The sequence below is a fragment of the Lynx canadensis genome, chromosome D1, assembly GCF_007474595.2.
Source record: "Lynx canadensis isolate LIC74 chromosome D1, mLynCan4.pri.v2, whole genome shotgun sequence".
Classification (NCBI taxonomy): Eukaryota; Metazoa; Chordata; class Mammalia; order Carnivora; family Felidae; genus Lynx; species Lynx canadensis.
Window position 1 is genome coordinate 56,799,431 of NC_044312.2, and position 239,509 is coordinate 57,038,939.

The 239,509-nt window shown below is 51.6% G+C and overlaps 4 protein-coding genes and 2 non-coding genes across 14 annotated transcripts; 3 read left to right on the forward strand and 3 right to left on the reverse strand.

The window, feature by feature from the left end:
- Positions 1–2,875: 2,875 nt before the first annotated feature.
- On the forward strand, positions 2,876–90,367 carry GDPD5 (glycerophosphodiester phosphodiesterase domain containing 5). 4 transcript variants are annotated; one of them, XM_030332880.1, is made up of 18 exons: positions 2,876–3,675; positions 36,435–36,518; positions 47,822–47,997; positions 63,609–63,712; positions 66,794–66,887; positions 67,539–67,598; positions 74,132–74,230; positions 74,519–74,612; positions 74,983–75,128; positions 79,001–79,083; positions 80,248–80,398; positions 80,957–81,175; positions 81,746–81,903; positions 82,154–82,301; positions 83,729–83,811; positions 84,360–84,374; positions 86,598–86,710; positions 89,387–90,367. In XM_030332880.1, exons 3-18 carry the CDS (start codon positions 47,881–47,883, stop codon positions 89,536–89,538), a joined length of 1,836 nt encoding a protein of 611 aa, XP_030188740.1. In that variant the 5' UTR covers positions 2,876–3,675; positions 36,435–36,518; positions 47,822–47,880; the 3' UTR covers positions 89,539–90,367. The 4 variants fall into 4 exon arrangements, with proteins under 4 accessions (XP_030188740.1, XP_030188743.1, XP_030188742.1 ...); XM_030332882.1 differs by having other exon boundaries at positions 2,879–3,675; positions 89,390–90,367; XM_030332883.1 differs by lacking the exon at positions 84,360–84,374 and having other exon boundaries at positions 2,878–3,675.
- Positions 90,368–96,236: 5,869 nt separating this feature from the next.
- KLHL35 (kelch like family member 35) lies at positions 96,237–103,715 on the forward strand. Its single transcript, XM_030331802.2, has 6 exons — positions 96,237–97,118; positions 98,273–98,457; positions 100,124–100,242; positions 100,904–101,092; positions 102,454–102,642; positions 103,521–103,715. The coding sequence occupies exons 1-6, from the start codon at positions 96,238–96,240 to the stop codon at positions 103,707–103,709; spliced, it is 1,752 nt and encodes a 583-aa protein (XP_030187662.1). The 5' UTR covers position 96,237; the 3' UTR covers positions 103,710–103,715.
- Positions 103,716–112,404: 8,689 nt separating this feature from the next.
- Positions 112,405–117,726, reverse strand: RPS3 (ribosomal protein S3). Its single transcript, XM_030331803.1, has 7 exons — positions 117,662–117,726; positions 116,324–116,454; positions 115,960–116,053; positions 115,407–115,501; positions 113,778–113,965; positions 113,123–113,319; positions 112,405–112,477 (listed from the first exon to the last, which is right to left on the reverse strand). Exons 1-6 carry the CDS (start codon positions 117,689–117,691, stop codon positions 113,126–113,128), a joined length of 732 nt encoding a protein of 243 aa, XP_030187663.1. The 5' UTR covers positions 117,692–117,726; the 3' UTR covers positions 112,405–112,477; positions 113,123–113,125.
- LOC115526614 lies at positions 113,424–113,568 on the reverse strand. The gene has a single exon (XR_003972667.1). It is a non-coding gene; the product is annotated as a small nucleolar RNA SNORD15 (small nucleolar RNA).
- On the reverse strand, positions 116,611–116,759 carry LOC115526616. The gene has a single exon (XR_003972668.1). It is a non-coding gene; the product is annotated as a small nucleolar RNA SNORD15 (small nucleolar RNA).
- A 34,810-nt stretch (positions 117,727–152,536) lies between the features above and the next one.
- Positions 152,537–228,239, forward strand: ARRB1 (arrestin beta 1). 6 transcript variants are annotated; one of them, XM_030333507.1, is made up of 17 exons: positions 152,537–152,672; positions 182,496–182,643; positions 203,602–203,632; positions 205,083–205,143; positions 206,623–206,667; positions 207,467–207,663; positions 208,941–209,000; positions 209,844–209,911; positions 212,151–212,286; positions 213,150–213,234; positions 213,674–213,746; positions 214,806–214,943; positions 216,126–216,209; positions 217,449–217,472; positions 219,685–219,755; positions 220,504–220,555; positions 221,910–228,239. In XM_030333507.1, the coding sequence occupies exons 2-17, from the start codon at positions 182,591–182,593 to the stop codon at positions 222,019–222,021; spliced, it is 1,290 nt and encodes a 429-aa protein (XP_030189367.1). In that variant the 5' UTR covers positions 152,537–152,672; positions 182,496–182,590; the 3' UTR covers positions 222,022–228,239. The 6 variants fall into 6 exon arrangements, with proteins under 6 accessions (XP_030189367.1, XP_030189369.1, XP_032451000.1 ...); XM_030333509.1 differs by lacking the exon at positions 182,496–182,643; XM_030333510.1 differs by lacking the exons at positions 152,537–152,672; positions 182,496–182,643 and adding an exon at positions 189,906–189,925.
- Positions 228,240–239,509: the final 11,270 nt, after the last annotated feature.

Below are 239,509 nucleotides of genomic sequence, written 5' to 3' on the forward strand. Positions count from 1 at the left end.
ATTCTGGCATTCTGCTCATCTGAACCGCCTAGGAGGCTCTCTCAGCAGGGGCGGCCAGAGAACTGCTCTCTGAGAGCCTCATTCATTGCTCTATGTTGAGGTCTTACAAGGCCCTGCTCTACGCTCTGTGGGGTGCTGGTGGGTGGGGGCGCACTGCCACAGACGTGCTCCCACGGCCCAGTGGGGCCAACTAGACACCAAATACATAATTACAGAGCCTTCAAGCCAAGAGATCTCGTACCGAAGGCAGACTTCCTGGGAGAGTCCAGGAAGGCTTCTCAGTGAGGAGACACTTGATTTGCGAGATGGAACATTCATTCAACGGTTACTCACTGAGCACCTGCTATGTGCTGGGCTCTGAAGATATAGCAGTAAAGAGGGCAGATGGGCATCTGCCCTAGAGTTTCTTCTCTTCAGTTCAGCAGGGAAGTAGAAGTCACTCGGGAGAGAAAGGGAACACGGTACCCCAGGCAAGGACAATTGTGAGAGCAACCACAGGGAAGGGACAGACTGTATCCTGCTCATGGATAGAGCTGAGAGAAGTCTGGTACAAGGGGAGAGGAAAGTGATTGGAAGAGGAGGCTGGTGAGGCTGGGAGAGAGCAGTAATGGAGGCCTTGAAACACCGGACTAGATATTTAGGACCTGATCGTGCTGGCAACGGGGAGCCATATGAAGGTTCCGGGCAGTGGGAGAAGTCGAAGTTTTCTTAGCAAAAGAGCCCCCTCCCAGCCCTCCGGCCACATCCACCAATGCAAGCTTCCTGGAGACAACCTCCAAACTCCCAACCCCTGGGCTTGGCTAAGAGAGGGTGCTCCCCTGGACTTCAGCCTCGAGCTCACCCTCTTCCTTGTTCTTCCAACCAGACCCTAAGGCTGCTGCACTCTCAAGAGGGGATGGGCCAGAGCCTCAGGGTCCAGACCTCATTGAAGACTCCAACCTTCACTGTGCAGGCCCATGGCATTTGCCTCCTGTGGCTTTTAACTGTTTTCGTGCTACCTGGTTTCCCTACAAAGCTCTCTTTCCCCTATCAATGCCTGGCTTAAAAACTTCCAGGCCACCCTTCTGACAACCAGTGAGTCCAGGCTGGGGCCTCGGAATAACCCTGCTGGGTTCAGGGTCATGAGCAAGACCCCAACAGAGTTCTTGGTCCTCAGAATAAAGTCTGAACTCCCTCCTGTCTGGCTCTGTCATGCTCTTCTCTTCCCATCAGTTCTGCTGTTCCTTCCCTGGGAGCTGTCCAACCACTCTGAACTTGTCTTCAACAAAGGAATGTCCTCCCTAACCTCCACGGTTTTGCCCAGGCTGGCCTCTCTGCCCAGAGCACTGTCCATTCCCTGAGGTTCCCTCCTAATCTAGCTACCCCCTACTTCTGGCCTGAGCCTGCCGATTACTCCCTCAGCCTTGCCTAACCCTCCAGAATAGACAGGGGTCCCCAGGAGTGTTCTTTCAGACTCCATGCCTTTACATATGCGGTTTCCTCTGCCAGAAATACCCTTCCCTCCATTTTTTGAAGTCTGGTGCCTGCCAGTCCCTGCCAAGTAGCAGCATCTTTATTTCCCTTTTACAGATGAGGAACCAGAGGCTCAGAAAGGTCAAGTAACCTGGTCACAGCCACACAGCTATGCCCTAGAAAGCGATAGTGATGAGTGGATAGAATCCTGTGCCAGCTATATGATCTTGAGAATATCACTTGGCCTCTCTGTGCTTTGGTGTCATCAGGGAAATGGGGCACCTATTGTGTGAGGCTTACTGAAAAGCCTTACTGTGCAGCCACCATTCCTTTGCTCCCCAGGCCAATTAGTGACTTTTACATGACCCAGCAGCACATCAACCCTCATTCATTCATACATCAAAACCCTCTAACGTCTGCCCTGTGCCCTGCCCTGTGCAGTTGGCAGGGGACTCTTGGAAATAATCAGATAATCAGACACAGCTCCCCCGACCCAAGGCGCTGGGGGAGGGGAGGGCAGGGAGCCGAAGGCAGATGCTGCCTTACTCGAGGGGAGGGAGAGAGAGAAAGAGACAGAGAGATTGAGAGAGAGAGGGATTGAGAGAGAGGGAGTGCGTGTGTGTGATCCTCACACACTGCTCTTGATTTAGTGTATCTATAACTGGCAAGGACGCTCCTCCTCGAAGATGGGCGCTGGGAAGGGGGAAATGTTGAAGGAAGGAAGGAAAGAAGGAAGGGAGGGGGGAGGATGGAAGGAAGGAAGGAAGATAGGTAGGTAGGTAGATACGATCTTTATTTTCAAAAACATTTTTCACCGCTTCGTGAAATCTGAATGTTTCACGGCTTCCAATGCTCACCTCCGCGCGCTGAGCCCTTGAACTGGGGAAGGGGGAAGAGTACTGTGGAGGCGGTGTCCCACCACCCCGGAGAGCTCCCCTATCCCTGGGGACTCCGCTATCCCCGAATACTTTACCTCACCTCCACCCTGCTTCTTTTCCTACCTCCTGACCCCCCACTCCCCAACACACGGCAGCCTCCGCGCCCCCATCCCACACACAGCAGTCATCACCTCTCCCTCCATCTGGGTCCCCAGGCGACTCTGTACCCCGTTCCACTCTTTAAAACCCCCCACCCCTCCATTGTCCTCTCCCCAGCCGCAAAGTCTCCACTGTCTGCCCCGCCCTCTTCGGGGTAGAGTACACGTTCCGCAGAGCTTCGCTCTTTTCCCATCTTCCCATTGGCTCCCGCTGTCCGACTGAGCGGGGCCGGAGGAGGGTCTCTGGGGCGCGCCCCGCCCCTTGCCAAAGGCCCGGCGGGGGGCGGGGCCTCGCTTGACCCCGCCCCGCTTGGACGGAGCCGCGCCAGCTGGCGCTCTGGCGCTGGGCGGCGCTGCCTCGGCTGGGCTCGGCTCCGGCTCCGGCTCCGGCTGCAGCTCTTGTGGGGGTGGGCGGCGGGGATGACAGCAGCGGGGGTGGCTGCGGCTGCCGCGCAGGGCTGAGCGAGCCGCGAGCGAGCCGAGGGAAGAGGAGGAAGTGGAGCCGCGGCCCCGAGCTCCAGAGTCAGCCGACGCGCCGAGGTCCGCCCCATTTTGCAGAGCGAGCCGAGTCCGGACCTGGGAAGACTTCTCCGCCGGGCTTCGGCCGCCGCGGCTCCGCGCGTCCTCGCCTGCGCCCTGCCCCGCCTGCCCCAGCCCGGGGTTCTGTGCCGGAACGCTCCCAGCCCCGCGATCCGGGGCGTCGCGGCTGGGACGCCCTGAGCTCCCGACCCGATCCAGTGCCCTGGGGCGGGAAGCTCCTGGCCCACGGTACTGGTCTATGGTTGCGGGCTTGTACCCTGCCTTTCTGTAGTGTGTGTCGGAGCCCCCGGACCCGGGTTAAGGCGGGTGCCCACAGCCTCCCGACCGAGTGCAACGGAGCCCAGAAGCCCCCAGACTCTGGCTCCCGAGACCCAAACCTTCAGCTGCCTTCCGCCCGGTGCTTCGGACTTGGGACCGTGCGAACGCCCAGGAAACCCCGGCCCGGGTCCAAGCACCCCGTGAGGGGTCCCAAGCCTGCTGGGCAGTTGGACTGAGCCGGACCGAGCTGGTGCTGCGAGCCGAAGCTGTCACCTTTCTGCCGCCCCAGGCGAGGGCTCAGCGTTTGCCCCGAAGAAGGGATCACAGGCCACCCCACCACCACCACCCCTGCCCGGCGGCCGGCGAGAGCCGAGAGCCGAGAGCTGCAGGTGAGAGAGCCCCGGATGCCAGGCAAGGGCGGCCTTCGACCCCTACCGGGCAGCGCGGGGCCAGCTGCGGGCGTGTACCGGGCACTAGCTGGGGCTGGAGCTAGGAGAGGGCGCCTGGAAGGGAGAAAACGGGCACTTATTGAGCGCCCATTGTGTGCGGGTCCGCGCCCCACCCTTGCGCAAATGGTCCCTCATTTAAGGCTCACTACTATTCCATGAGATAAAAGGTGTTGTGCATTGTTATGGGCTCTTACAGATGGGGACGCAGAGGCTCAGCGGGGTTGAGTGACCCTGATGTTTTCACTCTGGGGGTGAGACTGGGGTGGAGGGTTAGGGTGGAGAGGGAAAGAAGTGGAGAACGAAGAAAGGAAGTGGATAGCCGCCAGGCAGGAGGTGGCGGGGAGGGGTCAAAGCAGGGCCACTGGGGCATCCAAGAGCTGATCCTGAGGCTGGGGAGGTGGCTTCCCCTGGCCACCTTCCCTCCCACTCCACGGCCAGGTCACGTCCCAGGAAAGGTGACCCAGAGTTGAGGGTAGAGATGGGAAGCTTCCCAGTTCCACAGCTTCCCTCCCTGTGGACCCCAGACCAGGGGGCAGTGGCTCCTGGCCCCTGTGTGCCAGGCTCTGGGGTCTCTAAGACACCATGGCATCCTGAGATGCTGCTTGCTTGTTGGGAAAACTCACTCTAGAGGTCCCCAAGTCAGAGCCCATCAGAGCTGGAAGAGGTGAGGGCTCTCAGCACTCACCAGCTCCCCTCCTTCACATTAGTAATGGGACACAGGAGGCTGGGGGCCTGGGGGGGGGGTGGTGCCAGTTGTCCTAGGGGCTAAAGTAAGTAAGTGGTTGAGGCAGCAGTACACTTGAGAAGATCTTCCCAAAGATCTTTCAAGGTATCTGCTCCCAGTTAGCATCTTCTGGGTGGGTGGCTGGGGTTTTCTCACCCCTGATGGGAGGTCAGGGTGACCACTTATGAGGCTGCTTTGAGAGTCTGTGTGGTGGTTGCTGGGGCCCAAGACAAGCCAGCAGTCCCATAGCCTTTGGCCCAGACTGAAGGTCTGACCCCAGCTTCTCCTGGGCAAGGGAACCTGCCAGACACCTCTGGCCCAGAAGGGGAGGGGAGGGGAGGGGTGGGGAGGGGTTTGCTTAGGGTCTCTAGGCTGGGGCTGCCAGGGCTAGGGACACAGTCCCAGGTGTCTGGATTCCCAGGCAGGGGCTCCTTCTGTTGCCCCCTGGGGCCATGCAGAAAGAGGGGTGTTGTGAAAGATAGCTTGGCGTGAGCTCTGTAGGTTCTTGTTCTGAGTGGGGAGGGGGAGGGGACGTGGCCTTGGTCTGAGCCCTGTGGCCTTGGCTGGGAGTAGTTAACCCCTGCTGTGCCCAGCTTCCTGGTGTCTGGGGAAACCCCCTTGGAAAGCCCCTGGGAGGTGGAGGAGGGTGGAGAGGTCAGATGAAGGCTAGAAGCTCAGTCCCTGGGGGTGGAGGGGTTGGGGGGCACCAAAAGAGAGGGCCACAGAGGGGCTTGGCATCCCCCCCCAACTCCCATCCATGGGGATTCAAATTCTCATTATAATCCCTACATCTAAACAAAGCTCCCCTTTGATGAGATAATTTCACACCTGTGATCTCATTTCATGGTGTGGTGGAAAGAACCTGGAACCTGGAGTATGAGGCAGGATGGGGGTTGGGGGGCCACCTGGGACCTCTCAGATGCATGCATGTCTCCAAGCCTCACCTGTAAAATGGGGTCAAGGCAGGCTGTGTGTTACCTGCTCAGATAATGGGGCCATCACAGCTGGCAAACTGTCAAGTGCTAAAGAGATTTTTGTGTTTGCCAGGACTGGGCTTGTTACTAATGGCTGCCATGTGGGGGAAACGGAGGCCCAGAGAAATGAAGCCACATACTTGCCCAGGGCCTTGGAGTTTAATTTAGGAACTGAGCGTCAATTCATACCAGGTGCTCTGGAAGTTACCCAGATGGAAAAGGCAGTGGGACGACTAGCTCCCCGTTGGGTGGGCTAAACAGCGCAGGCAGACGGCGCTAAGTCAGACCAGGTGGGCTGAATCTGCTCTGCTTCCCGCTGGGCACTTTACTCTGGGCCACATGCACTTTACTCAAGAGCAGTGGCTTCCCTGTAAATTGGAATTTCGCTTTTACAAGGTTGTTGTGAGAATTAAATAAGATGCAAATATATAGTGCTTGGCCAGATATCTATTTCCTTCTCTATAAAGAAAGGAAGCTTGAATTTTGACCAGGAAAATTCTCAGATCTGCCTTAGATTAGAAGGTAGGCTACTGTTGCAGGCTCACAGACTAGGGTTTGCTCAGCTGGGACTCCTGTATGGGTCATGCTCCCCTGGCTGCTTCCCTCTTCCACAGCCCTCAGGAATCTGCTTCGAGACCCTGGCTAGGGGCTCCGGATTCTGACCTCCCACCCCCACCCCAGGGCTGTTGGCTTCTGGGGTTGGGAGGAGCTGGTGTTCATTCCCTCTGGCCCCTTGTCTGGCCTTCCTAGGCACAAAGGTGCAGTGAATAATTTATGGCTCCCCTCATGAAATGGGAGGCAGGCTCAGGGAAATTGCCCTGTGCTCAGCTGAACTTCTGAATCCTACCAGAGCAGGTGGGTGGTTCCTATCAGTGCTATTAGACATCTTGGATATGGAGGGAGGGGACAGCACGGGAAGAAAGTGACCTATCATCAACCATGGCTCTTTTCCTGTTGGGGGTGGGAGCAAGATAGACCTGCAGGAAACAATGACAAGCAAGCTAGGTGTGCTAGGATCCAGTCGTGGGCCTCTGATTCCAAATGAGTGCTAGGGGCTGGCAGGGAGAGGCTTTGAGGCTGGAGTAACCCAGAAGGCTTCAGAAGGCTCTGTGGGCTGGGACAAGAGGCAGTTTGCTCTAGTGAGTAGGGGTCTTGACATCAGTTCAAAATTGAATCCTGGCTGTGCCACGTACTGTGAGACAGCGAGTGAGACACCATCCTGCCAGGCTTCTGTTTCGTCCTCTGTAAAATCAGAGACCAGAGACGTTATGGGTGACTGTGAGGTGATATATGTAAAGCACATGGTACGATGGGTACTTGGTAGAAGGGTGCTTCATTGTGAACTTGAAGCATGGGGTGGGCTAGTAGCAGGGCGGATGGGATGGTGTAGAAGGCAGAGAGGTGGGGAGAACTCTGGAGTAGTAATACTGGGGTTTGTGGGGTCAGTGAGGCATGTGGGGAAAAAAGGGATGGGTGGCCAGATGGTAGAAGGCCTTGAATGCGCGACAAACTTCACACTTCAGAAAGCATACGGAGTCCTCACTGAGAACCCTCTGTGGCTTTCTTGACTGTAAAAGGAAGACCAGGCCCCTTTGTTGTGCATTCAAGGCCTTGCCCACCGCAGCCACTGCACAGACCTCTGGCTTGTTGTTTCTCACAGTCTCCCGAACCTGTCACGTGCTGCCCTCTGCTTATGGGGTTCCTCTCAGCGTCCCTACCATCCCTGCTTCTCTGCTCACCTCCCCATTTGTGTAGGCCTAACTCAGGTCATAAATTCCCCCCAGAAACATTCCTGGATTACCTAACCCTCCGGTCACATCTCCTCTGAATCTGTAACACTTCACAGTAATAGTAATAAATAATACCTACCGCTGCATCACATTCTACAGTCAGTGAAATGTGCCTGCATACTCATTTAATAAAACTATGCTGGTGATATTAACAGTAGCTAATGCCCTTGAGTACTTCTGAACCGCTGTGCCAAGTACTTTGTAGATACTCTCATTCACAACTCTGGGAAGTAGCTCCTGTTATCACCCAGAAACTGGGGCTCAGAGAGGTACGTCGTCGTCTTGTTCAAGGTCGCACAGCTAGACAGTGGGGAGTGAGGAATCAAGCTCCTGTCAGTGGCTGAACAGGCCGCCTGTCTCCTCCACTCTACCTGAGTACCTCGAGAGCATACTTTGCATATAAAAAGCCTGGAAAGAAACTTTCTTCTCAAAGCTAAGGAAGGGCCAGGTATCCAGACCCTGGCTATGACTTGAGGTGAATCAGCCCCCCTCGGTGGTCCTGTTTTGCCATGTCTGTGGTGAGTGGGGTGGTGCCCGAGCCCCCGGAGCCGCAGCCTTCTGCAGTGTCCTCTGTGACTCTAGAAGGTGGAGGAGGAGACCACAGTAATCAGGGCCAGAGGATGTGGTATGACGGGCAGCTGTGATTTTTGGCCTGGCCACCGTCTGGGCCAGCAGGCTCTGTAGTTAGCTGCTGCCTCCACTGAAGGGGGTGGCGGCCTGAGCTGCTGGCAGCATGGTCATTAGCTGGGCAGAGAAGACCCTGTGATTGGGAGCCGACCGGGCCAGGCCAGGTTGGCAGGGCTGGGGCCCGGCTGGCCCAGCCACAGTGGGGTCATTGGCAGGGCACCTCCTTCTCTCCTTCCTTCGCAGCCTCCCAGGTGGTGGCAAGTCCTCACTGGGCACCAGAACTTTGTAGGCCGAGGCCGGCCCTTCTTCCTGTTGTGGTGGTCATGGGGGTAGAGCAGCGAGGATTCTAGCCACGCCTGAAGATGCCTCCTCCTAGAAGCTTCCACGACTCCTCCCAAGCAGGCAGAATCTAAGCCTCCTTCTGGGCAGATCCGCACGCTCACTCGCTGACTGTGGTCTGTGGAGAGGGGTTGTGTGGGCCCGCTTCCCTCGCCAGCCTGTCAGAGCTAGATTCTCGGCCACCCCGGTCCTCCCCTCCTGACCGAGTGCCTGGCACAAAGCAGCGTTCCCCTGGTTGGCAGTTCAAGCTGCCCCTTGGGCAAGCCGCTCAACCTTTGTACCTCTGCGTCCTTCCCTGTAACGTGGGGCTGATAATAATAGTGTTGTGGGGGTTCAGTGAGATGAGAGGGGTGAGGTGCCCGGCCAGACCCGGCACACAGGCAGGTACTCTGTCGGCCTGAGACCACTTGCCTGTCCCCTCGGCAGCCCCGTGAGGGAGTGGCTCGGGAAGAAGCTGATTAAAGGGTCCAGCCAGTGGTGCCAGGCGGGAGGGTGTGCCAGGTGGCAGGGAGACTTGCCGGAGGAGGACACTTTGCCGCCTGAGGAGGACTCTGTCAGAGAGCTGAGATTCCCATGCCTTCCCAGGGAGCAGGCAGCTGTCAGACACGGAAGGCTCGGAGCTAAGTTCCGGGCACGGGGCAGCACCAGGGTATCTGGGGACCTGATTCTTCTCAGGCTTCAGCAGCGGGAATGGCCCAATTGGGAGGGGCCATCTGAGTCCAGGTAGGAGATGCCCGGCAGAAAGTGAGTCCTTCTTAAAGGGAAGCAGTGTTCATTTGGTCTCTCTGTCTGGTTGTCCATGTGTATGTTTCTCTCTCAATCTCATACAGACACATGCGAAATGTAGTTTGAGGGGCGCCTGGTGGCTCAGTTGGTTGAGCGCCCAACTGTTAATTTTGGCTTAGGTCATGATCTCATGGTTTGTGAGGTCGCGTCCCAAGTTGGGCTCTGCACTGACAGCGTGGAGCCTGCTCAGGATTCTCCCTCTCTCTCTCTCCCCCCTCTCTCCCTCTCTCTTTCCCCTCTCCATCTCTCCCCCCTCCATCTCTCCCCACTCCATCTCTCCCCCTCCCTCTCTCCATTTCTCTCCCTCCCCCTTCCTCTCCCCCCCCTCTGCCTCCCTCTCTCCCTCTGTCTCCCTCCCTCCCTCTCTCTCCCTCCCCCTCTCTCTCCCTCCCCCTTCACCCTCTCCCGTTCTCTCACTCTCAAAATAAATAAATGTTTTCAAACAAATAAACAAAAAAACCCAAAATGTAGTTTGATTGGAGATTTTGGTCCATGGCGGGGAAAACAGACATTAAACAAGTAAGCACACAGATACAAAACTTCCAGATTGTGAAGAGTGAGCTCCTGGGGTGGGGCCAGTCCCATCAACGTTTAGGGATGGTGATATAGAGTCATGCTGAGACCACAGCCGAGTGCACATACTTATTAGACATGTGACTTGGGCAAGTGATTTAATCTCTCTGGGCCACAGTTTCCCCGTCTGTAAAATGGTGACAATTACAGCATCTGGTGCATAAGGTTGTAGTGAGGAGTAAATGAATTATACATGCAAAGCACTCAGAAAATACCTAGCACACAATAAGCACTCGATGCATGCCAGCTGTCATTAGCTCTGTCTCCAGCACCTAGCACGGAGTTTGGCAGAGATCCGGTGCTCAGGAAGGGCCTATGGAATGAGTCCCAGGCTAAGGGCAGCTGCTCTGTGTAATGAATGGATGGCCTGGTAGGGAGGGGAGGGTTCAGAAGCAGCGACAACACCGCATGTGACAGAATGTGGCAGGGAAGGCGTGGAGGGTGGGGTGGGTGCGGCTGGGGTTGTCCAGTGCTGGGTGAGGAGGGTGTCAGGAAAGGCTTCCTGCAGGTGGTGTTCCCAGAGCTGAGTGTGAAGATATCATTTAACACACACATGTGAGTCTGCTGGACCCCACAGGTTTCCCTCTCCCCCCCCCCCCCCCAACCACACGCTGTCTCACCATCTGTGACATTGTGCTGTGAGGGCACGAGGGAGGCAGGTAGGGAGGAAATGTGGGCTGAGGTCTGAGAGTCTCAGCCCTTCCCAGGCCTGGGACCAAATCTCCTAGAGAAAAGAACAACCAGGCCTTGCTCACACCCAGTAGAGGTGTCTTCCAGCATTAATCCTGTAGCTTTTAGGTTTTTAAATAAGTGGACTCAGTTAAAAAAAAAATGCTGTGAAGAATTTGTCTCATCCTCACACCCAAGAGGCTCCAAGAGAAAGTTTTCTTCCACTGACAACAGCCAGGATCCCCAAGTATCTTGAAGGAGTTTGCCTCTGAGACACCCTGAAGTCAGAGATCCCTTGCTGCCCGCACTTGTGGTTGGCTGTGGGGCCTTGGGGACGTGACCTCATCTGTTGTGTTTTGCCCATTTTTGTGTCCCTCTTGTAAAATAGGCTCAGAGTAATAAACCTTTCTCCAAGAGGCGGGTAGGGAGCCTTTAGGGTAGAAGATGCTTTAGTGGGCACATCTGGGTCCATGACTCTCAAATTTTTCTGCACACTAGAATCGTTAGGGAACTTTTTTTTTCTTTATTTTTTTTTTAACATTTATTTATTTTTGAGACAGAGACAGAGCATGAATGGGGGAGGGTCAGAGAGAGAGGGAGACACAGAATCCGAAGCAGGCTCCAGGCTCTAAGCTGTCAGCACAGAGCCCGATGCGGGGCTCGAACTCACGGACCGCGAGATCATGTCCTGAGCCAAAGTCGGACGCTCAACCGACTGAGCCACCCAGGCGCCCCAAGAATCGTTAGGGAACTTTTAATAGTCCTTCCTGGGCCGACAACCAAGGCCTCAGCAGTTTTTAAAGCTTCCTAGGTGATGTCAGCTTCCCAGGATTGACAACCACCCACCACCCTCTGTGGGATGCATCTTCAGTATCCTCAGGATGATACCTGCACAGCCCCATGATAAGGAGCGCATTGCTTCCAGGCTGCTCCCTCCTTTGGGGTACCGCTCTTCCCGGGACCTCCCTGCCTGGAGAAACAGGGGAGTGGAAAGACTTTGCAGTCTGAGAAGCCTGGGTTCCAACCCTCCTCTGCTGCCTAGCTGGGTGTCTTCTCTGAGCCTCGGTGTCCTCATTTGAAAATAGGAATAGCAATCATCTTTCTCTGAAATGGCTGTGGAGACCACACGAGGCCATGCACAGAAAGCGTCAGCACTGGTGCAGCAGAAGGTCACAGACGAAGGTGGCAGAGCAGGGCTACACCTAGACTCTGGACTGCCCCCCCGCCCCTCTCCGCCGTGGTGCTCTTTCCTACTGCTGCCACCACGGAGACCGGGTCTCTTAGATGGAGGCTGGTATGGGGAGGGATCGACACCCTGTCTTGGAGCCCTTTCCTGCCCCCCTTCTGTAAGAGATAAGATAAGGCAGCAGGCATTTTGTTTTGCTGGGATTTGTTTTAATGGCCAAAGCATCGGGCCCTCCTTCACAATGAAGCTTTGTCTGAATCTGCTTGTTTTTCCAACCTGGACACCCGATGGCACCGCCCGCTTGGGGCCCCGTCCCACCTGGGAGAACGGAAGAATGTGAGATTTTTTTTTTTCCCTTCCATCTAGGGGAGGGTATGGGGGAGACATTGAAGGCCTCTGTCTGGCCCTCACCAATAACTGACCCCATTTAAGTCAGCTGCCTCTGTTGGAAGCCAGTTCAATGAAATTATTTCAAGGCAGTTACCAGCATGGGTTTTGCCGGCGGAAAAGCTTGCATTTGAGTCCTGTCTTTGTCACTCCCCGGCAGTATGACCCTGGGTGAGTCATTTCAGCTTTTTGAGCCCCAGTTTTCTCTTCTGTAAAATGCATGAATAGGATGCACTTCGTGGGCTGTTGTGAGAAGTAAATGAAGTGCTTAGTGTATAAAGCTTAGTGCCTGCTGTATACACTCAGGAACCGTCGTCGATTGTCCTCCATAAGAGCCGAACTCTGCCTCCTGCTCCTTCCTTCCCTGGTCTGGTCCTGCCCTGGCCTCCAGCCTGCTCCGTGTGCTGGGCCAGGCCCAGGCCGAGACAACGGAGGCCTGTGTATATAGTAACAGTAACGGCACCCCCGTAAACTGCTCTGCTTTAATCATTTGTTCCATGGTTATTTAGAAGAGATTCCGAGGGCTGTTTGGGGAGAAGGCTGCAGAAAGGGGGTCATTGGTGGTGGTAGTGCTTGATCTCCCCTGCTCTGGCCCAGCCAGAGAGAGAGTATCAGCCCAAGATGAACTGCTCCGGCAATAAATAGGGGTGTGGCAAACCAACAAAGGAGTGTGCAGCACCCAGAGCTCACAGCCCCTGGGAGCCATTCAGGGCTGAAGGGGGCTGAAGTTGCAAGGGGAGGAAGTGGTCAGTGATATGGACCAGGGCCATGGCCTGCAGTAAAGGGAACCGGTCAGCTCAGGAGACCCAGTGGGGAGAAACCTCAACTCTCTCTCTTCCTTCCTCCAGTCTCCCACTGGGGCTTCCCACTGGGTGAACCTACCCAGAATCCCATGGCACGGAGCCCAAGGCAGTCCACTAAGATCAGCCTTCCGGGCCCCCAGCAGGGCGGGGAGTGGACCCAGAGTGGCAAACAGGACGTATTCCTCACTCCATCGATGAACAGCCGTGGAGTCTGGTAGCCACCCGCCTTAGGATTCAGTTGAAGGATCATCTCTTGTTACTTGGGCATGTCCCTTATGAAGGGGGTGTTGGCCCCTATACCGGAGACAAACCAAAGCATTCCAGTGCCTTAGTACCCCTTGGAGATTGGTGCCCAGGCCCCTGCCCACCGAGCCTGCCACTGTGTCCAGTTCCATTCCCACGGGTCCTGAGAGGACCTGGCTCTGAGTTTTCTCCAGCCCGATCACCCGAACGACCTGTGTCTCTGTCCCTCTTTGTCAGGCAGTGTGGGGTAGTGGTTAGAACACAGGCTCCAAAACCAGACTTTCTCCTAAAATCCTGACTCTGCCATAGAGGCGGGGGAACTAGACAATGTGCCCCTAGTCTCTTGGGCCTTGATTTCCTCATCTATGAAGTGGGGATAACGGAGAGTACTCAGAGGGTTGTTGTGATGAGCAAATGAGCGAACAAATGTGAAGTACCAGGAATAGTCCCTGGCGAGCAGGAAGCAGCCAGCAAATGACAGCCTTTACCGTGATCACAAATAATATAGTGGGAGCCCAGAACTCACAGCGTGGCTGGACCATCAGTATGGGGCAGGGACTGTCACCACCCTCAGTCTAGACTCTGTTCCAGTGACAAGGTTATAATAGTGTCGTGCAGCCTTGCCACACTGCGGACCCTCACCTGTCAGCCATCTGCCCCTCCCCCCGCCCCAGTCCTCTGCTGCAAACCATGTCCTGGGAGAAATGGCTTCTCGTTCTGTCAAGCCTCAGTTTCCCCATCTGTGGACTGGGGTACGTACTCACAGGGCTGGGGCTGTGACATGCAAAGTGCTGAGTGTGGCTGGAGGAGTCAGGCTTCTCCTCCACCCTGTTGCCGCACAGAAGTCAGGGACCCAAGAGGCCTGCCTTGGTCCACATCTCATCCCCCAAATCAGGCTGTGGGTAGCTTCCAGAGTGGCCTTGCCAGGGAGAGCCTAATCTGTGGAGTAAGGCAAAGGTTATGGGTAGGTTGGTGTCAGGTGAGCTCAGGTGGCTCTGGGGTAGCCACTTTACATGCTGTCCTTAGAGCTGGGCGGCCAATAGTGGCTCTGACATCAGCCTTTAATACCCAGAATGAGCCACACCACCCAGAGCTCAGGTGGCTCTAGAGAGCCTATGTAGACCAGGTGAGAGGAGTGTGGGGCCAGGCAGGCCTGGGACAGATGATGCAGGGGGTGCTGGGCCAACACTACAAGGCCCTGTGAAGGGGTGCCTGGGTGTGGGATCTGGGGAGAGCGTGAGGTTCCTGCCAAGCAGGGCGCTGGAGGCATGGGCAGATGGAAAATCTGTCGGGGTCCATTGCATGGAAAGCACCCATGAGGCCCCCAGCGATGGTGTCTTGGGGGCAGCTGGGCAGACCTAGAACGCAGAGCCCTTTCTTTGCAGCTGGCCGCCTCTGAGCACTCCCTCGCCTCCTTGACGGGAATGCTGTGCATCACCCATAACACACCCCTGGGCGTCTGAGGAGGCTCGGGCATAGAGGCCCAAGGTGGGTGTGGCAATGAGGGGAGGTGTGCCGGTTTCCAAGTCAGTCCTGGCTTTGAAGCCCAGCTCTGCCTCTCTTGACCAGAACTTTGAAGACACTGGGCAGGTCACTTAACCTCTCTGAGCCTCAGTTGCTCACCTGTAAAATGAGGGCCGTAGCACTTCCCTTCCAGATCTGTTTCGAAGCGAAAATGACGTAACGGACGAGATTGCATCTTCTACTTTAGAGGAGACTCCACAGTCATCCTCATCCTGCTGTCTTTGTCCCTTTTTAATGCTGCCTCAGGAAGTTCTTTCTTGTGTTCAACTGAGATCCATTGTGCTGTAACTAGAACCTCCTCCCTGTTGAGGGCTCTGCAGAGGCCCCTAGGGCTCTGCAGAGGCCCGAGTCCGTGCTCTATACAAATGTGCCCCGTCAGTACCTGCACTGAGGCTGCGTGTTGGTGTTCACCCTGTGGCTTGGGGGCCGAGCTGTCAATGGCCAGCGCCTCCTGACCACCGTGCAGTGGGGGTGGGTGCATCATCCTGACTGTTCACACTACTCTTCCTTTCTGTGCTCAATCCATGTTCCCAAAGGGATGACTCTGGGGCAGTGGAGAGAGCCCTGAGCTGGGCCTAGAAGGCCTGGGTCCTGGTACCCACTTGGCCCGTCTTGCTGTGTGGCCTGAAGCCAGTTAGCAGCCTCTCTGGGCCACAGTGAGGATGTCTGTGCCTGGGGCTCAGCTCTCTGCGGCGAAGATGTATGCGGTTCTGCCTAAAGACCATTTTCCTCCCTCTCCCCGACCTGGGCCCCAGCCAACCTGGGAAGCCAGCAGATTAGGGTCCTGCTGGTGGCCGGTGGTGGTTAAGAGCCGAGTCCACTCTCCGACCAGGGCTCCCAAGGGCAGGCAGTGATTTCAAGGTTAGATGGGGGATTTCTGGTGGATGGGGTAAGTACCCTCCTCTTCGGGGATTCTGAGAGCCTGAATCTCTTCCTACCCACCCCACTGCACTCACCCAGCTAAAGGTCAGTCACGTTTCTTGAGTCCCACCTTGGAGAGTATCTTTTCCCACATGAAGTCTGCTTTAATCCCTTATGGTGTGGGGGGAACCCGAGGCTCAGAGAGATGAGGAGACTGGCCCCGAGGCCCCACAGCCTGTTCGCGGGGAGTGGTGAAGGAGCCTGGAGCTCCTGATTCTGTGGGGGCCCCCGTGGCAGAATGTGCCCTCTAGGCCTCATGTGCCCTCTAGGTCCTCGGCAGGGTGGAGCGCAGGGGAGCCAGGTGGTCTGAGCAAGGCTGTTTGCAGCCTGGGATGGGGCTCTGGGAAGAAGTTGGCCAAGGAACGGAGGAGGCAGAGGGGTTAGGAGCCCGGGAGCCCTGAGTTCTGAATGCCCCTGTGAACTTCAGCGTTTGGTTTCACAGAGGAATCAAGACTCAGTTCTTGTTGGCTTTGGACACCTAATAGTTTACCTTTATAAAGCACTTTGATATCCACAGTGTCACTGAATCCTCACGGCAATCAGTGAGAGGCAGCGTGGGACTCGTCTGGGAGGGCAGGAGAGGGTGAGCTCTGGAATCTGACAAACCCAGGTTTAAATTCCAGCTCCCACCAACTCTCTGCCTTCGAGCAAGTGAGTAACCAGCTGAGCCTCAGTTTGCTTATCTGTGGAAGGGACAGTCATTCCCCGCAACAAATAGCAACGGCTGTCTTGCTGGCTGTGCACACTGGGTGAGATAAAGTCTATGACCACTGGCCCAGTGCCTGGTGCAATATAGTAGTTTTCGTGATATTTATCATCAGCCCCACTTTATAGATGGGAAAATGGAGGCTCAGAGAAGGAAGGTGATTTGCCTGAGGTCACACGGTGATCTAGCTCGGTCCTCCAGACTTCCTGTGTGTGGCTTTTTCCTCCAGCACTTCCCTTTCTGTCCTCAAGTGACCCGACACCTCGTTTATCCAGTCTTCAACGTGTGATGCTGTCTGCTGCTGTCTGATGAGGCCCTGAGTATACCCTCCCCCGCCCAAGTGCCTACCAGCACTTGCCTGGCACGCAGCGGGCACTTTAAAAATGTTTGTCCTGTGCATGACTATGTTGATAAGTTTGTATAAAAATGTAAGTGTTTTTCCAGGCAGCCAAGGCTTGTGTCCCTAAAGCTTCCTTCTCCCTCATCCCCTTTAAAAACAACCCTTTCATAGTTTGGGTTGGAAACCTTGTGAAAAGGATTGATCACTTCCTTTCCCTGCACAATGCCGACATGGTTAACCTCTCCGGGAAGGGCCTTGTGAGCACTCACTGTGGTGCTGGGAGCACTGAACCCTGCTGGCCCTGAGCTGAGTGACCCTGGGCTGCTGCGCCTGCCTGACTGCCGTAGGGTCTGCTTTTGCAAGTTTCTGGCTCTTCTCACCTTGACCTTCATTCTGCTGCCTCCAGCAGTCCACCACCTTTCTTCCCTCGAGTACCATGTGTCTTTCCTGATTTACTGCTTCTACCAGTTAGGGTAGGGGCTAAGAAATGGGACAACCAAACTTATTGGAATTGGTTTGTTCGTTCATTCATTCAGTCATTCAACAGCCATTGTTGATTCTGGGTCTTGCTAGGGATTCCATCCATCCATCCGTCCGTCCGTCCTGATGGAGGACTTCTGCAGTGGCTTGTGATCAGTCAAGACATGACCACACCCTCCTGGCAGTGCACGCAGGGAAATAATGATGTGTACATAGCAAATGCCAGTACAGGACCTACAGTTTATGATCTGCCTCTGAGTGCATTACCACACCGAGTCTTTACAACAGCCCTGAGAATGGCTTTAGCCCGGTTCTACGGATGATGAAAGCAAAGCTCAGCAAGATGAGGTCTCCTGCCCAGTAGCCAGCAGTGAGCACGGAATTGCAATGGGAACTCAGGTCTCCAGCCTGGCCTGTCACCTGTTCCCACTCCTCTGTCCTCCATCTGTAAGCTGTATGATGCCCCATTCATTTTCTGCTTCTGTCACAAAAGATCACTGGTGATGGCTTAGGCCAGACCTGTGCCTCTGTACAATGGTCAGCACGAGGAAATGTGGCCTTGGCTGTATGCCAGACACAAACACCCTTTCAGCGCGCATACCTCGGCCTGCAGTGGACCTGCTCACACCATCCAGTCCGCACTTCCCAAACTGCTCTGAGGAGCCCTAGTTCCGGCAAGGGTAAGGGTCCCAGGACGCATGAGCATACAAATTCGAGAAATGCTAGGTCACATAAATCGAAACAGGACTTCTCAGGGCTTTTAATGTGTTGATGTAAATTAGTCTCCCAACAGGTGGTGCGGTACGCAGCCAGCCTTTCCCAACTCCCAGGCTTGCTTCAGCATGCAACTCCTTTGTCACCAAGCAGGGTCTGGGACTAATAGCCTAGAGAGAACACTTTGGGAAGAGCCAGATCAGCAAACCCGTACTTTCTCATTTTGTACCGGAAGCCTCCAGCTAGAGCTTCTTTCTTGCCCACGGCTGTTTGCATTTTGAAAGAGGATCACAGGGAACATGGTTTAGCCCCAGGACAGAATTGATAATAATGGCGGAGATTCAGGCAGCGGGAGGAAGTGCAAGGTGGAGATATTTTTATTCTTTCGTCCACCATGCGACCATATCTCAGACATCTACTGTGTGCCAGGCACAGAGCCAGCATTTGGAAATGCCAAGATGCGTCTGACTAAGAACCTTCCATTTCATTTCCCCGTGCCCACGAAGGGTTTTTAAAGAAAGACAAATACAAGCCTTAAAAGGAATAAGTGGTTCTTCTGAACTGTTCAGGGTCTTTGTGGTGGGTGGGTGTGTGAAGTTCATTTCGTCGGGGGCTTTAGTCCCGGGTCCTGAGGGGTGTGAGTGAGCCAGTTCCAGGAACAGTTACCCTGGGCAGAGTGAACAGATGTTGTCAGGGAGGTCAGGAGCGTGGGGAGGCTCAGAGGAGGCAAGGAGGGAGGGAGTGGGCAAGGGCAGCTGGGAGATCTTGAGTGAGGCTCTGCAAAGAAGCACAGAGGTTATAGTAGGAGGTGTGGGGGTGGGCAAGCATCCTGGGAAGACAGGAGCCTGAGCAAAGGTATAAAGGTGGCAACGGGTGGGTTATGTCTTCGGGGTGCTGTAAGGAGCCAGGGTGGTGGGGGAAGAGGGAGGAAAGGCGGTTTGTTGGAGATGGGGCTGGAGAAGCTACCTGAGGCAGATCATGAGGGTCCGAACACCAGCAGAGTATGTTGCATTCATCCCAGCGTGTCTGGCACCCGGCGGTGCCCAGTTTGTGGACTGGCCAGACTCTTCTACTGCGGGACCTTGAACAAGTGGTTCCCCCTCTCTGGACCTTGAGGGGCTCGTGCTCATGTCAGTCAACGTCACCTAGCACTTCCCCTCCAGCCTTGAAGGACTCTCAGGGATTCTTGATGTGTGTGCAGGGCAAGACCCAGAGCATTTCCCCTCTAGCCCGAGGTCCGCTGGGCTGCCCTAGCTGGGCAGGGGCCAGAGGCTCCCTGGACAGGGGGCAGCCCATTGGCCGGGGCGGAGGTCAAGCTGGCTCTGCTGCTGGAATTCACTCCTCGCTGTCTTTCTTCAGCAGTTGGGCACTGGGCTCAGGATGAAGTGCCTCAGTGTCCTCATTGCTTGCTGGCTCTTCTAAGGCTCCAGGCTGTAACTGGGGGGTAAGGGGAGTCGAGCCAACCTATGGTTGCGGGTTGTGTACCTGAAGCTGTTTGGTGCAGGGTAGGAAGTTCTGCTTCTTCCTTCTTTGGGAAAATGGGTAAGTTACTTAACCCCTGAGCCTCAGTTTCCTCAGCTGTAAAATGGGAATCATAGTAATTTCCACACTGACCTTTTGTGAAGATTCATTGAGCTGTAGTCTGTGAAAGTGTGTAGGAAACTAACTTATCCCACACATGTGGAAACCAGTCTTGTAAATAACGTTTATTTGCCCACTATAATCTCCCAGGCCTCTGGCCCACTCACTCCTTTCCTGGAAGTGCTCCCTGGGCACCGCATACCATTTTCCATGCAGGTTTCTCCTGCTGAGTACATTTTATCCAGGCCAAAGCCATAGGAGCCCATGAATTATGTACAAGGAGCACATGCAGGCCAGGGCTGTGTTTACACTCCAGTGTCTGCGTGCATTCCAATAGGAGGAGAGACAGCACCGCCCGTCCTGTCTGCTGGGGGCTGGACCAGATACCGCCCCCTCCCCAGCTGCTTCCCAGACGCCTGCAGGGCTTTGGGTCCTGGTCTCTAGCGAAGGGTGGGGAACACATGTGAGGAACTCCCCCCCTCCCCAGCTTACCTGTCCTGTTCACAGGGCTGGGGTCCAACAGGGCCTGCCCACCTACAGGCCTGTGTCCTTGGGTAGCTGGTGGGGAGGGGAGTGGTTGGGGCCCGTGGGCAGAACAAGACAGTCACCCTCCCCTCACCCTCCCCTTCCCTCCCCTGCCCATCCCCTCCACTTCCCAGTTGGTGCCAGGACGTGTCAGTCGGGACGACTCAGATCTCTGGTGGTGTGGATGCTGCTTTATTTCAGCAGGGCTTAGTTGCTTGCTCTCGGGGGGCCTACACCTTGTCACGCAGAATCGTTGGTCACAGCCACTGTGCCCATGCTGAGGCGCAGGGGGACAGGACTGGGCTCTGCCCAGCATCTCTTCTCCCAGAGTTCTGAGGGTCCCTCTCAATGCCCTTGTTTCTGAGAGGCTCCCAGATGGTGTCCCGGCCCCAGCAGGGGGGGTCCCGGCAGACAGCTGGACTCAGCCAGCACCCAGAGGGATCACAGATGCTGGCTCTGCTTGGGCTGGCACGGGGGCAGGGCGGAGGGGGACGGCAGGGGGAAGGATATCATGGAACGGGAACGTAAACTTAAGCAGTTTATTGAAAGAAGAGCCAGTAAACATAAGCAGCAGTTCTCCCCCATCTTAAAAAGGCCTGACACACCCGGGTTTCTGTCCAGCTCCGTGCAGTGCTCGTGCAACCTTAGATCTGTAACACGGCCTCGTCTGTAAAATGCTGACGACAAGGCCAACCTCACGAGGCTACCATAAGGTCAGATCAAAACACCCAGCAGGTGGGACATCCAGGAAGGTGCCGGGCACATAGTAGGCCACCGATTTTCGGGGAGGATCTAATTACAGCCCAGAACAAAGAAATCAGGACTTTGGAGGCATGATGTGGTGTCTAAGCAGGAGAAAGAAAACTTCTGTTCAGCTCCTTGAAAAGGTCAGTGCAGCTTAGACGTGTTCTCACACCGATGACCCCAGCAGAGGAGCTTCTGGGTCAGCAGGTATGGGGAACCTTCCTGTTGGGACAGGCGACGCTCTGCAGCCAGGCAGCCCTGAGTGTGAGGTGTGATTCTGCATATTTGCCAGTGGCCCAGGGTGAGTCCCCAGTCTCCCCGTCCCCGTAAAAGGGAGGTCATGGATACCTAACTCTCAGGGTTATGAGACTCTGGTGAGAAATGCCCTATAAAATTCTACTGGGGAAAAAAAGCACAAGTGACACATAGTGGGTGCTTGGGGGCTCTGCAGGAGGGTGGCCCGGGGTGCAGGCCAGTGGCCCAGGGCAGAGAACCCAGCCTCACCTTCCTTTCCGGCCTCAGGGCTGTGCTCTGCAGCCCCCCTCATGCAGGCCTCAGGCTTCAGGAAGGTCAAGGGCCGCCTGACACCTCCTTGTGGTCACGATTGACCCCCAGGCCTGCACCACAGGGCTGACAGAGCTGACCGGCAGCTGGCAAGGAACTAGGCCCCTGCTCAGCTAAGAATAGAAGGCTTTGTGTGATTTAAGTAGCAGCCGGATAGCATCAGGCCTCCCAGCCTGGCCCAGGGGGCTTATTAAGCGGGATCTGGGGCCATTGTGGGTCCTCCTGGGTGGAGCAGGGAGAAGGTGGGTGAAGGGTGCTGGGGCCACCACGGGCTTCCCCAGGACTTCTCTCTTGTTTCCACGTGATGATGAGTTGATTTTTTTTCCATCAGTGAGGCTCATTGCTCCTCCCGTCTCGTCCCTGGGGCTGGCTAGGGAGCATCACCCAGTGTTCCTGGGGGAAAAAGCTCTCTGGGAAGTGTTCAAACAAACAAACTGGCCTCTGAGAGGAGCAAACAGAGCCACGAAAATGGCTTTGTCTTCAAGGAGAGAGCTGTCGATGGTGGCCATTTATTGAGTGCCTACTGTATGCCAGACCCTGCTGGGCTCTGAGTTTGTGCCTGTGCCTCATCAACCCTCAGAGGGGTGCAGCTGGGAGGTGTCTTCATGGACATCATACGGATGATGTCCAGCTAGTACTTGGCAGAGCTGAGATTGGAACCAAGGACTGTCCCACCTCGTTCCTTCTGGGGGCAAAAGATTCCTGAGTCGGGGGAGAGGTGAGAGTCTCAATTCCTGGAGAAAGCCCTAGGCATGGAGGACTTGTCTTGGTGCAATGAATTGTGCTTTCCTTTTTTTTTTTTTTTTTAAATTTTTATTTTAATGATTATTTTTGAGAGAGAGAGAGAAAGAGAGAGAGAGCACAAGCAGGGAAGGGGCAGAGAGAAACGGAGACACAGAATCCCAAGCAGGCTCCAGGCTCTGAGCTGTCAGCACAGAGCCCCGTCGCGGGGCTCGAACTCATGAACTGTGAGATCATAGTCTGAGCTGAAGTCATATGCTTGACTGAGCCGCCCAGGTGCTACGAATTGTGCTTTCCTTCATGTTACTCCAGGACTGGATTGGGAAGAGGAATTGTGATCCTGTCACAAACAGAGTAGGTGCAGGCACCTGTTTGTTGAGTTGGAACAAAACCAGATCCCATTGGGGCTCAGATTCCCCTTCTGTGAAGTGGACAGAAGCTGCTTGGGGCAGGATCACGAGGCCACAGCACCAGATTCCTGGACTTTTGAACAGTGAGTGTCCTGGTCCCCCTCTCTGCGGGTCCTTGGTGCCTCCCACCTCCCTCTCCCCTCAGAGATTATTGCCAGTGTGAGAACTGGGAGGAATCCTGGGTCACCCTTCGGTTGTACAGATGGGAAGACTGTGCCCCAGAAGGATAGGGGTCATGAAGCAAGTGGGCTGGGAGCACATAGTAGGTATTTAAGAAATCCCTTCTTTCTTCCAGTGCCTGCTCCCCTTTGGGCACTGCTTTGGTGTGCAGATCTGAAGGGCTGTTGTGGGCTGGGGGGCGGAGTCAGCCAGATCCTAGGAGAGAAGGAGGGAAGCAGGGGCCAAAGGTGCAAGTCTGTAGTGCCCCAGAACCATCTGCACTTACCCAAATCCTGCCCAACTCAAAGCCCCCCCCCTTCTGTGGAGCCTGCCTGGACTCCCCTCCCTAAAGCCCTTGTAACCTCCCTCTCTACCCCAAGAGTGGGGGATTTTTTTTTTAGCTGTGCTAAAATACACATGACTTAAAATTTACCATCTTAATAATTTTTTTTAAGTTTATTTTGAGAGAGAGAGTGAGCGAGCAGGGGAGAGGCAGACAGAGAAGGAGAGAGAGAGAATCCCAAGCAGGCTCCATGCTGCCAGTGCAGAGCCCGACATGGGGCTCAAACCCATAAACCGTGAGATCATGACCTGAACCAAAATCAAGGCTTGGACACTTCACCAACTAAACCACCCAGGCGCCCCAGCATCTTAATAACTTTCAAGGGTACAGCTTAGTAGTGTTCACTTAATCACATTGTTGCACAACAGATCTCCAGAACTTTTCAACTAGCAAGACTGAAATACCCAGGAAACTGCCACTCTGACTTCCACCCCCGCCCCCCAGCCCCTCGCAACCTGCATCCCACTAGGAATTTGACTACTCTAAATACCTCATGTACGTGAGATCACACTGTGTTTGTCTTTTTGCAACTGGCTTATTTCACTCGGCATAATGTCCTCATGGTTTGTCCATGTTGTAGCATGTGACAAGGTTTCCTTCCCTTTTTAGCGGCTGAATAATATTACAGGGTGCATGCATACCGCACGTTTATCCATTTGTTTGCCACTGGACATGTGGGTTGCGTCACCTCTTGCTACTGTGAAGAGTGGGGGTTTGGGAGGTGAGCGAGCCTGGTTTGGACCCTGGCTTCTAGCATCACTTGAGCTGTGGGTCTTAGTCCTTCGCCCCTTACTGCTGTGCCTGCGGGGGGAGGGGCTGCAGGGAGTAGAAATTGTGCGTGTAGAAATGCCCGGCAAGACAGTGAAGCAGGGGTGGGGGGATTCATTCTCATCATGCGCTTTCCATCTTGGGACAGATGCCTTTTGGGGTTTAGGGGATCCACATGCCAAGCCCACCTTAACCCCCTTCTACGAGGCCAGCTCAGCATCTGGTGAATCTTAGAGCAGTGGAGCGGGAGAGCACCTGGGCCCACAGAGGGGCAGAGACTTGCCCAAGTCTGCACAATCAGACAGTGGCCATGGCAGGATTAAACTAAGGTCTCCAGCCTTCCGGCCCAGGGACTTTCCTGCTGTGGTCTCCAGGATCCATAGGCCTGGTCCTCAGGTGGGACTGGCTCTCCAGGGGCCTGTGTGTAATCCTGTGGCATGCAGGGCTGGGGGAGGCAGGGAGCAGGGAGATGAGCATCTCAGGCTCCTCTGTACAGGGCCAGAGGCAGGTAGCATCAGCTGGGCTCCTCTGATGGCCACCTTCTCCCAGGGCTGCGGACAGCAGCACCGCCCCAGCGATGAGGGGCTCGTGTCGGACTCCTTTGCATGGTTCAGGCTTGTCTGAGGTCCTGCCTTGCACCTGGGAGCTCACACTCTGCTTTCACTCACCTGTTCATTTGCTTATTCCTTCCCTCAGTCATCTATTCAGCAAACACTCCCCGAGGCCTGCTGTGGGCCTGGAGACCAAGCCGACCTCGAAGGCAGTTAGTGTGGTGTAGCAGTAAATAGTGTGGATTCTGGAGCTAAACTGCCTGTGTTCCAGTCCTGACTCTGCCAATTGCCTGACTCTGCTCTGTGATCTTGGCCAAATTGCTTAACCTGTCTGCCTCTGATTCTTTTTCCCTAAAGTGGGGATAACGATGTTCCAGTGACTGTTATTACAAATCACCTTGCAATTCAGTGACTTTATATAAGAACAACCATTTTATTATCTCAGTTTGTATAGCTTGGCAATCTAAAATGGGCTCAGCTGAGGGGCACCTGGGTGGCGCAGTCGGTTAAGCGTCCGACTTCAGCTCAGGTCATGATCTCACGGTTTGTGAGTTCGAGCCCCGTGTTGGGCTCTGTGCTGACAGCTCAGAGCCTGGAGCCTGCTTCGGATTCTGTATCTCCCTCTCTCTCTGCCCCTCCCCCACTCACACTCTGTCTCTCTCTCTCTTAAAAATAACGTTAAAAAAAATTTTTTTTAATGGGCTCGCCCAAGTGGTTCTGGCTCAGTGTTTCTGACATGGTTATAAGCCAGATGATGGCTACAGCAATGAGGAGCTGGGGCAGCTGGAGGTTGGCTGGGCCTGTCTTGATCTTTATGTAGTTTCCGGGCTTCGTTTCCATCTGTGAGCTCCTCTGGGAGCCTCCGAGCAGTCAGGTTGTCTACATGGTGGCCCAACACTCCAGCAGGGGTACCCCAGTGAACTCCACAGAAACTGCATCACATTTGATGAACTGGCCTTGGGAGTCTCGTAGGGTCACTTCTGCCATTACTCTCAAGCACCCCCCAGATTCAAGTGGGGGTAGCCTAAACCCTACCTCTCCCTAGGAACATTGTAGGAGGCGCATGTGGGGTGAAAGCTACTGTTGCAGTTGTCTTTGAAAATACAGTCTGCCACAGTTGTGAGAGTTAGGTAAGTCAAAACACGGGAGCTGTCTAGAACGGTGACTAGGCATTGTATATAAGCGATAGCTATATATAGTCAAGGGTGACCGTATGCAATTTACTCATGATGTGCTGATTTTAAGACCTGATTCCCAGTGCGGAAGCCAATTCGATGAACTGTAGCATTTCTCATTTGGGTATTGAGGGATCTATAGGAATTCAACAAGCAGGGGCAAGTGGGAGGGCCCTCTGTGCAAAGGGAACGAGCTGTGTAAAGGTGTGGAGCGTAAAGTTCCTGAGACCTGGACTTAGCTCCTGGTGGCAGGGGCTCCCCTGAGGTGAGGTGGGGGAGGGGGGCTGGGAAAGTGAATGGAGGCCAGGCTGAGAAAAGTTTTGCGGATGGGATTTGATCCTGTGGCTCCCAGGGAGTTCTTGGCTGTTTCTCAGGCAGAGATATGAAGGGCTGGAGTACCCTAATGAGGGAGCCACTTCTGAGGTGTGACCAGCAGAACTGGGGGAGGTACTGGACTTAGGGGGTATAGGGAGAGGGCAGGAATGATGGGACTCGTGCCCACGTGTTTGCCCAGGGCATTTGCATCAGTTTTGCATGTGATGAGCATACTCACACTCACTTGCCTTTTCTCCCCTTCTAGTATATTGGACACTTTGCAATTTTTCTCTGCTGCAAGGGGAGATGGAAGGGTGGGAGGGTGCCTGCCTTGGCAGAGGGGTCTGGAAGAGCCTAGCAGACAACCCTAGGGAAGCTGGCAGGGCCAGAGAACTCTCAATGGCCTCCTCCTCATGCCTCAGCCCCATCTGCGGGGGACGCCCCCCCCCCCCCGCCACCCTCATGGTCTCCCCTTCCAACACCCCTGCCTAGTGTGCAGCTTCACAGGGTCCAAATGGAACAGACCCCGGGGGTTGTAGTGTCCACCCCGCTCACATTACAGATTGGGAAACTGACGCCCAGTGACTTGCTCCAAATGCCACAGCAAGTTAGCAAAGGATCCAGCCTCAAGCTGGCCACATGGCTGCAGCAGGTGCAGTGGCACTGAGGGCTGCCTCTGATTCAGTTTGACAGGAACAGGTGCTCTTCGGGTGCAGGGCTCCTCCCTACGAGATCCTCCACCCTCCACCCCCGAAGCCTCCCCCCAGCCACTCTCTAAGGCCAGTGCTCCCTCCTGAGGGAGGTCGTGGATTTGGAGGTCAGGAACCTGATTTCAAGGAAAGAGAAGAAGGGGCTCTTTAGCAGCTGTGTGGTCTTGTCTCTCTGAGTCACCTTGTCTCTCACCTGTAAAAGGAGCGGGAGCGCACCAACCCCAGCAGGGCTGTCCTGAGGATTAGATGGGCCCTCCGGTGCTGAGCGATAATCTCTGATGCTGGTGCTGCATCTGGGAAAGGGATCCGCCAAGGATTACTCGGGAGAGGGATTTGAGCTGCTATGTGGAGGCAAGGCTGGACTAGCGCTGGGAAAAGGGACTTGGTCTTGACCCTAAAAGCTCTGAGCTTGTGATGGGGCCGGTCCAGCCCTTCCCTTACACGTGAGAAGGGGCCCAAGGGAACGATTGGGGTGGGATCCAGGCAGGATCCCCTTCGGGGTCAACCTCCCCACCTAACACTGAGAGGGAGGGCTTCCCAGAGGAAGAGTTTATGGAAACTGAGAGGGAAGGAAGGGTCGAAACAGCAGAGCAAGTACGGTTGCTGTCTCCTCCCGCCCCAGCCCCAGCCCCTGCCCTGCATGCAGCTGTGAGAGACAACCCTGAGCTCCAGCCAAGCTGACCTTGACTCCTGGCACCCGTGGTGTCCGTGAGGGAAGCAGAAGCCCAAGACCACACTGCTTCCAGAGTGCTACAGCTATGGGCCTGTCTACACCTGCGTGTGCCTCCATGAGCCTGTGTGTATTCACGTGTCCATGTGTATTGCCTGGGTCTGCCTGTGAATATGTGCTCTAAGTTTGTGTATGTCTGCCCCTGTGTGTTTGTGCATGTGCTAGCACATGTATGAGAGGGGGCCCTTGGTTTCCTGCAGGCCCCATGGGGTCTCTCCTTATAAATGGCAGACAGGTTAGAATGTGTCGACAAGAAGCCAAGTGCTCATGTGTTTTAAGCCCCGAGGAGGGGTGGAGCAGAGACAGCCCTTGCTCTGGCAGGTGTGTGGGCTGAGGGGAGGTCCAGATCTCACCAGTGGGGCAAATTCAGCAGAAAGACGAGTTCCCCAGATTTGGAAAGCCTCTCCCAGGGGCTCCCCTGTGCAGAACTTGGACCCAGAATCAAATCAGACACCACCTCTACTCTTGGAGCCAGCCAGGGGCATCAGTGCGCAGCTGAACAGGAGCATGGCTGCTGAACCGGGCTGTGCAGGGCCCATGGAAACAGGAAAAGGCATGCCCAAGTCTACCAGGAGAATCAAGGAAGTCTTCCTGCGGAAGGAGTTTGAGCCAAGACTGCAGGGCTATTTGGTGGGAGGGGAGGGGAGGTGGAGAACAGATGCCAGGTGGGCCTGGGGGCTTGAGGAAGATGGGTGGGAAGGGTGATTCTCATCTGCCGGGCCTGGAAGACTGGAGAATGGAGGTGCCTTGAGATAAGGCACAGGGGTGGAGCAGGTTTGGGGGAATGTGATGAGTCATCATTGGGCCACTGGGGGTATGAGGTTCCTGTTGGGGTGTCCAGGCCGGGATGACCAGGGGTCCCTGGATACTCCAGACTTGAGTGTGGTCCAGGCAGAGACAGCGGTGCTAGGTGATCTTGCACAAGGAGAGTGTGAAGGGCAAGGGAGGACAAAGGGCGTAGGAGAAAGTGCAGCACGAGGCTCTGGGCAGAGAGGGGGACCTGGAGGCAATGAGGGAAACCAGAGCAAGTGGTGTCCTGGACGCCAGGGTCCAGAAGGTTTCCAGAAGGAGGGTGAGGCCCACAGTGTCAGGGAGGAATGAGAGCTGCACGGTGGGCTCACTCATGTGGAGGTCATGGTTGAATTTGGCGGGAGCACAGGGCTGTGGGTTTAGCAGCAGGTGGGAGGGAGGCAATGGAGACGTGAGTGTAGACAACTCTTTCAGAGATCTGGATGAGAAGGAAGGAAATAAGGGGTGTGCTAGCTGGGCTGGGGTGGAGGGGGACAGAGCGAGTGAGACTCAGGGCCTATTCTTTGCCGCCTGCAAGGAGCCAGCCCAGAGGAGGTGCCGAGGGAGGAGGAGCAGGGTGAGGCTGCTGTGGACACCTGTACCGGTTCTCTGCTGGGGCCCGGGGGAGGGCGCCTGGAGGGGGCGGATTTTCCTGGAGGGATGGTTGTGCAGAGCAGGGGAGGAGGAGGTGGCATGGTGGCGGCCCTCAGTCCTGCCCTGAGCTCTGCCAGGCTCCAGGGTATCTGGCCACCCTGGGGGTGGGAGGACCTTACATGCAGAGGCTTTTGACGTCCTAGGAGGCAGAAGCCCCACAAACTCAGAGCATCCTCCTAAAGCAGGTTGCAAGTCAGTGGTTGAAGCTCAGGGCTGGGCGGAGTTGGCCTCCGGTGGTTTTGGGTCTGCAGGGCTCTAGGGGTGGCTTCATAGCTACTTCAAACAAGAAAAGCCTGGGAAGGTCAGGGCACGGATCCTCAGGCTTCCAAGGAGGCCACGCCCAGCTCCCTCGGGTTAGGGGGTGGCTGTCTGCCGAACTGGAGCAGGTGTTCACAGCCGTCTCGCCCTGCTCCCCTTCTGGGCTGGCTCCTTCCCTGAACAAGCCCGAGTCTCACCCAGTCTGTCCCCCTCCCCCCCTTTCCAGCTAGCACTCCCTTTCTTCCCAATTACTGGGAAGTTCTTCCTCTGGGTCTAGCCGAAGTCTCTCCTGCTGTGCGTTCCCTTCTGGTGAACTTGTTCAACCCTGCTCTGCGGAGCCAAGCTGATCAGCCGGCCGCTTTGAGTGGCGGCCAGTGTTTTTACAACTTGTTTTCATGAAGTTGGTTTGAAGTCTCCCTGCATTCCCAGAATGTCAGACCCGCCCTGATTCACAAGGATTGACCAAAACAGGATCTGAGCCAACGAGAAGAATCTGAGGACTTAGTCATCCCCCTTGGATCATCTGCAGATTCTCCTGCTTTCCTTCTAATAAAAAAAAAAGAAAAAAGGAAAAAAAGTAAGTTAGCTCAGATGGCCAGGAGGGTAGAGTGTGGGAGGGATGTACATAGGCTCAGATGATGCCGGCCCAGGCTTTCCTCAGGGGGCCCACCTCAAGTCAAGTTCGTTCTGCTTGCCACATGGGGGAGCTTCAACAACTCCGAGTCTCAGCCTCAGTTTCCTTGTCTCTGAAATGGGAAAATTAATGGCACTGACCTCATAGCTGTCTGAGGTGGGGCAATCTCGAAGCAGACCCTGAGACAAGGGTTCACGTGAGAGTGATTTATTAGGAAGTTTTCCAGAAAAGAAGCTGCTAAAGTAATAGGGAAAGTAGAACCAGAAAGAGGAGGAGAAGCAAGCTCTGGGGACATGAGGCCAGAGCTGACCGAGGGCAAGGATGCTAGAGAACTTAGACCTTTACCCAGGTGGTCACCAGTAAAAGGGGGCCCTGGGGACCGGCCATGACCGCAGGCAAAGGGATTCCAACAGCCTCAGGGCAGTCCACCCACACACCTCCACAGATGTTGGCTGCTGGGAGGGACCACCAAGAGGCAGAACCTTCCTTGTGCTTCCACTGTTCCCCCAGGCCCAGTGCTGGCTCACGCTCTCTCAGCTTCCAGAAGCAGAAACTCACAGAGCTCCTCAGCTGGCAGACGTGGCCCCAGCCCCCAAGGTTCTCCCTGATGACTCGGCTTCATGCAGCCTTTCCACCTTCGCCAGGTTGCCTTGCTGTAGTCCCTTCTGGAGAAGTCTGCCTCTGTGCCACTTACATCTCCAGCCCTGCCTGCACAGCCTAGGGGGCATCTGTGAAGAGCAGGACATGGCAGAGGGCCCAGGGGCAGTGGTTAGATCAGGGCCATGGAAGCATTGAGCACCACAGAGGAAATCAAGGCCCTTGGGGCCCATCCCCACCTGAATTGAATTTGACTTTTCTTCTTGGCCCACGGCACCCCACCCCACCATGTCTATGGGCAAAGCCCAGGCGTTCAAGGATTGCTTCTGGAACTCATGTTGGTCAGCATGTCCCAGAAACAAACAAGCAGGAGTTAGGCTCTCAGGACTCTGACGATGATGACTTTAACTGGTGGTGTCCTCCTGGGGTAGCCCAGATGGAATCTGCCCCAACCCTTCTCCCACCCCTGTGATGTCACTCACAATCTGGCCTCCCCACTAAGGCCTTTGGGAGTCCAGCGCTGTAGAGCATGACAGGCCTGGGTCCTAGTTCAGACTCTTGTGCCTGCTCTGTGACCTTGGCCAAGTCAGCTCCCCTCTCTGAGCCTCAGTGCCCCATGTTTCTCACCAAAGTGTTGTATCCACCCACCTCAGGTCTGGTGATTTCAACATGGTGTTAATCCCTGTTTGATACCCAGAGAGGCAAAGTGACTTGCCCAAGATCACACAGCAAAAAGATGGAGGTGACAGGGCCAGGAATTGCTCCCTGCCCCCTGGCTGGTTAGGGAAGCACCTTACCATTTACCAGCTCTGCTCTGGCTCCCAGCCCTGTCTGATGTGGAACCTGCACTAAGTTCTTAATGAACAGGATGGACTGAGCTAGGGACCCCAGTGGTCAGTGCGCGCTGTTTATCACTAGTTCCTCTGACAACCATTTATGGACGTACTGTGGAAAGATGGACGGGGTCCTGCTTTCCCCAGGCTTAATGTCTAGCACACATATCCCAAGGCCTGGGCTCCTCCCTGCCTACCCTTCCTTCCAAGGAGCGGGCAGGGAGCGGCTGGCTGGGGTGGTGGATGCAGAGGAAACAAGCTTGTCCAGTCGTGGCTATTCGTTGCTGCCTCCAGTGGATCCAGTGCTGGACTAGGTTGGGGTGAGGCTAGGAGAAAGTGCCGATCCGCCAACAAGGCCCCCCTGCACCCCACCCCCAGCTCATGCCTCCTTTGTTCGGAGGGCACTCGGTGCCTTTCTCTATACCATTAGACAGCGGGCTCCCCCACCAGGGCTCGGAGCCTCTCCTGGCACACAGTAGAGCTCAGGGACTGTGTGCTGGTGACTGGATTTATGGTTGTGTAGACTGGTTTGGGAGTCTGAGTACGAATCCTGGCTCTGCCATTCACATAGCTGTGCCCTCGAACAAGGGACCCCGAGCCCTTGAGCTGTTCTGCCGTCTGCAGAGTGCAGGGGCAGTGGGAGGCTGAGGGAGACAAACGAGAGAGTGGACAGACTCTCTGCCCCTTTCAAGGCTACGGCCGGCCCTCCACATGTGGTCGACGGTGCTGCGGTAGATGGACCGGCATGCGCCAGGCCAGTGGGAAACACGAGACAGATGGCGTTAGGTCCTATCACATCGGTTCTCCCTGTCCGCTGGGTTCCCCCAATCCTCCCACGGGGAATCTGGGCTGGTGGCTATAACCCATTTGAGGAAGGAAGACCTGAGCCTAGAGAGGAGGCTGACCTGCCGGCCAGTGGCCAAGCCAGGCTCAGAGCCCAGGTCTCCTGGCTTAGTCTCCTAGTGTCCCCTACCCTGTCCCCCTCCGGAACCTGGCTCCTGCTCTCTGGAAGCGCTCTGTGAAAGATGCTAGGAAGGGTGGTGGGCCGGGAATGTGGAGGTTTCTCAGGAGCGTGCATTCTGGTGGCTTTAGTCCAAGGGGATCAGTGTGACCAGTAGGCGCGGAGTAAGTGGGCCGAAGGGGAGCATGGGTAGAGGTGGACTGAGAAGGGGTGCAAAGGAGAAAACCAGTTGTGGGGACCAGAGGTCACTGGGTCCATCCGCTCAGCCTGATGGCCAGGGGGCTGCCAGACACTTCTAGGCCCCCTGGGCCAGGTCCCTTCACAGATGGTGCTGGAAGGTAAGGGACTTTAAGGAGCAGCAGGTCTGAGGGAGATGCTAGTCAAGTCACGGTCACTGTCCTTGAAGGAACCCCAGTCGGCTCTAGAAATAAGGCCCACATCCAAGCATGAGGACCTTTCATGGGTACAGCGCTTTCTAAAGGGCAGACTCCAGGGAAGACAGGGCTGGCTGGCAGCCCAGCAGATGCTCAGGTGAAGTGACCAGGGCAGGCGGCCTGGGCCCCACAGAAGTGAGAGCTGGTGGGCGGGGAGTGGACAGGCAGGCCCAGGGCAGAGTTTGCTGGGCCCGGGGGAAAAATGCAAATGGAGGCCCATATACTTTGTCAGATATTTGAAGGTGATACCACAACTCAGAAACTGCTCAATGAAATAATTTGATTTTCTCATCTTGACAGATATATCTTCATAATACAAATTGAAATATACACATAAAGGTTTTATACAACTGAGAGTGACTGAATAGCAAAGGAGACTGAATGTAGTTATTAGTACACATCCGGGGGCTTTGTTGGTGATGTTCGGATGCATTGCTACTTATTTTGTAAAATATATTGTCTTCATTTTTACAAGATCACTGTAGTTGTATTGTTGTAATCAAGATTTTCACATCATTTAAAAATTGGATATTGACGGTAATCATCTGAAGGATCGAAAATAAAATGCGATTATATTTCAAGTGTATAGAATATATTTCCATCAAAAACGTAAATTTTTTTTAACGTTTATTTATTTTTGGGACAGAGAGAGACAGAGCATGAACGGGGGAGGGGCAGAGAGAGAGGGAGACACAGAATCGGAAACAGGCTCCAGGCTCTGAGCCATCAGCCCAGAGCCTGACGCGGGGCTCGAACTCACGGACCGCGAGATGGTGACCTGAGCTGAAGTCGGACGCCTAACCGACTGCGCCACCCAGGCGCCCCCAAAAACGTAAATTAAAGTAAATGTAAAGAAAGGAGAACTTACATCCCCAAAACTTGTTTTCATTCCTTGAAATTATCTATGGATATTAAAACTATATACATTGTGAGGCGCCTGGGTGGCTCAGTCGGTTGGGCGACTGACTTCGGCTCGGGTCGTGATCTCACGGTTCGTGGGTTCAAGCCCCGTGTCGGGCTCTGTGCTGACAGCTCGGAGCCTGGAGCCTGATTCCGATTCTGTGTCTCCCTCTCTCTGCACCTCCCCTGCTCATGCTCTGTCTGTCTCTGACTCTCAAAAAATAAATAGATGTTAATAAAAAAAATTTTTTTTAAAACTATATACGTTGTAATCAATGAATATCAGATTTTAAAGTAAAATTATTTAGAGATGAAATATCCACATTTTTGAACATTTGTAACTGTGAACCTATTCACGGTCCCAGGTGTCCATGTGGTTGCCAGTGTGAAGGATTAGCATCACACTTCATGTTACATTAATTTGAGTAATATGAATTCTTAGATGCTGAAAGATGTTCTTCAGCTGCCTTGTGTATTTATTGTGGATACCGCACTAATTCATGGGTACTTTTAGAACCACAGATTGGAACAGGGAGAAAAGCCAAATAAAAAGAAAATGTTGCTCAGCATTACTGGGAAAGACACTTTGTTATGCAAGAAGCTATGGCTAGTCGCTGTCTGAAAGGATTTGACAAGTTTAATTTGCCTCTGGAATGTTTCCTGCTACTTAGTCCCCTCCTCCACCACCACTCCTAGTGTCCCCCTCCCTCATCCGCAACAACGCAACCCACAGACCTTTATCTGGACAGAATCATCTTTTGTTCTTCACGCCAAGAAATGGAGAAGGGTTTCAGCGGAACCTGAGTGGTGTTAGGGGAGCGGATGAGGCTCCCGGGTCCCATGGATGTCCTGTGGTGGGGGCTCCTGTATGTTCTCTACTACGTTCGTTTGTGAGCATGTGTCTGTGATGTGTGGGGCTCAGGGCAGTGGCCTTTCTGCCCTACGCCTAAGGGTGATTCAGGGGATGGGATGAGATCTCATCAGTGAGATCTCTATCATACAGTTTAACGAGAGATAAATGATGGAACTTGTGCCATGGCTGGTGTCTAAACCTCTGTGTCTGCGTTCACTCATTCATTTCACTCGTGTGTGCGTTTATTCATTTATTTAAAACCTGTATTCACTTCCTCCAACCCTTCATTTCATTGTGGAATGCCAGGCCATAGGCAGTCTTGTGATGCAGCCCCAGATCCTACAGACGAGGGAATCAAGGCTCAGAGAAGTGCACTGGTGTACCTAAGGTCACACAGCAGGAAAGCCCCTGGCAGGTTTCACAGTAGAGGATGGACGCCACGTTTGAGTTTCAGGTAAAATCTGAATAGGTATTACTGTATCCCAATCGGCTTTTGGGGCTCTGCCACCCAGCCACCTGCCTCGGGGCCCTTTTCAGCTTGAAGAGCCACTTCCTGTTTGGGGCCAAACACTTCCTTCAAGTGACTCACAGGCTCCCACTGGTCTCGTGCTGGGAAGCCAGCGTGGGGGTGGAGATAGGCCCAGGCCACGTCACCTTCTGCCTGCGACCCCAGCTGGGTGACCCTAAGACCAAGCAGTGCCACAGATTAGAGGTAGGAGATGGAAAAGGAAGGAGGATGTCAGACGGTTCTCACCCGGCCTGGTGGGCAGGACTCTGAGGGAGCAGGGGGACCTGAACCCGGGCCACGGTGGGCAAGGGGGCAGTCTCCACATCCCGCCCTTCCCACATCTGGCTTCCAGGGTAGCCACTGCCTATGTAGCCGCTGAAGCAGAGACGGGGACGGGGCCCTCAGGGAGAATTTGCGACACTTTCTCTTTAGTGCAGAAGGACAGTTAAGTGGAAAGAACATGAGGCCGGGAGTCATGAACTTGAATTTCTGACACCAACTTTCTCATGAACTTGTCACTCCCTATCCTTCTCTGGGCCTCGATATCCATGCCTGGGGGAGGGCTCGCTGGCTGTGACCTTTTGTGGTAACTTGGTATCTCAGGATTTATGCGAAGAGATTTGGGGTTGAATTCTGGCTCTGCTACCTTGCTGGCTGCGCCCACATCTCAGAGCCTTCATTTTAAATTTCGAAATAATAATCACTTTCAAGCATTTTATGTAATTTAATCCCCACATCAACCCTGTGAGTCAGGTTTACTATTATTGCTGTCATTGTAACTATTTTATAATACGGAGATTGAGGCACAGAGAGGTTAAGTAACTTGCCCGAGGTTACACAGTAAGAACCAAGATTCTGATGTGGACAGTTTGACCCCAGTGCCCATGCTGTTAACCACTATGTGCTTGCTACTCAAACTGTGGTCCTTGGACCTGAGCCCCAGCATCACCTGGGAGCTGGTCAGAAATGAAGGATCTCAGGCCCCCTTGTAGACCTACTGTGTCGGACTGTTTTAACAGGGTCTCCAGGTGATTTGTTTGCACACTGAAGTTTGAGAATGTTTCTATTGAGAGTGTTTATATTCCACCCATCACTTAGGGTCATAATGAATGGGAGGCGAAGGAGATAAGTATGTTTTGTAAACTGTAAAGTGCAGTGCGTTTAGAGCATGGTGAGAAACCTGGGGACTGCAGGTAGAGGGAGGCAGGGTTAGGGTGCCCCGGGGGTCTCTCAGTAGCCGGATGTCCTCTCTAAGCTGTCTCTGAGTCCAGTTCTGTCCCCCTCCGGTCTGAGGCCGAGCTTGGCTGTGTGTTTCTTGCTGGGGTGTGGCTCCAGGGCCTGATCGGGTTGGAGAGTTCTCATGTTGGCATGGGCTTGAGCCGCCCCTGTCCTGGGGCTGCAGGGCACCAAGGGGCCCGGGTCCCAGCCCTGGCTCTGTCTACAACTCTCTGGGAAGGCCAGGCCAGCTCCCGGCCCTGCCAGCCTCGCTCTGCCCTGGTGGGCAACGCGGCAGCATCCCTTGCAAGCCCGCAGTGCTGCCCCAGAGCTGCGTCCCTTCTCCGTTTCTCTCCAAGGCCTGTCGGAACCAACTCTCCTCCCAGTTCCCGGGCAGGAGGGCTGCCCTGCCGGCTGTAGGAGCTGGTGGTAGGGGAGCCAGTACATGAGTCAGAAGTTAGCCACATAATTGCGGTGCCCCAGATCCCGCCTCCAGCCCACCACCCTCCCCCATCGGCTGCATTAGAAGAGCAGCTGGTTTGGCGGCTACCTCCAGAGGAGCAGGTCTCTGGGCAGCACGAAAGGGCCTCTGCTCCCCCAGGAGCCACACGCAGCCCCAATTTCTCCCCAGAGTGGCTGGAACTTGGATTGCATGTACGTGGGTTCTGGAGCGGGCAAGAGTGGTTCAGGGTACTGGTTGTCCTGTGTTTGGGGTTGGGGCTGGTCTGTGGGCAGCATGTGTGGAGGTAGGATTGCTTGTGGGGTGTCTGGTGGCCCATAGCTGGACCACCCGCCAGCTTAGCAGCTTCCCTGGGCAGGGACAAGGTGTGACCCATCCCTGGGCCCCACACCCAGCATGGGGTGGGCACGGCATGGGGACTGGCTAAGGGTCGGGTGGGAGAGGAGAAGGTAGGGTGGACCGATGAGTGATCTGACTGGGTTTGTCCCCTTGTCCCCTCAGCTGTCCCAAGGAAGTGACAACACCACCTCCGTGGACAGGACATCCTCAAGAGCCCTGCTCACAGCCGCTGCTACCTTCTTCCAGGTAAAGAAAAGAGAAAGAAAGGGTGGGGGGTGGGGGGTGGGGGGAGAAAGGAGGTAGGGACAAGCCACAGAGAGCTGTGCTCTGGCTTCTAAAACAGTATCTACCTCTCCTAGGGAGACAGCACCTTGCAATTTACAAAAACCAAAGAACAAAAAAGCCAATCAAGGGGGACAGGGATTGTTGTCCCATTTGACGGGCGAGTAAAGAACTGGAGTATTCTTAGACAACTTATTCCAATGTATTGGATACTTGTCTAAGCACCTGACATGTATTAGCTCATTTAATCCCCTCAATAGCCCATGAGGTGGGTGCTATTATCCCCGCTTTATGGATAAGGAGACTGAGGTATAGTGGTATCCTACCAATTAGTAGGTGGTAGAACTGGGTTTCAAACCCAGGCAGACTGACTCTCATTGCACATTCTCAATCCCTGTGATTTACTGCCTCTAGAACCATGTATTAAACGAAGTTTCCTTGACATCCAATTTGGGGGTTTAAAGAGCTCCCATTCCCAGAGGAGATCTGTATTTTCACAGATAATCCTGGCGAAGGTGATGCTTCAGCCAAAGGAATGAAGAGCAAATGGTGGAATTAGAGGTCTTGAATCACGGAATTGGCATGAACCTTCAAGGTGTGCCAGGCCAGCAAATTCCTGTGACTTTCTTCCTCAGCATTCTAGTAAATCCAGTTTTCTTTGGTTACCGGATGGAGACCAAGAAATCTGAGAGGAGGGAAGAAAAGGTTAGGCCCCAGGTTCTCAGACGTGCCTAGAAGTAGAGGGGCTTCTGTTTTTCACAGGACACCACAGTGAAGAGAGATGAAGGGACAGTGAGGAAATCAGTATTCTGTGCTAATTCTGAGGTCACCTTATACTAGACCCGGAACAGATATGTGCAAACAGATATCAAGGGGTTAAGCAAAAATTGTGGGAGAAAATGCTTAATGGAGACTTTTTTTATAGTAACTTTTTTTTCTGTAAATTGGGAAAGGCTAATTATTATTCAGGAGCAGAACTGGGATCGGGCTCGGAAGTGGCTCTGCAGTCGCATGGTTTAAGAGGCTGTGATCTCCTTTCCTTCCACTGCACGTGTAAGCAGCTTTTCTGACTCACAAATAAACAGGTGCCTGCTTGGTGCCAGGCCCAGTGCAGAGGCACAGGTCCCCTGCAAAGTGACTCCTCTAGCAGGGATGGGGCCTGGGGTATCTTGTGTCCCCGTCGCCTGGTGCAGGGTCTTCAGAAAAACTTGACCAAACGGATTAAAAATCTCTGCCTGGGGAAGCTCTCAGTCTGGTGGGCAAGGCAGCTACGGAAGCAGATAATTACCGGGCACAGAGGCCTGTGATCATGTCTCGAGAGCTCTGCCAGATGACGGGAACACAAAGAGAGGAGGCAGTGGGCTTCTGGGGTGGGGGGTGGGGATCAGACCAGGCTTTGCACAGGGTCCATTTGTTAAGGTGGATAGGATTTGAATTGGGGTGGTGGGGAGAGCTTTCCTGGCAGAGGGCCCAGCATGAGCAAAGGCGTGGAGGTGGGGAGGCCGGATAATGTGGTGTGCTTGGAGCAGAATGGTGTGAGGAGGGGCAGGGGGAGGTGAGGCTAGACAGGTAGGTGTAAGGGGAGGGAAGCAAGAGAAAGATTCCTTAAATGGTAGGCCTTGCTTTTCTTCCCATCCCCAAGGGCCTGCTTGGGAAGCCTGTTTGTATGATAACTCTGCTATTTTACATAAATAAATAAAATAAATCATTGCTCTCTGTTCCCTCCGGGGGTAAAAACCGGGCAGGGACGAGTTTGCTCAGTGCAAGTCTCTGCCAGACTCAGCTTTCTCCTTTTCCTCCTTTTCGGGTGGCTCCTCCTTCCCGGGGACCCAGGGAGAGGCATCGGAAAAAGCCAGCCCGGTCCCTGTGACTGAATCACTGGGCTCCTGGGAGGCTGGGGTGTCAACCGAGGTGAGAGAATAGTGAAAGCCAACCCCACCAGGCCCCCAGGCTGACCCTTGAGGCCCTGCCAGAAACCCTGAGAATATTTGCTCACTCTGCCTGCTCCAGGGAGAACCTGTCAGTGCCAGTGGGGGAGGGGGGTGATGGGGTCCCGGCAGCTTAAAGACGGAAGCACTCAGCCCTCCAGGGAGGGAGGGGGCTGTGGGGGGGGGAGCGGGATGCAAGCCTACACAGGCCACTCCGCTGGGGAACCACCCCTAGGAACTAACTGTACAGGGGATTTCTGCATGGGAAGGGAGGCCGGATGGAATGACTGCAGATCTTCCCTGGTGCCGCGACATTGAGGACTTGGATAGCCTGAAATCCAAGGATAGTTCTTAGATCCCTGTTGGATTGCGCCAGGACTCCTTGACCATAGGAGTCTTGAGTGAGGTGATTCTGAGACCCCGGTTTAGAGAGTCTGTAACGAGAGATTTTGAGTTTTGAGATGCTAAGCTCTGTATCCCAGGCAAGGCAAGGTCACACTCTTGGTGACTACTCAGCCCACGCTCATACCCCTGACTGGGGAAAGAGAGGTCCTTCCTAGGCCAAGAGAAGCCAGGTCCCCTGGGCAGGGTCCATTCCTGGCTCCTGTCCAGCCTGTAGCCCCAGACATACCTCAGACATGCAGGTCTGTCCCCCTAGGGCCTCAACGGCAGGCGCAGCTCAGGAGACCTATCCTGACCTCTGCTAGCCTCCCCTCCTCACCCATAAAACGGGGATCTGGTACTTACCTCTGGAATCAGCCAGATGCTTCCATGAGCCGATATGCATGGAGGCTCCTGGGCACTAGAAAACACTGCACGTGGCCGTAATCCCAGCTGCTGTTGCTGCAGTGTGGTTGTCTCCTTGAAAGGAAGGTTCGTGTCCGATTCTCTGTGAATCCTGCTTGGCTCCCAGCAGTGCCTGGTACTGAGCAGAGGCTTAAACATTCACTGAGTGACCTTAAGAGCTTTAGGTAGGGGCGCCTGGGTGGCGCAGTCGGTTAAGCGTCCGACTTCAGCCAGGTCACGATCTTGCGGTCCGTGAGTTCGAGCCCCGCGTCAGGCTCTGGGCTGATGGCTCAGAGCCTGGAGCCTGTTTCCGATTCTGTGTCTCTTTCTCTCTCTGCCCCTCCCCCATTCATGCTCTGTCTCTCTCTGTCCCAAAAAATAAATAAATGTTGAAAAAAAAAAAAAAAAAAAAAAAAGAGCTTTAGGTAGGGAATAAGTCCTCCCAGAGGCCACCGTTCCAAGGAAGCCATCCCTTCCCAAGGGAGGAGCAGGGAGAACTTTCTGTGGGGGGGGGGGGGTGGGCAGGGGGCAAAAGGGGCGGAAGAACTAGGGAAGCCACCGGCAGGGTTGGGAGCAAGTCTGCCTGGAATATAGTCAAGCTTGGCCTGCTCAGAGGGGAAGGGAAATCAGAGGTCTCCTGGCACGGAAGTGTTGGATAAATAGGCTGCCTGGCACCATTGTGGAAAGAGATTAATAACGACCCTAATTATGGCCTGATTGATCTTTTGAGGGCTCCTGCAGAGCCCCGGCCTTGGCCACTGAGCAGCTGTTCCCCAAAGAACCAGCAGGCATGACGGGGGACTGGGGCCGCTGGCCTGCCTCGTCTTTTCACCTCCGAGGCCTTCCTCCTGGCACCTCTCCCAGCCTCTCCCCACTGGCAGCTGCCTCCTTGACAGACTTCCTTCCTTCCCTACATCTGGCTACCTTCTCTGTTGGTTTCGTTAAATCTAGAGCTTTCCGTGAGGCCCACAGAAGTGGACTGACTTGCCCAAGGCCACACAGTGAGATGGTGGCAGCCAGATTTCTCCATTCTAGCCATCTGACGAGGCTCAGGGACGGGAAGGTGGTAACTGTGGGAGCACTCCTCAGAAGCCAACCGCAGAAAGCTGTGCCTCAGGGCAGTGGGGTAGGGTCTGGGATTGGCTGATCCCATTATCAGCCCTGTCCCCCCACTGCCAGCCCCAGCCCTGGGGCCAAGGATTTGTCTCGTGGGTTTGGGTTTGCTTGTTTGGTGAGCTTCCTGGAGGTGCCCTGCTGTTCCTGGGCTCCCAGAGGATGAGGAGTCTCCTTTTGGCAACAGCCTCACCATCACGGAACCCACATGGGCTTCACCTGCTGGCTGGGACCTGGGGGTGCCCTCAGCTCTGAGAGAGGCCCTGCTCATGCCTCCCTGTCACCAGGCTTTCCTTGTGCTGTCCCCTACCTAGAGCCCCTGCTTCCCCCACTTTGTGCCACAAATCCTTCCTTATTTCCGAATTCCGCTTAGATCCACCCTCTCCAAGAAGCCAGCCTTCAGTGATCCGTGCTGGGAACCATGGAGGCACAGGAGTTATGGGACCCAGAAGAGACCCTGACCCAGGCAGGGAAAGTTTCCCGGAGGAGGGGCTGCTGAGTTGAGACCAAGAGGAGTTTTCCAGGCCTTGAAGATAGGCGGAGGGGCCCAGAGCTAAGTCTGTTTCACGGGCACACCTGCACTGGAAGCAGGGGATGACAAGGCAGTGAGGAGGAACCCCAGGGAGGTCCTGGTCTACCTTCAAGGCCATGTTTCCTGAGCACTATGGGGAGGAGTCCTCATAGCCCTGTGCCTTTTATGCCTTGGGTTTTACTCCAAGGGAATGTTGGGGTCATTGCTGTACCTTGGTCTCTGTCAAAGATGGTGAAGGCACCTGGGCAGGGGCAGAGCCCTGGCCTGGGGCTCAGGATGACTAGGCCTCTAACCTTGTCTCAGGCCTTCCTGCAGCTCTCAACCTCATCTTGACTGTTCTAGGCAGGGGCAGGCTCAGGGCTCCCAGCATTAGTCCTGGGAAGGGAAGGGGTTCTTCCCCTCAGACTGGGCGAGGACTGTGGGGCTTGTCCTTCCCTCCTCCCTGTGCAGCCCCATCTCTGCTTTCCTCCTGGTGATGAAGACAGAACAGGTGGTTAAAAGGTTTTGGGGGGTGTGCCAGAAAGGCCCTTGAGGACCATCTGGTGGCATGTATCCCATGATACAGTTAGGAAAGCTGAGGCCAGAGGTTTACGGAGGTCACCCAAGGCTGAGCTGGGGTTGAGGACCATGAAGCCAGCCATGGCCAACAAGAAGTGGGGACTTCTCCTTGTCCACACCCGTGCTCTACCTCCCTCCCTGGGGCCCTGGCAGGCTCCTGGAGAAGGTCAGGTCTCCTCCTCCTCCAGCCCTACACTTGTCAGGGGTTTCCTTTTCCCTCCCCCTGGGTTCTTGGTGCTGTTCATGCCCCTGCTCCCCGAGTGCCAACCAAATAATTGGGCTTGGCCCTTTGATATGCATTTTGCAGCGACACAGGCGTTGTGGCCGGTACAGCCATGGAAGGCAGCAGGAATGTGGGCAGACCTTCCCTCTGGGGCTGGTGCCATGGAAGGACTCAGCAGTCCTGGGTTCAAATCCTCCCTTCTCCCCAGTCAGCTGTTTGGTCTTGGGTGAATCACTTAATCTCTCCAGCCTGCCTATCTGTCTGTTGATCAATCCATTGATAGAGATATCGAAGTTGAATCCATATCTATTTAATGAATATACTTTTGGGGTTTTTTTTTTAAGTTTGTTTATTTTGAGAGACAGAGAGAGATAGCGAGTGCACGTGAGAGCGAGCACATGCACGCAGGGGAAGGGCAGAGAGAGAGGAGAGAGAGAGAATCCCAAGCAGGCTCCCCACTGTCAGCATGGAGCCGGACGTGCGGCTTGAACTCGTGAACTGTGAGATCGTGACCTGAGCCAAAATCAAGGGTCTGATGCTTAACTAACTGAACCACCCAGGTGCCCCTAGGCTTTTTTCTTTTTTTGGAGGTATCTAAGTTTACAGAAAAATCGATCCAAAGGAAAGAGAGCTGCTACCATACTCTCCCTCCCCACCTCACAGTGGCCCTATTGTCACCATCCTATATTAGGGTGGCGCATGTGTTACCGCGGGAGACAATGTTGACACGGTGTTACCTAAAGTCATAGTTACGCTAGGGCTCGCTCTTGGTGTGGTGCATTCTGTGGGGTTTGACAAAGGTATGGTGACATGTGTCCGTCACTGTGGTGTCCTATAGAACAGTTTCATTGCCCTAGAAATCTTCTGCTCTTCTCCTGCCCCCCACCCCTGACACCCGCTGATCTCTCTACCACTCCCATGGTTTTATCTTTACCAGCATGTCACAGAGCTGGAATCATATAGTCTGGAGCCTTTTCAGGCTTCCGTCACTTAACGATAGGCTTTTGAAGGTCTCTTTGGGTGCTCGTGTGGCTTGATGGCACATGTCGCTCTATCACTGAGTACTCTTCCATTGTCTGGGTGGATCACGGTTTGTTCATCTGTTCACCCTGGGGCCAATATTTCTAGACTGTAAAAGAAGGCTGTCGAGCTCTACTTTGGTACAATCCCTGTCACTTTCTGTAAAAACTGGCTTCTTTCACTTTGCATCATGTTTTCGAGATTTATTCATGTTGTAACATGTATCTATGTTTGATTCCTTTTTTTGCAGCCTTGGGTACTTTTTTGTGTCACTCCATCTAGTCCCCGTTTCTCGGGTGGTTACAGTAAGGCTCAGAGAGAGCTAGTGACCTGTCCAAGGTTACACGGCAAGTCCGTTGAAGACCGGGCTGGAACCTGGGCACTGACATCTGGCCTGAAATTCTTTCCACTCTCAGGAAAGAGAACAGGCTTGGGGGGCTACAGCCAGCACCGTTCAGGGCGGTGAGGATGGTCGTGTGAGGTAGAAGCAGGAAGGAGGGTCAGGTCCGTGCCCAGGATGTCAGGATGGGAGAGGACCCTAATAGTGCCAACATCCTGCTCTGTAGCAGGTGCTCACTCCATCCCGGGTCTGACCCCTTGAAGGCCCTCCCCTGTGTAAAACAGGAGGCTAAGAAAGTTCAGGGCAGGGCCAGGAATTCAGGCAGAAAACAGAACTTTGGACCAAGGGGTGCCCTTGAACATCAGGCTCAGAAGCGAGGGCTTTCTCTTATCCCAGGGCCAGGAGGAGCTCCCTGCTAGGGATTTCTTGGGAACTTGGCTGATACCGGCAGTCCTGGAGGTGGCTTGGAGAAATCGATCCATCCTAAGTAATACCATTAGCCCTGGTGGGAAAAGGAAGTGGCAGGGGAGGCTGGGGAGAGTCTGGTTTCTGGGAGCCTGCTTGAGTGCTCAGTGTCTGAGCAGCACGTCTCTGTTAGCAAGACTTCTGGGCCTCCTCAGAAGTACCTTCCGGGAAGCCCTCAGTGCCTCCTCCTTTTATGGCTGGTCCCTGGGGATGTGGGAATAATTCAAGCCATCCCACGGGGGAGACAGGCCCATCAATGGTGCTCATGCAAGATGTCTGGGGAAGACTGAGGGCTATGGGAAGCTGGGAAACCCTCTAACCAACCTGGATCTCAGGGGAGGCTCCCTGGAGGAGATAATGTCTGAGCTGAGACTTGAAGGATGGGTAGGTATTAGTCAGCTGAAGGGACAGCAAGTTCTGGAGGATAAGGCTGGAGAAATCAGAAACCATTTGTTCAAGAGCTTGCTCTGGCCACAGGTGAGGGCTTGGTTGGTGGGGTGTGATCCCCGGAGGGAGGCCAGAGGATTTCCTACCTAGGGGAGAGATGAGACCTGAGCCAGGCCAAGGGGATGGTGAGAAGAGGCTATGAGGGATGTTAGAAGCAGGTTGGGGGGGGGGGAGGGGGGCGGGGTGCCTGGGTGGCTCAGTTGGTTAAGCATCCGACTTTGGCTCAGGTCATGATCTCATGGACCGTAAGTTTGAGCCCTGCATCGGGCTCTGTGCTGACAACTCAGAGCCTGGAGCCTGCTTCACATTCTGGGTCTCCCTCTCTCTCTGCCCTCCCCCACTCACACTCTGTCTCTCTCTCTCAAAAATAAATAAACATTAAAAAATAAAAAAAATAAAAAGCCTTGGGGTGCCTGGGTGGCTCAGTTAGTTGGGCATTGGGCTGCAGCTCAGGTCGGGATCTCACGTTTCACAGGTTCGGGCCCCATGTCGGGCTCTGTGCTGACAGCTCGGAGCCTGGAGCCTGCTTCGGATTCTGTGTCTCCCTCTCTCTGCCCCTCTCTCTCTCTCTCTCAAAATAAATAAACATTTAAAAAAATTTAAAAAAAAAAAGCAGGTTGAAGAGGTCAGTGTGGCCTGTGCTGGGTCTGCAGGGCCTGGGTGACTCGCCCGGGGACAGGCAGTTGCTTCTGGCTGTCTCAATCAGGACACAGCCACCAGGTGGGCTTTGCCACACCTAGTAACTGAAGCCGTGGGAAGGGACAAAAGGCCCCAGGAGAATATGCAGAGGAGAAAGAAGAGGTTTGCCTCCCCAAGATGCCCCTATAGTTATGAATGGTGTGAAAATTCATCAAGCAGGGGCAAGGGGGGAGATGATTCCAAGAGCCACAATCAGCTGAGCCCTGGGCTGAGGCCCTAGGGCAGGCGGTTCTGCTTTCCTGATTTGAAGTGCAATTTCCATTCCTGGTGCCTTAATGCTCATTTGCGGGGGGGGGGGGGGGGGGGGGGGGCAGGGCAGAGGACATGTGGGACTCAGTCCCAGGCTCCAGGAGTCCTGGGAAAGGCTTGTGAGAGCAGGGGGACCTGGGCGTGCGCTCCTGTTCACAGAATGCCCACCTGCTATACCTCAGTCACTGCAGTGATGTGCCCTCTCGGCACCCGCCCCCCAGTCTGGTCTCCTATGGGTGTCAAGTCAAAGGCTGTTGCCCCATTTTACAGATTCAGAAACCAAGGCTCAGGGAAGAACCCTAGAGGCCCCAGCCACAGAGCAAAGGTGGGGACAGATGTGATGGATCTGACCAGCAGAGGGCCTACTCTTGGGGTAAGATCTGGCCTTCTACCCCCTCTGGAAGGCTGCGAATGTGGGAATACATTTGTACGCTCCTTCTAGAGTGGAATGAAGTAAAGCTGAGAGCCTTCTCCCCCAACTGCCCTTCCCGCTCCACAACCCCACAGGACCTAAGTCACCAGACTACAACAGCACCCCACTGCACACTGTTCCCTAAGCCCTGGGCTCAGCTTGGCTCAGAGAGCCCTCAGCAGCTGCATCCTATTCCACATACCTCCCCAGGGAGCCACGGGCACAGAGGCTACGCCAGACAATTCCCAGCAATTAGGAGGCTCCTGGTCAGTCAATATTCCCAGCAAGGCCCTAATGCATCTCCCCCCTCCTAACAGACCAGAGGCTGTAATCCTTGTGCTGAGGTTAGCATTTGGTCGGGTGGGGCAGGGGAGCAGGGGTAGGTCGAGGCCCTGAGTGCCACCGAGGTGGAAGCTGTAGGTAGGCCCGAAGCCCAGACCGACCGCCCCTCTGGAGCAGCCCCTGGGCACTTAGGCCTCAGCTCAGTGCTGCCTCCAGGAAGCATGCCCCGCCGCTCCCCCTCCCCCCGCCGCTCCCCCTCCCCCTGCCACCATGCACAATGTTAAGTGCCCACAGGTCCCCCTTACTCTCTCCAAAATACCAGCTCCTGAGCCATTATAGCCGGCCCAGGGGTTGAGGTCAGCAAACTGCCCCCGTAAAAGGGCTGGGCAGTATGTATTCTAGTCTTTGTTGGCCATTCAGTCTCTCTTACAATCACCCACCTCTGCAGTTATAGTTACGGAAGCCATAGACAATACATAAGCAAATGATTGAGGCTGCATCCAATAAAACTTTGTTTATGGACACGGAAATCTGAGTCTCATATAATTTTCATGTGTCACAAAATATTCTTGTTTTCATTTGTTCCCCCAAACTGTGAAAATATAGAAAAACCATTCTTAGCTTGTGGGTTATATAAAAATAGGTGGCTGGTTGGATTGAGTTACATGAGTTACAATTTGCCAACCCTGGGCCTAGAGCAAGGCCCCTTGGAGCCAGACTGACTGGCTCTGCTGTGTGACCTTTGGCAAATGGCTAAACCTTTCTGTGCTTCAGATTTCTCATCTGTAGAATGGGGGTGATAATGATAATACGTGGGGAATGTCAAATGCTGCGGCTGCTTTGTTGTTCTTGCAAAGCAGCTTTGGGCCATTTTCAAAGGTTAAACATGGAGGCGTGCCTGGGTGGCTCAGTCGGTTAAGCATCCAACTCTTGATTTCAGCTCAGGTCATGATCTCTCGTGGTTCATGAGATTGAGCCCTGCATCAGGCTCCACACTGAGTATGGAGCCTGCTTGGGGTTCTCTCCCTGCCCCCTCTCTCTGCCCCTCCCCTGCTTGCACACTCTGTCTCCCAAAAATAAATAAACGTTGAAAAAATTTTTTTAAGAATAAAGGGTGAAATTTTTGGCTTGTGAGTTTGATCTCATAGGGCTGCTATAAGAGTTAATGCAGAATAAGTGACTGACTTTGCCTCTCACGGGTCCTACGGGGGCCCTGAGGGCATCGGTGTGCCTGTCCTGTTCACATTGTCTCCAGGACCTAGGATAGGACCTGACACATAACATGTGGCTTCGAGTTTCTAGAGTCCCACAGATGGGGGGGGTTGCATCCTGACTCCTTGGGTAAATTATTTGGCTGCTCTGGGCCCCAGGCCCCTCGTCGGTCAATGGGATGATAGTGACAGTGGTGATAAGGATCAGATGATGTTTGACATCAGGGCGTGTGAGGGGCCCAGGCCGGCGGCCACTTGACCACATTTGGCCCTTGCTGGCCCCAAGAGGCCGAACCCCCCCACAGGTGTCTCCTGGGCGCCAGGCAGGGTTGGGCAGTTGCCCTGATGGCAGCAACTCGACCCACAGGCCACCGTTCATTGTTCCACCGACCACGGGCAGAACTCCCTGAGCGGGCAGCCCCCTGAGCCCAAAGGAGCGAACACTTTGGGGGCACCAGAGCAGCTTCCCAGCTTGACCGCAGCCGGGTGTCAGACTGCACGCCAGGTGCCGTCCCGTCCTTTCTCCGAGCCTCAGCTTGTCCGGTTATCAAATGGGTTTGGGACGTAGGCCCTGCCACCTGAGGGGCAGAATGTTCACCCAGTGCCTGCTGTATTTCAAATAAAATACATTGGGGGACACGATTGAGAAAATAAAGCTGAGAACGGCTGAGGGAGGATGGGAAGGGGTTGCAGTTTGACAGGAGGTGGCCTGGGAAAGTCTGGTTGAAAAGAGAACATTTGAGCAAAGACCTGAGGGGAGGAGGGAGCCCCGTGGAGCTCTAAGGGAAAAGCAGTCCCGGCACAGGAAGCAGCAGCAGGGACAGAGCAGGTGTGGCTGGGGGGGATCGGTTCGGGGGTGAGGGGCAGGAGACTGCCGGGGAGCCGGCAAGGGTGTGGGCCTTACCGTGGGGCCCTGTGCGGGACTGGCACCTTCTGCTGGGCCTGGGGCTGGCTGGCTGCCTGCACCTCCCCTGCCTCACGCCCCTGTGCTTCCTCCTGCAGGACCGGCCAGGGGCCTCATGGGTGCCTGAGGGCCGGGCGCCAGGGCCGCACGCAAGAGCATGGTGAGACACCAGCCCCTGCAGTACTATGAGCCACAGCTGTGCCTCTCCTGCCTCACGGGCATCTACGGCTGCCGCTGGAAGCGCTACCAGAGATCCCACGATGACACCACACCGGTGAGCCGGGCTGGGATGGGGTCAGAGGACTAGGGAGCCCCAGGGCCTGGGGGAAGCGTCTCAGCTCCATCACTCTGCTGTGTGGCTCTGGACAGGTCAATGCCCCTCTGGGTTTCAGTGTCTCCTTCTATAAAATGGGCCCGTGGTCACTCCTAAATCTACATGGCCAGGTGGGAAAGGAAGTAGGCCACCCTGTCACAGATGAGGCTGGTGAGCTCTCCTCTGACACACGGGACCTGGGCTGCTCCTGAGGTCTTGGCAGAGAGGGACGCTCCAGGAGGGACACTCCAAGAGGAAGGGCTCACCCCAAGGTGAACAGAAGTTTTCAGCTTCCTGGCAGATCCAGACAGGCCGGCAAGCAGGTGAGTGGTTGGAGGGAAGGGTGAGGAGGTGGTGCCAAGCCCTCCTGGAGCTTGGGAGCTGGCAGGGCCATGGCCTGGCACCAGGACTCTGTCACCTGAGCCACAGGCCTGTCAGAGCTGGCAGCAGGTGCCCAGCCAGATAAAGAAAGCCTCCTTCAATGGCCAGCACCCCAGGCCAGACCCAGAGCCGAGCCACGCTTCCGTCCCTGGGTCTCTGTCAGCCCATGGATCTAGTTTCTTCTCTGAAGGAACCCAACTCCTTCAGGAGGGAAGAGAGGGAGGTCAAAGGAGTTTATCTAACAGGTTTGCTGCCCGGTAAACAGCTTTCCTCCTCTCTCCTGTTTGTCGGAACAAAGAAGCCAGCCTCCAAATTCAGCCAGCCTTGAAATAGGCCAAAGGTGTGGGTGGTCAGCTGAGGTCAGAGGCCAAGTATCACCAGGCTCTCTGGATGGGGAGGATGGGGAAGCCTGTCCACCATCCTGACCTCCTTCTCTGCCTGTGCTGGTGACCGACAGAGCACTAGCCTGAGTCAGGAGCCTGGGTTCATGACTCCCAAATGGTAAGAAGCAGGTGCCACATGGCCTGATGTATTGCCACTCCCAGCCCAGAGGAGGCCACATGCTAAGCTGAGGCAAGGAAGAGGGAGGGGCCTGCCCAAGGCCCCAGGGCAGGTCCCTGCAGTGCTGGGGTGGCAGCCTCAGTCTACCCTCGGCCCTGCCTGGGACAGCCTTTCCCTCTTACGTGTTTGTGGGATCTCCCCAACAGTGATGTGGGCCATGAGATCAGAAGTCAGGCAGGCTTAAGTCCAAATAGCGCCCAGTTGTACCAAATTGCACAAAATTGTACCCGGTTGACTCTGGGCTTTCTCACCTGTGCAATAACATCCCCACTGAGGGAGCTGCCGGTGGCACTAATGGCACCAAGGGACGGGCACAGTGCTGGCTGTGACTAGTCGTTAAGTCATTCCCGACTCCAGGGCCTCGGCCTCTCCATCTGTGAAATGGAACAGGGGTTGGGTCAAGACTTGAGAATTTCTTTTCCACTGTGATCTGCTCTGAGCTGCGTTCTCCCCAGGGACTCGGGGCAGGCAGCAGGGCCTCCCCGTGTCGGGAAAGGCAGCAGCTTGGCAGGCAGCTGGCATCTGGGTGTCTGTGCCAGGAGTGGTGCTGAGCGCTGACACACGGCTACTCGTTCCTCCCAACGAGCCCTCGAGCTAGATGTCGCGGCCACCATTTCACATGGGGAAGCAGAAGCCAGGGATGCCAGTGAGGGGCAGAGTTGGGAGCTGGCCCCGGGCAGCGTAGGTCCAACAGCTCCGTGTGGGAAGACAGCGGAAGCTGAGGGAGGAGGATGGCTGGGCTCCCCAGCGGCAAGCCCCTTGGCTGTCAGAGTAGCCGCTGGAGGAAGGCGTGGCTCCCAGGACATCCCACACCCCTCAGTGCGCCCAGGGCAGGCCCATCCCAGGCTTCAGAGTCAGGAAGTGACCGGGCTTGGCTGTGACCAGCACGGGGCCCCGGGGTGGAGGAAGTGGTGAGCTGAGGCCAGTTCTGGACTGACTCAGAGCCCAGTGGTGCCGGCTCCACAGATGCCAAGATCTGGGGTGCCAGGTATGGCACAAAGGCAGTAGGGGCTGCAGGGGCCACAAGCCAGCTTGGCCTGGAGAGGGTTTTGCCACAGCTCTGGGTGTCAGAGCCTCCGGGCCTCCACAGGAAGGGCTGAGCTCACCTCAGGCGACCCACGAACCACGGAGACTCCCCCTTCCCTGTCACTCACCTCATTCCGCTTCCCCGCCCACTTCCCCGGGTTCCAGCCTCAGCCTGCTCACCCTTTTTCTCTCTTTCCCCCTTGTTCTTTCTCCCCAGTCCCTCCTTAGATGGCTGGGTGAGGACCGAGGGCGAGGCCTGTGATGTCCCCGGGGGGGGCTGGGCCCTCTAGCCTGACACAGTGAGGGGAATAGTGATGGCGTCAGAGCTGGTGGAGCAAACTCCCTAAGTTTTGCTGAATGAACAGGCCCTGGGGTGAGCTCTGGAAGCACAGGTTGGGGGGAAAGAGCACTGTCAGGGCCTCCAAAAGGCGTGGGGGCTCCAACTTTGGGCCTGTGCCTCTTCTCATCCCCAACTTCCCCTCAGACTTTGGGGGCCCCTCCCTCTGCCCAGGTACTGCCGCCGCTCAAGTCCCCTTGGGGGAGCCTCCCCCGGCCTTTCCCAACTCAGACAAACCCTGGCTCAAGTTCTTCTGTGAAGCCAGACCTCTCTGGTCCTCATCTGTGAAATGGGGTGACAGACTGGGGGTGAGTCGCAGAAGCATTTCACTCATGATCTTGCTCAGCCTGGGAAATAAAGCATGAGAGTAACAGTTAACATTTATTGGATACCTATTGTATGCTGGGATCCCAGAGCTTACCTGCATTGCCCTGTTGATTTGTTAGGTGGCCCCTGTGGGGCAGTTAACTGTCATGCCGATGGAGAACTCAAGGCTTAAAGCCGCATCACACATCACACTGGAGAGAGTCCCCGATAGATTTGCAACAGGAGCCTCAGGAAGATAAAGGGGGGAGGGCAGGGGGCACGCATGGTTGGAGTAGGAGATTAAATGAGAACTTGCAAGAAGGGGAAGAAAGCAGGGCCTGGAGGATCACTTGGGAAGTTGCCTGGGGAGGAGGAAGAAGATCGTGAGACCAGGAGTGTGCGGGGCAAGAATGGGAGTGGCTTGAATGCCAGACCTGGAGCCTTCCGTGGCTCTGGGATCAAGAGCTGGCCCTGCGGTACAGGAGTGGATCCTGGGGAGCCGGGAGGAGCCCCCTCCTCTGGGTCCCAGCTGGCAGCCTCCTTCCTGCCCCACCAGCCTATCCTTCCTGTCCCCCCAGCCTGACGCATTCCCACCTCCTCCGATCCTTTGCTCATACTGTCCCCCACCCCCAGGACACACACTGGACAAATAAGGAAGCAGGAAACTGAGGACCGGAGAGGTGAAATGACCTATTCTGCCCCCAGCCCCTAGGGAGTGGAGGAGCCTGGTAGCAGGAGGCCGGCTCACTCAACAGCTAGGAAGGGGAAGTGAAGCTTTTTATAACTGGGGATAATTAATTGGTTGTTGTCTGTGACTCATTACTCTAATGCCGCCAATTAAGGACTTGCTAGGACAGAAGACAGTTCTCAGGCTGTCCCCCAGGGCCCCCTGAAGACTGTGTGTCTGTGGGAGGCAGCATAGTGTCAAAACCAGCTTCTCTGTAGCAAGAGGCATATAGGTCAGACACCTGAAGGAACTTCCCAGCCCAAGACAGACAGCGACTGTCACCTCTCTCGTGTTTCTATAGCACATTTGCCTTTTGAGGGCTGTTTTTTAAAAAGCTCGTTTGGCCCCTCTGTCTCACAGAGGAGGCTCCAGGAAGAATGAGTGGTTTATTCAAGCCACGGGGGTTGAAGGCACAGCCTGCATTGCCCCCTGCTTGCATCCCCAGTCCAGACTGTTCCACACCCACAGTCTTGTCTGGGATGCACTAATTACTTATTTAATCAACACACCCGTCCGTCCCGATACTTGCTCTGGGCCCTGGGGTCAGGGAGGGGTATCTGAGACCCGGCTCCCCCCTCCCTTGAAGGGCTCCCAGGCTGGTGGGGGAGCATACAAGATCCAACATACCCAGGCCACCCAGGATGATCCCTGCTGAGGCCCAGGAAAACCCCAGGCAGGAGAGCTGGCCTGACCTGATGTCTGGGAGTTAGTCCTGTCTCGCCGGCTGGGGAAGTGTTCAAGGCACGGGGAGCCATGCGGACCAGAGCTTCCTTGTGTACTGGAGTTTCTTGTGTTTGGGAACCGAAAGCAATCTGGCCTCAGTGTGGCTCCGCGTGAGGAGGGAAGGTGGTGGCCACATGGCCTGGGCCTGAGGCTGTGCCAGGGAGCCTGTTCCCCCGCCTGGGTGGAGGCAGCCCAGTCAGACTCAGGCTGTGCGAGGACCAGTCTGGTTAAATTGTGGAGGATGCACCGAGGGACCTGGGGTGGAGGTGGGGAGAGCAGGGAACTAGAGAGAGAGAGAGGTGGAGGCCGCTTTGCATACCCCAGGGAGGGGTATGCCGGTTCCGTGCAAAGGGAGGGATTCTAGAGACACTTGGAAGGTATAATCGACAGACTGGCTGTGGAAGAGATTGAGGGAGTCCTTTATGATGCCTCCCACCATCCCCTGATTTCTAGCCTAGCCGGATGAGGCCATTCCAGGGATGGAAATGGTGCTGTGTCCAGGGGCAAGTGGGAGGGGAGAGTGGTCTCTATAGAGTCCAGGAAGAGCACAGTGCAGGTAGGACACAGACAGCTAAGTCTCTCTTCCCCCAAGACCTACTTCCTACGACAGGAGCCCCTGCAGCCATACAAGAAGACCCCCGCTGGGGGATGTTCATCAGACCTCCACCCCCCACCCCTTGCCCCTCCCAGGAGAACCTCACCCCTTCATAGCATCCTGCTTTTGCTCAGGCTGTCCCCTCACTTGGAATGTCCCTTCTCTCTTTACGTCTCAAGGCTCGTCACGAACGCCTACCCTTCTAAGAATTACCCCCCCTTGAACAAAAAGAGAATCAGGCCTCCCTCCCTCGGGCTCCCACAGCACCTCAGGCCTGGGCTGCCCCTTCGGACTGTGACTTTCTGTGTTTCCCAAGAGACTCAGTGTTGTGAGAGTGGAGCCTGGGCCTCGGAGGAGGGGCCTGGGCCAGGCTGGGAGGATGGTTGAGGCAGGGGCCTGAAGAATGGTGAGCAAGCCAGTTAGGGGCTGTGCCTGCCACCCTGCTGACTGGGCCTGGAGAGGCAGGACCGCTGACGAGTTCTCAGATATTGGGTGTCTGGAGAGGGCCAGCATACACGTATGGACAGGTGCATGCTGTCTTCCGGTGCCCCCAGCTGTGGTTGGCAGATGAGGGCACTGACTTCGCAGGACCTCCCAGGCCACACTCAGAGCCAGATTGGGCTCTGCCGATGGGCAGGAGCCCAGGGGTGGAGAGTGTCCCAGCTGGTTCCCCACATCCCTGTCCTGTCGCCACCAAGGGGAGTGGATCCCAACTGGGAGTCAAGCTGGGCTCCCTGTATGAAGCAGCCTTTGCCCTGGGCTCCAGGGTGTGATTGGAGTCAGCCAGAAGTGCTTGGGTATTCCCTGCCAGGGAGCTGTGGCCTGAACTCTGCCCTGTCTACATCGTGACTTAGTGTGCGACCCTCAGGCAAGGCCAGACCTTCTCTGGGCCTCAGCTTGCTTACGGGTTAGATGGAGGTTCAGATGCACGCCGCAAGGGTCCAGTTAGACAACGGGTACCAATGCACGTCACGTGTGGTGCAAGAGAGACCGCCGTCCCAACCCTGGGGAAAGTGTGTTCTCCCTATAAACTTTTAAAGGGGTGGCTGTTCCCTTCTCCAGCACTTTGGCCAAAAGGGGCCCAGCAGGTCAGAGGGGCGCCCTCTGATCCCCAGTTTTCCCACTCCTAAAATGGGGATAAGACCCCATGTTATCCTTTAAGCCTTGCAGGGCTGACATGACGATAAGAAAACGGGAGATGATGTTATTGCATCCATGAGAGACAGAGGAGAGTCTGGCAGAGCGCTGGTTTGTTGCGGTACAAACAGCTGAGGATTTATCGCTGCAATAAAGCCAGGCCATCTCTGGCCTTCAGGAACCCCTGTACTCCACCTAGCTCCTCCTTGAATGGTGCCGAGGGTGCCTGGCCCTACCTGGGAAGCGGCTAACGCTCCGTGACTGCCTTGAGTGTCTGCTTAGGGAGCCTGGGTGGGACAGGAGATGGAGCATCAGCAGTGCAGCCACCCACCACCCTGTGGCCTTGGCAGGGCCCTCTGAGGGCCTGGGATGATCCCTCCTGAGCCCCCCTTCCCCCCCCCCCCCAGCTCCTCTGCTCCTGTCTCCCCATGGGCTGATGCAACCCCTAGGGTGGGTGGGGAGAGGCGGGGTGTTCCAGGCTGGGCTTGGTTTAATTCTACTGCCTAATGAGCCGCTCTGAGTGCACCCCAGCAGAAGCAAGGGCAGACAGAGGCCTAATTGCCCAGCTCTCTGTAGCCCAGAAAAATAAATCCAGCCTCTTAGGCTGTCAGGAGCTGGCTGGGGGTGGGGACTCTAATCCCTTTCCCTGCTTGGCCCTAATGCTGTAATACATCTCAAACCTCCCCGGGCCACCCCCTCCCCCAAATCTCCTGGGTCAGGGCCAAAGTAATCCTGCCAGGGCCTGCCTGCCTCTCCCCTCCCAGAGCTCCCCACACCCTTCCCAGCTGACATTTCCCAGACTTTTTCCGGTGCATCAGTCCCCCCATTTGGCATGCGGCAAGGGTGAAAACAGGCTGATGAGTGGAGGAGGAGCTGGCGTGCCCGAGATCCAGCCTGCAGGAGGGCAGACTGGCCCTCTGTGGGTAGGCACCCCTCAAGCTCTCCAGTCTTTGCAGGGCTGTGTGGTGCTGAGGGCACAGCTGAACTCTGCAAACTTTTTTTTTTTTTAAATGTTTATTTATTTTTGAGAGAGAGAGAGAGAGAGAGCAAGAGTGTGAGCAGGAGAGGGGCAGAGAGAGAGGGAGACACAGAATCCAAAGCAGGCTCCAGGCTCCGAGCTGTCAGCACAGAGCCCAGCGCGGGACTCAGACCCACAAACTGTGAAATCATGACCTGAGCCCAAGTCAGACAGACGCTCAACCGACTCAGCCACCCAGGTGCCCCACTGGACTTTAGGACCTTAAAGCAGAGTGGGGACCCCACAGCACAGGGAGCAGGGCTCAGCCCTGTGGAAGGAGCCGTGCCCAGCAGCACCCACACACGGGGAAAGGGCTACCGTGGGGCAGACTAGAAAGCCTAGAAGCAGTGCACACGCATGTGAGGATATTCTGTGTGGTGAACGAACGTGGAAATGACGGCAGATTTCACAAACCGTGTAGAGACAGCTGAAGTATCCATTTGGTGGAAATAAAATTAGATCTCTGCCTCTTACCTCAAACCAAAATAAGTTCCAGATGGATTAAAATGTATTTTTTTTCTATCTTTAAATTCCTTTTCTCTATTGAGGAAGTGCACATTTGTTGAGAAAATTCAAACAACTTGGAAAGATGTAAAGTAGATGGAATTCTAATCTTAACGCTTGAGAGAAATGGCTTTCCAACCTCTATCCGTGCACGTATATATACATCCGTGTGGAGCGGTAGACAGATGAATATAGAGAGCTGGGTGGATTACAGGTTTGAATGTAAACCGCAAAGCCAAGAAATTACCACTATAAAATGTGAATCAAATATATACTCTTGGGCTACTTGTCTTAAACATGGTTCCAAAGGCAAAAACCTATAAAGGAAAAGAAGGGTAGATTAGACTACATGAAAATTTAAATTTTTATGCAGAAAGCATAATAAACCAAATTAAAGTAAAACGATGAAATAAGAAAAAATACACAATAGGAGCGCCTGGGTGGCTCAGTTGGTTAAGCATCTGACTTCGGTTCAGCTCATGATCTCACAGCTCATGAGTTCAAGCCCCACATCAGGCTCTGTGCTGACAGTGTGGACCCTGCTTTGGATCCTCTGTCTCCCTCTTTCTCTGCCCACGCCTCCCACCACCCCACCCACTGCCGCCTGAAAAAAAAAGACATTTAAAAAAAGAAAAAGGGGCGCGTGGGTGGCGCAGCCACCAGGCTGAGCCAGCTTCAGTTCAGGTCATGATCTCACAGTTCATTAGTTCGAGCCTTGTGTCAGGCTCTGTGCTGACAGCTCAGAGCCTGGAGCCTGCTTTGGATTCTGTGTCTCTCTGCCCCTCCCCTGCTCATGCTCTGTCTGTCTTCTTTCTCTCTCTCTCTCAAAAATAAGTAAATATTAAAAAATTAAAAAAAGAAAAAATATGCAGCACATATGAAGGTTAATACTCCTACATAGAGCTTTTATATGCCCATAGCAAAGGAAGCCAGTTCTCCCAAACAAAAGCTGCTGAGCTCTGTGCCTTTATACCTTCTGCTCTCTCCCTCTGCCCCAGTCCGGGCTCCCTAACCTGTCATCCCAGCAGGCCCATTCCTTCCAGCTTTGCTGCATGCATCCCCTCCTCCGGGAAGCCCTCCAGACCATCTCTCCTCCTGTAACTGGCCGTAGGATGGGAATTGCCTGCTGGCTCCTCAGTCACCTGTGGGGGTTGCTCAGAGGGGAATCCAGGCCTCAATCATCTCCCTGTGCAGGGCACAGCACATATATCTAGGATGACTGGAAGAGAGAGGTGGCAAGGGTGTGGAGGGGAGGTGCTGGGATTTGCTTTGGTATGGGGTGTGAGGTAGGGGTATAATTTTTTTACCAATAGATGTCCCCACTCCATCTGTCGAATTCTGTATCCTTTCTGTACTAATTTACTATCTATTAATCTTGTGTCCTTGCTTCCAGGCTCTTCCCCTTCTTTCGGTCTGTTTCTCCATCTCTGAATTGGATCTGTAGAGGATGAGGCAAGATGATCTCTGAACTCTTGTCTAAGTCTGAAATTCCAGGGTTCCTGGCCTGGCACTGCCTATGACTCACTGTGTGACCTTGGGCCAGGCCTGGTCCCTCTGAGCCAATTTCCTCCTTGGTCAGACAAGGACAATTACATGTCTTGCTCATTGTTGCTCTGGGACAGTTGGAGATGCTGAAGGCACCCAGACCTGGGTGTGAATTCTGGCTCCACTATTACATTTGCCCTTTGTGGCCTTGGGCAAAGCCACTTCCCCTGGCTGACCTCTGCTTTCCTCCAACTATACCACCTGCTTTGCAGAGCTGCGGGGAGGACGAGAGGAGTTGGAGCATCTGGAGCACCTAGGGGCACCTCGCCCCAACTCTGTGAAGGGCCCACGCAGGGCTCTGTCCTCCACAGCCAGCGATGCGGGGCTGGGAGGGGGCACGGGACAGGTGCTATGCCAGGGTCTCCTTCCTTCATCTGTGCCAGCTCCTAGGACAGCAGCCTCCAGAGCTGGCCTGCCCTCTGCGTCCCACCAACGGTGACACCCACCCTGGGCTGGGAGCAGGTGAGCTGCTGGCTGTCCTCAGCAGCCGGAAGAAATTGGGTGTAGGGCAGGGGGCGGGGGGAACGTCTTGATCACTGTCTTCGCATAATTAAAGGGCTGTCAGATGCGAAACGATAATTATAGGAACCATCGTGGATTTGGCGACTTACAGCTTACATCTATATCTGGCAGCCCTCCCGTGAGGTAGAGGTGATGTCACCCCCGTGAATGGAGGAGGAAGCTGAGGCTTGGTCCTGAGCGGCCCATGGCATGCGGCTACTGGGGAGGAGGGCTGAGAATTAAGATCCAACTCTTGTTTACACCCCCCGCAGTGCCCTGGTCCCGTGACCCCCAGAATTTCTTGCCCTTTTACTGGACTTGTTGTGTGTAGAATCCGAGAACCAGCTTCAGGGTGGCAGCCGAGGATGTCAGTGGCGCCTGAGGGAGGGACGGAGGGACTCACTGTAGGTCCTGCTGGTCTCTGCAGCATGCCGACCTGCTGGCCCCATTTTACAGAGCAGGAAGCTGGTGCCCAAGAAGATAAATAAATGTCTCCCCCAAGGTCACCCATTTAGTAGGAGGCGGCCAGTCTTGGGTTCAAAGCCAGTGTTGCTGGGCTCCCAAAGGCAGCCTGCCTCTATCCGGCTGCTGTCTTAGAAGGAAGAGGCAGGCAGCACCAGAGAGAGAGCGCCCGTCCCTGCAGCTAAGGAGCCGTCCCTGCAGCTAAGGAGCCGAAGCAGGGTGGGCTCCTCCCCTGGGGGCTGCAGAGGCAGGGACTGGCGGGGAACAGGAGTCTAGCGAAACAGTGCTGTCCCCGCCATCCTGTGAATCTGAAGTCTGTGGCCGTGTCAAGGACGGATGGCTCCTGCTGCCTATGCGGAATTCAGGCTCCGGGGTCCGTTTGGGGGTCCAGGGCAGGGTACCCAGGAGGGGAAGCGGTGTCTGCATGCATCCTGGCCTGGGGTGGAGGTGTGGGGTGGGCCGGGCCCCCAGGCGAGTGGTACAACACGCTGTCACAGTCGGGCCTGTGCGGGCGTTTCCTGTGGAGGGCTGGCTTTGTGCGGCAGCCAGGCTTGGCGACTGTGCGAGCCCCCGCTGCTCATAAGCTCTTTCAGCACGTTTTTCTCTGAATGCAGAAGGCTCTGGGGTGGGCGGGACGGAGACGAAGAGGGACCGGAGACGACTCCACGATCATCAGGAGGCGGTGAGGAGGAGCGGTGGCGTCTGGGAAATTGGCACAGTGTCGCCTGGCGTGGGATGGAGGGACCCGTCTTCTGGAGGGTGGGGACAAGAACGGGAGGAGATGAGGCAGGGGGTGCGGGGCTGAATGCCCTGGCCTCTGGGGCTGGGTCTCCCCGCCTCTCCATCACCCCCAGCTCCCGGCACAGGGATGGAGCGGCCCCCGCAGCTCGCGGCCGGGCCTGTGCCCCTCTCCCCAGCTGCTCTCAGCCTCTCCCTGTGCCTGCTGCTGCCCAGCCAGCTCAGGAGCTCCCTGACCCTTGTCCCGCTCAGGTGGCTACAAGGCTCTGAACGGAAGGAGGCTGGGTATCAGAGGAGCTCCTTCTCCTGGTCCCTCAGCCAGAGGATATGTCTGGGTTGGATGATGGCCCCGTCCACTGGGGACCTGAAGCCTCCCCGCGTCACAGTCAGGTTCACGCCTTCACACCATGTCTGAGCATCACCTTGCGCTCTGCAGGATGTGAGCCCAGGGTACGCGGACGTATCTCAGCCATCCCTGCCCTGAAGGAGTCCACAGCCCAGGGAACCGTCCCTTATTATGTGCCTACTGTATGCCACTTGATATATATCACCTCATTTAATAGCAATCCTCCAAGGTAGGGGGTTATTCTCCCTGTTTTACAGGCGAGGAAACTGAGGCTCAGAGGAGTTAACTTGCCCAAGAGGCAGAGGCCGGTCCATCTGCCTCCTGAGCCCAGGTTATTTTCATCTCCACATTTCAGAATGTGATTGAGGGTCAAATTGGTGGGCACCACGACTCTGTGCAGAAGTACTCAGGGAAAGGAGGTCTTCAAGGCCTGGAGGGATGCGGGTGTTTCCTGAAGGAGAAGGAGGTTTGGCCTGGGGTACAGCCCCGAGAGAGAGGAGCGAGAATCGCAGGGGGCCAGGCTGGGCCTGGGACTACCATCCTGGGTCCCAGACGGCAAGGGCGGGTTTTGGGGAGAACTGCGCAGGGCTGGCTCTCATGGGGGCCTCTGTCAGGATACCGAGTTCAATCCCACATCTGTCATCCCCCACTTGGTGACCTCGGGTATGTCCCTCAACCTCTGACTCCCCTCTACTCATCCATACTGAGCCTTTGTGCAAATGAGCAAAAGTCTCCCCTTCTCCAGGACTCATGCCCAGCATGTACTGGAAAACAATCATGGCAAATATGTGTACTGATGGTAACCATGACATGAGTGCCACTTCTTAGTGATGAGGTCCACAGCTCACTCAGCTGAATGTGCTGGCCCTTCTCTGAGGCTTGGGGGTTTTCCTCATTTGCTCTCGGATGGAGATAAAACCCCACAAAGAGAGAGTCCCAGGCCCTGGGCGGACTGAGGGGTGATGGAGGGCTGGTGGGTCCACCGTCCCTCCCAGCTGGCAGTGACCTCAGCGCCCGCACCGCCTGGGAGCAGGCCCAGGCCTTTCTCCTGTAGTGGCCCTGACAAGGACCCTTAATGCCATTTGCAGCCTCTTTGTTGATGGAGCCACTTCCTCTGCCAGTTCCTGGCCTGCCCCTCCCCTTTCTTCCAGCCCCCGCCATCCAGGTTTTTCCTCTGATTGTTCTCACAGTGACCTGCCGCTTCCCTGCTGGGGTCGGGTCTCTTCATCCCCACAGGCTCCCTGTGGCCATGGGGCCACCAGCTTCTAGCTCCCAGGATTTTCATCTCCAGGTGGTCCCCGACCCCAGCTCGTGCCAGTTCTGATAGTGGGGTTCCTCATTCCTTAATGCCACGGCCTTGCCCCCATATCTGCTGTGCCCTCAGTGTCTCATCCACCTGCCGGCTCTAATCTTATCTGGTGTCCAGGGCTGGGGCAGGGGAGCCCCTCATTCTCACCCAGTCTTTCCTGCCCCACCCTCAGGATCTGGTCAAGTAGGGACAGTGGCCCTTAGTGCACAGGGCCCGTCTGCTGTGGGTCCCCCAACGCCTGTGGTATTCCCAGCAAACCTGTCAGAATTGCCCCTCGGTTATGCATCATAACTCACCGTAGGACATCCCCCAGCACGTGTAGCAGCTTTTCTAACCTGCCACTGTCCCTACAGCTAGCCCCCTGGTCCCACCAGCTATTGAATTCCAGGCTGCTTGCCTGGGACAGGACCCATCATAGGCTGAGGCCTACCCCTCACCCAGGCCCCTCTCAGAACCCTGTCTAGTGGCCAGAGGTGCAGCAGCTTGCCCCTGCCGAAGTGGAGGGATCTCTGTGGACAGATGGCCATTCACTGCTGCCAGCCGGGGGGCCGCAGAAGACCACGGGCCCCTCTGCGGGGGCGGGATGGTAAGCCCCCGGTGAAATGTCTCCTGGGTGGGCATCTTCGTGGCAGAGTAAGAGAAAGGGTCTTTTCTCACCTATCATTATCAAATTCTTCTTAAGTTCCCACCCCACGCCGGGGAATAGGAAGATCACCTAGATCTCGAAGGTGCTTACAGTATAACAGAGGTAACTGACATACAAAGACAATTCTCGAACTGCAGGTCTATGCTGGAACAGACATGGGGTCAGGGCTATGGAAGCTCTGTGGACAGGAGATTGACCTGATGGGACAGGGAAGGCCTCAGGGAGGAGGAGGGCTGCCCCGTGAACCAGAGAGGGGTTGCCTTCTAAGTGGAGGGTATGGCTTGTGCAGAGGTACAGGGCTTGAAGAAGCCTGTTGAGGGTCTGTGGGCAGTTCAGAGCGTGGCCTGTAAAGTGCCTGTGTGAGGGCAGAGGTGAGGGCTGAAGCCAGTGATATTCTCAGGCTGGGGCATGACATGACCAGAGAAGGATCAGGCTTCGAGGACCTATGTTTAAGCTGGCCTGGAAGCAGCCAGCTATGCTCTGCAGGAAGTAGGGGCGAATGAATTCTTACTTGTGAGCAAATGAGAATTGGAGGCAGCAAGAGGGACTCGGAGAAAGCCGAGACCCGGGCGATGCTAGGCCAGCCGGGCTGGGGTTGCTGGCTCAGATGGGGCACCGCCCCAGCCCTCAGCCCCGAGGCTGAGCTACAGCCCTTCTCTGCTCCCCCAGACAGTCCCAGCCATTCTTGGGTTCCAGTGCTCCAGAAAGGCACATGGCTCACCCTGCTCGTATCTGGGGTTTCTCCATTCCTGAGCAAGGCTGCACCTCATGGGCCCAGGGCTGGGGCTCGTGCCATTCTCTGTCCAGGTGGGACAGACACGGGTGGTCCGGTCTCTAAGAAACCACCCACCGCCAGCTGCTGGAAAGATGGTTTCACCTCCGCCTCTCTGCTTATGTACAAAGCGGGGCTAAGCAAGGCTGCCTGGCTCTGTACGTGACAGCGAGCGGAGGAGGCTGCTTTCACTGTCACCCAAGCTCAGACCCTCCTGCCCAGGGCTAGGCAGGTGCTAGCCCAGTGGGTGCTCAGTGTGGACCTTCATCGGGGTTTGAGGGCCTGTCCTGCGTGCTGGGCGTGGCAGAGCATGCCTGAAGCCCTGCTACTAGAGCACGGACTGCTTGCCAGCCCTGGCTCCGAGCACTTGGCTTGTATTATCTCATTTAATGCTCACGTCAACCCCGTGGTGGAAGTACTAGTATTGTCCTCACGTCGCACGGAAATACACTGAGGCACAGAAGGGTTATGTCAGCTTGTGATGCCTGAGGCTAAATGGCTTGTAAGCTCCAGACACTGTGTGCATAGCCGCTCCACTGTGGTGTCTTCTTGATGGCACAGGATGGAGGTGTCCCGGGCAGTGAGTGAACTTTCTCTCCTCTTGTACTTGGCGTCCCTGCCTGCAGTCATAAATGCTAAGGGAGTGTCCTTGCAGAACCTGCAGTCACTTGCGAGACACAGTCACGTGAGCCGATCACGGTGCATAGGGCGTGAGTTTAAAGTCGGGGGCACTGAGGCTGTGGCAGCAGCGTGGGCTGGGCGGCAGAGGTGAAGTCCAGGAAGACTTCACAGAGGAGGTGACATTTGAGCTGACTTGAAAGGTGAATGGGAATGTGAGACAAATAAACCAGGAGGGATGGCTCTTCCGGGGTGAGGGAATTGGTTGGGGAAGGGGATGAAGGCAGAGAGGTGGAGAGAACACCCCCAGAGGGGCTCCCCTGCTTGGCTACGCAGTGAGGAGCCATCAAGAGGCTATGCTGAGGTTTGAGCCATGACTCTGGGCTGGAAGGATCAAAGAAGCCTAAGGGAGCTGCAGGGAGCCCACAAGCCTTCTGGGCAACGGTCAGGCAAGAGATACCCAGGCTGCCCAAGCCCTGCAACCCCTCAAGGTGGGGGTGGTCTTTGTTCTCTTCTATGCTGACTTCCCCTCAAACGCCGTTTGTTCGTTCTGATGATCTCAGCGGTTTCCCAGAGAGCAGGATGTTCCCAGCTTGCTGTGCTTCTGAGATAAGGCGACAGACGAAAGCAGGGATAAACCTGAGGGCCCAGCCGGAAGTGCCTGCGGACCTCTCTGGAAGCAGCAGTGTCGGGGGCCCCCACCCCCCTCCCTGCAGGAGACAGAGGGGCTACGTGGCCCAGCCCCGAGGGGCCGGTGCCTGGTACAGGTGGCAGAAGGCTACACTTCGAGGCCAGAGACTGGGACACTGGTCTTTAATGCTCCACTCACTTGCTGTGTGACTAGGACAAGTCGCTTCACCTCTCCGGGCCTCAGTGTATTTATCAGTAGCATGGGGCAGGCGTGGGAAAGAATACCTACACTGTAGGTGTGTGCGAGAAGGGAAGGAGGTAAGCGATGTGGCCTCACAGACTGCAGATGACCATGCCGGTAAAAAGGCTTAGGGCAGACACGGCCTTTGCTCCTGGGAGCCATCGCCAGTATGGGGAGAACGGTGCACACTGGAAAGGCCTCAGCCCAAGGGGGTGGATCCCTGACCCCGCTCCTAGCTCCCTACCATTTTGTGACTTTGAGCTCTGTGGTGTTGGGCGGGTCGCTTCCCCCTCTGAGCCTCAGGTCCCCACCAGTATGAAGAGGCCAGTAATCCCTGCCTGGCAGGTTTGGCTATAAAGTGAGAGCAGGAAGAACATTCTAGATGGGAGGTGGCCCCAGGATCCAGCCCCTGACCTCACCTGACCCCTTTCCCCGCTCTGTTCTTCCAGTGGGAACGCCTCTGGTTCCTGCTCCTCACCTTCACCTTTGGCCTCACACTCACCTGGCTCTACTTCTGGTGGGAAGTCCACAATGACTACGATGAATTCAACTGGTGAGTGGGTGTGGGGTAAGCAGGGGACATAGGGGCCTGGGCCCCGGGCTGGAACTGCGGGGCTTGGGTTGGAGCCTCTCTCCCAGGCTGGCCCTCAGGGCTCTCCGTGTGGCTTTTGGGGAGCAGGGTCCTCTGGAAAGAACAAAGGCTGGGCAGGAGCTGAGACCAGCCGGGAGGAACAGGGAACTCCTTCCTGGTGCTGCTCTCATGGAAAACCGGAACATAAGATGGGCAGGGCTCAGCCAGGGTCCGGGGCCCCTGAACCTCTTTGTAGGCAAGAACCCCAAGGCCCAGAAAGACCAGGGCCTCAGCAGAGGAGGTGACCCCAGACCACAGGCCTCCTCAATCCCTGAGCAGGACTTTGGGCAGCGCCGGCAGATGCTATGGTTCTGGGACAGTTCAGGGTCCTTTATGGGCACCAGCCTCGGGTCCAAGGGCAGGGCTGTGTGAGGCTGGGACCTGGGTACGCAAGGGTACCTGTTTCTTCTTCACCCGCCTCCGTTGCCTGCCTTTGCCAGACAGTGAAAGGCATGGGATCGGGGTAAGTTCCCTGGGTTCTATTGGAGACTCCTCCATTGACAAGTGTGGAAACTGAGGCCCAAGATCACATAGCCGCTTAGGAGCAGAGTTGCGGCTTGGAAGCCAGGCCTCCTCACTCCCCATCCAGTACTGTCTTTTCCTTCTGGTTAGAAGTTCAGCTCAGTTCAGTGTGACCATGAGCACACTAAGGTGAGCCTCTCAGGCTTGGTTTCCTCTCCCGTAAAATGGGATAATTCCAATCTCATCAGGTCTTTCTGAGGATGAAACGAGATGATGGCCATGGGAGGGCTTAGAGCTCCATGTCACCCTCAGGGCTGCTTCCCAGGAGGCCGGATCTCCAGCTGGAAGGTGGCCATGATGTTAGAATTGGGGATTTCTAGGACTCTGGGCTTCTGACGGGCTGTGGTTCTAGGATTCTGGGATGAGCCTAAGACTCTGTTAATGGAGTCTGGGCGTCCACTCCCCTCTGCATGGCACAAGGCTGTGCCTCTGTTATTAATGAGCACAATAAAGGATGTGCTGCTGTCCCCCTACAGCCCAGCAAGATGAGCTTGAGTCCCAGAGGTGCCCTCTGGCCTTTATTAAATGCCATAAATCAATTATTCATCCTCACAGGTATCCAAAGCGCCGGCACTGTTGTGCGTAAATGGGAACATTCCCTGCTGGCCCTCCACTGCAGTCATTGGACACTTCTGCTGAAGGTCTGCTGCCTGGGAGATCCTCAGGTCCCCCCGCATCGTGTACAGATGGGGAAACTAAGGCCCAGAGAGGGCAGGACTCACCCACAACCACAAAACCACTTCGTGCCAAAACATATATTGAGGACAGTCTGAGGAGACTGCAGTTCAGAGAGGTTAAGTAGACTTTTCACAGTCACAGCGAGGTGCAGGCAGATGTAGGACAGGGACTTGAGCATGGCTGACTGTATCATGCTGTCCAAGAACTACCTCAGTCTGCCCAGAGACTGAGCGTCCTGTCACTGGGCAGCTCACGCAGAGGATGGGTGCCTACCCTGCTGGGGAGTCTGCAGGGGGAAGGCCTGCCTGCGACTTAGGGATGGCCTGAAGGCCTGTAACTCCATCAGCCTGTCACTGTCACCTCGGTTTCTTGGAGTCAGTGCTGGGGTTCAGGAGACCCTGGCCCCGCCCTCCTAGTCCCGACAGCCTCTGGGGATAGTTCACGCAGCGAGGGGTTGTGAGCGAGAAGCAGGTGGTCAGGGCTGGCCCACCCAGGGAGAGGCCACGTGGGCTGTTGCTGTCCAGGAGGGCTCCCTGCCAAAAGTGGGAGACGAGTGGAACTAAAACATCTTTCAGGACCAGTTCCTAAGAAGCGAGTCCCGCCCTTCTTTGAGCCTCAGTTTCTCCACCTGTAGGAGGGTGCATTCAGTGATCTTCTAAGCAGCAGATTTCTCCCTGCAATCTGAAGATGAGGGCCAGGGTGCCCCATAGTGTCCTAGTGTCCCTTCCCATCACCCCTGCCCATGCCCGAGCTGGCAGTAGGCCTGAAACTGCCTGGTGCCAGCTCAGAGTCTCTGACCACCTTGAGTAAATTGCTGCCTTCTCTGAGCCTCAGTTTCCTCAGTTGTACAGGGAGGATGTGGATGGCTCAGTCTTTCTGGAGAGCAACTAAGCAGTATCTATCAGGAGCCTTAAAAAGTCCATTCCCTTTGGCCCTATAATTCTATTTGTAGGAGTCTATCCTAAGAAAATAATTAATAATACAGAAAGCTATGTGCACAATTTTCTTTTTTATGTTAATTTATAAGAGTGAATAATTAGAAACTGTTTTCATCAGTAGGAAGTTGGCTACGTATGGTACATTAATTCAACAGACCACAGGGCTGTCAAAAAATCAAATTTCTTCAGGATTTTTACTGACCTCAGTAAATTCTTGTATTAATAACAAGAAGAGAATTGACTACTTATCACGTGCCTTGCCTCACTTCATCCTCAGGAAACCCTGTGAAGGGCACTTTGTTATCTCCATCCTGTAGATGAGAAAACTAAGGCTAAGATAAGTCAGGTATTATGTCGTATCAACCCTAAGGCCCCAAATTTTCACACTCTAGCATCGAAATTGAGACGCATGTCACAATCGATGGCATCTTAGAATCGGGGAAGCCTGTCACCTCCACAGGGTCCTGCAAGCCAGTGAGAGGCAGAGTGGGGATTTGAACCCAGTGCACCTCCCTCCAAAGCCCAAACTGAGCATACGCTAGATGTAGCAGGGTCCTGGCTTTGTGCTTTACAAATATATAAGCCTGGCAGGGAAACCCAGCAGAAGAAAAGTCTGCAAAGTCTCGGCAATGGTTACTTCTGGGCAGAATTAAGGGGAATTGTTTTCTTTATGCTTCTTGGCATGCCCGGGTGTCCCCTGTGAGCCCTGGACAGGCCTGACCGGTGAGCACAGGAACCGTGACATCATTACTGACTGGTCCAAGGCCTGGTCACTGAGCCTGGCTGTGTGAGAGCTGACAGCCCGCTGTCCCAAGGGAACCTCCTGGTTCCCTGGTGCAGGTCTGACCCCTTCTCCTCCCGGCAGGTACCTCTACAACCGCATGGGCTACTGGAGTGACTGGTCTGTGCCCATCCTCATGACCACAGCTGCTGCCTTCACCTACATTGCGGGCCTCCTGGTACGTGGGGCGTCTCAGAGGGCAGGTGGCCCTGCTCCCAGGGGGTGGGAGACTTGGCTTACATGGGCCGATGGAGGACCACCCTGGCCTAAAAAGGGAAGCTGGCTTTTCCCGGGTCCTCCTAGCCTGCTGCCCCTCTGGGGCTCGGCTTCCTCCAAGGTGGGAGGTCATCTTTTGCCCCATCCTGGAATGTTTTCCTCCTGACCCAGTGACGGGGGCCATCTTGCTGTTAGGGTCCACCGCAGACTGTCTCTTCCAGAAACTTCTGCCTTGGTTCTTGCTACCAATTCTCTACTCCCTCAGACTCAGGTCGATCCCCATGCTAGACTGGGAGCTCCCTGGGGACTAGGCTCAAGTCTGCTTCAGAATCCTGGGGCCCTGAACTCTCAAAACATTAACTGGGCAGCCCAAGCACCCAGTGACCTGTGGAGGGAGAAACTGTAGAGGAGGAGGAGCCTAGCGGCCTAGAATAACTGGGGAGGAGGCCAGGCTTAGGCCGGGCTGGGCACTCCCATCGCCTACGGGGAGGGTTTGTTGACTGCTCTGACCAAGGTCCAGAGCAGCAGTGGGCAGAAGGGTGTCTGGGGAGCTAGCAGAAACCTTTGGGTCACACACGGTGCCCGACCGTCACCTCGTGGGCCCCCTCTTCAGGTCCTGGCACTATGTCACATCGCCGTGGGGCAGCAGATGAACCTACACTGGCTGCACAAGGTAAGGGCTGCCTCCCTGGGGGGTGGGGGAGGGGCAGGGAGGCCGCAGCCCCGGAGGAAGAGCTCAGACACGCCATCCTTCCTCTGCATCATGACGACAGCCATTCCAGTGGCTAAGGGAGTGCTCACCATACACCTGGCACTGTTCTCATCGTCTAGCCTATATTAACTCATTTAACCCTCACCGGTAGCCCTGTGCAGTAGGTACTAATATCTTCCCATTTTGCAGTTGGGCAAACTGAGGTACGAAGAGGTTAGAGAACTTGCCCAGGGTCTCCCACTTAATAAGAATCTAGCTCTGTAGCTGCTGCTTGCCCAGCGCAGGTCACGGCCCTGGCCCCCTCTCCTCTTCATCGGTGAGCTCATTGTAAACCTGGTGATGTTATTCCCAACTCAAAGCCCTTCCCACCGCTCTCCCCCTTGCTCCCGGGGCGATCCCAGCTCCCCCACTACAGCCCTGTATGACTTGGGTCCTGCTAACACCTCCCAACTGCTGGCTTGGGACAGCCACCCTCGGCTTCTGCTGCAGGAGACATCCCAGGCCCTGCCAGCATGGCTACCTCTCCTCTCCTCTCCTCTCCCTCTTCCCTCTTGCCCTCCCTTTCTCTCTCCTTTGGACTCCTTCCTTAGTTTGCTTCCCCCACCTACAGGCTGCTCAGATTCCCCCAGCCCTGGCAGGCTCCCTTGCCATAGTCCTGAGCCTCTGTGCTGTCCATTTCTGCCTCGCTCCCCCACCCTGGCCCACCCCAGTCTGGGAGCTCCTTGCAGGCCAGATCGACTTTGCCCATCTCTGTGTCCCCAGTGCCCCACTCAGGGCTGGGCCCAAAGTGGGGAGGCTCCACACATTCTGAGCCTCAGCGCTCTGAGCATTTATTGCATGCATGGTGCTGAATGTAGGTGGCCCACGCTTGCCCCTTCTTGAGGCCCCAGTGGGCATGGGGTGGTACAAAGCCAATCAGGAGAGCCCCTCCTTCCTGGGATGCCTGGGCCTTGGCGGGAGGCTGGGCACCTCTTTCTCCCCAGAGCCTGGCTCGGAGTGAGCATGCCATTTAGGAAGGGACAGAAATGTCCAGAAGTAACCATGAGCCCACGAGATGGGTGAGGAGTGACAGGGGCAGGGGCTCACTTCCTGCTAGAAGGGGGACAGGGCATATCCAGCTGGGCTGTGTGGAGTGGCAGGTGCCAGTGGGCATCCGGGGGCCTCCGAGGTCAGGTGCTGGGGGAGTCAGATCCCGGGGACTGAAGTCTGAGAGGAGTGAAGACCAGCCAGCAGCCCTCCCTGCTTCCTCCTGCTTGTCACTGTATCCTGAGGTGTCCTCTGGGCTTCTGAAGTCCCCTCTTGAAGCACTTTCTTCTCTCTGCTGGGCAGCCGACTTGAAAGAGCTGAACCAGCTGGCACCCCGGGTGGGGCTGGCACCCACCGTGGTTACCTCCTTGGGCTCGTGCCTGGTTCTCAGCAGGCCAGGTCACACTTGCTTGATCCTAGTGGAGAGGCCTCCGGAGGCACTCAGCCAGCCGGGGTTGCAGACCAGTACCCGGGGCTGCGAGGATCCGAGCCCGTCATCTGCACCAGTGCCAGCTCCTGGGTGCCAGTCCTGCCTTCCTCTCCTCTCTGGGGTCTCAGCACGAGGAAGGTCTTTCCAGGCAGAGCTGATCCATAGCTGGAGCCACGGCATCTGGAGCGAGGGAGTTCCCGGGGGCCAGGAGTATTCAAGTAGGGGCTAGAGTTCTACTATTCTGTTTCTATGACTCTAAAGAATCCTTATTCTTTTTTGTTTTAACCAATTTTTGACCATCTACTATATGGACGTGGTTCAAAATTAAAAAGGTACTAAAAAGTAGGCAATGTTAATCTCCCTCCTATCCTTCCAGCGATATTTTAAGTACCTGCAAATACACATCTGGTTTCTTCGTTTCCTTCTTCTCTGAACACAAGTACCGGCCTGCTACCTCTGCGCCCTGACAAAATTGGAGCTCTTTGCCCTTCAGTGCATTGAGAACATTCCCATCGCGTCCATCCCTTGCTCCTGCCCCGCTGTCTCATCCCTGGTTCCCGAGGCTGGTGGGCCCGCCCGATGTCCCAGTGCACGCGGCACAATGCGGCAGTGACCCGGGCGGGGAGGTGCGAGGTAAAGAGCACACACTTTCACTAGCTCCTGCCAAACTGCCTCCTTGCCACGGCCCACCAACCCATGCCTCTGTGCTTAGAGAGCACGCTCGCCATCAAGTGTTCACAGATTTCTTGACTTTGGCCAACGTGATGGGTGAGGATGAGCCTTGGTGTAGCTTTAATCCGCATTTCCCTTGTGATGACTTAGACTCAGCATCTTCCCCAAGCTTGAGTCATTTGCGTTTCCTTTTTCATAAACTGGCTCTTCGTCTCTTTTGCCCTTTTTGCTGTGGGATGTGCTTTTTGCATAGTAATTTGTAGGAGCTCTTTCTAGATTCATAAAATTAGCCCTTTGGCCAGTGAACTGCAGACGATTCTTCCTAATTCATCTTTCGATTGGGCTTGTGTTTTTGCCAGAGGAATTTTTTTATTTTTCCGGATGTGAATCTGTCATCTCTTTTATGTCTCCTGGATTTTGTGTCCGACTTAGGAAAGTCTTTCCCTAGGGACAGCTGGGTGGCTCAGTCGGTTAAGCGTCTGACTCTTGATTTCAGTTCGGGTCATGATCTCTCTCTCTCTCTGTGAGATCTCTGAGATCTCTTTCTCTCTGAGAGCCCTGCATCGGACTCTGCACTCACAGTGCAGAAACTGCTTGAGATTCTCTGTCTCTCTCTCTCTCTCTGTCTGCCCATCTCCCTCTGTCTCTCTCTCTCCCCTGCCCTCTCAAAATTAAATAAACTTAAAAAAAAAAAAAAAGAAAGAAAGAAAGAAAAGTCTTTCCCACTCCAAGATGATAAAAAAATGTCTCTGTTGGTATCATTTGGTGATTATAGGTTTCTGGGTTCCTAATTTTTTTTTTATCTTTTTGGAAGTTTATTTGGGAGGATAGTGTGATCTTTGTTCTTTTTTAGATGGCTTCCCAGGTCCCTACTCTCTGTTCAGTAATCCATTCTCCCCCTCTAATTTGAGATGCCACTTTTATAGTAGACTAGTTGTTTTTTTTTTTTTTAAATGTATTTAGATCTGTTCCTGGTTGTTGTTGTTGTTGTTTTTATTTACTTTCACTTACCTCTCTGGTCTCATGCCTATATAATACTGCTTTAAGAACTATAATTTTAGATTATGTTTTAATCATGATCTTTATTTTGAGAGTCTCTGGTTCCCTAGGGTCATGGGTAAGGGTGGGCTGCAGAACAGAGGGGCCCAGGACAATGCGGGGGGTGGGGGGCACTTGGGACAGGCAGGGTAGCGTGAGCAGATCTGGGTGTCTACTTGGGGACCTTCCCCATCCACCCTAGTCCTCCCAAAGGTCCTGTTTCCCAGAAACAGGAGACAAGTCCAGAGGCCCAGAAGATGAGAAGTGTGGGGCTTTCCAGTAAACAGGAGGTTGTTTCCCCGAGATGTCCCCTTCCTGCCCCACCCACCCACAACGCCAGAATCCATCCAGACACCACTGCTGTGAGGGGCTCTCACCACAGCCCCCACCTCCCCAGGGTGCCCCCCAACAGTCCCGGCACTGATCACACCCCACGGCCCCCGTCTGCGACCTTGCCTGACTCCCCTGCCAGAGTGGCGGCAGTCCCCAGCCCAGGGCCTGCGTGGAGAATGTGTCTGCCAGTGACCCAACCTGAGGCCCAGGGAAGAGGACTGGGCGCCACAGTCATGCGGCAGTACTGACTGAGCTGGGGCAGGGCCTGTGCGTCTGCCCCCACCCCCCCCAGCCCCATTGGTGCCTGTGTACCATCTGACCACGCTCCCTTCATCAGCCCTCCCCATGAATTCAGACTCCCTCCAAACGACCGGCCCAGGCTCCCCAGTTCTTCCCAGCCGTCTAGCCTCTCCCCCTCCAGCTGCAGCGTATGTAGGAAGGCACATCCACGCCGGGCCCCGCTCATCACGATAGCCGATGGCCGTAGCCATCCTTTAGTGGGCGCTTACTCTGTGTGTCAGACACTTTCCACAGTGTTTCAGTCACTCCTGGTAATCATCTTGGTCATTGGATATTATGCCCACGTTTTCAAATCACACCACTAACATTTGGTAAGCCTTTACTATTTGGGTACCAACCCTGTGCTTAGCACGCCATTGCTCTCTCTCCCTCATCCCCAAACCCCTGGCTGGTGGGCACTCATCCCCCCCATTGCACCGCCCAGGAAACATGCTTCCGGAGGTTAGCCTCTCCCATTAGGCCGAGGGGCTGGGATCTGACTGAAGGGTGTGGCTCGTGCAGCACCGAGCCCTGGCCCATCACCTGCCATTTGGATCGTAGAACCCAGATTCCAGCGCCCCCAGGAGGCCGACCTGCTGCCCCCTCTGCCAGGCTGGCTTCCAGCTCCTCCTGGACGCCAGCATGCAGGCGAGGCTCGCTGCACGGAGGTGCCTCCTGTGTCCTCAGTCCCTTCCACTGTCCCCTCAAGCCACCATCCCACCTGCACAGAAGACCAAAGACCGCTTTCAGAGGAGGACAGTGGGCCATCTCTGGGCCTTCTGGGTGGGCTTTATCCTTTCCGGTCCGATATGAGGAACAATGGTTCCCAGCGTTGCTGGGGATCAGTGCTGGTAATGTGTCTTAAGGATACAGCGTGGGGTGGGGGGGTCCCACAGACACTGAACACTGCGGTAATGCTGCCGAGCATAATGGTTGCCACGACAGCAGCTGCAAAGCTCAGAATAAAAATTTTAATTGCATTAGGATTATGGGAAATCAGTTTTATTGCAAGTATTTCCCCTAGCAGTTAAATGCAATAAGACTGTCAGGAACAACCCTTCAGAGACATTTGCTGTGCCCGGGACCTGTCTGCAGGGGGCAGCAGGGGGCAGGGAGCCTGTGTGTTGAGGAGGATTCTCGGGGACCCCCAGAACACTCCTTGGCCTCCCTCTACTGCAGCGTGACTTCCCAGAAAGAGCATGATCTCTGGGACAGACCATGGAGTTTGCTTCAGTATCTGCCCCCTCAGAGCTACGTGGCAAGCCAGCCTTATGCTGAGCTGTTTCCCTATGTGTGATATCAAGGTGAGAATGACCTCACCTGGGACCTTACAAGAGTAAACGTGAGGAAAACAGGATGTCCCTGCCCCAGGCACACAGGCCCTCCCTCCTCTGTGTCCCTGCGTTTCTCCCCTTCTCGTGCCCCGTCCCCCCCGCCCCAGGCCAGTACGTTACAGTCCATAAAGGCCCCTGCCCATCTCCGCCTTATTACTGTTTCTTATTGGAACATTCGTTTCGGGCTGATGGGCCAAATGACAAAGCTCCAAAGGGAAACTTAATCCCAGGCCAGAATGAATCTTCTCTGCCTGGCAGGGAGGGAAGATGGAGCAGGCAGTGTCTGCCCTCACCATCCTATCTTGTTCAGTTCCGTTTGGGAGGGCTCTCACAACACAGCCGCCTCCGCCTCCGGGAAAGGCACAGCAGGAAGGGAAGGGGGGCAGTGGGGAAACAGCTTGCAGCGGCAGTAGGAAGTCAGTGAAGGCAAGGGACGGTGGCCTTGACTTGGCCCATTATGGAGAGGGGCGTGGGGGCTTTGGGGTAGAGATGTGACCTGAGCCTTAAGTTGCCGGGCTTGGCGGTGAGCGGAAGGTGGCTGGAATGAGCGCCGAGCAGGGGGGTAGAGGGTGGGGCTGGGGGCTGAGTAGCCAGAAACCAGGCTTCAGGCTCCACTTAGTCTGGGGAGCATCTTGTGCTGCGTGAGAGGTTTCAGATCCCAACTGTCCCCAAAGCTCTCTGTCCCTTGAAGCTTCCATCTTGTCTGCCCTCCAAGGTGTGCTCCTTGTTTCCTCTAGGAGGCAGCCGAGAGGGCAGCCCCCGTAAACACAGTAGAAGCTGGAAGCTCAGGGGCAGGAGCGGGGAGCCCCGGCTGTGGGGCCAGTGGGCCAGAGCTCTGCCTCACTTCCGCCCGCTCCAGCCTGAGGGGTATCGGCTCCTGTAGGGGACCCGGCTCCCCAGCCTCCTGCCCCTGTGGCCTAGATAAGTCACCCTTCACCTCAAGGGCTGCTGGCAGGGCTAAGTGAGGCCTTCGACATGACTGGCTGGGCCCACGAGAGGCCCCCACGGGCCAAGAGTCTCCCCTCCTCACACCCTCAGTGGGGCTGAACCTTGGGCTGCGCCTACACCTCCCCCCAGCTTCCTCCCACCGCCTCTCCTCCTCAGCCTCCCTTCTGTTCCCTGGAGGTCCCCCGGCCTCCTCCTGCCTCTGTCTCTCACTGTCATTTCTGGCTAGCCATCTCTGGCTTTCTCTCCATTGTGCCTGGCTCTCTTCTGCTCCCCCCCCTTCCCTGCTTTGTTGGTCTCTCTCGCACTCTCCGTTTCTCCCCGTGCCTCTTCCGCAGTCTCTGCTTCCCTGCCCCTCTCTCGGACGCACTGGGGATGCTCGGGCTTTCCAGACACACCTGCTCTGACCTCCTGTCTGGTGACTCTTCCCCTTCCAGATGGGGCTGGTGGTCATCCTGGTGTCCACGGTGGTGGCCATGTCGGCCGTGGCCCAGCTGTGGGAGGACGAGTGGGAGGTGCTGCTGATCTCCCTGCAGGTGAGGGGGTGAGGGAGGGCTGGGCAGCCACTTCCCCAGGACCTTCAACACAAGGCAGTGCCTTTTCATCACTCACATCTCTCCAGACGAAGGCCCAGAGGGGGCAGGGAGGGGCCCAGATCACAGAGCAAGTCAGAGCAGGGAGGGTGCTACATCTTGGGGTTTCTGCAGAGATGAGAGTTGCCCACCTCACGGACACAGATAGGCTGGCTGTCAGGGTGTTGGTGACCAGAGGGTCTAGGCATGGCTGGGAGCTCATGGTTCCTCTTGCCCCTTCCCGCACACAAGGGCACAGCGCCATTCCTGCATGTGGGGGCCCTGGCCGCCATCACCGCGCTCTCCTGGATTGTGGCAGGACAGTTCGCCCGTGCAGAGCGGTCCTGTAAGTATGACTGCCTCCCAAGTACCAAAACCAGCTTGTCCTGCCCTCACCTGGACATCACCTAGGTGGCCACTCTCAGCATGGAGGTCCTGGTTCGGAGTGGCCCACAGGGTCCACTGAGGGTCGCAGCCTCGGTCAGCCTTGCATGTTTCCTCCTCTGTGTGTCTGTGTGTGAGTTAGAAGTCCAGCTTGCCTTCCTAGCCAGATGGGGGCTGGCCATGGTGTAGGGTCCCCTCAAAGCATTGGGTCCTGACAGGTAGAGGGAAGAGGGGCCCCCACCCCAACCCCAGCCTGCTCAGGATTCACGGGTGGGCCCTGTGGAAAGCCAAACAGCTCACCAGGTAGCCTGACTCACAGCCGATGTCTGCAGCCTCCCAGGTGGCCATTCTCTGTATCTTCTTTGCCATGGTATTTGCCTTCTACCTGGCCCCTCTCACCATCTCATCTCCCTGCATCATGGAGAAAAAGGACCTGGGCCCCAAGCCTGCCCTCATTGGCCACCGTGGGGCTCCTATGGTGAGTACCACCTGAGGGTCCTAACAGAGCAGAGAGGGGGGTGGGCAGTTCTGCCATTCTAGGGGAGACAGGCCTACAAGACCTATCTCCTTGTAGGGAAGATATAATATGTGTAATATGGTAATAGCAGGAATCTTTAGCTCTTTTGGGGGGCATATGGGAAGGGTTGGTGAAAAAGCTGGGGAGCTCAGATGGGACTGAATCCTGAAAAGTCCTGAAGGCATCTCGCTAAAAAGATTTAAGTTTTTATCCTGAGGGCCCTGGAAAGATACAGGCAGGCTAGGTTGTGGGTTGGGAAGGCCCAGGAGAGAGGGGGAGCTGGGTGTGGGGAGGACAGCCGGTCCCCGGGTTGTAGGAGAACCCTCTGGGCTGTGGGGTGCAGAAGGGAACAGGTACAATTCAGAGCCCACTGCTAGAGGGAAGGTACTTGAAGAGGGTTGAATTAGAGACAGAAGGGAGTCAAAGTCAGAGCCCTGTGACCCAGCAGTAGTTTAGAGGGTGGCTCCAGAGCCATGCTTCCTCAGCCCTTTGGCAGCTGTGGGAGCCTGGACCAATCCGTGTCTGCTCTGTGCCAGTTTCCTCATCTTGTGTCTTGGGATAACAAGAGTGCCTGCACCGGTGGGCCATGTGAAGTACCCAGCTATGAGCCTAGCACACAGAGAGTGAGAGATAGATATTTCTGGCTTCTGGGGCAGGCTGTCTCCCTTCTCTGGACCACGGGGTTCTCCTGCACCAACACCTTGACTTTGTGGTTCTTAACAGAGGCAGTACCTATTATCACCACCAGGAGGCGCTTGGGGCCTGCGTGAGAGTTTCTTTTTCTTTTTTTCTTTTCTTTTTTTTTTTTTTTTGGCAGTGATTGAGAGTTCCATGTATCATTGCATTTCAGGGCAGTCAAGGCAGCCTCACAAAGTAACTTTTAAAAGGAGGTGTTAAGTCTGGTGGGGCTGTGAATCACCCTTAGGTTTTTCCCCACTTCCTGTGTTGAGTGTTACTGTGCCCGTTTTGTAGGTAAAAATCAGATACCTGTGCCTGAACCGGCCCCTGGTACCCTCCCAACACACCCTTCGCTGGTCCCAGTACCTCCAGGAGGCAAACAGCTGGAAAGACCATGGCTCTGGAGCCAGAGGGATCTGGATTTGGGGTCCAGTTTTGTCCCATATTGCCTGTGTGTCTCGGGGGGTCACCAGTCCCCTCTGAGCCTCATGCTGCTGACCATTGTGAGGATAATTTAGAAGCATAGCCTTTGCAGGTGGGCGGGGCCCAAGGTTACAGCACCTCTTCCATCCATGACCCAGATTACCCACCCACCTGCTCTGGAGGCCAGGGGACAAGTAGGTGTGCCGAGGGGGGTGGGCACTCAGCCAAGGAGAAGGAACTAGGTGGCCCCAGCATGGATCATTTTTTTAGTAGGAAAAAAGTAACATTCACAGAAATGGCAAGAATTGTATAAGGAATCATATAATGAAGAATAATATAAGGAATCCAAGACCACCTTCAATATTTATCAATGTTCTTGCCATCCTTTGTTTCATCTGTCTCCCTACTTTTTCTTTTCTGATGTAAAATTTTAAAACAAATCCCAAACATCCTATCATTTTGCCCATATATACTTCATATGTATGTATCTCTAATACATAAGGACTTTTTTCTTTTAAACATAGCCAAAACTACAATGCTGCTGTCACACCCAACAAAATAATAATTCTTTAATATTATCTAATACTGAATCCATGTTCAGTTTTCCTTTGTTGTCTCAAAAATACCTTTTTACAGTTGTTAAAAATCAGGATCCACACGGAGAACACGTAGTACATCTGGTTGACATGTCTTCCAAGTATCTCTTAGTATAGAACAGTCCCCCTCCCTTTTCCCATATGCTGTTTATTTGTCAAAGAAACGGAGTCATTTGTCCTGTAGAATTTCCCACGTTGTGCATCTGGCTGATTGCATCCTCTTGGTGGTTTTTGAGGGGCTAGCACGAGTGTCTGACATGGCTCCGTGTGTCACTGTGCATGCACATGTATCGGTGTCTACACCTGTGTGTATCATTGGGTCTGGATCCACACATCTGTGTGTGATAAGCCCAAGTGCACATTGCTGTCTTGGTGTGTCCGTGTGCCCTTGGGTGTATGGTTCCTCTGTGGGTGCAGCTGGATGTGTGTATGTGTGTGTTCTTTAATATTTGGTCAGACTAACTCCAAAGTCGGGACTTTTAACCACAGTGGCCTGCCCACCTGAGTTTGTGACAGCCACCCCTCACATACACACTCGAGAAAAGAACCCCACTTGGGCTCAGGCATGAGACAGGTAGGGATTAAGAATTCACCCTGAAATCCCACATGTTTCTTAGAGCCCTCCTGGAGTCCCAAGGCTGGCCAAGGAGGGCTAGGTTTCCATGCCTCCCTCTCCCAGAGGCGGAGGTGAGCACCTATCCCCGGGAGACCTGACTAAAAAGCCTCTGGAGAAGAGACTCTGCCCTTCCCAGTCACTTCCTCTGTTCCCCAACGGTCTTTGTAGACCCCGCTGTGCTCCTTTGTGTTCTTCGCATAGTCAACCTTCTGCAGCCTCAGCCCCCAGAAGAGCAATGGCACCTCTTGTGAGAGGCCTGGCCGCAGGACGTTTAGAGGCGAGCTGGGCAGGAACTCCACCGAGTCCATGCCGGTCTCTAGATGCCTCTGTGGCCTTGTTCCGCCTCTCGGTGGGGCCACACACAGCCCACCTGACTGGGAGAAGGTAGCCACGTCCCCCAAAGCTGTTCTGCCCCAAGAAAAGTGGAAGAAAGGAACTCAGTTATAGAGACTGCTGATGCCCTTATTTCATCTGTGAGCTTGATAACACTAGCCTATTTTATAGCTAAAGAAACCTTAAGGTGCAGAAGGTGAGCGACTGGGAAGTCGAATTGCTCCTTCTCAGTCCCCACAGCCCTTGCCGTGCCAGGCTGCCTCCCAGGGGAGGGTAATGTGTTACATGTTGGAGCAGCATGGCCAGAGGGAGAGAAGATGGGCATGTGTCTTGTGGGAAGTGAGATCAGTCGCGGGAACCCCTTCCACCCCACTCCTTCACTGCCAGGAGTCCTCACTCCCCTCCCTGTTCCAGCCCGCACTGCGCTGGGTCGTAGCTCACTCCTTGATATGGTGGTGACCCCCAGTGGCAACAAAGGGTATGACAGGGTCTTCAGGCAAGACAGAACTAGGGAGGGAGACTTCAAACTCCAACTCTCCCAACTGGAAAGACCCTCAGAGAACAGTGAATATATACCCCAAGGGGAAAATGGGGAAACTGAGGTTCATAGGAGAAAGAGATGCACCAGCGGTTACAAAGTTACTTTATGGCAGGGCCAGGGCTAGAACCAGATCTTCTGATGTGTATGCTATAGGATTAATAGTCATTTATTAAGCATTTATTGTACGTCAGGCACCATGGTTGGGTGCTTTTAATCCATGTAACAGCCTGGGGGATGGCCTTGTCATGGCTGGAAACGGTGCCATCCTGTGTCCCCTCCCCTCTCCCTCTGGGATCTCCACCCAGACTCCGGGTATAATTGGGAGGAAACATGGCTTGCACCCCAGCCCAAGACTGTGACGAGACAGAGGACTGTATAAAAACCCTCACACCCCCATATATACATCAACACTAACCACCTTGCCTCCTCCCCACCCCACCCCCAAAAAAACCTGTGAGGCAGGCATGATTTCACAGATGAAGAGAACGAGCCTCTGAGAAGCTGCATGGGTGTCCAGGGTCCCACAGCTACTACTTGGAGGAGTTGGAATTAGAACCAGACTTACTCCAGCCTCCCAATATGGAAGGTTCTAGATTGGCTGGGGAGGTGTACATCAGCTAAATCTCGGCTCTCCCTTCCTGCCCAGCTGGCCCCAGAGCACACACTGATGTCCTTCCGGAAGGCCCTGGAGCAGAAGCTGTATGGGCTACAGGCTGATGTCACCATCAGGTAGGTGTGGGGGTCAAGAGGACCACAAGGCCTCTCATCCCTGCCGCATCCGGGACCCTGCTGGAGAAACCGTGGGTCCCAGAGCCTCAGAGATGGGGCTTGGGGCTTGGATGATCCGCCACAGGGCTGACACCCTGTTTGTGCCTAATGCCAGGATATAAAATAGGGAAATAAACACATGCTCTTGGTTCAAGCAGGGGTGGGTGTTTGGGACCTGAAGTCCTGCCACAGATCTACTTGAAGGAAAGACTAGATCTGTGTGGCTCAGCAAGATGGCTCAAACACCAATGGGTGGAATGAGCACACTGCAGAGTGATATATTCACTGTGATGTCAGTTATATTTAGAAGACACAGAAAATGATTTGTACGTTTTCAACGTGTAGATTTTAAAAGTATGTCTTAACATGAAAGGTCAAGAAGAACTCATACCAATTTCACAACAGATTATCTCTGAGAGGGGAAGGAGGCGGGGCTGCCATGTTTAGCTACACAGGTTGTGTAGTGAACAAGATACCACATACGTGAGGGGCTAAGCATAGATATCGTTGTTAGATAACCCACTGGTCCCAGTGTAGATACCACAGAATTGTGTGTGTATCGAAACTTTCTAGCAGACGGAGGTAAAATGCCTTGAGGCAGGGGTGCACAGGTGCTTTTTACTATTTCACACTATGACATCATATGTGGTATCAGCAGCCCCAAACGGGTAGACTAGGATGGTGGGAAGGGGGAATTTGTCAAAGGGGCCTGCATTTGTACTGTTCTAGTATGGCATCACATGGCCCGGGTTCTAAGTAAGGTCATACCATTTACTGGCTAATGGGTCTTGAGCTAGGTACTTCCCTCTCAGCCTCAGTTTCCCCATTATCAAACGAGGCAGCACTATCTGCTAGGGCTGCTGAAAAAATAGACCCAGCCCTCCATCCTCAGCAGTCCCTAACCCCGTCTGACCCTCACAGAGAGCCAGAAGGAGTCACCTGTGAGTCCACTGCCCTCCCGGTGCAGACAGGGAACCTGAGGTCCACAGAGGCAAAGCCTGCCTGGATGTCACGGGGGTTGTATAAGTGGATGGGAAGGAGCCTACGTGTGCTGGTGGGGGGATGACTGGTGGGCAGGTGAGGGACCTGGGTGGACAGTGACTTGGGGACCCCACCTTCCCGTAGCCTGGATGGCGTGCCCTTCCTCATGCATGACACCACCCTGCGGCGCACCACCAACGTGGAGGAGGAGTTTCCGGAGCTCGCCCGCAGGCCCGCCTCCATGCTGAACTGGACCATCCTGCAGAGGCTCAATGCCGGCCAGTGGTTCCTGAAGGTCTGGCTGTACCTGTCCCAGTCCTAGGCATGGAAAGCACAGGCGGGGACCCCATGGAGTGAGAGGGCCGGGAGTGGTCATCAGCTCAGATGACCCCTAGTCCCCTAGCATCAATGACTCACAGCCAGGTTGGTTAGTGGCCTGCTTCGGCTCCAGCCACTGAAGCCCAGATCTCATGGTTGTCACTGCTTCTTCTGGTTCTGTCTCCCACATCAGAAAAAGTTGGTGGTGATGATAAGAGTTAACAGGTAAAACTATTAATTCTGTCAAACTCTAGAGGGAAATTGCTTCTCTGGTGTGAAATGCTACTAAAGGAGAAATGTGCTGGGGTCTGGGATAAGTTCCAAGCAGGTGATTCTTTCAGGAAAACAGGTGTGGCCCAGAGAAGTTAGGGTTGGGGTCTTCTAAAAGCCCCACAGGGCCACAGTTATCAATTTACCTGACCCACACACCAGCAGACACTGGCAGCTCAGGGGTCTCCGTGCTTAGTGGCCAAGAAGGCACACGGAGGCCCCAAAGGGCTGGCGAGGCAGCCATGTGTGTTCCTATCTCTGCCAGACGGATCCCTTCTGGACGGCCAGCTCTCTGTCACCCTCCGACCACAGGGAGGCCCAGAACCAGTCCATCTGCAGCTTAGCAGAGCTCCTGGAGCTGGCCAAGGGCAATGCCACGCTGCTTCTCAACCTGCGTGACCCACCACGGGAGCACCCCTACCGTGGCAGCTTCCTCAATGTCACGCTGGAGGCCTTGCTGCGCTCTGGGTTCCCCCAGCACCAGGTGAGGCCCTGCTCAGCAGCCCTGCCCTGCCCCCCTGGAAACCCAGGCCTGGCTGGAGCAGGACTCCAGCGTAACTTCACTGTGCCTCCTGTCCAGACCTCAGTTTCCACATTTGTAGAATGGGGGTAACATGCCCCTTGCCTTCCTGACAGGGTAGTCGTGGAGACAAGAGGGAAACAAGAAAGTCCTTTAAAATGTACAAAGGGCAGGAGCAGGTTCTCTGGGACACTGCTATTTCCACGAAGCACTGCCCGCATCCTTGTGCTGTAATACTTGGGGGTCAGAGGAATTCGAAACGAATTTATGGCAGCACACTAAACTGGTGGCATCCTATAGAGTGACTGACGCTTGGGTTATCAGTCTTGTCATGACAGGGGTCTACAGGGGAAGCTCCCTGAGTTGCTGACAGAGCAACTGCACAGCCTTGGCTGGGACCAGGTTGACCCCTGTAGATAATGATTACACATAAGCTCCACTGTGTGCCAGGTCCCAGCTCTCTGAAACCTTCCAGGGGCTTCAGGCTTCTTTAACAGAAGAGAAAGCCGAGGCTGCCCCCTCTCCTGCCTGCAGGTCATGTGGCTGCCTAACAGGCAGAGGCCCTTCGTGCGGAAGGTGGCTCCTGGCTTCCAGCAGACATCAGGTTCCAAGGAGGCGGCCGCCAGCCTGCGGAGAGGCCACATCCAGAGGCTGAACCTGCGCTACACTCAGGTGTCCCGCCAGGAGCTCAGGTGCCTGCCCCAGCTCACCAGGGGGAGGCTGGATGCACAGAGTTCCTGGTTCAAAGAGTGGAGGTGGAGAGCATCAGGCAGATCCAGGTTTTATCTGAGTTTGGTCCTCTGGGAGTGGAGATTCCTTTCTCCAGGGCCAGTTGTGGGTGTTCCTTTCTCCAGGGCCAGGAGGTTCGTGAAGGGGGCATGCTTTACAGGCCCGGAGGCCCCAGTCTGAGGGCTGACCAGCCTCCGTCCCCCTGCCCCACAGGGACTATGCGTCCTGGAACTTGAGTGTGAACCTCTACACGGTCAATGCACCGTGGCTCTTCTCTTTGCTGTGGTGTGCAGGAGTCCCATCTGTCACCTCCGACAACTCCCATACCCTGTCCCAGGTGCCTTCCCCTCTCTGGATCATGGTAAGTTGGGAAATTGTTGGGGGGTGTGTGCAGGAGGGCACCTGGGGGTGTAGAGGGAGCCTGTGATACAGGGTGGGGGGTAGGCTCGATGCTCAGGGCTCTCTGGTGAGGTCTCAAGGGTGGGGGCAGCACGTGGTGGGGGGTATAGGCTTGAGGCAAGAGGAAGATCTTCATGGCCTCTGGAGTCTGCACTAAGGTGCTGGGGGGTGGGAAGAACCTGGGCCCAACCCACAGGGAGAAAAACATCATTTAAGGGCCCCAGAGGAGTAAATTACTACTTGAGGGTTGGGTTTCGGGAGTTTGTTATATTTTGTTTTGAAGAAGGAGAAGGCATTAGAAAAAGAGGGTGTAACAACAGGACAAAGATAGGGAACATTTAAAAGCTGCTCTGAGAATACACCAAATAAAACCAGTTTTCAACTGGTTGATTGGGTCCCTATAGACTGGCCTGGGCTCCCATCCCAGCTCTGTCACTGGGGGAGCCCCCTACTCCCCACTATGCTCCCCCTGGCTCCCCACTGCCATCTCCATGAGGATAGGACAGCCAGTCTGAGGGTCTTGTTATGGCTGAGACAGTGCCAGGGTCAAGTAACCAGAGCTAGGTTATGGATGGTTGTGTCCGTCCACCTACCAGAGGTCCTTGCAAACCTCCAGAGGCTCTGCTGGGAACCAGCAGTGCGCACACTCGGAAGTTCAGGCGACAGCAGCTGACCAGCAGCAAGAAGTGCTCCTCTGTCCAGGCCCCGTCCCTCCTCCACAGCTCACCTGACATCAAGGCCTGGCTACACTGGAGGCTTTGCCCTCCCTGGCCCCGGGAGCGGGCAGGCCTTCACTCAACACCCTACAGTGACACACGTAATCTCACACCTGCACAGATGCCACACACACCCCTGCATACGTACTAGTCACTTACACCCCCACATTCAGCTATTTGTCTTTTGTTACTCAGCTTCTGCTTGGAGCCCCCCTTAAGCACACAAACCCACCAGGCTTATTCACAAATGCCACCTCTACCCTGAACACCACACAGATTTTTTTTTTTTGAGTGAGAAAGAGGGGAGGGGTACAAGTGAGTGAGGGGCAGAGAGAGAAGTGGGGCTCACCAAAGCGGGGTTCGTGCTCACCTGATGTGGGACTCAAACTCACAAACTGTGAGATCATGACCTGAGCCGAAGTCAGATGCTTAATGACTGAGCCACCAGACACCCCACACAGATCTTTTTTATCCTACACACACACACACAGGCTTACAGTGTTCAGAGCCTACTCCTACAAAATATCATCTCAAGCCCCGAAGCCCCCTCTGGATCCTCCCAGCCCATCCCTGATAGTGACGTGGGGTCCCCCTGCCCATATGGACCCTCGGTCTGGGGCCCCGGTATGGACTGGCCAGGACTGAAAACTGGCCACTGGCCATCTGTCCACAGCCCCCGGACGAGTACTGTCTCATGTGGGTCACTGCAGACCTGGTCTCCTTCAGCCTCATCATTGGCATCTTCGTGCTCCAGAAGTGAGTAGGCTTGGACGCCCTTCCACAGCCTTCCCTGCCCCACAGCAGGCGAGCCCCCACCTCAGCCAGTCAAACCTCCCCAAGTCCTGGGCCAGGAGAAGCCCTGACCAGGCAGCGTGTTCAGGGTAGGAGGAGGACTGCCCAGTGGCCTGCAGCCCGTCCTCCTCAGCCAGAGCTGAGTGGCTTCGGGAACAGGTACCCGGCTAGGAGCCTATAGCCAACCAAGCTCTGACATGATTTGCTATGTGGACTTTGGCTTGTGTCCTGACTGTTCCCCGGGGCCTGGGTTGTCACCGGCACTCAGGTGTGCCGTGCTGGAGACCTCCTGCCTGTCAGGGTAGCAGCTGAGCTGGTGGCTGCAGTGGGGAAGTGGGGTTGGTCTGGGGGAGGGTTTAGGGCCAGGCAGGGGCCCCAAACCAGCCACAGACAACAACTGGCCGTTCTATTCCTGACTGACGTTCTCTCTCTGTCACACACCGCTCTGATCCGGCGCATGTCCCTCCTCTCTCTCCCCACCCCCCTCTCTGCTGCACTCTGGCATCTCACAGCTATCACTTGATCAGGTAATTCTGGTGTGGTCTTCCTCTCCTGTCCCTCTTTCTCCCTCTTCCTTGCCATTCCCTTCTCCAGTTCCCTCTGAAAACCTGCCGTGCACTGAGCCGGTGCCTGGGTCAGGGTCCCTTGCGGGTCACCCTCCCAGACACCTCCCCTCGCCTGAAGCCTCCTGCTGTCCCCTGCCCTCCTTCTCTCCCCCACAATCCTCCCTTCTCTCCCCATCTTGCCATGTGTGTCCCTCTGCCCTTTGTTCCTCCTCGCTGTCTCTGTGGATGGGAACCCATGCTTCCCTGCAGGTTTGCTGACCTGGCCTCTCTTAGCACCAAAGCGGCTCCCTCGGGGGAGGGGCTGTGCCTGGCTGTCCCTCCCCTGCCACCAACTCTAGCACTCGCAGGGGCCTTCGCCACTACCCTACCAAGTTCTGTTCCCCCCTTCCCACTTTTGGCTTTGCCTCTGTTTATCTTTCTCTGTGTCTCTCACTTTGTGACTCCTGCCCCCCCCTTATACACACAGCCTCCCTGCTTTCCCCTGGGGGCACCCCACAGTGGTTGAGCTTCCTGTCCTAGATGTGCCTGGCTGCAGAGACCCTGGCCTGACACTTTCCTCCTGGGTTCGATGTTAATTTCCAACAGGAGTCCTAGGTCCTGGGGTCCAAGCCCTCACCTTAGCTAAGTGCCTTGGGCCCTCCTGCTTTATACAGCCTCACTAACCAGCTTCCAGAGGACCCTCCCTGGCTGAGGGGCTGAGGGGCTGAGTGCAGCAAAGGGACATGTACCTGGTCCTTCATTTGCAGCCAGCAGACATCCGCATGTGCTGGTGCTGTGCTGGGCCTGCAGCGGGGAGCCAGGCCTTCGCTCTCGGAGCCCCGGTGTGCTGGGTGGGGGCCAGCCAAGGTGGCCTAGGTGCTGGGATGGACATGTCCAGCCAGGGTCGTGTCACTGTCTTCCTGGGGGTCAGCAGAGGACTGGTGGAAGAGGGGACCCTGAGGGAGAATATCATTCCCTGTGGGCCCCCTTCCTCCATTCACTCACTGAACCAATACTATGGGCACCTGCCACACAGCAGACATTGAGGTTGGTGCCAGGGACACAGTGGCAGATAAGAGACCTATCGCTGCCCTCAAAGACATGTAGGGCAGCCAGCCCAGCCAGAGCACAGGCTGCCTTCCCCTCTGCTTCCTGATTCCCCCTTGTCTGTCTGTTCTTTTCATTCACCCATCTGCCTGTCCATCTGTCTGTCCATTTCTGCTGTGCTGACCCCATCTGGAAACAACTGATTTCTCATGGAGTCCGGGCTGCCCGCACCACCCCCGCAGGGCTCAATGTCTGAGGGGTTGGGTTCTTGTTTCCAAGCTGACCCCTGCTTCTCTTGGTGGGAATGGGGGTAGGGGTTCAGTCAATCTTTCTGTCTAGTTTGCAGGACAAGTCATAAGTTCAGAGACCAGAGATTTGGGGCTGGTTCAGAGGTACTGCAACAGCAAAAACTGCTGTGGGCTAGGTACAGGAGCCCGAGTTCCCCAGCTCTTCCTGGCCCCTGCACGCCCTGTACAGCCCCACCTCTTGCCCGTTGGCTTAATTTTATCCCCCACCTCATCCCTGCCTCATCTGTCAGAGGGATTAATGCTGTATCTAGCCTGTGCCTCACCATGAGGAAACAGGTCACTCTCCTAGGGTTGTTGGAACAGACCCGAGTCACTGACACCCTTGTCTCTGAACCTGTGAAGACAAGCTCCCCACTTGTCTTCACAGCTCCTCCCCTCACTCCCTCCCCTCTTTCACTTCCACTCCGGGGTTTCCCCACTGGCTTCACTCAGCCTGGTCCTGATGGTGGAGCTGGACGACACATCAGCCAGGACTCCCTGAGATTGGTGTGTACCCCACAGATGGCTCATCAGAGTCAGGTCTGCTAAGCTCCCCCACCCCAATTTACCCCAGAAGTCAGCGTGCAACTGCAAGCACCCGAAACAGAACTCACCAACCCCAAACAAACTATCTTCCTGGGCAAGGAGGGCTGACCTAGGGTTCCGGGGACAAGAGAGAGGCAGGAGAGCCCTGGCTGAGTCAGGGGTCTCTGACGCAAGCCCTTCTCTGGGCCTCAGTTTCCCCATCTCTAGTCAGACAAGAGTCCTGCTGGCCTCTCAGGCCCAATCCGGACAGGTTCTGGAATTGGGCAGGATCCTCGCTCCAAGGAAGGGTGGGGAAGGACCTGTGCCCATGGGGCCGTCTCTGCAGGTGGCGCCTGGGTGGCATTCGGAGCTACAACCCCGAGCAGATCATGCTGAGCGCTGCGGTGCGCCGGACCAGCCGGGATGTCAGCATCATGAAGGAGAAGCTCATCTTCTCAGGTGTGCAGCCCTGCAGGTTGAGACGGGTGGTGGGCTCAGTTACCACCCCACGCATGTACTCGAGTATGTGTACACACATTCACCCACAGCACGTACAGCCAGGAACACAGCACGGACATACATGTACCCACCCAGCTTCACATACACATACAGAAACATGTACCCCTCCGCATGCTGTCATCCACTCCAAGCCCTGGGGCAGTCAGCCCCATGGGTGGTGGACAAAGGACAAAAGTGTGGGGGTGGGGGAGTCTGCTTTTAAGGCTTACCCTCCTTTGCCTGGTTTATACACCACAGATATTGATTTTTTCCCTTCTGCTTGCTGCCAGCCCATCGATGCCATTCCCAGTCTGATGGAGGAGGCAGCCGTAAGAACAAATACATAGAAACTTGGGTGTCACTAGAGCTCCAACAGGTGTGCTGAGCCAGAGTGGGGTGCAGAGAAGAGTGGTCAGAGCTCTCTGGGACAGTGAGGGTCTTGGGGCCCACTTTGCAAGGAGGTGACCTAGTGGGAATGGGAAAGATGAGTAGGAGGGGTCTGGGTTTGAGGTGAGGACTGACCAAGCAGAGGGAAGGAAGGGTATTCAGGCAGGAACAGCATATGTTCAGAGGTAGTGAGGGGGCATGGCTTACTGGGGTACCAAGAATTATTCCATATGGTGTGTGTGGGGGGGGCTCAGGTTCACTTACCCTGAGGTGGCACTGAGGGGGGCACTTGGGCCTCGAGTCTGTGGTCAGGAGCTTGGGCTTCAGTTTGAAAGCAGAGTATGGTCACAGGCAGATCTGTCCCTGTTACAGGAGGGCTGTAACAAAGCACCCCAAACTGGTGGTGTAAACAACAGAAATTTATGGTCTCGGTTCTGGAGGCCAGAAGTCCAAAATCAAGGTGTTGGCAAGGTTGATTCACTCTGAGGACTGTGGGCGAAGGATCTGGTCCAGGCCTCTCTCCTTGACTTGTAGGTGGTCATATCTGTGTTTACGTGGCTCTCCCAGTATGCATCTCTGTGTACAAATTTCATCTCTTCCTAAGGACACCAGGCATATTGGACTAGGGCCCATCTTGATGACTTCATCTTAACTAACATCTGCAACAACCTTATTTTCAAATGAAGTCACATCATGAAGTACTGGGGGCTAGAACTTTCAACATATGAATTGGGGGGGCAGAGCACAATTCCACCTCTAACAAGCATGGAGGGTGAACTAGAGAGGGGGAAGGTGGAGATGAGGAAGCCAGAAATTCAGGTGAGAGATTAGGCATGGGAACACGGAGGAGAGGAGAGATTTGAGGTATATTTAGGAGCCAGATGGACTGGGGTTCAAATCCCAGCTCTGTCCCCAACTAGAGTGTGAACCAGAGCACATTGGCACCAGACCCTTCCTGTATAAAACGGACTGGCACCTCCTGCCCCTCACAGGGTGCTTGTGGGGTTAGCACCATGCATGACCCAGCAGTGTGCTTGGTAAACACGGCCTGAATGAAGGATACCCCAGTGGGGGTGACTGGTTTGGGAGCTGGTTCCTAGGATTGTGTGAACATCCATTCATTCACTCTCCCCTTTATTCATTCATTCCTTCAACAGATAATTGCCAGGTACTGTTTTAGGTGCTTAGGATTTACAGATTCTTGCCTATGGGACACTTACATTCCTCCTCCCTTGGCTCAAAAGACCGCCCTCTCCTGGGAGCCTTCTCTGAGCACCAAGGCTGGGTTGGAGGGCCTCTCCTGGTGGTTCTCAGCCCTCTAGCCACACTGGGGAGCTCCTGTAAGGGCCAAAGGCACCCGGGGTCCCCCGGCTCCTACAGCCTGGCCCAGGGAAATCAGAAGGGGCGGGTGGAGTGAATGGAGAGCCTCTAGGCCTCTAGGCCTGGAAGATTCTGCCCACGCAGGCCCCCACCTCTCCTTCAGTGCCAAAGGCCATTCATTGAGCACCTTCGGATACAGACTCTGAGGCAGCCAGCCACAGCCCTCAGGCCACCCTGCCCACTCCGGGTTGAGAGGTCCTTTCTAGAGACCCTCAACCTCACCAAGGCACCCTGAGTCCCCTCAGGGTGGGCTCAGCTCCACTCAGCAGACACTTCCTGAGCCTCTGCTCTATGTTCGGTGCTGTGCCAGGCAGTAGGGACACAGATGCACCCAGACCTCACGCCTGTGCTTGAAGTACTCCAGTTGGTGGGGGCCACAGATAGTGACAGTACAGGATGTGATGGGGCAGGGGGAAGCAGGGGCTAAGGTGGACATGAGGAGGCCCCATCCCAGCTTGGGGGGCTCAGGGGAGGCTTTTAGGGAACCATAATAACAGAGATGAGAAAAATTGAGCCATATTTTAAGAAATAAAGTACCGATGGGGAAGTCACTCCCAGGAGAGGGACCAGTGCGTGCAAAGGCCCTGAGGAAACACATGAGCACCAAGCCCAGGAGGGTGCAGATGGTTTTCTGTGGCTGGGAGGTGGAGTTCCAGGGGAGAGGTGAATGGGGTGTGGCCAGAGTGTTTGCAGAGTCCAAGGAGGGCCTTGAATACCAACCTCAATAGCAAACCTGAACCCAGTGATTTCATCAGCCTCCAAGTGCCTGAACAGGAGCTGTGTGTTGCGAGTTACCCTTCCCCCTCATCTCCCAGCCATCCTCACTGAACTCTCTTCTCCCTACTCACGTTCTGCCTCCCTCTGGCCCAGCAGAGATCAGCGATGGCATGGAGGTTTCCGATGAGCTCTCTGTATGTTCAGACAACAGCTATGACACGTATGCCAACAGCGCTCCCACCCCTAAGGACAACCGAGGGAGTGGCAGCCGCACCAAGACTCTCACAGACCGGAGTGGGCGTTAGCCGAAGACCTGTTTGTCCCAGCCTGTACCTGTACGTGGAGACCAGGGGACCCAAGAGAGCGGGCAGAAGCATGTCTGGACCTGGAGTGCTCTGGGAGCTGGCTCCACGGCCTCCTCGTTGGCTCCGGCCCCCGTCAGCCATGGCCCCCCTTGAAGGGGACTCCCCTCTCTCCTGAGGCCCAGCCAGGTCAGAACTCCAGCCTCGCAGAGGCCCCTGCTGGCCTGGGGCCCCTTCTGGGAAGTCTGGGGCCCAGGGCCTGGTCCTCCCCCGGAGGCCTTCCCTTGCATCCTGATCTGGAAGCTCTGATGGCTCGCTGCTGGGCCGTGTGGCAGTTGAGGATGTGGATGTCCACATGTGTCCATCCTCCCTTCTATGCTGAGGTAGCCAACTTCTTCGGTGTCTCCTGCCTTGAGGGCCTGGGCTGGGCCTCTGCCCCCAGCAGCTGTTCTTCACATCAGTCTCAAAGCACAAGGAGGTTCAGCCCAAGAAGAAAGCCTGCTGTGGTGGAGACACTCCTCCCTGACCAGCCTCCTACCACCACTGGCCCTGCCTCAGGAGAGGGACTGAGCCACGTCCCCAGGAACAGCTGGAGACGGCCAGGAGAATAGGCCTAAGGCTGCTTTATCCCTCGCCCTCGTGTCCAACAGACTTCTAGGGCAGAGTGGCACAGAGGCCCAAGAGATCTGCAGACTGATACAACCTCAGGTTTCCACATCAGTGGCCACAGGGCATTGGCCACCTAGGAAGAATGTCCTAGGCATGGCCAAGGAGGCCTACAGCAGAGCAAGCCTGACAGCCTTGGCCAATATGATTAAAGCTGCCATCCTGACACGTGTTGTCTCTGAATGGTCTGTGGGAGGACGGGGAGAGAACTTGCTGGGTTTGGGATTCAGTTTTGGCCAAAGGAGGAAGCATTTTCAGAAATGAGTAGAAGAGTGGCAGGGTACTTGGGCCCCTACCCAGTATCACCATGACACCAGGGGTTCCTTAATAACCCTGGGGTTGGGGACCAGCATCCCCATACTGTGGTGGGGAGATGGTCTTGGAGAGATAAAGTGACCATCCAAAGCCACATAGCTTAGAATGGGCAGAGGCAGAATCCTGCCCAAGCTCTGGCCCCAGAGCCTATGCATGCGCGCCTTCCATAACCAGCCAGGAATGGCAAGGCAGATGGGGAGACCTCCTGGGTCCAGTGCAGGGCTGGGTGGTGGAACTAGCAGGTCCCCTCACAGCCATATGGAGGTGCTTCTAGGAGCCAAGGGATGTACCTCTTCTGGATAGAATTATTGGGGTCTAAGCAATTCTGGTACCTTCTTGGAAGAAAGGAAAAGAAACCCCTCCCAAATTCTGAAATCCAGACTGTGCCCCCCACATTAACCTCTAGGACCACCCTCTGGGAACTGTGAGGGGATTCACACTCCTTCCCTCCTACTGAACATATACCAAGTGCATCCCTTTCAGGGACAGAGGTCAGCTCCCACCTTTCCCTGGGCACAACGTATAAGAGAAATCCTGAACAGCCAGGTCAGGGATGGGCTGCACTGCTCTACACAAAATGCCCCCATAACCTCTCCAGCCTCTGGCAGGCCCACCCAGGAAAGTGGATTTGACCTTTCATTCCAGCCCTTTCCTGTCCAGCCAGTGCCCCTGGCCAGGATGTCCCAGGTTCATGGCCACACTTGGGCAACTTGAGACCTCCCAAAGTCTTCAGCAGCAGGTAGAGGGGGCTGGGAGTTCAGAGTGGGACAACTAGTCAGCATCCCTCACCAGGGCCCTACACTGTACCCACCTCCCCAGTGCACAGGCAGTCCAGCTGCCTCCCCTCATCCCCCAAAGCAGAGGGAGCATGGAGACCATTCCCTAGGTGGGCAGAGGGCCAGTCCTGTCTCCACCCTCAGCTGAACCTGCAGCCTGTGGTCAATGCTGGCTCCTGTCCCTTGACTGAAGAATTACTAAGAACCCAACCTTCCTGATGCCATCCCCACACCCTCCCCTGGTCTGTGGAGGACAGACTGACTGCCCTGTTCACAGAGAAACCGGAGACAGGGTCCCTCCCCGTCCCACTCCTTCCCTTGAACCTCAGGGCACAGCCTCCCCTGGATGAGCCTGCTCCAGGGCCATCCTTCCCAAGTACAGATAAAAAGTGACCAAGGGGCACCTGAGTGGCTCAATCAGTTAAGTGTCCGACTCTTGGTTTCGGCTCAGGTCACCATCTAAGAGATGTGGGATCGAGCCCCACGTCAAGCCCCACGTCAAGAATCTGCTTGAGATTCTTTCTCCTCTCTCTCTTTCTCTCTCTCTCTCTCTCTGCCCCTACCCCCTGCTCATGTTCTCTCTCTCAAAATAAATAAATAAACTTAAAAAAAGAATCTCTCATAACCTATGACACATCGCAACACATACTCCTTTCTTGGGAAGGGAGATAGACCATTCCCTGGCATGGGGTTCTGGGAATAGACTCTGCCCCCCAGGACGCCTACTTGGCCAGCATCATGGTGACCCCTGCCATCCCAGCTCCTTCCACAAACTCAGCCCCAGGCCTCACTGACTCCACATGGCACGTGGCTTTCACTTACAGACCCCCTCTTGAGTGTCACAGCAACCCAGTAAGAGTGGCAGAGCAGGAACTGTGAGCATCCCTACTGCCAAGATGAAGAGCTGGGCCAAGAGATGAGCAGGAGTCTGCCCCAGGCTGCATGGCAAGTCACAGCAGTTCCAGGACCAGACCCCAAGTGCCCTGGGCCTATCCGGGTTCTTGTCAAAGCAACCTCCTCCCAGTTGCTGACCTCTTCCATGAAGGCAAATCTCCTCACCTGCCTCTCAAACACTAGGCCCGGCGGTCCTTTGTGGAGGCAGCAAACGATCTGGGACCAGCCTATGGGGTTGCCTCCTCGGGGTCCAGGAGGCCAGGCCAGCCCAAAGCTGCCTCCTCTTGTCCATGCCAACCAGGCCTGCTCAGTACCACCACGCCCCACCTCACTGGGTCCCCTCCGAGGCAGGTACATTGCTGAAAACTACCTCAACTCATACCGTGCCACAGATATAGGACACACACAGTCCACGAGGCACAGCTTCCTGTCCTTTACAGACAGACCCATGTAAAACACAGAAACAACCACTTAGAGATGGACACTAAGAGGGACACACCAGGCAGACAACCAGACACATGCAGTCCTATAAGACAAAGTCTGCTGTCAAATAGGAACACAGATAAAGCAGAGCCACACAGAAGCAGGAGGGAAACGGGAGACCTCTAAGCTATGCAGTCACATTCTTAGTCACACCTACAGCTATACAATCACACCCACCCCGGTGCTACACAGTCACCAGGTCCCCATGCACTCCCACACTCACAGGGACCCTGGAACACCTGTACACTCACAACCACCCAATTACACCCCAACTCCCTAGGGCAATCTCCCCTACACCTTCACATCCATGCATTTATTCAGGGGTACAACCAGTGCCAGATCACCCCCAACCCAGGTACAACATTCCCTGAGATGTATGCACAGTCAATGCCACGCTTACTCCCGCCTCCTTCCTTCCCCCCGTCCCTCCCAGTGCTGGTCCAGGAATGGAACAAAAGCCCAGCGTCCCCTCCTCCCCTTCTCCCCCTCTCCTCTCCCCTCCCCCCTGGCGTCCAGCCCCTTTGTCCTCCTGTAGCTGAGCCGGAGCGGGAGTCCAGGCAGAGCCGCAAGGACATTGGAGCCGGGACTGCCAGGGGTGCGGCAGCAGGACAGAGAGGAGTGGTCAGTGCCAGCGCAGCAGCCACAGAGCACCTGGGTGAGGGCATGGCCAGGTAAGTTCCAGGTACATCCGGGACTTAGACCCTCACACGGCAAGGCTGTGTGGTGTCTACAAGTCTGAATGTGTATTTGTGTGAGTGGCTGTGGATGTGAACAAGAAACAGGGTAGCATGTCAACTTCTAGAGGCTGGATTCCCCAGTTTGCATCAGGACCCTCGGCTGGAGGTGCCTAGATTCTTAGCTGGGATGGGAGAATGCCCAGCAGGGTCCTCCCTGGGAATCCCTACCTTCCATGTTCCAACCGGGTGTCCTCCGGCCCCCAGACTGGGAATCTCCAGGGTGGAAACTGAGTCTGATGTCCCAGCATGACTGACCACAGTGCCCAGTGCACTAGACAGCAGTTAGAACGAATGAAAAAGTGAAAAAGTATTGGTGCACTTCCAGGAGAAGACTCCCTCCCTGCCCCGCCAAGCAGCCCCTGTGCTGCAGGGACAAGCCCCTCTTTACCCTGAGGAGGCCTGCCCTCTTGGATCTCAGCTCAGGAGGTGGCTGCTTTCTTAGCAAACAGCCTGCAGAGAATGGAATGGGGGCCGCGTGCTCTGCTGACCTCTCTCACCTCCCTCTGCTGATCCTGGGCTGCTCCTTAGAACATCCCCCCTAACCCTGGCAAGTGTGGCTGAGCAGCTAGGCATGCAGAGTCGGGAGCCAGGTGGGTTCAGGGCCCAGCTCCCTCTACTTGGGCATAGTTAGCTTCCTGGGACGCTGCCCACCGGGGAGCACATTTCTGTCATCCTGAGACAGGACGATCCAGCGCCAAGGATGACCGGAGCATGAGCAATGAAAGCCAGACTAACACTGGGCAAGATCTGACCTCCAGGGCAATGCAACCTCATGCAGTGAGCTCCCAGTCCCTGGAGGTGTGCAAGCGGAGACTGTATGTTCATAATGGCCAAATCGCAGCCAGCCCAGTACCGCCCTTCAGTCTCTAGAGTGCTTTCACGAACACCTTTCTTTTTATCCTCACAGCAACCACTGAAAGGCGGATTCCCTGTGTGCTTTTGCTTCCTTATGACAGACTCAAAGAAGGGCAGGGGCATCTAAAGAAACGTTCAGGGCTGTGAGGATCAAATGAAATTATGTACATAAAAGTAACTAACACACCTGGTGCGCTTCCTTCCTCTCGTGTAAAAACATGTAAAGAAATGTTAGCTGAGTTTGTACTATGTACCTAGCACTTTTCAAATTCCACTTGATAGTCCCAAAGTCACAACAATCCTTCTTCAGAGGAAGAAACTGAAGGGGAGTGACTTGTACAGCTCACACAGAGACTCAGTGACAGAGACAGGGTTAGAACCCAGATCAGTCCTTAGAGCTAGCTCCATTTCCCCACCGTGCTTCTTGAAAACGCAGAGAGAACTCACTAGAGAGAGGGCCAACTACCCTCTCAGCGGGGCTCTAGCCTCCTGCACTCTTTCTCTCTGGGCCTTAGCAAAAGTTCTTCTCTAAATGGTGACAAGCTCCCTGCACTGTCTTCCCTTCCCCTGGCTAAGTCCACCTATGCTTCTCAGTCTGCACACCCCTCCTCAGGAACACCTTCCCTGACTCCCCTCCAACTGGGTTTAGTTGGCTATCAGCTCCCACACTCCCCCGTGGGACCCCCACCAAGCTGTGAGATCCAGGAGGGCAGGGTCTATGACTATCTTGCTCACTGCCTGTCACAGAAAAGGCTCTAAATACATGCTAGCTTAATACATTCGCTCAATCTTAAATAGGTATTAACTGAGCACCTACCACGGGCCAGATCCTGTACTGATGGGGGAAACGTGGATATTAAATAGAAAAATCAAGGCTTGGGGACACTTGGGTGGCTCAGTTGGTTGAGCATCTGACTCTTGATTTCGGCTCAGGTCATGGTCCCAGGGTCATGGGATGGAGCCCCAAGTCAGGCTCTGTGCTGAGCATGGAGCCTGCTAAGATTCTGTCCCTCTCCCTCTCTCTCCCCCTCCGCCCCATTCATGTGTGTTCTCTCTCTAAAAGAAAGAAAAAGAGAAAAATCAGGGTTTAGTCAGTGTGGAGCACCCACAGGAAATCAGGAGACAGGATGGGGTGACAAGTGGGAGCAGAGTTATACCTCCCTACACCACACTGGGTCTCTGTGGGGCAGTCTGAATCCCTTCTACAGCTCCTGTCAGGGGACACCCCCCAACACACACACAGATACTTTGTGCAGGTTCCAGTAACCTCCCAGCCGTCCTGTTCCAGACCTTGGAGAGTTAAAGACTCCCTGCTGTTGGCAGCCACGTGGCACTGCTTCACCCCTTGTGAGAGGCCCTAAACACGATGTGTTTGTAAACCGTTCCCTTATTAGACTCTCCTCCAATTATCCCATTTGAGAGCTTACCATCTGTCTCCTGCTGTTATTAAGAAAAAGTTTAGTGGTGCGTGGGTGGCTCAGTCGGTTGAGCGTCTGACTTCTGCCCAGGTCATGCTCTCACAGTTTATGAGTTCAAGCCCCACATCGGGCTCACCGCTGTCAGCACAGAGCCCGCTTTAGATCCTCTGTTCCCCTCTCTCTCTCTGCTCCTCCCCTGCTCGCTCCCTCTCAAAAATAAACATTAAAAAAAGAAAGAAAAAGCTTAACGAGTTTGAAGAAGAGAAAGAGTAAAATGGCTTAAGTGGGTAAGCGAGGGAGAGGTAATACAGCCGAGGCAGGGCCTAGCCTAGCCCTTCAGGTAGGCAAGGACTAGATCACTATAGCCATTAGGGCTCTGGGTGGAGGAATGGAATGACGAGCAGCTGGATAAATGAAAGCACACGCGTTACATTCACGCACACCTGTGTGAGCAAACCAGACAAGGAACCAAGGATGAACGGACGAGCGGCCTCCGGCCCTCTCGCCAGGCCCAACCCGGTGGATTTCTGACGCCGTTTGTGCTCTTTACCTGGCAGGATGCTGGAGGGCCCGGTGCCGGAGGAGTCGGAGCACAGGTCCCAAGGGCCGTGCGCTGGGTCTTGCCACGCGCAGCGCCTTCTGCAGACCCTCAATGCGTACCGACTGAGCGGCACCTTCACCGACGTGGTGCTGCGCGCCGGTGACCGAGATTTCCCGTGCCACCGCGCGGCACTCAGCGCGGGCAGCGCCTACTTCCGCAGCCTGTTCGCCGCGGGGCAGCCGGAGCGCGGCCTGGCCGTAGTGCCCGTGGCGCCCGTGGCCTCGGAAGCGCCGGGCGCGGAGCCGGGCGTGGCGGCGGCGGCTCTGGCCGTGGTGCTTGACTACGTGTACGGGGCGGGCGTGCGGCTGCGCGCTGAGGACGAGGCGGCCGCCGTGCTGGCGCTCGCCGAGCGGCTGGGCGTGGCGGGCCTGCGCGAGGCCTGCGCCAGCTTCCTCGAGGGTCGCCTGCGCGCCGCCAACAGCCTGGCACTGCGTCGCGTGGCCGCCGCCTTCTCGCTCGCCTCGCTGGCCGAGCGCTGCGGCCGCGTGCTGCGCCAGGCCTTCGTCGAGGTGGCGCGCCACGCCGACTTCCTAGAGCTGGCGCCCGAGGAGGTGGCGGCGCTGCTGGCCGACCCGGCGCTGGGTGTGGCACGCGAGGAGGCCGTGTTCGAGGCGGCCATGCGCTGGGTGCGCCACGACGCGCCGGCCCGCCGCGGGCAGCTGAGGCGCCTGCTGGAGCACGTGCGGCTGCCCCTGCTGGCGCCCGCCTACTTCCTGGAGAAGGTGGAGGCCGACGAGCTGCTGCAGGCCAACCGCGAGTGCCGCCCGCTGCTGCTCGAGGCCCGCGCCTGCTTCATCCTTGGCCCCGAAGCTGGTGCACTGCGGGCCCGGCCGCGAAGGTACGGCCCCCATTCCCTTGCCTTCCACCCTTCCGCATCCCCGGTTCTTCACTCATCCCTGTGGCATACTTTAATCCAATCACTTAATCGTGCCTCCGGAATGAGATGCGGTCATGCATTCGGCACACATTTCATGGACTTGGTACTGGGAATGCTGCCCTTGAGTTCAGGATCGAGTGAGGGAGGGGTGGGGAATCACACCTTACACATATCCTTTGCCTTGCCCATCCATCCATCCATCCATCCATAATTCTGAGTGCTTCCCTGCGTGCAGGTCTTGTACTGGGTGCCTGGGACTTGGGAATAATTGGAAATAGCATTTACCTCCGAGAGCTCAGTTTAGTAAAGGCTATAAATAGGCTGGTCCTGGAAAAAAATGAGAGGCTTAGGGCCAAACCAGGAGACTTTGCATGGAGTAGTCCAAGATTGTCTGTCACCCTCCCAAGGATAGAAGACGGGACGCCTCTGTCTTCCCACATTGTGTCTCCCAACACTAAGCTCAGGGCCTGGTACAAAGAAGATGCTCAATATTTGTCAAAGGAATTAGGTACGAAGCCGGTGGTTTGGCTTGGGAATTCTGGTATGGTCAAAAGCCTGAGGGGTTGGTTAGTGGAAGGGGAGAATGCTTTGCTGAAAGGGTGATGGAATTAGTAATTAGGGAATAGGTTTAGATGATTACAGTAGGAGGGAGGCAGCAGAATTAGGCAGTCTTCATTAGGGATGAAGGGCAGAAAAGGGTGAAGAGAATGAGTTAGTGGCACCCAACCTGGGCTTGCATTCCAGCTCTCTCACTTATTGGCTCCATGACTTCTGGCAGGCCAAAGTCTGTGAGCCTCAGTTTCCTCCTCTGCCAAAGGAGTGGTAATCCCTGCCTAATAATCATAAGAATTAAACAAGGTGACTTTTCTAGGCAAGGGCTCTGTAAAGATTCTTTCTCTGTAATTCAGAGGTCAGTAGATTGGGGTTAAGGATTAGTGTGACACTCTTCCCATCAAGAGCTGGAAAGGAGGTTGGAGGTGTCAGAGTCCAGCACGGGACTGGAGGACAAAAAGGCATGGAAGGGCAGCAAGTCAGTACAGTCTGGTCATCGAGAGGGTGAGGAGGGCCAAAAGTTGTGTGTGGGTTAACAGGCATTGGGCTTATCACCATGCCAGATTCATGGACCTAGCTGAAGTGATCGTGGTCATCGGCGGTTGTGACCGCAAGGGGCTCCTGAAGCTGCCCTTCACTGATGCCTACCATCCAGAGAGCCGGCGCTGGACCCCACTGCCCAGCCTCCCAGGATACATGCGCTCAGAGTTCGCCGCCTGTGCTCTGCGCAATGACATCTATGTTTCCGGTGAGGGCAGGTCCGCAGGGGGAGCCCCACAGGATTGGCTCTTTGCCTCTCTCGTGCAGGTCCCTTGTTTTAATCTTCAGTTGTGAAATGGGGGTGGGATATTCTTGATGACCTGTGGTTATTGGCTGAAGTGGCATGTAGTCCTGCAGAGCCCATCACTAGTGTGATTCCGACCTTTATTCACCAAAGTCCACTTCAGTTTGTAGTACTATTAATCACTTCTATTTAGCAGACCACATGCAGGATATTATGCTGGGCAGCTTACATTACTCAATTTCCCCTCTAGCCCCATTTCACAGAGAGGTTAAGAATTTTCCCATTATCTCAAAAATGGCAAAGCTAGGAAGAACACAGATTGTTTTGATACCAATGGATTGTGCCCTGAGATTCAGGCCCCAGAGACGTAAATAAAATAGTCCCTGCCTCCCCAGGGGTGCCCTGGAGAGGCACTGAAGACAGAGACACTTCACTTTACCACCAGACTTTTCAGCTGGATCTTGAAAATCTGGAGGGAACAGCATAGGACAGGAATGTGCAGAAAGGAACCCCAGGTACTCAGGTCTCCAAAGTGCAGATTGAGTGCATCTGGGAGAAGAAGGGAAGTATTGTGGATGAGGCAGGAAAGGGAGTCGAGTCAGGTCAGGGAAGCTTTGATTCCAGGTCTAGGCAGACAGCACTGTGGTAGGGAGCTATGGGTGTCTAGGAAGGATAAAGAGAAGAATGAACCAGAAAGGCCTCAGGGACAATCCAGGCCACACTTTATTAGTGGATAACTTCTCTAAGGCTCCTGATGGCCTGTGAGCGACCACATGTTGCTGGGCCTCTGCTGGGAATACACAGAAGCAAGAGCTATAAAACAGAGTTGGGGCTTGAGTCATGGGCTCAGGCTAAGGGATGCAGTCAGGGTTGTCCCTGGGAAGGGTGCTCCTGACAGGTGAGTCCCTGGTCAGTAACCCTGGGAGGAACGGGGAAGGAGAGTCCATGGCCTGCATTCCAGGGCCTGGCCTCATAGGCCATACCAGTGCCCAGCTTCAGGGACTAGAAGTTCTGGATCTGGTCACTGATCTGGAGTGAAAGGCCATATGTGGTCTTCAGCGGTGCATTCTTGGTTTCTAAGCCGCATCTGAGTTTCCTATCTCTAAACTGGGTACAGTAACACTAACACCTCATGGAGGGATAACAGACATGAAATTGTGAAGGTAAAGGCAGAAATGAGGCAGGGTTCCTAGGTCACTCTCTACCTTTACCCATTCCAGAGCAGGTGGCTCTGCTTTCCCTTTGCCCCCATCACCTTCCTGATGCTTGTCTTGGGCACGCTTTGCACTCTTATATCTAGTTGAGTTCTAAGTGCCCCCCACTTTGCTTCCCTGAGCACAGAGCCTGGCATACCACCATAAGGCACCCAGTGAAGATCAGCTTCTTCTCCCTGAGTCTTTCAGGCCTCTCTGCTCAAAACTCCTGCCCCTTGTCCTAACTCACACCTTCCCACCATTCAATCAAAGCACACTGTCCAGGTGACAGGCCTAGAGCCTCACACCAGCACAGTGGGGGGGAGTTTTTCCTGCTTAACACTTCCTTTGCATCTGGGGGCCCTTATTTCTGGGTCTTGAGGGGTGCCGGGGTTAGCAAGAGGGCCTGAGGTCAACAGCTGCTTCTCTTTCCCTAGGAGGCCACATCAACAGCCATGACGTTTGGATGTTTAGCTCCCCTCTGCACACCTGGATCAAGGTGGCCTCGCTGCTCAAGGGCAGGTGGAGGCATAAGATGGCAGTCATGCAGGGGCAGGTAAGCACACCCAGCAGCTGCTGCCCTGTGAACCAAGGTACAGATCAATGGACTTACTGGGGGAAGGCCCTCTAAGACACTGTCTTTGAAAGAAGAGATCTTAGGCACCAAAAAGCAAAGCTACTTGCCTGAAGTTAAAAATAATGCTAGTGCTAATACCAATCACCATAATAGTACAGTCTAGCAGTCAGGGGTCAAAGGTATGGGTTCTGGGCCAAACAGACTAGTTTGAATTTTGACTCTGCCACTTAAAAAAAAAAAAAAAAAAAAAAAAAATTTGCTCATTATCTCTATAAACTACATCCCGAACTCAGAAAATAGAAGTGCTTCTTAGGACCACTAAAGTGAGCTGATAAACTCTCAAGAAATTACTAGGTATTATTATTAAGCATCAGCCTGGTGCCAGATATTTTACAGACAGATTTAATACCTACCCCAGAGACCGATATCATTATCCCCAGTTAACAGAGGAAACATGTTCAGGGAGGTTTGGTAAGTGGATGGAGGCCACCCAGGCACTGGCAGTGCTGAGATGCACGTGATCTAGGTCTGGAGAAGGTTTCTCTGCACAGAGTAGAGCCCGTGGGGCTGGCACACACATGGCTCTGACTCCCGCTGGAAGTCGCCGCCACACCTCATCCTTGCCTGTCCTCACCCGCAGCTGTTCGCGGTGGGCGGCTTTGATGGCCTTCGGCGCCTGCGCAGCGTAGAACGCTATGACCCCTTCTCCAACACCTGGGCGGCAGCAACACCTCTCCCAGAGGCTGTGAGCTCAGCTGCAGTGGTGGCCTGCGCCGGCAGGATCTACGTGATCGGGGGCGCCGGGCAGGACGGTGTCAGCATCAACAAGGTGGGCACAGACCGGGCATTAGAGGTCTGCTGTGTGCCAGGCGCAGAACTGGCACCTTCATGTCCTCGTCCATTTTCTCACTCTTAACAACCCTGAGGAATGACCTCCTGGTTGCAGGCAAGGAAGTGAGTTCAGAGAGATAGATGACCCCAAGGTCACATGGTGGGTCTGACGTGAATATTTTACCTGGTGCCATAGGGATTTCAAATACATTTTAAAAATTAAGTGAGGGCAAGGATGGGATTACTTAAAATGTTTTTCCTCCATTTAAACAACCACCACCACGCAGTACTGAAAATTTAGAAAACAGAAACAGAAAAATATCACCCATGACCCCACCACCAAAGGATAACTACTATTAATATTTTGGTACATTGCCTTCCAAGCTTCTTCTGAATCTTTTGTGTTTAAGTTTTGTGTTTACCCTTAGTAAAATTTTGCATTCTTTTTATTCTCATCTAAATGTAAGCAACTTTCCACATGCTTACAAACTCTTCACAGCCATCATTTCAATAGTTCTCTGGGTAGGTGAACCATAGTCTATCAACCAAATTTTCAGTTGTTGAACATTTAAGCTGTGAATAAAAATTATTCTTGATAGTAAATTCCTCCCTCTCCTGATGGCCTCACAAGTCTGTGGTCCTGGGACCTGAATCTTTCAAAAACTAGGATCCCTCACCCCTCCTTATTCCGACCCCATTCCCCCCCCCCCCCACACACACACACCTTCCTGGGGCTGGCTGGGGGAACTGCCCTTTAATACCTTTTTTGTGCAGCACTGATGTATTATAGGCCATTCCAGGGGTCTCCAAGGAAACAACTGAGGAAACAGAGTAAGGGTGAACACAGAGGTAGGATAAGCCCTCAGAAATTGTGGAAGGTGTTGTAAACACTGGTGGGGCTGGGAAGCCTGTGGGTAGCTGTAGGAATGGGGACTACAAGACAGCCCAGCTGGAATCTTGTCATGAGCTCAGAGCACCAAGAGGAGGGAAGAGGGTTGACAACGTATGCAACAAGAAATGCATCTCTATTTGGGGGGCCTGCTCTCTCAGACCTTCTCTAGCACTAATGAAGATGGTACTTCCATCTTCTGGGACACAGACCTTTCCCAGACCTTGAAGGATGAGGAGGCTTTGGACAAAGGGAGGAGTCCCGAGCTGGGGCTAGAATGTGGAACCAGACTCAGCACACTTGAGGGCAGGGACAGGGGGTCTCCTCTATTCTTGCAGATGATAGCTCAGGCCTGGTGGACACAGGTAAATGTGTCGAATGAGTCCCCCCAGCCGGAGAGATGGGAGGATGTGGGTAGCAGGTTAGTTGGGGGGTGAAGCTTCGCCACAGCCCCTCCTCCTGCCCCTCAGGTGCAGTGCTTTGACCCTGAGGAGGACCGGTGGAGCCTGCGATCACCGGCGCCCTTCTCACAGTGCTGTCTCGAGGCTGTCTCCCTTGAGGGCACCATCTATGTGGTTGGAGGCCTCATGAGCAAAATCTTCACTTATGACCCTGGCACAGATGTCTGGGGGGAGGCAGCTGTCCTCCCCAGCCCTGTGGTAAGTAGACGCTCCTGGGCACAGCCTTGGTACTGGTGGCAATCAGGAGAACAAGGTGCTATGTCTAAGGATGTGAATCTCAGAGTTTGGGAGTTTTATCTCTGACTCCATGCTAGGCAGTTATATATAATTCCTTAGCTTTGTCCTCGTTATGATAATCAGCCACGTGTTCCACAGATGAGGAGACCAGCCTTAGAGAGGTTGAGGCCTCATCCAAGGCCACCAGTTAGGCCATATTAAGGCAGAGCATGGAACCTTAGTCCCAAGTGCTTTAGCCTTGAATGGGGGTCTTGGTCTAAATGACTCTGCAGTCTCTTCTGTTCTGAAGGCCACCGGCTGGTAGCCTATTGTGGGGAGATCAGGGTGAAGGGACTTGGTAAGTTCCCCTGCCCTAGTAATATTAGAGGAGGGAGGTCCAGGCCCTAGATGTTCTGGCCCCTGCATTCCTTGTCTCCCCCATCTCCTGTCCCCTTCCCTGAAACTCCAAAGATACTACATAGGGGTGTGGTTGGATTGCTGGTCCCTGCCAGTTTTGACCTTCAGTGCTTCTAAAAGCCTGAGATTTCTGGCCTGAGTCTGAGATCCTAGAGCAGTCGTGGTGGTTGTGATTGTTATCACTGTTACTGAAGTTCTTACTATCTTCCTGGAACTGTGTAAAATGTTTTAATTGCTTAACCCCATTAACTGTTAAGGCAACCCTTAGTAAGGGTCAAGCCAGAGCTTGAACTCCGATTCATCCAGTCCCTGCCTTCCTGCCGTCTAGACTGCCTGCTCATATTCTGTGGATCGGGGTTTTACTGTCTGGCCTGGCCAGCTAGGGACAGAGGGAGCTCCAGGCTGGACCCCATAGCTGATTATCTTTCTGTTTGTCCACCCAGGAGAGCTGTGGCTTGACTGCGTGTGATGGGAAGGTCCACATCCTTGGTGGGCGGGATGATCTTGGGGAGAGCACCGACAAGGTCTTCACCTTTGATCCCAGCAGTGGGCAGGTGGAGGCCCAGCCATCCCTACAGCGCTGTACCAGCTCCCATGGTTGCATCACCATCATTCAGAGCCTGAGCAGGTGACACAGACTTGAACAGCCTGAGCCAGGAAACAGAGAAAGGAAGGAGAACTTGGGTTCACCACTGCTCCCCTCATGGCTCCTCCATGTAAATAGCCCCTTAACTTATTGCCGCCCTCCCTTCTCATAGAAATAAAACCTTCAAAGGTTGGGTCTGTGTTCCAGCTCAAGCCTGCTTTGCCTGGAGAAGTAATGCCCAACATGTACTCCCTGATTTGACTCTTTACAAAGCACCTTCATATATCCACCTTCATGATGGCAGTATGGACATATTAAAAAAATTATGAAACATTTCATGCATAAAAAGAATATATTTTTATACAGCTTAAGAATTATAATAAAGTAAATATCTGTGTTTCCACCATCTAGCTTAAGAAACAGATCTTTACAAATGCTAGGCACCTCCATTCCTAAACCCATTCCTTCCCACATCTATCCCAAAGGTAATCACTGTCTTTACATTTGAGATTATTGGCATTTTTGAAACTTTTAATAAGCTAGTTATTAATATTTGTATTTTACAGAGAAGGAACTGCATTAAAAAGATGAGAATCACCCAAGATCATATACTTAGTAAGTGGCGGAGTCCATGACTCAAGATTTCATGAAGCTTCAGGAATCCATGAAGCAGTTCTGGTCAGGATGGTTCTCTCTTTCTAAACTACCTTCTCCAATTCAAACACTTAGCATTGACAGATAAATGCCAGACAACTAAAAAGACAGAGGCTTAATTGTTGGTGGGAATGCAAACTGGTACAGCTATTCTGGAAAACATTGTGGAAGGTCTTCAAAAAATTAAAAATAGAATTACCCTAAGACCCAGCAGTAGCACTGCTAGGAATTTATCCAAAGGATACAGGAATGCTGATTTGTAGGGGCACATGTACCCTAATGGTTAATAGCGCTATCAACAATAGCCAAATTACAGAAAAAGCCCAAATGTCCACCAACTGATGAATGGATAAAGAAGATGTATATATATATACAGTGGAATACTACCATTTGCAACAATGTGGATGGAACTGGACGGTATTATGCTAAGTGAAATCAGTCAGAGAAAGACAGATACCATGATTTCACTCACATGTGGAATTTGAGAAACTTAACAGATGATTATAGGGGAAGGGAAGGAAAAATAAGATAAAAAAGAGAGGGAGGCAAACCATAAGAGACTCTTAAATACAGAGAACAAACAGGGTTGATGGGGGTGGGGGGTTGGGAAAATGGGTGGTGGGCATTGAGGGTGGGGAAAATGGGTGATGGGCACTGAGGAGGGTACTTGTTGGGATGAGCACTGGGTGTTGTATGTAAGTGATGAATCACGGGAATCTACTCCTGAAGCCAAGATTACACTGTATGTTAGCTAACTTGACAATAAATAAACAAGTAAACAAATAAATGTAAAATAAAATAAAGACAGAGGCTTAGGCTTATAAGTAAGTAAACATGTCCGAGAATCAGAAACAGAATTATAAAACCATGAGGAAGGGAGAAGCTTCAGCTTTAGGGTTCAGACTCTGGGATAAAGCTCTAAAAAGGATAACAAATAAGGCTGTTAGATGCTAGGGCCAAGGTGGGGTGCCCCAACTCACAAACGCAGCAGAAACAGAACAAAAACCATCATGGGACCCTGAGCAGCTCTGAGGCCAAGCTCACAGCAAACCGCAGGCTCAGGGTGGCAGGCACCAGGGCCCCAGCCTGAGAACCCAGCCAGCCCAGCTCCACACCTGGACTTCCGAGTTCCCCAATGTCAACAGAGGGCACAAGCTCCTCGTACCATCATAAGCACCTGGGTGGCCTGGGGCTCTATGGGCAGCAAAATAAAACTGCTGGAGGGGGAAGGATGAGCTCAGAGCACAGACAGGGGACAAAAGATGTCACATATTCTGTGAGGCAGAGACCCAGTGGTTCTGGTCCTATGCCTGTGTTTCTGAGGCCCAGAGGAGCTGGCCAGGCCCCATCTGGGGCTCCCTCTCTTGTGCACTTAGATTGCCTTTTGAAGAGCTATCATCTGCTCTTTGCATCCCTTCCGGCACAGGGCCAGCCCCATTCCCCTCCCCATCTTCCAAAGCCCCAGGGCCCTATCTGTGGGGTCTCTCCAGCTGGGACTGGCCCATCACAAAGCCCTGGGTTCCAACTGAGCTGCTACCCTCTGATTATCCCAGATTAGGAAGCCTGTGACCATCTGGACACAGCTGATAATGGCAGAGGGGAGGGGAGGAGAATGGAGGCCCAGCCTCTCAGAGCCTGCTGGTCCCTACCCCACAGATAATACCCAGAACAAAGCAAAAAAGGTGCTGTACTGCTTGCCCACCCAGGCAAAAGTCTGAGTGGAAAAGGTAAGATCTTGACATGGGCACCTCACCTGGGCTGGACAGTTCCTGTATGCCAAGCAGACTGCCCCATTTCCCCAACAATGACCCTTCATGCCCCAAGTGCTCTCCTGTGTAAGCGCAATGCCCTTTCCTGCCCTCTCTGCCTGGGCAGATCTGATACCCTCCATTCCAGAGCTGATCACTCTCCTTATGCCCCTTCCTTATCGGCCCCTTTTTTTATCACCAGGCATATAGCCAGGCCTATATATGTGACGTCTCTAGTCTCCCTTGACATACCCACAGAATGCTTCTTGAGGCAGGAAAAGTGTCAGCTTTACCTCTGTATCCCCCAATGCTTGGAACAAGACCTTCCACTCAGTACACTATACAAAGTTTCCTGGATTTCTATATCATAACACCTATGAGGTAGTACTATTTCCTCCCTTACCAATCAGGAAAGAGAGACTCAGAGTTATGAAGTGGTTTATCTACTAATGTCACTGGCCTGGTGAGTGGTGACAGAGGTAGGATTCCACCCTGGGTCCAGCCATCTATAAAGTGTGCTCTCTCCATGCAGCCTTGCCCAGGCTCTGCTAAAACAGTGTTGAGTGTAGCACAGGAGTTGTTTAGAAGTGGAAGATAACAATAGTCCCCCCTTATCTGTGGGGGGATACATCCCAAGTTCCCCAGCAGATGCCTAAAACCACAGTTGGTACCAAACTCTATGTATGCTATGTTTTTCCTATACATACATACCTATGATAAAGTTTAATTTATAAATTAGGCACAAGTAATAGATTTAAAATTAACTAATAAAGTATAAGATTATAATACACTATAACAAAAGTTGTGTGAATGTAGGCTCTTTTTGTACTAACTTACCTGTCTTGTGATGATGTGAGATGATAAAATGCCTACAGGATGAGATGAAGTGAAGTGAATGACACAGACATTATGATGCAGCATTAGGCTACTATCGACCTAAATCAGGAGAATCTGCTTCCAGAATACAGCTGGTCTTGGGTAACTGAAATCGCAGAAAGTGAAACCATGGATAAGCGGGGGTGGGGGGTGGGGGGGACTATTGTGCATCATTTCCACCATGGGAAACCCCAGCCTGATGCGATACTGTCCCTGCCCTTAGGGGCTCCCAGTTGGATGAGGGGAGACGTGGTTAATCTCCCTGGTGAGTCAGGCTCACCAGAATACAAGCAAAAGATTTTACACTAGTGTCCTAATTTTCTAGGACTGCAGGTTAGACCAAGACCATATACAGAGGGCCTCCCTGGCTCCTAGCCCACTGCTTTTTGTGCCCCGCCCCCCACCCCAGGCTGCCTGCTGAATGGGACTGTTACTGCCCAGGAGGAAGGCAGACCAGGAGTCCTGAGTATGACTCCTTAGGTAAATGGGTTTGCCATCCTCTCCCCAGCTGAGAACAGACTTAACTTTCTGTATACCATCAGAAGCCACTGGACCCAGATTTAGTTTTTGAGTTTCGTTTTTTAAAAGTTCTAACTATTTGTAAGACTTAGTATTTTATGACCGTTATTCTTTCTTAGTGGGCTTCCAAAGAACAATGAGAAATTTACTTACTTTTTAAAAACAATAAAACTCATTCTATCTTGCACTGACCATACAGATTCATTAGACTCATCTATAAATCTAAAATACATTATGAGATCATGATGAATTTATTTTTCCTGTATCTTGAAAAATTTTGCTGTTTAATCATCCTAAAAATTATTTCACATTACTCATCAGTTATTCCCAAACAAGACTACAATGATCAAATGGAAGAATGATGGTATTGCCTAGAAGGAAGACACAGTAGTGAATAAATCATTACTATTACATCATCTTTCAGTTTCCATACTAAATTTCCTATAGTGCATATCATCTTTCAAGAAGGTATAAAAGAAGTTGAGACGTCAGCTGAGAACTCAGGATCTTTCATTCTCTGCCCATAATGACAGAATGCCCAAGAGAAGGAAACTGACAGAGGACATTTCACACTTAATACAGACAAACCAGAAAGTAAATGCAGGGACACGGCAGCACTCTCATTTCTGGGGATGCAAACTGGTCAGTCACATAAGCAAAACCCCGCGTAGATGAATTTTCTCAAACCCAAGAATTGGTGAGTGAACAACCTATTTCTAAAATCAGAAAGGATATATGGCATTTTAAGTCAATCAACAAGAAGGATTTCATCACACAGTATTTGACAAAGGCCTGTACCATCCTATTTTGTACAATACTCATCTTTTATGATGCCTGTGCCCCAACATTTACTTGATATAGTTTGTTACAGTTCGTTAAGTGGAGACATGCTGAGGCAGTTGTGTACTAAGGTGACTATAGGGAAACAGATGCTGTAGATGTTTTAAAAATTCATTAGATTGGTCCTTCAAATTGATCTTTATAAACCTAAAATCAAAAATGTTTTAAAATTATGGAGCAAAGAAAATGTCTTTTCAACATTATGAGCCATCAAAAAATTGTAAAGTATTCCATGTAGACAATGGGGTATTATGTTATGTAGATACATAAATATCTATTTTTATGAATATATGAATGAGTTTTATTGACATGTAATTCACATCCCATAAATTCCACCCATTTGAAGGGTAGAACTCAATGGTTTTCAGTATATTCAGAATTGTGCTAATACTTGCTAAAATTTTAGTATTTTTAGAGCCACCTGGGTGGCTCAGTTGATTAAGTGTCTGATTCTTGATTTCAGCTCAGGTCTATATCACTATTCTTGGGTTCAAGCCCTACACCAGGCTCCTTGCTGACAGTGCAGAGCCTGCTTGGGATTCTCTCCTCTCAAAAATAAACTTTAAAATCTTAGTAAACACTTCAATACTTGTAAAATATATAACTGTTTCCCACTTTCCCTTTATTCTTCCGTAAATTATTTGTAAAGTGACTTAAAATTTAAAAGATATGGTGTCTATTGGACCTAGATGGTAAATAGCGATGGCTAGTCTTCCTGTCGTATTGAGGGAAAACCAGTGAGGAAAGTTCCATCACCTCTGTTCCTCTGTCCCTGATGGGAAAGCGGTCCCATTGCTGGGTCTATGCTCTCCCTCTAAAGAGCAAAAATATTCTCAAAGACAAGGGAAGCCCTCTACATGGTCAACAACTTACAACTCAACACTCCAGCTCCTCTGATTCACCACACAAGACTGGCAGGTACAGGCTGGTCATAGGGGCAGTCCATAGCCAGCCAGTGAGGGTGGAGGGTGAGATGAACCCATCACAGCAGCACTCCTCCAACAGTGGACAAAGGCCCAGCTGCACCTGGCTGGCTGAGCTGCTAGTACAATACAGGACTGAGCAGCAAAGGTGTGGTCTCATTTCAATTTCAGAGCCACTGGAGCCTCTTACTTGTAAAAATTTGAGCTTAGAGTAAGTTGTTCCCAATCTAGGGCTTCATGTCACTTGTCAAACCCGAAGTAGGATCTTGAGATAGCCTAAGAATTTTCCAAAGCCTAAGAGAAATCATACATTCCTTCCTCTAATATGTATCATGTGGGCTAAAGTTGCTATAAAATGAAATTAGTCACACTAGCCCATTGTAGGGATGTTCAGATTAATGGAATGTTTACAGCAAGCTCAGGGAATATAACAATTTTCTCACCAGTCATGCTGCTTAACAAGTTATACATGTAGTTTTTGATCAATAGGGAAATGGTTTGTTTCATGGATAAAATAACATCAAAACCTCATGTCCCTGAGGAGGAAAAAATAGTAAGAAAAACTATTTTTTTAGGTTGAAAATGTTGACTCTAAATGATACTTAAATGACTTACTGCTCTGGTGTTGGCAGGCCCTAACACAGAACAGCTACATTTATACATAGCAAACTCAGGGCTCAGAAACAACCACTAGGTGGGATGTGGCATGGTAAAAGGCCAATTTTAGCACCTGCAGAATGTGGTAACACCTGATCAGCTATGCCCACTTGCCAGCAGAAGCAGAAAGCCGTCTCTATGGTCAAGGCCCTTAGGATGGGGAGAATCCAATACCATGAAGTTAAGCTACTAATCATTTCTAAGAGGATTTGCTTAAGTACTAATAGTAACAACATCCAGTACACTCAGAGGACTTCCTATGGGTCAGGCACTGTGCTATGAAATCACATGCTCAAGGCTGAGATGACATTGATGGGCCCATGCTCATACTAAGTTAACCTGGTTTTGAATGACTCTGGCTGGAAGGCCTGGGCTCTCAGCTGTTGTCTCTAGACAGTACACTAGATAAGCTACAGACAGGTATTGTTAGATCTTCAACTCCAACACACTGGAGAGATACTGATGGGAAAGGTTCACCAGTGCCTGTGTCAAATTTGAATCCAAGTCTGACTGCAAAGCCCAGCATCTTCCCACGTCTCCTTTTTAAAGCACTCTGCAGAAAAAGGTTATCCCCATCCCCACCAGGCTTGTACATTCCTGTAAGCCTTTGTCTAATTTCCCAATTAGATGAGACTGGCTGACTGGAAGTAGGGGCTGAAGGTAACAGACTCCACACATTATCACTCTGCTGTGGGATACAGCAGCCTGTGACAAGTGACCTTTCTGTCTGGATGCTGCCCCCCCCCCCCCCGCCACCACCACCAAGAAACCCCTTACCCATTGTCCTCTGGTGCCAACAGTTTTTGTACTTTCCCTGGTTCTCCATATTGAGTGTTGTCCATTGATCTGGGACCCTTGCTTGGCCCCTGGGCCTATTCTCAAATTCTCACATTCCAGCTTTCAGCCTCCCTTTCTTCACCTGAGTAACTCAAGCTTTACACATGCACACTAATAACCTGCTACTTTATTCAAGGCATCTTATTCTTCCCCAAGCATCTACTTTGGTACTTATTTCCTGCTACAGCACCCCCTGGCGGGGAGTTACATAACAGTATGACTGAACCCCACACACCAACTTTCAGTTTTAAGTGGATTGGAAGTTAAGGAATTTAATCACCCCATCTAATATACAAAGACCTGTGACTGGCTGTGCCAGTACTAGATACTGAGGTCTTAGATGACCAGGACTGCCTTAATCTGTTTCTAGCACCAAATATTCTCGATGCTTGTATTAGCTGAACTAGTTTCACAACAAAAATCCCCTCACAACCAAATTACAGAAGTCCAAAAATACAAGAATTAAATAGCCTGGCTCAACATTTTCAGTAAAATTGCAAAATGCCATTAGTTTTACGCATAAAGGATAAATAAGACTTTATGATAGCTGCCTATACTGCATTAGATTTGGGGGTGGGCACAGACTCACTTAATCAAGGCACTCAAATCTCACTTTACTTGTATATAGTTACTGAGGAGGCCCAATACCAGGCTTGCCTGCTCATAACCACCTCACCCTCAGCCCTTCCCAGAAAACTTTCATCAGCTTGAGAAATTGTCACCTCAAGTTGAGAAGCATGGGGAAATAAACATTCATTTTTGTATTTAGGCTCTGCTTCCTAATGATACAATACATTCCACTCCCTAGAACACAGTAAGCAGTCATTAGCACACTAGCTATCCTAGAGGTTAGAGACTTCCAAAGGGGAGTGTCTCTACTAAAAACTGAAAAAACAATGAGAGGTTACTTCTAGATAAAGTAAGGATAAACATCAAAAGCCCCTGAAAGGGGGAGGGCAGAGACACATTTGTCACTGTGTTCCCAATGTAACTCAGGCACTAGTCACGTAGGATTTTCCTGCCAGCCTATCCTGCACTAGTTTCACCTGAAGAAACTAGGAGAACTCAATTTCTTAAAGCCCATAAACAGAAAACGCTTCAAATATGACAAACTGTAGACATGTCAATGTTCTTCTAGAGTGTAACAGCTCAGAGGACTGAGCATAGAAATGTGGATTCTAATCACAGCTCTATGCTGCTTAGGAAAATGTATTTCAGCATTTTAGGCTCTTCAGTAGCACAAGCAAATACCCTTTACACTTTAGAGGTACTCAGGATTAAATGAGAATTATGTAGAACACTACCTATAGTGTATAATGACCCAAAATATAATGGAATGGGCAAAATAAAACACACTCATTTTCTATGTGCAATACAGATTCCCTTATACATCAGAGGGAAAAAAGCCATCTTAAACATATCCCTCTTCTAAACCTGTAACACCAAACTGCAGGTGAATGAATCAAAGTGCTGTCCTATTAACCATCAGCCTTCAGCTTTCACCAGATTTATGGGATATTGGGTCTGGTTAACTCTGCTTGGCTCCTCCTGTTCTGGCTCCTGCCTCATAAGCACAGCTGAAACCAAGGATTTCCTGGCAGCCGAAAGAATCAATCAAGGAATATTCCCTTGGGGCAATAGAATTATCAGTCCAAATAGTGGACCTACAGTCCATTCAGGCCATGCGTCTTTTTTAAAGATTTTATTAGAGGTCTTTAGAGAGCAAAATCCAAACTCCAGATCCAGCTGCCAAGAAGACCCTGAAACAGAATAAAGCACAACAATAAGAACAGAATCTTCACCTGAATATTGGGTTCTTTCATTTCCCATTTAGGGTTTGTGTGAATATATACACAGAGAACACCTAGAACACACAAGAGGTGCTGGGCATAGAAGAGGCTTGATGTTACTATTTTAACTGAAGAGGCTGCTGAAGAACAGGCAACTAATAACTAACAAGAGAGCCTTGATGATTTTAAGCAAATAAAGGAAAACTTATTTCAAACACAGTAAACACAGGAATTTTTTGAGAGACCATGAGCAGGGGAGAGGGGCAGAGGGAGAAAGAGAATCTTAAGCAGGCTCCATGCTCAGCATGGAGCCCAACACGGGGCTCGATCCCACAACCCTGGGATCATGACCTGAGCTAAAACCAAGAGTCAGACACTCAAATGACTGAGGCTCCCAGGCACCCCAACACAGGAACTTCGTTAAGATATGAAAGGCAAATACTCCTTCCAACAGAATCCCTGGGTAAATAGGCCTCTGGATCCAACCGGTGTCGTAAAGCAAGTATAATCTAATTTTTATGTATCAAGTGCTTACCACAGTGTGGGATATAGAATTATTAATAGGAAGACAGGGAATAGGGTCTTACTCTACCCCAGAGGTCCCTGGAGACATACCTATTATGCTGTGGGTACTGGTTGAGGCATGGCAGGCGGCTCGGGTTTCCCACTTTTCTGTTCTGAGATGGGGGTGGTGGGAAGGATCTCATCTTTGGGTTCCACAATGCTCACATGATCTGGCAGGGGCTTCTTAGGGCCAATCTTACCACTTGGGTCCCAGGGAAGCATGATCTTCACTTTAATGCCCAGCACACCTAGAAGATGCCATAGTTAGAATCTAGCTGGGGCTGCACCGATTCCATGATAAGACAGGACAGAAAGAAGAGGACAGGTTACTCAAGCACCCCTGGGTCTGGTCCCTTCTCAGACAAATGCCTCTAATCAATCAATGAACAGGACACTTTTGCAAAAGGAACCCATGCGCAGCACCACAGAACGTGGCACTGACAAGGACCAAGAGCAGGATGTGACCTTTCTGACTCGTCATCGTATCATCACCGAAGGGTACACAGGTGGCTAAGAGCAAACCAACTCTCGGATCTGACTGATCTCAGGAATTCTCACAGTTCAATACAGCACATTAATCAGTAAACCCAAGGAGTATCAACATGCTCCACTACTCCCAAAATGAACTCCCCAAACACTGCGGTGTGCGTGGAAAGCACATCTATCTGCTAAAAGCCCTTTGCCCCAAGCACTCCCGGCTGCTTACCCTGTCTGAGCAGCACATGGCGCACAGCAGTATCAACATAGTAGTTAACAGGGTCCCCGCTGTGAATCATCAGGCCATCCACAAACTTCATGGATTTAGCCCTCTGTCCTCGGAGTTTCCCAGACACCACGACCTCACAGCCTTTGGCCCCACTCTCCATTATGAACCGCAGCACACCATAGCAGGCCCTTTGGGAGAACAAGAGACAGATACCCACCTATCATCCCCAAAGATAGGGATTGTTCAAGCCCACCACACCCCACCATGTTAAAAAACAGATACAAAAAGCACAAGACTTATTAGTCTGCACTATCTTCGACGTTCCTTTAATGGGGAATAAATTTGACCAGAGCCTGGCAATTCTCCTTCATTCCCATCACACCTCATCTTAGGCTAATTCCTTAGGGAATATTTACCAAATCCTTCTAACCACATGCTTCCCAGCCTTGGTTGCACATTAGGATCGTCTCAAGAAGATTAAAATAGAACAAAAAAACCTGTGAAGTCTAGACCTCACTCCAGGCCAATTAAACGGTGAGGGTGGTAAAACTCAGCCTTTCACAATCGGGTAAGCACTCAGTTTAAGAACCCAGAAGTACCCCAGTCATTGAGTGGCTCCTTATCTCCAGAATTCACGTTCATTAGGAACCCTAACTACTAATGTGGGTTCCTAGCCACCTTGACTAGAGTGCTGGAAAAAGAGGTTTCTAGGCTTATACATTGACAGTAAGCCTTAAAATATCATGCCCCTACTCATTTATCACCGCATACCCTGGGAAATACTAATTGGGAGAGCTAGATGCCACTTTAGACAGGGAAGGGAAGGTAGGACCCAGCACTCTAGGACCTAGGCCCCTTTGCATCATCTCATGTAACCACCACAAAAAGGAGAGGTGGATGTAATGACCTCCATTTACAAATAGGAGATCCGAGGGTCAGAAACTCAGTAAGGCTCAGGTCTCAGAACTTCCAAGTCAAACTTCTCCGTGTACAAAAAATTACCTGGACCAGGTTGCTGGGCCACACCCCCACTTTCCACTTCAGTGGGTGGAGACTGACAAGTTTTATTTCTAACAGGTCCTCTGATGAGGACAGTGATGCTGGCCCAGGGACCAAGCTTTTGAGGACCACGGTTCTAAGCGGTGTGGCTGGTACTCAAACCAGGCAGGCAGCCTTTTTTAGAAGTCCTGCCTACAGCCTTTCCTGCTACCTATTTCCCCATCAGGTCAACGTTCCTAAAGCTCAGCTCTCATGTCCTTCCCCTGCTGAAAAACCTGCCAGGGCTCCGCATGACGTACTGACTGAATTTCAAACACCCAAGCAAGGCTTTCCGATAACTTCACAAATAGTGAAACTACACAAAGAACTCCTACTGAAATCTTACCAGTAGGCCCAGCTCCAGAGCCATCTAGCCACCTCATGGCTTTATAGTCCATCCCTCCTCATAGCACTACATACATACATACATACATACATACATACATACATACATACAGATAAGCTCTCCCATCAGGACTATGTCTCACCTCTTTATAATCCCTGCACTTAATGGATCTGAGTAACTTCAACAAGAATCCTAACTTCCTCTCCCTGGAGTTCCCTAGTCATTAAAAGGTTCAAGACACTTACCTCCGCACAGCGAGGCCTCCTAGGAGTTTGTAACGCAGAGACTCTGCCTGGGCAATAGCACACAGACCTCTTGTGGCCACTTTTTCAGCATAAAGCTTTAAGAAGGAAACAAGTCACAGCCTTAAACCAGTGTTTTCTACAAAAAACGAGTTCATTCATCATGCCAGCATGTATCACTGTTGGCATCCCTCAAGTACTAAACACTTCTGCTACCCACGAGTAACATGCACTGTGATATAGTTCGAACCTTTCCTTATTGCCCTCCCACCCCTAGCTCCTTCTACGGCTACACCAACTGACGGGGTAGCCAATCCATTATACCATTATCATACCCAAACTGAATGTAAAAATCCCTTAACCACCAGAAATGAGAACAGGCCTATAAACTGAAGTCCACTGCTTATTAAGAGACCTTCAACAAAATACCACTCCATTTATAAAATTTAGTGATCATAACTAAGATCTACATGACGTTAAGAGTTTATAGAAGTACCACCCTAAATAACCATTTCCAGGACCACAGTTATCTCTGGCGTAAGCCAAGATCACTCACCTCTACACTGCCCTCAGGAAAACCAAATCTCTTCTGAACCACAGCGGTCAATTCTCGGATCCGCCGGCCCTTCTCACCCAGAACATTCTGCGTCCTTAGGAAAATAAAGAGATAGAATTTACAACTCTCACAAAATTCCAGACATGACTTTAAATCTTATATGCATGTGGTAGTAAAGTCTCATTCATCTGACACAACGATATATAAATTCTAGATAACAAGAACTACAATTAGATTTAAAATGCCGTTAATAAAAACTGTACATTTACTAAGGCCAATTCACTGGTTGTCCCCTTAAATTTATAGAATACACCGTCCTAGCATATACAACTACAGGTGATAACCAGGAAAACTGAGTCTTCACCTGGTGGCCAAGATGATGATTTCTGTCCTGGTTGGTGTAACTCGGACCTCAACCCCGGAGTAGCCATCTTCAGCCAGCTCCCGCGTGAGAAACTCGTTCAGTTCGGCTTTGAAGATGCCATCAGCGACAAACTAACCAAAAGATAAAACTTGCAATTAGAACATGGATGCAGGGTCACTTTTTCCTGCCTAGTCCTTCTGCCAGGGCCCCTCTCATCAAAATTCCACACCTCTAACAACCAGCCCATCACCTCTCTATTACCCTTGTTCCATCTGGAACGGGGCAACCCTTCTCAGACAAATGCCTCTAGGTCGTCCTTTGGAAGTTACTTTAACCAGAGGGCCCTTAAAACTGCCACAGAACGCGGCACGAAGTAGGGGCCCCCCGGACAAAGAGAAAACCTCCAGTCAGACTCGTCATCTTCTCTTCATTGAAGGGTTTTTAAGACGTGTTTATGTGGATGTACGTATACATGCTGAACGGAAAGCTGCCCTGAAAGGGCACATTTACCACTCACTCACTCGGAACAGCAGAGACACTAACTACCCTCGGAACTGGTGAAAATACAGTGACTTAAGCAGTCCCACATTGACAAAACTTGGACCATCAGAAGAACCCCAGCCACGTTATCTTGCGGTCAAGTACCTGTGGTCTTAACAAAACTGGCAAGTCCTAACTCGAAAAGTGTGTGGATCTACGAGATGTTATGCACACACAAAAACGACAAGCTGCCTCTTTCTAAAGCAAATGGGTCTTTACACAGTTCTCGCCCACGGAAAAGCGAAAAGTTAAAGCTCGAAAAGTTCAAGTTCTCCCCGGGTCTCCTTCCTCTCTTCCTCCAGGAGTTTCCTTTGGGCCCCAGACGTAGCAAGAAACTGACAGTAGCTTTTCCAATTGAGGTCTTTGGGGTCAGAAGGCGGCATCCTGCCACGAATAAAGCACGAAAACGCTGCTCCCTCTCCTACCCAAAGCCACAGTGTGAGCCGTGGTGGGAAATGGCTCACGCTCCCCACAAAGCATTCGTTTAGTAAAGCTATCTGCCGACCAAGAAATGCTCACAAGCGCTTTCTCCGGCGCAGGAGGGGCGCCCGGCGCTCATCTCTGCTCTCTGCCCAGAAGCGGCAGAAATGTCTCGCTGCCTGACTTCCGCCGCCGAACTGCGCTCGCCCGGCTCGGGCCCCGCGTTCCATCCGCCGCCATCCGCAGCCCGCGGGAACGCCACGCCGCCACGGCCGCTTCCCGAGGCAGGACCCAAAGCCGCAAGTCTTGCGAAGGCATCGCCACAAGCCCCGACCCGCGCGGCGCCACGGTTCCCCGGACCGGCCCTCAGGGTCTCACCTTCCTCTTCTTGGAAATTTGCACCGCCATCTTGCTGCCGCGCACCGCCGAGAGGAAAGGAAATGGCTCGCCTGCGGAAGTACGTATAAAGGGCGCGAGCGACGACAAAGAACTGCGCGACGTCAACGCCTGTGGGCCCTCCTGGGAATTGTAGTTTTTAGGAAAGCGTTAAAGGGGAGGCGGGGAAGAAGGGTAATGGAGACCCCTATAGGCAGAAACAGGAAGAGTAGCAGATCAATCAGAACTTTGGAACTGCAGGGGAGCTTACAGTCCAACTCTCATTAGCTTAAAAGTGAGCAACGTGAGACACAGAGATGGAAATTACAGTTACAAGGTCATACAGCAACAGCATGGAATCCTGGTCCCTACACTATACACTGTAATAAAAAGTCAGCTGAAAGCCCTCCATGAAATCCGTTTAGGTGCCCAGCTCTTGCAATCTGTGACCATTTCCTGTTCCAAATGATGACACTAATAATATCTAATATTTATGAAATATTCTAGGGACCGTTCTATGCCCTTTATGTTATGAACTCATTTACCTGTACCTTACTTTCATAAAGTCCGTTAAAACTTGTAATGGAAGTCGCAAAAAGAATGGTTCGTGGACTCACAATTATTCTTCAACTAAAAAAATTTCCCCTTACATTTGGAAATTTTCAAATGTACAGAAAAGTGGAAAGGATTGTGCATATGTGCATCACCAAGGTGCTCCAATTGACCTTTGCCGTATTTGCTTTATCAAGCATCTATCCATCCCTCTATCCACCCAACAGTGCATCATTTGATGCATTTCAAAGTAGGGGCACCTGGGTGGCTCAGTCAGTTAAGCATCTGACTGCGTCTCAGGTCATGATCTCACAGCTCGTGAGTTTGAGTCCTGCATCGGGCTCTGCGTTGACAGCTCACAGACTGGAGCCTACTCTGGATTCTGTGTTTCCCTCTCTTTCTGCCCCTCCCCCGTTCACATTCTCTCTCTCTCTCTCTCTCTCTCTCTCTCTCTCTCTCTCTCAAAAAATAAACATTAGGGGCGCCTGGGTGGCGCAGTCGGTTAAGCGTCTGACTTCAGCCAGGTCACGATCTCGCGGTCCGGGAGTTCGAGCCCCGCGTCAGGCTCTGGGCTGATGGCTCAGAGCCTAGAGCCTGTTTCCGATTCTGTGTCTCCCTCTCTCTCTGCCCCTCCCCCGTTCATGCTCTGTCTCTCTCTGTCCCAAAAATAAATAAACGTTGAAAAAAAATTTAAAAAAAAATAAACATTAAAAAAATTCAAAGTAAATTGCAGACATCAGCACACTTCACTCCGAAACACCTCAACAACAGTTCCATTGAGAAATAATTGATATACATCACTGTATAAGTTTAAGGCATACAGTTTTATTTACAAATATTGTGGAATGATTGCCATTGTAGTTCAGCTAACACCTATCATGTCATATAGATACAATAAAAAGAAAAGGAAGAAGAAGAAAAAGTTTCTCTGTGATGAAGGTGGGTTTTTTTTTTTTTGCAGATGCATTGCATTTTATTTAATTGTGTTTTTTTAATTTGAATTTTTAGTTAACATACACTGCAATATTGGTTTCAGGAGGAGCAGTTTTATTTTAAATTTGAATAGTTTGCCTACACTTAAAATCAGGACATTTCTCTGTAAAACTATTTTAGGCTTCTCTTAAAAATAGATCTAGCAGAATACTAGGCCCACATTTCCTCATGCAGCACTCTCCTTCCCTGTTAGATGGCGAAGGGCTTTCCAATGTGCCACAGCCCCTGGCAGCTTCGCTCATTTATTGTCTGGCCCTAGAAGCCATCTGAGCTTTTCCCCAGCACTAAAACAACTCCGATGCAAAGATCTGTCCTACAATCACAGAATTACCAGAGTTCTGGGGGGGGGGGGGAGCGGAGCAGAGAGACCAGAGAAAATGAAAAGAAATAGATGAGCCAAAGAGATAGTTAGGCTGTGAACCCATGTATCTTGGTGATGGATTGCGGTTGAGGGGGGAGTTGAGAATGATACCCCAATTTCTGATGCCAGCAGTGGGCGCTTAGTGACAACCCTCACTGAGATGAGGCACCCAGGATCAGGCTTTTTTCTCCCTGGGTCGTCTTCCTCTGCTCCTCACTCCCTTCCTCATCCAGCTCCATGGTTTGTTGATTCAGTGGTGCCAGGCTGATAAAGCGTCCGCCCTGATGAGTCTGCCTACCTGACTTTTCTGTGCCCTCACACAGGACCTGGGTGCTGTGGGACAGCAGCAGCCTTGCATGCTGGGGTCAGACTATTTTCTCGTCCAGATATGCCCCTCATTCTCCCACGGTGCCTGTTGTAAGCGTTGCCAGACCAGAGCCTCCCCTCACTCTCAGTGATCAGCTTCCCTCCTAACCCCTGCCCCCGGTAGGTTGTACAGGCAAGAACTGCCCCTCACCCGTCCTGCGATTGTGTGTGCCCTCCTCCCTGCTCAGGAAAGAGACCCTCTTCTTGCCCAAGGTCGACCACCCCTCTGTGTTCTGGTTCAAGTTTTGTTCTGTTCCTTTGAGACCTTGCTCTAGCAGTCATGCCTTCTCTTTCCTGTGATACTGTTCTTTTACTGGCTCTTTCCTTCCCCGTGCTAAATATGTCACTTCTCCCTCGTCGATCCCATAACCACCACACCTCATTTCACTGGGTTGGAATGGCCTGCTTATGTCCCACTAGACCGTCAGGACCAAGCCTGTTTTGTTCGTTATAACCAGAGCTTGGGATATGGCCTGGCTCGAGCCCAGTGTCAATAAACTTTGACGAGCAATCAAAGCAATGCATGAATTCTGGTTTTAGATCCTTTCCTAGTAGCATGGTTCATACGAATTTGTTTGCAAGTGCCATTTCTGAACCAGGCTCTGGAGACTCAAAACTGAGCATCAGACCATGGCAAGTTCTTGGAGGTAAATCCACCCCAAGGCTCCACGGTAGCTCCTCAGTGACACTAGGAGAGGCTGCCTGCCTGGGTATTGTCCTCTGGTTCCAGAAGGAAGCCCGTGAAGGGAGCCTTTGTCTTTATCATGATGCCTTACATTTTATCTAAGACCATTATAAGAAGATAATGTATTACTCAAAATAACACCACAGGAATAATAGTGGCCACAATACGCTGACCTCTAATAGAAGCAGGGTCTGTGAGGGTGCCTTAATCTCCCCTGGGACATCCAAAGTATAACCAAGGCTCACTGTGTTGAGCCCCCAGTGCCACAGAAGTGTCCTCGGAACTTGGAAGAGGGAGCCGTGGGTGGGAGAACACATATGGCCTTTTGGCCATGCAGGCCATGCCTGGGCTCTGTGAGTGCCACACAGATACCGTCCTGAAATTCCAGAAGACCAAAGGTGTGGTTTGCCCTGGCATATATCCATGGAGGTAGGTGCAAGAATGCTCATTATGGGTCACCTGGGTGGCTCAGTCAGTTGAGTGTCTGACTTCAGCTTAGGTCATGATCTCATGGTTCATGAGTTTGAACCCACCATTGGGCTCACACTGCCAGTGCGGGGGGCCTGCTTGGGATTCTCTGTCTCTGTCTCTCTCTGCCCCTCCCCCACTTGCACCCTCTCCACCATCCCCCCTGTCAAAAATAAATAAACATAAAATAAAGAATGCTTGAGGTGGCTCAGGCAGTTGGATGTCCAGCTTCGACTCAGGTCATGATCTCACGGTTCGTGGGTTCAAGCCCCATGTAGGGCTCTGTGCTGACAGCTCAGAGACTGCAGCCTGCTTCGGATTCTGTCTCCAGCTCTCTCTGCCCCTCCACCGCTTGTGCTCTGTCTCTGTCTCTAAAATAAATAAACATCAAAAAAATTTAAAAAAAACAAAATAAAGAATGCCCATTATAGCAGTGTTATTAATAGTGAAAACATAAATTAAAAACAGCCCCAAAACTGTAGGGACATGGCTGTGGAATATTATGTAGTCATTAAAGAGAATGAGGTGCACATATGCATAGAGCACCAAGAGATACTGCTACACCAGAAAAACAAATTGCAGAACAATATGGACTGTGCAATATCTTTGTATGGTAAAATAAAATATATATGCATATAGATACATCGAAGGATCTCTACCCAACTGATGGAGAGCTAAACCTACTTCTGGGAATGGAACAGTATTGAGGGAGGTGAAAGGGCTATTTACTTTATTGCTTCCCTTATAATAAATATATATATTCATTACTTGTGAACTTAAATACAAATAACAAAGAAAAAAAATGCAAGGGCCACATACATTTTGGATTTCTGACCACACAACCACTTGTGAAACAATGTGAATGCCCCAGCCTCCAGCACCAAATGCCATAATCCTTTCTTCTGATAGTTTAAGGTAAAGAAAAAAGTTTCTTTTCTTAAATTCTAAAACTGTACTGTCCCATACAAGTAGCCACTGGCCTCACGGGGATGTTGAACACCCGAGATGTGGCTGGTCAGAGTGAACAGCGCTATAAGTATACGATGCACACCAGACTTCAAGGTATATATAAACGAAGAAATTCTCATTAATAACTTTTATATTGATTATATGTTGAGACAATAACACTTTAGACACGTTGGGTTAAAATATACTATTAAAATTAAGTTCACCTGTTTCTTTTGCCCTTTGGGTGGCTCGGTCAGTTAAGTGGCCGACTTCAGCTCAGGTCATGATCTCACAGTTTGTGAGTTCGAGTCCCACGTCCGGCTCTGGTGCTGACAGCTCAGAGTCTGGAGACCGATTCAGATTCTGTGTCTCCCTCTCTCTCTGCCCCTTCTCTGCTCATGCTCAGTCTCTCTCTCTCTCTCTCTCTCTCTCTCTCTCTCTCTCTGTCTCAAAAATAAATACACATTAAAAAAAGAAGAAAAACTGGAATTACATATATGGCTCCCATCTGAGGCCCTCAACGTTTCCACTGGATAGTGCTGCTGTACTCTTTTCCACTGCAGAGATCAATGGTGTCTGTCTTCTTGTTTTCTTGGGATTGGGCACAGTGACTGGCAGGCACGGGCAGTCGGCAACTGCCCACAGACTTACAGAACAGAGGAAAGCTCACTTGGAGTGTTGACGTACCAATCTTGTTTCTCTGTTTGCCTGGGGCGTTGGGAAGCTCAGAGCTGAATTTCATGCTCAGTTGAGGTCCTAACAATGTGGGAAACAAAGGCAGAAGAAAAAATTAAATTTCCTGACAACTTACAGTCCACTGACAAGTCCTCGAGACGGGCAGAGTGACCTTCCTCTGGGAACCCAGCTGCTTCCATGATGACACTTCGCGAAGGGCAAGATGTGATCTAAGCCCAACCCCCGGGATCCTGTAAGTCTACTTTAACGTATAAAAATTCCTTTGGAAACTTCCTTTATCTCTACCCGCCCCCCACCAACATATATGTTGGCAATCCTACTCCAAGCTTATGGCCCACTGATATACATCTGAAGGATCTCATGACTGAGGTCAGTAATAAATGACCTTTTCCTAACACTGGCTAGCCCCCTCAAGGTCCTGGAGGCTCTGATTCCAAAATTCCTTAGAGACTTATGCTATCCCTAACCCTCTCCCCACTTGAAGGTATGTAATCAGTCACCCGCCACAACCCCCGTGCAGCTCTTTCTCCAGGACACGGGTCCTGTCCTTGTGCTTTAATGAAACCACCTTTTTGCACCGAAGATGTCTCAAGAATTCTTTCTTGGCCACTGGCTCCAAACCCCAACCTTTTCCACATCACTAGGACCCCACTCTGGCCTGGATCCACTCTAGACAGGTGGAAGAGACCCATCAGGGGGCATTCAGGATCGTTCCTGCAGCTCTAGCGTCAGGAAAGTAAGACCATCACAGCCCTTCTTCCACATACATCCGCTCTCTCTCTCTTCCATAAACTGAGCCCACGTGATCCGGTGAACGAGTAAAGGTGAACTCAGCGTTCAGGTTTTTCTGAGCGAACTGCCTATGTGGCCCCTAGACCCACATGGCAGGCTGGGGTATGGATTTAAATCCTTGCCTTTGGGATTAGGCAAAACATTTCTCAGGTTGAATGACACTTTGGAGAAATTCCAAGTTTTCTCACCCAGCAGAACTTTTCCAAGCAACTTTTCAGGGTGGCATAGTGTTTAAGGTCACACACTTGAGCCAGACAGCCTAGGTACCCACCCCTGGTCTGCTGGTTTACTAGCCACGTGGCCTCAAACAGGTTATGCCTGCATCAATTTCCTCATCTATTAAATGGATGAAAATAATAGTAAACCCACCTCAACCTCATGGGGTGATTGTGGGGTGAAATGAATTAATACAGGCCAAATGCTTAGCACATAGTTAAGCACCCAGAACATAGTAAGTGCTCAATTAGCATTAGTTATTCCATGGATCCACGGCTTATGCCGGGTCCTGGGGAAACTGATGAATCTGACCCAGCCCCTGCTTAGATCTGGGATGAGGTGGAGGATACAGATAAATGAGTGTGATAAGCATCATAAGTGTCACGATGGGGGCAATAGAGTACTGAGGGGACAGGATATTTGAAAGGATGTCACAGAGATCCAATCCTTGAGCTGAGGCTCACAAGACACGTAGGTGTTTGCCAGCCCAGTGGACACTTCGGGCAAAATGAAGGCGCTGACCTCCCTCATTACGAAAATAGCTTTCTTTTCTGATTCAAAAAATAAAATGCATTCATAAAAAACATGGCAAAGAATAAAGAAGGAAATAAAAACGATGCTGTACTGGTTAAGCGGTGTAAACATATCGGGGCACATTTCCCCAGATCTCTCCTCAGGCAGTGAGATATATTCTCACCAATAGATGTGCAACTGCAGCGTCACGCAAATGGTGTCACCACAATGCACGGGGGCCATGAAGGATGCTGGAGCCCTGCCAGAAGGATGCTGAGGGGATGGAAGCAGGGTTAGAGGGGGGCATTGGGGAAATAACGAAGCCTGCTCGATCTGTTTTATATCCCAATGCTGCCACTTCCAGGCGTTGTGATCTCAGGCAATTCATTAACCTTCTGAAGCTCAGATCCTTCATCTGGAAAGAGGAGACATCATCAGGCTTCCTCCAAGGGCATGGGATCAGCATGTGGTCTGGAGAGGTGGGGCCCAAGGACAGCTGTAACAAGGACGAGTAAGGGGAGTGCAGGCAGGTATGAAAGACCAGCTAAAGCCTTTCTGAGAGGGTGCCACCAAACCCAGCTCGAGGATGGGGAACACAAGTGGGGCACTAGACTGTCTAGTTTCACTTTAGAACGGGGAAATCTCACCTTTCCGAAACCTGCTCTTCCAAAGCTTTGCTTACTTTGCCCTCTGGCGGCCACAATCTGCAACTACAGCGCTTTGCTCAAGCTCTTTCCCAGAAGGGCGCGGGGCTGGGGGCTCTTCCCAGCGGGTATTCCTTACCTCTTCCCCTGGTCCACTAACCAAGTGAGCATCTCGGGTAGCCAAATGCAGGGGGCTGAGAATGTGGGAGAGCACATAGCCAGGTAGGTGGGCATGCTCCACAAACAAGAGGCAGGAGGCTGGCTCCCCAGGATTGGACTAGTGAAACCACACATAAAAGACTGAACCTATGGACTCCACTGAGGTGATAGGAGGACAGGAACAGGATGGTAAGAAGCCAGTGCCACCAGCTGCCCAGTTCCCTGCCCACAGCAAGGCCGTGTGAACGGCGGCTGGTTAGCTTGGAGACAAAGAGGGAAGGCAAGAGCCAAGAGCTGGCATGTAGCCAGCGCTGCTCAGGGGCAGGAGCCAGGCCTGGGGTATGACAGGGCTGGCTGTGAGCAGAGAGAGCTCTTTCTCAGAGATCGGTGCTTTGGGCTTTTATAGAGCGAAGCCATTAGAACCATTTGATCTAGTTCTCCGGGCCCTGATTCTACAGGCACGGAAGGCCTGGAGTTCTGGCTGCAATCAACCTCTGCTTAGCCTTGCACTTTCCCAAGGAGACAACGGACATAGCTGCTTCCTGAATGTTGCAGACTGCATACAGTCATTGAGCATGGGGGAGGATTGGCAGCAATGGCGTTGGCCCTGCGCTGGCGGGGGGGGGGGCCGGGCGGGGCAATGTCAATTAGCACAGCTGCTTTGGAAAGTTCAGTATCCTTGAGGAATGTCGATCGTGCATCCCCAAACCTCAGCAATTCCACTCCTGGGTAGGCAGCCTAGACCCCAGTCTTGAAAATTTTGCGCTCACGTTCTCCCTACAAGAATTTGAAGGATGCGGTGATTCTTCGTACACTTCAAGTTGTGTAGAACTTTAACATAGGTAGAACTTTTCACTGTAAGTTTAAATAAACTTGCAAAGACTATAATTTCCATCATCATCAGAATGGCAGCACCTTAAAATATAGCAGTTAGTCACTCTTTTAATATTATCCATAGGCGGGGCACCTGGGTGGCTCAGTCGGTTGAGTGTCTGGCTCTTGATTTCCTCTCAGATCATGATCTCACGGGTTCGTGAGTTCGAACCCGCGTTCGGCTCCTTGCACTGACGGTGCAGAGCCTGCTTGGGATTCTCTCTCTCTCCCTCTCTCTCTCCCTCTCTCTGTCCCTCCTGCATACACTGTCTCTCCCAAAATAAGTAAATAAACTTAAAAATAAAATAAAATAATCCATAGGAATATGAATGCCACAGTGATTTGATACCCACAATTATCCACTTAAAAAATACACAAACAAGTTTTTCTTGAACAGTTGCATATTTTATATTGTTTCATCCTCTCTTTGAACTTATATTTTTATTGTGCACAATGCTGTGAATGCCTTCGTGCACCCTGACAAATCCAGAGTTCCCTCGGAGTGGATCCATGACCTCTTTCTGGCAACTCTCCTTGCCCTCATTGGCCAAGCTGACTCAGGTTTCATTTAGCTGGGTGGTTTTCCAGGAAGACCCCAAACCAGCTGGGTGTTTTCCTGGCTCAGTGACCTACTGATATCCTTTCTTCCCATTACCCCCTGTTTACTCATCAAAAAAGGTCTGAAATAAAGTCCTAGCATATAGGGACATAAGCATCTAGCGACAACACTCAGAATATCTCTGCTTGTGTAAAGAACAAGTAATTTTTAAAAATGTTTATTTATTTTGGGGTGTCTGGGCGGCTCAGTTGGTTGAGCATCAGACTTCTGTCCAGGTTATGATCTTGCATTAGTGGGTTTGAGCCCCTCATTGGACTCTGTGCTGACAGCTCAGAGCCTGGAGCCTGCTTTGGATTCTGTGGCTCCCTCTCTCTCTCTCTCTCTCTCTCTCTGCTCCTCCCCTGTTGGCGCTCTGTCTCTCAAAAAATAAAATAAAACATTAAAAACTTTAAAAAATGAAATTTTAATTATTTTTTTAGAGAGAGGGCACACGCACAATTGGGGGGGCAGAGAGAGGGGCGACAGAGGATCCAAAGTGGGCTCCGTGCTAATGGCAGAGAGCCCTCCATGGGGATCGAACCCTTGAACCCCGAGATCATGACCTGAGCAGAAGTCGGAGGCTCAACTGACTGAGCCACCCAGGAGCCCCAACAAGTAATTTTGTATACAATATCTCCACATGTTGAGAACTTATAAGAGAACCAGGCACTATGCTAAGTACTTTATATATATATATTTTCCCCCAAATCCTCACAATGCACTTTATGACCTATTTGCCATGATATTAACCCATTTTGCCAACCAAAGGAAACTGCCTTCTAAGACCAAAAACTCTAGCCTCCTCAAGAAAATTACTTATTAACATCCAGGAATTTAAAGGGTTATGCAATATTGATAATTTTCCACCAACCAGAAGCCACGTTGGGGAAGGGATACCTGTGACATCCGAATTGTATGCAGACCTGTTGAGAAGATAGGAACTAGGGACCAGGACATTTCTTAAATTCTTTCTGTATGGCAACTTTGAATTAAAATCAAAACTAAAATGAGGGGCACTTGGGAGGCTCAGTCAGTTAAGCGTCCAACTTCGGCTCAGGTCACGATCTCATGGTTCTGTGGGTTCGAGACCTGCATCAGGCTCTGTGCTGACAGCTCAGAGCCTGGAGCCTGCTTCAGATTCTGTGTCTCCCTCTTTCTCTGCCCCTCCCTCCCTCATGCTCTGTCTGTCCGTCTCTCTCTCTCTCAAAAACATAAAAAGTAAAAAGTAAAATCGAAGCAGGATAGTACGTGAGTGGAATAAATTTGGGACCACAAAGAGTTTCAGCATCCCAAGTCCAGTCCAGCCCAGCCCAGCCCAGCCCAATCCCACCACAAGAGGTCGGCTTGGAAGAGGAACCGCTAGAGGGCGGCAGAGCGCAGCGGACGCACCCAGGTCGCGGGGAGTCCCAGCCTCTGTCCTGTTGTCTCAAATTAAGAACCCTGGTGGGGGCGGCGTGCACCTCTGGCTGACAGGTCCTCGTTAGACACCACCACAGCTTCTCAAGAAGCGGAAAAGAGGCGGGTGCCTGGGGGAAGGTTATGGACCAGCGCCGTCCAGTAGAAATACAATGTGAGCACATAGATAATTTCAAGCTTGTTGGTAACCGCTTAAAAGGAAAAAGAAGGAACGGGTGATGTTAAATTTAAGAATATTTTTCATTTAGTCCTGTATGTCCAAGCTGGTATCATTTCAACATGGTATTATCATAAACATTATTGACATGTCTTACTTTTCTGATTATGCCTTTGAAATCCAACATGTATTTTCTATTTACAGCCCTCTGAACTTGGATGAGCCACATTTCAAGGGTTCAATAGCCGCTTGTAACTATAGACATTTAATTTCCATCGGGTAAGTACCTCTTAGAGGATAAGGGCCTCATGAAGATTCGAGTAGTTTCCCAGAGAGGTCAGTCCAGGACCTCTTGGCCTTGGCCTGCCGCCCCTCCCCCACCCCCTTACACCTGCCTGTAAATATTTCCCCTGGGGCACTATGGAACTTCTCCCTAAAATGCAAGTCAGGGATCCTGGGTGGCTCAGTCAGTTAAGCCTCAGACTCTTGGTTTCGGCTCAGGTCACGATCTCCCTGTTGGTGAATTTGGGCCCCACGTCAGGCTCTGTGCTGACAGTGTGGAGCCTGCTTGGGATTCTCTCTCTCCCTCTCTCTCTACCCCTCCTGCTTGTGCTCTCTCTCTATCTTTCTCTCTCTCTCTCTCTCAAAATGAATTATTGAACTTAAAAAAATAAAATGAAATGCAAGCCAATGTGTCATGCCCCAGGTTAGGAGCCTTCTGTGGCTCCCCATCCCCTCCGTTCCCCTCTGCTCTGAGATCAGAGCTGTTCAGGCTTGAGGAAGTGTGACGGTTTCCATAGATTCACTCCAAAAGAGCACAGGGATTGAGAAGACGGCCACTTAATTCTAGATCCAGTTGCCCACTGAGAGAGACAGACCCTCAGAGAGGTAACAGGGGTGTTCCCTCATCTGTAACCTGGGGATAATAACAGTACTTCTCCAGTAGGCTTGTTGGAAGGTTTAAATGGTGGACTTTTAACAGTGCTTGGCACATAGTAAGAGCTAAATCAACGTTAACTCTAAAAAACCCTACCTTTGCATGACTGCATTTCAACACTCTTAAGCAATTCTTTTTTTGCCAAAATATGTAAACTTCTGGGAACTCTGTCAGCTGCTGTGCTGCCAGAGGGGCCTGGCATGGCTGTGATCAAACCTTGACAACCGTGGTCCCTGGATCAGGCCGTTCTGACCTTACCTCCTGTCACCTTCAGCTCAACGGACCCCATCGTTACCAGTCTGCCAACTAAACTTTTTAAACAATGCGAAGGAAAAGATTACCCATTAAAATACCTCCAAACACGATTGACTGTGAGTTATGCTGGAGCCTAGTTCCTCATTCCAGGGTGTCAGCCTCCTGCCTGGTGACAAGGCCCAGGCCCAGCGGAGGCAGCCAAACAGGCCAAGGTTTGACTTCTGGCTCTGCCATCCACTCCGTGGGTGCCTTAAACAAACGGCTTACTTCACTATGCCTCACGGGTGTCACGAGCGCTTTCGGCACTACGTGTTTTATAAATCATGGTTTCTTGTCATCAGAGACAATGACTGTAATATATTTTTTCTGTGAATTAAAAAGTAAGACAGTTTCTTTACAGTCATGAAATGACATGATCAGCAAACTGATGCGGAATGCAATTCGGTTACACGCTTAAATGCTTCAGGGGCGCCCGGGTGGCTCAGTCGGTTAAGCGTCCGACTTCGGCTCAGGTCATGATCTCGCAGTTCGTGAGTTCGAGCCCCGCGTCGGGCTCTGTGCTGACTGACCGCTCGGAGCCTGGAGCCTGTTTCAGATTCTGTGTCTCCCTCTCTCTCTGACCCTCTCCTGTTCATGCTCTGTCTCTCTGTCTCAAAAATAAATAAACGTTAAAAAAAATGCTTTAAATACACTTCCCCTTTGACCTAGCTATTCCACTTCTGGCAAATTACCTGCAAATGTATTCCTCTATGTGAGAAACTGCATATGCACCGGAATGCGCACTGTGACAGAAGATTGGAAGCCACCAAAGTGTCCAACACTAGGGAACTGTTTAAACCAATTGTGATACCTCTATCAGATGGGACTCTGTGAAATCATGAACAAGAATGAAATGGTTCTGTGTCTAGTGGAATGAACCACTTTCCAGATTAAAAAAAGAAAAGAACCAGGTGGGGAAACAGTGTGGAAAATGTTATGATTTGTGGAAAAATTAAAGAGAAAGGTTATATATGTGAGCACTTACAAGTGCATTGAATATCTTTGGATGGAGATGCCAGACCGCGCGTCTGGATGTGGTCTCTGGATGGAGGGTTGCAGAGCGGGGCTTCAGACATGGAAAGGAGGCTGACTTTTGACTGAACACCCGTTTTGAATGTTGTAGGATGTGCATGCATATTGAGTAAATTTTTCATTAATTTGAAAACAGAGATGAACCCCTGAAGATATCCAAGCTCAGTTGTAACATTTTCTTCAAAGGTGATAAACACATGGCCAACGGACACATGAAAAGATGCTCGACATCACGCATCATCAGAGAAATGTACAGCAAAACCACAAGAGATACAGGCAGCACCTCATGCCTGTTAGAATGGCTATTTGTAAAAAAAAAAGAAAAAAAAAAGACAAGAAATATGTGCCGGTGAGGATGTGGAAAAAAGGGAACCCTGTGCATGGTTGGTGAGAATGCAAACTGATGCAGCTAGTATGAAAAACAGTATGGAGCTTCCTCAAAAAATTGAAAAAAGTTTTTAACTACCAGGGGCACCTGGATGGCTCAGTGGGCTGAGTGTCTAACTCTTAAAAAAAATTTTTTTTAACGTTTATTTATTATTAAGAGACAGAGAGAGACAGAGCATGAGCATGGGAGGGGCAGAGAGAGAAGGAGACACAGAATCTGAAGCAGGCTCTGGGCTCTGAACTGTTAGCACAGAGCCCGACATGGGGCTCAAACTCACAAACTGAGTGAGACCATGACTGAGCTGAAGTTGGACACTTAATTGACTGAGCTACCCAGGTGCCCCTAACTCTTGATTTCAGCTCAGGTCATGATCCCAGGGTCGTGGAATCAAGCCCTATGTCAGGCTCCATGCTGAGCGTGGAAACTGCTTGGGATTCTCTCTCTCTCAAATAAAAAAATAGGGGCGCCTGAGTGGCTTAGTTGGTTAAGCGTCCAACTCTTGATATCAGCTCACGTCATAATCTTGCAGTTCATGAGATCGAGCCCCACATCAGGCTCTGTGCTGACAGCATAGAGCCTGCTTGGGATTCTCTCTCTCCCTCTCTCTCTACCCCTCCCCCATCTATGCTTTCTCTCTCTCTCAAAATAAATAAATAAACATTAAAAATTTTTAAATAAAAAAAATAATAATAAAGAAAATACAACTACCATATGATCCAGTAATCCTACTTCTGGATATTCATCTGAAGGAAATAAAAACACTGTCTCGATGAGATATCTTCACCCCCATGTTTAATGCACATTATTTACAATAACCAAGACATGGAAGTCACCCAAGTGGTAGCCGATGAATGAATGGATAATGAAATGTGATATACACGTATATAATATATATACATATCCATACGTGTACATATATACACACATATGTACATATACACATATACCAACACAAATATACATATATACATTCACATATGTACATATATAAACGTACATATCATTCAGCTGAAGGAAGGAAATTCTGCCATTTGTAACATGGATGGACTTCACAGGCATTATGCTAAGTCATAGGAAGGAAGTCAGAGGAAAAAAATACTGGGTGATCTTACGTATTTTTATTTTTAAAGATTTTATTGTTAAGTAATCTGTATGTCCAATGTGGGGCTCAAACTTACAACTCCGAGATCAAGAGTTGCATGTCCTACCTACTGACCCAGCCAGGAACCTCTAGTGTGTGATCTTACTTATATGTAGAATCTTTTTAAAAAGAAAAAAAAAAGCCAAACTCGTAGAAACAGAGTAGAGTGGTGGTTATCAGAGACTGAGGGGTGGGGGAAATAGGTAGAGGCGGTCAAATACTTGGACTTCCAGTTATAAGATGAATAAGTTCTGGGCATCTAAGGACAGCATGGTGACTATAGTTAATAATACTGTATTGTACACTTGCAATTGCTAAGAGTAGATCTTGGAAGTTCTCACCACACACACGCGCACACACACACACACACACACACACACACAGAGGATAACTATATGAGGTGATGGATGTGTTAACTAACCTAATAGTGGTGATCACTTCAAATCATTACACTGTACACCTTAAACTTACACAATGTCATATGTCAATTATATCTCAGTAAAGCTGAATAAAATAGTTGTAATAAGGGAAGTGCAAATTAAAACAATGAGATTATACTTTTCACCCATCAGATCAGCCAGCATTTCCAAGTCTGGCATCAAGAGTTGGCTTACACCGGTCCTGTCATTCCTTGTTGGTGGCGAAGTAAATTGATAACAGCTAACTCTAAAACAACCTGGCAGTAACGAGTTGAATGTACTTGTCCTATGACTGTGTAATCCCATTTTTCAGCGTCCGTTCAAAGCCAAAGTTAGAGCTGGATCCCTCCGATGGCTCTGCATTAGCCCGGCAGGAGCAGTTCTCTCTGTGGGGGATAGGCCCAGGTTGGATGTGTGGGTCAAAGACACTGGCCTTGCTGTATTATTTCCAGTGTTTTCTAATACAAGGAGAATGTACTCATACAATACTTATGTAATGAAAAGTTGAAAAATTTTAAAGTATTTTATAAACATGGTTTTCAAGAGGTGTGTGAGAAAAGAAAAAGAGACAAGGAGAGGGGAAAAAATATTTCCATTGCCTAAAGTAACCACCTTGACCTTTTACATTTTCCCTCCATTGAATTTTTTTGTGCATAGTTTACTCTTGCACAGTGTCAAGAGGGAATACAATTTTGTATTCTGTTTTTCCCATTAACCTCATGACTTGACATCAGTCAGCACCTGTGACAGGACCATGGGTTTCTCTCCACAACTTTTTTTTTAATGTTTATTTATTTATTTTGAGAGAGAGGAGAGAGAGAGAGAGAGAGCAAAGGAGGGTTAGAGAGAGGGGGAGAGAGAGAATTCCAAGCAGGCTCCGCACTGTCAGAGCAGAGCCCAATGGGGGTTTGATCCCACAACCATGAGACCATGACCTGAGCCAAAATCAAGAGTTGGACGCTTAATCCACTGAGCCACTCAGGTGCCCCTCTCCACATCTCTTAATGGCCTGAGGGAAGGAAGGCAGGTGGGCAGGGGTTAGAGGTGGAGGTAGAGTGGGGAGTTCTGTGTGCTCTGGGTACCCATAAGGAGAGGTCCATTGTGGTCTGGATAATTCTTGGTTGTGGGGAACTTTCCTCTGCACTGTGGGATGTTTGGCAGCATCCCTGACCTCCTCTCCAGTTGTGACAATCAAAAGTGTCTTCAGACATTGCCACTGTCACCGGGGAAGAGGGTTGCCAGATTTAACTAATAGAAATAAGGCTGCCTGGTGAAATTTGAATTTCAGATAAATAAGAAATAATTTTCTAGTATAAGTATACCCCAAAGACATACTGGGAGGGGACATACACTGAAAATCTACTTGTTTATCTGAAACTCAAATTAGCTGGGTGGCATGTATTTTACCTCGCAACCTAGGGGTGGGGATGGAGGGATAACCCTCTGTTAAAAGCCCCTGCCGTAGGGTGCCAGACAGAAAGGAGCAGACAGAGGAGATCCTTGCTCTGTGGGGCTTATGATCTCATGCAGGATGCTGCTGAGAAGGCCACTAATGTCCCTCAGGTGCCTGGCTGGACTGGGCCCTTAACTCCTGATTCTGCTTCTCCCTCCTCCTACTCAAACAGCTCTCTGCAAAGGGTTCCATGATCCATTCACACTCTGTCTCCTGCAGGGGGAATTCACTGAAACCCAAAGAATAACACTAAGCCTCCAGTGGGCAAATGTAAAGGTCCAGTGCCTCCTGGGGTCTGAATCCACTCAGGAATGAGACCAGACTCATGGGACCTCCCCTGCCCAGCGTTTGGGGAGGTGGGGACCTGGGGGGACCATCCACTGAACTTGGCAGGGGTCACTAGGAGAGGAGAGCAGACTCAGAACCTAGAAGCAGAGGATGAGACTGTCCAGTCATTTGATAACTTTTATTTTTTTTTTTAATTTTTTTTTTTCAACGTTTATTTATTTTTGGGACAGAGAGAGACAGAGCATGAACGGGGGAGGGGCAAAGAGAGAGGGAGACACAGAATCGGAAGCAGGCTCCAGGCTCTGGGCCATCATCAGCCCAGAGCCCGACGCGGGGCTCGAACTCACGGACCGCGCGATAACTTTTATTTATCGAGTGCTCACTGTGTGCCAGGCACTGTGCTAGGTGCTAGGGAGGCAGCAGCCAACAGGCAGAGCTGGTCCCCACTCAGGTGGGCAGGAATGGGAGGCCTAGGCAGGGATCACGGTCAGTGCTGTCTGGGAGAGGGCATCGAGAGGACCAGCCTGAACTGGTCTGGGGAGCAGAGGAGTGATTAGTGGGTGGTGAGTCCAGCTCTGGATATATGTGGAGTCCATGGTACCGGAGACATTGGGGTCAAAGGAGCAGAAGAACTGGGGGTCTGGGCTAGGAAGAGAAATGTGCTCAGAAGCCCTGGGTGAGGGTGGGATGGCAAGAGTTGGTAGGAGAGAGAGAAGAGGGTGGGGACAGAGCCTGGGAGTCTCCGTATGCAGGGGCAGTGAGGAGAAACAGTCAGAGGGCTGGGTGGGGGTTGAGTCCAGAGGGCCAGTGAAGTGGAGAAGAGAGGTCCCAGGAGGGAGCGGCGGGCAGCCAGCAGCACTGCTGAGGGGGCAGGTGGGCTGGAGGTGGTGGTGGGGGGGCACTGGGGATACAAGCCAGGGCAGTTCTGGGCATCACACTTCAGGACAAACATTCATAGGAAGAGAAGATCCAGGGAAGGACCAGGTTACATTTGTGGAAATGTTAGAATGAACTGGGGAGGTCAGCATGAGAAAGGAGCTTCCCAGGGTCATGAGTACCCCATAGTTGCAGCCCCTCAGACTCAGAGTGCCTGGGGTTGCAACACTGACACACCCTCTGCCCCTGGCTCTCTCTGCTCCAATCCAGTTGGCCTCTTCGCTGCTCCTTTGATATCCCACCCCCGTGCCTTTGCACCTGCTGTTCCTTTTGCCTGGAATACTTCCCCAATACATCCTCACCTCCTTTAGATTTTTACTCAAATGTTATCTTCCCCATTAGGCCTTCCCTGACCTTCAGTTTAAAATAGTAACATCTCCTCCAAGTGTTACCTAATTTTCTTCCTCCCTTCTCTACTTTATTTTTCTCCATAACATATTTATCACCATCTAATAAAACCTATATTACATTAAAAATTTTTTGCTTTGATTTGAATGGGTAAAACGTTCTCACAGTTCAAGATTCAAAGTTGTGTCCAGTCTTTCACTAGTACAAATCAAACTGCAATGAATAACCTCATGCCTACCTCATTTCACCCTGCAGATGAAGCACTGGGCTATAATCATAGAAGTGGGACGCCAGCTCAGGGGGTAAATGCAATTCTTTTTTGAAAAAAAATTTTAAGTTTATTTATTTTGAGAGAGACAGAGATAATGCGAGTGGGGGAGGGGCAGAGAGAGGGACAGAGAGAGAATCCCAAGCAGGCTCCATGCTACCAACACAGAGCCTGAGACGGAGTTCAAACTCACAAAACTGTGAGATTATGACCAGAGCCGAAACCAAGAGTCCAATGCCCAACTGACTGAGCCACTCAGCCGCCCCCGGGTAAATGCATTTCTAATTTTATCTTACTTATTTTTTTTCCACCTGCTCTCCCCACTAAAATGTAAGCTCCATGAGAGGGCAGGAATTTTGTTGGATCCCCAATGCCTCAGATAAGGTTTGCCACAGAGTAGATGCTCAATAAGTATAGTTGAATGAATGAGGAACACATTCCTAGAAGCCTGAAGATATGCCCCTGATGACCATCCCAACACCTGCTTCCTTCCCAACCTCAGGGCTATGGATCCTTAGATATCCTTGAACACAGCACCATAGTTTGTACCAGTCCCACACCCCCTTCAGAAATCAAAAGCCTTTTCCTCAGCAAATGTTCTAAGCCTGGCTTTTCTCTCCCTCTGCTTCCCCTACTTTATCCAGGAAGGCATTTAAAAAATATGTCTACAAAGCAGCATGCATAATTTCACCTCTAAATTCTCTTCCCTGATGACAATTTTCTCTGTAAAATTTTAGAAAAAAATTTACAAAATCACTGAATGCTGGAAGAATTATCTGGTGGCAGAGAGAGTAGGCTCATTTTCAAAAACGGAATTCATCCACACAGTGTTTGTGTTGTGCCTGACCCCATACTCGCAATGAGAATGAACGAGAACATGATGAAAAGCATTTCTGCCATCAGAGGTTCATCATTCACAGGCAGAGAGCACTTAGGAAGCTTCCTTGAGGGCAGGGACTCAGTGTCTGGCATGTTCAAGCTAGACAGTCCCCACCCCCACCCCACCGAGCCCCCAACACACACACAGATTAGCTGGTTAATGTTTGAGTCCCCCAGGCCTCTAGCACAATAGTGAAGAAATCGACTTGATAATTCTCCAATTTTTCCTCACCTGTCAGAGAGACTGTTTTCTGTTGGTCGGTTGGTTGACTTTTGGTTTCGTGTTTCTGGGAGTGTCTGTTGACATTTGTCTGAGTCAACAGTTTAACTGCAGGAAACATGGCCATTCTGACCGTAGGCAATCCCCTTTGGGCCCCTCTGGGAACACCCAGGTCCCATTAGGACTTTTCCCTTTGGCTCCCAGATTTCACAGGGCTGGGGAAGGAAGAAAAGTGAGTACAATATGGAGCTGGACTAACCTGGGTCCAAACCCTGGTCCACCCGCAGGTCACTGTGAGGCCTTGGGCCACTGAGATCGAAACTCCCTTCCTCTTGTGTTCCCAGCACCACCTAGAATCAACCACTTGATACAGAGAAGGGAAGCAGTAAAGTCCAGCACCTAAGACCCCAGCATGGTTGGAATGGAGTCAGAAGCTTCCATGATGGCTATCTGTGTGTCCCAGGCTGGACCACCTCCTTCACCTTCCTGGTCAAGTGAGCAATTTATGACAAAAACTGGGGCCCACGGATCATTCCTGGGGGGATCTTGCACTTGTAGCTCCAAACACCTTTTGGCTCCTAACCTAGACTTTCTGAATCTTCTGAGAAGTCCAGATATAAATTAGAGCATTGTCTGGATCTATTTAATCTCATCCGGCACTCAAGTGTCCATTGCATGTTTATTTATTTATTAAGAGGAGCTCTTAATAAACTTCAGTGAACAGAAAAGTCCAGAAGATTTCTAGACATTAGACACCTGCCTCAGTGTTTATGCTGGAATGGGGAATCCCACATTTCCATGTGGACCGGATCACCAAGAAAAGTTCCTTTAAAACCTAAAGATAAAGCACCTGGATATTCTTTTGACTCTAAAGAAACTGAAGATTTGAGTAAAGCTTGAAGCAGTCTGAACGTGAAGATGACCCAATGGTTATTTCAGGAGATGATATTGATGAAGACAAAGGATTTGGCCTTAAAACGAGAACAGAACAACCCCTGCAGATTTTAGGTGGTGACCGGGTCGGTAGGGAAGGAAATGTCATTTCGGTCCCCAGACTGGTGTTGTCCAAAGCGGAGCAGCCCAGGGGGCATGTAGGAGACGTAGCAACCACGTGCAGTATACAGACCTTGTCTGGATCCTCATTTAGACAAATCAACTGTAAAGGAGAAAACTGTCTAGGTATTTGAGATTGAGCAGATCTTGATAACCATTGAAGCTGAGGGATGGGTACATGGGGCTGAATTTGCTATTCTTTCTGCCTCTGCATATATTTGAATTTTTCCATAAGTAAAAGTGAAATAAAATAAGGCCAAAAAAAAAAAAAAGAGTATTTCAAATGTTAAGACCAAATAATTGTCTTTCCTTGCATATCATCAATTGTTTAAAACCATGCCACATTTTTGTTTAGTTCATATTTGAATCACAATTTTCTGGTACAGTTTTGTGCTTTTCCTGGAGTTTTTTGGCATCTTTCCCATTCCTTTCTGAGAGAAGAAACATGCGCCTTCTTTATCATATGATTAGGAGTTTTAAACTTCTTAATTGTGCAATCTATTAACTGGAATTCACTTCATTGTTGAAGACATTTTTAAAACGCTGTTACCAGAACCTATGTTTTCCTGTTCCAATTTAAATGAAATACTTCTAGGCAAACAGTTATTACCCATTCTTTTCAATGTGTGTATGAGTTAGTTCTGTTGTTTCTTGGCTATTAGGTCAGGCTACCCAGAAGCAGAGCCTGAGGCAAGGATTCTGTTGAAACTGAGACCACTCCCACAGTTAATCACTATCACCAGGATAAAGCAGGGGAAGAAAGCTAAGCAAGGAAATATTCTTGGCTGAAGACTAGCTTCAGCAGGGTCCCGCGAAGACTCTGGAGTCTGTCTCGCCTTGAGACTGGGGTGGAAGGGGGAGTGAGGGGGGCATTTTATGCAGCAACTCACAGCAGCCGTGTGGTAGGTGCACCAGACTGCTGAAGATTTGGGAACACCATCCACAAATCCAGTGGTTCTCAAACTTGTTAAAACACAAATCTCGGAGCCCACACTCAGAGTTTCTGATTCAGTAGGTCAGAGGCGGGGGGGGGGGGGGGGGGGGGGGGGGGGGGGGGCTGAGAATTTGCATTTTTAACAGCATAGCAGATGCTGCCCTGGAGCTACACTTTGAGAATCAGATCACAACATTGTATCTTCCTTTTTTTGGTTGTTTTCCTTGAAGACAAGCTCAAGTAACTTTTTTTCAGCAAGAGTGCATGGGTGGTAAACATTATTCATTCTCACAACTCTATTTGGACCCTACACTTGTTTTTTAGTTTGGTTGGTTCAAAAAAATTGGCCCCAATTTTGCAAGCCATTGTTTCATAGCTTCTAGCTCCAGAAAAGCCTGATGCTAACTTGATCTTCATACCTTTATAGATAATCTGTTTGTTTTCAATTTCCAGGAGCTATTAGGCTTTCTGATACCTCATGAGACCCTAAGCATGCATGTTTTTTGTTTGTTTGTTTTTTATTCTCCTCTGTATTCAGTGTGTACTTTTAATCTTAAAGACGTGCTGTTTTTTCTCTGGGAAAATTTTATTCTATCATTTCTAATTATTTTCCTGCTTCTATTTTCCCTTTTCTCTCCGGAATATTCATTATATAAATACCAGGACACTTGAACTGATCCTTTGTGATACGATTTTTCCCCCTCTCAAAAAAAATTTTTTTTCTCTATTCTTGGAGACTTCCATGACTTTTGCTTCTAGATTTTTAAATTTTATTTTAGAGAGAGCGCGCACACATAAAGGGGGGAAGGGAAGAGGGAGAGAGAAAATCTTAAGCAGGATCCATGCTCAGTGCAGAGCCCAACATGGGGTTCAATCCCATGACTCTGGGATTATGATCTGAGCCTAAATCAAGAGTTGGATGCTTCCAGATATTTTTCAGGTAAACCTTTTATTTGGGGATAACTTTAGATTCACAGAGAAGTTGCCATGATGGCACAGGGAGTTCTCATATACCCTTCACCCGATTTCCTCTAACATTAGCATCATACGTTCCCGTAATACATCAAAACTAAGAAATGAACATTCATACATTACTATTATTGAAACTCCAGATTCTTCATTCAAATTTCAACAATTTTCCCACTAATATCTTTTTTCTCTTTCCGGACCCAATCCAGTATAGCACATTGTATTTAGTCACGTCTCCTGAGTCTCTCCTGTGACGGTTTCTCAGTCTTTCCTTGTTGTTGTTGTTTTTTGTTTTTGTTTTTGTTTTTTGGTCTTCTTTTTTAAATCACCTTGACAGTTTTGAAGAGTATTAGTCAGATATTTTGTAGAACATCCCTCAGTTTGGATTTCTTCCCATGACCAGACTGGGGTGGGTTGCTTTGAGGGAGAATACCACATAGGTGAAGTGCCTCTTTCATCACGTGATATCAGCTGGTGACTTGATACCCTGGTCACTTGATTAAAGCAGGTGTTTGTTTGTCAGATTTGTCTCCTGTAAAGTTACTATTTTTCCCCTTTCCATACTCTATTCTTTGGCAGTGAGTCACTCAGTGCAGCCACATTCAAGGGAGAAGAGACAATTAAGCTCCATCTGGAGGGGAGAGCAGCTACATATGTTATCTGGAATTCTTCCATAAGGAAGATTTTTCCCCCCAATTATTTATTTATTCAATCATTTAGGTCATCCTGGACTCAAGTATATTTGCTTTACACTTTGTGTTATCCTCCAATACTACAGTATTTATTTTGTTACTCAGATTTTCCCAGGTTTGACCATTGAGAGCTCTTTCAGGTTGACTCTCGTGTCCCGCTGACATGTCCCATCCTGATTAATTTAAGCACTTCCGTACTTTCTGGCACAAGCTCCTAGACTTTGACATTATATTTTTTGCTTTGGCAATCAGAGTCGTAATTTCCCAGAACTCTGTCCTGATTTTTTTTTTAAAAGAGATGTATTTCTTGTTCGATGAATCCACAACAATCTCAATTAGAACTTATTTCTAATCATAATATTGTAAGGGCTATTTGTTTACTGAATTTAAATGATCAGAATTATGCTCTAGATAAAGCATGAAAGACTTAATTATGGTTATAAAACACAGGTAACTATAACTCTTGGCAATGTAAAAGTAACAGAAGTGTTGGGGCCAGAATAGGATGGAGGAAAGGTAAAATAGCATATGGATGCTAATTTCTTCATGTTACATGGTAGAACGTGTGAGATATAGCTAATGTGGATGAAACTGGAAATAAAGATTGTAGATGATTATTGAGCTTGAGGAAATAATCAGTAGAAGAATAAGCTAACACTATAACCAATACAATGGGGAAGAGATTGGAAGATGAACAGTAGTATAAGGGAGCACATTTCTTCATTTTTTCATGAAGGGAGTCCATAATTATTCATCGAGTTGATCAAGCAAGACATGAAGGTAAATGCATACCAATCAGATTTGGGGTGAAAGTCACCACATCTAAAGTTAGAAAAGCTTGCTGGTTTCCTTAGAAGAGGGGACATAGGGCAGGGTGAGGTAGGGTGGAGCAAAACTGAGTTTTTCCTTAGTAACATTCTGTATTCAAACACTTAACAAAATGTAGTCCTTTTATGAAAATAACTTAAACGTATGTGAATGCTGAATGCAGAAACAAACGGGTGCTTGGTAGAAAATGTGGGGTAGGCAGGGATATGATGGGGTTGGATGAAGTGTGCTGTGTGCAGGGTGGTGGCTGCAAAAAAACAGCCCACCTTGGATAGGCGGGCTCCCTAAGGTAGGACCCCTTTGCTCCTTCAGCGTGTTCCTCCGGCAACATACCCAGGCCTTGCTGAGCTCCATCCAGAGCCTGTCTTGGGCTGAGAATGGAGGCATCTTTGCTCTTAACATCTAACCAAACCTTACAAGGTTGCTCACCCGGGAGCTGGCGTTCTCCACTGTGGCCAGGATATAGTGCACTTACACTTTCCTTCTCAGAGTGAAGGTAGTTGTGGGGGGAGGATTCCCAGGAGGGATGGTGACCAACCATCCAGGTTTGCCCACCACCGTCCCCGTTTAAAACGGAAAGTGCTAGGTCTCAGGAAACTCCTCTGTCTAGGGCACATCTAGGTACTTGGTCACCCTTTCCAAGGGGACAATTCTAGCCCTGACTCTCACTCCTCCTCCATCTTTATTCTGCTGGAAGAGACCAAAGAACCCACGGCTTGTGGGTGTCACCTCTAGAGCCACTAGCATTATGTGCTTTCTGAATTCTAGAGGGTCTGCAATAGTTGGGGGGTGAGATGTAGGTCAGAAAGCTGGTGATGCTGATTTCTGGATGGAGAAGGGGAAGGGGAAGAGAGGACTCTGAGGAAGGGAACTAGGAGAAGTGGGGCAAGATAGGTTAAGGTAGGGTAGTTGTTCCCCCTCCAGAAATTATGTCCAGGTGGGGGGCATATAGTTCAAACTTAGAAGCCCAGATTTTTTTTTTAAGTTTATTTATTTGTTTTGAGAGAGATCGAGCACATACATATGCAAACAGGGGAGGGACAGAGAGAGAAGACGGAGAATCCCAAACAGGCTCTGCGCTGTCAGAGCAGAGCCCGATGTGGGGGCTTGAACCCACAAACCATGGTCCTTATTGCAGTGGCTAGGATCCCCGCTGTTGCATTCAGTAGAAGTGGTGAGAGCTATCTTTGCCTTGTTCCCGATCTTACGGGAGAAGTATTTAGTATTTAAAGGGGACGTATTTAGTATTTCAACTTTAAGTAGCATGTTAGTTGTAGGCTTTCCATAGTTTCCCTTTATTAAGCTAGAGGAAGTTCCCTTCCATAGCTAATTTACTGAGTGAGTTTTTATCATGAATGGATATTAAATTTTGCCAAATGCTTTTTTCTGCATCTATTGAGATGGTCATATGGCTTTTCTCCTTTAATCCATTAATGCAGTAAATTACATTGATTTTAAAATGTTAAACCAACCTTATGTCCTGAGATAAATCCCACTTGATCATGATATAGTGTGTCTTTTCATCTGCAGTTGGATTCAATTTGCTAATACTTCAGGATTATTTTTTTTGAGCACCTACTATGTATTATGCTCTGCTAATAAAACTACATGGCCTTCATGTATAATGAGGCTCATGTGGAATACTTAACTATAGTTTTGTTTTTTTTTTTTACTTGTAATATCTTTTATGTTTTGGTATCAGGATTATTAGGGTCACTTAAAATAAGTTGGGAAGTGTTCCTTCATTTATTTTCTGAATATGTTTGAGTAAGATTAGTATTACTTCTTCCTTAAATATTTTTTATAGTTCACCATTGAAGTCCTTTAGACCAGGACAAGGTTTGGTGACAAGGTTTTTGATAATAAAGTCAGATTGGATTAGAATTCAGATGTCCTATTCTTTTTCTGCCAGTTTTGGTAATTTGTGTTTTTCAAGGAATTTGCCCATTTCACCTAAATTGTTGGATTATTGGAGTAAAGTTGTTCATAATAACCTTTATCATCTATATAATATCTGTAGGATCTGAGTGATATTCTTATATTCATTCTTAATGTTAGTCATTTGTATTTCCTTTTCTTTAAAAAATCAGTGTTGTAGGGATTTCATAATCTTTTTTTTTTTTTTTTTTTACAGTGCCAACTTTTGGCTTTGTTGATTTTTCTCTATTCTTTTAATCTCATTGATTTATATTCTTATATTTATCATTTTCTTTCTTCCATTTGCTTCGGGTTTAATATGTTCTTTGTTTTCTTGGGTTTTTTAAAAAAAAAAAGTTTATTTATTTATTTTGAAAGAGAGAGAGAGCAAGCACAAGCAGGGGAGAGGCAGAGAGAGAGGGAGGGAGGGAGAGAGACAGAGACAGAGACAGAGAGACAGAGAGAATCTTAAGCAGCCTCCATGTTCATCACGGAGCCAGATGCTGGGCTCAATCTCGCTACCATGAGATCATTACCTGAGCCCAAATGAAGAGTCAGATGCTCAATCAACTGAGCTTTCCGGGCACCCCCCCCCCCCCCCCCGCCCCATCCCTTTATTTTCTATCCATCTATGTCTTTATATTTAAAGTGTGACTCTTGGGGCTCTTGGGTGGCTCAGCCAGTTGAGCATCTGACCTGGGCTCAGGTCATGATCTCACAGTTCATGAGTTCGAGCCCTGCGTCAGGCTCTGTGCTGACAGCTTGGAGCCTGGAGCCTGCTTTGGATTCTGTGTCTCCCTCTCTCTCTGCCCCCTGCCCCCACTTGCATTCTGTCTCTGTCTCTGTCTCTCTCAAAAATAAATAAACATCAAAAAAAATGTTTTTAAGTGTGACTCTTGAAGGCAGCATGTAGTTGGATCTTATTTTTTTATTCTTTTAACTGAAATATTTATTCCATTTTTATTTAATGTGATTTTCTATATGGTAGGATTAGGTTTACTATTTTGCTATCGGTTTTCTTTTTCTGTTCCCTCTCTTTTTTTTTGTTCCTGTTTCTCCTTTCCTGTTTTCTTTTGGTTTAGTCAAATACTTTTAATACTTCATCTTCATTTATTTACTTTTTAAGTTTTAAGTGCTTGTTCTAGGGATCATAATATGCATCCTTAACTTATCACAGTCTACCTAGAATAAAATATATGACCCTTGCAACAATATAATTCCATTTACCTCTGTCCTGTATGTCCTATTGTCCTAATGTTGTCGTATATTTTACTTCTACATGCCTTAAAAATCCCATAGTAAAGTGTTATTAATTTGGTATTTAACAGTCAGTTAAAAGTTAAGGAAAAAAAATGCCTTCTATTTTGTCCATATATTTACCATTTCTGGTGTTCTTCATTCCTTTCAAAGGATCTACCTTTTCCATCTGGTGTCATTTTCCTTCAGCTCAAAGAATTTTCTTTAGCATTTCTTGTAATGCAACTCTGCTGGTGATGAATGCGCTCTGCCATCATGTATCTGAAAATATCTTTATTCTGCTTTCATTTTTTGAAATGAAATTTGGGGTTGACAGCCCCCCCCCCTCCTCTAGCACTTTAACAATGTTATTCCATTGTCTTCTGGCTTCTCTTATTTCTGATGAGATGTCAATCTTCATTTGAATTGGTTTTCCGTATATAATTGTGTTTGTAACGTGTCTTTTCTCCTCTGGCCACGTTCAAGATTTTCTCTTTATTTTTGGTTTTCTGAAATTTGATTATGATGTACTTAGATATGATTCCTTTGTATTTATCTTACTTGGGTTTTGCTGAGCTCGTTGGATCTAGAGGTTGATTTTTTTCACCAACTTTGTGAAATTCCCAGTCATTATTTATTCAAATGTTTTTTCTGCCTCATTTTCACTTCCTTTAAAAAATTCTTATTCTTGGGACGCCTGGGTGGGTCAGTCGGTTAAGCGTCCAACTTCGGGTCAGGTCATGATTTCACAGCTCTTGAGTTGGAGCCCCGTGTCGGGCTCTCGGGCTCTGTGCTGACAGCTCAGAACCTGGAGCCTGCTTCAGATTCTGTGTCTCCCTCTCTCTCTCTCTGCCCCTCCTCCCACTTGCTCTGTCACGCTTTCAAAAATAAATAAAAATTTTTAAAAATTATTATTCTTTAAGATTTTTTAGAACGATTTTAGGTTCACAGCAAAACCACAAAGTGGGTACAGAGATTTTCCACATCTGCCCCCCCACCGCCCATGCATGCATATCCTTCCCCATTATCAACATTCCCTATCAGAGGAGTACATTTGTTACATTTGATGAACATATATTCATACATTATAATCACCCAAAGCCCATTATTTACATTAGGATGTCTTACATTTGAAGAGTTGGGACAAATATATAATAACATGTATCCACCATTATAGTATCATAGAGTATTTTCACTGCCCTAAAAATCATCAACCACTGCTCTTTTTACTGTCTCCATAATTTTACCTTTTCCCGAAGGTTCTATAGTTGGAATCATAAGGTATGTAGCTTTTTCGGATTGGCTTCTTTCACCTAGCAATATGCATTTAAGGTTTCTCCCTGCATTTTCATGGCTTGATAACTCATTTATCTTTAGCACTTATGAATAATATTTCATTGGCTGGATGTATTCCAGTTTATTTATCCATTCATCTACTGAAAGACATTTCGGCTGTTTCCAACTTTGGGCAATTATGAATAAAGCTGCTACAAACATCTATGCGAGTTCTTGTGTAGACATACGTTTTCAGCTTATTTGGGTAAATCCCAAAAAGCATGATTTCTGGATCATATGGTAAGGGTATGTTTAGTTTTGTAAGAAACTGTCTTCCAAAGAAGCTTGTCTTCCAAAGTTGTATTCCTACCAGCAATGAATGAGAGTTCCTGTTTCTCCACATCCTCACCAGCGTTTGATGTCTGTATTTCAAATTTCATCCATCCTAATGGGTGCATAGCAGTACCTCATCGCTGTTTGTTTTTTTTTTTAAGTGAGCTCTATGCCCAAAGTGGGACTCTTCAAACTCATGACCCTGAGATCAAGAGTCACATGCTCTACTGACTGAGCCAGCCAGGCACCCCTCATTGCTGTTTTAATTTGCATTTCCCTCATGTCATAAGATGTGAATCATCTTTTCATTTACTTATTGGCCTGCGTATATTTGCTTCGATGACCTGTCACTTCTTTTTCTGGGGCTGAAACTACATGATTTTGTCCATGTGTCAGAGAAGACTTGAGAACAATCTATACGAAGATTTGGGGTCTTGGCCCCTCTGTAGTTCCCTCCTTTCCAGGATTTCCCCCTTCAATTTCCAGCCATTCTAGCAGCCCCAAATTCCTTCCTCTGATACCTCAAACAGCTTTCAGGTCCCGCCAGGTTTCTGCTTGATTCCAGCTTCCCTACACTGCCCAGACTGGGAAGTGCCCTCAGGGGAAGAACATATAAAAGCAGATTTCCCACAGTGTGGTTCCCATCTTTCAAGAGCAAAATCTCCTCCAGTTTTGGACAGTTTTTGTTTGCACTCCAGTACCTTCGAATTCTTTTGTTTTTTAAATTTTATTTTATTATTTATTTATTTACCTATTTACTTATTTACTTATTTATTTATGAAAGAGAGCACACATGCAAGGGCAGGGGGTCAGAGGGAGAGAGAGAATCCCAAGCAGGCTCCATGCTCAGCACATAGCCCGACGCAAGGCTCAATCCCATGACCCTGGGATCATGACCTGAGACAAAATCAAGAATCAGATGCTTAACCGACTGAACCACCCAGGAGCCCCCAAATTCTTGTTTTTATATTTTGTTCAAAGTTTATATTGCTATCTCCCGGGGGTTAGTCAACTATAAGATACTTTACCACTACTACAATCATATCTGCTGTCTCTCTTTCTTTTTTTGAAATTTGTAATGTTTATTTTTGAGAAAGTTACAGAGCATGGGCGGGGAGGGACAGAGAGAGAGGTAAACACAGAATCCGAAGCAGGCTCTGAGTTGTCAGCACAGAGCCCCATGTGAGGCTCGAACCCATGGACCATGAGATCATGACCTGAGCTGAAGTTGGACACCCAACTGACTCTCTTTTTTTTTTTTTTTTTAATGTTTATTTATTTTTGAGGGAGAGACAGAGTGCCAACGGGAGAGGGGCAGAGAGAGAGGAAGAAGAGGATCTGAAGCAGGCTCCAGGCTCTGAGCTGTCAGCACAGAGCCTGGACGTGAGACTCGAACTCAGGAACCACGAGATCATGACCTGAGCCCAGGTTGGACGCTTGCTTAACTGACTGAGCCATCCAGGTGCCCCTCTCTTGTTTAGAAAGCGAACGATACTACCACAACCTGGCAAAGGCCTCTCTGTTAGCAAGGGTATCTGTCCCTTCCTGTCATCTTCTGGTTCTGAGCTGTTACTGTAACTCATTCAGCTGCATTTCACAGTAGAGTGGGTACTTGTAATTTTTGGCTACTCAGCCTCTAAACTCCCTCAAATCTTTTACCCTATAAGTGTTGGAGTAAGTTAAACCCTGCCTCTCAGTATGGGAATCACAAATGCCAACAACATGGTTTCTCAGTAACCTTGCAGCAAAAGCTGCAAAAGGATCACATGACTAGGCTCAGCCAATCATGGGGGATTTTGATGCATGGAGGCCTTTGACTCCGAGATGTAGGGCCAGTGAAGAATCCTTTCTGGTGACAGAGGTGGCAGTGGCCATATCTAATTTCTGGGGCTAGGTTTGATGCTGGCAATAGTTGGCGATCCTCCCTCGGCAGTAACAGCGTCTGAATATCCTGCCAATAAGTTCTCTGTATGTTTAAGTCAGCCAGAATTGGTTTTGTTGATTACAAATGAGAACCTTGAATTGTCCACTTAGTGATAGTTTAATACCAACAATCCCACCATAAGGAAATCTTGTTAGACAAACTGAAGACCTCTTTAAATTTAAAAAAAAAAATTTATTTATTTTTGAGAGATAAAGGGAAGCAGAGTGCAAGTAGGGGAGGAACAGGGAGAGAGAGGGAGACACGGAATCCGAAGCAGGCTCCAGGCTCTGAGCTGTCAGCACAGAGCCTGACACGGGACTCAAACTCACGAACTGTGAGATCATGACCTGAGCTGAAGTCAGACGCTTAACCGACTGAGCCACCCAAGTGCCCCTAGATCTCTTTAGATCCTGCCATACTGGGGAGCTGACCCAGCTATGAGCCTGCTTCCTCAAGATACAGCCCCCATCGTCCTTTTCAACCCCTTTCAACCTGTCTCTGTGCTTTGGCCACAGATCCATCTGAATTCTTTCAAAGAGTTGTGCCCTTTCCTTCCTGCCTGGTTTTGCAGCTGTTGAATGTCCTCTCCCTGGAATGCGGTTATCATCCTTCCTCTAAACTGCCGACAAGGTCCCTCCCTTCTGCATCCCCTCTGGCTCATGTCCAGCCCATTCTTTACACAGCAGCCAGAGCCATCTTCTGAAAATGCATGTCTGAGCATGTCACCACTCTGCTTAAAATCTTTCAAAGCTTCTTCATTGATCTTTGGATTAAGACCAAATTCCTTAACATGACCATCCAGCCCCGGCATGGTCTGGCTCCTGCCTACCTCTTCAGCTCTACTGGGAGACACTAGGAGGTACATGTCTGGGACTGGCCTGATACAGACCAAGGGAGGCAAAGGGGAAGTCAAAGATGATACCTAGATTTCTGGTTGGGGCAGAAGTAGAGAAGCTCCTTAGCTTATTAATCTTTAACATCTCAAAGGCACGCATCAGTCAGCCTCACGTCCTTTGTTGAACAGGGAGCTAAAAACTTCTGCCCACCCACCTGCTCACTCCCTCTTCAATCTGACCTTCAACTACCTGACCAGCTAAACAGAAGCTTTAGGTTTGAGCTGCAACTCTACTTTTTATTTGCTATGTCCTTGGCTTAAGCACTTTCCCTCTTAGAGCCTTCTTTTTTTTTTTTTTTCCATCTATAAAGCAGGAGTAATACTTCATTTCTCTTTCTCTTTTGCTAAGGAATTCTTTTTTTTTTTTTTTAATGTTTTGATTTATTTTTGAGACAGAGCATGAGCAGGGGAGGGGCAGAGAGAGAGGAAGACACAGAATCCAAAGCAGGCTCCGGGCTCTGAGCTGTCAGCACAGAGCCCAACGCAGGGCTTGAACCCAGATTGTGAGATCATGACCTGAGCTGAAGTCAGACTCTAAACCCACTGAGCCACCCAGGCGCCCCTTGCTAAGGAATTCTTACTGTGAGTGGTAAACTTCAGGCATGTGACTGGCCCAAGCTGGGTCATAGTTGGAGATGACTGTCTCCTATGAGCCTCAGCAGTAGAATCTATTTGCCTATTAGAAAGGCCAGTCTGGATCTCAATGGATTGAGACAGGAAGGAGGGAGCCTCCAGGACTCTCAATCATCAGTGCCCTTGAAGGAAGGTGCAGGGAGGTGGCCTGCATAAAGGGTGGAAGAAACAGACCTGTCCCAAACCTCCGAGTAATCCTGGGTCTTCCACCATCCACAGTCGGTCCCTCAGCAGGTGCTCTGCCTCCAAATATGTATGAACCCCTTTCTTCTCCTTTCTGCTGCCACCACCATAGTCCAAACCACCATCGGCTCTCTCTTGTCTACTTTGGTAAGGGGGTGCCCTGCCTCTGCTTGTCTGGATCGAGACATCTCCAGCCAACAGCCAGAGTGACCTTTAAAGATGTGAGCAGTTACCGTTTCTCCCCTCCTAAGTCCTCCACTGGCTCCCCAAATTCCTCAGCCCAACCACAAGCCCTGTATGATCTGCCCCACTGCGTCCCTGTTCACCAAAACCCAGGCACCCTCACCTTGTTCCTGGGCTTCAGAAAGGCCCAGCTAAGGACCGCCCATCACTGGGTCCTTACCTGCAGGTTTCACCCAGAGGTCAAGAGCCCATTTCTAAGTACCCTTGCCCCCATCACCCTGTTTCATTTCCTTCATGATACTTATTACTGCCTGAAATCAGATCGTTTATATTTATAGAGGTCTCAACACATCACTTTTACAATTTTGTTCATTTTAATTATACTAGGGATATAGTATTCCTAGTATATAGTATAGAGTATATATACTCTCTATATATACACGCCTTCACTCCTCTTCCCCCATCCTAGACCCCTCACTTGAATGACAGCTCTGTTTGTCCTACTGATCACTGATTTGTGAGTTCCTAGAGCCATGCATGGCACATTTGACACAGAATTATTGAATGAAGAGTCATTCGAAGGTCAACTTCTAGCTCTGCTACATACTAGCCTCCCTTGGGGGGGGGGCGGGTGCTGGAGAAGGGGAGGTCAGAGGCCAAGGTCCGCGGGAGGCTATGGATTGGGGCAACCTTCTTAGCTTCTCCAAGCATCAGTTTGCTGATTTATAAAACAGGGAAAATAATTTATCTCCTAGAATTGTGAGTACCAAGTAGTGCCAGGCACACCATTACCTCCTTCATGAAGTTTCTGGGCTAGTGGGGATGCACTTGAAATCCTGCGTATTGACCGCTCAGTCTACCAGTCTGTTCACTGTACCCAGAACATTGGGACCGTGCTTTACAAAATGGGCTGAGAAGAGCTGTGTTGGGGCCGGGGTTACCTGGTACCGTCTGACACATCTTCCTGGACTGTTTGTTTTACTTGGAAGTGATTTACAACATTATGCTTTGTAGTAAACTAAACACAAATTATTTATGGAATCAAATGAAGAATTTGTCTGAATTTTAAAATCCAGGTGCTTTGGTCATCACCACAAGGAGCGCCATTGAAGATTATACAGTTGGGTTGCCCCTGTGTTTTCTAGGTGGGGAAACTGATGCAGAGAGTGGCAGGATCTGGTCTCTCCATCCCAGTTAGGGTCCTCTCCAGCTCACACAATGAGCCTCCTGTCATCACACAGGACTCTCAGGTGCCCCTCTCAAGATCCCTGGCCTCAGGAGAAACAGCAGGTGGCTTCCTCTCCTTCCCCTGTGGGAGTGAGGCTGAGGCCCAGTGGCCAAGGCCAAGAGGAAAGTCTTGGGCCTTAATCCACACTCTTTTAATTCCTAACATTGCCCAGACCCTGGACCACCCTGTCTGCCCATCAGCACACCCCTTCTCAACCACCCCTCTATCTGGACATAATTACAGTAATTATACTGGGATATCTTTACCCACCTATATATGATCAGCATAGGTAACTACTTCTGAGCATAATTACTGGAGATGTTTACAGACCCACAATCACAGAAGAGTAAATGATAGCTTCCTTTCCTCCCAATAGTATGCCAATATTAGGACTCTGTCTGGTCCAATTAGCCAAATCCCAGCACTGAGCGGGGTGGGAAAGACTTCACACTCTCCCACTGAGCATAGAGCAGGAAGAGGTCTCTGACAAAGCAGAATCCCAGCCAGGGTTTTCCAGGACACCAAGAAGTCTGCAGAGGGATAAGCTAACATCTACTGGGCACCTACAGAGCGTCAGGCACTCAGGGGAGGCCAGCAAACACCTGTGAACAATTGTGCAAGCTGGTATCTCACTCTCCGCCTTTGGAGCCCTTTTGAAGAGGGCTCGTGTCCAGTGTCACCCATAAACAGGCCATGAAGCTTGGTAGGGGCCTTTCCATTGTGCTAACCCGGCAAGGTCAGACTCCCAGTCCACAGCAGGCCAGCTCTAGGCTTCTTTCTTATCTCCTGTTGCTCACTTCTTCCTCTTCCTGGGCAGCCACTGCCACCACCCCTGCTGGCCTCCGGTCCCCTCCCACCCTCATCAGTTCCCCAGCGTTGACTGCTGCCTCCTCCTGCCCCCTGGGCCCCTTCTTCCGGTCCCTGTTGGGTTGTTGGGTGTTATCTCTCCAGAAGGGCGGGGAGTTGGGGTGGGGGAGGGTGGAGCATAGCGCTAAGGTCGTTCCAGGCACCCGGGGTCTCCGACAGGCCCCCATCCCCACCCTACCAGGGGCGCCGCAGGGAGTGAGCTCGGCCTTGGGGTGGGCCGACCTTGGGCTTCCACCTTCCCGCACACACAAAGGCTGCCCCCGGCGTGCACGGGGGAGCGCTCCTGCACATAGACACAACTGCACAAAGACGTGCACACCGTTCCATCACACAAATACACTCCCTAATCGGCCGGCGCACACGGTCGTGCACACGCACCGGCACACTAGCGTGTCTACACGCGCACGTATAGACACCCCAGCGTGCGCCCTCACGTACACCACACACACACACACACACACACACACACACACACACACACACAGCTGGGCGCACGGCCGTGCGGACCCCCAATGCCGACCTCGGGGCCCTGACGCGCCAGCCGCCCTGCCCTGGCGCGCGACGCAGGCACACGCAGACACACGCGCAGGCACACGCACCCTCCCGCACTGTTCCACGCCCCTGGCCGCGGCCCGGGCGCTGTGCGGCGCGGCGGGCGGGCCCGGGGCGGGGGCGGCGGCGGCCGGGAGAGCGGAGGAGGCGGAGCAGGGAGCCGGGAGCCGGCTGGCCCGCGCTCCTCCTGCCGGCCGGGGATTTTCCAGCCTGGGCGCTGTCGCCTCGGACCTCCTGCAGCCGCGGCGGACCATGGGCGACAAAGGGACGCGGTGAGTGCGGGCGGCGGCCCGGCCCGGTGCGCGTGGGGGGCGACCTGGGCGAGGGCACGGGCGGGGGTTCCTGTGGGTCACCCCGGGGAGCGCTGACGCCTGGCCCCGCGGCAGGCAGCTCTCCCGTGCCCGAGGTCTCCTGTGCGGTCGCTGGCGGGGCGGTGGGGCGGTGGGGCGGTGGGGCCGTGGGGCCGTGGGCGGGGGTACCGAGAGGCGAGGACCCGGGGCCGCCCTATCTGGCTCGCGGCTTCTCGCCACGGACACACACTCACACACACTCACTCGCTGCCGACACCCAGCAGTGGCCAGCAGACGCAGAGACACAAGGGGGCAGGTTGGCACACAATGGCACACGCGCTCACATGGACACACGGACACACTCATCCGCGGGCACACTCACGCAGGCACACACACTGACATTCACTGCCACACACCGATCGCGTACAGTGACACACTGTCACGCTCACTGGTACCCACTTGTGAACACATTCTTACTGACAGTCAGGTTGGCACATACAGGTCACGCTCCAACACATATCAATTCTACGCCTTCATCCTGGCACACGCATGTTGGCCTACACTGATACACGCATACACTGTCCCTTGCACTCACTGTAATGAACACTCTCACTGAGGCACACCCTCACGGACACGGACACTTGTGCTGGCACATGTCTCCCCAACACAGTGTTTGCAAGACCACCCCAGCACCGACCCCCACAGAGACGTCAGGCTAATGCCTCCACAGACTGGTACCCCCGGGTCACAAGCCAGCAGGCCCTGGGGCTGCTGACACACACACTCCAGTCCCCACGTGGCAAGAAGTGGCACACACACATCACACAGGGTGGCAGGCCCCCCGGAGCCTGGGAAAAATGCATCCTGTCCACTCTGTTTCCTTTCCCTCTGACCTCTGGAGGCCTGGGGTGGCTGGCCAGGATCTCTTTCAGGCTGGGATGGGAAGAGAGGTTCCTATCTTTGTAGGAGCTTGCCCTGGCTCAGAAAGGGAGAGGCTTTGCCTCTGAAATGGAAAACTGGGACCAAAAGGGGGAGGAGGCTGGGGTAGGGCAGCCCCTGGAGACAGCCCCTCTAGACCAAGACCAGCCCTGATCAGGCACCCAGGTTTGTCACCCCATCTATATCCCTTCACTCTGTCCACTCCCTTAAGTGCTAGTAGAAGCTTCTCCCTCATCTCCCCCCCTTACCCCTCTTACACCCCCCTTTTTCATCTTTTTGTTTCTTTACCTTCTATCCTTGTACCCCACTTCTCCCTCTTCTCTTCCCTCTCTCCACCCTCCCGGTCTCCTTGCCTGCAATAATCATTTATTGAGTGTCTGCCGTGTACTAGGCATAGTGCGGGGATCAAAGATGTGCACGACCTATTCCTACCCCAAAGGAGCAAATAGACTAGGAAGAAATGACCCCAGTGGTCATCACGTTTTGTTACCGCGACCAAGCAATTTCACACTGACTGTCATCTGGCCCTCTTTCTCGACGGCATGCGAAAGATCCTCCAGGGATTATTTCCATGTTTCAGAAGAAGAAACTGAGGCTTGGAAGTAATTTAGAAACTGCTTCCTAGCCATCCTCCTGACGGCTCTTCAAAGAGGTTAATTTTCTTCTTCCTGTTTTCCAGAAGAGGAACCAGAGTGTTAGAGGTTACCTGACTTGCTTAAGGCCGAGAGGCACCGGAAGCAAGGCAGAGGCTGGAGTCTACTTGGTCCATTTCTCTGTGGCCTGCCCTTGGGCCTTGCCAAGCCCTTCATGGGGTAAAGGCCAGAGTGGGGTGCCCTCCTGTATGTGTGGAGGCCCAGGCTGGTGGGGGAGGCTGCAGGAGATAGAGAGGTGTCTGCATTCACCTTGATGACTAGTCCTCATTGCAGCTGGCTGGCCGGCGCTGTGGCCCAGGTCTCTGTCCTCGGCAGGAGGATGTGTGCCTCTGTCTTCTGTGTCCACGTCCCCCAAAGCCAAGATCTTCCTCACCATTGAGGTTAGACTTTTCTCCCCGTGAGGGTTAGCAGCCCTGGGTCTTCTCCTTTATTCCTTGTATGCTGCTTCGCCATCAGGGTGACTCAGCCCCTCTTGGGCCCTGGTTTGCCTCTCTGTGATTAGAGGAGGAGTGTCATTGCTCCCCTGCTGGCGTAGGTTGTCAGTGGGATGGGGACACCAGGAGCAGCCAGGTACCTGTTGGAGACCTTATCTTTGGGGTCAGGACCTTTTCCATGACTCCCTCTGCTTGCCTCTAACTCACTGGGGGGACCTCGGGCAATTGTCTTCACCCTTCTGGACCTTAGTTTTCCTATCTGTAAATTGGAGCTGTCAATACTCAAAAAAATGTCAAGGCTCTTTTGAGTTTATGGAATTTGCTGGGCAGGGGAAGAGGTGCTGTCTGAAGCCTGGAGTCCAGGCTTGGCTAAACTCCACTCAGTGAATGGTGGCCCTGCTCCCTCCACCCCCTCCTCCCTCTCCCCCTCTCCCCAGTAGCCCCAGGAAGCCTCCCTCCCACTTTCAGACAGGTTTCTTGAGTCGTTTGGAAGAGAAGGGCAAACTCAGTAACGGGCTGTGCCTTGCCTTGTTCCATAGGCCATGGGCTTTTACTTTGTCTCTGACCTAGAAGAAGAAATTGCAAATACCCAGGACTCTATCTAGATCAGGAGTCATGGCATCCGTCTCTGTATCTGGGCTCACTCCCCATATGAAAGTGACAAAATTAGTCAGAAACTGTCACTGCCCCCTAGGAACTCCCAGGGTCAAGGAGACTCTCATCTGCCTGGATGGGATTAGATACAAGGCAGATGTATGATGACTGCTCCAACAAGGTGCTCTGGGAGCAATCGTACATCCATTCAACAAATGTTGACTGAGTGTCAGGGGCTGGGGCTTCAGACAGAAATGGCCCCACTCTGTCCCCAAGGGACGTAGAGCAGAGCAGGTGATTATAATGCAGGGTGACATGTGCTGTGGCAGGCCTAAGGAGGAGTCCCCACGCCAGTCCCAGCAGGGGGCATGGTGAGGGAAGCTTTCCCGGGAACCAGGTGGCTTTGGAGCTACTGAACTTCACCTGGAAGGCCGAGGAGGCCCAGGTGGTGGCACTGGGGATGTCATTCCTGGCTGAGGGCAGAACGTGCGAAGCCTGGGAGGCATGAAGCAACGTGTACGGCCTGCGGGTTGGGCTGGCGATGATGGGTGAGCCTTAGAGATAAACACTGACTAGTCAGCCACAGCCTTGAATGTCAAGCTAAGGAGAGAGGATTTTCTCCTGAAGCGCGTGGTGATTCAGAGGGGGTTGTGAGGGGAGGGATGGGAGCAGATTTCCCTTCCAGAGGGATGTGGCAGGGGGTGGATGGCAGAAACAGGGAAACCCGTGAGGAGGCTGAGGAGGAGCCTGGAAGAGGGAGGGATCTGAGCTAAGGTTGTGGAGAGGAAGCAGCTGAGAAATATGAATAAGGAGGTGGTGTCCATTAGCCTGACTGCTTGGGTGTCTGATATGTCAGGAGACCTACATGCACGGTCTCATTTGGATCTCCCTGGGTTCCTGCTGCTGTAGGGACTGTTATTCCCTTTCACAGATGAGGAAAGAGACTAGGATGGATTAAGTAATCTGTCCCTTGCCATGCAGCCGACAAGCTTCTGAACCCAGCCCTGTCTGTTCGCAGAGCCCTCTGCTGCACCGTGCTTTCACGCAGGGGGAGAGGGCTTGTCTGGCCCACGGTTGGCCTCCCCGCCTCCCCAGCAGCTCCATTCTCAAGTCGTGCATCCCTTCTGGTTCTTGCTGTTTCTCCTAACTCAACTGGCAACAGGATCAATCAGAGTTGGGCAACAGGTGGGACTTCCTGAGCCACAATGCGATGGAATGGAATTCTCTTTCCTACAGATGTTTATGAAGTTTTCTTCGCTGGAAGGGGAGGAGGGTGGGTGTGATGGGGACACGTAATCACCAGCTCTCTGAACTTTGGCTGTCATCTCTCTTGGCGGTTAAGCTCTGTGTGACCTATCTTGGCTGGAAGATGGGGAAGTCCTGTGGCTTTGGCCAGGGATGCTTCTGGGGCTGCTGGGAGTGGGAGGGTTGAGCCTGACTTACCATCTCTGGGCCCTGATTCTAGGCTGGCTTCTGGGCTTCTCCACCGTCCAAGTTTGGGCATCCTTGCCCGAGACTGAAGCTTTCCATTGCCATTGGTTCAGGGGGCTTATTACCCCTGGGGGCTGTGACAGTGGAAAAACAGCAAGGGTGAGGGGGTGGGGGGCTGGGGGGGAGTCAACACAATCCAAGTGGCCCCCTGGCCTCGGCCAAGCCATCTTCTGCTGCTTTCGCAGTGACCTTGCTGGGCCATCTATCACTCTGAGGCCTGCAGGGAGGGGGCAGCTTGGCAGGGAGCCAGACTGGAAGTTGAGGAAGACACCTTCTGCATGGATGGGTCAGGCTCCTGGGGTAGGGATGGAGGAGGGAGCTGGGGATTTGAAAGTCTTGGGTTTAGAAGTGGTGCAGGGAAGACGTATGGTGTGTGAAGAGAGGAGAATTAGGGATAGCTGGGGCCTTGGAGAGCACTGATGTCTGAGGGGGCAGAGGGGACGGACCTTGGGAGAGACTCGTGGGAGTTGGCTAGAAGGCAGTGGCTGGTGACTTGGGGACAGGGCTTTGGATGGGGTGAGGGCAAAGCTGGGCCACTGGGGCACAGGGGTACAGCAGAGGGGAGGACTCTGCTATTCCTCATGCTTGGAGCTGGGGTGGGCCTCTTGGAGGAAAGCCCTGGGCCCCGGGTGGTGGGAACCAGAGGTGTGGGAACCTGGGGGCTCAGGCTCAGCTGGGAGTGGGAGGGACATTGCAGAAATGTGAGCTGGTCACAGGGGAAGCTGTCCGTGCTGGCTCCTGGCATCTGATTCGGGCTGGGGGTCTTGGGGAAGCCTTCCCGGAGGAAGTGCACTCTGAGCAGGTCCTGGGGCATGGGGAAGGCCAGGCGATCTAGACAGAAAGTGCAGACCATGGGTGCAGGTGCAGTAGTGTATGGGGGTGTGGCTGCTAAGGGTCTTGGCAGCCCTGGTGAGTAGGCCTTGGGTGCTAGGGTGGGTGAGTTTCGTGGCACTCTCTCACACATTTATTCATACCCCAGGTGTTTTTATTCCCCAGTTGGTGAGCTTCTTGTGGTTTGGGGCTATTTCTATTTTCTGTTTGCTGGCCCATTTTCCACCCCTGGATCTGATTCATTGGAGATGCCTGGCAAGGATTTGTTGACTGGACTGAACTCCTTCCTCCCTTCTTGCCTCTACTCTCAGCCCAGGGGCATCCTAAGGGCTAATATTAGGTCTTTTCCATTAGAGAATTCTAAGGATGAAAGCCATGTTTCCCACATTAGACTAGGTTGGGGGGGTGGGGGAGGAACAGTTTCCTCCATCCGATTGTGAAGTCCTTAGGGAAGGGGATGTACCATCCCTATCAGAATGGGGTTCCTGGGAGTGAAGCCGGTTTCTCCCCCATCAGACAGGCTTCTGCAGGAGGAAGCCCTGTCTCCCACGGAGGATGGGGCGGGTCTCCAGTGTGAGCCCTGGGATTAGAATAGATATTATCTCTGATGGTTTCAGGCACCCTCTCTCTTTCCTGTGTGCAGGATTCATCCTGCCCCAGGAATGGCTTGAGTCCTAGTAGGGGGGTGTACAACAGTAGGGGGGGTGGTGGGGCAGGACAGGGTGGCTGCTTTTGAGAGGGGAACAAAGGAGTCTGTTGTCCCAGCCCCCTCCCTCCCTCCCCAAGGGGCCCTGGCAGGGTCATCTCTCTGGAGACGTCTCCTCCTTTCTGGGACTGGCCCCATCTTTAGCCCACTTTAGAGGAACTGCTTGTTCCTTCCCAGGAGACCTGGTGCCAGATGAGGCCAGGCTCCAGGGACTGGACCAGACAGGTCCTGGTGTTCTGTGTGACTGAAGTCACGACAGCGACTGAGTCTCTGCCTAGGGCTGGGCTGGGCCTGGCATCTGATTCCAAGGGACCCCCTCGTACCTGGAGAGGGATCTGTCTGTTGGTCTAAAGAGCGTGGAGCAAGGTGGGGTGCTGTGGCTGATGTCAGGCCAGTAGGAGACACGCTCCTCACTCAGGGTCTGAGCGTTCAGTCGCAGGACAGGGTGCAGCCTCTCTCTCCAGAGCGTATGCAGAGGTCCAGAAACTGAACGGATACAGACCTGGATGAGACTGAAGATCTCTCCCATAGTGGCCATGGGCCTCTGGCCCCACAGCGGGTCCTCCTGGTTGTTTTGCACCTTTACCCACCCCCACCTTCCAGTACCATTAGTGGGCAGGCATGGGGTGGGGGCAGGAGTGGGGAGAGGACAGCTGGGATGGACCATCTCAGGAGGGTCCCAGAGGTATGCTCTAATGCTTAATCATTGCTGTGTGACCTTGGGCACTACGTTCACCCTCTCTGGATCTTGATATCCCTTGGAAGTCAAATCAGCCATGATGGGCAAGGAGGTAACTCTCCTTGAGTTACTCCTTTCCTGTGTTCTGCTAGTGAGTGTAGGGGTGACCTTTCTTCCAGGGGGTGCCAGAAGTGGGGGATTGGGCAAAGCTCACGCCTCTGTCATAGGCCAGTGAGACTGAGACTTCAGGGGAGTTGGGCCTGGGTGGCTGTGGGTTGTGCCTTCAGCCTGATTAGCATAGATTGATTAGCATAATAGTGGGTAGCCTTTAGGAAGAACCAGGGTTCCAGGGTTCAAGTGTCCACCCCGCCCTGCCACTTACTAGCTCTGTGGCTTCCCCTATTATTTAACCCTTTCTTTGCTGTAGCAGAATGGGGTGCTCTGCACAATGGGGTGGTGATAGTGCCTGCACCAGGTTGTCTGGTGGATTAAATGAATTAAAATAGCTCAGAGACAAGTCTCCTGATGCAAGGGCAGTGTTATTTGAGGTTAGCTCTTAGCTGACCTCTCTCACCGGGTCTGCCTCCCGGGCTGTGAACTCCCCCAGGGAGGGACCCTGTTTGACTCACGCTGGAGGCCTCAAAGGTCTCAGCACAAGCCTGTTTTGTCATTGGCCCTTAGTACACAGGTGGTGACCTGACCCAACACAGTGCCCTTCCTGTCTGTCCTTCAAGGCCTGGATCATATATGGCCTCCTCCTTCAGGAAGTCCTCACCGATTTCCAAGTGCCTTGTGACTTTTTTTTTTTTTTTTGCCATTCTCTCTCTCTCTCTCTCATTCTTGGCATTGATCCCCTCCCTCCCACCCCCCATGGGTCCTGTTTATTTACACACTTGTGATGTCCTCTGTGTGAGACCAAGGACACCTGCCCTGTGTCTGTTGTCCCTGTTCCTGTGCAGACCTGGCATGGCACCGAGCTCCATAAATATTTGCTCAGTGAAGGAGGCCAAATGTAGGTATTTCACTGGGAAAAGATATACTTGGGGGTGGGGGTGGGCAGTGTGGTTGATGAGGACAATGGGACATCTTTGCTGGTTTTGAAATGTCTAAAAGTGACTTTGTGTGTTTGTGACTCAAAGGGCGGAGGTCAATGGATGAGCAGCTTTACCTTGCTAGGTGAATGTGCTTTCTGGTAACCAGAGCTATCTGGCACGGGGATCGGTGGCTCATTCCAGCCTTCCTGCTTTTGCTTCTGCTGCTTTCCCCATTTAGAATGCCATCCTCGCTTCTCACGGCTTGTCCAAATCCTGCTTCCTCAATAAGTGCCCTGGCCATGAAGCCATCCCTTCCTGGCCCCCAGAGTGTGGCATCCGTTCATCATTCCCATCCTCAGACATTTCCTGAGCCTTCCTGGGTCTGGACTGTGGCATGGGTGAGTACGGAGTCTCTCTTTAGGATGGACATCTAGATCTAGCTACAGTATATCCAGTGTGGTTTGACCTGGCCTGAGGCAGGGACCATGGCTTCTGATGACCCACCAGTGATCAAGGAGCTCTTTATGCAGCTGGAGAGATCTACCCATTGGCTTCCCATTGGGCAAGTACTCAGAACCCACCTAATTACTGGGGACAAGCTTCTGGGCACTGGATCCAGCAGGCTGTGGTCATAATCAGCTAATTAAACCACCCAAGAATTGCTCGTTGGCCCTGAGGAGGGGAAGGAAGGAAGGGGGGGTAGTGAGGCTCAGAAGAGCGTGAGAAGGCGAGGGATGCTGTGAAGGAGGCTTCAGACACTGGGCCTGCAAGGAGAGCTGCGAAAAGAAAGCAGGAGGTGGGGAGAGAGGGTGGGGGAACAGGGAGAGAGGCAGACACACAGACAGATGAGAGAGAGTGCTATCTGGGGACAGCACCCAAGTGAGATAAATCAAGGACAGGGGCTCCGACCTTGGATACAGGGACCCCACTTCTTCACCATCCCTCTGATACCATGGATAAGCTGCTTTCCCTCTTTGGGCCTCAGTTTCTCCATGTGTCAAGCAGGAAGGAGAAAGGGCTTTGGCCTAGGAGGTCTGTAGGGTGCTTTCCTTCTCGGTTCTGCAGCTAGAACAGGAGAGAGCATAGAGGGCAGGCTGTGCTCTGTGCTTGATAGCTTGGCCGCTTGCAGCCCTGTCTTCTAGAAGGGGCAGGCAGTGTGTGGGTGTCATCCAGCCTGAGATTGAGTGCCTGTAGCTTCATCAGGATGGAAGACTATTGGCAACAGGAAAGCCCTCGGCCTCTGTCATGCTCTTGTCCCTGTCCTCATGACTGTCCTGTGGTTCCCAAACTAGTGTCCTCAGCAAGTGACCAGTGAAGGCTGCACAGTGTCTCTCAACAGCCTAGGCCTTTCCCAAATAGCATCCCCCAAAGGTAGAGCCATGGGGTCGAGTCACACAGACTCGGCTTTGCTGTCCAGCAATATCGCACGCTAGCTCCGTGACTGTGGGTAAGGGTCTTAAACTCTCTGGGCTTCAGTGTTCTCTTTTGTGAAATAGGTGTGATAATATCACCTATTGCATGTGGTTGCCGTGGCTGAGAGGGTCAGGATTCGATGAAGTCGGTGCTATCATTCAAGACCAGGAGTGGATCTCTGCTGTCCTCTGTGCTCCCCTCTCTCCCGCATCCCCTCCCTTCTCCTGTCCTGAACAGCACTGTGCACACAGCTGACTATGCGGAGGTGGGGGGTTGCACTGGGCCCGAGAAGAAGTTCAGATGACTTCGCGAAAGGGAAGTGAGATTGCCTGGGGCCAGGGAGGGGCAGAGCAGCGTGGTGCTGGGGCAGCCTGAGCATCCCCACCTTTTGGCCCCTCGCTCTTGCAGATTCTGTAGGAGGAAGCAGGGAGAATTTGGGGGACAGGAAGCCGGGGGCAGGGGTGGGCCTCGTGGAGAGCCCCAGGCCTCTCTCCCTTACCCCATGCGCCCAGGTGCAGCTGTGGAGTCTAGAGCCAGGTTTTCTAGCAGGGAAGCCAGCAGGCCACTGTTTCACACATTCAGACAACAACACCCCTAGCGGGGGTGCCTGCTTGGAGCTGAGGCGCTTGGAAAGCAGCGCCTGCCTAGGAGGTCTGCTGAGGTCTGGAGGAGAGACAGCAAAGGAGGGAAGAAAGCCGCCTCCCCCTCCCCCAGCCTCTCCCTGCAACGCTGGGCTATGACAGACAAGCTAGGGCCTCTGACTCCAAGGAAGCTGGTTACATAACACAGCCCAACTCCCCGCTTCCTTCTTTCATTCCTCCCCAGAGGGGCCCAGGAGGAGGCAGGCGCTGCTTGGCTCAGGATTCCTGGGCCTGAGAGGTCAATGTGACCATCCCCTGCCTGGCTGGGTGGTACGTGCCTGCCCACACCATTTCGGGAGGAGGGCCGTGAGTTCGGCCTTAGTGTGGGCCGTGGCCACTGAGGTTGGCTCTGTGTATCACCACCGCCCCCCCCTCCCACATTCCTGGGAGCAAAGCCACAAAGGGGAGAAGCCTCATTAGAGGAATAGGCCGTGTCCTGAGATAATTTGCGTGTGAAGTGCCCCCAGAGGGGACCTGGCCTCTCTTGCAGCCAGAAGAACAAATAGCATTTTTTGGTCTGCTCCACTGGGTTCCACAGACATTTCTTGAGCACTCGACCTCCACTCAAGGCATGTCCCCAAGCCGCCTGGCCCACCCCAGTGGCCTGCCTGCCTCTCCTGGTGGGAGGCTGATTTAGGGAGCAGCTCTGCTCCTGTCTCCCACCTAAGACCCTTTCTCAGAAGCTGGGGCCTAGCCCTCCTGGGTTTGGGGTGGCAGAGAACTTCATGATAGAGAACACCATGGGGGTTCCTCTGGGCTGGGCCTTTTCAGGCTTGGCTTATTTCTTTCACCCCCCCCCCCCCCCCCCGCCTCCCAAGGAGGTACCTGTGGACAAATTCTGGGTATCTGCCACATCGCAGGCCCTGAGCCGGGTACCAGAGGCGTGAGGATGAAACATGCAAGTCTCAGCACTGGTGCAGCTCCTGTCTTCTAGGGGAGAGGAAATAGATCATCACAGCACACTGTAAGAAGGGGGTGACGTGGATTAGTTTCTATCGGGGGCAAAGCGAGCCCGGTGGTTAAGGGTCAGAGGCAGCTCCTCAGAAGGGGGGCACTGGAGCAGGCTTTGGATGGTGAGGTGGAAGTGAGCCAGAGGCGTATCTTGATGGCGGTTTTCAGCCAGGACTGACTTCCTTCATCAGATACGCGAGAACCCTCTATGTACCAGGCACAGTGTCAGACACTCACTTCCTCTGCTGTCGGTTAGGGGTGTCCTGGGGCTGCAGACTGCTTGAGGACACAAAATCTCGGGTGAAAGTCCACCTTCTGTTACGTGGCATCACTGTGAGTGGGCCTGGACAGAAGAAACGGGACGGACATAGGAGGAGACACCAGGTCCAGCCACGAGGGTCTGCCCAGGTCTCTTCTGGTGGAGGGCCACTGGAGCAAAGGCTTTCCTCCGGTGGAGGAAACCCGGCAGAGAGGGTCTGATGACTTCCCAGATAAGCGGTGGCCGTGAAATAGTGAAATAGGAAACCGTGTGTCGTCTGAGAAACAGCTCTAGGCTCTAGGGCTGTGGGGTGGCGGTGGAGGTGGGGACACCTCTGAGCTCTGAGTGACAGCTGTTTCTGGGAACACTGAGGCCAGAAGCCCAGTGGCTGCCTGGTGGAGAGAAGCAGTGGGCTGGGGGTTCTCACCTCCCCTCTACCAATAGCTTTGGGTCTCACCTCTCCTCTACCAAGAGCTTTGTGCAAAGCTCCAATAGCTTTTCAGCCTCTGGGCATAAAGTTTCCATTCTTTCTCTGTTGTATCTGTGCTAATGAAAGCAGCTAGCACATTAGCAGGATGATTTTATTATGGGTCTTTATTGCCCCAGGGCTGTGGAAGAAACCTGGAAGCATTTTTAAGCTCAGTAATGAGAACTTTTTCTTTGCAAGGGATTTTTTTTTTTTAATATCCTAAAAATGACAAAGATGATCACATGGCATAATGGAGTGGTTAATATGCACATATTCATTTCTCATTTAGAGGGCTGACTTCAGCAGCAAGGCACTCAGTATGCACACTTGTAACAATCTGGTCATCTCTGATGTTCACTATTTTGCAGTCAGTTTTGCCCTCCTGCTCCCCCAGAAGAGGTAAAGTTTTTTGGTAAGGAAAACTTTCAGGGGCGCCTGGGTGGCTCAGTCGGTTAAGCGTCTGACTCCTGGTTTTGGTGCAGGTCACGATCTCACACTTCGTGGGATCGAGCCCCATGTCCGGACTCTGCCCTGGGAGTGCGGAACCTGCTTGGGATTCTCTCTCTCCCTCTCTCTCTGTCCCTTCCCTGCTTGAGCGTTCTCTCTCTCTCTCTCTCTCTCTCTCTCTCTCTCTCTCTCAAAATAAACATCAAAAATAAATAAAAATAAAAAAAGAACTTTCAAACAAAGAACGATGACTCAGTCTCAGATTGAGTCCTGTCCCAGGCCACACAGCAACCTGGCTCCCTCAAGCCTCAGTTTCTGTTGGAGTGTTTGGGGACAGGGGTGTGCCAAGCTCCATGGAGAAGAGAAACACCAACCCTAACCTTCAGGACACCCAACTAGATGCTGACGGATACGTGCCCCTATCACTAAAGTGCCTTTCTTCTCCCCATTCCACTGCCACTGGCCCAGGCCAAGCCCCCCTTCTGGCCTGGACTGTTACACTGCTGTCCCTTTGCTCAGTCTAGACGCCCCCCAAACCCTCCTCTTATTCTGAAATTCATATCTGACTCTGTTTCCCCCCCCCACCCCCCAGTTTAAAAACTGGCCAGTTTTGGGGTGCTCAGTCAGTTAAACGTCCGACTTCAGCTCAGGTCATGATCTCAAAGCTTGTTAGTTTGAGCCCCACATCGGGCTTTCTGCTCTCAGCGCAGAGCCTCCTTCGGATCCTCTGTCTCCCTCTCTCTGCCCCTCCCCTGCTCGCTCTCTACCTCTCTTTCGCAAAATGAATAAATAAATAAATAAATAAAACATTAAAAAAAAAAAACCTGGGGGCGCCTGGGTGGCTCAGTCGGTTAAGCGTCCGCCTTCGGCTCAGGTCACGATCTCGCGGTCCGTGAGTTAGAGCCCCGCGTCGGGCTCTGTGCTGACAGCTCAGAGCCTGGAGCCTGTTCCAGATTCTGTGTCTCCCTCTCTCTCTGACCCTCCCCCGTTCATGCTCTGTCTCTGTCTCAAAAATAAATAAATGTTAAAAAAAATTAAAAACAAACAAACCTGGCTAGTTTCTCCCGATTTCCTGTAGGATGGTCCACATTCGTGGGGTGCAGGGTGGGGTGCATTGGGGGCCTTTCATGATCTATGCCAAACTTCCTTCCAGTGCTCCTGTCTCAGCTCTCCCCACCACACAGCAAACATTCTGGCTGCACTGACTTTTTTTTGGATGTTCCTCCACAGTCTTCACACTTTATCCACACTGTGCCTTTGTTCAAGCTGGTCTCTGTCTGGAATACCTTCTTCCTCTGACGATATCTCCCTTATATTTTCCGGTTGAACCTAACCTCAGTGCAGTTCAGTTGATCTGTTGTACCGAGCACCTACTGCATGCTTAGGCACGACTCCTTCCCTTGACTTGGTGCTCCCTGCCCAGGCAATCAGTGCCCTCTTCCGTGCTCCCTTGCACCTTGTACGAATCCATGATGGCTCATTGCATCATCATGGTTAGCTGCTGACATGTCAGTTTCCCATGTTAGAGCGCAGACAAGTGTTTGGTACCTCTGGGACCCCCAGCTCCTGATAGGGCTGGCCCAGCCAGGTGAGGCCTAGGTTTGTAGAAGTGAATTGAAGCAAGAATACAAGCACCACATGCATATTTGCACACACACGCATGCCCATGTGTGTACGCACATGTGCACACACATACACACACTTGTGATACACGTGGCTGTTGTACTCAAATAAGTTAGGGCCAGAATTAGGTGGGGGTGTGAGTCACTTAAGATTCCCTGGAGGCTGGGGCGCCTGGGTGGCGCAGTCGGTTAAGCGTCCGACTTCAGCCAGGTCACGATCTCGCGGTCCGTGAGTTCGAGCCCCGCGTCGGGCTCTGGGCTGATGGCTCGGAGCCTGGAGCCTGTTTCCGATTCTGTCTCCCTCTCTCTCTGCCCCTCGCCCGTTCATGCTCTGTCTCTCTCTGTCCCAAAAATAAATAAACGTTGAAAAAAAAAAAAAAAAAAAAAAAGATTCCCTGGAGGGAGGTGCCTGGGTGGCTCAGTCAGTTCAGCGTCTGACTTCGGCTCAGGTATGATCTTGTGGTTCATGAGTTTGAGCCCCACATTGGGCTCTGTGCTGACAGCTCAGAGGCTGGAGCCTGCTTCGGATTCTGTGTCTTCTTCTCTCTCTGCCCCTCCCCTGCTTGTGTTCTTGTCTCTCTCAAAAAATAAATAAAAATATTTTTTAAAAAATTAAAAAAAAAAATTCCCTGGAGGAAGTGAGCCCTGAGCTGCTGACCCAAAAGAGAAGCACTCTTTCCCTCTTCTCACTTCCTTCCTGGCCCTGCTGCTGAAAGAAAACAGCTGACACTGGCTATGAAAAGGGAAATATATGTATTTTGAATTGGGGGTTGGGATCTCCTAGCCTGAAGGTGATTAAATCAGGCGCGTGCTTCCCTCCCTTCCTGCCCTGCCCTCCCTCCCCCTCTCCCTCCCTCCCCTTAGTCCCTCCCCTTCCTCCCTCCTTTCCTTTCCTGTCTCCTTTATCTCCTCCCTCCGGTCTCTCCCCCCCATTCCTCCCCTCTCTCCCCCCTTCCTCCCCTCCCTGCCTACTCCCTCCCCTCCCTCCCTCTCTCCCTCCCTTCCTTCCACACACATTTTCTGAGCCTCTAGGACATGCCAAATACTGGGGGCTACAAAATTGATTAAATAAAACATAATCTTTATATTTTTCTGTCTTCTTAATGTTCATGCTGGAACAAACCTGCCCTTTCTTTTATCTGTCTCAATGGATCAGAGTTCAAGTCTTGGCGTGTCACTGATAGCTCTGTAACCCTGGGCAAGTCAGGTCACTTTTCTGAGCCTCAGTTGTCTTATGTATACCATGGAGATGATAATACCTTCCTCCTAAGATTGCAGTTGATAATGTGCGTGAGGTGCTAAGCAGGTGCCTTTGATAGTTCCTCATTGAGTGAGAGCCACTCTCCAACTGGAAGCTTCCCGGGGGCAGTGACCACGTCCAGTGTGTCCTCAGTGGCCAGCACAGGGCCAGGCACACAGTAACAGTACATCAGAGTGATCTGTTATCCCAGTTTTCCTGGGACTGTCTCAGTCCCACATCTTGGGAAACTCCTTGGTCCTGGGTGAATGGGGACAGTGGGTCGCCCTACACTACATTCTCCATGAGGGTTTGTAGAATGGATAGAGGAGTGAATGAATCATGAAGGAAGGACCGAGGTAGGACTAGGGCAGGCAAGAGCAAGCACTGGGCAGCTGGCTTGTCAGGTGAGAGGTGGTCCTGTGAAGGGACTAGAAGGCCTGGCAGGTGCAAAGTGGGAGGTGGGCATGGCGCCCTCTGCTGCGTGGCAGCATGAAGGAAGACACAGGTCCTGAGCCTGTGAGGCTATTGCTTTCAAGCAGGTCTCAGGCTTCCAGGGCCTATGCACTCTTCCTCTGACACAGCCAGAAAGGGGAAGGCAATCGCCGATCCACTGTTGCTAGAAAGGCCTGTGAGAAGCCACCAGCTGCTCCTCTGCTTTGGAAGCAGGAGGCCTCATGTTCCTCACTCAGCCCACTGTGTTCCAGCCTGTCTGCCTTCTGAGCTAGCCACTCCAGACTGCGAAGAGACTGCGCAGAGGTCTGGGCTGGGGGATGGGAGAGCAGGACTGCAGCCCCATTCTCAGGTCCTGGCCCAGAGACCGAGCTAGGCCTCAGTGCCCCACCTGTTCCCTGGGGATCAGCCCTTCCTGCCAGGGTGTCTGTGAGTTGTGACTTGTGGAAGGCCCCTTGGCACGTCTAGCACAGCGTAGGTCCAGTGAGTGCCATTTGTTGTCCCTTTTTGTAAGTAGGAACAATAAAACTGGCTCTGTATACCTCCCAGGGCTGATGTGGGGGCCAAATGGGATGTGGGATGCGGGAATACTTGATAATCAGTGTTGTATCCTTTGAATATTTGGGGATAGGGCTCTTGCCAAGGCTGTTCCTGCTGGCCTGGGCTTCCAGGCACAGGTGGGGGATGACCCTGCCCACCCAGGCATAGAAGATCCTCCTGGGGATGTGCTCCAGGATCACAAAGAAAGCCAGCGGTGCTATCCGTGTGAGCGTACGTACTCTGTGGGTTGGCCCTGTGCTCGGATGATCTCCGCTTCTTCTGAAACCATGGCAAGAGGGAGACAGACAGACGTGGCCCAATTGCAGGGAGGGTTTAGTAGCAGCAGGACGCGTGACAAGAAGAAGGAATGTCCTCCGGAGCCTCCTCTGTCTGCTGGGCTGGAGGCAGGGCCTTTGTGAAGGCGGGTGGTGTTCGGATCGCCTCTGGGCCCTTCCTCCAGCCCAGAGGCGGGTTCACCATGAGGCTGGTGCAGCTTCAGCTTCGGGCCCTTTGTGCTCCAGGGCCCGTTCCAAGGCCTAGCGCTGTCCACGTGCTTGGACGCTTTGTGAAAGGCGCCAAAGGAAGACATTTTTGTACTCTTCTCCTTCTCCTTCTCCTTTTTTAAGAGGGCTTCCAAATTACATGAGCTCATCCAAGCCTGGATCTGCCCCTGCTCGGGCCAGGTGGTCCTTTGTGCCAGGATATGGGTGCCTCGTCCCTACGTGTGCTCAGAGCAGTCTCACCCCACGCGTGTGGACCTGGTCATTAGTTAGAGTCCTCACTGCTGAGGCAGGACCTGAAAGTCTCCCAGGGGGGAGCTGGTTCTGGGACAGGCCCAGCTGCGGATCCTACTTGCTATGTAAAGAAGAGCCTGGAAAGGTCCTTCTGCCCTCAGTCTTCCTCATCTGCAACATGGACACAATACCTACCTGAAAAGGCTGTGGAAAGGTTTAAACAATGTACCCCAGATGAAACAGCCTGGTACAGCCCCAGGCTTGTCACGCGGGAGCTCAGTAAATGGTGGTGGAAGCCGGATGGAGATGGGCAGGGGTGCGGTGGGGAGGGTTGGGGCGCTGGGGGTGGGGTCGGGGGCATTGGGGTGGAGCCAGTCACTGCCTGTCACATTCACCTGCACCCTGCTGTGCCTCTTGCTGGGTGCTGGGGACACGAGCTGCTGGGGCGGGGTGGTGGTGGTCAGATGAGCTAAGACGTTGGAAAGTGTTTATAAGCTGTGAAATACAGTTCCCTGGGAAGGAACAGTTGTAAACTGAGTGGCCTTTTTGTGGGAGAGGTCAGAATGGAAGTCTGCTCCTGGGGTGGGTGGGGGAGGGGGGTTGGGTGGGAGGTAACCAGCCTGACTGGTTTTGTTGGAAAGCTCTGCTGCCCTGGCAGGCAAACTGACCTTTCTGGCTTAGGAAGGAAACCCGGCCAGCAGGGTGCGCTGTTTCCCACGTCCTCCACCCTCGCGCCGAGGTGGGGAGAGGTGAAGGGAGCTTACTGGTGATTGCCTCCTCCCTCCCAACTTCGGTGCCCCCTTCAGAGAGGGAGGAGCAGTGGGGGTGGGGAGAAAAGAACATAGGCTTTGGTGTAAGGCCAGGTTTCAAACACTACCACTGCTGCTTATGTCTGTGTCCTTGCGACGACGGTTGTGTAATCTTGCCGCACCTCGGTTTTCTCATCTTTAAAATGGGTGTGATAATATTCTCTCCCCCTGCCCGGATTGTTGGAAGGCCTAAATGAGATAATGTAGGGCTTAGCACAGTGCCTGGCACATAGTATCGTGCTCACTAAATACTGATTATCCCTCTCTCTTGCCCCATGACCCTCATCAACCTGTCTTGCATTCTATTCCTTTACCCATGTGTGCACACCCTCCGTTGGATTGGGCTCCCTGGGAGAGAAGGTCATGTTTTATTCACCCATCATTACACCCCCAGCCCTGACACAGTGTCTTCAAGACTCCTTGAACTGCTTGGCGACAAGCTCCATTGGCTCAAGGAGAAGAGCGTGAAGTTTTAGCCAGAAACTCACTTATTGCACACCTACTACATATTCCTGCTGGAGGCATACTGGGTGGTCTCTTCCCCTCAGAGCTTGAATGGCCACTTGTAATTTGCTATCACCCTCTGTTACAGTGACTTTCTTTTCTTTCCTTCTGGTCCCAGTACCTGGGGGATTCACATACATTTTTGTTGAATGAATGGCTGCCTCCCCCCCCCCCCCCCACTATTCTGAAAGCAGGCTTGGTGTCCCTTCCAGCCCAGCCACTTTCTAGCTGGGGCAAGTCACCCTGCCTCTTTCAGCTTCAGTTTCCTCCCCTTTAAAATGGGGAGGGGCGCCTGGGTGGCACAATCGGTTGAGCGTCTGACTCTTGGTTTCGGCTCAGGTCATGATGTCACCGTTCTGAGTTCGAGCCCCACGTCAGGCTCTGTGCTTGGGATCCTTTCTCTCCTCTCTCTGCCCCTCCCCTTCCCCCTCTCTTTCTTGCAATAAATAAATAAACCTAAAAAATAAATAAATAAAATGGAGAAAACAGTGGTACCAAATAATCAGGGGCTCAACCGTGCCTAGGACAAGGTAAGCACCCAATAATGGCAGCTGCTGCTTTTCAAATGATCTCCAGGGGTCTTCCTCTTCTGGCTGGGAGAATATTCCATTCCTGTAGACCCTCTCTGCTGGCCTCACAAAGGATTTGGAGCTCTGCGCAAACTGTTTATGTTTCCCCGGCAGAGTTTATTACCCAGCCGGGCCTACTGCAATTAATTACAGGCAGAGCAAATAACTTGTCCCTGGGAGGCTGGGCTTGGCATAAACATTTACATCCAGCCAGGGGCCAGCTCAGGGGCTTGGCTCTTTCCTCCAGCCTTTAAAACACAGAGAGATCAGGGGATCAGGGCCCAGAGGTGTGGGATGGGGTGGGGTGCCAGAGAGAAACAGCTTTCCTTCAACTGCTTTTCCTGGACCGTTCCTTAGCCCTTGAGGTGCTGGGCGAATGCTTTCTCTTTTCATCCTCCTCATTACCCACAAGCCAACTCCCTGTTTGCAGATGGAGAAATCGAGGCTCAGCGAAATGAAGCAGTCTGTTTAAAGCCACACAGCTCACAGGGGAAGCAGGAGCTGAAGGTTCACGTGGCAGCTGTGTAGAAAAACAGACTGGAAAAGAGAGGCCAGAAGTTGGGAAATCACCAAGGGATTGTTTGTTCGTGCGTTCACTCATTCATGCACTCGTTCATTCACTACATAGTTGTCAGGCCCCTGTCCTGTGTGAAGGGGGCCTAAGGAGGCGGTGGTGACTATGAGTCACTGGGCTGAGTCCAGATTGTCTCCACATTGAACGCCAGAGACTCCCTCAGGATGGTCCCATTAACAGGCAAATGTGTGGCAGAGGCGGTTTCTTGGAGGGCCAGGCAGGAGATGGCCTCTCTGGGTGTCTACTGTTCATAGCCACACCGTCTTACACAGAGAGGTGGCCTGAGGGGAAGTTGTCAAAAGGAAGGGCTGTCTGAAGTCAACTCACTCCTCCCAAACTAGAATCTGGAATTCTAGATTTCCAAGCCCCTACCTCTGTGCACAGAAGGCTCAGACGAGGTTTGGCTCAAAGTTACAGCAGGGACCCATAGTGGGCATTCCTGGCAAAGGACTTTTTCTAGTGCATTTATGTCTGAGAGGTGAAATGACAGATTGGCAGGGCAGACCCTCATGGCTGTCCTGATCCACAGCTCCTCCCCACTCCTTGCTGTGAGTCCTGTGTTTTCTGGAGGCCCGTCCAGCTCAGCAAGTCCTGCTCTGCTCGACAGTCTCACTGTGAAGCACTCTAGAACATTCTGCTAGGGGCCATCTTCCTTCTCTCCAGGGTAGAAAGCTAAGACCCAGGGAGGAAGGAGCAGGGTCCTCCTGCCCCTATACTCATTTTGGACCTGGTGTGCCTGGATCCTGGGACCTCTGGGCTGGGCAGGAACCCATCCCTACAGCTTCAGGCCCTGGTGGACCCTGGGGCCTAGCCTGAACCATCCACTCTGGGTGGTCAGCTCCTGGCCCAGAGCCTGGCATGTACCTGGCACTGATGCCCAGGAAAAGTGTGACTTGCAGGGTGAGTGAGTGGCTGGTGGGAGACAAGGAAACTCTAGGGAAGAACACCTAGTTCGGCAGGCCGCGGCTTCCAATGCAAAGCACCGCTCTACCATGTATGAACATCAGTGTTGCTTCTAGAAGCGAGATGGAACAATAGTCCTCACCCGCAGAGTCATGGTGGGGTCAAAAGGCAGCAGAAAGTGGAAACAGATGGTCCAAATATGCATCAGTGGATGAAGGGCTAAACCACCTGTGGTCTATCCAAACCATAGAATAGTATTGAGTCATAAAAAGGAATCATATACTGATACACGCTACAACATGGACAAGCCCTGAAAACATTGTTCTAAGCGAAAGAAGCCAGTCGCAAAGGTCACGTGTGTATGAATCCATTTATATGAAATGTCCAGAACAGATCCATCCGTAGACACAGAAAGCCGACCTCGGTAGTTGCCAGGGGAGGGGGGGAGAGGAGGATGGGGAGAAGAAACTACTTATGGGTGAAGCATTTTACTGTGGAGGGACGGAAATGTTTTGGAAACAGAGGAGGAAGTTTTGCATGCTGTGAATGCACTAAATGCCACTAATTGTTCACTTTGGCATGGTACATTTTATGTTATGTGAATTTCACCTCAAGGAATTATATTTTTTTAGTTGCTAAGAAGACAAGGCAGCATCGGTTAGGAGGGGATGCTGGAGGTGAGACAGGGGTGTGGGGGCGAGACTACTGCAGAAAGGGTGGTGTGGGATTGAACGCCGTGACAGGTGCAGGTGTCCAGTGGGAAACAGTATGGCGGACCGGTTAGGACCAAGGGTTCTAGAATAAGACTGACAGGATTCAAAGCTATGTGGCCTTGGGCAGGTTGTTTAACCCCTCTTTGTTTCATTTTCTCATCTGTGAGATGGGAATAATGAGGTTCGTATTATGGGGATCTTCATCTTTTATTATGGAAATTGTAAAATTTTCCGGAGCATTAAATGAGTTAATATTTGTAAAGTGCTTAGAATAGCACTTGGCACAAAGTAAGTACTGCGTGCATGCTAGCTCCTGTTATTATGGCCCATTCACATTTTTACCTATGTGCTCATTACTGAGCACCAGGCCTAGGCTGTTCTCCGAGGCTGGGGCCGTGAGCCGGACCCAGGGCCTGTTCTCTGGAGCTCCGTCTCGTCTTGGTGCAGGAATCAAGCCTCCTCCCACGCTGCTTGTAGCTCCAGCTGTTAATGAAATCACCTCACCTCCTGCTTTTCAGAGCTGCCTGAGTGGGCACTGTTTCCCCTATAGGACCTGGCAGGCCTCCTTCATGGCTTTTGAAAACACCCAGGTCTTTGGGGGCTGGTGCCTTGGGCTCTCGGGAACCTTAGTAAGGCTATTGTTTGCCTGCTTGTCATGGAAGAAGTCAGGGGGCTGCGCTCTGGGGTTCTCAGTGTTTTCTAACCTCCAAACCTCTGAGCCTGTGTTTGGGATGGGTCTGAGGTGTCACATCTGTCGCGATTTTATTTATAAAAAGCGGACGGTCTTTTTTGGGCTGGCACTCTGGACAACCAAAGTAGGGCGTTGCAGTGGGAGTCGGGGTCCCTCCTGAGCCTCAGCCTTCAAGCTTCTGCTTCCTTTTGGGCCTGACCAGCCCCTGTCAGCCTCCCCGGCCCCACCAGCAGACATTCAGGCTCCGAGTCTCATGGACTGAAACAATCCGATTCCAGCCGCTGCCCCCCACCACTGCACCCCGCTCTGGCAAGCCCTCCACATTGGCACCCCTCCCAGGGCCATCCTCAGTCTGTCGCTCGGGCACAGGCACGTGCCCCATCCCTTCACTGTGACAGTCAATACATACGGAGTCACCTGGTCATGGTCACTTCCATTCACCCCCAGCAAAGTCTCGCTCAGCTCTGGTGCCTCCCACCCAGCACTGCCCTCTCCGACACCTGCATCCCCCAGCCACCTCTGACCACCTGCCTTCCCATCCCCCAGAGCTCTGCCTTCACCTGCTGGCTTCCCTGCCAGATTCTTGTCCCAGAGGTTGTCCCAGGGCAGCCGAGCAGGAATGGCATTCCAGGAAGGCGCTTGCCTTCTCTCTTCTTGTAAAAACAAAACTACATCGTAAGTAGCTTGAGTCAGGCCTTCTGGAACTCCTCCCTGGGGGTGGGAGGATGGACAAAACAGGCAGTCGCAGATGAACTGGAGGGCCTCGGGAAGAAGGTAGAGCCAGAGTCAGGCCAGGCAGAGTTCTCTGGGTTCTCAGAGGGCCCCAGTGTATTCATATCCCCCCTTTTCTCTCCCAGGCACGTGCACCACACTCCTTCACATAGACTCTGGCCCTCGAGGGCTTGGCACACCGTGATCAGGGAAGGTTCTTTTGGTAGAATACTCATTTATTCAGCCTTTCATTCATCCATGGGCCTTTGCTCAGTGCCAGGCCCTGTGCTGAACCCCAGGGACAGAGAGTAGGACCAGACCAGGTCCCTGCCTGAGGGCTGGCGAGGGAGGCCCTTGGGCACTCAGAAGGATACAGTGCAGTCTGATAAGGGCCATGCATTCATTTGCTCGTTCAGCAAAGACTTGCCAAGCACCTGCTACGTACCAGGCACCATTCTAGCACTGGGCCACCAGCCGTGAACAAAGCAACAAAGCGGGCAGGAGCCCTTCCCTTCACCAGGCTAACCTTCTAGTGTTGTGTCCTCCTAGAGACAGAGTGACCAGAGTTCTGATGCAGCATTTAAAAAGAACTAATACTTATCTTTCAGTGATTATTTAAAAAATTTTTTTTCAACGTTTTTTATTTATTTTTGGGACAGAGAGAGACAGAGCATGAAGGGGGGAGGGGCAGAGAGAGAGGGAGACACAGAATCGGAAACAGGCTCCAGGCTCTGAGCCATCAGCCCAGAGCCTGACGCGGGGCTCGAACCCACGGACTGCGAGATCGTGACCTGGCTGAAGTCGGACGCTTAACCGACTGCGCCACCCAGGCGCCCCTCAGTGATTATTTTTAAAAACACAAAACCTTCCCACTTGGACAAGGAGAAGATAGCAATCACCCATAATCTCATCGCTTTGGAAGGTCATCAAAAAAAATTTTTTGTGTGTCTTCCCTCTTTGCTTGTATGTGTACATGTACGTGTGCATGTGCCTGTGTATTCAAACCCAGTTGTGCTTAAACTGTATGTGACATTTGGATTACTGTTTTTTTTTTGCCTCCAGCATTTCCCATGCCATTAACCCACCATTAATAAATCCGTATTTATTAATGACACATAGAGTTCCTCATTGCAAATGATCCACAGTTTATTGAATCTTCTCCTTATTTGGCATTGATGTGACTTCTAGCTTTTTTTTTTTTGCTATTGTAAATAATGCTGAGATGATTAGCTTTGAAGCTCTCCGATGGCTCTCCAAAGGCAGAATCCTGGAAGTTGCAAATGTCCGAGGCTCGGCAGCTGCCTGCTGTACTCTGAGCACCTTTCTTGTTGCTAAGGTGCAGCTTCTTGGGGGAGGGGAGGTTCCTGCCAGGTAAATTTCAATGAGTTGTTGCATTTGTCTTTTGCTGCATAAACAGTCGCCCAATAACTTAGTACCTGGAAATGACATTTGTTTTTTTATCTCTCCCCATTGCTGTCGGTCAGGATGTGGGAAGGGCTCAGCTGGGCATTTCTGGCTCAGGGTGTCTCATGCCGTTGCGGCTGGCACAGGGGCTGGAGCAGCTGGGTGCTTGCAAGGAGACCTTATTGATATTATCCCTGGAGTCTGGCCATGTCTCCCTCTCTCTCACTGCTACCTCTCTAATGTGGGCCACCTTCATTTCTCCCCTGGATGAATGATCCCAGCTGAACACACAGCACACTCTCTGGGCCAGGGGTCGTTCCAAGTTCCAAGTTCTTCACATGCGCGAAGTTGCTCATTTAATCCCTGCAGCAACTGAAGGAGGCAGGTGTTCTTGTGATCTCCCTTCCAGCTCATAAATGGCAGATCTGGGATTTGAACTCAAGAGCAGGCTTATTATTGATCCTGCCACCTAACTGGTCTCCCTGTGTCTACTCTCGCCTCTCTGTCCTTCCATTCACCACCCTGTGGCCAAAGTGAGCATATTAAAGTATAACTACATTGTGTCCATCCCTTGCTGAAACCCTGCCAATGTCTTATTGTGGTGACAGTAAAATCCCAACTGCTGACCGAGTCCACCTGGTGACCGGGCCCTGCTGCCCTGCCCTTGCTGGCCTCGCCTGCCCATACCCCTCAGGACCTTCAATGAATCCTGCTCCTTCCTCAGAGCCTCCCCACGGCAGCTTTTGTTTATTTTGCCTCAGTATGACATGCCCACACCTTGCCCCTGTCAGAGTTATTACCGCTTCTTCTTCAGCTCCTAGCTCAGATGTCACTTCTTGGGGAAGCCTTCTCCACTTCTCAGACTAGTCAGTCACTTGTCCTGTGTTCTCGGAGCACTGTATTTGAGAGCACCTATTGTTAGAGTCACTGTATACTACTGATTTCTTTGATATCTGTCTCGCAGGGGATGCTGTTGGCATTGGGGTCCGTGCCATGGAGCCCCCTGGTGCTGTGTAGTGTGGAACCCTGCTGTCTTCCTTGCTAGAGGGGAAACTTTGTATAGACAGGGTCCATTACACATATCTGCCCATTTGTCCCTGGCGGCCAACAGCGTCTGACGCAGAAAAGGCACTCAATAAATATTTGTGGAATATTATTTTTTTAATTAAAAAAAAATTAATGTTTATTATTTTGAGAGAGAGAGAGAGGAGAGGATGAGCGGGGGAGGGGCAGAGAGAGGGAGACACAGAATCTGAAGCAGGTTCCAGGTTCTGAGCTGTCAGCACAGAGCCCGACACGGGGTTCGAACCCACCAACTGTGAGATCGTGACCCGAGCTGAAGTTGGACGCTTAACCCACTAAGCCACCTAGGTGCCCCATGGAATATTATTAATGATAGTAAGAATTAATAAGTATTACTAAGTGCTAGGCACTACATTTAGTTAATCCTCAGAATAACATTATGGAGTAGGCCCTATCATCATCCCCTCTTTTTAGAAGAAGACACAGGCTGAGGAAGGGGAAGTCACTTGACTGCTGGACTGTTGTCCTCTAGCGAGTGGAAGGTTCAACCAAGCCAGACTGGTTCCCTATAAAAAAATAGATGAAAGAAGGACCCCTCAATTCTAGCAGCTTAAAGCCAGCCAGGTGAGGGAAAGCCCAGACAGAAGTTTCAATAAAGCTTCTCAAACAGTGGTGAGGACGTGTTTGTGTGGGAAGGGTTGTTTTCCTCCGCTAGGGAGAGAGGAAGGAGAGAGAAGGCTCCTGGACAGGAAGTGGATTTGCTTTGGGGCCACTCTCCCATTTGGACACCAGGCCTGGCTGCCTACTCTCGTGACCACAACCTCTGCCTCCCAGGCTCGCTGCACCCAAATGGAGGCCTGAGGAAAGCAGGTAGCAGCCAGGGCAGGGATGGGGTGGGCCTCTAATATGTGCTGAAGTCATGCCCGAGGCCTTCGTTCTTACTTGTGTGGAAGCCTGTCCTTGACCTGATGTGTCTCCTGAGAGGCAAGGGGATAGGAGAGTTTCCATTATGGAGTGAGGGAATGGAGAGACCCAGAGAAGTCAAGGGGTTTGTCTAAGTCCCAGAGCCAGGACCAGAATCCTGGTCTCTGGAAGCCCCTCAGCCTTCAGCACTCTGTGTGTGTGTGTGTGTGTGTGTGTGTGTGTGTGTGTGTGTGTGTGGAGTGGGGGTGGGGGACAAAGATGATGCCTCCTTCTTCTTCAATCCCCCCAGCTCCTCCTGACTCCTTACCCCAGCAGCGTGTCCTTCTAGAAGACAAGGCCCCCGTTAAAGCTTTGTGGATGGTTCCGAAGTGCCTGCCAGTCCTGGTTGTCTAGGAGTTCAGAGTCACCTCAGTGCCCACGCTCCAACCTTTGAATGCCTTGGCTTTCCTACCAGACTGTAGGCTTTCTAAGGGCTAGGCCTTGACTCCACCATCATCAGATCAGTTTTGCTGCACAGTATTTTCTGAGTCTGTGCTAATCCTGTGCTGGAGCCCAGCCCAGCCCAGCCCAGTGGTTGCTTCAGGTGCTTTGAGAAAAGCTGGTACCTGAGTGGGTCTTGGAGGAGCAGTAGGAGCGACCAGGTGGAGTCCACATCACCTTCCTCCCCGAGCCCCAGCTCTGTACCTGTGGGTACAGAGCTGGGTGGGCCCTGCTGATTGATGGGGCCTCCTCACTAACCACCCCCCACCCAATCCTTAGCAGGGCTACCTAGTCCCTGAAGCTTCCAGAGGCTCCTGTCCTGGGTGCCTTCCCAGCCACCCGCCCCTCTGAGGCCCCAGCTTCTTTCCCTGTCTCCTTCCTCACAGGTCTGTCTGCTGGGGATTCTGTTTTGGTTGGAAAGAGGAGGCGGAGGTGTTTGCGTGTCTGGCTCTTTCCTCCTTTCTGATTCCTCCTCCCTTCCTCCCTCTTGCCTCTCAAGATGTTTCCTCCGCCAGCCTGGCCACACTCCAGCCTCTCTGCTCCTCAGTGGCCATCCTCTCCTGCCTAGGGCTTCCGTGGGCTGTGGCTTTCCCTTACTGCCTTATGTCTCCGGAGGAAGGGTCCACGGGGCACGTTTTTCAGGGTAAGGCACATTGCCTTCTCCTTCCTCTGCTGTTTAAAACCCACATCTCCTGGGACAGCAGGTTGCAGGCCCATTCTAGGGCTGCCTCCTGCTCTGAGTGGTACTCTGGGCTCATCCCTTTCTGTCTCTGGGCCTTGGTTTCCTGGGGAGCCCATAACCTGCCCATCACATAACCTGCCTTGTGTTCATTTGGTAGTAGTTTTGTGCTCTTTGTTAAGGATCTATACTCCAGGCGTGGGACATTGGGGAGCTGCTTCCTACAGCCTCACAGTGCCTGGAACATAGAATTTGTACTACCTTCCAGGCCCCCAACCATCTTTCCATATCCCCAGCTGTGGTCCCATCACTCCTTGACGACCCTCACCTACTCCTTCTCTGTCTGCCCCTCCTGGCAGAGGTTCACAGGGGGAAGCAGACCCACACCCAAGCCTGACGGAGCTCAGCTTGAGCTTTGTATCCTCAGCACCTTGCACTGTGTCTGGAGCAGGGCAGATAATAAGTATTTGTAGAATGATCTTTGGAGGTACAGCCAGGGAAGGTGACAGTGGCGTGATAGAGGGGTGAGGATGGTCAAGGTGCTGAGGGGCCACTTCCTACTAGAGGTGATGTGGGGTGTTTAGGGATGGGTAAGAGTTGGACAGATAGCAGGGTGGGAAGGGCATTCCAGGCAGAAGGAACAGATGGCGTGCGTTCTGGGGCTTAGAGCGTGTGCGAGTAAGTGGAAAGAAGGGAGGCTGGAGAGAAGGGCCTGGATTGGGAGGAACCTCTGATCTCAGGATGGGTGTCCTGGCCTGCTGGAATGGTGCCAGCACTTAGCCCCCTCAGCTGGGTCCCAGGTCTTTGTGCTGCGGGCTGGGGTTTGTGGGGGCAGGCAGGTGGTGGAGGGGCAGGGCCCTGGAGGCTTGCCAGGCTTTCCCAGGGCTTGGGACTGTGTGAACCCAAGGCTATTGGCTCTGCTTCCCCAGGCCGAGCAGGTCATGGGATTAGAACCTGTCAGGGCCAGCTGGTTGAAACAGGCTTGTGGCAACACATAAGTATGAACCAGGTTCAGTTGTGGTCTCCGTAATTTCCTGACTGTGACTCTGGGCAAATCATTGACTTATGTATGCAAGGGTTTCTTCTACAATAAAGATAACAGAAGCTGCCTCTCAAGATTGTTACAAAAAATTAAGATAATTTGTGCAAAGTTTTCATTTTTCCTCCCCGCTTCTCCCTGCCTCTCCCCTTCCTCTCCACCGCACCGCACCCTTCCCCCCCCGCCACTCCTTCTTAGTAGGGCTGGTCCTTTCCACTTGAGGCCTGGGTACGGTGGGACAGATGTGAGGCATCCTCAGCCCTGATAGTCTGCCCATAAATCTCTCCTTCCACAAAACCCTGGATTCAGAATGCCCCTGCTAAATATACGTTCCTCTGGGAAGTGGTTCTCAATGTCTTAGGGCCATTGTATCAACCTCACCTTAGAAATGCAGCCGTTGGAAATGCATATTCCCAGGTCTACCTGACCCCTACTGAATGGGAAGACTGAAGGTGGGGCCCAGCAAGCTGGGTTGTAACAAGCCTCCCATGCGATTCTTTTTTTTTTCTTTTTTAATGTTTATTTATTTATTTATTTTGAGAGAGAGAGAGAGAGCATGCAAGCAAGCTGGGAGGGGCAGAGAGAGAGGGAGAGAGAGAGAATCCCAAGCAGGCTCTGCATTATCAGTGCAAAGCCTGATGCGTGGCTCAATCCACAGTTCCTGAGATCATGACCTGAGCTGAAATCAAAACTCGGATGCTTAACTGACTGAGCCACTCAGGCGCCCCTCCTCCCATGTGATTCTGACCTATGCTCAGTGTGAGAACCACCGCCATAGGGCACCGATGCCCAAGGGCCTCTCAGAGGAGCCCGGGTTTGGGCCGGGAGTCAGAACACATGGGTGCCCAAGGGGGCTGGCTTCAGGGGTGGGCGACCTGTGCGGTCACCTAGGGCCCCAAGCTCAGGAGGACCTCTCGATTGGTTAAATGCTCTTAGGGGCCCCGCATCCTGCACTGGGCCCACAGATCATATAGCCGGTGCTAGGTGCTGGTCCCAGCCATGTGCCAGGTTAACTGGGTATCCTCGGGGAAGTCACTGTCTGTCCTGGTCTCATGTGCTTATCTGTCCAGGAGGATGATAACCCCCACCTCCTAGAGTAATCGTGGGGATTAAATGTGCAGCTTGGGATCAGCAGTTGGCACAGTGCCTGGCCCAGGCAAGTGGAGAGTGGCTTCCCGAGGCTGCGTGCCAGTACTGGGCATACCTCTGGGGAAACCATGGCAGCAAACAGACACTATCCTTGACTTCATGGGGCTAATGGTCTGGAGCAGGGGGACAGCCAGAGTGCCCACTGTGAGGGATACCCTGAGAGTGCCGACGAGGGGGCCTGACCTCGTCAGGGGTCACCAAAGACTTTCTGAGGAAGTGCCCAATGAGCAAATATCTGAGATAAAGTGGATGTGAACTTGGTGTGGGGGTGGACAGCCTTGTCCAGACGGAGGCAACGGCGTTACCATGTGTTTTTTTCATAGTTATTAATAATGGATCTCTGGGGAGCTGAGGGGAGGTGAGAGGGCCTGGAGGGAGGAGGTGGGCTGCTGGGGCTGCAGGCAATTAGGAGGCTGCCTCAGGGCCTCATGGCAGCTCTGGGCTCCTCCTCTAGAACCAAGGCTTTAGAATAGGAACAGCCCTTGCCCAGAGACCTTCTGGAGCTGTAAGAATGTGGCCTTGCCAGCTGGTGTGGCAGGCAAGTCACTTACTCTCCACAGACCTCAGCTTCCCCTTCAGCAGGATGGGTCTCTCGGTCCCCTCAGGTGGCTGCGCAGAGGTAGAAGTCATTGCACAGAAGCCCAGCACAGCGTCGCGTGCAGGAAGAGTGCTCGGCACCCAGTGGCTCCTCTTGCCTCCGTCAGTGTGGAAGTGGAGAGCTCAGGTTTTGATCAGGAACCCCTCTAGCCCAGGTGTGATCCCTTAGAGGAGTCCTTTCTTTAACTGGAAGGAAAATCAGACTGGTAATTTCTTTACTAGAGATGACCGCTGAGATTAAGGACTCACCAGCTGTGGGGGCCCAGAGGCAGTGGCTTTGCAGACAGCCGAGTGTCCATCTTTCTGGGTGTCCCTCCCACCCCGGCCTCAGGGCCCAGCGTGGGGGTGAAATTAAACCCGCTATATCACACAGAGGGATGAGCTCCCCCATCCAGTGCCCTGAGTCAGGCCGTGCTCCCTCAGTGGTGACAGCGGCTCTCACTTACCGAAGGCTTCCCTGCACCCGGTCCTCTCCAGGCATTCACCAAGAAAAGCACTGTTATTATTTCCACTTAATCAGTGAGGATCAGAACGGTTTTCTCTTTGCCCAAGGTCACCCAGCTAGTGAGTGGCAGAGCCCAAAACACTGCCCCAAACTGACCTTCCTGGTGACATGCTTGGGACCAGGGGTGAGTCACGTCCTTCTCTGGGCCTCGGTGCCACCACACATGCACTGAGGACTGGGATCCAATGTTCTCGGAGGCCTCCTCAGCCCCAGTACCCTAGGATCTGCATTTCTGGGAGGGCCCGTTCCCCTGAGAAGTTACCCCACCACACCCTGTCCCACGTCCAGGCTGCTCTTCCTTTACTGTGTAGGAAATGATCGATTCACTCAGGCCCTCTCAGTTCCAGCCTGCCAGGCCTCCTGCCACCTAGGGCTGACCTCTGGCCCTTTTCCCTCCCCCTTAGCCACAAGAAGGAACGGGTGTGGCCAAGACCTATGGTTTCTCCACCGTGAGTGCCGTGAGTGCTGTGTGGCCTGGAGCTGGCGAGGTGGGAGCCCCATGGGAGAGTCCATAGTTGCAAAGAGTTTGATGTTTCCAGGGAAACAACCAAGGTCAGTGGGGCTAGAGGGTATGGGGGGCAGGGGAGTGTAGTGGGAGGGGAGATCAGAGGGGTGGGTGGGCCCAGATTGTGAAGCACTTGTGGGGAGCAGTGAAGGGGTTTGAAGCAGAGGAGAGACTTGACCAGGTCTGCCTCAAGAATGACTGAGAAAATGCCAGGGACAGCAGGTGCACACAGCTCAATAGCTATTAGTCATGCTTTCCTTATGTTGATCATCATGAACACCCAGATTCCACTTCTTCCCGGCTGTGAAAACTTGGGCCAGCTACTGACCCCCAGGGCCTCATTCTGCTCACCGGTCATGTGGGAAGAAGAATGAGGAGCCTTCCTCTCAGGGATTTTATCAGGAGCAAAGAGAGATAATGGGGAAATTTCACCTAATTTTGATAAATCCTGCAAATTCTTGGCCCGCTGAGCCCAGCTACATGGCCAGCGCCCCTTGTCCGTGTCCCGTGCCTCCCTGTGTCAAGTTGGGGCAGGGTGGGACGCAGTCGCTGGCTCCAGAAGGCCCTAGCCACGATCCACAATACAAGTCCTTGCAGGCAGAGCTTTAACCTTCCCAGATCCCATCCCTACTCCTGTCCTCAACCTTGGCCCTGCAGTGGCAGACCCCTACCTCCTCCTCACACTCCCCCCTCCTCCCGCCTTGAAGCTCTGGCTGAGGGGCTCCCAGCCTTGACAGCCCGTGGAGATTCCCAGTAAGCCCAGTGTGGTGTGGAGGGGAGCGTGTAGGACCTGAGGAAGTCACGTGCTTTCCCTGAGGCTGTTTCCTCATCTGCAAAACAGGAATGGGAAAACTTCCTTTATTAGTCTCCTATTGCTCCTGTAACAAATCACCACAAATTTAACGGCCTGAAACAGCCCAGATTTATTCTCTGACGGTTCTGGAGGCCCAAAGTCCTAAACTAAGTTGGAGGGCTGCGTTGCTTCTGAGGACTCTAGGAGAGAATCCATCCCGTTGCCTTTTCTAGCTTCTAGAAGCTGCCTATGTTCTTTAGCTCCTGGTTCCACTCTCCATCTTAAAGCCAGCAGCATAGCATCTTCTAATTTCTCTCCTGATGCCTCTATCAGCACATCCTTGCCTTTTCTGTCTCTGACCCTCCTGCCTCCCTCTTATAAGGACCTTTGTGATGGCCCTGGGTCTACCCAGGTAATGCAGGGGAAGCTCCCTATCCCCAGAACCTTAACTAAATCTCATCTGCCAAGTCCCTTTTCCCATGTAGGGTAGCATATTCACGGTTCCAGGGATTGGGGGATGTGGGCATCTTAGGGGGGGCATTCTTCAGCGTGCCACACATACCTTGCAGGGTAGTGGTAAGGATCCAATGAGACAAAGGACGTGAAAGGCTCCAACAGTGCCTGGGATGTGGCAGTCAGCTCCCAGACATACTTCCTTTCCCTCCTCTCTGTGTACCTCTGTCTCCCCATCCAGAAAAAGAGGCCCATCCCAGCTCCAGCAGTTGGATCCCACCTTATTTAGAGCCAGTGGTAAGGACAGGCAGACTGTGCTCTTACCGCAGCCTGGGCTTCATCGCAAGCAGCAGAATGGAGCCCTGCCCCCAAGACGCCCCCAGTGGCCCTCAGAAAGGCCCGTGTTCTCCTCCTCCCTCTCTGGGGCAGGCCTCTGCTGGTTCCTGGCCTGCCTCGCATTTCCCATCATTCCCAGGGATGGCTGATGGGAAAGGCTGAGCTCACTGCTCCCTGGGGATGGCGAGGGGTGGAGGGAGGAGAGGGAGAGGCTGGCGGCAGCTGCAGCTGCGAGAGAAGGGGAGAGGACAGACCAGGAGAGGAGATTTGCAGTGGGAGAGGTCGGGGTTATCAGTGCCCTGGGGGAGTGGGGGAGGGTAGGGCACGGCCTCCAAGCTGGGCCTCATGAAAGTTCAGACCTTTCTTGGCCTCCTTGGAGGGCTGCTCTGTCCCTCTGCTGGCCACCCTTCTGAAAGGCCCTGGGGCCCGGAGGAGGATGCATGTATGTCGGGGAAGGGAGGAGGGCATCACAGACCAGCAGGGGCAGGAAATGAGGGATTACTGACCTATGAGAATACCGCCCCCTTCAAGACAAGAGAGCCATCTCAGCCAGTGTCCCTCCCTCACTCCTACCCTCTCCTGAGAAATCAGTCACTGTTTCCCCTTGGGCTCATTATTTGTCTTCACTGGCCCTTACTTTTCTTACTTGCTTGCATGCGTGTGTGTGTGTGTGTGTGTGTGTGTGTGTGTGTGGCAGGACAGGTAACCCCATTGTGGGATTTGAGAGTATCAATTGGGATGGTGATTTTGAAATGATTTTGAAATGTACACTCTGCTATTTAGGGATGCGTCATTCCATGCATTTGCACGTCACTTTAATGTCCTCTCTTCTGCACCTTGATGACCTGGCAAACTCTGAATCATCCTTCCGGTCCCACCTCAGATGTCGCCTGTTCTCTGTAACTTCCAAGCCACTCCCTCTCTGGAGTTACGGTCACCTTCTTTATAACGCTCCCTCATAGTGCCTTTTGCAGATAGTTTTTGGTTTGTGCATCTGTCTTCTTTACCTGTTTCAGTTTTGGTCATGTATATGTTTCTAGGAATTTGTCCATTTCTTCCAGATTGCCCATTTTATTGGCATATGATTGCTCATAACATTCTCTTATTATTGTTTATATTTCTGCTGTGTTGGTTGTGATCTCTCCTCTTTCATTCTTGATTTTATTTATTTGGGTCCTTTCCTTTTTCTTTTTGATCGAACTGGCTACGGGGTTATCAGTTTTGTTAATTCTTTCAAAGAACCAGATTCTGGTTTCATTGATCTGTTCTACTGTTTTTTCGGTTTCGATAGCATTAATTTCTGCTCTCATCCCTATTATTTCCTATCTTCTTCTGGTTTTGGGTTTTATTTGCTGTTCTTTTTCCAGCTCCTTAAGGCGTAAGGTTAGGTTGTGTATCCGAGATCTTACTTCCTTCTTTAGGAAGGCCTGGATTGCTATATACTTTCGTCTTATGACTGCCTTTGCTGTGTCTCAGAGGTTTTGGGTTGTGGTATTATCATTTTCATTGACTTCCATATACTTTTTAATTTCCTCTTTAACTGCTTGGTTAGCCCATTCATTCTTTAGTAGGATGTTCTTCAGTCTCCAAGTATTTGTTACCTTTCCAAATTTTTTCCTGTGGTTGATTACAAGTTTTGTAGCGTTGTGGTCTGAAAATATGCACGGTATGATCTCGATCTTTTTGTACTTACTTAGGGCTGATTTGTGTCCCAGTATATGGTCTATTCTGGAGAACGTTCCATGTGCACTGGAGAAGAATGTATATTCTGCTGCTTTAGGATGAAATGTTCTGAATATATCTGTTAAGTTCATCTGGTCCAGTGTGTCATTCAAAGCCATTGTTTCCTTGTTGATTTTTTGATTAGATGATCTGTCCATTGCTGTGAGTGGGGTGTTGAAGTCTCCTACTATTATGGTGTTACTATCATTGAGTTTCTTTATGTTTGTGATTAATTGGTTTATATATTTGGGTGCTCCCACACTTGGCGCATGAATGTTTACAATTGTTAGGCCTTCTTGGTGGATAGACCCCTTAAGTATGATATAATGTCTGTCTCCCCTACCATATGTAGGCAATACATTCACTACAGACCCCTCTGCTTGTCAAGGTCCCTGGAGTTGTGGTAGAATAGAGGCAGGCTGGCAGAGGCACTAAGGGAGCTGGCCTCCTGGGATCTGGCCTGGGCAAGGTCTCCATGTGTCAGTCCAGTCCTTAGAATTGAGCAGGCCCCCATGACCCTTTCCATCAGATGTACAAACATCTAGGTTGGGCGGGTGGAGCTGGTTGGGAAGTTGTCAGTGCAGACAGATTGGTGGCTAAAGAACGGGCCAACACTGTTCCTCCTGGCAGGCTTCTCAAAATTCCCCAGACAACGGAGGGGAATCAGCATGAGGAGTGGGTGAAGAATTTGGGGTGGGTGTGAGGGTGTGGATTACCAAGCCCCAGGGTGTGGTTTGGGGAGAAGTTCAGAGACACCCCCAGTGCTCCTTCCTGCTTGCTGCCTCGCGGAGGACAGCTGCTCTTGGCTGGCCTTGCCGTGCCCACCTTATCCGTAGGCCTCTGTGTTCTTGGAAATAATGGAAATTCATTTCTTAAAAATGCTTGATATTTCAGCCTTGTTCTCCTAACATGCCTTTGTCTCTGACCTCCAAGGAGCTCCTCATACCCATTATCTCCTCTCAGTTGCCTGGGCCCATCAAGGTAACGTGACCCCCATTGAGAGCTGGTGAGCCAGCTGAGGCCAAGATGGGCTGAAACCTGCCCAAGACCACCCAGTGAGTCTGATTATTGTGGTGGTGGTGGTGGTGGTTAGTGTTTACACCCCTTGTACAGAGCTCTTGGTGCCAGGGCCTCATTTAACACTCCAGACAGCTGAAGTGCAGGCTGATGAAGCAACAGTCGCCTGACCCCAAGCCCTGAACTCCGTTGCGAGGCCCCTTCTCTGGGCCAAACACAGCCCTGCCCTGGAACAGCTCCCAACCTGGGCAGGGCAGACATCTGATGGACCAGGCCCACCAAGGAGGTGTAGGAGATAGGCATCCTCAGGGGAGAAAAATGCCTTTTCTTCCTTGAGTTGACCTCAAGATTAAGCAGGATAAATATGCCAAGTCCCTAGCACCTAACACATAAATGATAAATCTTAAAACCATTGCCATTGTCAGTTTTTCTTGTTTTCTAAGTTTTAATAAAACTACTCAAAGTTTCAAAAGAACTATGATTTTGAGATAACCGAGAAGCACATGTTTTACCTTTGTCATACTACTCTTTGAGAGAACTTCTTGCCTCCTGACCATACCACGATAAGTCTGATAATGAATGTATTTGGTTTGGAACACAGGATAAATTGTATCTTTCAAAACGATCGAATTCTTTTAAAATTCAGAAGCATTGGGGCGCCTTGGTGGCTCAGTTGGCTGAGTGGCTGACTTTGGCTCGGGTCACGATCTCACGATTCATGAGTTCGAGCCCCGCATCAGGCTCAGATCCTCTGTCCTTCTTTCTCTGCCCCTCCCCTGCCCTCTCTCTCTCTCTCTCTCTCTCTCTCATAAATAAATAAATACACAAACATTTAAAAAACTTCAGAGGCATTGTTATTTTATTTTTACTTCTTAATTTATCAAGCAGATGGTTTGAGCTGCTTCCATTTCTTTTCTGCTCTGTGACTTTGGGCAAGTTACTTACTACCCTTTCTGTGTCTAAGTTTCTTCCTATGTAGAGTGTGAAGAGGAAGAGTATCTACCTTACAGGGTTCTTGTGAGGATTAAATGAGTTGATACAGTGTTTAGAAAAGTGCTGGGCATCACTTATAACAACAATAATTCTTAGTAAGAAAATATACCCAGATTAAGTTACCAGATTAAGGTAGCTTTTCAGTGAACATGTATTCAGCTAACATTTACTGAGTGCTGGCCCTGGGCTTGTTTGGGCCTTGGTCTTGGGGCTCCACTGTTCTGTCACTCTGCCCAGTGGCCTGGGTCCCCAGCTCCATTTCCACCCCTTGCTCCTAGCCCCGAGGGCCCTGGGTGTGAGGCTAAGCTCATAGACAGTGTCATCAAAGCACTTTGTGGATCAATGCTAACTAATAGCAGCTCCCTGGAGCTGGCACACGTAGGGAAGAGGATTGTGAAGGCGGCTTGGACCAGGCTCAGGGACGGCACCCGGCACTTGGGGCGGCCAGTGATGTCCTCTGGGCGGGACCTGGGAAGAGCCCTGCTGTCCTTCCTCTCCTGTGCCTCCTGCCACTTCAGCCAGCAGTAGGTGATGGTAGAGTTTGGAGATTGGGGGTGGGAGGGGTGATAGTGGCCACAGGGGGAAGAGGTTTGCCCAGCTGGTGGCAGAGCCAGGAGCAGAGACCCATCTAGCCCACATGTCTGGTCACATCCAGGCCAGGGCTGGCCTGTCTGGGCGTCCTCTTCTCAGGGCTCTCCCAGTCGCCCCCTTCGAAATTTCTTGAGAAGTCTACATTCCTGGGTTGGGACAGAAGGCCAGTGGCCGCTGCCCAGACACGTGGCCATCTTCAGTATGGCAAGGCAGCTTTGGTTCAGTTGAGGGCATGAATGGGAACTTGGCATGGGACCCTGTGCAAGGGAGGATTGGGCAAGACTCCCCCCAGTTCTGCCCCAGAGGGAAGCCCTTCTCTGTGTCTTAGACTGAGCTAAAGTCTGTTCTGAGGACTGTTGTGGGGGCAGCAGGTGGGAGTGTGCCCTCTGAGAGCTCCTGGTCTAATGGAGGAGGCATGGCCCCCATCCCCCTGGGAAGAGACTCCTGTCTGATGGGGGGAATGTGGCTTCTATTTCCTGGGGCTCCCTATTTAAAATGGAGGGAACATAGCCCTCTTATCCTCTGGCAGCTCCATGTTTAAGGAAAGAGGCATGATCTTTGTCCTGCAGAAACTCCTGTGATGGAAAGTCGTAGCCATTTCCCTCAGGGAAATCTTTATCTGATAGAGGAGATCTGCCCTCTGCCCTCAGGAAGGCCTCTGTCTGATGGGGTAGGCTCATCTTGTCCTTTCACTCAAGAAGCCCCATTTTATAGCCTCTGCCCTTGTCTCTCTCCTCCCTGCTTCCCACCCCCTGCCTGATTTATGGGGAGCCCGGATCTACAGGCACCAGCCACAGAAAGCTGGGCAGAGCAATGGGCTCAACGGCCGTGGGGCAGGGAGGAAGGGGAGAAGGGGGACTACAGAAGGACTCCATAGCAAGTGAGGGTGACATGGAAGGCTTCCCAGTGGAGGTGCCTTTATGGGACAGTCTTATGGACAGGAGGTGCCTGGCTGTGATGAGACTCCACTGGAGATAGAGGGTTGAGGCTCTTCCAGGCTGGGAAGGGACACTTGAGAGGTCACTCCAGAGAGCCCCTGTCTTCATGCAGGCCTGACTGCTTGGCGTGGGGGGGAAGGGTCCCAGGGAGACCCTCACCCTCTGACTATGCACAGGCTGAGTGTTGCCAGCCCAGAGACATCCGCCCTCCAAGGCCTGAGAAGCCCAGAGGAGGAGAGGAAACAGGACGCGTATCAGGAACGCCTTTTCCTTTTCTTTGTAACTAACCCCCTCACTCGGGGCCGGCAAGAGCTGATCCTGAAGGGCCTGCCCTGGCCTGGCTGCTGCTGCCTGCAGCCCCCTGCTCTGGGTCTAACACAGCCTTACCTGTCTGTGCCCACCCCCCCACCCCGCCCTCCTTGGCTGCAGCTTCTGGGCCAGTCCCTTAACTTCGCCAAAACTCAGGACCCTCATCTGTAAAATGGGGTAAGACTTCCTCTCTGCCTCCCAGGGAAGTTTGGGTGTTTTGGGTTTTTTTTTTTTGTCTCTTTGTAGGATTTACATAATTTTTTCCTTTATTCTTGAGATGTGCATTGAGCACCTCTGATCTTTGCGGTGGGCAGGGGCAGAGAACCTAGGCAAGGAACAGACGGAAAGTCTGTTTGGGACTTGTCTGAGGAGTTGGGGGACATCTGAGTAGACATGTCGCAAGGCTGGCGGGTGTGGGGGCAGAGAGGGTCTGGCTGGAGGTAGAGGTTTGGACTTACCAGCATCTAGTAGCAGCCGAGTGACTGAGTAGGTGGAGTCACCCAGGGACTGCTCGTCATGAGCTCTGGGAAGGGGTGGAGGCCAGACCCTGGAGGCCACAGCCAGCTGGGCTCAGCTGACAGAGAGCTGGGCACAGAGCAGGGGCAGGGAACCACTCAGCCGGGGTTCCGGAGGCCAAGAGGAATGGGCACCGAGACAGGACCACTGGATGGTATTCCTGGGGCGGGGGGGTTGAGCCATTCACCTTAGCAGGCTGGTAGGGAGGTGGTGTGTGGGGGAGGGGGGGGGCCACAGAGGCTGAGGAGGGAGTAAAGGTGAAGGTACTGAGACATCGAAGACTGTGGTCAGTCAGGTTGGCATTCTTTTACTGTTCTCATTCTATAAGTTCTCTGCTAGCTAGAAGGCTACTTACGTGTGTATTTCTGTGGTGTGTGTTTGGCATGGGGGGGTGTTGTGCATGAGTTGTGTGTTTCAGGTGCACATTGTGCTTATATTTGTGTGAGTGGTCTGTCTGCGGTGTGTATAAGTGTCTGTGGGGTACATGGGCGCCTGAGGTGTAAAGCAGGTATGGTATGTGTGTGCGGTGTAGGTGAGTGTGATGCGTGTGTGTTTTCTACACGTGTGGTGTGTGTGACGTCTGTAGGTATAATGTGGAGGATGTGCGGTGTGTGTGTGTGGTATCTCTGGATATGTGTGGAGTGTGTGTGTCTGTGCATGGTGTGTGTCTGTGTATGAGATGTGTACTTTGTGCACGTCGCCACGTTTAGATCCTTGTTCCACACCGTGTATAGCAGGCTGGTGCTGAGCCATCTACCTGGGTTGGAAACTTAGAAGCATTTACCAGGCTTGTGAATTCCCTTCTCTGTTTAGGGCTCTGCCCAGTGGCGTACTGGTAACAAGTGGCTGTTCAGGAAAAAAAGGGGGGGGGGGGGTGGTGTAGTAATTACCAATTTCTGTGGTGTAAATTCTCCCACCAAGGATTTCACACTATTAAAGTGGTGTCATCGAACACGGACTTGGGAAGAGATGCACGGTAGGGCACCATTATATGTTAGTCCCACCATACGGATCTAGTGGGCATCAATAGCCTCAAGAGCATCGTAGGGAAATTTAGTGAAATAGCAAGTGGTAAGCTTTGATTATGTCTTCCCTTTGTTTTTCATATCATTTTTTTTAACCATAAGCTTAGATCTGGGTTTCTCACCATCAGTACCACAAACATTTGGGCTGCCGATTCCTTGTTGGAGATGGGAAGGGGGGTGACCTGTGCATTGTGCAGGCAGCGTCCCTGACCTCCACCCACTGGATGCCAGTAGCACCCCTCCTCCAAGTTGTGACCACCCAAAATGTCTCCAGACATTTCAAGTTGTCCCCCGTGGGGCACATTCACCCTCAGTGGCGAGCCTTGGCAATGGCTGTGTTTAACCACCAGCTCACAAAATCTACAAACACGGCAGTAGGCTCTTATGAGCCTATAGGAGCCCCCTCCAGCACATCAAGGACACTATGTCTGGCTAAATGTAGGGCATGGGCTTTTCCCCCTAGAATTCTTTCTCAGAAAAGGGCCGCCACCTTAGGCCATAGCTTACGGTCTGAACAGAGCCCCAGACCCCAGAGGGCTCTCAGCCTTTGACCCGCCCCCAAGGTGGTCGACAGAGTGGGTGAGGCGTTGCCATGGTGATCTGTTCTGATGTTTAATGAAATGTAAGAGGAGGAAAAAAGTAATGCTTCTGAATTAATATCTCATTTTCATATGTTATTCTATAACCCTGGAAGTCTGTATGTTCAGATTGGCAAAACAAAACACCAAACCCAGACAAATGAAACTTTAAATGAAGACTTTCGCTGGGACAATCTGACCCCCTGTGTCTGGGGCCACCCTGTGTGGCCCGGGCTCCTGCTGAGGCCCATGCGGCGCGTCTCATCCTGCAGGCCAGGCTGCCCACCTCTGACTGGCCACTTGGCCCAAGTCCTATTTTTCCCCAGCTTCAAGCTCAGGGTTTGGCTCTCCTTGATGCATTCATTCAAAATATTTACTTAGCACTGACTATGTACCAAGGAAAATGAATGACTGAAGGAAGAGGTTTCTGCTCTCTGCAGTTTTTCAGCATTCCGTGGCTGTCACTGAGGCGAGGAGAGGCGCAGGCCCATGTGGATGCTGAGGGGACACGGGCGCTGGAGAGAGGAGAAGAGGGGAGGGGCGGTAATGTGTGTGGGTGGCTGTCTCATGCCTGGAACCGAGCGAGACATTGTCCATCGTCTCATCCCACCCGCCCGCCATGCTTCTGAGGGAGGGTCTGTGTATTTATGGAACATCTGCCTCCCTGCTCCAGAGTGTAGGTGCCCTGAGGACAGGGTGCAGGGGCCTGTACCTGCAGGAGATAAGAACAGTGCCAGGCCCAGAGACTGGAAGATAAAAGGAAGAAAAGAAAGGAGGGAAGTCAGAAAGATGGATGGAAAGAGGAGAGAAGGGAAGGAGGGAGGGGAGAGGCGTAAGCAAAGCCCCTCTGGAGATGAGGGGACTCAGGACAAAGGCACTGACTGAAGCAGTCAGGGAAGGCTTCTTGGATGAGGTGACATAGGGAAGAAAGGATTGCCGTTGGGAGAACCGAAGGAGAAGCTTCTATAGAAAGAAGAAATAGGGCATGTCCCCAGAGGTATCTGAAATGTGAGGGTCTAAACTGGGAAGAGACCATCATATTATAAACTATTGTTTTCCATCTGAGACTGGGAGGAAGACAATTTAAAAAACTTCCCTGTCTCCAGCAAGGGTAACATAACCATCTCTTCCCACCCCAAGGCCTTCTCACTTGAGGGACATTTAGGCAGGAACTGTCCCCTGGGCACCAAAAGCAAGGCACAGTGTTGGCCAGTGGAAAGGTGGTAACAATAATCATCATGTTACCAATGATGTTGGCTTCATTTGATCAATTCCCTACTGTGTACCAAGTCTTTCTATGTGCCTTCAACCTGTGAGGTAGATATCACCCGAATATTCCAGATGAGGGAAAGTATGCCTCAGAGAGGTATTAAACTGGCCCGAGGTCACACAGGACTCAGGCAGGGTCTGCTTGCTTTTAGGGTCTGCACTGTTTCCTGCACCAGCAGCCCTCCCTTCCCTCTCTCAACCCTAGAGAAGACTGGAGAATGTTCAGGTGCTGTCTGCGGGCTCTTTGGGGTCCAGCTGCCAGCCCACTCATTGAAATTTTTATTAGCCCTTGACTTTCAGGTCTCCAGCTTCCTATGTTACCAGCAAAGGGGCCATGCTCCTCCGTTAAGAAACTCTCCCCTCTGTTCACGGCCACCTGGTGGCTCCCCTCCTTCCTCACCCTGCACCCCCTGGAAATCTCCACGAGTATGGATCATGGCCAGAAGAGCGAACATGTGAACGCAGACAGGGGACTGGAAGAATTGCTGTGTGCCCAGAAGCCAATGTGAAGCCCAGAGCCTGGGAGCTTGACTTGGTCAGGGCCCCCGTCCACCACCCCTCGCCTCTCAGCCCTGCCAGGCATGCCACCGTGCCCAGAGAGCCATGCAGAAGCCCAAAGGAGCCATGCTTGGTTTTGAGCTGCAGTGCAACAGGAGCACCGGCAACCGGGGGCTCTCTCCTCCCTGTGACTCTGCACTCCGGGCCCCGGCACAAGGCTCTTCCCTCCCTTGGGGTGTGATTTCTCCATTTGGCAAATGGACCAGCCTGTAGCATGCTCCCTCAGGCTCTCCAAATCTGTGAAATGAGGGTGACATTTCCTGTCTTCCTGTCTCCTTCCCCCTTCCGGGCTGTCCTGACAAGCAGGTGCACTAATGGTGGGTAAACAGGCAGGCAATGTTCTGACACAGGGAGGGCCTTTCAATTCTGGCAGAGCAGACAAGCTCGTACACAAATAACTCTGCTACCAGGGAGTGTGTGATAAGGGCCCTAGAAACCTCTTTGCTGCCATAGCCACCTGCTCCTCACGCCTCCCTGCTCCCTGATGACTGCTCTCACACCCAGAAAGTGGGTCAAAATGTAGGGCAGAAGGAATGCCCCCTTGTGTGGTCCCCACCCTACCCAACTGAGTCATGATTGCCATTGGGGCAGAGGTGGAGGAAACTTACGGGGTTAGGGCACGTCTTCGTCCAAAATACAGCCCTGGCCAGTCATTCTCCCTCCCCCAAATGCCCATGGCTCCCTGTTGCCTTCTGGTTATGGTCCAAGTCCCTTAGCTTGGCATTGTCAAGACCCTTCACACCTAGCCCAGGGCCTGGCACGTAGAAGTGCTCCGTGAGTATCTGGGCAGGGAATGGACCCTTCTCTGGCCCATCCTCCTCCCTGGTGCTCATCCCAGGCGCACAGGACACACTTCAGCCACACCAGGCTGCCTGCTGTCTCCCAAGCACCCCGTGGACTCAGCCACCTCTTCATCTCTGAATGTCCTTCAAGGCCTTTCTCATTGCTGCCTCCTCCCTTGAAGACCTTCCTGCCTTGCCAGACAGAACCACACAGTCCCACTTACAAGGTACTATTATTGTGTGAATGGTTAGAAGTGTGGTCTCTAGAGCCAGACCGCCTCGGCTCCAGTATCTAGCCCTGCCCCTTACTGGCTGTGTGACCTTGGGAAAATTTGACTCTCTCTCTGTGCCTCGGTTTCCCCATTGCTGACACGGGGATGTAGTCGCACCTCCTCTTAAGGTTGTTGGAGGAACAAATGAGTTCATCTTTATGACACGCTTACTTAGAGCAGCAACTGGCACCTGGTTTCTCTCCTGTGTGAGTTTTCTGATGTTGACTGAAGACTGAGTAATATTTGAAGGTCTTCCCACATTCACCGTATTCATAGCATTTTTCCCCACCATGAACTTTCCGATGCTCATAAAGGAATGAATTGTTCCCAGCGCTTCCTCAGTTCACTGGTCGTGAATGCACACTCGTGAATAGTCTCTCCAGGATGAGGTTCCCGCTGTTGAGTAAGACGCGTTTCGTTTAAATGATTTCCCATAGGTGGCTCATTCATGGGCTTTCTCTCCTATGTGTATTTTCTCACACTGACTTCATGACTTTGGATAAGTTATTTATTGGAGTCTTAGGTCTAAAAAATGGGAATATTCAGATGGAAAAACATAATATCTCAAAGCGTGTGAATTGCTTAGCACTGTACCTGACTCCTAAGGAGAGCTTAGTACACCATGGTCATCGTGCTTGGTGGCTTTCTCTAACTGGGCTGTATACCAGGGTCATTCATCAGCAGGGACCATGAATTGTTCACCTTAGTGCCCCCAGAGCCTGGCAGCAGTAGGGGCAGTGTGAATGTGGGTAGGTGAGTGGTAAGTGGGAGAACTTTATCAAAGCTGAGCAGGGGCCCATTTTAGATACATCGGTTGTATTCCTGACTCAGACTGATGGGGGCTGGGACACTGCTCCTGTGAAGCATTTTCTAAGCCTGGTGCCCATTGATCCTGACAGCCAAAGAGAAGTATAGACAGAAGAAGAAATCTCTAGAGTCTGCTCACCTAGAGCAAAGGATCATCACCAACCAACATCTTTTTAAACCTTCTCCATCCTCACTGTTGACAGTTTTCTCTTAGAGCATTTGTTCATTCAGCAACATTCAACCCATATTTATTTACAGAGCCCCTACTGTGCTCCAAGAACCATGCTGTGCCCTGGGGATCCAGTGTCAATAACACAAATGAGATCTGTGCTCTCATTCATGTTAAGTGAAGCAGAAAGTGAGCAAACAAACCATCACAAAGTGTGGGAGATGCTGTGACTCCCCACTGGGTGTGGGACTTAGAGGGAGTCAGGGAAGGCTTCCTGGAGAAAGAAATAGCTGAGCAGAAGACAGCACAGCAGGCCTGGGAGGGATCATATCACAGATTTATGGACTCTGGATCGTAAAATTGCAGAAGGAGAGACTCTAACATCAAAGGATTCAGAGTAATAGGATCCGTATTTCTCTACTTTACTAGCAATGTTTTCTTTTTTCCAGCCTCTCCTTTCACCAAGACCTGCAACATATCTTGTTAGGGAAAACCTGGCATCTTTGCAAAGTAATTTATGCTTATTATACAACATAGAAAAATAAGATTTATCAAGGAGTGGGTTGGTGGGTGGAGGGAGTCTCCTTCAACCCCTGTTAATATTTAGGCACATTTCCTTTCTTTTCATTTATTTTCAGGGGTTTGTTTTAGTATTATTTTTTAATTGACATATAATTAATTTATATACCATCATATTCCGAATTTTTGCATAAAATGTAGTGGTGTGGTTTTTAGTATATTCACAAGATTGAACAACTGTCTAATTCCAGGACATTTAAAAAATGTCTATTTTGGGCGAGAAAGAGAGAGAGCAAGAGCAAGCTCACACATGCATGTGCAGGGGAGGAGCCGAGAGGGAATGAGAGAGAATCCCAAGCAGGCTCCACGCTATCGGCCCAGAGCCAGTGACTTGGGGCTTGGCCACTTCACACCATGAGATCATGACCTGAGCCAAAATCAAGAGTTAGATGCTTACCTGACTGAGCCACCCAGGCGCCCCTAATTTCAGGACATTTTCATCACCCCAAAGAGAAACCCCATGCCCATTAGCTGCCACTCCTCATTTCCCCCTCACACCAACCCCGGCAACCACTGATCTGCTTTCTGTCTCTATGTGCTTGTCTGTTCTGGACATTTCCTGTAAATGGAACCACACAAATAGGTGGTCTTTTGTGTCTGACTTCTTTCATGTGACATGTTTTTAAGGTTTGTCCATGTTGTAGCAGGAATCTGTATGCTATCTCTTTTTATAGCTAAATAATATTTCTTTGTATGGATATACCACATTAAAAATACGTTCATCAATTGCTGGACATTTGATTTTCTTCCTCACCCTTTATGACTGTTATGAGCAGTGTGTGCTATGAACATTTCTGCACTAGTTTTTGTGTGGGCATCTATTTTCAATTCTTTCAGGTATGTACCTAGGGATCGAATTGCTGGGTCATATGGTAACTGTGTTTCACTTTCAGAGAAACTGCCAAACTGTTTTCCAAAGTGATCCCACGTGTTGCATTACCACCAACCATGCATGAGGAGGGTTTCAATTTCTCCACATCCTTGATAACACTGTTACTGTCTTCTTTTGGATTGTAGGTATCATAGTGGGTGTGAAGTGACTTTGATTTGCATTTCTCCGATGACTAATAATGTTGAACATCTTTGCATGTGCTTATTGGCCACTTGTTATATCCTCTTTGGAAAAAGGTCTATTCCAATCCATTGCCCTTTTTTTTTTAATTAAAAAAAATTTAACGTTTGTTTATTTTTGAGAGAGAGCGAGAGAGTGGGAGAGAGTGGGAGCTGGGTAGGGGCAGAGAGAGAGGGAGACAGAGGATCCAATGCAGGCTCTGTACTTTCAATTCAGAGCCCGAGGTGGGGCTCAAACTCATGAATTGTGAGATCATGACCTGAGCCGGTCACTTAACCGACTGAGCCACCCGGGGGGGCCCCTGCCCATTTTTAATTGGATTATTTGCCTGTTTATTGTTGAATTATAATAGGGTTTTTATATATCCTGCATACTAAACCCTTATCAGATACATGATTTGAGAATATCTTGTCTATTCTAGGCGCTGTCTTTTCACTTTCTTGATAGTGACCTTTGAAGCTTACAAGGTTTTAGTTTCAATAAAAGCAAGTTTATCTCTTTTTTGTAAGTTGCCTATGCTTTTGGTATCATATCTAAGGTTATCATTGCTTGATCCAAGGTCATGTTGACTTACACTTAAGTTTTCTTCTAAGAGTTGCATAGTTATAACTGTTACATTAAGGGCTTTGATCCATTTTGAGTTAATTTTTATATATGGTGTGAGGTGTGGGGGGGTCTAACTTTATTTTATTCTTTCATGTGGATATATAGTTGTCCCTGCATCATTTGTTGAAAGACTGCTTTGCATTTTTCCCCCCATTGACTTGTCTTGGCTCCTGTGTCAAAAATCAATTGACCATAAATATATGGGTTTATTTGTAGACTTTCAATTCTGTTCCATTGATTTATGTGTCTATCGTTATGCCAACATCACACACTTTTGATTACTGTAGCTTTGTAGTGACTTTTGAAGTTGGGAGTGTGAGTCCTCCGACTTTATTCTATTTTGTTTTTTCTTTTTTTTTTAATTTTTTTCAACGTTTTTTTATTTATTTTTGGGACAGAGAGAGACAGAGCATGAACGGGGGAGGGGCAGAGAGAGAGGGAGACACAGAATCGGAAACAGGCTCCAGGCTCCGAGCCATCAGCCCAGAGCCCGACGCGGGGCTCAAACTCACGGACCGCGAGATCGTGACCTGGCTGATGTCGGACGCTTAACCGACTGCGCCACCCAGGCGCCCCTCTATTTTGTTTTTTCAAGATTGTTTTGGCTATTCTGGGCTTTTGCATTTCCATATGAATTTTAGGGCCAGCCTGTTCATTTCTGGAAAAAAAAAAAAAAAAAGTCCGGCTGAGATTTTAATAGGGATTGCACTAAATCTGTGGATCAATTTTGGAAGTATTGCCACCTTAACATTAAGTCTTCCCATTGTTTCTTTTGGCATTTATTGAGTATAGGGTTGAGCTCATGCCAGATATATTGTTTTGAATCCTGACTTATTCTGCTTAATATTCTATCATAGGCACTTCCCTGTGTTACAAAAGATGCAAGAATAATTTCAGTGCTATGTAATATTCCATTGTTTGGCTGTACCAAAAACTGTTGGTTTTTGGGTAATCTATCATGGAAAGTACTTTGTTCTGGTACCTTCATGGTGCAGGCACAAATGGACACTGGGAGGACAGGTGGCTCCCAGAAGGGCAGCAGAATATTAAAATTGATCAGCAAGTATCCCATGCTGCAGGTAGGGAGTGGGACTCATTGGAAAAGCCAGCGTGCTGGTTACTGGAGAGCTGACCTGCCTCCCTGCGTGGTAGCACCAGCCTGAGGGAATTAAATCAGGAAACAGGATCCAACCAACTGCACAGGCATTGATAGAACATGTTCATTTTAGACGTGTTTCTCTAGAACAGTGGATTAAAAAATTAAAACATTTGCAACATGAAATTCATCTAACATTGTAACTCAGCTGACCTAAAATGAAAGTTTCACTAAATAATACTTTTTGTATCAGCCCAGAGAAGTGCAGTAACAAACAGCACCCATCTCTTAGCGGTGCGAGAGCTTTCTTTTTCTGTCATGTTACACACCTGTCATGTAACAGGAGAGCCCTGGTATTTAGTTGACAGAATCCACTCATTGCTGGTTTCAGCGGCAGTGGAAGGAGGGCAGGGTAGGCAGAAGAAATGGTTCCCCAAATATGTCTACATACTAATGCTTGACACCTTTGAACATGTTATAAATCCTGGCAAAAGGGAAATTACGCGTGCAGATGGAATTAAGGTTGCTAAACCAGTTCACCTCAAATTAGGGAGTCAAATGTATTCATAAAGGTCTTTAAAAATAGAAGGGGGGCAGAAGAGGTCAGAATGAGGCAATATAATAAGAACGCAACCTGCTGCTGTTGGCCTTGAAGACGGAGGAAGAGGCCGTGAGACAAATGTGGGTGGTCTCCAGAGGCTGGAAAGGGTGAGGAAAGAGATTCAGCCCTGGAGTCTCCGGAAAAGAATGTGGCCCAGCCAACATCTTGATTTTAACCCAGTGGGGTACATTTTGAACCTCTGAACTACAAAGCTGTAAGCTAAGTATATGTTGTTTTAAGCCACTAAATTTGTGGTCACTTGTTACAGGCTCCACAGAAAACTAATACACGCACTAGCCCTTAAATGCTTCTGCCTGGAAGTGACATGGGGGCACTTCTAGTCCTATCTCATTGGCCAGAGCAAGCCACATGGGCATGTCTAATTTCACAGGGCTGGAGAAATTTGCCCAGCCTTAGAGGGAAATGGAATATTGGTAAATATAGTAATATCTACTACACCCTTGTTATCTGTGTCTCATGCTTTTATCTTCTATTCTGTAAATGCTGGTGGCAACTCTTTAAGTTGATTTCATTATCAGCTAATAGGTTGTGACCCCCGATTCGTAAAACACCGCTCTGTAAGCCCTCCTCTGCTCAAGCCTCGTGGAACACATGACACGCCCTAGACAGAGCTGATTGGTCCGGGCATGGGGCACCTGACCCAAGCTGATCAATCAGATTCCTTTCCTGGGAATTTGGAATTGGGCCATTCAGCCAGTTAACAGTGAGAAGCTGAGCGAGAGGCAGAGTAGAAACAGGGTCGGAGTGAGAGCCACATGCAAGCCAAAATGATGGAGGAGCAGAAAAGCCCTGAGTAAGCAGAGAGAGTTGGTCCCCAGAGACCATGGAGCAGCCGACCGGAGAGCAGCGTGAGAACATGCAGCCCCTGGGGGAGAGGTGGAGAGAGAGCAACCGCCTCAAGGGCTGATGGCTTCCCCGTTCCTGACTCCAGCACTCCTGCGTTCTGCCTGCGCATCTTTCCCGTGAGATTTTTGTCTCCTTCTCATACCCCCTCCTCCTTTCCTCCAGCCACCCTTGTTGGGTTTCTGTTCTTTGTCTCCAGTGAGCTTTAATTAGCGAGGACACCACTGGTATTTCTCTTAGGAGACCCGGCTTTGACTCTGAGAATCAGGCTGGCGGGGCATGGATAGGTCTCAGGGGTGGGGCAGAGCCAGCCATTCCACAATCCGGAAGTTTGGTTTCGACCGCAGTCTTGCACGTTTTGTGCTTGTGCTTCGCAGTAGACCAGCAGAAGCCATCCATATGGTGCTGCACAAGGGCAGGGCCCGGTGAACTGGAAGCACCCCCCTCCCCGCCCCGGGGTGGGGTCAGGAAGCCGGTGGGTTGTTTCACGGAGGGCTTGGCTGGGCAGCAGAGTGGAAAGGATGTGGATTTTTGAGACAGAGTTCACCTCTCAGAGCCTGAATTTCCTCATCTCTGAAATGGGATTGTTGAGTGGTCAGCAGTGTTCTGGGAAAAATACTCAGAGGCATGACTAGGGCGGAACAGGTGCTCAGGGTATGGGAAGCTGCTGTTGTTGTTTGAAGAAACCGTCAGAGTCCCAGCTTCCTGAGCAGGTGGCCCCAGGGACTGATTGAGTTATCGGGACATTCCCCACCACTGGCCACGTTTCCTGCCCTTGTTGCCCTCGTTCTCCTTCTTGATCCTTACTCACCCTTTCATCTCTTCCCCCTCCTCTCCCCAGTTCTCATTTCTCCTCTTTTCTGCTTTTCCCCAAAGCTGATGAAAAACACTTGCTTTAGGAAAGCAGCAGTGTTGGCTATAAAGGGCCCAGCCTCTAGACGCAGACGGAATCGAGTCTGAATCCTGACTAGCCTCTTGCTTGCTGTGTGTTCCTGGACAAATGATCAGATGTCTCTGAACCTCAAGTTCATTATCAGTAAAGTGGGAGTTATAATGCCCATTTCACAGTGTGTTGTAAGAAACAAGTAGGCACTCAACAAATGCTAGTTCTGTCTTACTGCCCTTTCTCTTTCCGTCCCTCCCTTCTTGACTGTCACTCCTCCCAGCCTGGCCCTCAGTCCCCTCCCGTGGTGAGGGTGCCCCTTGGCCCTCTCAAGGATCACTGGAATGGCCTTCCCTGACTCAGTTATTTCTCTGATTCAGTTATAACTCAGGCAGTTGTGATCTCTCCTGTCAGACCCCAGGCTCTTGAGAGTTAGACTGAGGTTTCTGAAGGCAGTTGGGGGTCCCTGTGGCCCTGTGGCCCTTCTCTGGTCTCCTCCGCAGGTCCACTTGGGAGCTGCTGGTTCAAACCATGTGATCTGTATTTTTTCTCACTTTAGCAACTATTACACCCCAGCTGACTGTGGCATTTTCACACTCCAAACACTGCTAAATATTTATAAGGAGTAGAAAAGCCCAGAACCAGGGGAGGTGGGGGAGAGATGCACCAGGCCCTCCTTACAAGCCAGGCTCAGACCTGTCTGTGGTCCCTTGGGCCCCAGAAGTTGGAGGAGGTGCTGTGGAGGGCCACCCCCTGACACCCCCCTGGGACGAGCAACTGTCACTGTGGCACTGTGGGCCTCACCCTGCCTTGCCCTGGATACCTGCTGCGCCCCCTGCCCCGGGGAACCCATGTGGGTTGTGTGGATCCTTCTGGGCCTCTTGTGGGCCTGCTCTGTCCCTCCACTCCATTGCTCTATTTGTGAGTTTCTCTTTGTGTTCGTTTGTTTGTTTTTTCATCTCTCGTTCCATCTGTTATTTTCATGCCTGCAGGACAGCATCCCTCTCCCCTCCTCTCCCTCCTCCCCTCCCTCCCTGCTCCCTCCTCCAACACCTTCTCTAGTCTCTGAGGCTCTGCCTCTTTCATTTTTCTTCTCTCCTCCCAACAGTGTTGTGAGCAATTCTGGGGCTAGATGATGGGGGCTAGGTGAGGGGGTCTCAAGCTCCCAGGCCTAGCGGGGAGAGAGGATGGGGTGGGGGCGCTGATGGGGACCACAGTGTGCTCTAGAAGGCCCAGCAAGCACTTTGCAAGGGATGGGGGCCGCGGGTCTGCCTGATGCACATCCAGTGCTCTGCTGTGTGGCCATGGGAACATCTCCTACCTTTCCTGGGCCTCAGTTTTTCATTTGATTCCTTCACTCATTCATTCATTTACTCACTCTATTAATATTTGTTGAGTGCTTGGTACCTGCCATGCATGAACACAGATTTATTAAACACCTACCAGGGACGCTGTTCTAGATGCTCAGGTCAGGATATTTCAGTGGAGAAGAAAGACCTCAGATCTCTGCCTCCTGGACCTGACATGTTAGCAGTGCAGACAAGCGTAAATTAGCAAGTCGCTCGTGTAGTAGGTTAGCCAGTGGTGAGTGCTGTGGGAAAGAAAATAGAGGCAGAGGAGGAGAGGAGGTGAGAGGGGAGGCCACAGTGAAGCCACGTCACAGAAAGGCATGGGGCTGGCAAGCAGATCTGTTGTGGGGACCATGCCCGGGAGAGTGGACTGCCAGAGCAAAGGCCCTGAGGCAGGCCCCACCCTGGTGTGTTGGAGGCAGTGTGAATGGAGGGGTGGGGGAGAGTGGGAGGTGAGCCCAAGGGTAAAGGAGGCAGGGGACACCACACACAGAAGCTTTTCCTCTGCCTGAGCTGGGAGGACGTTGAGCAAATGAGTGGTATTCTGTGACATATCTTTAGAGACTCCCTCAGCCTGCTGCGTGAGGAGGAGGCCGAGGGGCCATGGCCAGATCCAACAAAAGCTGTAACGGCAATAAGGGAGGTTTGGGTGGGCGCCAGAGGTGCTGGGATCTGATTATGCCAGACGCTGTTCTGGCTTTCAAGGCTTGGATGGTGCCTGGAAGCCCTCCAGGCCCTTGCCCTCTGTCCTGCCCAGGGAAGGCCCGCAGGAGCCTTCCCCTGGTGGGATGCGCTAATCCTGGCTTTCTCTTGCTTTCTGTCTGCAGGGTGTTCAAGAAGGCCAGCCCAAATGGAAAGGTGAGTCTGTAACAACCGTGCCCCAGCTCCTCCCTGGCCCCAAATGCTTGTCCTGCCTTGGCCACTTCTGTTGCCCATGCAGGACCCCACACTCCCCAGTCTGTCCTTAGGAGCTATCCACCTCAGGGAGAGGGGCCTTTCGGGAAACTTTTCTGTCTGCGGGGGGTAGTTCAACTCCCCCGGACTTTAGGGAGCCACTGCTCTGGTTTGAGATACAGCCTATCATAGACTTCAGTGTGAGTGTGATAATTAGACTAAGCGTCAAGGGCCTCGGGGGCACTGATTCCCCTGGTGTGAGAGGTGCCTGCAGCCTCTCTACTGAACCCTGCCATCACCTAGTTATCCAGGGCAGCTCCCAGGGTCTGTCCTGCTTTCTTTCTTCCCACAGGCTGCAGGCTCCATCCTGCTTTCCTTTCGGTTCAGCAGGTAGATATTACTGACATCATTCCTTGTCGGGTGCAGGCCAAGCCGGCGGAGACTGGGCCAGGGTGTTCCAAGACAAATAAGGCACACCCCGTGCCACTCACGGTCAGATGGGGGAGGCAGGCACAGAAACCGGTCATTTCAATAGGAAATGGCAGGTGTGGGGTAAAGTGATGCCCAGGGGCTACGGGACCCAGCCTGGGCAGTCAGGGATGGCTTCTCTAAAAGGGATGCCTTGTCTTCCAGGCAAGACAGGGTGAAAAAGGGCATTGTAGGCATGAACATAACTCACAGGGCGTGTGGGGGAATGAACAGCAGTTGAATCTGAGTGCCAGGAGGGAGGCAGGGGGAGCGGGAGCCAAGGTGGGACGGGTTGTAGGGCTCAGGAGCCCGGACTCCTGGGCTGGCAGATAGTACCACGCGTGCTCCCATGTCTCCCTTCGTGCCCACAGCAGACATCGCCAGTCACTGCTCACCCTTTCCTGCTGAGCCAGGATTCCGCCTTGGAGTCCTTCTCCACCCAGAGGCCCAGGCAGCCCCCATCTATCAGAGTTGGCATTTGGAATGAAACCCATTTGTCATCTTACCTCTGGGCCCTGGGAGCCATTAGAGGGTTTTCAGACGGGAGTGGCATCATTAGATTTGCATTTTAGGACGACCGGTCTGGCCTAAGGAGAGGAGAAGGGCCTGGAGCTTGCGAGGCTGCAGGCCACAGGCCATCAAGGGGGCTGGTGCGTCTGGTGTGCCGTCCTCAGTGTTCTCATCTATAAACCAGGAACACTGATAACTTCTTCATAGGGGGTTAGGATAAGCAGGTACTTTCAAAATTGTACAAGGGTTTGTTGATATTAGGGCTGGAGCTCGGGTCCAGGTCCAGTTAGGACTTTAATGTGTGTTAAGGATGGATGGGTGTAGGAGTTTCACAGGCAGCTCCCAGGTTCTCCTCCAGAGCAAGGGCCAGTGGCTTTTCAGGGATGTGTCCCCCAGGCCCACAGCTGCTGACACCCCCTGTGCTTATCTTCCCCAGCTCACTGTGTATCTGGGAAAGCGGGACTTTGTGGACCACATCGACCTCGTGGACCCTGTCGGTGAGTCCCTGCAGAGGCCAGGGAGGAAGGCGGGGGAAGGTGGGGCCAATCCGGCCGCTTCTAGAGAGGGTTTGTTAGAGCCACCTAGGAATAGCTCTCAGGTCTCCAGAGGGACCTAGTGTCAAGAACAGGGTGTAAGCGGTTTCCTGTGTCAGTTGGCAAACATTGACCACATTTACCGAGTAGCCCCGTTCCCTTCAGTGAGGACCATGTGAGGGGAAAGTGTGGGCGGGTTGAAGGGAGAAGCAGGCAGGGTGGCCTGATGATGACGATAGCAGCCGCCACTCAGTATAAGGCTTCTTACACGCCAGACACCTTTAAGTCCTGGCTCCCACTTCCCTCCCCCAAGAAGCCTTCCCTGACTGATACCTCTGGTTGGGGGAGTGCCCTCTCCACTGATTTGTTTACGGAGTCCCTGGTGCTCAGGCACAGAGGGAATACCCATAGTAAAAGGAGGGGAGATGCTCAGCAGGTTCTGGAATGGGGTGAGCATCCCCTGGCCAGGTATCCCTTGGACCTGCTCAGGACCAGGATAGGACCAGGAGCCCTCTGGCACTGACTTCCAGATGTGGCCTCTGAGATTCCCAGAGAGATTGCTGTAAGGCAGCGTCGGGGGAGGGTGGCAATGGGCTAGAGTTGGGGAGAGAGAATTTTCTTGCTCAGTGGGTATGTGTATGGTTGAGTAAAGTTTGACCAGACGTAACCAGGAATGCCAGGCAAGGAGGTGACCCCTGAGCCAGAGTTTCTGGCTTCTTGGGGTTCTGTGCAGAGAAAATGTCCTTTGTGTCCAGCTGGACTCTACTGGGTCAGGGCCAGGCCATGGGACATTTTCCGTGGTATCGCATGAGCCAGGCACCGACTAACCCTTTAAACATATCAACTCACTTAGTCTTCGCAGGAGCCCTGTGAGTTTGGTCCTACAGGATCACAAGTCCCGATCGGCAAATCCCAAGTCCAAGAAACTCTGGAAATCTAAACTTGCTCATACGGTTGACGTGGGACTCACTTAGACGCAAAACCTGACCTGAACCCATAGGGAGCTCTTTACATGTTAGCCTCTTGATGAAAATATCCATGTTTCCCTGCTGAGGTGTTAAGGCATTTGATCATGGGGCCCCAGATCCTGCAGAGGGTATTACAGAACATATGGAAGGTGTACCATGGGGCCTTTCCACAGTTCAGAACCTCTCAATTCTGAAGTATACCCGATCGTAGGGGTTTCGGACCCACATCATCAGTCTTATTAACAGAGAAGAAGCAGAGAGGTAGCGTGCCCCAGGCTACCAACTGGATCTGTAAGGCCGGCCTGAGGGCAGGGGTTGGGACATGGTAGTGCTGTCCCCTAGGTGCAGGCCTCCCCATTTCTCTCATGATACCCAGCAGACAGAAGGTTGGGTTTGGGTTTGGCGTGGTGTTTGGGGCTCAGGAATGTGAGAGGTCAAGTTGGGAGGGTGTGCTCACTCTGTGTCCTTCTTCCAGATGGTGTGGTCCTGGTGGATCCTGAGTATCTCAAGGAGAGGAGAGGTGAGGTGGTGGTCCCCACCTCCAGCCCGTCAAGGGGCCTCCTGTTCCCCACCGACTTCTAGCCCAGGGCTTCCCTGAGTCCTGGGCAGGACATCAACTAATTTTACGGCCCTTCCCTGCCCAGCCCCCCTGGCTCTTCCCTTTACAGCTCCAACAAGCATCAGAGCAGGTGCCCTGGACTCCTCTGGCCTGGGGCGGCCCACTTAGGCCCATTTTGGGAGAACCTTTTCAGTGCCCTGAGCACTCTCAACGTCAGTATATCATGACTGCTGCAAGGCTGGGGCTGCCCAACAGGGCAGGAGTTAGGGTCTCATTACAGGAGAGAAAATGGAATCCCAGGGAGGTGAAGGGTTTGTCCAAGGGAGACACTGGGTGGGGGTTGGGCTGGGACAAGACCCCGTGCCTTCCAGATACCACCCGGCCCTTGTTTCCCCCTCCCTCTGCTCTCTCCAGCCAGTCCCTTCCCCGGCCCCACCCTCCCAGTCCTGCCAGCCTGTGCCAGCCCTCACCAACCCTGTCAGTCTCCTGTGCTCCTCCTCACTTCCGCTGGCCAGAGTGGGGGGTGGGGAAGGACAGAGCTGGTCCAGCAGTCAGCCCCCACCTCCTCCCAGGGGCCAGGCCCGAATGGCTCTCCCAGGTACCCAGTACTCCCATCCCAAGGGCAGCACAGCCCTCCCCACAGGAGCTTCGGGACAGACCTATGAGCTCCAGTTGGGCCGATCCCAGGGCTCAGCTGGTGCTCTGGGGGGCTTGCTCGCTGCCCTCCTGGGCCCGTCCTCAGTGCCCCCTGCTCCCACAGTCTATGTGACACTGACCTGCGCCTTCCGCTATGGCCGGGAGGACCTGGATGTCCTGGGCCTGACCTTTCGCAAGGACCTGTTTGTGGCCAACGTGCAGTCCTTCCCGCCGGCCCCTGAGGACAAGAAGCCCCTGACACGGCTGCAGGAGCGCCTCATCAAGAAGCTGGGCGAGCATGCCTACCCTTTCACCTTTGAGGTTAGGGACCGCCAGCCCTCTGGGCAGGCACATGGGGGCAGCTGGGGCGGCAGCTCCATGGCACTCAGTTTCTCAGTGCACGTTGGGACCTGGGGCACTGTCACTTACACTACCTGGTAAGTGTCTCTTCTCTGGCCACCACCAGGGGCGGCACCTTACCTCTGGGCTACTCCTTGGACCCTCCTGTGTCCAGGTCATTGGCGGGAGAGAGTGGGGTGGGGAGAGACTGTAGAGAAAGAAGGAGCCCTTTCTCGCCCCTGAGTTATTACAAGACTGTCTCCTCCCTCAGACCAGCTGCCCACATGGCCCGGCTTCAGCCCAGCTCACAAACCAGGGGTGGCACATAGTGATTTCCCTGCTCTGCCACTTTGCTGAATGGGAAGACTCCCAGATGCTGGATTTTCAAATCTCCTGTTTCTCAGACTCCGATTCTGTGATTCAGTGAAATCCCCTGGCTTGCTGGGAGGTTAGAGCAGGAGAGAGGAAACAGTCATCCTCTCCATGGTAGATGTATTGGTTTCCTGTAGCCATGTGACAAACCACCGCCAACCTGGTGGGAATTAAACACGGAATTAAAACACAAGTTATCGTCTTACAGTTTGGGAGGTTAGAGATCAAAATTGGGTCTCACTGGGCTGACATCAAGGTGTCAGCAGGGCTGCGTTCTTTTGGGGGCTCTAGGCCTTGCCTTTTCCAGCTTCTGCAGACCACTCACGTTCCCGGGCTCAAAGCCTGCCCCCCTGTCTTCAAAGCCACCAGGAGCCGGCCAGTCTTTCTCACAGCCCGACACTCTGACACTGGCTCTCTTGCTTCCTGCTTCCCCTGCCAAGGTCCCTTGTGACTATATCGGACACACCTGGATAATCCCCGATACTCTCCCCATCTCAAGATCCTTAACTTAACCATATTTGTAAAGTCCCTTTTGCCATGTAAGGTAGCACAGTCACAGGTTTTAGGGGTTAGGATGTGGACATCTTTGGAGGGGGGTGGGTATTATTCTACCTATTATAGTCTAGGTGAAACCCTTTAGGTAAAGAAAGACCCTGAAATCCTTGGCTTTACTGGAGGGGCCTCTGGCCCCATGTGGGGCATCCTTGTCATGGTCTGATGGGGGAGACATGATCTGTCCTCTGGAGCCCCGAGTCTGATGGAAGAGACATGGCCTGTTGCTAGGGACCCCCGATCTGCTGAATGTGCGTGGGGGTGATGGGTGGGTGACATGGGGAGGTCAGTGGTGAATGTGACAGGAGACCTATTCTCGTCTGTTCCCTTAACAGATCCCTCCGAACCTCCCATGCTCTGTGACATTGCAGCCGGGGCCTGAAGACACAGGGAAGGTGGGTCACCTCTCTCGGAGCATTTCTCTGGGTGTAGGACGTTTGTATCCCCAGGGCCCTGGCTTTCTCTCTGCTAGGTGCTGGAACCCTCTGTGTGGAAGCCACATCGTGTCTAGGCCACTTCAATACCACCTCAGATAAGCAGCCCCTTCATACAGGGCGGCTGATACTGTGTCATCCTCACCCCCACATTCAGTTACGTGCAGTCTGTCCTGGGCTTGTTGGCTGTAGCAGACCCAAAATATTCTCTGGACTACCACCCGGCCTCACAACCTCACATGGGGGAGGTGCCTTCGTTGTGGCTTCACAAGTGGGGGAACTGGGGCTCAGAGAGAAGTGACACCTCCAGTGTCACAGGCCCCAGATCTCTGAGCCCCAGTTTCCTCATCTGCAAAATGGAGACAAAAGGATGCACCTCCTCATGGGGTTGGGAGGGTGGAGTGAGACACTGAAGCACTGTAGGGTCTGCACACAGTACGTGCTCCCCAAACAGGCTGAGGCACCCGCTGTTATTTCCAGGTGGCTGCCTTGGTGAGGACAGCTGCCCAGACCAGGCAGGTGTCTGGAGAGTGGAGCCCGGTGAGGGCAGTTTGGGATGTCCAGTGTCGGGGGAGCTGGGAGAGCTCTGTGGGAAGGTCAGATGGGGGAGGCCGCCGCAGATGGAGGCAGCACTGCACTGGGGCTGAGCACAGGGCCCCTGAGTCAGGCTGAGGGGTGGCCGGGCTGTGGGAGTCTGGTGTTCCCATCCAGCGTCCTTGTTTGTAAAATGAGAGGGTGGGATGGCTGTGCTGTCGGGACCCTGCCCGCTCCAAGGCCCTGTGGTCAGCAGCCCCTTCCCCTCAGGCCTGTGGTGTGGACTATGAAGTCAAAGCCTTCTGTGCTGAGAACCTGGAGGAGAAGATCCACAAGCGGTGAGAAGGGCACAGCTTCCCTCCCGGGTGTGGGCTGCCTGCTGGCAGAGGGAGGGAGACAGGAGCAGCAAAGTCTGAAGAAGAGATAAGTAACAATACCTGGAAGTGTGAGAGGAGGGGCCACATATTCCAGCCTCAGGAACTCTGAGAAGGGCACTCTGGAAGGCCGGCAAGTCATGGAGGGTTTCCTGGGGGAGGTGGCTCAGTAGCCCTGGCTCAGGCCTCATCATTTTTTCCTTCACACCACTGTACCTGCCTCCTCCATCTTCCTCCCTGCCTCTAGTCTTGCCCCGCCAGACTGCATGGCTTTTTGTTTTGTTTTGGAAAGAAACACAAGATTCAGATTGTTTTTAACAGTGGACGAGATTTTTCCCAGCCACCCTGGAACCCACCCCCCCCCCACCCCCACTTCCCAGTTCTTCTCCTGGGAGGCCATCAGCAGGTGGTGGTTGAGGTGGGTGGGGGGATGGGGGGATGTGGGGTCAGTGGAGGCTTTTAAGCAAGGGAGGGAAGTGGAGTAAGTGAAGCCCCCCCCTGGGGAAAGTGAGGGGGGTGGTCAGCCCACGTGTCAGAGAAGGTAGTGCTCTCCCAGCCAGGCACAGCCCTGGGCAGACAGTCTAGGCTGGCAGGCGGAAATAGCTGGCCCTGACTTCTGAGCCGGACTGCCCAGCCCTGCTGTCATGCCTGCTCCTCCTCCAGGCAGGCCCTGCCCAGCCTCCTGGTGAGGCTGGTCTCAGCCCCCAACTCTGATGTGCTCTGCCTCCCCAGGCACAATTCCTCCCGGAGGCTGGCTGAGGGAGGGGCTGCAGCTTCCTAGGGCATGGGCTGAGTTTGCCATCTGGTGGCCAAAGGGTGTATTGCAGGCATCTCTATCTTCAGCCTGGGAAACTCCTGAGTTTGGGGAGATGGGACCCTTCTCCCTGGCTTCTGGCTTCCTTTTCTTCTTAAGACACGAGACCAGGGGAAAGAAAGGGGGTTGTGGGTTTTTGAAGGGGCCTCACCAGACCAAGGAAGAGGAACGACACTGAAGGCCACCACCCTCACCCCACCACCAATGGGACATTTTATGTCCATACTACTACTAACTGCTGTTACTAATGATATAGCAACTGTCATTTATCAAGGGCCAATTAAGGGCCAGACACTATTCAGAGTGATGAACGTGTATGAACTAATTTAATCCTCACAGCAACCCTGTGAGGTAGGTGTGGCTATTATTACCATTTTCTAGATGAGGAAGCTGAGACCCAGAGGTTAATTTTCTCAAGGTCATACAGCTAATAAAGGGAGAGCTAAGACCTCAACCCTGGCTATCCAGTTCCGGGGAGTGGAGGTGAGAAACAGGGGTGCTGCTGGCATACCCAGCACGCCACAGACGCTGCCTCACCGGGTCCCATCCCTTCCCAACTCTTGAGCCCTCCCTCATTTCCTCCCTCAGTGCCTGTCACCTTCATTGAGCACGATCTCTTCTCTGGGCCTCCATCTTCCCACTGAGTCTCTGTCCTCTTCACTGGCCAGCATCCTCCTGACTGAATCCATACCCCCCCCCACTAAAACCCATCACCTCTCTGAGCCCCCATTTCTTCATGGGGCCCCTCTGTGTATTTTGATTTAATAGATATTTGGTGGACATTTGTTAGATGGCAGGCACTGTCGTAGGTGGTGAGAACACAGCAGTGAACACTTTAGATACAAAATGTCCTTAAGGAGCTTATGCTATTAGGTGACATAAGGGATGCAGGAAGTGAAAACATAGTCCCTTTCTTGCCATCCTGCTGACTACCAAGACACAGACCCACATGAAGTGCTTCCATGGGGTAGTTCACTTTGATGGTGTGGGAGTTCAGACCAGGAAATCAAGTGAGCTGATCCAGGAAGGCTTCTTGGAAGAAGAGGTATTGAGCTGGACCTTGAAGAAGGAAGCAAATGAGGGCAGAAGTGGGAAGAGGGTGTTGCAGGCAGGGGCTCAGTGCAAGTGAAGACGCAGAGAAAAGACTAGATAGACCATCAAGGGTGATAGTGAGGAAGTGGGGGTGGCTGCAGACACAGTGGGGGAGGATGGAGTGGGGCCAGGTGGCGACTCTGAACACAAGTGGCCTGTGTTAACCTCTGCGGTTTGGACGGATTCTAAGGCCATGGGGAGCCATGGCAGTCTCTTGAGCAGGAAAGGGAGGATCCCAAGGGAAGGGGATGGAGGCAGGTGACTCTGGCTATCTTTCACTCTGCCCATCTCCATTAGGAATTCTGTGCGCCTGGTTATCAGGAAGGTTCAGTATGCCCCGGAGAGGCCTGGCCCCCAGCCCACAGCTGAGACCACCAGGCAGTTCCTCATGTCGGACAAGCCCCTGCATCTAGAGGCCTCCCTGGATAAGGAGGTAGGAGGTTTAGACTTGGCAGGGGGTAGGGGCTGCTCTACTGGGGCTGGGACCTCAGATCCCAGGTCTTTCATGGCCTCTTGGGCTCCTTGGGTAGGAGCTTCCGCCCCCAGTCCTAAGGCCACAGGGTTCAGGGAATCTGAGACCTCCCTTGGGGGATTTGGGGAAACCTCTGGGGGTCCAAAGGAGCGGCAGAGTGGGGCATGAGCCTGAAGGGTGCGATTGACTTTAGAAGTCAGGGTACCTCCCAAAGGGACCTGGGTTCTGGCCATCTCTCCTCACCCCTTCCCCCTTTTGAGGTGTGGACACTGCCCTTTCATCTCTGGGACAGCCAAAGGCAGGTGCTGGGGGCATGATTTGAGATGAGGTCCTTCAGTGAGCTCTTAGAGCCGGTTCCCTCAGTGAGCAGGTCAGCTCTTCCCCACCTTTCTCCTGCTTCTTTTAGACCCTCCTGTGTTTAAAATTCCTGGCACCCATTGTGAGCAGGCACTTGATACATCACTTAGTCCAACCCCTCCATTGAATAGAGGGGGAGGCCGAGGCTTAGACTGGTCCAAGGTCACGCTGCGCTCATCCTTCATTACCATTGTTTTATTGCTCTCATTATTTCTGGTGACCATGTCAGGACTGGAGCCCAGGACTATCACCTTCTAATTCAATCATCTTTCAGAAATCCCACAAAGGAACTGAACATGCCCAGTGACTTAGCATCAGTGGGAAGTGGCTGATGAACTTGAGGCCAATGTCAGAGTGGACAAAGTCTGGGGAACCCCAGGAAATGTGTGTGGGGCCTCTTCTCTCTCTCCCTATCTAGAGTTTTAATACTCTCTGGTCCAACCCTTCTCCCTTCTTACCCCTCCCAGATCTATTACCATGGAGAACCCATCAGCGTTAATGTTCACGTCACCAACAACACCAACAAGACAGTGAAGAAGATCAAGATCTCGGGTACCCTGGGCACAGGGCCAGCCCAGGGGGGCAGGCAAGAGGGAATCCACCCAAGGGTTGGGGGTAGCTGAAGCTTCTCCCCTTGTTAACTTCTGGCCTGCAGAGAAGCCCAGGGCCTGCTCTAAGCCAAAGGGTAAGGCTTTTGAGGCTAGTAACACAGGCTGCTCGTTGGCCAGGTAATGAGTTTACTGTTTAAGCCACCTACTCTTAGGTTCCCTAGGTTCTGGGCAAAGCTGTCCTTGAGGGAGATGTTTGGTAATGGAAGGGAATGGGTGAGTTTGGGCTACCTCTTAGGTAGAAGATGGGGGTGGTCTCTTGCAGAATCCCCCAGTGCATTCTGGCCATTCCTGGGGCTGAACATCCTCAACTCAAGGGAGCCTGGCTTGCCTGGGAGCTGCACCCCTGGCTCACACCAGCTTGTTTCCCTCTTCCTCCCCAGTGCGCCAGTATGCGGACATCTGCCTTTTCAACACAGCCCAGTACAAGTGCCCTGTGGCCATGGAAGAGGCTGAGTAAGTGAGCACAAGCGCAGCCTTGGATGTGTGGGACTAGGTGGGAAATGAGAAGTCCTGGCTCCGGTTACAGGTGCAGATGGCTCTTTTCCACCTGGTAGAGGGCTGGACCTCAGATTTTCTTGCCACTCACAGCAGCCTTTTAGAAAACATCCACTTGATTTAGCCACAGGAAAATGCATGTGACAGTCAAGGGAAAGACCTACTTAAACTAGAATGACCAAATTAAAGCTAGTGAATCTAAGGGGACTAGGGTCATGACTACACTGTACCAGAAACCTAGATTGAAGGAGATACTTTGCTCTGAGCTTCCTGGCAGCCACAGCAAAGAGGGGAAGGCACTAGGTACACAGCATTTTTTGTCTGATAAAGGAATAATCCAGTTCATTGGGTAAAAGGGAGGGTATGTGGGAGGGTAGAGAATAATTATATTTAAAAAATTTAGGTTTAATTTAACAGAAGACCATGGGGGAGGGGAAGGGGAAAAAAAGATACAGAGGAGGAGGGAGGCAAACCATAAGAGACTCTTAAATACTGAGGACAAACTGAGGGTTGATGGGGGGTGGGGGAGAGGGGAAAGGTGATGGGCATTGAGGAGGGCACCTGTCGGAATGAGCACTGGGTGTTGTATGGAAACCAATTTGACAATAAATTATATTTAATTTAAAAAAATTGAGGTTTGAGGACAGCATGGAATCTTGTCCCAAACCTGTTAGCAGCTAAGTCAAGAGGAGAGGTCTCAAGTGAAACATCTTTTCTTACCTAAAGGAAGTAGATGCTCCCAGTAGGAGACACATCTGTTTAGTTTTGTTTTTTTTTTTTCCTAGCCCTGCCTCCTTTTGGGAGGCAAGTGCATTTCATGTAATTTTTCATGCGTGTGTGTGTGTGTGTGTGTGTGTGTTTACATGTAATAGCAATCAGTACTTTTGAAAGTTAAAAATGTGTTTTAAATGTTACTATGTGATCTTGGAGATGTTCTGGCTGGGCTGGGGGTGATGGCTGGGGATTGGCTCTTGGGGGGGTGGGCGGTATTTCCACACCTGCCTCCCTTCTTCCCAGTGACACAGTGGCACCCAGTTCGACATTCTGCAAGGTCTACACACTGACCCCCTTCCTGGCCAACAACCGAGAGAAGCGGGGCCTCGCCTTGGACGGGAAGCTCAAGCATGAAGACACGAACCTGGCCTCCAGCACCCTGTGAGGACCCACCCTCCCTACTCCCTGCCCCCAGTGGGTCCACACCCACCTATTCCCACCAGTGCCAGTACATGGTGTGGTTACCTTCTCCCCAGGCATTGTCCCTGGCCCATCCTCAGGAGCTTGAACTACAGGGAAGCTGTCCCCTTACTCCCATCCCTATCCAGGGGTGACCAGAGAGCAAGCTGGGCCCCTAGACCCAGCTCTCTTAGTCAGTGCTGGGATCTGCTGGCTTGCCTAGGGGAGGGCAACCTGGAGAGACTTCCTGCAGGAGGCAGCAGCTCCTGACCTAGGGTCTACAGTCATATGGGGTGTGTCCCTGAGGCAGAGTAGGGCTGGATTCATCCAGCAGGAGAGGATGAATCAGAAGAGGGGTGGGGAGTCTGGGAAGATGTGGACAGTGAGCTGGGCAAGACCAGATGGAAGTGTGGCCCTCAAAGGCAGGGATCCCAGGGCCATATGATCACTCTTGCCTCATGGTCATCACTGACTCTGAGGCTACCTGCTTTAGTGGAGACCTGGGGTGTGGAGAACTCAGCTTGCCCTATCTGCTGAGGTCCGGCCCTTCAGTGGGGCTTTGGCCTGCCTCTGTAGCAGCCGTGCCCGTGACTCCCAGTACAGACCCTGTGCTCCACCACACAGTTGCTCACATGCACGTGCTGGCCACTCACCTCCAAGCTTTTGCCCTCTTCCCCTTCTTCCACCCTGGCTCAAATCCTAACTGACTTCAAGACTTCCAGACTTGAGGGGCCACCTCCTTCAGGGTCTTCCCCGCTACCTCCGCCCCACTGCCTTGCCAACCTCCATTTTTCTCTCTGAATTCCCTGCCTGGCGAGCCCTTTGTGCCCCCACGGGTTGCTGAACAGTGAGAGAAGCAGACTCCGTCTATCTAAGGGTAGAAAGAACCTACTGCGCTGCTGGGAGTCAGGCCCAGGGAGGAAAGGGGCTTGCGAGGTGTGCACAGGGAGTGAATTTCACAACCAGATGTGGGACCCAGGGCTCTAGGTTCCTACCCGCTCCGGGCAAAGCTTACCTTTCTCATATACAGAGCTCTGTTTGCACACGGTGGCTGAGTGACCCAGGAGAGGGATGGATGGCTGCTGCCCCCACTGCACCCTACCCTACCTTGTCTCATCTACCCAGCCATCCTCCATGAACCTGCTTCTCTATGTCACCTTGCAGGTTGAGGGAAGGCGCCAACCGGGAGATCCTGGGCATCATTGTTTCCTACAAGGTGAAAGTGAAGCTGGTGGTATCTCGGGGCGGGTAAGTGTTCTAGCCCAGCCCAAGACTCTAAGCGCAGAGGGGGGCATCCCTGACCACCCACAGCCCACTGCCCCATTCTGCCTGTTTGTCGGACCTTTTAGCTGCAGCCACCAAGAGGGTAAACCGAGCTGGAGGACTTCCTGTTTTTTCTCTTCCCTCTTCATGTTCCTTTTCCTCCTCTTCTGCCCCCTTTCCCTCTCCTACTTCAGAGACTTTCAGTCCCTTGCCTGCCCTCTCCATGTTTCTCTCTTCCTCCTCCCCCTCCTCCTCTTCCCTATCCCTGTCTGGGCACATGGGGTTGTTGTGTGGGGGAGGATTCCTCAGAGTCTGTGCTGTGGGATCTCCAGAGGGTTCTGTCCCCTCATCACATGTTGGGGCACAGCACCCACCCCTGCTCATGCACATGCTGATCTGCTGAGGACATGGCTAAAGGGGCTCAGAATCCCAGAGCTGGATTAGGGATGTTCTGACTCCCATTTGACAGATGGAGAAACAGAGGCCCAAACCGTTCTCCACACATTTCCTGAAATCTCCTCCCCTAATCTCAGGTTGTAGGCTGGTGCTGGGGTCACTGCAGTAGACCAGACATATTCCCTGCCCCGGAGCACAGTCTAGTGGAGGCTCAGACACAACTTTTCCCCACAGAATGGGCCTGCATGTTTTTAGAAACCTAGAATTAGGATTTCTAATTTGTCACAGGGATTTTTTTTCTTGTTCATAAATGTCTATGAAAAGATTTGAATGCTAATGGCATTAGACATTGAATCCCCTTTATTACTAGAATGTGCCCACATATTACAGGACATCTCAGAACTGCAAATCCCAAGTCCTGTGCCCTGTGGCTCTTGCAGGATCCACAGTCTGCCTCAAGCTCTTCCTTGAGGAATCCTCGGTGAATCCCAGATTGATTTCTTCTGCCATCAGAGAGGCCTCCCCAGGGCGGGCAGCACAGGGGTCAGTTTTTTTGTCTCCTTTGCAGAAGAGGATCCTCGGGCTTAGTGAGGCCTCCTGTGAGGAGATTTGGCTGAGCTGGGCCTGGACTTCAGTCCCCCAGGCAAGCCTAATGCCGTTTCTGTGTATCTCTGACTGAGGTTACAGCCATGCAGTGGTGGGTGGGAGTGCCTCTCAGGGTCTTCCCTACCCCTGTGGGCAGCAAGGTGATGAATGAACGTACTTTCTGTTTTCTTCCTCTCTGAACTCTCTCCTGACCACTTCTCCCGCCTCCTCTGACCCACCCAGCCTGTTGGGAGATCTTGCATCCAGGTAAAGTCCCTCCCTTCAACCTGATCGACCCACCTTTCTGGAGGGCCCAGAGATCCAGAAGTGCAGGGCACTGGGTTGGAAGGAATCGTAGCAGTCACTTTCGATTGCCAGACTCAGTCATGTGCTAGGACTAGAACCCTCCCCAAAGGGTCGAGGGAGATGCAGTTTCTCCTTTAAAAACCTTGCCCTGTTCTTCCATTCCACCCAAGAGATAAAAACCTCTGCAGACAGCAAGGTCAGCTTCGTTGATCTGGGGAATAGCCCCGTAAAAGTCTGGCATTTTGGAGAAATGCGGGTTTCGTGGCTTCCAAACTTGTACACTAATGGGAATTAACTGCTGGCCATGCGCTGCTAACGAGAGGTCCTGGGGAGATCTGCTCTCCTTGTAGCCAGCTGGATCCATGCGCATTCCCCAAACTGCACATGCTCCACATGCAGTGTTTTTGCCTCCTCCTGTCACAAGGTGGCAGTATTGTTCATCCCAAGAAATCATCTATTTGGAGAAGTGAAATTAATTCAATTCAGTTCAGTACAATTCAGCAAAGATTTTCTGAACCCAGGTTTGTGCTCAGCTTTGTGCTACATGCTGAGATCCCACGGAGGAATCAGACACATCCCCTGCCCTTGATCATTCAAGGCCTGCTGGAGTTAATGTCTAGATTCTTCCACCCACATCCTGTATGGCTTTAATGAAGGTTGGCAAACTCATTCTTCCATTCTGATAGTTCACTCTTCCAAGTGAATCTGGAAAAGCAATCCCCTTTGCATTGAAAAAAAAAGAAAGAAAAGAAAGAAAAGAAAAGAAAAGAAAAGAAAAGAAAAGAAAAAAGAAAAGCCAGACTATTGTAATAGCCTATGAATTGCCCATGTTCCCATTGAGGGGAAGTAATGATTCTGGCAGGTACCAGTGTCACAGTTGAGTCAAACCTTTTACCTATATCATCTCCTAGAAGTTCTAGTGGTTCTCAAAGGTAAGCATTGCTCTCCCCATTTTCCAGATGAGCTCAGTGAGACTTGAAGATGCAAAAGTGTCCCTCCCAGACAGTGCTGGGGCTGGGAACAGACCTTTCTGGTTGCACAGCCAGTGTCCCTGCCCACTCTGTTCCACTCTCCCTTCCTCCCCACCAGCTGGGCTCTGGGCAGCAAGGTCAGTGAGATGAGGCTGTGCCTGAAGGTGCTCACTGTTGGCAGGGCCTCCAAGGTGACAGCATCCCAAGCTGAGAGGAGAAGCTTTCATGGCTCCTTCTGTAGGAGTGGAGAGCAGAGGATGGATAGGAATCACCACCTCAATTCTGAGCAGTTATCACTCATTGGGCAAGGATGTCAATTATGGAGTCAGAATCTTGTCACTTCCCATTAATAGCTGTGTGGCCTTATGCAGTATTATTTTTCCTCCTTGTGCCTCGGTTTCCTAGTCTGTATATATGCTATACTAATGGGGTTGTTGTGGAGATTAAAGGAGCTACTCTAGAATGGTCCTTAGCACAGAGTTAGCACCACGTGTCTGCTCTTGTTACTATTCTGTTCATCAGGGCCAAGGGGAGGGAGGTCCTGGTCAGAAGCACTGGGTGTTGGTGGCACCTCCCCCTGTTCTTCCCCACCACCCAGTCCCTCTGCCCCTACAGGGCTTCAAGGCTCTAGGCACAGTGTAGATAGCCCTGGGGCCTGGGCCAATACAACTTGAATTCAATTAATTGACCTCAGCAGTGCATCATCCAGATGTGGGGGGCTAAGACCACAGGAGCACTTTTATAAGAGTCTCATGGAGATGTTGGGAGGTGGGACTGAGTCGGCAGGAAGGGTTGTGTTAGGGAAGGCTGGGCCGGCTGTGGTGATTTGAGGCCTGCATAGTCCCAGGACACCTCTGGGACCACCCAGGGACCAATGTGCACAATGCTCTGGGCAGTCCTTTCCCCACCCCTGTGCCTCCTCCCAGCTCATGAGAATCCAAGGATCCTTCTCAGGAAAAGGGGAGGTTTCCATTTTTTTTTTTTTTTTTTTTTTTTTTTTTTTTGAGCCAGCAGAAAAGGGCTTCTAATTCACCTCCTAGAGAGAGTAAAGCTCAGAGAGTGGCAGAACTGGGGCCTGAGCAGATTTCCTGCCTTAGCTGAGACCTACCTCCTCTGACCATAAAATAGGGCATTGATAGGGCATTGAGTCTTACAGCCCGAGACTGGGCTCAAGGCTCACTGGGTCTGGGTCTCTGTTTCAGTGATGTGGCCGTGGAACTGCCCTTCACCCTAATGCACCCCAAGCCCAAAGAGGAACCCCCACATCGTGAAGGTGAGCAGGATCTGTGGGTCACTGGAGTGGGAATTTGCAGGTTGCTGACCCCATTCTCCACCAGTGCTGTGTTTCCCCATCATCCCATCTCACTCTGGGTTAGCCTTCAGGCCTGGGTTACCTTTTTCCACAGCTCCCCAGGATCTGTTGCGAGGCCCACACTCCTCTATTTGCATCTGACTCCCCCAAGAGACAAAGAGGTCTGACTCCTTTGTCCATGGAGAGGCAGGCTGGGAGTGGAAGGGTCAATGACCAGATTGGTCATATTTCCTTAAATTAAAGGCTGTTTGAGTTGAAAGAGACAACTCTATAGTATGTACCACAAAGAAAGAAAAATGTTCTCACAATTAAAGTATCAAATGCCATCGGTTGTAAAACATACCCCAAGTTCAGAGATGTGAAATTGTGAGGAAAAAAAAAAAAAGGGTTGTCGTAACACTTCGTGAAAGCCCTGTACTTAAGAAAAGAATCTAAGTCATGTAGGAGACATGCCAAAGGAGTAGGGTCCGGAGGTTTTTCTGTTCTTCTAGAACTACAAGGGGCCTCCCGGGCCTCCTTGGACCCTCCTGGACCTTCCTTCCTGCCTTTAGGATGATTTGGGGGTGTTTTTGAGATCAAGGAGCAACGCTTCTTCCCCACTTGCCTTCTTCCGTAGCCCTCCCCTTTGCCCTGGAGTGGGGAGCTGTACCCACCTGCCCCTGTGCCCGCTCACCACTAACCCACGGGCGCCCGCCCACCCTGTGTTTAGTTCCAGAGAACGAGGCGCCAGTAGATACCAATCTCATAGAACTTGACACAAAGTAAGCCAAACCCTGCCTGCAGACGTCCGGGGGGCGGGCCTTGGGTGGTGGGCGGGGCGATGGGATCATTTGCATATATGCTTATTAACCTCTGAGGAACAGCTGATCTAACCGCGTCTGCTGAGAGCCGCCTCTGCTCGCCTCTTCAGCAACCCGCTTGCCTGCATGTGACTTGAAGGACCCTCCGTGCCTGTTCCTCTTCCTCCTGCCTTGGTGGGGTCTGTCTTCCTCCCTCGTCCTTGCACGTCCGTCCGTCAATCCGTTCGTCCGTCCACAGCGCCTGCTCGGCTCTCACAGGGCTGGTTCGGTTCGCGGCCCTGGGCTGGGGCTCTCCTGCCCTGCCAGCGCCCAGCCGGTGGAATCAGGCTGCGGGGTGGGGAAGGTTCTGGGGCTCTTGTTGCTTCTGCCTCCTGAGGACCGATGCGGATTTCCCTGCGGTCAAAGGCCATCGCCTCACCGGACAGTGGCCCGAGGGGGAGGACCTAGGCCGACATGATGAACCACCTCCAGAGCCAAGCAGCTTTCTCTCTCCAGCTCCAAATTCACCCTTTCCTTGTCCCCCAGGGGATATTTGGGATGTGGTGTCTCAAGCCACCCCATGAGGACACCTCATGCGGCTGGCTGAGTTCTGTGGGGCGGGGGACTTGGGTGGGCCTAAGTGTACATGTTATGTGATAGAACAGAACTCACTGTTCTTAAAAGCGGTCCTCAGTCCAGAAACCCCATTCAGGCACCTCCTTTCCCCACCCACCCTTCCCTCTGCCCCACTACTTAGATTTACTACCCCCAGACCCCATCCTATCCAAGATCCCTCAAGATAGAGTGTGAGCTGACAGCTCCCTGGAGAAAGGGCTTTCGTGGTTTTTTCTTCCACTAAGCCAAGCCCGCACCATCCTGTGCAGATACAGGAATGCTTCCTGAGGGTAGTTCTTTGGGTGGGTGGTGGGGTTTCTTGGGCCTGTTCTGAGGGATTCAGCATAGGCTATGAAACTACTGGGCCTGGCATCTCACAGTGGGAATAAGTTCTTCCTCTGGCCCCAGCCCGGCCACACTGCACCTCCATCCCCATTTGATATCCGCCTCGCACCCCCAAATCCTTAAGAACTGGGTCACTTCCCAGCCCTCAGGCAGGAAAGTCAAACCCACGCCTCCCTTTGGTATTTCCACGACTAGCTGGAGTCCAGATACGACCAGCCCCACTGTCACTGGAGGGCATCTAGATGTGCCAGCCTGGCAGGCCTTTCTGCCCAAGGTCAACCCTAGGGGCCAGCCTCTGAGTCCCGTCTGACCCTCTGGATAAGCCTACCCTCCCTGCCATGCAAACACGTCCCGTTTTCCTTGTCTTTTCCACCAGCGATGATGACATCGTGTTTGAGGACTTTGCCCGCCAGAGACTGAAAGGCATGAAGGACGACAAGGAGGAAGAGGAGGATGGTACTGGTTCTCCACAGCTCAACGACAGATAGACTGGGGCCAGCCCTCCCTCCGGGCAGCTCCGGGTCTGCTCTCCTGCACTAAGATGCTTATTCGTCTTCTTCCTGTTCTCGTTCCCCCCTCCCCTTTGTTCTTCTAGTTTCTACCAGGGGGCCCAGTGTTCTTCCAGGTCACGGTGGTGAACCTCTGGCCTCAGGATTGGCCCCACATCACCATGCCAACAAGGGTCACATGGGCCACCTTCACCCCTCTCACCCCTGTCGCGGGGCACCCCTCCAGCCCCTCTCTTTTCCTGCTGACCCCCCAGAAAGGCCATCCTGGCTCTGGCCTTGGAATTTGACTTGGGATGGGGAGCAGAACAGGGAGTGTGGGGCATAGGGCTTGGAGGGGTGAGGTTGAGGGCTCAAGACGTGTGAGAGGGTGCCCACGGTCCTAGGTGGCTAACACAGTTCTGGCAGCTAAAAGATGACTATGCTGAGGGCCACCCTCTTCTGGCTGGGAGGGGCACACCTGTGGATAGATTCTTACTGCCTTCAGGCAGTTGAGACCCATGAAACACCTCTCTGCATCCACCCCTCCGTCCCCACCCTACATGCCTCTGTGTCTGACAGTGACCCTCTGTGTCTGTGGTGACGGTTTGCAGACCCCAGGAGCAGAGAAAAGCCACCAGACTGGCTTTCTCACCAGCAGTTACTCAGTCTAAGGCAAGCTGTGTGAACTAGCCCATCTATTTCAGTACTGTCAGGATGTAACATCCTAGCCACCTTGTATCTTATGTGTGTGTCCTGTCTGTACACATGCACAGAGAAATAAGGGACGGGTCTTCAGAAAGCACCAACCGGAGGTAGAGTGAGCCCAAGCTCCTGGGGAGGTTTCCCGAAGGGTGGCTCTGAGAGATGGGGTCGGAGCAAGAAGATGAGAATCTGCTCTCTTCCCTCCTTTGCGGATGTAAGAGCGATCGGTGATCCCTCAGGAAGTAAGGCTGGCGGTCCAGATATGGCTGGGGACACCGGTATCCTCCGGCTTTCCCTTGCGGTTCATCCGGGCTGAGCCGGGCTGGCCCTGCAGGCTGGGAGAGAGCGCTCGAGGCCACTATGCCCACAGTCAAAGGGGCTTCTTCGCAGAAGGTGGCATGGTCCATCAAGATGCCGTCACCTGAAAGGAAGGGGACTGCCAGGTAGCAAAGAACCCTTCGTTTCCTTAGGGAGCCAGTTCCCAGTGTCATGGATACTCACTACCCATTGGCTGATGTTTTGTGTGATTGAGACCTGGGGTATTTTTAAGCAATAGAGTGGGCAGATGATGAGGTAGAAAGTGTTAAAAGGTATTCGTTCTTGTCTGACCTTTAAGGCCCACTTACTGTGTGACCTTGGGCAAGTTCCTTTCCTTCTCTGGGCCTGAGTTCTTCACCTGGGGTTTGACCAGGTAATCACAAAGGGACCTCCCAGCTCTGGCCTCTAAGAATCTGTAAACCTTAGAGCTTCTGGTATGGTAGGTGGAACCAGAGCCGGACCACTGACTCTCGTTTGCCGCCAGAGGTGATTCATTGGTAGTGGGGCCCTGGAGAGCTTCTAGCCACCCCCTCCCCAGGCCTGAGAAGGGCCCTTCTTGGGCCTCTGGAGGGTCATCTGATGTCAAGCTGTGGCCATAGCTAGCATGAGCTGCTTGGCCCTAGGGCCTGAGTATTACAGAAGGCCAAGCTCGGATTTGCTTATGACAGGACTTCTGGTGCCTCACAGCTCCCTGTGGATGGCAGACCCCCTGAGGTTTACCTTATACCCAAGCAAATATATTGCTTAGCAGGGCAAGGGGATCTCTCCTCCATCCCTGCTCCCTTTTATCTCTGTCCCATGCTTGCCTGAAAAAGGAGACAACAAACTTTTATTATGCAAGTTGGGTCTCAAACTGTCCAGCCCCTCCTGGGGTGGGCTGCGTAACCATTATCCATGGCGAGATTACCCAGTTCACAGGCCTGGCACTGCACCTCAGCCCTTCCGCTTCTGAATCTCATGAGGATCTGAGGCTAGGGACTCCCTGCCCCAGGTCAGGACCAAGTCAGCTTGGGGCAGCTCTACTCTCCTGGCCATCCCTGGGGTCCTAGCTGTGGATGCCCCAGGCATCCAGCCTCTACCAGAGCTTGCTGGCAGTCCGCACCTCATTGGACAGCTGAAGAGTTGACGAAGGGCTGGAACAACATGGGCCAAGCATATGCTCTCCAGTGTCTTCCTCTGGAACCTTTGAGGCTGGTACGAGACCCTTTAGGATTTGAGGTGATCAATCACTCCCCTACAAACCTCTTCCTCTATCCCTCACCTACGCACATGAAAGATTTGTCAGCCTGGTTACTTGAGCTTCTTCACCTCAATATCACACTCACCCTTTGGGCTTTATCCCAGTATTTTAATGGAAATTTCTCCAGCTGTGGGAAGTATCATAGCCCCATGTAGACTTTTACTCTTTGGGCCCAGGGCTGCAGAAGGGCAGTGGTCAAGTTCATTTGAATTTGGCTTCACCGCTCTTGGCTGATGACTTCTGTTCAGTGCTGGGCACTCGACACACAGAGATAGGTCAGTCCCAGCCCCTGTCCTCAGAAAGCTCATGGTCAGGTGAAAGTTATAGTGGGAATAGGTAATAAGAGCCAAGTGCTTTCAGGGCTCCTTGGCTGCTGCTAGTTCGTATGGTGCCTTGCTGTGAATTAGAAGCAGTGCCCCTTCCAGGTAGATTCAGCCCATGTTGGTTAGAATGCAAAACTTTGCGAATGGCGCATAGACTGGAGTTCAGCCCCACCTGCCCAGCCCAGGTGCCATGCTCAGGCCAGAGTGTTTCCTTTGGCCTCTTCCTGGGAGAAAGACCCAGATCATCTTTCAAAGCTTCCACTCCAGACCCCACTCCACCTGCGGCCCCCAACCATGACCGAGTCCTTCTATGCAGGGCCCCTCTCCATCTGGAGTTTAGCCTGTCTGGAATCAGGTGAGACCTTGGAGTGAAATTGGGGATGTAGGAGCCCCACTGGGCCCCAGGCGCCAGCCCACGGTATTGGCTCTTTCTGTACACACATTTGGGCTCTATGCTGACCACACAGCTCCACACTGGTACCTTCCAGTGGGTCTTGTGGATGGCATATACATAGCAATCTGGGCAGGAGGAAAGAGCATGGCCCCAGGTGAAAATCTACAGGCAGAGGGCCAGTGGGGCGTCCTCAGCACTACAACTGTGAGAAGAGTTCAGTCCCCATGAAGATAAGGACTGAGTTATTTGGCTGGACTCCATGGGCCGCCTCAGCCTCAAGGCGCAGACAGGTGAGAGTGGCCCCACCAGGGGCTAGTTCAGCTGGGTGTATTGCTAATAAGCTGGTTCCCACATGGTGCCATGAAAAGCATGCTGGCCTGGAAGTCCACAGTGCCTCCTGCCCAACTGTCACCAACCAGCTGAGTAGCCTTGAGCAAGTCACTTGACCTCTTGGGCCCAGTGTCCCTAACTGTAAAATAAGATCGTAATCCCTTCCCCACCTGACTTAAGGAATTGGGAGGCCCAGAGGAGATGGAAGTTAGCTCTGGAAGTTGCAAATGGCTGCACAGGCCGTGGCACTGCCACTGTAGGGGAGCAACCCAGAGTCACGTGGGAAGGTCACTGTGGGCAGAGTCCTCCTCCCAGCAGTCTTCATCTCTTGCCCCCTTCTCACTTAAGCAGATGTCAGCCAGAATGAGTGCAGTCAGTTTGGCTTTGGTGCCTCAGCTGAAAGAAAAATCCAGACGCTATTCAGGAATGCCTCGCCCACAGATAGTGGTCCCAGAGATCCTGACAGAAAGGATATCAGCCATGGATATCAGTGATTGAGCTGGGGGGGGCATCTGGACCGTCCCAGGCCTGGTGCCACCCACACCTCCTATCTTTCAGATCCCACAGAGGCCGGGAAGCCTTGGCTCTGATCCCAGGTTAGGGAGAGCCCCTAACCCCCAGGCCCAGGGAGGGCTGAACCACTATTCCATCTAAGAACCCCAAGGGTGAGGTGGAAAAGAAGTTGCCCTTCAAAGTAGAAGGCCCTCTCCAGCATCAGACACAGCTGCCAATGCTCGGTGACACTTAGGAGGGATTTGGGCCCAGGGAAAACCCAGGCCTCTTTCCCTGAGAGCTGAGCCCTGATGACCTGTACCCAGTGGCTCCAGTATCCCACAAAGGCAGCTTCTCTCCTGCCAGTGACTGGGGACCAGACATCCTCCACCCATCCCAGAGGAAGGCATTGGCCCCAATCTTGAACTGTTATTGGGTCTCGTGGGCAAAGGCCTATATCTGTTCTGATGTTTTTAAAGTCAGCAGGGACCAAAACAGACCCCCCTGACCCTCATGCATATGCCTGCACTGAGCTTGGCATTTTGCCATTCTTGTCCAGGCAGGTCCATCGCTTCTGTCCTCCCTCCAGGACTGAAATGGCCTACCTGTGGGGCAGGATCCCCACCTCTACCACTCCCCTGCAGTGTCCCTGCACAGTGGCTTCAAAGGCCCATTGAAGGGGGAGCATCCCCCCTCCCCCTGCCCACAGGACTCCCAACTCCTCACTCTGAAAGAGAAATCAAAGCACAGGTCCCCAGGACCCATGATCTATAGACACTCTGACACAGTGGTTTTCAAACCAGGTGCTGTGGAACCCCTGGGTTTCACAGAGCTTTGTCAGGGGCTGCTAAGGTGGGAAGATGGGGGGTGGAGGCAAAGGCTAGATCTCCAGCTCTCCCCCCATCCCCACTTCCACCAGGACAACTCTGCTTTTATCTGTCTTGCCTATTGAGGTTTCACCTTCAAACTTGTGAAGGAAAACTTCTTCAAACCACCATTCTAAGGTTTGATCTTCAACCAGCAAGCATAGGTTCTATTCTTGCTCTTCATGTTGGAATGGCTCTAGCATTCCAATACAAAGTGTCTTTGTATTGGAACTTGGGTCGCAGACCCAGGCCCAAGCATTTGCTCACACACACACACGCACAAACACACACACACACACACACACACACACGTGTGTGTGTACACATTTGATGGTTTTGTTGCTCACCCACCCTGAAGCTCTGGCCTGAGTTTAATTTGGGCAGGGGCCTGGTGCTCAGTGAGGGTGAGTCTTACCTTGATATCAGCCTGTGCAGTGTGAGGGACTGAGGAACAAGGACTTAGGCCCAGCCCCCACCCCATGACTCGTGTCAGCACCCCAACTCCCTGCCCCAGGCCACATGGTGGGAGAAGGAGAAACTGGACTCAGGTTCCTCTTTACATACAGCCAGATGAATGGATGTCCAGATTTTTTACAAAACAAATGCTGAGGGAGGGCTTCATGACAGAAGTCCCTCCTGTGAGAGCATGCCCCTCCAGAGACTTTTAAAGCAGCAAGTTTCCCTTGAGCAATTCTAGTAGGATTCCACTCCCACATCTGTGGACAAGCAAGCGTGTGGGCACCAGAAAGGTGACTGAAGAGATGCTGGTCTCCCACCCACAGTCTCCCATATTCTTTCTCTGCCAGCCTGCCTCTCTGCTTGGGCCCACGACCAGGGCTAAGGGGTGGGTACACTGGTGAGACCTGGACCAGCCCTTGACACAGAATCCTGTCTGGGCCCACTGCTGAGGGAATTCTATGGGGAAAATGTGAAGGTCAGGGCATAGCCAACCATGTGGCATGGGAGAAAGTGTTCTATGTTCAGTCTAAGCATGCCCTTGGAACCCCACTGACCTCAGTCTCCCCATGTGTAAGATGGGGCTAGTGCCAGGCTCCGCCTTCCGCACAGGGATTACTGCAAGGAAGGGTCATAGGTGGGCATGATAGGTAGTGTCATATGAGAGGGGATCTGCACAAACTTGGGGTGTGGTCATGGCTTACACTGCAGATCAGCAGACTGCTTGGGGGAATGATTATGGGATGTACCATCTTCCTGGGGCATCTCTGCTTGGTGTTAAGGTCTAGCCACAGACACTATGGGAGACGTGTCTCTTCCTACCCAATGGGAGCCAGCATTGAGCCTGGCACAGTGACTGTGTGGATCCTGGATGCAGGGAGTGACAGGTAGCTGGGACAGGTCTCCAGGTCTGTGGCTCTTCTCTTAAGTGATTATTTTGTTACACCCTCATTCCTGGGCCACCTGCCAGGTTTATCTGTTGTACCTGTGGCATTCCTTATAATGTCAGATAAGTTATTACAGTTTATTCAACTCTAACAGGACAAATGAACAAAAGAACCATAAATAAGAGACCATTAAAGGTCTTTTGTGACAGATCCTGGATGTGCTTTCATTTCTGTCTCATTAGCTCCCAGTAAGACACAGACCAGTAAATTCTCTCCCTGCTTCCCTGGAATGGTGGACAGGACCTGTGACTGGGTCAGGTGTTTTCTTCTGTTTTCTGTGGCCCGAACTCCAACCTGGTTCCTGCACCCCTTTTGGAAACTGCCAAAGAGCTTTCTCCTTCCCGCTCTGCCATTTACCAGTATTATGGTCTTGGGGAAGTTGCCAAACTTCTTTTCCCTCTCAGACATCACTAGATCCCATGACCCCTGGTCTGCTCCTCAGGTAAAGTTATCCCATATTCTTTTTGGCAACACCAACCACTTCAGCTGGAATCCTACCCCAACCCCAGACCTGGTTCTTATTCAGTTCTCATCTCCTGCTCTACTGGGTCTCCCTGAAGTCGCTTCACTTTCCATGACTTACCCATTGTCTGTTCCAAAAGAACACATGGGAGGAGTGGGGATATATGTGAGGAAGATTCAAAGTTCTACATGATAATGTGCTGTATTAACACAAAAGAAAAATGCTGATGAATGTAAGATGACTTTCCCAGAAAACTGATTATGTATGAAAAATATTTTTTTTTACATTCCTCCAAAATAATGTGCAACCTAGATCAAAGCATTGCCCTCCTGGTTAACCAGAAGGTGGTCTGTTTCCTCTGATGCTCCCTTTAGGCCAGAGAAGGGTAGTGGGAAGACACTGACATTTGAATTAAGAGACCTGAGCTAGGGCTTTCATTCTGCCCTCCCTCGTGGTCTATATCAGTCTGAGTCCAGAGAAATACCCCATGCCTGTATTTCAGGAGCAGGGATTTTATTAATGAAACTGGTTATAATATTGCAATAGTTAAAAGGGCAAGTGAAATTGGAGGTAACCCAGAGATTAGGTGCAACTGGAAACCACTACCACCTGGAGGGTGGAAGGACAGGGAGAGGAGTTACAGAGCTAAGGAACTAGGGACATTGAGGGAGAGGGTATCTGAGGAATTCAGACCACCATAGAAACACATCTGTCACTGGGGATGCTACTCAAAGCAGAGAGAGTAGGAGAAATACTCTGGTTTCTCCTTTCTTTCTGCCCTCCAACATCATGCCCATGCCTACTATTGGCAGAATCTAATCAAAAGCTAATTTTCAAGGAATCTTAGGATATGTGGTTTGCAATGGTTGATGCCCTGCAATACAGAGCAGGGGAGGATCATGGGATTAGATCTGAGACCAAATAGCAAATCAGCTCTTCCTCGAATCTTCTCATCCAAAAAATAAAAATAATCATACTGGCCCAGATACCACAATTTGAGGAGTGCCCTGACCTCTAAACAGGACTGTAAATGGGGGGGGGGGGGGGAGAGGGAGTATTTGTTTTTGCCTCTTAGCTTTGAGCTTTTCTCCTGCTGTCACTGTCTTCATGGTGCTTTGGGACTTCATTTCTCTTAGCTTTTTTAAACTCTAGCAAATCAAGATAAAATGGGTAGGAGTTTCAAATTATAGCCAAGAGAGTAAGTCCATTACAGCCTATCACTTCAACTGATTACATAAAAATTCCTGACAGAAGTACTAAACACATTATCTAATGACTCTGAAAATTAAACAAAAGCAGGCAGATGGTACATAGGAGTCAAAATTTGGAGAAGTAAGCTGCATGGGGTGCATTTCCTTTTTTTCTCTCTTTTGTGGATTTGTGCTGAGGTTAGAACCACCACCAACAGAAGGTGAGAGAACTTAGGGTCTGAACCTAAATTAGTTGATTGCCTCTTGAAACAACAATAGCAAAATCAACATTCTATGAAGGATTATAATGGGACCCCAGAGTCTAAACAATATAACATTTACAGTGTCCTTTTCAGGTATAGTAACTTGAAATTATGCAATATACAAAGAGCCAGAAAAACATGACCAAATATCAAGAGAAAATACAATCAACATATGCCAACTTTAAGAAGACTTAGATGTTGGAATTATAAAAAAAGATTTTGTGGTTGATTATAACTTGAAATGAATGGGAAGATAGTTCTCAGAAAAGACATAGGGGTGCTTGGGTGGTTCAGTTGGTTAAGTGTCCGACTCTTGATTTTGGCTCAGGTCCTTATCTCACAGTTTGTGAGATCAAGCCCTGCATTGGGCTCTGCATTGATAGCATGGAACCTGCTTGGGATTCTCTCAGCTCCCACCTTCTCTCTTAAAATAATAATTTAAAAAAAAACCCTTTAAAATAAAAAGGGATATAGAAACTTGAAAATGAGCTAAATAGAAATTTTAGAACCAAAAACTTCAATATCTGAAATAAAAAATTCACTGGATAATCGCTTAATAGTAGAATGGAGTTGACAAAGGAAAAAGTCAATGAACTTGAAGATAGATTAATAGAAATTATTCAATCTGAAAAAGAGGGATAACTGAGAAAAATTGACAGGGCTTCAAGGACCTATGACATAATATAGGCTCTGAGATTCATGTCATTGAACTCCCAGAAGAGAGGAGAAAAAGTCTGGTGCAGAAAAAAAAATCTTTGAATGAAAGGTATAAACTTACAGATTCAAGAAGCTGAGCAAACCTCAAACAGGTTAAACTCAAAGAAAACCATACATAGACACACATAACCAAACTGCTGAAAACCAAAGATAAACTCTAAATTCCTAAAAGCAGCTAGAGAAAATGACGCATTCTTCTATCTTATTCTTTACGAAGAATGATGATTTGATGGAGCTTTCTCAATAGAAAGCATGGAAGCCAGAAGAGAGTGAAACAGCATCTTTAAGTGCTAACATGAAATAGTTGTCAAACTAGAATTCTGTATCTAGTGAATATATCCTTCAAGAATGATACAAAATAGGGGTGCCTGGGTGGCTCAGTCGGTTGAGCATCCCACTTTGGCTCAGATCATGATCTCACAATCTGTGAGTTCAAGCCCTACATTGGGTCCTGTGCTGACAGCTCAGAGCTTGGAGCCTGCTTTGGATTCTGTGTCTCCCTCTCTCTCTGCCCCTCCCCTGCTCATGCTCTGTCTCTCTCTCTCTCTCTCTGTCAAAAATACATCAACATTAAAACAAATTTTTTTTTAAAGAATGATGCAAAATAAAGAGATACTCACATGAAGGGAAACTAATAATTTGTCAGCAGACCTGCTCTTATAAAAACTAAAAAGTTCTTTTGGTTGAAAGGAAATTATGCCAGAGATAAATCCACATCTTCAGGAATTAAGAGCAACAGAAATGGTGATTATTTGTGTAAATTATGAAGGGCTACATTGGTCCCCTTAAGTTCTTTAAAATATGTATTATTGATGAAAGGAAAACCGATAAATTGTCTAGTAGGGTTGTCACAGTACATAGATAAAATACTATACTATACTATACTATACTATACTATACTATACTATATTGACTTTAATGTAAAGTTCAGTAGGGAAAGATAAAGAGACCTATCTGTAGAGCTTCTGTATTATATTGAAGTGATATAATATTAACCCTAAGTATACTGAGAAAGATTATTATGTATATTGTGATTTGTAGAGCAACAATTAAAATGGACCCAAAAATATAGATAAAATAGCATACTAAAAAATAAGCACATATTCCAAAAAAAGGCAGGAAAGTTGGAACAAAAGAATGAAAAACAGAGGGGACAACCAAAAAAGTAAAAGTGGTAGACCTAAATCAAACCATATCAGTAACTATATTAAATGTAAGTGGTCTAAATATAACAATTAAAAGATAGAGATTGTGAGAGTTGATTTAAAAAAAGTCCCACTATATGCTGTCTACAAGAAACCCACTTGAAATACAGAGACAAAGATAAGTTCAAAGTAAAAAGATGGACAAGATAACCATGCAAACAATAATAAAAAGAAAGCTGAAGTGGTTATATTAATAGAAGACAAGGTAGACTTCAGAATAAGGAATGTTATCAAGGATAAAGAGGGACATAATATAAAAATAAAAATGCCAACTTACCAAGAAGACATAACAATCCCAATTGTATATACATTTAGTAATTGTGTTTTTGAAATGCATGAAGCAAAATCTGACAGAACTGAAAGGAGAAATATACAAATCCACAACACTATATCTAAGGATGTAGAAGACCTGAACAACACTATCAATAACTTAACTGATATTAATCAAATATTTCACCTTTATTAATATTTGATATTTGATATTAATCAAATATTTCAAAACAATAAATGAGCATTATTTTCAAGTACACATGTAACATTCACCAAGAAAGACCATTTTCTGGGTCTAAAAAACCTTGGCAAATTTAAAAGAATTTAAATAAAAAAAGATGTTTCAGATTACAACAGAATTAAACTAGAAATTAATATAGAAAAGCATCTAGAAAATTTACAAATACTTAGAAATTAAGCAACTCTTGTAAATGGATCAAAGAGAAAACCACACAGAAAATTAGAAAATCTGTGAATTAAATGAAAATGAAAACAAAAATAAGTAATTTTATGGGATGCTGCTAAATTACTTCAATAGATGCACAAATGGCATTTGACAAAATTCAATATCCATTCCTTTTTAAAAATTTTTAAATGTTTTTATTTATTTTAGAAAGAGGGAGTGGGAGAGGGGCAGAGAGAGAGAGGGAGACACAGAATCTGGAGCAGGCTACAGGCTCTGAGCTGTCAGCACAGAGACCAAAGCAGGGCTTGAACTCACAAGCCCTGAGATCATGACCTGAGCTGAAGTCGGACATTCAACCGACTGAGTCACCCAGGCCCCCCTTCAATATCCATTCCTGATTAACAACAACAACAACAACAACTGTCTTAACTAGATAAAGGGCATCTACAACAAACCTACAGCTAACACCGTACCTAATGGTGAAATGGTGTGGTAGTGGTGAATGATTTTCTTCTAAGATTGGGAAAAAGGCAAGGATGACTGTTCCCATCACTCCTATTTAATGTCCTACTGAAGGTCCTAGCCAGTAAAATGAGGCAAGAAAAAGATATAAAAGGTCCACTGACGGTAAAGAAATAAATAAAATGGTCTCTATTCATAAACAACATGATTATTTACATAGAAAATCCCAAGAAATCTACCAAAGAAAGTGCTAGAACCAATCGGTGAATCTATATAAGTTGCAGGATACATGATCAATATACAAAAATCAATTGTACTTCTGGATAGTAACATCACTTAGAAATTGAAATTAAAAAGAAAATGCCAGGGGTGCCTGGGTGGCTTAGTCAATTAAGTGTCTGACTCTCGATTTCAGCTCAGGTCTTGATCCCACAGCTCAGAACCTGCTTGGGATTCTCTCTCTCTGCCTCTCCCCTGCTCATGCTCTCTCTCAAAATAAATAAAAAACTTAAAAAAATGTCAAATAAAAAGATAGCACCATTTAACAACAGCATCAAAATGGAAATACTTCAGTATTAAAATATGAGCATCAAAATATGAGCATAATCTTGATGCACATCTCTAAAGCACAAAATATTGGTGAAAGAAATCAAAGAAGACCTAAACAAATTAAGACATTTACCACATTCATGGACTGGAAGATTCAATACTGTTAAGATACCAATTCTCTCCAAACTGACTACAGATTCAATGAAATCCAAGTCAAGATCCCTGCAGGCTTGTTTTTTGCAGATATAGACAAGGTGATTCTAAAGTGTATATGGAGAATTAAAAGAACTAGAACAGCCAAGCAGTTTTTAAAAGGAAAAACAAAGTTGGAATTATCTACTACCTGATCTAAGGACTTACCATGAAGCTATGGTAATAAAGACAGTGTGGTAGTGGTGAAAGAATAAACATCTACATTGATGGGACAGAATCCAGAATCAAGAAATAGATCTGCATATATACTGTCAATTGATTTTCCAAAAAAGTTCAAAGGCAACCCAGTTGTCCTTTCAATAAACGGTGCTTGTGAGGATGTGGGGGAACTGGAACACTCATACACTGCTGTTGGGAAGGTAAAATGTATGGACACCTTGGAAAACAGCCTACAGTTTCTTATAAATTTAAATATACTTATATAAGACTTGACAGCGCTACTCCCCAAAGAAAGGAAAAGTTATGTTCTCACAAACATCCACATGTGAATGTTAATAATGCCTTTATTGTCAAAAGCTGGAAACAACCCAAACGTTCTTCAGTTAGAGTGAATGGATGAACTATTGTACAGCCACACAATGGAATACTACTCAGCAATAAAAAATGAACAAACTAGTGATACCTATAACATGGATCTTAAAATACATTATGCTAAGTGAAAGAAGACAGACTTAAAAGAACAAATATGTATGATGCCATTTATATGACATTTGGAGAAAACAAAACTAGGAAGATAGAAAACAGACCCCTAGTTGCCAGGGGCTGGGATTGAGGGTGGCTACAAAGAGACTACAGGAGGGACTTGGGGGATGATGGAACTGTTCTGTATCTTGATTGTCAAAATCAACTGTAAGCCCAAAAGAGTGGATTTTACTTTATTCAAGTCTGAATCTCAATAAAAAAGCAAAAGCAAAAAAAAAAAATAAATAAATAAAGCAAAAAAGAAAGTAAACAATTTATATCACAGACTGCAAATAATATTTACTGGGCATGTGCCATTTGCTGGAACTTATGATGGACCCTTGAAGACACAAAGATAAATAATATAACCCATTGAAGGAGCTCACAGATTCATAGGAGGATAAGGTATGACAATGAAGGTTTGGAATTGCTGTTGAGGGATATTGGAGATGGGGCTGACATGTAGTCATGGCATGCCATGAGAGCACTAAGTAGGGGTCATCAGGTATAGGTGGGGTGGGTAAGATGGAGAATAAGACAGGCTTCCCAGAGGAGGAATTGCTTCACTGAGTTTTGAAGGATGAGAAGAAGTTAGGCAGGTGAGGAGAGGCTATGGACATTGGCTAGGACTGGCCTCCCATTCGATATTTGAATATTCAATCTCAGCACTTTGCACCTGCTGTTTCTTCTGCTTGGACTGATAGATCCTATAGACTCATTTCTTCCCATCCGTCAAGGTAAGCCACCTTCTCAGAGGGGTCTGCCTGACTACCCTAGTCAAGGACATGCTTCCCCATTGCTCTTATATCACTCTGTTTATTTCCCTCATAAGTCTTGCTTGTTTATGGTATAAGCACATGGGCTCTGGGTTCTAAGCCCAATTTGGCCCTTTATTAGCAGTGTGGCCATATTAGCAGTGTGAGCAAATCATTCACATTTTATGTGTCTGGTTTCTTCATTTCTTTTTATTTTATTTATTTCTAAATAGGAATAATAATAACTACTTCATAGGACTGTCATCAGGCTAAAATGGGTTAATATAGGGGCGCCTGGGTGGCTCAGTCGGCTAAGCGTCCGACTTTAGCTCAGGTCAGGATCTCGCGGTCCGTGAGTTCGAGCCTCGCGTCGGGCTCTGGGCTGACAGCTCAGAGCCTGGAGCCTGCTTCCGATTCTGTGTCTCCCTCTCTCTCTGCCCCTCCCCCCATTCATGCTCTGTCTCTCTCTGTCTCAAAAATAAATAAACGTTAAAAAAAATTTTTAAAATAAAATAAAATAAAATAAAATGGGTTAATATATATAAAGTGCCTAGAACAACCCCCAGTTTCTTCCTAGCACAGTGCTTATAGCGCATAATAGGCACTTTATAAAATACTTGAATGGATTGTGAGGAACTGAAAAGAAGGAACTTTCCTATATTCACCAGCAGATGGCGCATGTATGCAAAGAAAAATTAAGACTCGTTCCACTTTGCCACAAATTGGCCAACAGATGTCGTTGCAGCTCTCTGGGTAAAGGAACCAAGACCTGTGACTGAGCTGGCTGAGCCAGTGATCAAACCCAGATGGGATGATGGACAAATATTCCAAATGGAGGGCCAGAAAGTTAGAATTGTATTAAAAAGCCAAAGTTGAGGAGCTAAGGATAAATTATGTTTTACACGATTGCATATTCTATAGCCGCATTTTCTTTCTGCTTTCTCACTTTACTAAACAGTAACAAGGAGCTAGCCATACAGGCATCTTCTATAACGGCAACCTCAGTTCAATGATGTGGAAGGTTATGGGAGCCAAAGGGAGTGGGCATCTGACATGCAGCAGGGGGAGGCCATGAGCCCTGCGTGATGTTTCTTCCCTGGTGCTTTGGATTTCTGTGGGGCAAGGACAGTGCTCACAAATCTCTGTCCTCCAGGATTGGGAACCCAAAAGGGAACTGGACCCAACCCCTGAGGGGAACTTCTGGTCCTGTGTGGACAATGGGCCAGAAAACCAATCTATACAAATAAAGGTCTAGCGGGTGTAGTGATGGGAAGAAGAGGTGAGGGGAGGACAGCAGAGGGGACTAGAGATGTCCTGATGCTTTCTGCATAGGGAAAGCATTTCAGGCAGAGGGTACCAGGTGAGCCAAGGTACGGGGTCTGGAATCACTGGGCTCAGTTACTAAAATCTAAGTGGTTTGGTGTAGCTGGAGAATAGACGTTCAAGGAGGCTGGAGGATAAGGTCAAGGACGGAGAGTGTATTAGTTATCTAGTGTTGGTAGACTAGCTAGTCTAGCAGTCTAGCACTTTTTCTTTTCCCCTTCACGTCTTGTTAAAAGTCACTGGAGTCCAAGGCCCACCAGCCTGGAACAGTCCTACATTATTCTTGTCCCAATATAACTATTAACAGTGGCCTCTTTCACTCTCCAAAGTTTTCTGGTTTGGTTGGTCACCTTATTTAGGGGCCCCATGTGCTTCCATTATCACAGTGACCCAGTCTTTATTGAGGACAGGAACAGGATCTGGTCCATCTCAGCAGGTGCTGAGGTTCAGGAAGAATGAGTTTTATACGTGGGGACCACAGAGCTTGGGGTTCCAGAGCGAACCCTTCATTTCTCTCAGGGAAGGATAGAGATACTCCCTAGAAGGGTTTCTGCCTGCAAGAAGTTTCCAAGGCCTGCTGGAAGCTGCTGATGGGAGGCTGCAAAGTCCTCCAAACCCTTTGTTGTTGGCTTCCCCTCCCCTCCCCCCGCCCCATCTCTAGGCTACCACAGGCTTGGGTCTGGCTTTAAGAAGAATGACCAGAGGGATGGAGATAGAGAGTGAGGAGACGAGACAGCCCTGCCAGATACTCAAACCTAGAGTAGGGCAGGGATAGCCCCAGAGGTATCTTGGGTTCTGGATCTGCTTTGATTCTGACACTTGGGGTGAACTGGCTGGCCTCCTACACTCTCTGGGCCTCAATTTCCCCATCAATACAATGAAGAGTTAGTTGAAGTGGTCGCATGGGACCAGCCGGCCCTAGGTGAATTGGCCTGGGACGGTGCTGAAGGAGGGGGTGGGGATGGTGAGGGAGGGGGTGGAGGAGGGGACTCCAAAGGACACCAAGCACATTACCACAGTATTATTAACTGCCCCATCGCTTCTCCCAGTCCAGCAAAGGCCATGTCCATAAATTAGGGCCATGAGTCTGCCAGGCAGAGACTTAATGAAGGAGATGACCTTCAGTGAGAGCAGTCAGGACCTCTGGAGGTCACAAGTCCAGTCCCAGCCTGGACAAAAAGAACCTGGAACCAGAGAGGGGCACGGGGTGTCCAAGGTCAATGTTGGACTGGGCCAGGAAGGCAGGAGCCAGCTTTGCCATGTTCACTGTTGTATCTCCGGCACCCGGCACACAGTAGGGTCTCAACTAGTATTTGTAACGGAGGACCAAATGGTGTGGCAAATAATGCTAAGCTCAGATGGAAACCCAGACCTCTGGACTCTAGCCGGGCCCTTCCTAGTTCCCACAGCAGACCCGAAGGGCATGGGTAGGAAAGGGGCTGCGGAAGTAAAAGTCTTCTCAAGGAGATAGGCCACTGCTTCCCTTTGTTTCTGAGAGGAAATTTCAGCTTTTACAGGGCCACAAACCCTGGGGTGTCTGACATGTTTCTCAAAGAGCGTAGCTGGTTTCATGTCTATCACATTTCTGACTGTTACACACCTTTTCTCTCCTTCTTCTCTCTTTAGGGGGAAAAACCAGATGGAGTTCTTCCCCCTGGCACTTGGCCCTTGCACCCCCCTGCCCACCTCAGACTTCCAGCAGCACAAGAAGCTTATGATTAGAGCGGAAGGCTGGTCATTCGATCGATGAGACTTCGGCACTGCTGAGACCGTCCGGAGGGGTGGGTGGCATCAGGGTATCAGGTCAGGGCCAGCCAGACCCCTCCATCTTATCCTTTCCTGCAAGGCCTCTTCTGGGCTCCTGTGAAAGCCCTTATCTCCTTGCCCATCTGGGCTCCCATGGGCATGGCTTAGGTCTGATTCCTCTCTCTATCTCCAGTGCCCAGCGTCTGGCACAAAAAGGATGGGCAGAAGGGAGCAAAAAGGAAGAGGCACCGTGCAGTGATCCTGCTTCCCATATCCTCTAAGGGAAGAGATCCCTCCAGAGCCTCCCAGTGAAGAATGTGAGGAATGCAGATCTGACTTATGTACACACACCCACCTACCTAACCCCAGCCATTAATGGTATTCTCTAATTCTCAGACTAACAAGATCTTCCTGCCTCCAGTTCTTTGCCCAGCTGATACTTCTGAGTTTTCTCCGTTCTTCAAAGTCCTACTCCCCTTTCAAAACCCTGCTTAAATGTGACTTCCTCTAAGTAGAAGCCTCTCAAGGCTGGGCCAGGGGCCCCTACTCTAAGCTCTGTTTCCTGGGACTTCTTTTCCCTAGATCATGGTTAAATAGGATTCTCCTTGGGTCATTAGCTTCTCTAGAACTGGCAAAGTTGTATTCAGTCGAGGCTGAATGGCTGGCTGGATTTGTGGGGGAGGCAAGGCTAGGGGCCCTGGGGACCTGTTGATAGTCCCATACGGCCAAAGGCCACTGACAGGCTGCAAGAAGGATGACGGCCCAGAAATGACATTTAACGGGAATCAGTGAATGGCACTGAGGTTAAATATGAACTGGCATACATTAGGCACTCAATTAGTTGATTTTTGACAACTATTGATTTGGTACTTAGCTTAACAGCAGCTCTCATATAAAACCCTCAAAGATTTTTGCTGACAATGAACCCACAGCTAACAGCATGCTTTATTCGCCAGGACTCACTGCAGTCTTATGTTACCTTATGAGGGCATATCTTTGGAACTGGGGAGGTGACCTGTTAGAGACACAGTTCTCTAACCTGTGTTAGAGAGACCATTACTGTTTTGTCCTGGGGGACTGGCAGGGCACCCTTTGAGGATCATTCACAGATGGGAACGTTTCAAGAGAATCTGACCCCCTCTCATGAGGAATGACTGGGAGAAGGGGTAGGGAATTT

What these genes read in the sequence shown, in the direction of transcription:
- ARRB1 (XM_030333506.1), top strand. Translation starts at nt 200,606, where the DNA reads ATGGCTTCCCCGTTCCTGACTCCAGCACTCCTGCGTTCTGCCTGCGCA. An exon ending in GGCCTGAAGACACAGGGAAG is followed by an intron (nt 209,001 to 209,843) that starts GTGGGTCACCTC and finishes CCTTCCCCTCAG; the next exon opens with GCCTGTGGTGTGGACTATGA. An exon ending in AGGCCTCCCTGGATAAGGAG is followed by an intron (nt 212,287 to 213,149) that starts GTAGGAGGTTTA and finishes TACCCCTCCCAG; the next exon opens with ATCTATTACCATGGAGAACC.
- GDPD5 (XM_030332880.1), top strand. Translation starts at nt 47,881, where the DNA reads ATGGTGAGACACCAGCCCCTGCAGTACTATGAGCCACAGCTGTGCCTC. An exon ending in GACTACGATGAATTCAACTG is followed by an intron (nt 63,713 to 66,793) that starts GTGAGTGGGTGT and finishes TCCTCCCGGCAG; the next exon opens with GTACCTCTACAACCGCATGG. An exon ending in GCCACCGTGGGGCTCCTATG is followed by an intron (nt 75,129 to 79,000) that starts GTGAGTACCACC and finishes CTTCCTGCCCAG; the next exon opens with CTGGCCCCAGAGCACACACT.
- KLHL35 (XM_030331802.2), top strand. Translation starts at nt 96,238, where the DNA reads ATGCTGGAGGGCCCGGTGCCGGAGGAGTCGGAGCACAGGTCCCAAGGG. An exon ending in ACGGTGTCAGCATCAACAAG is followed by an intron (nt 101,093 to 102,453) that starts GTGGGCACAGAC and finishes CCTGCCCCTCAG; the next exon opens with GTGCAGTGCTTTGACCCTGA. An exon ending in CTGTCCTCCCCAGCCCTGTG is followed by an intron (nt 102,643 to 103,520) that starts GTAAGTAGACGC and finishes TTGTCCACCCAG; the next exon opens with GAGAGCTGTGGCTTGACTGC.
- RPS3 (XM_030331803.1), bottom strand. Translation starts at nt 117,691, where the DNA reads ATGGCGGTGCAAATTTCCAAGAAGAGGAAG. An exon ending in AAATTTCCAAGAAGAGGAAG is followed by an intron (nt 116,455 to 117,661) that starts GTGAGACCCTGA and finishes TCTTTTGGTTAG; the next exon opens with TTTGTCGCTGATGGCATCTT. An exon ending in GGAGGCCTCGCTGTGCGGAG is followed by an intron (nt 113,966 to 115,406) that starts GTAAGTGTCTTG and finishes GTTCTCCCAAAG; the next exon opens with GGCCTGCTATGGTGTGCTGC.